This window comes from Schistocerca serialis, chromosome 5 (assembly GCF_023864345.2).
Source record: "Schistocerca serialis cubense isolate TAMUIC-IGC-003099 chromosome 5, iqSchSeri2.2, whole genome shotgun sequence".
NCBI lineage: Eukaryota > Metazoa > Arthropoda > Insecta > Orthoptera > Acrididae > Schistocerca > Schistocerca serialis.
The window spans coordinates 722,622,860-722,911,217 of NC_064642.1; the positions used below are offsets into that span (position 1 = coordinate 722,622,860).

The 288,358-nt window shown below is 45.3% G+C and overlaps 1 protein-coding gene, 1 long non-coding RNA gene and 1 other non-coding gene across 3 annotated transcripts in view; 2 read left to right on the top strand and 1 right to left on the bottom strand.

Moving 5' to 3' along the window:
• The first annotated feature begins 50,867 nt into the window (after positions 1-50,867).
• On the top strand, positions 50,868-222,636 carry LOC126482355 (uncharacterized). The gene is made up of 3 exons (XR_007587635.1): positions 50,868-51,276; positions 130,295-130,369; positions 222,570-222,636. It is a non-coding gene; the product is annotated as an uncharacterized LOC126482355 (long non-coding RNA).
• Trnat-ugu (transfer RNA threonine (anticodon UGU)) lies at positions 213,659-213,733 on the bottom strand. Its single transcript has one exon. It is a non-coding gene; the product is annotated as a tRNA-Thr (tRNA).
• A 65,494-nt stretch (positions 222,637-288,130) lies between the features above and the next one.
• Positions 288,131-288,358, top strand: part of LOC126482356 (epidermal growth factor receptor) — a 23,125-nt gene continuing 22,897 nt past the window's right edge. Inside the window, exon 1 of the mRNA XM_050106437.1 lies at positions 288,131-288,358. This exon is cut by the window's right edge and continues 104 nt beyond it. Coding sequence (XP_049962394.1) covers positions 288,261-288,358 — 98 coding nt within the window. The 5' untranslated portion in view covers positions 288,131-288,260.

Sequence of the window (288,358 nt, forward strand, 5' to 3'; positions counted from 1 at the left end):
TTGATAATTAAACCACGATTCATTGTATCGGGCCATAGTTGCCTAACGTGTTGATGGTGCCACTGGTGTAGCGATTATAACGTATTCTAAAGTACCTCCTTGTCATGCACAAACTACGAAACTATTAAATTCTTCATTTGTGTCGCCGTAATGTCCGTAGTTGCTTTCACTTATTGAAATCACTTAAAATCCATCTTTGGAACTACTAGAAAAATTCGTGTTTATTTTAGCGTACTCGTTTCGTTTTATTGATTAAAATATCGTCAGTGGTAGCATTTTTGTCTGATTTTCGCTTACATCAGTACGTGCGGCCTGCTTACAGGTTTTCTAGGTAACTCCGTATTTGGCGCTGATGTTTATGGCGCAATTTCACGTTGTTTTGTAGCAGCACACACTTCTTGACGTGAAATACAACAAAATATAGCTTCAGTCCGGAACCGCGCTGCTGCTACGTTCGCAGGTTCGAATCCTGCCTCGTGCATGGATGTGTATGATGTCGTTAGGTTATTTAGGTTTAACTAGTTCTAAGTCTAGGGGACTGATGACCTCAGATGTTAAACCTTATAGTGCTCATTTTGAAAATATAGCGCCACTAGTCTTCGTTTAGCCAAGAGAACATAAACAACATGCTACCGCATGTTGTATTATAACGAAATACGAATGTTGTAATAAATTCGCAATTTTTAATAGTTCAAAGACGTAATTTAAATAACTTTAATAGCAGAAACTATTATACAGCACACTCGCATTGTAATAGCTTGCAGTAGAGGCTTTGGATTTTTATCTGCTTCAGTTTCGTGTCTCTGTTCAATGAGTAAAAAGCGTCTTGATGCGCCTTTGGTACTCTTCTATACATTTGAACCTATATATGACACTATTATTACTTACAATCCTTCCAAATTCTGACGAAGCGACAGAGCGACGAGGTGTACTTTCTAAAGCTCTGCACTGTTTTTCGTTAAGACGAAGACTCTTATTCCCCTGTCAGCTGTATGATTTCGTTTTCCGATTCTTTCCCCTATTAGCTGGAGGCGATGCCAGAATGTTTTCTTCGGTAAATTCACGACCAATTTTCTATGCGTCGTACAACGATACAGTTTTGCAGGTACATTGAGCTGTATCCTTGGATACTGTCTGCAAAATGTATTGTAAATAGATTTTGAAGTAAAGAAGTGACGAATTAAAACGTCATGCCTAATGCATGCTGCAGTTTCACTGCATTAACAACGAATATGTATTAAGTGATAAACTTTTTTTCTTCTCGACATTTTGTGGGGAGGGGAATGGGGTATCAAGGAGAAGATATTTTGTGAAAGTTTGAAATAATGTGTAAAGTTTGTTGGAAGCCGCTAAGTGCTCTCATTCCCAAATATTGGATGAATGTAGTCTGGATAATTTTCGCGCCCTGAGTCATGCTGTCACAAGGCACACACTTAGTTTCTAACTGTAGTACTTTTGTCAAACATTTAACATAATATTATAACTGTAAATGAGTAGATTATGACAGAATTTTAAATTTTTAATTATGGTCAATAACCGTATGAAATTAAAAAAAATTCAATTTTTTATGCCCCTGGAACATTTTAGCCAACCCGTGCCGCGGGTTATCCATTGTGTAATATAGACGTCTAATCGCTTCTTGTCGATTGCGCATTAACCTGTTTCTTCCTGCATGACGATGCGGCAAATTATTTGTGCATAGCAATGTTTCTAAAAATAGCTGCTATGAAAATCTGGCGATGAGTGTAAAGACACCTATGTTATGAGGTTACCTTTCCCCATATCACTTGCGTCATTGTTTGCAAACTTCGATAGAAATTTTTTATGCAGTCCTTATTCGCCAACTCTTGAGTTATATTGTTTCAGACCAGGTAAAAAAAATAGCGTTTCGTGAGTACTGCGTTTCCTCAATTTGGGTGCTGATGATACATTTTTGATCTTTTACCAAATCTTCGTAAGGTTTTGTTTTAAACGGTGGCGTGTTTTAAGATCCAATTTTCTCTCTGCGAATGAATACCCCATATTGAGAGTGTGTGTGTGGTTGCGCAAGCTTTGATCTGTTCTTCCGAAATCGTTTAACTGGTCGTTTTATGTTGTCAGAATATCATCAGTTCCTTCTGAGTACAAGTCAGTAACATGTACACCAAATAACGTCATAGACACCTGGTTCTAAAAGTATATCATCTTTGCAGTGAATTTCACGTAGTATTTTTCTGTAACTTTTGTGTTTGAAATAATCTATTATCATAATGGTCATGCTGTTGAGGCGTTAATCAGATATTTCTACCGAGAAAAAGCAATTATCACTAATTTCAGTGTGACAGCACCTTCGAAATCCTAGCGGTTAGAGTGTAAGGAACTCAGATTATAGGTGAAAAATACGTCGTTTGCTGGGGGAAGTAGATATAAAGGCACTGCAAATTAGGTACTGCAATGCATCGTCAACCTACAGTAATCTTTAGCAAGCATATTTCTGGCATTTAGTCTTTTAAAAAAATGGTTCAAATGGCTCTGAGCACTATGGGACTTAACTTGTGAGGTCATCAGTCTCCTAGACCTAGCCACTCCGGCCGGCTAGTCTTTTAAGCTCGGTTTCATCACTCGCGACAAATAAACTTTTAACTTTCTTTCCAAGGTAGTGTAGACGCCGGGATACATTCCACATCGGTCTGCGACCACGATCAAGACTTCATGATAACATTCGATTTCGTATTTATTTTCGTTAGCCTCTCCAACTCTCAACGAAACTCCAACGTAGAACTCGAGATACGCCACAAATTAGTCTATCCCACAAGGAAGATTTCATATTTCAACACATAATAATCAATAACTGCTTCCGGACAACAAGTGCAAAAAATATTATACGTGTATCGCGAAGGAAACGTCAATTTAAGGCTAATGTAGAACTATTTTCCGTCATGTGAACGTCATCAGGTTAAAAGACCGTCGCTGGCTAACCCGTACTGTCTTCGCACTGCTTGTCTCCGATATGACATGGTGACGCATTACCACCATCTGAGCTATGCCGTGCTCTATCACATGCACCTACGGTCTTTGGTAAGCTACAATTACTTGCTTACGCCACACGCTGTCACCCGCAGCAGAGTACTCCGGTTCGGCAGACGGTGCAGAGTTTTCTTTCAGCTCGTCAGAAAGTCCTGGCGTAAGTGCGTCGTTTTTAAACGCAGATAACTGCGTATGCAACAGGACCAGTAGCAAGCTAGCGTATGGCTGAGCTCGTCTTACCGACGCCGCAAGACGTACAACACAAATATAACGCAGTCGTTTTAATTTTCGTAGAGCACATGCCACATTTATAACGCCAAGTCTATATCAGGTGACAAAATTGTAAAACATTTAGATTGTGTCACTGTGCATAGCGTCTTTGGAGCAGGAATAGCGAAGTATAATATCACATAACAAGACAAATTGCCGACGTTGTTCTTCAATAGAAAAGGCCGCAAAGTCGCATCTGACGGAAGAAGGCTGTTCTCAAATACATGTTACCGCAAGCTGCCTTTCAGATGTTGTAAAACCATTATTATTAATTATCAATGTATTTTTTAATTTATTGAACGCAAAGTACTACAAAGTGTCACTTGACATTTATTTTCATTCTTTGTATTTTATAACTACTCAGCTGGGCGGGATGTTGAAGAAAAAAACTTTGCTCTTTTGAGCCAAATGTCCCAATAGGCTGGCGGTGAGGCAAAGGGATCCGCAGTTGGGATTATTTGGGAAGGGAATTCTACTTTTGGCATTCCCCCGAAAACCTCAGTCGAAACCGTGCTATTGGAGCTACTTCAGTTAATTGAAAGACTTGCACTGTCAAATTTGACGTAATGTGAGTTGGAACTGTTGTCGAATGTTGCCTTTCGTCAAACTTATTTGATCAGATCTACCGCATCGCCTCAGATCTGATCAAAGAAAGCGACCGTCTTCTGTTTACTGCAAGTGGCTACGTGTATAAACACTCAGTGAAACCATTGTGCGTTATGTATATGCAATGGAGAAGCTCATTCAAAACGCGAACCAGATCGTATTTCGGAACCTAATGTGGCGTTGTAATAAGACGTTTTATAGCCTGGTATGAAATAAAATGTTTTACCTTTTTAGGCAGGGAGACGGAAAATCACTCTTTTTCTTCAAAGAAAATTATAATTCTCTGCACTGACAGATTTGTATTAGAAGTCAAAACCCGGAAAGTTGTAAGGCAAGTTCACTGTCACCACTTAGGTACGTCTGTTCGTTGAAGATGGAATTTAAGGAACGCTATTGTTATTCAAAAACAGAAAAATAGCACAATGCGATACACTAATGATGCAGAAGTGGTAGCTAAAAGAGAATAGGAATTGAGTTTTGTGCTAAACGTAATGGAACATGTAATAGCTATTCGTTAAAATACGCACATGAAGGAGTAGGTCGGGAAAGAGAAACGTGATAAATAACTGAAGAGCATAGAAGCAAGACAAGGCCAATAGGTCTTTTATAAGAATAAATAGCAGCTAATGTCCAAGAATGCAAAAATTGTGCCTAGTTTTGAACGTATGAAAATGAGTGTGAACTCTTTAAGCCTATAACGCTAAAGGGGGGAAAATGTTACTAGCAACCAAATCATAGTAAATCGTACTACCCCAGACTTGTTCAAAGTAAATCATAATTTATAGGTGATACATTAATTGATTACAATTATTAGATCCGCAGTGGTATGTTACATACAAAATCAAGTACAAAATGTTCTGTTTTATATCCTACTGCAGTCGTAAATTTTGCTTCGGTTCAATAATCTATAAAGAAATTCGCGAATCGAACTGCAATCGACGGAATACATGAGAAAGTACTTGGCAAGCACGCGGATATACTCACAATCAGGTCCTTTTGAACCAAAACCCACAAAAAAAGGTTCAGATGGCTCTAAGCACTAGGGGACTTAATATATGAGGTCATCAGTCTCCTAGTCTTAGAACTACTTAAACCTAACCAACCTAAGGACATCACACGCAGCCATGCCCGGGGAAGGGTTCGAACTTGCGACCGTAGCAGCAGCGCGGTTCCGGACTGAAGCGCCTAGAACCGCTCGGCCACCGCGGCCGGCAACCTTTTGACAAACAGGCGAATATTCATCTTTTTTTCCCCTCCGATAGGATCATTTTTCCGCTGCTCACATGAAAAGAATTTTATGTGTTAGTAAAATTGTGAGAGTTTACTTTCGTGAAACTGAAATAACCTAAAACTTATTTCACACCTCAGGCAAGACTATACATGAAAAAAAATGCGTATGCTTCAGTACTATAACGTGAGGTTCGTGAGGTTTCCAGATGCTAAAGGAGACACTTTACACATATTTCTCCGAGCTACATCACTTTATAAACCACCTTTTCCCCTCACACCAGATACTACGTCCGTCTTTTACCTGTACAAGTAGGAAAGTAGGGTAACTTTGAACCTCTGTACCTCGGAAACGGATAAAGATATTGAGAAAATTTTTTACGTTGTTCGAAATCGGGATGCTGTGCAAAACCATTTGCGTAAGCTGGAGGAAGTGCGTAATATTCAAACTCTGACAGTGTGCTGCTGGATAGTTACAGTAAGACAAGCCTTCTGTTAGATATACAAATGGTCGATAGCCCAGGGGCGAGCCTAGGAAAAATCCCACTTTTAACCGCAGCGTTTTGTAGCGACGTAGCAACTTCTCGTTTGATATCGCGAGGTTGAGTAGACTCTACTCCACAACTACCTACCCCAGAAACATCACGAATTGAACCCGCCGATGCTAATAGTTTACTAAGTAGGCGCCATGATAAAGGTACAGCACGGAATTTTTAACATGGTGTAGAAAGTGGATGTACACGTTTTTCTCAAACTGTCCATTTTGTTCGGAAACCACAGATGTATCAGATACCGTGGACATGATGCAATCGCACTATTCTGAGGGGGTCGGGTTTCATCATCATGCTTTAGGTCTCCCTTCTTTCAAAGTGCTCCTTCAATTCTAGAAACCTTGTTCAGTCCGAGGTCATACACTACTGGCCATTAAAATTGGTACACCAAGAAGAAATGCAGATGATAAAAGGGTCTTCATTGGAAAAATATATTGTACTAGAACTGAAATGTGAGTACATTTTCACGCAATTTGGGTGCATACATCCTGAGAAATCAGTACCCAGAACAACCACCTCTGGCCGTAATAACGGCCTTGAGACGCCTGGGCATTGAGTCAAACAGAGCTTGGATGGCTTGTGCAGGTACAGCTGTCCATGCAGCTTCAACACGATACCACAGTTCATCAAGAGTAGTGACTGGCTTATTGTGACGAGCCAGTCGCTCGGCCACCTGGACCAGACGTTTTCAATTGATGAGAGATCTGGAGAATGTGCTGGCCAGGGCTGCAGTAGGACATTTTCTGTATCCAGAAATGCCCGTAGAGGACCTGCAACATGCGGTCGTGCATTATCCTGCTGAAATGTAGGGTTTCGCAGGGATCGAATGAAGGGTAGAGCCACGGGTCGTAACACGTATGAAATGTAACGTCCACTGTTCAAAGCGCCGTCAATGCGAACAAGAGGTGACCGGGACGTGTAACCAATGGCACCCTATACCATCACGCGCGATGATGAATACACGCTTCCAATGTGCCTTCACGCGATGTCGCCAAACACGGATGTGACCTTCATGATGCTGTAAACAGAACCAGGATTCATCCGAAAAAACGACGTATTGCCATTCGTACAGCCAGGTTCGTCGTTGAGTACACCATCGCAGGCGCTCCTGTCTGTGATGCAGCGTCAAGGGTAACCGCAGCCATGGTCTCCGAGCTGATAGTCCATGCTGCTGCAAACGTCGTCGAACTGTTCGTGCAGATGGTTGTTGTCCTGCATACGTCCCCATCTGTTGACTCAGGGATCGAGACGTGGCTGCACGATCCGTTACAGCCACTGCTAGTGATACGAGGCCATTGGGATACAGCACGGCGTTCCGTATTACCCTCCTGAACCCACCGATTCCATATTCTGCTAACAGTCATTGGATCTCGACCAACGCGAGCAGCAATGTCGCGATACGATAAACCGCAATCGCGATAGACTAAAATCCGACCTTTATCAAAGTCGGAAACGTGATGGTACGCATTTCTCCTGCTTACACGAGGCATCACAATAACGTTTCACCAGGCAACGCCGGTCAACTGCTGCTTGTGTATGAGAAATCGGTTGGAAACTTTCCTCATGTCAGCACGTTGTAGGTGTCGCCACCGGCGCCAACCATGTGTGAATGCTCTGAAAAGCTAATCATTTGCATATCACAGCATCTTCTTTCCGTCGGTTAAATTTCGAGCCTGTAGCACGTCATCTTCGTGGTGTAGCAATTTTAATGGCCAGTAGTGTATCACGTTTCTACTGACCTCCTCGTCGACGGAAGCGCCAACAACCTTCTCCCCCATCTCCCCCCTCTTCCCCACACACCCCCACTCTCACTCTCTCAATTCCTGAGTCTACCACTCCATTCGGTGCGGGCGCTGTCTCAGGGAGAGGCACACTTTGGCTGGCTGCTCAGCCCTCATCGCTCCACCGCCGAACGGTCGCTCACCGCGTGACGTCAGGTGCAGCGCGGCCCCACGCGACGCCACAGCCGGCCCACGCTATTGTCTCGTTCGTGAATGTAGCGCGCGCTAAGCTGATCACACTTGTTGTGTCTGCACGACGAATGCTCCATTGTGTTTAACTGCTGAACTGCATCTACATATGAACCGCGAAAGCCGTTGTACAGTGCGTGGCTGACGGCGTTTCGCGCCATTGCAGTTGCGCCTTTTCTGTTTCAACAGTAGGCAAAGGTTTCTACCTTCGTAGCTCATTACACTTCGCCACACCTTCTGTTCTCCTGGCCCTCGTGTGCAGTATGTAGTGCAGACAGTACAAATGGTAAACTTTATCCGAAATGCTCATTCTTTAAACTTACCGATCGCCAGCACCTACCCAAATGCTTTGGTTAAATCCCAAACCGCTCCGTTCTGGGTGATGGATTGCGCTTGAAGAAGAAAAAATAGCTGAACGTCGCGTAAAATAAACTATTACCCTGTCAGTCCAAAAAGTTCCGACTCTGGATTAATAAAAAATACAGAAAACTTAAAGTTACTGTTTTAATGCCTTAGATATTTTATATAGCTCCCACCACACACACGAGCACAACGCACAACCGTTAAAACATTGGGATGTTGTTCAATTTTCGCGTCATATGGGTTACATGTCGCTCAAATTTTCAAAACGGTGGCCCTTCATGTGAATTTCTGCGCCGGCAGGGCGGCCGAGCGGTTCTAGGCGCTACAGTCTGGAACCGCGCGACCCCTGCGGTCGCAGGTTCGAATCCTGCCTCGGGCACGGAGTGCGTGATGTCCTTAGGTTAGTTAGGTTTAAGTAATTATAAGTGACTGATGACCTCAGAAGTTAAGTCCCATAGTGCTCAGAGCCATTAGAATCATTTTCTGAATTTCTGCATTTTGTTGTTTTATGGTAGGTTCTTACTGATAACACAACCTCGTCACCAGTGTTGGTTTTTTTTCGGGTAGGAATAATTTTCCGCGTTTCGCATTTTATCATTTCGCGGCAGACGATCACGCATCGTTGTTTTTATTCGAGAGTCAGTGTGCGGAGCGAACTTTGCATACACTTTTCTTTCCTTCAAAACATTCTGGAGAGTGTCTCGAACACTTAGTTTAGAGATATTGTTCCAATGCGATTTGTGACGCAACGACGTTGGAAAACTGCACCCGCACCTCCACTGCGTAACGCTCCCTGCTCTCAACTGACTTACCGAATGCACGTCGTTGTTCACAGTCCTTAGTTCAAAATGTTACTGCAGTGACGTCACTTCTACGTCAGAATAAATCCAGTCTCAGAACTACTTGGACGGATTGTGTACTTCTGAGAGTTTCCGTTTGGAAGGCGGAACCAAAACGACGATTTTAGTGCTGTATAAAATATTTTTCAGCTCGATTGCGAATGCTGTTGTACACATTCTACGTCTCCCAGTGCATCATAACCGCACAGACGTTTGAACATTCGGTCGTTTCCCTTGAGGTACCTATCTACCAACAGTTTCTGTGAACATTTATCCGACGACTCCCATGCCTGTAGTTGGAAAACGGCATACCGTTTCACATCATGAGGTGTGCGGAGGGACTTCCCGAGGTAATATCCTTCTGCTTCTGCTGTTTCTCCGATTTTGCTGGGGGTGAACAAAAAGGGATGGAGTGACCAGTTATGAGATGGGTTTGAAAATTAAGCACCGTCTATTTACGTTTAAATATTGATAGCTCAAACAATGTTGAACAAATGGAGTGTTTACAAAAATACACAAATCGTAGTTTTGTTCAGTAGTCGTTTGGCTGTGGGTGAAAACAGAAAATAGTAGCTGCGAAAATCGTTGGCCCACCTAATGCGAAGGGCTTTCTGACTGCAAAATAATCTACGACTGTTTAGATGTATCAGAATTTGTGCCTAGTTTAAGGAACTGTGGTAACGAGTGTAGGAAAGGTCCAGCAGGTCCAGCATTCAGACCTATGAAATCGGGCAGAAAGTGGTCTAAAAACTGCGATCTGAAATTACATTGATCTGTTTGCCGAATTTCCCCATTTACGCGACTGTCGCAGAAAATCTCGGATATTACCGATCGTGTACAAGGTGTGCATCGAAGAAACCTAGTTGAACTTTTATACAAATGGATTGAAGAATCTACTGGAACGTTATGATAATTGCTAAGAGCTGAACGAAGATTACGTGAAAAGTGGCTTTTTAGGGAACTAAAGCTACCAACGAAAGCTTTTCGTAACGACTGTATTTTTTACATGACCGAAAGGTCATTGTTGGGAATTGTGGGAGATACGAGGCATATTCTAAATGTATATAAAAAAGTGTTCGTTAGAAAAAGCTATTATTTGTATCCTAAATTTCTCGAAATAAGTTCCAATGTTTCGAGGAATTTAGAGGGACAAATCCGTCACTTGCTGTACAGCCAGAGGAAACCTCTTAAAACTTGGCCGCAACTGTATACGGCGTGAATCGTGGGCTCCGAGTGTAATTTCTTTCGGGCTGTGTCGATTCGCTTTGGCGAGTGTCGCTTAGCAGTTGTGTTATCCTTCTAGTGTCCTCTCCTGCCCCCTCCCCACCAACACACACGTACCCATCTAGAAATGTACTTATGCGTCCAGCGAATGTGTTCATACGACCACACGAGTGTGAGGAGGTTTATATATTGCGTATGACTCTCACGGATGTGTGCGCAGCGTGAGTTTCGCTGTTAGGCTAAGAAAAAAAAAAAAAAAAAAGACGCAGACACAACACCTCATGACGGCAGTGCGAGAACCACGGGATGCCACGTGCTCTTTTAGGAAGATAGACGGTGTAAGGCAAGCTGTCGTCCTGGCGCGACAAATTTGCGGAGCATCAAGATCTATTTACTTGACACATATTCAAGATACACCGAAAAGGTGTATTTGAAACGTATATGCAGATATTTCGTTTGGTACGGACGAGCTTAACAAGGAAAGACTTTTACGAATTCTTTCGAAGTAGTACTTGAGACTCGCTTGCTCTTGGGTTAGCAGCCGGCCGGTGTGACCGAGCGGTTCTAGGCACTACAGTCTGGATCCGCGCGACCGCTACGGTCGCAAGTTCGAATCCTGCCTCGGGCATGGATGTGTGTGATGTCCTTAGGTTAGTTAGGTTTAAGTAGTTCTAAGTTGTAGGGGAATGATGACCTCAGATGTTAAGTCCCATAGTGCTCAGAGCCAGTTAATTGGATTAGCAGCTTCGCCGTAATCCTATTCAGCGCCGGAGAGATTGTGTACTAAGAACTATGAAGTATCGTCAGCGAAAACTCCGTGAGCTTTGAGCGGGTAACAACGGGGCTATTGCCTGTAAGTTCCTCTAACATATGGCCCACTATTTAGACTGGATGAGAGGTTTCAATAAGAGTGTTACTGAGCGCTTTGGACGTGGAACGTGGAGGAGGCTTAGAAGGGGAAAAGTTACGTCGCACGGTGAAGAAACGTCCTAGAGCAGGTGGCGCGTCGCGCTAGCTGCGACCTGTCGCACGCGTTACGGGAAAGGCGTGCGGCTGGCGACCGTGCAATAGCTCCTGCTCACGGTAGAGGACGGCCTGCGACGCCCCGTGCGCCATGTTGGGGCAGCGCGGGGATTCAATGCTAATACCGCCCCGAGGCCCAGGCGGCGGAGCACATCGCGTGGCTGTCTGGGGCAGGCAGGTAGGGCCGCCGAGGCGACGCGCACTCGGCGCTGGTCCCGGCGCGCGTTTGCCGTTCGTATCAGCGCAGAACACTTGGATGATGTCATCCAGGATACCGAGCAGCATACATAGCACACGCCCGGTGGGCGTTTTGATCACAATAGCCGTACATCAACACGATATCGACCTTTTCCGCAATTGGCAAACGGTCCATTTTAACACGGATAATGTATCACGAAGATAATACCGTCCGCACTGGCGGAATGTTGCGTGATACCACGTACTTATACGTTTGCGACCTTTATCAAAGTCGGAAACGTGATGGTACGCATTTCTCCTCCTTACACGAGGCATCACAACAACGTTTCACCATGGCAACGCCTGTCAAGATCGCTGGTTGTGTACGAGAAATCGGTTGGAAACTTTCCTCATGTCAGCGCGTTTTAGGTGTCGCCACTGGCGCCAACCTTGTGTGAATGCACTGAAAAGCTAATCATTTGCATATCACAGCATCTTCTTCCTGTCGGTTAAATTTAGCCTCTGTAGCACGTCACCTTCGTGGTGTAGCAATTTTAATGGCCAGTAGTGTAACAAAATAACATCAGAACGACGGCTGCAGGCGTTTGATTTTATTACCTGAGTCATGGATAAAAGTGAAATAATAAATTCGAGAGAAGCGGCTACGTTGGTGCAGGCATGCCATGCGCTCTGAGCCTGCCGAAACGTCGAGAAACTGGAGTGGACACAAAAGAACCGAAAAGAGGCCGCGGACGCCCGTCAGATTCGTGGTCTTCGACCTGGAAACGATGGCTCTTTACCCTCCAATGACGTTCAGAATGGTGTAACAAGACTTGGGAGTGCCACCGTGTGAGACATGCAAAATAAAGCACGGAAGAAGATGAAGATCGTTCCGCAGTCTGAGCTTGTGCTCCGCCTCTGATGACATCGACGTAAAAGGGGCGTTAAACCCTAGTCTGGAGAATGTGACAACTCAGGCTCACTCGCAAGTTCATGATGAAAGCCGGCCGGTGTGGCCGTGCGGTTCTAGGCGCTTCAGTCTGGAACCGCGTGACCGCTCCGGTCGCAGGTTCGAATCCTGCCTCGGGCATGGATGTGTGTGTTGTCCTTAGGTTAGTTAGGTTTAAGTAGTTCTAAGTTCTAGGGGACTGATGACCACAGATGTTAAGTCCCATAGTGCTCAAAGCCATTTGAACCATTTTTTTTTTTTTTCATGATGAAACAATGTTTATCTTATGCGTAGAGGTATTCCAAATTTGTACCGCCCTGTTTGTAATGGAACTTTTATAAGCCTGTGTCCTTATTGATTGGACATGATACTTTCCTTTTCGAGGACGACGGAGGAAATGTGCGTTTTAATAGAGCTAACGTGGGAATTTTACACGCGCCCTTTGAATAAACAGTGTGATTTACGAGCTAGAAACATCCCTCAACTGCCGCTGGAGTGCGTTGCGATCGCGTATACCACGTTGGGCCCCACGTACCGTATGCACAAGTCGCATCGTTCCTGAGCGTTTAGCAGCACGTTGAACTTGGCAACCTCAACGTTAACGTTCGACAGCACGGGCCGTGTGCTGACGGCTTTAGTATAGTCCTGATTATGCATGGTGATTCAGTTACCCCTGTTGCTGGGTTTTATGCAGCCCGCAACGTCTTCAAATACCACGCACAACATTCTCTCGCTAGCTACCTGCCAACTATTAGTCCTACAGAAAAACATGAACAGGACCTTTTTGTAGGAAATTTAATGTAGTAAATTTTTTTTTTTTTTTACTGAGATATGTTTTCGCTGTAGGTCACGGTATTTGAGTTATTAAAGAAAAATGCGTTTGGACGTCACGCCTGGATTTTTTCTCGAATAATTCGGAAACTACGGCCTCCAGCAGTGCAGTGCGCCGATGGCCGCGGCGTGGCGCGGCAGCCCAGTGAGAACGGGACGGTGACGCTGCGGAGCGGGGCAGTAATTGCTGCCTTATGCGGCAGGGGGTGGGGGTGGGGGTGGGGGCGGCATTTGCATCGGAGGCGCAGGCGGCCCGCGGCTGGTCAGTGTCCGGCTCGGCTGCTCCTTTGTAGCCGCGCGACGTGAGCGGGCCTAATGGGCCTCGAACGAGGGACCGCCGGCAGCGCGGGGACACGCGCACTTTGTACCAATATTCCCCTTAAACGGAGCTCGGAAATGAGTGCGTGTTGCGGCCGCCGATTGTCCGTCGCGAGTCGCCGCCGACGGGCTGTCCTTGGATCCGCAGCGGCAGCCCGCAGCTCTGACGTAAATCAGCGATGCGCCGGCGAAGCGCTGCGCCCGAGCGCACGAGCGACGAGACCTGGCCGGCCCGAGCTGAGGGTAATCTGATTTGTGGCGGCGCTCGCCAACAGCCGCTCCACTCTTTCTTCTTCTTGTTCGGCGAACCGCCAGCCACCGCTCACGCTAGTAAATAAAGCTGGCTCTCACCGCACTCCCCACAATACTGGGTTACCCTGTGCCTTGTGGTAGCTCAGTGCTAAACTGTCGGACTGCAAGTCAACAGATGACCAGTTTATATCTGCCACGTATCGCTTCTTTCAACTCTGACAATGTTTCTTCACGTGAAGGATTCTACATCTACATCTACATCTACATTTATACTCCGCAAGCCACCCAACGGTGTGTGGCGGAGGGCACTTTACGTGCCACTGTCATTACCTCCCTTTCCTGTTCCAGTCGCGTATGGTTCGCGGGAAGAACGACTGCCGGAAAGCCTCCGTGCGCGCTCGAATCTCTCTAATTTTAAATTCGTGATCTCCTCGGGAGGCATAAGTAGGGGGAAGCAATATATTCGATACCTCATCCAGAAACGCACCCTCTCGAAACCTGGACAGCAAGCTACACCGCGATGCAGAGCGCCTCTCTTGCAGAGTCTGCCACTTGAGTTGGCTAAACATCTCCGTAACGCTATCACGCTTACCAAGTAACCCTGTGGCGAAACGCGCCGCTCTTCTTTGGATCTTCTCTATCTCCTCTGTCAACCCGACCTGGTACGGACGGATCCCACATTGATGAGCAATACTCAAGTATAGGTCGAACGAGTGTTTTGTAAGCCACCTCCTTTGTTGATGGACTACGTTTTCTAAGGACTCTCCCAATGAATCTCAACCTGGCACCCGCCTTACCAACAATTAATTTTATATGATCATTCCACTTCAAATCGTTCCGCACGCATACTCCCAGATATTTTACAGAAGTAACTGCTACCAGTGTTTGTTCCGCTATCATATAATCATACAATAAATGATCCTTCTTTCTATGTATTCGCAATACATTACATTTGTCTATGTTAAGGGTCAGTTGCCACTCCCTACACCAAGTGCCTATCCGCTGCAGATCTTCCTGCATTTCGCTGCAATTTTCTAATGCTGCAACTTCTCTGTATACTACAGCATCATCCGCGAAAAGCCGCATGGAACTTGCGACACTATCTACTGCGCCATTTATATATATTGTGAAAAGCAATGGACCCATAATACTCCCCTGTGGCAGGCCAGAGGTTACTTTAACGTCTGTAGACGTCTCTCCATTGATAACAACAAGCTGTGTTCTGTTTGCTAAAAACACACAGCTGGTCTGATATTCCGTAGGCTCTTACTTTGTTTATCAGGCGACAGTCCGGAACTGTATCAAATGCCTTCCAGAAGTCAAGGAAAATGGCGTCTACCTGGGAGCCTGTATCTAATATTTTCTGGGTCTCATGAACAAATAAAGCGAGTTGGGTCTCATACGATCGCTGTTTCCGGAATTCATGTTGATTCCGACTTTCTTTGTGATTTGGAGTTCACATTAACTGTAGGTCATCCTATAACTATAAAGCCGGCCAGTGTGGCCGAGCGGTTCTAGGCGCTTCAGTCTGGAACCGCTCGACCGCTACGGTCGCAGGTTCGATTCCTGCCTCGGGCATGGATGTATGTGGTGTCCTTAGGTTAGTTAGGTTTAAGTAGTTATAAGTTCTAGGGGGCTGATGACCTCAGATGTTAAGTCCCATAGCGCTCAGAGCCATTTTTTATAACTATAAAGGCAAAGTGAGTCATTTCAAACTAATCTGCATGAGTACCGATTTCAGTTCAGAAAAAAAACCTGCGAGCGCTACCCACTCACTAGTCCAATAAACAGCCTTGCAGGTTATGCAACATTCCATTAGTAATATGGCCACTGTGCTCAACGGTAACACCATTACACTCAAACAACTGCTTAGTACAGTCCGGATTATGCATGGTGATTCAGTGCGAAATTCTGTGAAGTGTGGCTCATAAATGGGAATCTATATTACAATATCAAACGTTTATTCAAATTCATCTTTAAAAACAGAAAGAAAACTATGTGATTTTGATTCATGTCGTTAGTAAGACGAGAAGAAGAAAAATCAGAGTTCCTCATCTGCGCAACTCGTGTTTTCACATAAACAATAATGAACTCCGAATCCAAGATAACTGCGAGCTGTTCAGATTACGGACTCTGAAATATGAAACTAACACCTCATGCTATTAGCAAAAAGCGACACTGGCATCTTCAAAAAGCACAATCAACACCGGAGGACAGCCAGGAAGCGAATGATAGTGGACAAAGGACGACTCGCAGGAAACGATTTATAAGAACGGCAAGTAGACCGGCGTTGCCTGGTGAAACGTTGTTGTGATGCCTCGTGTAAGGAGGAGAAATGCGTACCATCACGTTTCCGACTTTGATAAACGGCAAGTTCCACGCTTGGGTGGGGATGGCAGCAAGCCTGTAGTAAATGTCACGGATGTAAATGTGCCGAGAAGCGTGAAAATAGAGAGGAACACTGCAAACGTTCCCCTACTATGGTGTACAAATACGCATAGACAATTTTTAGTTCAAATATTTTTCTATTGGTTGACATAGCATACGTAGTGTCTAGAAGGTGAGACAGTACACAATATTGGCCGAACAGAAAATGCTGTTGAGAAGATGCTAAATTTCTAGTGTTTTATGGGAAAGGAATGGCAGGATACTTGCCGTCTCCATCTCGAACAGATAATTGCTACATCTCGATTGGGTACTTGGGGTCTGTGGCAGCACTGCGGCTGCAAGTCTTCGATGAACAAGCCCTGGAAACATCCCACAATTGCCACGCAACTTCAGAAGAACCTTCACGCTCCGACGCTTTAATTTAAGAAACGAATTAATTGATCTGCTACAGATTAGTGAATCGATATGAACTAGTTATGTTACACAGTTTAGTTGTCGTAGCAAGTCAACGTCTTATCTCCTCCAATAGGACCGTGCCTAGTAAAGCACTGTGGGATTCAAACCAACCTTCGGCTTGGAGAGAGCTGTAGTACCGTTTCTGTTGGAGTGCGACTACGATCATTGAGAAAGAGACGACTTATTACTCGGATACGGTAACCAGCTACTTTCAGCTTTCAACAATCTTCAGATTGCGTAATTCGCTTTAAAAAAAGGAGGGGGGGGGGGGGAATTCAGCAGAAGTGATGTACATGTAAAAACAAATGATTGGAATATCAGAAAAATTAGAAAATTAGGATGATTTATTCATGAGACAGAGCTTCACGAATTGGACAAGTCAATGACTCTTTGTTCCGCCTCTGCCGCTGACCTGCCGGCCGGTGTGGCCGAGCGGTTCTAGGCGCTTAAGTCTGGAACCGCGCGACCGCTACGGTCGCAGGCTCGAATCCTGCCTCGGGCATGGATGTGTGTGCTGTCCTTAGGTTAGTTAGGTTTAAGTAGTTCTAAGTTCTAGGGGACTGATGACCTCAGAAGTTAAGTCCCATAGTGCTCAGAGCCATTTGAACCAGTTGAGCTACCCAAGCACTACTCACGACCCATCCTCACAGCTTTACTTCTGCCGTACTGGGTAGCTCAGTTGGTAGAGCACTTACCCGCCAAATGCAAAGGTCCCGAGCTCGAGTCTCGGTCCGGCACAAAGTTTTAATCTGCCAGGAAGTTTCATGTCACACTCTGCTACAGAATGAAAATCTCATTCTGGGAACCAGCGAAGATGTCCCGGACAGCGGTGGGACCCTCGTCCGCCTTACTGCCCGACAAGAATCACTCATCCGCAATACTCACCGATGTAAACACGAAAGTGCCTGAGCAGAATTACACACCCGCGACAAGGAACGCGCTTCTGATTCCCTCTGTCTTGCGCAGTGCACTAATTAACTCGTTCGATCAAGGGGAATCAGCTACGTCCGATTTCAGAAACACACAACGTGTGCCTGCGGAGCTCACGTCTTCTACTCCTCACGAAGGCTGCCGACCGGCTCTCTCATCTGCTCCACGAAATTACTTAACCTACAGGGCTTCCAGCCAATCACAATGAGGAGCAGAACAGCCATTCTCGCAGATCATTTCATGCTGCTGCCTACGTCGCTTGCGTAAGGCGCTCCCTTCTCGCAGAACTCTTTCTGAAACGGATGCTGGGAACACCGACCTTCACGGCGAAATTATCCTACCCGTAAGCTAATCGTAAAGGCTCCGAACGCAACCCATTTAGGAGGATTAGGGGAAGACTGGCGCATCAGTTCCCGGCTGAAGAACACCTTATTTTACCAGGTACTAGCACAGGTGGACACAATGCCCACCTGAAGAGCACACATTAGTGCCCAGGAAAAGATTATGTATATATATCGGATTTACAGACCTGTACCTGAAAAGTGACCTCGGGAAAGATCAGTTTGGATTCCGTAGAAATGTTGGAACACGTGAGGCAATACTGACCCTACGATTTATCTCAGAAGAAAAATTAAGGAAAGGCAAACCTACGTTTCTAGCATTTGTAGACTTAGAGAAAGCTTTTGACAATGTTGACTGGAATACTCCCTTTCAAATCCTAAAGGTGGCAGGGGTAAAATACAGGGAGCGAAAGGCTATTTACAATTTGTACAGAAACCAGATGGCAGTTACAAGAGTCGAGGGGCATGAAAGGGAAGCAGTGATTGGGAAGGGAGTGAGACAGGATTTTAGCCTCACCCCGATGTTATTCCATCTGTATATTCAGCAAGCAATAAAGGAAACAAAAGATAAAATTCAGAATAGGTATTAAAATCCATGGAGAAGAAATAAAAACTTTGATGTTCGCCGATGACATTGTAATTCTGTCAAAGACAGCAAAGGACTTGGAAGAGGAGTTGAACGGAACGGACAGTGTCTTGAAAGGAGGATATATGATGAACATGAACAAAAGCAAAACGGGGATAATGGAATGTAGTCGAATTAAATCGGGTGATGCTGAGGGAATCAGATTAGGAAGTGAGACACTTAAAGTATTAAATGAGTTTTGCTATTTGGGGAGCAAAATAACTGATGATGGTCGAAGTAGAGAGGATATAAAATGTAGACTGGCAATGGCAAGGAAAGCGTTTCTGAAGAAGAGAAATTTGTTAATATCGGGTATGGATTTAAGTGTCAGGAAGTCGTTTCTGAAAGTATTTGTATGGAGTGTAGCCACGTATGGAAGTGAAAGATGGATGATAAATAATTTGGCAAGAAGAGAATAGAAGCTTTCGAAATGTGGTGCTACAGAAGAATGCTGAAGATTAGATAGGTAGATCACATAACTAATGAGGAGGTATTGAATAGAATTGGGGAGAAGAGGAGTTCGTGGCACAACTTGACAAGAAGAAGGGACCGGTTGGTAGGACATGTTCTGAGGCATCAAGGGATCACAAATTTAGCTCCGGAGGGCAGCGAGGAGGGTAAAAATCGTAGAGGGAGACCAAGAGATGAATACACTAAGCAGATTCAGAAGGATGTAGGTTGCGGTAAGTACTGGGAGATGAAGAAGCTTGCACAGGATAGAGTAGCATGGAGAGCTGCATCAAACCAGTCTCAGGATTGAAGACCACAGCAACAACAACCTGAAAACAAACAAAAACTTAATTACGTAACTATTTTTCGACGTGATAATTACAACTTTGACAGTCCATCGTTGATGGCATATACGAATCAGTTGATCTGTTTCGATTAGAAGCTGATAGTGCGTGGCTTTATACCTGTACGTACCTCGTAAGTAGAAATACCGACGGAATGCATAGCGGAGCGGGCAGTTGTGTGAGCTTGTAAGGACGTGATGAAGGCGAGTAGGGCAGCGGAGCGCCAGGGCTCGCCGTCGGCGGCCGAGGGCGGACAAAAAGTATGGGAGCCGGAGCTGGGCCGCGCGGCGCCGTATCGGAACAGCCGGCGGGCTCGCAGCTGACCATTAATCCTGCGCTGAGCGCGGCAAGGTGGGGGTGTGGGAGCGGCCGCGGCCGCGCTCTGCCGGCCCGCAGCCTGCAGCCTCGTCAGTGCTGCGGACAGGTGCCCTGGGGCGACCGCCCCGCCGCCGCCGCCGCCGCCGTCTCCGGCACGGTACGTACAAGCCTCGCGATCTGTCTCCCATCCTGCTCACAGGCTGCGCTCCTTGTGAAGAAGCTGCCCAGGGGACTGAAAAGCGGGAATCGTAGGGCACGTGTACATACATCTGTTCCCCGCAAGCCGCCACGCGGTGTTTGCCGGACGGTGCGAGGGAAGAAGTGTGACGTAGTTTTATTTCTTGGCCGAGCACTTGCGCTAGCGCTTTTCGCCGTTTTAGTCGTGTCGGCCAGGTCCCGGCAACAGGGTGAACAGGGTTTTTGTGCGGCGTGAAAATGATGGGCAAGCCTTTCACAAATCTTTCTGGTCGGAGCGGACTGGGCTCTTTCCAAAGGCGAGAGATTTCCACAGGACGGGCGGTGCTTCGTAAAATCCTATCGGAAATGAACTTGCGAGTAACTGGCTGGTAGCACACCTGTACTGGGTTCTATTGGGCGGAAATGGAAATAGCCAATGAATATGCTCGAATTTGTTTCCTGACAGTCATTGGCCGAAATTCCTAAATCATAAATACACTACTGGCCATTAAAATTTATACACCACGAAGATGACGTGCTACAGACGCCAAACTTAACCGACAGGAAGAAGATGCTGAGATATGCAAATGATTAGCTTTTCAGAGCATTTACACAAGGTTGGCGCCGGTGACGACACCTACAACATGTGGACATGAGGAAAGTTTCCAACCGATTTATCATACACAAACAGCAGTTGACCGGCGTTGCCTGGTGAAACGTTGTTGTGATGCCTCGTGTAAGGAGGAGAAATGCGTACCATCACGTTTCCGACTTTGATAAACGTCGGATTGTAGCTTAACGCGATTGCGGTTTATCGTATCGCGACATTGCTGCTCGCGTTGATCGAGATCCAATGACTGTTATCAGAATACGGAATCGGTGGGTTCAGCAGGGTGATACGGAACGCCGTGCTGGATCCCAACGATCTCGTATCACTAGCAGTCGAGATGACAGGCATCTTATCCGCATAGCTGTAACGGATCGAGCAGCCACGTCTCGATCCCTGAGTTAACAGACGGGGACGTTTGCAAGACAACAACCATCTGTACGAACAGTTCGACGACGTTTGCAGCAGCACGGACTATCAGCTCGGAGACCATGGCTCCGGTTACCCTTGACGCTGCATCACAGACAGGAGCGCCTGCGATGGTGTACTCGACGACGAACCTGGATGCACGAATGGCAAAACGTCATTTTTTCGGATGAATCCAGGTTCTGTTTAGCCGGCCGGTGTGGCCTAGCGGTTCTAGGCGCTTCAGTCTGGAACCGCGCGACCGCTACGGTCGCAGGTTCGAATCCTGCCTCGGGCATGGATGTGTGTGATGTCCTTAGGTTAGTTAGGTCTAAGTAGTTCTAAGTTCTACGGTACTGATGACCTCACATGTTAAGTCCCATAGTGCTCAGAGCCATTTGAACCATTTTGAACCAGGTTCTGTTTACAGCATCATGGTGGTCGCATCCCTGTTTGGCGACATCGCGGTGAACGCACATTGGAAGCGTGTATTCGTCTTCGCCTTACTAGCGTATCACGCGGCATGATGGAATGGGGTGCAATTGGTTACACGTCTCGATCACCTCTTGTTCGCATTGACGGCACTTTGAACAGTGGACATTACATTTCAGATGTGCTACGACCCGTGGCTATACCCTTCATTAGATCCCTGCGAAACCCTACACTTCAGCAGGATAATGCACGACCGCATGTTGCAGGTCATGTACGGGCCTTTCTGGATACAGAAAATGTTCGACTGCTGCCCTGGCCACCACATTCTGCAGATCTCTCACCAATTGAAAACGTCTGGTCAATGGTGGCCGAGCAACTGTCTCGTCACAATACGCCAGTCACTACTCTTGATGAACTGTGGTATCGTGTTGAAGCTGCATGGGTATCTGTACCTGTACACACCATCCAAACTCTATTTCTGTACCTGTACACACCATCCAAACTCTATTTGACTCAGTCACCAGGCGTATGAAAGCCGTTATTACGGCGAGAGGTGGTGGTTCTGGATACCGATTTCTCAGGATCTATGCACCCAAATTGCGTGAAAATGTAATCACGTGTCAGTTCTAGTATAATATATTTGTCCAATGAATACCCGTTTATCATATGCATTTCTTCTTGGTGTAGCAATTTTAATGGCCAGTAGTGTAATTTCAGGGATCGATCTAGAGCCAGCGAAGTCGAGGAGGCGGCCGGTAGTCTTAGTGGGGTAGAAGTGTCAAGCCGTGGCTCTGGGACGGAGTTTGTGTCGTACAGCGGTTTATCATTTTAAAAGTGTGGCCTGTATGCCCTCATCGTCCGCAGAGCCAACGTCTTGCTGGATCAATAGCCTCCCCATCATTCACGTAGTGCTTTCCACAGAGTGCATACTTCATTGGGTCAAATACGAGGATGAGTCACATGAAAACCTTAAATATTTTTTAAAAATATTATTTATTGTGCAGAAGTGGTACAAAGCTGTATCAATTTTCAACATAATCTTCCCCGCGCTCAATGCAAGTCCTCCAACGCTTGCAAAGTGCATAAAATCCTTTAGAGAAAAATTCTTTTGGTAGTCCGCGCAACCACTCATGCACCAAGTGGTGTACATCTTCATCAGAACGGAACTTCATTCCTCCCATTGCGTCTTTGAATGGTCCAAACATATGGAAATCACTTGGGGCAAGGTCTGGTGAGTATGGTGGATGAGGAAGACACTCAAAATGCACGTCTGTGATTGTTGAAACTGTTGTACGGGCAGTGTGGGGCCTTGCATTGTCATGTTGGAAAAGGACACCTGCTGACAGCAATCGACGTCGTTTTGATTTGATTGCAGGCCGCAGATGATTTTTTAGGAGATCTGTGTATGATGCACCGGCGACAGTCGTCCCTCTAGACATGTAATGCTCCAACATGACGCCTTTTTCGTCCCAAAAGAGAGTCAGCATAACCTTCCCTGTTGATGGTTGTGTTCGAAACTTCTTTGGTTTTGGTGATGAGGAATGGCGCCATTCCTTGCTCTCTCTCTTCGTTTCCGCTTGGTAGAAGTGATCATAGGTTTCGTCCTCAGTAACGATTCTTGCACGGAAGCCATCACTTTCTCGTTCAAAGCGCCGAAGAAGTTCTTCACAAGCATCAACACGTCGTTCTCTCATTTCAGGAGTCAGCTGCCGTGGCATCCATCGTGCAGACACTTTGTGAAACTGGAGCACATCATGCACAATGTGGTGTGCTCACGCATGACTAATCTGTAATCATCCTACAATGTCATTCAGTGTCAGTCGGCGGTTTTCCTTCTGTATGGCTTCAACAGCTGCAATGTTCTGTGGAGTCACAACTCGTTGCGCCTGAGCTGGACGAGGAGCATCTTCCACTAAAGTCACACCATTTGCGAACTTCCTACTCCATTCGTAGACTTGCTCCTGTGACAGACATGCATCATCGTACTGAACCTTCATTCGTCGATGAATTTCAATAGGTTTCACACCTTCACTACGCAAAAACCGAAAAACAGAGCGCTGTTCTTCCCTGGTGCAAGTCGCAAGTGGGGCGGCCATCTTTATACTGGTACTGCGGCTGTATGTGTGCGTCTGCACTATGCTGCCACCTACAGGCCATTCTGCACGCTGTTTGTAGCACGCTTACCATCTTACAGGATCACGGCGCGAAATTTAGATTTCTTATTACAAATTTAAGGTTTTCATTTGACTCACCCTCGTAAATGGAAGCCGCGAGGTGCGAGATCTGGGCTGTAGTGTGGTTGAGGAAGAACAGCGTAATGAAGTTTTGTTGAGTACCTCTCTGGTGCGCAAGCTTGCGTGACGCCTTACTTTGTCACGGAGAAGGAGAAGTTTGTTGTTGCATTTTTGTGGCGACGAACACGCTGAAGTCGTTTCTTCAATTTCTTCAGGGTAGCACATTACATTACAGAGTTGATCGTTACTCCATGACGGAGGGCATCAAACAAAATTCGCCTTGATTTTACTGGCTGAGCGAGAGGTGGTGGGACGCCACTCCATGGATTGCTGTATTGTTTCCTGTTAGAAGTGATGAATCCATGTTCCATCGTCTCTGACAAAAGAGTTGTCGCAATCAGCCCCGTAACGTGCAAGTAATTCCGAACAGATTATCCATCGTTCCTCTTTATGGCGAGTGTAAGGTGTCTCATACGCGAGGAAGACATTTTTACCAGTTTTAATAAATTATTGTCTCTTATTGATGTATTCATAATAGTTAGGAAGTGCTGTAGTCCGTAGTCGGCCATGAGTCGGAGAGCATTCCCCACGCTGGCTGGCTGGTGACGAAGCGACCGTATGTCCCGCATAGTGGGGTGGGGCTCGGCGCTGGACCGTAGCAACATGCGTCAGCCTGGGAAATATACATGACGGAAGTACCGCCATCTTGGCGCCAAAGACACCGATTTTTTATTTATATTTAATAATTAAAGTCATTTATGATAACATGAATACTAGGAGGAGCCTCTGGATGTTTAAAACTATTTATCATAATTTTTCCTCGTTAAAATTCACGCCCGTTCATTAACAAATGCATGTCTTAGTAAGTACGAAGTTGATCGGAAATCCACGAACTGTGACGATACGAACTGCGCGCCAAAGTAGGCAGTCGGCGTTAAGAGCTCTTCCTGTCTTGTTCAATGGTAGCCATGCTCTCGGTTACGAGTAGCGTGTGACATGAGTGTTTCGTTATTGATCTAATAGGAATAAAAGTGGTATTACGGCATTCTGAATGTTAATTTCGAGTAAATAGATACCCCAAAGTTGACCGACAGCAATTTCAGATAATTAGCTTCCACCGATAGAGACAGCCAATGCGCCAATGAAGAATCTGCACGGGACGACATTTACGAGAGCTGCACCGCGCACAGGTAGGAGGAAAACCGACGACATGACCCACCAATGCGGATCAAGGAACGACTTGCACTCGCAAATTCCGGATGGAAATGCTGACCAGTTATACTGTACGTCACATATACCACCCTCTACGGACTGGCGGCTAAGCTGAGTAATAACAGTACCAGTTTAGAAGCGAGGGGATCTTGCACGAGAAACACAGCGGGCGCACTAACTGGTGGAAGAGTGTGTCAGCATTCCCGACAGAGACGTTCAGTTGAGTAGCAAAGTGTTTGATCGTGAGGCGTCGACCATCTCGAGTAAGAGTGTGCACTCGTTCCAACATTGCAGGAGTCACGGCTGGGTGCTGCCGGTTGTCACGCCGAAGATCGGACAGGTTTTTGCGACTTGTTGCGATGATGCCTCGTCAAACGATTCGCCGTGCGTTTGTTCAGTGCCAGATCTCCGTAAAAATTCTGAAAGCGCCTACGTATATCTGCTATGCTCTGATATCCGCCAAAAGAAACTCCATGACAGCTCTTTGCTTGGAACGCAACTCCGTTACAGACGCCATTCTGAATGCTCCGTGTAGCACCACCACATATCGGAATTTCACGGAACGATAAGGGCTGAATTGGGAATCTGGGAATATTCTGAGAAGTAAAGCTGTGAGGACCGGGCGTGAGTCGTGCTTCGGTAGCTCAGATGGTAGAGCACTTGCCCGCGAAAGGCAAAGGTCCCGAGTTCGAGTCTCGGTAGGGCGCACAGTTTTAATCTGCCAGGAAGTTTCATATCAGCGCACACTCCGCTGCAGAGTGAAAATCTCATTCTGGAAACTTCGTACATTGTTACTTCCTCACAACCTCATCGCCGGCCGGTGTGGCCGAGCGGTTCTAGGTGCTTCAGTCTGGAACCGCGCTACTGCTGCGGTCGCAGGTTCGAATCCTGCCTTGGGCACGGATGTGTGTGATGTCCTTAGGTTAGTTAGGTTTAAGTAGTTCTAAGTTCTAGGCGACTGATGACCTCAGATGTTAAGCCCCATAGTGCTCAGAGCCTTACCACCTTATCGTGTGTGACGGGCTACTTCAGGGATCGCTACCACGTACCACCTTCCCTGTTCCATTCGGCAGTGTTGCGGTTGTCAATAAGTGTTCGTATCAGCTCTAATTTCTCGTCGCGACCTTTTCGCGAGATTTATGTCGGAGGCAGTATTACGTTTCCCGACTCTTCCTGCAATGTAAGCGCTCGGAATTTCAAAAGTTAACCTCTCCGTGATTCACAACGCCTGCTCTCGTAGTTCGTTCAGCGTCTCCGAGACCTGTTGAACCTACTGAACGATCCCATGTTGAGGCCTGACGCTCTTCGTGGATTCTTTCCTTTTCTTCCATTAATGCATCCAGGTCAGAGTTCCAGACAGAGGAGCAGTGCTCAAGAACGAGTGTTTTGCAAAGCATTTCTCTCGTTGATAAATTACACATTTCAATGAATCTCAGCCTGGCATCTCTTTTTACTACAAGTAATTTTACATAATAACACTGTTGTAGATCGTTCCCAACAGTTAGTCGCGGTTTTTTTTACAAATTTTACTGTTTCAGTCATTTATCGCCTCTAGTGCTGTAGAACGCTAATGGGTCTCTTCACCTATTTGTGCACAAAGTGGATAATTTGCTTTATGTTCAGGCTCATCCATGCGAGTGAAGTAGAGATAACAAAGATGCAATGTTACAGGCGTAATGGTGGTGATAAGTGGGAAACGCTTTCGCTACAGGAACGCACAAAAGGAACCATTACAGCTGGGGAACATAACTAGTCGCAGGTAAGGGATTCACAGTGCCTGCCGCGGTGGTCGAACGGTTCTAGGCGCTTCAGTGCAGAACCGCGCGGTTGCTTCGGTCGCAGGCTCGAATCCTGCCTCGGGCATGGATGTGTTTGATGTCCTTAGTTAAGTTTAAGTAGTTCTAAGTCTAGGGGACTGATGACCTCAGCTGTTAAGTCTCATAGTGCTTAGAGCAATTTGCAGGATTCACAGTATTCGTCTCTCCCAGCGTGGAAAGTGCACTGTTTGCCGTTCCTTACCGCTGCCTTCTCACTCTCTACTAACTGCATCCACTCGTGACGCACGTAAACGGAGCGACACAGTGCAGCACGGTTGAACCCGGAGGTCATTTCGCTCAACGAAGCGTCACCGCCCGCATCTCGTGGTCGTGCGGTAGCGTTCTCGCTTCCCACGCTTCGATTCCCGGCGGGGTCAGGGATTTTCTCGGCCTCGTGATGGCTGGGTGTTGTGTGCTGTCCTTAGGTTAGTTAGGTTTAAGTAGTTCTAAGTCCTAGGGGACTTATGACCACAGCAGTTGAGTCCCATAGTGCTCAGAGCCATTTGAACCAATTTTGAAGCGTCACCACAAGGTAATTCTACTCCGCAGTCTCTCCGTACTAATTCACTACAGCCAAAACCTGACGTTATTTTCGTCAACGCAAGGTGGACAATAAGGAATGGGTCACGGACCGGCTACAGAAAATCGCCTGGCAAAACTAGCGGCATGAGCTTTTAAGCACCACAGGTTGCGATCTTTTTTTGCCGCTTCCTGTAGCTTCAACTGGGTCTCGTAAACTGACAAACGGCCGGGAGAGCAGTGTGCTGACCACATGCCCCTCCATATCCGCACCCAGTGATGCCTGTGGTCTGAGGGTGACACGGCGGCCGGTCGGTGCCGTTCGGCATTCATGGCCTGTTCGGGCGGAGTTGTAGTATAACTTCAACAGGGAAGTGATACAGTTCTTCACTCGGGAGGAGCGATCGTTCTGCTTTGTAGAGCACTCCTTGCTGCTGCGCAACTACATAAAAATTGCTGCAGGCATTGCAGACAAGGCTTAGTCGCAACGCGCTGCGAGCAATAATATTCTCGAGCAGGACTGAGAATGGGCCGAGGGAGGGCGGGGAAGGGGGGAGAGAGAGAGGAGAACAGGCAGGGAGTCGTGTAACCGTGTAACAAGAGTAAAACATGTCCAGTCATCGGAAAACTTGATGGAGAGCCGCTTTCAACGGTCATTAAAGTTTGCACAGTCGACGGGTATGCAAGTCGAGAGGGCACTTGAGGTAGTTGTTGAATAGTTTCGACGGCGGAGCAGCTGCATCCGTCTCGTCGACCTGGATGACCTTCTGCCAGAGGAGGGAGCGCAGACGTCGCGTTCTGTTCTCTCTTAACCGCTGTGTGTACGCTGTTCACAGAACAAAGCTGATTTGTGTCGCGACGCAAAACCCGTGAGAAACAATGCGCGCGGCTTACAGCAATATGAAAGCCGCCTCGCAACACAGATGACAGCGGGAGCTTAAAGCTTAGGTCTCGTCACACACAGAATCCTTCACAGTCGGGAGCACTATAAGGAAATGCGTGTGCTGTAATAACAACATTATGGATTTCACCATCTCCAATTAAAGATCCAGGCTGTCCTAATCTTATCCGTACCAGCAAAACTATAATAATAAACGCTCAGCAATAGCTCCACAGTTATATTTACGAATACGGTGGTCGTGGCACGATTACGACCATCAGCGCCTTACTGGAGTATTTTGCGACGAATATGATGAAAATATTCAAAACTATACAAAGAGGTAAAATACTAAATTGCGATCGGATCTGTTTTGTCCCTACTCTCACTCACACATACATTTACATAAAAGCGCACTATACATTAAAATTACTCTATTGTTAATGTATTGCCGGCCGGAGTGGCCGAGCGGTTCTAGGCGCTACAGTTTGGAACCGCGCGACCGCTACGGTTGCAGGTTCGAATCCTGCCTCGGGTATGGATGTGTATGATGTCCTTAGTTTCTAGGGGACTGATGACCACAGAAGTTAAGTCCCATAGTCCTCAGAGCCATTTGAACCATTTTGTTAATGTATTTTAATGTATAAAATCCGTTGTTAAAATACTAGTAAAATAAAAACAACATTCGCTACGATACTCTACCAGTTACAAAACAGGAAATTAAGAGCTTCAGATTGTTTATCCATGAACATTCGGCTTTTATAGTCGCAAGAGGTGAGTCACAGCGCTTGAACTGCACCCAGCAGCAAAAATGTGCAACGCTGCATGTAATTTTCTCACTGCCGGAATAGCTTTTGTTAGGTGGATATAGGTATGCTTAATTATACCTCAAACTTCCATTAATAACAAATTGAAACAACTTCACGATATTCTAGTGTGGAATGGTATTTTTTTTAGTAATTAACTGCGAGTTCCCACGAGAAGCACATTCGATGCTCTGTGCTGCATGTACATATATTTGGCCACTCCATATTCGTATTCATTTCCTCTTCTTTTCTAAATCTCTTTCTCCGGATCATCCCGGAGTAACTTTTCTACAAGATGTTGTCCAGGGACAACTGCGTCTCTGGTCCATTCTTTTGCAGCACATTTACAGTCATCGCTGATGTCTACCTGGACTGTTACACGAGTTTTCAGTGCCAGAACTGGAGAACCTCCCAGCTGACCTCGCTGGATGGAACACAACGTCACTGGTCTCAAGATCTCCAATTTATGTTTGAAAAGTTTCTGGACACATGGACGGGAAGAGGTGGCTCGTTTCGGTGGTCCCCATGCACGCTTGACCTCACAGCACTAGTTCTCTTCCTATGAGTCTTTGCAAAGGAAGTTAAACACTCAAGTACTGACAGAAATAAACCAGCAGTATAAATTCATTTGGCCCCGCTGCTTGCACACGTTTTGTACGATGGGACAGTAGTTGCTACTCAGCCAATACTTTCCACGCTGTTCTCTTCATTGTCTACATTTCACGGGCAAGTTGACGGGAGCTTATCGATCAGTTTTCTCCCTCAAGATCCCCACACTGGGGAAAGAAATCGTCATTGTTACTTAAAAAGATACAATTTGCCTTAAGCGATTTACGGAAACCGAGGAAAATCTAAATCGGGATTGCAGAACTAGGATTAGAAGCTCCGTTTCCCAAATGCGAAGCCAGTGTCTTACCACTAAGACAGCTCGCGCGAGAACGTAATGCATTTCTATAAAACAACTTGCAGGTATAATACTAAGATCGTTGTCAAAAACCAGTATTTTCAGACAGTTAACAATAACCTTTTGAAAGTGAAAAAGAAAGTGCTTTGCCATGATTGATGAAGTGAAATGAAACTGTGTTTTATTTTATCCTTTCTCTAGCATTGGGACGAATGTGTTCCATGATAGGTCATCAAAGATCCAGCTGGCATTTGCTGCATGTTATTGCTACGTAAATGGAGAAACCGAACCCTGCTGATACTTGCAGCATTCTTGTAATTACAGGTTACACCTGCAGAGTGTGCTGTCTATTAAGTTTCATTATTAATCCTCCGCTCCAAATCGCTTGCTACTACCACATCGAATAAGTTCGCGCCTGCATAAAGGCAACCAAATGAATATATTTGGAAAGCAGGACTGTTGCGTCTTCCCAGACAATTTGCGTCACTGAACTACACGCACGTACTGACGTATGTGCATCACATGCGTTCCTGTATTGTTTAGAACTGTCTACTGATGTATGTCTCGTTTCTGTATGCTTTGTGCTTTCTGTACAGTGGTGTTCTGAAAGCATGCACGTACTGTATGTCCCAAACCGCGTTGGAAAGGGCGGGAAATATACTTTTCATGTAGTTGCTTATGACTATGACATTAATAATTAAAATAAATGATGTGTTTCTGTCTTTCACTCCGAAAACAAGTTGGCAGAGGAAACGTTAACGTGGAATATACATACCACTTAAAAAAAAAAAAAACGAACCACATAAAGAACAAAAAAGACCAACAAAACCAGAAGATATCGTAACGCTAATTCATTAGAGCTAAATATGGAAAACTGCAAATTACAGTTGGGTACTTAAATTTCTTTTAATGTTAGTATAAGCAGACGCTTAAGGAACTTTTGAGTTATTTACTTCCCCTGCACAACTGGAAAAGTCATTTTCCTGAGGTCTTCCGTGGTTGCTCGGCATCAGTGGAAGAGTACGCTGAGATTTTTCGCCAATTAAGCCCACAGTAGAGTTCATTCTCCTCCCTTTTTTCCATTCTACATGTTGTTCCGTCTTTGATGGTTACTACGTCGACGACGTCTTAATGTCCTGCTATCTGTACTGTATGGTTTTAAACAGGTAAATGTAGCCCCGGGCTTTTACTCAAGGGAAGTGAAGGCTCAAATCCCTTCAAATGGCTCTGAGCACTATGGGACTTAACATCTGAGTTCATCAGTCCCCTAGAACTTAGAACTACTTAAACCTAACTAACCTAACGACATCACACACATCCATGCTCGAGGCAAGATTCGAACCTGCGACCATAGCAGTCCCGCGGTTCCGGACTGCAGCGCCTAGAACCGCACGGCCATCGCGGCCGGCGCTCAAATCCCTTCCCACGCATACAATTTGAGGTGTTTCGTGGTTTCCCGAGATCAGTTCCTACGAAATCCGGAATAGTTCTTCCCTACCACATCCTCGTCCAATTCAGACCTGTTCCGTCTCAGACGATTTCAGTGTGAACGGAATATGGATAGTAACCTCGTATCCTTTCTCTTTCTTTATTCGCACTTCGCAGATGAGAAATTCGTTAACGTAACCCACTGCGCATAAATTGTCGGAAAGGCCCGTTGGTGAACAACCACGTAAATAATCTCATCCATTAAATATTCGTGGATATGCGTGTGGAGCAACTGAAAGTGGAAGGGTCGGATAAAACTAGCAGTCGGACGGGCAGGTACCGAAGTGAGATTTAGTGGAAGAGTCTTTAGGAAATTTAGTTCACCCAGGCAGCTTACAAAGCTCTCTGTGCACCGATACTTGAGAAATGCTTCTCAGTCTAGACTACCAGGTAGCATAAATAGAGCAAAGAAAAGAATGTCCAAGGAAGAACATCGCGTTTCGTGACGGTTTCGTTTAGCAAACATTAAAGCGTCGGCGATGCTAATCGAACTCCAATGGCAGACCCACACAAGAGGGGCATTGTTCATAATGGAGAGATTTTCCGTTAAGATTTCGAAAGTGTACTTTTCTGCAAGAGTCAATCGACGAATTACTTCGTCCTGCACGCATGTGGTGAAAAGCCGGAGAATTTATAAGGAATGATCAAAAAGTTTCCGTTCTATGATCGTACTGACCCCTCGTGTACATGTCAGCTCTTACACACTCGCTTCGCACTCGCGCGTGGTTGCATATATGCTGCAGCAACGTCCTCGCCCCTTATAAAATTAGAGAGTATTGAACTCAAGCCTGCCGGTGTGGCCGAGCGGTTCAAGGCGCTTCAGTCTGAAACCGCGCGACCGCTACGGTCGCAGGTTCGAATCCTGCCTCGGGTATGGATGTGTGTGATGTCCTTAGGTTAGTTAGGTTTAAGTAGTTCTAAGTTCTAGGGGACTGATGAACTCAGATGTTAAGCCCCACAGTGCTCAGAGCCATTTGAACCATATTGAACTCAGACGGAGGCTTACCAAGCATACATGTGCAGTTGCAGATTTTTTTTCCCAGTTATTTTAGCCCAAGGACTGGTTTGAACATCACAGAGGATGTATGTTCTTACCTTCCTCACATCTCTGAGAAGGCTTCCCCAGCCGACAGTTCAGCCAGGGGTCCGAACAACGGTTATTTATTTTCAAAAACTGAAATAATGTATCATGACGGGCTGCACGTCTAACGCCGGAGGTCTGAGTGGATGATAGAATGGTGAAGACAATAGGCGGGGGGGGGGGGGAGGTAAAGTTTCCCTCCGTGAGGATCGAGTTACTTCAGCGTCCCGCCCTTGCGATCAGTGTCTGAGCAGCTCACTCTGGACGGAACGCTAATCGCAAAGTAACGGCTGATAGAAGAGAGTCTCTGGGACTCCCTCGGTGTACGAGTGTGGCTCGCGGCCGGGCAGCAACAGGTGGAGGGACGGACAGGTACCGACGGCGGCGCGCCTGTCCAGTGAAGTCACGCAGCCGTCGAGTTGACACAGACCGAGCGGTAATGGACGTCCCGACGCAAATATTTGGCCAGCTCTGAGCAGGTGACGTCCCAGGCAGACCGCGCGACGCGGTGCCACGCGGCCACAGCTGCTGGCCAATCCTGTTGCAGGACGCTAGCAAGTGCGCATTAAAAAAAAAAAAAAAAAAATCTGTATCCGGGAGCTGATGACGCTGCTGTCGTCAGTGAATGCGGAGAAGGATTACAGGACCTGTTTATTGAACGCATAAATTACAGTGAGAGTAAACCAAAGGAGAGACGAAGGCAATGAGGGGTAGGAGACTTGAGACTAGTGTTTTTATTTTAACAATGAACAGCCTCAGTTGCACCGTTTACCTAGAAATTTACCTAGGTGTTGTGTACATAGTTCCGCGTAGTCAGCGCGTACACAACTTTCCCACTAGAGCGCGCCCCGCTAAGCACAACAGCGCATTCGCAGCGCTCGTCCGTCTCCGCTCTACGAGATGGTGCTTCCATAAAGACGGACCAAATTCTGCTTCCGCCGATCCGCGTATTAATATGTAACGCAGCCAATGAGATTGCTGCTAACGTAGAACCTTTTCTCCTCGCGGATCACACTCGCGCAGTGATACCTAAACGCGCGAGGTATTATAACGAGTGTACAGACCTCCGATTACTCAGTCTGCATTAGTCTATAGTCAAGTTTCAGTCTGCGCCTAATGAGATTATCATATTCCTGTACATAGCCATGAAGATAAATGAATAGACACTTTGTCAAGTATCAGAGATATGTGAGAATAAGATTAACGTACCAAGACCAAAGGAACTTCAGATTGTCAATTGTAAACAGCATCCAGAATCAAGTTAAGTAATTTCTATGCTTTTTATTATTTTAATAAATGTGTGTGAAAATTAATCAAGTTCTGTTTAAATTTGGTCACCGTCAATCTGCTACTCTAAGCGTGCAAGTGGCATTTCTATCGTCTGACCTAACGGCAGAAGATAAACACGCCACGATAAGACCACGAGACATATTGCTGACACTCGCCTACTTCGCTAGAGCGACAAGTCAAAGAATCTGATGGTGTGTGTACCGAAGGTCTTACAGTACGCACACCACACTAGGTTTCAGTCCGGATAACCCAACCTTCTTCAGAATAACAGCATCTATCGTTTGTCCATAGTAGACATCGTCAAGCTAAAACTACAAATCCATAAATTATCGTCAGAATGTAAAATTTATCTGGCATTGCCTCGACCCCACTTCGCGAGCGCGGTGCGACAGCTACGAGTGCTGTACTGGAACTGACCGTAGTGTCATGAGACCCGCTTGGGCAGACACAATAAACGCGAATATTTGACTTCTAATAGCGGTAAATAGAGGATATAAAATGTAGAATGGCAATGGCAAGGATAGCGTTTCTGAAGAAGAAAAAATTGTTATCATCGAGTATAGATTTAAATGTCAGGAAGTCGTTTCTGAAAGTATTTGTATGGAAGTGAAAAGTGGACGACGATAAATAGTTTAGACAAGAAGAGAACAGACGCTTTCAAAATGTGGTGTTACAGAAGAATGCTGAAGTTTAGATGGGTAAATCGCATAACTAATGGGGAGGTATTGAATAGAATTGGGGAGAAGAGGAGCTTGTGGCATAATTTGACTAGAAGAAGGGATCGGTTGGTAGGACATGTTCTGAGACATTCAGGGATCACCAATTTAGTATTGGATGGCAGCGTGGAGGGTAAAAATCATAGAGGGAGACCAAGCGATGAATGAATACACTAAGCAGATTCAGATGGATGTAGGTTGCAGTAGGTACTGGGAGATGAAGAAGCTTGCACAGTATAGAGTAGCATGGAGAGCTGCATCAAACCAGTCTCTGGACTGAAGACAACAACAACAACAACAACAGCGGTAAAATACAAAGTTACTTTATTTACATGCGGTGTAATGTAAGGTAATAAAGAGAGACTGAAGTAGTAAATCATGGAATAAAAACTTGAGTAGATAACGGATGACAAAAAATAGGCAGCAGCGCAGCAACGGCGTATTCAGGCCACAGGCAACTTTCACTCCGCGGGTGGCAGGGCGGGGGTGGGGTCAGCCTCCCACCGCCACGCACCGCCTGCGGCAGCCTCTGTGAGGTGCTCGCCGTCTGGACCGCCGCTGCACTGCCTCCCACCGTCTACTCTACAATTGCCAGCACAGAGCTGATAGTTCACGCCAAAGATCCTCCATGTGCGGTAAATTATGTCACCTACATGTTGAAAATGTTAAAGATTGACGTCTTGGCAAACAGAACACAGCATCAGAAAGAATCTTTCATTCTGCGCCGAACTTTGCGCTCTTTTGAAACTTGAGGGCAGTTTATAACTGTGAGCCGGGCTGAGACTCGAATTCTAAAACTTGCAGGTCCGTACACATAAACGCTGCTTATTGCGCATATACCGGTTGGAAACAATCCCGTAGACTGTAGCTAAGCCATTACTCCGCAATGTCCTTTCTTTTAGGAGTGAAGGTCACAGAAGAAATGCAGGAAAACTTCAGTGAAGTTTGGAAAGAGGGGAGAGGTACTACTACAAAAAAAAATGAAACTATGACGGCAGGTTGTGTGACACGCCTCGTACCTCAGTAATTAGGAACATTTTACGTGAAAGGCAAGGTTCCGGATCCGAAAGCTGGTGCGGCACACCGTTTTAATCTGCCAGCTAGTTTCAAAACACCGCACAATCTATTGTAGGATGAAAGATTCATTCTGAATGTTATTTTCTAGTTGCGAGGGTCTCAGCCTTCAATATTGTCAACACTGAGGTAAATTTATTTATATAAAATGACGAAGCTCTCGAATAAGCTTAAATTGGAATACGAACTTTTTCTCAACTTGACGTCTTCATACATGCGAAGTCTGAAAGTTGTATAAACTGCCAGAAAAATGATTCTATCGGCTATTTTGTATCTTCTGGCGTTAGAATAACTTCCGTTGTAGACCAATGGAGTCCTGTAGGTCTATTACTGTTCACAACACGTAGGAATGGTATATTGCCTAATGTAGGAAGCCCATGAGGATGTTCGCGGATGATGTAGTTGTACGTAGAAAAGTCGTTACTTTAGAAAACTGCAGAGGAATGCATTAACACTGTAGGGGACGGATGTTTGCCACAAGGACTGGCATCTGATCCTCCATATTAACAAATGTATCGTGTTACGCATAAGTAAACAGGAAGACCCGTTACTGTTTCATTGCCGGCTGGGGAGGCCGAGCGGTTCTAGGCGCTACAGTCTGGAACCGCGCGACCGCTACGGTCGCAGATTCGAATCGTACCTCGGGCATAGATGTGTGTGATGTCCTTAGGTTAGTTAGGTTTAAGTAGTTCTAAGTTCTAGGGGACTGATGATCTCAGAAGTTAAGTCTCATAGTGCTCAGAGCCATTTTTTTACTGTTTGGTTACACGACTGTCCATATACGTAAGTGGTGAAATCGAGTGGAAACGTATAAGAGAAATCAAACATTAAAGAGTTTTTGTTTCGAAGGAGCCAGCTGATAGAAATATCCCGAACGCCTATTGTAGAAGGTCAGCCTCGCGTTAGAACGGTATATAAGCAAAAGATTCTGAGAGAGGAGCCACTGTGTAGCTACGGCAGACAGCAGCAGCCGAAGTGTGCAGAAGTAATATTCTCAGCGAGAAGTCGGTGATCAGATCTGGTGACACGCACATCAAATGGTTCAAATGGCTCTGAGCACTATGGGACTCAACTGCTGAGGTCATTAGTCCCCTAGAACTTAGAACTAGTTAAACCTAACTAATCTAAGGACATCACAAACATCCATGCCCGAGGCAGGATTCGAACCTGCGACCGTAGCGGTCCTGCGGTTCCAGACTGCAGCGCCTTTAACCGCACGGCCACTTCGGCCGGCACACGCACATCAGCTGCAAGATAACTAATCATTATCTATTCTGGGGAATAGCTTTGAACATAGACGATTTGTCTTTGTCTCAAGGAATAGATATCATTTGCAGTTTCGTAATTACCAAGAACAATTTACGGAATAAAATTGTCTCTTGTAAGCTTAGGCGAGTGGCCTGTTGATAAGAATAAATCGAGTCTGACATGTATTAAAGAAGGGGTTAGAAAGTGGCACCTCTTTTGTAAGTTATCAAAAAGATAATAAATGAAGTACTTAAATAAATACTGAACTCTTCAGCATACCCTTCCTGCCATCAATCCTAAAAGGTTACCACTGCAACCAATAACCATCCAGTTCTACCTCGGAGAGCTTTCTCCCTCTCAACTCCGACAACAAAGGTTGACACCCCAACAATCCTCAGATTGTCGTCAACGTTCCTGTTGCACTACAGAACGGTGCTGGGACGCGACAAAACAGTCACATCGATTATATTTCTGAGAGTGATTTAAAGTGGAACGGATGCATAAAACTTGCCGTAGCGAAGGCAGATGCCAGGCTGACATTCGTTGGAAGAATCTTAAGGAAGCTTTGTCCAACCACGAAGGAGGTAGCGTACAAAATCCTTGCTAGACCGATACGTGAGTATTGCTCCTCAATGTGGGACCCTTACAAGGGATTATCGATAGAATAAATATTGAAGATCCAAAGAAGAGTTTCGTCATTGATTCGTTTTAAAGTAAGCACAACTCCAGTGGCAGATGTTATGAGGTAGGGGCCATACGGTACGGTGTGCTTAATTGTACATTCCTTTCTCATACATAATCGCGGTAGCAGTAAGACTGCAATGGGAATTCCTCTGTTAGGCGGATAGAGCAGATAGGTGGAATGAATACATTCAAAGCCTCTGTGAGGGAGAGGGGGGGGGAGGGAGGAGGACTTGCCCGATGATATCCTAGAAGAACATACAGGTGACGATAGGGAAGAGGGGAACCAGTATTACAATTGGCAACAAATCGACTATTCATGTTGGCTTGTAGAATGTATGAGACTGGAGATATACCATGTGACTTTCGGAAAAATATCATCCACACAATCCCGCAAACAGCAAGAATCGAGAATTATCGCACGATCAGCTTCATAGCCCATGCGTCCAAGTTGCTGACAAAAATAATATACAGAAAAATGGAAAAGAAAATTGAGGTTCTGTTGGATGAGAATCAGTGAGGAAGGGTAAAAGGCATCAGACAGGCAGTTCTGACGTAGCGGTTGATGATGGAAACAAGACCGAAGAAAAATCAAGGCAATTTCATAGGATTTATCGACCTGAAGATAAGCGCTCGACAGTGTCAAATGGTACAAGATTGTAGAAATTCTGGGAAAAGTAGAGAGGTAAGCTACAGGGAAAGACGAGTAATATGCAATATGTTGAAAGTGCCTAATCAGTTTTTGTTACATGGTAATGTATAGTTATATTAACAGGTACTTTGTCTGTGTGGTAATGTGAAGTTGAACTCGTGATTAGAGAAACAGGTATGATCATCAATGCATAAGTTATTCATAAATGCAACATTAAACTGTATACTGCAACGCTCGTGACAAGAGTACAGTCTGTTTTGTTAAATGTAAGAAAACTTTACTGTTAGTTATAATCACCACGTTTTTGGAATCAAAAATTTGTACAGTTTCTGACAATGTATGGCTTTGTGCAACTGAATTCAGACAAATGTGTTTCCCATGTTTTAACAGATGACGCCGATGTGGGAGATCGGCAGTGGTTGGGGGTCGCTCATAGTGCTGTAGGGGAAACGCCGAGTGCTGGAGGGAAAGTGCCACTCTAAACTGAAGCCTACACCCACTTTTTTTTTGGTAAATATTAAGTGGGGTCCCTCCACGCCCACACTTGCATGATTACAGTTCAAAAATATCTACTGTCACCTCTGCTTTCGTTAGTTTCTAAAGCAATTCTGCCGAAAATGCAGCGATATATTTTCGCCTGGCTTGTTAAACCATTTGAAACTTTCAGAGAAGTGTCAAGAGTAGCGAATTTTGAGTAAAACCTGCACATTTCTCTGGTTGTCGTGTCAAGATTTGCTTCTTTTGCCAAAACACTGCAGAGTTCACACTGTGTCACCTCGCCAAAACGTTATGCAGGCACGACTGCGAGAGAATTATGAAACAGTGGTTTATTAAATTTGTTAAGTGCCGAACTGAGGAAAAGTAAAGTCAGTATATAAAAAAGCACACCCTCGGTACAGAAAAAAGTGTAATGTCTTCACACTTGTTGTTCCAAACCCATAGCATTTCTCATTACATCAGTAATCGATGACCCTTAAAAATTAATTCTTTCACCGAAAAACTCTGTAGTTATTGAAATAGCACGTTAGATAATGAAGTTTTACGTAATAACGCTATGGTAGAATACTCTCCTCTTTGCGTGCTATCGTTTGCCAAAATTTCATTTCAATATCTGAAACCAATTATAAAATATGAGAAATGTTGATATTTCACTCTGGCTTCATAGCTGGCGCGACATGATCGTAAATGAGTGTGCTACATCAGATCTTTTTTCTAGAGATTGGTGACAGTGGATACCTTTAGCGAAGACTAAAAAAAAATTAGCTAAATTTCATACGCAACAACATATTATGTAATATGCACCAAACGCAAAATCGTAGCTACGTCAATTTTTCATTGCACACAATTCCGAATTTCGCGAAGTGTCTGAATTTCACGTACATATCACAATAACTATGACCATCAACGAAATGATGGGCACATCATCATGGACCTGACATATGGAGCTATAAGTGTAGCAAAACTGAAATTCTTTTACCGATTAGTTTCTGTGAAATCGTCTGAGAAAGACTGTAGAGTGCGCTTCTCGCTTCTAACAATGTTGACCGGCCGAAAAATGAAAAGCAACTATCGGGCTGCCCTTCTGAACACACGAATGAACACGCCCAGCGCTTTGGACGAAAACTGATCATTGTGCATCGACCACCGTATCTTGCGCGAGCTATAGTGACAGGATGGTCTGTCAAGACATCAGGGAATGACTTCCACGCTACTAGAGGGAGTTGCAGAAGGTAAAAAGTGTAGAAAAAGAGAGACATTTGAATTCATTTAGCAAATAATTGAAGACGTATAACTGTAGACGTAATTGAAGAAGTTTTTTACTAGCTGCAAACGTTACTCTGAGATGAAAAGGTTGGCACAGGAAAGAATTTGTGGCGGGCCATATCAAATCAGTCAAAGACTGATGGCACAAAAAAACCCTCACGAAAAGTCCATGAAGTTAAAATTTAGAGAGATTCTAGGACATAGAAGGTTACCAGCAGTAGTTCTTTTCGCACACCACGCGGTCCTGTAACCGGAAAGGGGGGGGGGGGGAAGGAGGGGCAATGACAATGGCGCAGGAAGTGCCCTCCGTCACACACCGTAAGGTGGCGATTGAAGTATAGATGTAGATTAAGCAACGTCGCTAGCAACTCCATCTGAGGGGAACTTTTTCTCTCGCTAATGACTCCTGTGTTGTCAGAACATTACGCATGAATAAGAAGAGGGAATTATCTTCCGTGGCGAGAAGTATGTTTTCTCGTAACGTTTCACTAACATCGTTCCCACATAGTTATAGGCCCCACGGCAGTTTTCAGTTCAACAGTTCATTTACAGCACCAGTGGCTTAATACTAATACCTCTATTATGTTACTTTCTTAACTATATTCTCCTTCTTTCTCTTCCAGACAATATGGGGAAAGCCTCATGCAGTGACGTTAAATTGACAAGCTTGTAAGATTTTCGCAACTCTCGTATTGTTCCATTGCGAACAGAGATCTTCCTTTTCTTCTAGGGCGCATTCGAAAGACATAAATCAAATTGTAAGTGCGACGTGCAAGACGCCATGGGAGTGACGCAAGTTGAATAGGAGTTTTCACCATTCAGATATTTGGGAAACGACCAACGTTCGAAATTGACAGATGAGTCCATCTGAAAGAGGCGCGATTATAGGCGCTCACAGACTCTGTACGTCCTTCTGTTAGATTTAGAACGAGTATCTGACATATGTCAAACAGTGGATGAGCTACAAATTCGCTTCTTAGCCCTTGGAGGACAGAAATACAGGGTGGGAAAAACGAAACTGGACAGGAATTTTTTTGTGTCATCCTTCTGCGACTGGTTTGACGCGGCGCGTCACGAATTCCTCTCCTATGCCAACCTTTTCATCCCGCAGTAGAGCTTGCAAGCTACGTCCTCAATTATTTGCAGATGTATTCCAATCTCTGTCCTCATCTACAGCTCACATAAAACCTAGGCCAAAAGATCGACAAAAAATCGCCGTTATGCTTTTGGAGACACAGAATAGCTTTATGCGTTGGACGCTTGTCATGGTGAAGATTGTGTGTCTGAATTCAATCTTTTCCTCTCTGCGATCCATTTTTAAAAATTTGTCTTTCTGATGCTCATCTGCCCTTCATATGTACTTTCTCTTAAAAGTACTTGCCTTTGTTATGGTCAGATAAATTCTTGAACGTCATCCCATTCATATGTTCTATGGGAATAAAATAAATGGAGATACAATAATGTGAAATAATACATGTGGAAACCGTTCACATTCGCTGAACTTTCAATGCAATGCCTGTGTAGTGGCAAGTTAAAATTTGTGCCCTATAATTTTGAGTTGTCACTGTATACTCCTAAGTATTTTATCTTCTAATTTTAAAATTTTTTCTTTAATTGGATAACAGTGTGCCAATTTTCAAAGACGCTTTTAAAATGTAATGGTAATGCTCTGAAATCAGTATGAAAATAAATAATATTTGGTAGCTGCGTAACGATTTTTTCCCCTTATACAATCTATGTCTGTTGGGACAAAAATCAGCTAGGAAGGGACGCATCTGGTCGTATTTTGACATGGAACGACAAGCGACGTGATGTAACAGGAAACGTGATATAGCTGACCAAACTACAGGTTTCCATTGTTTCATGGTCCAATCACGATGTTCCCAGGCGCACTACAATCGTACCTGGCGGTGTCGTTGGGTCAGCCGGGTCGCACACAAGGCACACTTTCGGTAGAGCCCCAGGTGCAAACGCTTTTGCTTTCCACAGCACGTTTCCACGCTCCATGTGCCACAGACTGCTATTTATTGTGCTTTACGTTGTTAACACAACTATAGAATTCGTATTCTGCAAACGTTGCATATACCTTACGTTTGTTGCATATTTCAATCTGGCTCTGTAGCTTACTGGGTGAGTTGCAGACAACAGTGACACCGTTCGACATTAGATCAGTGCTTGGCATTACTACTACAATTACTTTTTATTAAATCAGGATCGCTCATTTTCATAAAATGTTGACGTAATTGGTTTCGGCGTGCCATTACCATCCACAGGCGTTGGCGCGAGTATACACAAGAAGTTTCTCAAGAACTGAGGAAAGTATATGTGTGTACCTGATCGTAGACTGTGATGAATAAGATTTTACGGAAATACGTGTACATTTTACCAGCTATTCTGGCGGTCGGTCAGAACATCTCAAAGAATGTGGAAGAACTAGCTGGAGCGTCATATTGCATTAACTGGAGAATTCTTGTTGTCAGAGGAATTCTCGTTCTCACGGCAGCTTGTGAAACTGCTAGTCCCTATTTGGAGTTCTTCGAAACGACGCCAATGTCCAGGACTTGATAGTGCTTTTGCGTCCATAGAAATAGATCATTTAGAACATTGTGAAACAAATTTAATTTTTAACCAGTAACCACCTGCAAATTTGTGTTATAGATTTCTTCAAACATACATGGTAACGGTTTCGATCTCACAAAAAAGTCCCCATAGATTTTTACAAGCCTGTCTGATGAAGTCAGCAACTGTACGGCAGATACATTGTAGAGCTACTGAGACTTAAAGGAATTAGCCATTGTAGAGCTATTAAAACTTAAAGTAATTAGCCACTTTAGATGTGTCGTTTATGTATCAGTAACGTGTAGCACGCTCCTGAATGAAGAAATCGTTGTATGTGAACATCATAGAGTTGTATAACTAATCCCTCCATGTGTACTGGTATCACTTTTGTAGAGGAGTGCACTTAAAAAAAAGTAGCAAACACACATTATATAGTACAAACGAGCGATTTTCACCCATGACAATTTCGTCATCCAGGAACACATTCTACGTAGATGTTACGTCAACATCTCATAAGAAGCGTAAAACTAACTAAGGTTGTATCAGACAAGTGCATAATTAAACATCTGTAAAAGAATTTTCCAAATTCGAAGCCAGTCAAGCTGCCCTTTTAACTAAAGATTTCAAACGTTTCTAGATTGTTCTTTTTATAGTAAAATTTACTTTACATATCCATACAACCGAATTTCTCTACAGGTTGCGTTGTGATAAATTAACATTTCCGATGGGTCCGTGTCAGACCAGAAGCCAGAGATCGAAGTTTCAATCCGCGCTCGATCTCAATGATTATCCTGTTATTGTCTTTCACTTCTGGGGATGATTTGTGTATGTCAACGATGAGATGCACCATTGTTAGAGCCCAGGTTAAATTTTGCATGTGAAGAACCATCCTAGAAAGTTTATCATCATTTTGGTAAATCTTGTGTAGTAATAGATACGAATCAGACTCGTAGCAGTGATGCCGTTCTAATACCTTATTGGCCGCAATTTGGACGCGTTTGCATCATGATCTTATTGACACTTTGGATCTTATGAACAATGTTTAAATTCTGTATATTGAATTGTGTTGTCTAGTTTGTGTTTTGACTTAATGGCGTGCGGGATGAAACGCAAATGTGTATCCACACATATATAGCGACTGAAAAACTTTTCGTGTCTGATGACGATAAGTAACACTGTAATTGATAGCAATAATAAGTTTTCATATGCGGATTCAATGGATCAGATAGCCAACTAAGCACGTTTGAGATTCTCTACAGAAAAACGAAATTTATAGCTAACATAAAAAATGCACCAAACTTTTTCCGTGTAGCCATTGCTCAAACAGAGTCACAAAGGTGAAGCATGTAGAAGAGTTAATAGAAGAAAATGGCTTCACATAAATGAAAGGATACACAAAACAGAAAGAAAATACTGAATAACACAAATATTTACAATGAGAAATACATATCAAGTAGTTCGAAAATAAATACAAATGCGGTAGTGAGAGCAGAATACCACTACGCTAGTGCCCAGTGCCCAGCATTAAATTATACATTACACATATCACAAATATTGCAGAGAAAAAGCGTGAGGTAAATTTTAGATCCATTAGGAAGCAGAGAAGCCTGGATATTAAGAAAGAACGATGAAATATATCAAAATATAGAAAAAAGTGACAAACAGTAACAAGTAATCATATGTTCCTGGACATTTATACAGGATAATGACAATGGACTGACGAGCCAAATCTTCAAGTATATCTAGGAAAAAGAAATTAAGAGCAAATTGATCCGAGAAGCTAAATAAAATTTATCTAAAGAACGGCACCATGGAACCACCAAAAGCTGGTGTAACATATAATATTTTCAATAAAAATTTTCTGTGTTTGTGACCGCATTGTCAATATACCGGGTGATCAAAAAGTCAGTATAAATTTGAAAACTGAATAAATCACGGAATAATGTAGATAGAGAGGTACAAATTGACACACATGCTTGGAATGACATGGAGTTTTATTAGAACCGAAAAAATATAAAAGTTCAAAAAATGTCCGACAGATGGCGCTTCATCTGATTAGAATAGCAATAATTAGCATAACAAAGTAAGACAAAGTAAAGATGATGTTCTTTACAGGAAATGCTCAATATGTCCACCATCATTCCTCAACAATAGCTGTAGTCGAGGGATATTGTTGTGAACAGCACTGTAAAGCATGTCCTGAGTTATGGTGAGGCATTCACGTCGAATCTTGTCTTTCAGCATCCCTAGAGATGTCGGTCGATCACGATACACTTGAGACTTCAGGTAACCCCAAAGCCAATAGTAACACGGACTGAGGTCTGGGGACCTGGGAGGCCAAGCATGACGAAAGTGGCGGCTGAGCACACGATCATCACCAAACGACGCGCGCGAGATATCTTTCACGCGTCTAGCAATATGGGGTGGAGCGCCATCCTGCATAAACATCGTACGTTCCAGCAGGTGTTTGTCAGCCGGGCTGGGGATGATGCGATTCTGTAACGTATCGGCGTACCCCTCACCCGTCACTGTAGCATTTACAAAACCAGAATCACGCAGTTCCTCGAAGAAAAATGGCCCGATAACGGTAGATGTGGTAAATCCAACCCATACCGTGACTTTCTCGTCGTGCAATGGAGTTTCCACGACAGTTCTAGGATTTTCGGTAGCCCAAATTCTGTAGGCGTGGGCGTTGACAGACCCTCGGAGCGCGAAATGAGCTTCGTCGGTCCACAACACGTTACTCAACCAGTCGTGATCTTCCGCCTTCTTTTGAAACGCCAACACCGCAAATGCCCTCCGCTTCACTAAATCACCAGGTAACAGTTCATGATGCCGACGGATTTTGTACGGGTAGCATCGGAGGGTACGCCTAAGTGCCAACCAGACAGTAGTGTATGGAATGCCGGTGCGACGTGCGACTGCACGAGCGCTGACTTTCCCGTGCATAGACGAACCCACTACATTCTCCATTTCTTCCTGAACTGCCTCAGCAGCATTACGCCTTGTGCTCGGTCGGCCACTACGGGGTCTATCGTCTAAACAACCCGTGGTTTGGAACTTCGGAATCATTCTCGCCATAGCTGCATTTGTCAACGGACCTTTACCCGTTCGAATCCCCTTCCTATGGTGATAGGTTCGTAACGCTGAACTAGCAGATTCCCCATTCTGATAATACAGCTTCACTAAAAGCGCCTTTTCAGGTAACGTCAACATGCTGCGACTGCTGGCGCATCTGATTCTCTCTCTCATTACAGCTCCTTTTATACACGATTGTCACGCTCAGTCACTGACATTTTGCTGTCCAGCGCCATCTGTCGGACATATTGTGAAGTTTTTTTCTGTTCTAATAAAACCCCATGTCACTCCAAGCATGTGTGTCAATTTTTACCTCTCTATCTACATTATTCCGTGGTTTATTAAGTTTTCAAATTTATCCTGACTTTTTGATCACTCGGTATATCAAACTACCGACGTTTCGGTCTCTGCTGCAAGGTACCTTCTTCAATCTGCTTTGGTTTATTGTCAAATGGTCATCTTCAACTCACGCAATAATATTATGTCACATAGGAGAAACGTAGATTGGCGTCAATGTGTTATTGTTTTCAGTTACAGGATACGTTTGGAAAATGTATAAAATAATATATGCATATAAATATGAGAAAATATATGAAGCAATATATATATATATATATATATATATATATATATATATATATATATATATAGGCTTGTATATGTGACATGCTGCAACTGAAAACCGTTATTTATCTGACGGCAAAGAAGCTTCCTTTAATTTAATGTAATGTTACGCTGCTTTGGCTGAAGAGGGTCCCTTGACTGAAACACGTTGTCGGTTTGTCTGCGAAGGAACACACTTTACAGCAGCTTTTGGTGGTACCGCGACATCATTCTTTAAATATATTGATGCTGTGCAGCATCACTTAGAGGAAATATATTTTTTAAAAAAAGTTTATGAATACGCAACATAAAAGCCGAAGAAGCAGCAACAAATTTAAAATAATTCCAAGGTAGGCGGAGTAAGAGAGCAAGTTTGAATATTGTCCGAAGAAAGGAAATAAAAAGACACGGAGAGAGGAGGAACAAATATTGCAGGAAAAGAAAAGAACGAAAGAGTTGTTGTTGTTGTGGTCTTCAGTCCTGAGACTGATGCAGCTCTCCATGCTACCCTATCCTGTGCAAGATTCTTCATCTCCCAGTACTTACTACAACCTACATCCTTCTGAATCAGTGTATTCATCTCTTGGTCTCCCTCTACGATTTTTGCCCTCCACGCTGCCCTCCAATGCTAAATTTGTGATCTCTTGATGCCTCAGAACATGTCCTACTAACCAGTCCCTTCTTTTTGTCAAGTTGTGCCACAAACTCCTCTTCTCCCCAATTCTATTCAATACTTCATCATTAGTTATGTTATCTACCCATCTAAACTTCAGCATTCTTCTGTAGCACCACATTTCGAAAGCTTCTATTCTCTTCTTGTCTAAACTATTTATAGTGCATGTTCCACTGCCACACATGGCTACACTCCAACAAATACTTTCAGAAACGACTTCCTGACACTTAAATCCATAGTCGATGTTAACAAATTTCTCTTCTTCAGAAACGCTTTCCTTGCCATTGCCAGTCTAGATTTTATATCTTCTCCGATCATCATCAGTTATGTTGCTCCCCAAATAGCAAAACTCCTTTACTACTTTAAGTGTCTCATTTCCTAATCTAATTCGGTCAGCATCACCCGACTTAATTCGACCACATTCCATTATCCTCGTTTTGCTTTTGTTGATGTTCATCTTATGTCCTCCTTTCAAGACACTGTCCATTCCGTTCAACTGCCCTTCCAAGTCCTTTGCAGTCTCTGACAGAATTACAATGTCATCGGCGAACATCAAAGTTTTTATTTCGTCTCCATGGATTTTAATACCTACTCCGAATTTTTCTTTTGTTTCCTTTACTGCTTGCTCAATATACAGATTGAATAACATCGGGGATAGGCTACACCTCTGTCTCACTCCCTTTCCAACCACTGCTTCCCTTTCATGCCCCTCGACTCTTAGAACTGCCATCTGGTTTCTGTACAAATCGTAAATAGCCTTTCGCTCCCTGTATTTTACCCCTGCCACCTTTAGAAATTGAAAGATAGTATTCCAGTCAACATTGTCAAAAGCTTTCTCGAAGTCTACAAATGCTAGAAACGTAGGTTTGCCTTTTCTTAATCTTCCTTCTAAGATAAGTCGTAAGGTCAGTATTGCCTCACGTGTTCCCATATTTCTACGGAATCCAAACTGATCCTCCCCGAGGTCAGCTTCTACCAGTTTTTCCATTCGTATGTAAAGAATTCGTGTTGGTATTTTGCAGCTGTCACTTATTAAACTGATAGTTCGGTAATGTTCACAGTTGCTTTCTTTGGGGTTGGAATTATTATATTCTTCTTGAAGTCTGAGGGTATTTCACCTGTCTCATACATCTTGCTCACTAGATGGTAGAGTTTTGTCAGGACTGGCTCTCCCAAGGCAGTCAGTAGTTCTAATGGAGTGGAGAGAGAATCGAAATTGTCGCGTGGCGCCTAGTTGTCCGAGACGGGAGTCATAAAAAAGTAGTGATTGGTGGCGGTACCATGTGATGTTAGTAAGGAGCGTGAGCTGGCGCTGCTGCTGTTACTCCCCTAGGCCTGGCCACGCGACATCCTGACGGAGCGGCCCCTGCCTGTCCTGCTACCGGCTGCCGGCTGCCGGCTGCGTGCCTCAGCGGGCTGCAAGCGGCACTTCCGGCAATTAGGGGCCGCCTTCCGGCGCTGCACACCTCTGCACCCCTCCCAGTTACCGCTGGCCCACTTACGGCCGCGCCGCACTCCGCTTACCGCGTTTTTATTTCCAACCGTCTCAGTGTCATCACTCCTTCGGTAGGAATGTTTCTACTACAAAGTACGGCGTCATGAGGGATGAATATAAATAAAACAGTTATTGAGTCAGTAATTCTGTTTTCCTTATGTATCTTTACCTTTGTCATCTTACGCCATATTTCTTTCCGTGCTCAGTCCCCCCACCATAGTGCTATTCTGTTGAAAGCCCTCAGAGCTAAGGCTGCATCGTATCGTAGACAACATTCTTCTCGTCATTTATCATCATCATCAACAGCAGCATCTTCTTCTTGTTCTTCAGTCGCTTGTCTCTTGGGTCCGGCTCTTCTAGTCCTGTTAGGCCGTATCTGCGTCGCTTCAGGATGCAGTCAAACCGTTCTTCAGGATCCTAGTCAATGTAAGCAGTGGCCGTCTTACGGCCTCTTTTATGTCTAGCACTGTTCTGGTTATACGGCTGCACTCACAGCGCACGATACACCCATAACACCGTAGGCTTTCAGCTACCTCACACGTGACTGGGAAGTGGTCTTTCTTATCCTGTCTTTATTTACGTATTTATTTAATAGTTGCTGCTTCTACATATGGCCGGCCGCGGTGGTCTCGCGGTTCTAGGCGCTCAGTCTGGAGCCGTGTGACTGCTACGGTCGCAGGTTCGAATCCTGCCTCGGGCATGGATCTGTGTGATGTCCTTAGGTTAGCTAGGTTTAAGTAGTTCTAAGTTCTAGGGGACTGACGACCTCAGATATTAAGTCCCATAGTGCTCAGAACCATTTTTCTACATATGACCTGCACCCTGGAAAGAGCAACGGGCCGTGTTTGCAGTTATATTATTGTTGTTACCGTGGTACATTAATAAAATTGTTTCCTTCTTTTAGAATAGATAACTGTACAGTCCCGAGACCCATTACTAGTTAACTACTTAAAAAGAATAAAACAATGGAAAATCCAGAACGGAATAATGACAATATTATGACAAGAATTGATTGCTACTCACCAAGGAGAGATGTTGAGTCGCTCACAGGCGCGACAAAAAGGCTGATAAACGCATAAGCTCGTTCCAAAATAGACAACATACACAAGCAAACACGGCCGTGTACACCTCTGCACCCCTCGTAAGCAATGCGTTCCTTCATCAATTAGAACTTAATTGCCAGCCGAAGTGGCCGTGCGGTTAAGGGCGCTGCAGTCTGGAACCGCAAGACCGCTACGGTCGCAGGTTCGAATCCTGCCTTGGGCATGGATGTTTGTGATGTCCTTAGGTTAGTTAGGTTTAACTAGTTCTAAGTTCTAGGGGACTAATGACCTCAGCAGTTGAGTCCCATAGTGCTCAGAGCCATTTCACCCAGCCATTTTAGAACTTAATTAGTACTTTCGTTCGAGACATTCTATCACTACATGTTCAAGTGTTGTTATTTCTCCACAAGCGCATCTGTCTTTGCTTCTTGTATTGAATCTATGGAGATAATTTAGACAAGATCCGTGTCCCATCAGCATGTGGATCAACCCCCCTCAAAGGAATTAGGGCACTCAAATTCGCATGCTCCCTGAGGTTCAAATGGTTCAAATGGCTCTGAGCACTACGGGACTTAACATCTGAAGTCATCAGGCTCCTAGAACTTAGAACTACTTAAACCTACCTAACCTAATGACATCACACACATCCATGCCCGATGCAGGATTCGAACCTGCGACCGTAGAGGTCGCCCGGATCCAGACTGAAGCGCCTAGAACCACTCGGCCACACCGGCCCGCATCCTCCCTGAGGTCTGACGGAATATCATCGATTGTTCTTCCTGATTGGTGACATTATCCATCGCCTCACATTCTCATCTGATGACTTAGTACAGGCATGGGCTATTGTAAGACCAATTACTTAGATCAGTTAGTTAGAAATGAGCGTTACATGAGGGTCGTTCTGTGGTTGTACGACAGTCTGCGGATCAGCATTATGATTGCATAATATTATGGGATTTGCTTTTTGACTCTCCACATTCCTTGCAATTCGTTATAAGTCAATAAAGTTCGTTTAAGACGTAAATATCTTGTATTTGCACTAGTCTGCGAGCCATCGTTAGCGTTATTCTCTATTTTTATTAGCGCTGCATTTCAGTGTAATGGTGCTCATAACCGTAGGTTGCATACACTGTAGTTCCAAGAACAGTATTACCTCACACCAGTGAACCCTTAGAGTTTCTCTGCTGATGGTCCGTCATTCGCAGAATCCTTGAAATTTGTTCTGTTCGTTATTTGTTTAGCTTACAATTAATATTTTGGAAAGTGCGCCCTTAGTTTGATTTTCACTGTCTACAAGCGAAGGCCGTCATTCGGGCTAAGTGAAATGACGCTACGTTGCATCTAATGTGAACACACCTGCAGTGGACTGTGACATTGCCTTCTGTCTATTGTGAATATTCTTTAAAACAAATGCCGGCCGGTGTGACCGAGCGGTTCTAGGCGCTTCAGTCTGGAACCGGGCGACCGCTACGGCCGCAGGTTCGAATTCTGCCTCGTGCATGGATGTGAGTGATGTCCTTAGGTTAGTTAGGTTTAAGTAGTTCTAAGTTCTAGGTGGCTGGATGACCTCAGATGTTGTCCCATAGTGCTCAGAGCCATTTGATTTTAAGACAAATGCCGGACGGTACCGGTGAAAGGGCGCGGGCGATTTCCTCGCATATTCTTTCCCAATCCCAGCTCGTGGTCCCTCACTGACACCCCGTCGTCGACGTGCCGCAAATCGCCGAGCTTCCTTCCTCGCCCGCCGACTGTCCGGTTCGCTCGGCGTGCGCAGTTGGGCGGTCAGATGTAAACAAACGGGGCGTTCAGCGGCGCAGGGGCGGGAGCGAGCGGCACTGGCCGGCGCGGCGCGCGCTGCCTCCAGTTCCCCCCCTGCTCCGGCGTATTTACCTGAGCCGCCCGAGGCGCTGGCGCACCTTGAGTGGCCCGCCCGGTGTCCGGTCTTACCTGCACCGGCAGTCTGCGCCGAGCTCACGGCCGGGGCATGCGAGCGGCGGCTGTGTGCGTGCGGGCGGTGCGTGCTGCGTTTGCGTCTGCGTCAGGACACGCGCCACGTGCGACAAAGGAACTGCACACCGTCCGGTACTAGCCACTCCGTGCTGCCATCTGACATTAAACATACCGTAACACTCGTGTTTGTGTGAGAGGTTTGCCTCAAACGTCTCGTGTGAAAGTGACTTGACTGTGGCGGTGGAGAACTTTCGTCGAAGCGAGCCAGCTGTTTACCGCTTTTATCAGTCCCAGACGGTTCGCTCGCTTCAGAAATACACATTACTGCCCCCTACACCTTTCAGGACGAGCTCCCCAACCTCTCGGTGAAGCTGTACTGAACTTCAAACGTGGCCAATGTTGCTGGCGTCGCACTAGCCGCGCCGGCGCTCAGGTAAGCAAACAGCAGGCGGCATTCCGATACTGCTGCTCGCCAGCCGACGGCCGGGAACAACGCTTTCGCTGATCCCCACCACCTTTTCTGTCGCTCTGTTTTGTTGTTCTGATTGCGTCACGTAGACAAGAGCAGCTCCTATACACTTTCGGTATTCTTGTTCATATTGCAGTTCAAGATATTTCTCTCGCACCCGACTGGATCGGACTATCTTGATTCACACAGTGCACACCAGCGTGTTGCGTATTATTGCGATCGTATAATAAAAAAGATGTATTAATGCCGTTAATTGTTCGTCAGACAAATGAAGGTGCAAGAGTTGTAAGGATAATTGGAAGTACTGGGCTGAGGAGGCAGAAAACTGCTCACCTCTTAAACGAAGGTGCAGGTTGCCTGATCGGAAGAGAACTGCCGCACCGAACTTTGCTTAGACTTCGAATTTTGAACTCTTCTTAAGAGCAGAGAATTTAAACCCACAGAGACACACGCCCGGTGCTATAACGTGACTCATCATGCGTAATTTCTGTACAAAATCACAACAGCACTAGTCTAATAGCTGTTCAGCTTCCAGTCAGAAAATAATTTAAACAGAAGTTGCATCTGTAGTTATTAATTTAGTACGATCAGACGAAATAAGATACGAGGGTCTTCTGGTTTCATTAAGAAAATCTGCAAGAATTGTTGTAGCTTATCGTGCATTCTTTCCATTAAATGTACACTCGATACTGCTCATTTCTCTACAGTTCGCCACGAAGTATACGTATGGTGATTGCCCGTCAAACACTCGGTATAAACATTTCTCTTATCTGGCACACACAAATGCTTGTCACTGTCCTGCTTCTCAGAAAATACCCCTGAAATAATGTTCTCAAGAACTTTCCTTTGAGCAAAATACAATACCTGTACCGTATCTGCCCATTTTTTCCCCTCTTCTTTCGTGACTCGGTGATGTTACGTCTTCATCAGTGGATTTCCTTTTATTGTCCAGTCAGGCAATAAGTATATATTAGTTGAGAACACAGTTAAGTTGGAACTGTCATGGCCGGCCGGTGTGGCCGAGCGGTTCTAGGCGCTTCAGTCTGGAACCACGCGACCGCCACGTCGCAGGTTCGAATCCTGCCTTGGGCATGGGTGTGTGTGATGTCGTTAGGTTAGTTAGGTTTAATTAGTTCTAAGTTCTAAGGGACTGATGACCTCAGATGTTAAGTCACATATTGCTCAGAGCCATTTGAACCATTTTGGAACTGTCATGATATTAAAAAAAGCGTTTATCAAAAATACTTATCTTAACAGTACATGACGTCGTCGATGTGGACGTCAGTTTCCGTCATTACCGCTGTATTGAAATATCATATGTACGACAACAGACGGCGACACAGAAAAAAAAAGATAAAGTTGTTTTGCTCAAGGTAGAATCTTTAAAAAATGTACCTCTCGCTAAAACAAATGCGGACAGAAATTGTGAGGTTTCATAAAGAAAACATCAGCTCCAGATGAATACTCACACAAACACAGCGAAGTCTCGGCCTGGAGGCAGTGTAACAATATTGTTTTATAATACGACAGAAGGAACAAGTACATGTGGTTTCCACATACTAGGACCAGCTGGAACTGCAAGAAGTGAAGGCAGTGTTGGTGTTGCCTGTGCCTGGCACGGTTCCCGCCGCGCCGCGCCACACTGCCAGCCTGCACTGCACTACACTACACGTCAGCTCTTCCCCCGCGGAAGCCGCTACACACCGCCTCCTCTGCCCTCCCACTCTGTCATACCCACTTCGGCGTTGGCACGTGCCGCATAAACATGTTTATCGCTGCAACTACGGTGAACAAATATGACCCGTCAGTCAAAAATATTTTCTTTCTTTAAACAGAACACGTTTCGCCGTCTTCGCTTCAACTTCAGGACACACAATCAGGTGCAACCCTACCTTCTCTCGAGTCTGCCAACTAAAATGAATTTTGCACCTTCATATACACTCCGCAATCCAGTGTACAGTGCATATTAGAGGCTAGTAAGTAAAATTATTACCCACCGCCTGTCCTATCCCATTCCTGTATGGAGTGAAAGGAAAAATTACGAGATGTACGTCTCCGTGCGCATGATAGAACCTTATCCGGACAGAGCCACGTTTATGGGAACTGTAGATGTAGTAAAGGCCTTTGGTAATGTTGACTGAATACATTCGTTTGTAATCGGTGACAAATAAAGGGGGCAGAAGCTTATCAACAACTTGTACAGGAACTGGTCTGCTATTATGAGAGCTGAAGAAGATGGAATAGGAGAAGTAGTTGGGAGACGAGTCCCGACTATCTATGTCGTGTGCTCAGTACATTTTATATCGAATCGCTGTATTAGCTTAAGACATCTGAACTCTGCATCGGGTTCCATGAATTTAACACTTATTGTAATCGAATACCATACACTCCTTTTTGTTGTGAGCATTGGTTTTCCTATTTATCTTCAGTGCAAAGCAGCCATAGGCACCCAACAGTACTGCAGTGCTGCTTGTTACTAACTGAAAAATAGTTGATATATACTGAGAATATCAGCGATTAAGTCGAGCTGTCTTCGAGGGCTTACGGTGAGACTACTTTCGATTCTGTTGCATATACACGGCTGCGTACTGTGTAGTCCCGGCTTTTCTGAGTGTTAATCCTTAACCCTAGATTACCAAACCCTCGTAAAATTTACGGTTGCAGTTCGTACTGATTTGCGGTACCCGCCAATCTGGTATTGTCAATACAGGGTGTAAAATAGGACATTTTGTACGTGATGTTACAGTGCAGCCCTTAGAACTGTAATTAACCAGTGCATAAACTACAAATTATAACATCCTTTGAATAAAATATGTGGTGAAATTTAAGATGGTTTAGTAACAATGTAAAATTTTCCTGCCTTTAGTGTTCTAGGGGTAATAAGGGCCAGAATGTACAGTTATCTTGTGTCTAACAGGCAAAACTTATTTAGGCCAATTAAACGTGTTAGAAGGTGCCCGTATAACCGTATTTTGGTTATCAGTTAACGATATAGTGTATTAAACAACTTTCAGAAATATTACACTGAATCTGCATGTTTAGCTGCATCTACGATACATAAGATATCATGCTGCAAGGGAGTCGTGTTTTCTATGAACGTTTCTTGAAACCACGCTGGTTCGTTCAATAGCTTCTTCTCCAGGAATGTCATACTGTTTGAGATAACAGTACAGCCAACAACCCACATTGTAGCTAGGAATGGCACTGTGAATTCATCAGTTACTTCAATAAATACTGGCGCAGATCGATGGTATGGCCACAAGAATACAATTTCCGAGTAGCCAACATAACTATGTTATCATGGGAACCACGTAAAAATTTATATCAGTGTGAGAGTATGGGAAATAGGACCCAAACACCACTAAAATGTTTGTTTTTATTTACTTCCTTAATCATTGTAAACTTTAAGGGTACGGTGGGTACAGAATGTTTTAAGAAAATGTCGTGCGGTAATGTGTACAGCGTGTACACTATCTCACCACATAAAAATTATTCTCAACATAATTAAGTTTGACTATAGACTGCTCACAACGTGTAGTTTTCCGCTAAGAAGGTTGTTGCGATCCAACTAAATGGAAAAAAAAAATCAAAATTGTCAAAGGATGTTAATAATGAAAACTTCCGTAATGCCAAAGACATTAACTACTAAGTTTATTGCCAAAATATGTCCCTGCAGCGAAGAAAAAAGATTCTCAGCGAACAAGAATACTAAATTATTATTATTTATGTGATGTCACAAATCATAATTTAGCTGAGAGGCAGTTAAGAATTTCAGTCATTATTCGAGTATGTGTAATGCCGGCTGCTTTCAGCAAAGGCCCCGTCGTCAGTGCTTGTTTTAATGTCGGAGGTCGGACCTGCGGCGGAATGCAGTTGGGTACAAGGCTGCGCTAACGGCACCATGTTCTTGATGGTAGAAAATGCTTCTAGCCAACATAAATACCCGGCTAGCTGGTGCACTTACGGCTTTGCTCTGTGTAGTCCAGGGTATTAAGAGATCAGAAGAAGAGAGAGAGTATACAGTTTGCTTGCGTCGTGCGACACACAATAAAAGGAGAGCGTATAATCTGACGAGGCAGCAGCATTGTATATTTTTACTTAGATATTCGTGTTGACTGCATTGTTATGTAGGTACAGAAATGTTTCTCAAGTAAATAAAACGGCAGATAGAAAGAGCTGATACTGAGTATACCAGAAACGGCGATTTAATTTATACATACTTCTTTTTGCAGGATACTATAGTTAACTTATATAAAAACACAGCTCTCAATTATTCGTAGAATCGCCGAACAAATCACCGTAAGGCTACCACTGTTTCACCTATATAGTTACTCTTTACCCCGTATTCATTCTGCATAGAATTTCACACTTAAGATTGTTGAACGTTGTGACGCACTGGTCACTTAAAAAGAAAAAAAAAATTAAACGCTCTAAACGATGATACCGCTGATCGCACTAAACCCTCGCTATGCCCTAACGCTATTCTGATCGTAACTGCTGAAGTTTTTAGGAAATTAAGATCATCTGACTAAGGCTTCAAGTGCTACATCACACTATTGCCATTAATGATAACTGCTCATCAGTGCCCATTATTAACCGGCTTAAGAATACCGTAGCGACGAAATAGGTGTCGAATCATGTGCGGAACAATTAAGATAAACGATAGTGAACCAAGAAGCAAGCTTTTTATCTGATTGTTTCTTCGGGTCCATGTTGTAACTGTGGTCAGCAACGATTACCTTCATCGATCAGTGCTATGTTTTGGATCACAGCATTCTGGTTGCATCAATATGCAGCATATTCGTGTACAAAGACGTACAGATTCCCAGACCCTTCAGATTTATTTTCTCCTCTTCTCCGTCCACAATAGCCGTGTGTTTCTGCGCTGGCAGGTTTGGTCTGAACTACACTTCTGTTACAAAGTGCACCCTTGAAGTTCTTCCTCCTGTTGGCCTACACATGAGGCATTCTGCCGTGTTATAAAGGTCTTCCGATAAAAAAAAAAGAAGAGGTATGACAGACTGCTCCTTTCTTTAAATAAGATACATAATTTTGGCAGTATTGTTCAGATAAATATATGTGGTGAGAGAAAATTATTTTCTTAGTTTTCCCAGCTGCCGTTCTGTGTGAAATTTGGAAGCATGTACGAAAGTTAACTGTCTCTAAACAATAATAGGGTTTGATATTTAAGTAGTGTGGACAAGATGCTATGTGGCAGCAGTTAACTATCACTTTTTCCGTGTTTTTATGTCCTGGACCCCCTCCCCTTACAGAGGAAACTTAATTCTAAATGGTAAGAGGGACAAATCAGTGCAACATTGTATTGAAATAGGATAAAACAGTTTCATAGCTGATTTAGAACTGTTGTTTAAAATTTAAATCTGTTCAGTGTAAAATGATCAGTGGAATACGTAATTTTCCAGTGAAACGGGTGAAAAAAGTGTCATTAAACTAACGGCTACTCTGGTCGGTGTTCCGTCACGTTATTGAGTATGCAGCATCCAAAACAACTGACAGCACATTTAAGACTAAGTATACGTATAAAAGGAAAGTAGTGTAACGGAAAATTGGAAGCTGTTAGCCGTTTACTGTTGCAGATTTAGGGAAGGACTTAATGGCTCCCAATACCCATCCAAAGAAGACGTGCAGATCCACAGGATGAAAAACAGAAGTCAGTTAGACACTTTTTCTTTTAATTTGACTTTCTTTATTTCTACAAAATTTCCTTCTACAGCGATTAAATTTCCTGAGCGAATATATTTCTCTGGAAACACGCACAATGGCGACAGGAATCAGGGTAGTTAAAGTGGATGAATTAACTGAGCCTTTTCTTCTCTTTCCCCTCGACTCACTTGCATTTTGAGGCTGCCAGAGGGCTCAGGTGTACCGCCACAGGTTGGGTCGGTAGAGAGCGCGGGGGCTGCGCCAGGTTGTTTTCGCTACCTGCGAGGGCCCGGGCGCTGTCCCAACCGCGCATTGAAGTCTCCGGCGCGCACGCGCCGCTTCGTTCGGTTCTTTGTCCGGCGCTCAGCTGGTGGCTCGTGGTTGGTCGCTTGTGCGACCCACGCGCAGCGCCGCTCGGTCGACAAACACAGCCGCCTGCCTGCGCGCCACTCTACATGCTTTCGACATCACTCGCTACAAGACCCGAACAGCAGTTTCTTCTCGTCACGCGAGATTATATTACGGCAGATAACTCAGGGAGCTTGCCTTGTGAAGCATTACATGTATATGCGCGACTTGAAGCACTGTTTATCCTAGACTTCGCAGCAAAAGTCATGCAGTACTTTACTCTGCACCAGCTGTTTTGAGTTAGGAAATTTACAGAAACTACAAGCTTTTTAACGAATTCATTTACTCCAAAAGGCGAAGTAGCGCCAAAATTGTGTCCGATATGCTCATTGCGAAATTCTACACGAAACGGCAATAATTTTCCCACTAAAACTTTCCACCATCGGTAATCTAATCTCATTTTGTTTTTCGTTTTGCTCTGAGTACTAATATGCAGAACTGTGACAAGCTTGCGCATTTGAAAGTAAAGCACTTCGTGCTTTTGTTATTGTGTACAAGAACAACATAATTAGCGGGAGTTGTCTATAAAACATTCATGGTTATTTTAAAATTGGGTGGCACCCGAGTAAAATATTGGCACATATTGGTCTTTCTCCAGCTAGAAACGATGCAAGAAATCGCTTTTTTGCTATGATTTCCATTGTATAAGGGCAACAGAATCGCCAAAGGTGTTCCCTGGGTCGATTCGTTTGTTAACCAACAGCGTCAATGAAAATCTCGGACGAGAATCAACGGTTGAGTTTGCCTTTAAACATTAATAGGCTACACGTTGAACTTAAAGGACATCGACTATTCAAGACACTAAATAAATTTTCCACGATTTAATGCTCGAACATATTGGGAAGTCATGCAGTGTGGATTTTAACAGCTGTTTCCGCCGAATTTCCACGGTGGAAATTTTCAGAGGGTTGTAGCGTTGCCGGAAGGGCATCGAAAATGTGACTTCAAAAACCTGGCAGTCTTCGTACGACTTAATCATTTTATCGCGACTCTTATCCATAATGCTACTAGTTACTCAGATTATTTGTGTGAATAAGAAGCTGATGCATGTGTCTGTTCAAACTTTTCTTCTACTAATTTCTTGCTTCAACAGACACGAACCACAAGGAATAGTTTTCCCGACATAGTACAGCAACTCAAGAGAAACTAGAAAATGCGCTTTATTTTCTTTCTGCCCTCGCTGTTTTATTATCTCAAAACGACCGGTTTCGGGCGATGACAGACATATTCAGAAGTGTGAAAAGAAGTATAATACTATCCTTACAGTATTAAAGAACTACATTTTTCTGTATATGGTACAAACGATGTTCTCAATATTTCTTTTAGTTTCGGAGTTACCAGCCTTAACGGGAACACTATCAATTTTTCTGTCATATAATAAAGGCAAGCTCATATACTGTCGATTTGTACTAAAATTTAAAAGAAATTTGATGAGCACGTTCTAACGGATTTAGAAATACTATATAATTAAACAAAAAACATGACACACGATTTATGGGACTGACAACAAATTTTATTATATGGAAATGGTTAAAAGCTGTTTTAATATGAGCCACTAAGAGCAAAGTGGTGTAACTTAACTTTTCCCACTTCCGAGAAATGAAAGGTTTCGCTGAATGTAAATTCCAGCTTTACAATAATTCGTGCTTCATTTGATGAAATGTAAAATGAAATATTATAATTACGTTTACTACAGGCAGTTTAGTTATTTGTACCTTAAATTCCTTTTCTATAGGCCTTAAAAGTGGGAGTACCACCTTTCCTCTCAGACACTCTCATTTTCCGGTCATTTTAGATAATAATAGAACGATATACTGACGGAAAGTAAGTGTTATTTTGTAGACCACTTTTGATATATAACGGGAACTATCCGAGGACGACTTCGAAATACTTCCGATGTGGTTTCGTCACTCCATATGCGGAAGACATAGGCCCGATCTACTTGTAGCGCGCTTATGAGGGAAGTCGTCTCTTATGTCACGTAATTACGCGACACTGGCGTATAATTTGAGTGATGAGTTGTAGGCGCCCACATAAGAGAGAAGTGGCCCTTCTTCCCACCCACCGTCGCCGCCCGGCGTACCCAAGCGTTCCCCGCGGCCAGCCGGCTGCCAAATTACCGATGTTCCGCGGCCGGCGGCCGACGAATCGCGCGCAGCCTTCACGGTCCGGCTCCGATGAGCGCGCTGTCGGCGGGACCTCAAACCGTGCAGAGGCGGACAAAAAAAGAGGAAATATTCGCGCTAAGAAAAGCCGCCCGCTGACAGGTGCGCTGCTGCTGCTGCTGCTGCCTTTCTCTCGCCCCACGTAAAAATGTTTCCTTGTCTGCCCCCCCTCCAGACGACACAAATCACGGACACATCGACGCAAGGGATGGTGATGTCAGGAGACCATTATAGACGCGTACTTTAGCAGTGCTCAAAGCCGCTCTGACGACGCAGTGGCATTTGTGCAAGTAACATACAAAGTAATCAAATTAAGTCGTGTTTGGGTACGGGCAATTGGTGTCGGCAGCATTTCATTACTCAGCTTGCCTGCCAAGCTAACCGCTGTTTTCTTCTTCGTCAGTAAGCGTCACAGGTTTGACTAAATGCCGCACGAGGTGAATATTTCGAAAAAGAAAGGAGACAGCGAAATAATTAGAGAAGAGGTAGAAGTCAGCCGTCGGCTATTGCCTGAATGGGTACAGTAATGTACCAAGGGAACATGTCTAAAAGGTCAGTGACAAGAGTTGGTCATATGACGGAGCCCATCTGTCGTTTTATTCCTGTTTGGCTGCATAACGTCTACAAATGTATCATAATCTCTGTAGTGCTAGAGAACATCCTGTACATTCATTACAGAGTGTTGTTTGCTTCGCATCATTTTTCGAATTTTTTCGATCCTACACTCGAGTAGTGTGTTCAGTATTGGTAAAGTACGTACTAGACGTAAAGAGTATATTATGATACTTATTTAAACAGTTAGAAATGAGGGAGTGTCTTGCCGCATTATGGGCTTCTGTTTTTCCACGCAGTTTATCCACGACTTCCCAGACCATCTTTGTCGGTGCTGTATGCGACGACCAAAGTCGTCGGTTCGCCGTCACGTGTGCAGCCACTTTATGAGGCGGTGATGGAAAAAAAGTAATTACTGAAACTGATGTCGAAATGGCGTTTCGTCATCAAAAACTGTCAACTGTTGCACAATAGGACACCGAGCAAGATAAATTTAAAGTGGGATAGAACTGCTGTAGGCAGGGACAATATCCAGGGAAGTTCGCGAACTTCAGGAGAAGCATCGCAATCTAACGTCCATCACTATTGTAAAAGGTTCTTTCTAACATTACAGACGATCACAGAGAGAAGCAGGAGGTTAGAATTTAATGTCCCGTCGTTATATATGGAACACTAGCTCATTTGTAAGCGGGTTGAGAATGAAGCAGCATTGATAATTTTAACGAAATAACCAAACTTCAACCGAGGTAATTTAAAGAAACGACGGAAATCAGGATGAGGGGAGAGAAAATTGATGCCTTCCCCTCCCCCAACCTGCTTCGTCAGAACGCCAGTTTATTGTTTTAACCACTACTTCACTTTTAGCTACTTTGCCGGAAAAGAAACAACGTCCTAATACGTTGCAATGGTGTAGGACAAATAATCTTCAAATGGGGATGCTGTGCACGGCGTAATCACGCAGTATTGCCACACCTACCTGACACGCATTGCTGGGTCCCCGAAGTCTGAAGAGCAACCTATCTTCAAGGCAGACATCAAGGTATTGAATCCCAACCGCAAACAGATTTGGAAACGGATTTTATTTTGAGCAAACAATTTTCTACCATTTCCACCCATACATGTTCCAGTAATGATTGACCATCATTAGCATATTTCCTTTATTTTTTCTTAAAATTACTTACCGTTGTTCGTGTGCTTCTCTGTCGTCTGCAGTACAGCTTACATTTAGGATAGTTTGTCATATACAGTTTTGTGGTTTCCACGTTGTGAGGACGCCAAGATATTGTACTCGCAAACACACAGTGTATCACTATTTACGAGACACTGATGGCGGAAAAGATACAGCTTGTCAAGGCGAGTACAGTTTCACGGAGCCTCGACAATGTGGAAACGACAAAAAATCAGCTGCAATGCAGAATACGAACAGCTACGTGAACAACAGTAGGTCCTATTAAGAAAAAATAGAGGGTACATACCGTTGTTGTGGTCTCCATGCTACCCTATCCTGTGCAAGCTGCTTCATCTCCCAGTACGTACTGCAGCCTACATCCTTCTGAATCTGCTTAGTGTATTCATCTCTTGGTCTCCCTCTACGATTTTTACCCTCCACGCTGCCCTCCAATACTAAATTGGTGATCCCTTGATGCCTCAGAACATGTCCTACTAACCAGCCCCTTCTTTTTGTCAAGTTGTGCCACAAACTCCTCTTCTCCCCAATTCTATACAATACTTCATCATTAGTTATGTGATCTACCCATCTAAACTTCAGCATTCTTCTGTAGCACCAGATTTCGAAAGCTTTTATTCTCTTGTCCAAACTATTTATTGTCCATGTTTCACTTCCACACATGGCTACACTCCATACAAATACTTTCAGAAACGACTTCCTGACACTTAAATCTCCTCTCTACTTAGACCATCATCAGTTATTTTGCTCCCCAAATAGCAAAACTGCTTTACTACTTTAAGTTTCTCATTTCCTAATCTAATTCCATCAGCACCATCCGCGTTAACTCGACTACATTCCATTATTATTGCTTTGCTTTTGTTGATGTTCATCTTATATCCTCGTTTCAAGACACTGCCCCTTCCGTTCAACTGCTCTTCCAAGTCCTTTGCTGTCTCTGACAGAATTACAATGTCATCGGCGAACCTTAAAGTTTTTATTTCTTCTCCATGGATTTTAATACCTACTCTGAATTTTATCTTTTGTTTCCTTTATTGCTTGCTCAATATGCAGATTGAATAACATCGGGGAGAGGCTACAACCCTGTCTCACTCCCTTCCCAACCACTGCTTCCCTTTCATGCCCCTCGACTCTTATAACTGCCATCTGGTTTCTGTACAAAATGTAAATATCCTTTCGGTTGCTGTGTTTAACCCCTGCCGCCTTCAGAATTTGAAAGAGAGTATTCCAGTCACCATTTTCAAAATCTTTCTCTAAGTCTACAAATGCTAGAAACGTAGGTTTGCCTTTTCTTAAGCTAACTTCTAAGATAAGTTGTAGGGACAGTATTGCCTGATGACAGTGAAACATCACATCGAAAACAATACCGGGAATTAGGATTGGTAGCTCGATCTGGCAATCGGCTGTAGCACGTCCACTAACTACCACCGTCAATGTCACGTACCCTCATTTTCTGAGCCGCTGCAAAGAATGAAACAAAACTGACTTCTACGTGACTCAAACGTTCATTCGTTGCACGAGAAAGTCAAGTCTAGGGACAAATCCGGTGCTTTTCGAGGAGAACGGACCACTTGTTGACAATACATTTCACTCTCACCGTCCCACGAGCCTCCCATTAAAAAAAGAAAAAAAATCGCTCGATGCGCACAGTGGACAGGAAAATACGTGACGCCCTTTGTGGAGCTGGGCGAGGTTTTCCAAGTGTTGCTACTAGGACGACTACGTTTAGGAATTTTGGCGACTCTAGCGAGGCGGGGATATGCAGGAAGGAGCTGGCGCGCAGGCGCAGGTGCCTCGTCCAACGGCGAATCCACTCTACTCGTGTACCGTAACCTCGTTTCCCGCCGCAGCGCGCCGCGCGCGCCCTGGCAGTGACGTCACACGCCTTTCCTTTCTTCGCCCACGGAGCAGCAGCGGCAGCGGCAGCAGCAGCAGCGGCGAACGGGCGCTTCGCCTCTACAGCTGCTCCTCTGCTGCCAGATGCCTGCAGCTCGCGATAAGCCACACTGGCCTCTGTGCTCTGTTATCTCTGTCGCACACTATCTCCGCTGTGCATGTCAGTATTTGGAAAGTCCAATTTTGTAGCAAGTTATGGATAGGTAAAACTGCGCGCCTGTTTCTGCGATACGTGTGCACCAATGACAGCAAGTTGTTGTTGTTGTTGTTGTGGTCTTCAGTCCTGAGACTGGTTTGATGCAGCTCTCCATGCTACTCTATCCTGTGCAAGCTTCTTCATCTCCCAGTACCTACTGCAGCCTACATCCTTCTGAATCTGCTTAGTGTACACATATCTTGGTCTCCCTCTACGATTTTTACCCTCCACGCTGCCCTCCAGTACTACATTGGTGATCCCTTGATGCCTCAGGACATGTCCTACCAACCGATCCCTTCTTCTAGTCAAGTTGTGCCACAAACTCCTCTTCTCCCCAATTCTATTCAATACCTTGTCATTAGTTATGTCTTCTAATCTTCAACATTCTTCTGTAGCACCACATTTCGAAAGCATCTGTTCTCTTCTTGTAATTATTCTTGATTTTATTCTGACACACTCACCGATGTCTCGACTTGACTGTGTCTTTCAGTTCTGTGTAAATTATAAACGAGCGTTAACAGTGCAGGTCAATTCTGAAATTAGATTATGTGATACTGAAGTTACAGCCATCCAACTAAGAGCTGCGATGTATCAGGTACATTTTATCTATCTGGGCAAGTATGTTGCTTAGTTTCATGACTACGATGTTTTCATGCATACTCGTTTCGAACGTACACACACACACACACACACACACACACACCAAATTGGCGGAAGATAGCTGGGAAAGACGGGTATTGCTTCACAGGTAGCAGCTACTTGACGAAAACTGCCAGCAAATACATTATTTTAAAAATGCTATTTTGTCTAAAACTGACATGGTGAGACCGTGACTGTGTGCAATTAATGTAGGTTAATTCTAACAAAGAAGAAAACAGCAACCAGCCACTATTAATACTGCTATTTATTTGGGTAAATAGCGCCGTTACCGGTTTCGAACTGGCAAGTTCATCATAAGACGGCTGTTCACATGATTTTCAAGATACACTTTACATTATCGTCCGTTTTCGATTTTTATTAGTCCATTGTGGCGAAGTATTTTTGGTGGGTTGTTGCCCTACGGTAGAAAACAGTGTTAGAAGCGCCCTATGTGAAAATAACTAACCTCCAAACGATGAAATACAGCGTAAATAAATATGTGAGGTTAAATGGTTATGGTTATAGTTTACGCTGTATTTCATCGTTTGGAGGTTAGTTATTTTCACATAGGGCACTTCTAACTTTAATTTCTACCGTAGGGCAACAACACACCAAAAATACTTCGCCACAGTGGAATAATAAAAATCGAAAACGGACGATAATGTAAAGTGTATATTGAAAATCATGTGAACAGCCATCTAATGATGAACTTGCCAGTTCGAAACCGGTAACGGCGCTATTTACCTAAATAAACAGCAGTATTAATAGTGGTTGGTTGCTGTTTTCTTCTTTGTAAGAATTAACCTACATTAATTTTAAAAATCCTTCACAGTTAATGGTGCGAAAAGAAATGGTTTCCTACAGGAGACTATCGACACCTCTTGTGAATTTGTTTGTAGTACATGCAGTCAGTACTGCTGCACCTGTTCAAAGTTTCTCACTGTATTATGATTACCGCCATATCTGTTGTAAGATTGTGTTATGTTAATACGTCGGTGAGATTTTTCTTCGATAAGCACTCCACAGCAGGTTTGATATAAAAATGAATGGCAACGTTCGAAACTAGTCACCATTATAAAATACACACAACTGTGACACAAGTTTTGAACAAGTAATTATAAAATCTTAAGTTGCTGGTCCTTTACCAACAAAATGTTGGAACTGCGTACAGGTTGAAAGTCTTATTTTAACCAAATTTTACACGATTTGTCAGTGTTACTGATATCAGAGACGAAGCAGAAGCCTCGAACGTTTCCAGTCATTCGTAGAAAAAACCTTTCGTTCATTCCCTGCGTGTAATTCATAATTGTTTTATTCCAAGATGATTTTTAAGATTAGCCGTATCTGTCAAAAGAACGAAATAATTTGAGTGTAAATATCTCTGTGAAACATTTTGTAATCATTGCATGACAGCAATGTGACATGGAAAAAATGATGTGTGAATTAATTTCCTTATGTCTTAGTGAATACGTCGAAGGAATGTACCAATAAAGGAAGAAAATACTTGGAACAACTCACTGTCATGTAGTCTTTGCGGACAATATCCAGACTATAGCAATATTTTTCAGTATACGTTTATTTACTTATTTATTGTCAGGGCTGTCATAATGTGCGCAGACATTATTTGCGGTGGAGGACGCTGCCCTGATTTTAATCAGAACTCAGCATAGATTTGGTCGTGGCTTGAACAAGTTTGAAAGCTGGTGCAAAGTCTGTCAGGATGAAGCCAGCGTTTATCATGGTGCCACAGCAGTCTTACAGGATGATCGGCAGAGGTTTAGCGGGCTCGACATGCTTTGACAGGTGTTACGTTGCGTTCAAGTAGGTTTTAAATGTTTACTGTCTTCACACCTACATTCTTTTACACCAGTTTGTACGTCAGGCAAAGCAGGCGGTAAATAGGTCCAATCGAATGTTTACTCGATCCAGCGACATGTAAAACGAGCTATGAGGTGTCGCGTAATTACTATCTGTAGTTGGAGATTCTGCCGACGAGAGTTGCCGGCGAACAGTTGGAACGCATGCGCGCCGTGATAGGCCAGCCTCGTGCGTTCCGCAAACATCCAACGGCCGCGATAAGTTTGAACCGGGAGCTGGCGCAGTCGAGGAGGCTGCGTTGCGGTAGTTGCAGCCGCAGACCATCACGGCTCTCAAACTGTTAGCTTCGTTGGACAGTACACGCCGGCGATAGCTTCAGCTGCTTGATTTGGAGAGGTTGTTCCTTTTTCCACAACCGGAGTTATTCCTCATTAAGTCTCTCTACAGTGGATTTTTATTGTTTATTTATTTATTTATTTATTTATTTATTAGTTGCAGTTTTTACATGACCTGCGCTCTAGGTGCTACTGCAGGCTTTGGTTCACATTACTATTATTAAGATAAGTAGTTTATTAATTACTTGTTTCTATCCTTAGCTGAGAAACTCGCCGGCCGAAGTGGCCGTGCGGTTAAAGGCGCTGCAGTCTGGAACCGCAAGACCGCTACGGTCGCAGGTTCGAATCCTGCCTCGGGCATGGATGTTTGTGTTGTCCTTAGGTTAGTTAGGTTTAACTAGTTCTAAGTTCTAGGGGACTAATGACCTCAGAAGTTGAGTCCCATAGTGCTCAGAGCCATTTGAGAAACTCGACGTTGCTCGGACATTTATTTATTCCAATCATTTACTAGTTCATCCCTCCCTCTATCTGTCTATGATCCTGTTATCACCCCCACCCCGATGGGACGTTGATAGTTTTTACCTACACAGTATTTCTTTGCAGATAGTAAGTAAAGCGTGTAGCAAGTTCGGTTGAAATCGATCGGGTGCTTAACAGGAGATGTTGAACATATCCGTATGTGACATACTCATATACTTAGCGCACATACATATATCTGGCACTGATGTTTTACGCCATATAACTTAAGAGAAGATGTTAATGTGATGTTCATCCGTGTGGCTTGATCTTAGGCCACGAAACACGTTGCCAAATTTACTGGCTCGCTGCAACGTATCATTTTCGCAATCTGCTTGACACACTGAACATAAGAAATGGGAGAAAAATTGCACACCATTCTTTTAAAAGTATTCAAAGTTAACTAAATACCAACCGTCGATACCGAACATTTTTACTCCACCACTTCTCATCTACCCCCCTTATCCCTAGTGGTAGTGCGATACGCATATAATAATTCACGTACCTAACAAATGTGGCTAAAATTGCTCGAGGTGCTTCTGAGTTGCTTCAATACCACCGCTCCCTTTTCATTTCTACCCATGTGACATGTAGGTGGTTCCTAATCCCACAGTGCTACTTTCCAGATACTAAATAGCGAATAAACCACCTTCATACTCGAACTCCTCTGTATAAAACAACTTAAAACTTCTTACTGCTTTACATATGAGTTAATGTCTTAAACATTTGACGTTAAGCATGTAAGTGAGAAAAAGTTTACGGAACGTTTGGAATTATGTTTAAAGTTCGTTGAAGCGGCTAAGTGTCGAGCGCTGGGTGACTACAGTCTGGTATTTCGCACTACGTTTTCAGAAAATGTAGTTTTTCACGCATCTCTGTGTTCGTGACCTCGTATCTCATACAGTGATATAATTTTGTAGGCACATTGTGTGGTATATGTGTATACTATCTGCGAAATCTGCTGTGAATAGAATTTGTGGTAAGAAGTAATAGATCAAAGCGTCATCCGTGATGCGTTTTACTGTATGAACATCGAAAAAACGTCGAAAACGTAGTAAGCGGTAAATGTTTTTCCTTTCATCATTTTGTGGAGCCTGTAGCGAGGAAAAGCTTAATAAAGGTTTGAAATTGTGTATAAAGTCCGTAGCATGTCGCTAAGTGCTTTCATTCTGAAACACTGGATGAACCAGAGTAGTCTGGATATTTGCACGCTGTGCGTTGCGCTTTTCTTCCTGTCCATTTCAGAGGTAGGCGGTCCTTATGCGCACAGTGCTACCTTCCAGATAGCAAGTGATATATCGAATAATTTAGGAGGAAATGTTGAACATACATACATACATACATACATAAATACATACCTATAGGGCGTGAACAAAAATAATGGAAACACCAAAAACACTACGCACTACCGTGCCTCATAGGGTGTCAAAAATCCGTTGGTATTCAAAACACCTTCTAAATACAGCTCTTATATTTCCAGAATGAGAATTTCACTCTACAGCGGAAGGTAGGAGACGAGGTACTGGCGGATGTAAAGCTGTGAGTTAATTTTACGTCTGAAGTTTTATCTCCGTTAAGAATGGTATGCTCTGCTTTGTTCGCTAGGAGCTCTTCAAGCTAATTACAAAGCCGGTCTGATATTCCGTTCACTCGTACTTTGTTCATTAGCTGACTATGCGACTGCACCTAACGCCTTTCGAAAGTAACGGAACACGCCGTCAATATGGGCGCAAGTGTCCACGTCAACAAACAGAGCGAGCTAGAGTTCATACAATCTTCGCGGGGTGCATGTTGATTCCTACAGAGGAGATATCTCCGTATGTACAAACTATTTTATGACCGGGGCCATGCTGTTGTTTCTGTTTCATTTGATAGACACCACGCCAGAGAACGACGCTGCTGAGTGATCAAAGCTGTGCGAAACGCTGCAGCTTGCTATGCCACGTTACGGCGGCGCCCTCGGCTGCATTCGCCCCTTTTAGTTACAGCAAAAGCCGCACACCTTGAGCCGCGCTGTTGCTGTAATGACAGATATGCGTGTCTGCGCTTTCCTGCCTATTATTCGCTTCAATGTCGTTTCGAAGCAGCGCATAGGGCGCCTATTTCCTCGCGCGACTTAATCAATCGCCACTGCGTAACATCGCATTTCACGGGACTCTGCGCAATTTCCGCAGTGCACAACCAGCCGAATCATCTGCAATGGTGAGGTAGTCACGCGTGTCCGAATGTTGGTTGCAGCTGTGAAGGAATGCTCGGAAAAGCTTAGCGGGTAACTGTAAAGTGAATCTTTCGTGTCTGCTTTTCTGTGTGTGCTGCGATTGTGAGGAATTACCTGGATTCGCTAGTCACTGAAACGATGTGTTTGAACACAAGACTCACGTTATACAGCCGGTGTTGACGGTTTAGTACCAACACATTGGCTGCTTTTGTTTTGTGCTCACCGAGCCGGCGATTTTCACCGTTAAAAACTTTGTTTAAGACATTCTTGACTTGCCTCGTCAAGTCTGGATAAAACTTCAATTAGCATCTCCTTTATCTTCTTAGATTTTCGGAACAGGGGTCTTGTCCTGCGTCCTGTTAAGGACAGTCTCCGTCTGCGTCCTTAGAATTCAAAAGATTTCTTGTCAGTGCGGAAGCAACTACATGGGCCAGTCTATCCGTTCCCTTATCGACTGAACATTAAATATCGTGAACTTGAGAAATCAGCAGCCGGCCGCGGTGGGCGAGCGGTTCTAGGCGCTACAGTCTGGAACCGCGCAACCGCTACGGTCGCAGGTTCGAATCCTGCCTCGGGCATGGATGTGTGTGATGTCCTTGGTTAGGTTTAAGTAGTTCTAAGTTCTAGGGGACCGATGACGTTAGAAGTTAAGTCCCACAGTGCTCAGAGCCATTTTTTGCGAAATCAGCAGTTGTTGAGCACAGTCCGTAAAAAACAGAATTATGTTTGATGAAACTAAAATCTTGTCCCACGCTTCTGCGTACTGGGTTTCTGTTAATAAATAAGCGGGAAAAATTAGAATATTACGAGACTGGTTTTAACCGGCACAGCGGCTATAGTCGTAGAGGTGCGTTGAAACAAACTCTCCACGCGCAGAACTGTTTACGATCCTACGAGAGCAGCGGCGCATGACGTAATGATGACGTGCGCCGTCTATGGCCTATAAATGGACACAGTACCAGCAGCCGCGTCTTCCTGACGAAGACGATGGAGGATTTCATCTGAAGCTCGAGATTTTACACATATTTCACGCGGCAAGTAAACGAGAATGTTTTACTGAAGGACGTCGTCGCGAGAAACTTCGATCTCCTAGAAACAGTTGTTGGAAAGCAGTGAAAGTTTCAGAACGCACGATTGCAGTTTCTCAAGCATTTCTACAAATGTCGAAATATAGCCCTTAATGTTTCTTTTTGTACAGGTTTTTCTTAACTTAATAAACTCTATGTGAGCGTGTTTACTAAGTTCGGTCGAAAACTGAAATGTATTTTCAAGAGCTAAGCTAGGAACTACGAACATGATGCGGATAAACGGAATTAGAAGTTAAGAAATAGTAAGAAATTACGTATCTGCAAATTCTGAGACGGTACTTTACAGCTCATCATAAATTTTCATAAAATTAATAAATTGCTTGCGATACGTATAGAACAAGAAATAATTTCATGTTTGATTCGATGTTCGATACCAGATCCTTGCAGTATTCTTGTGGTGTCACCGCCAGACACCACACTTGCTAGGTGGTAGCCTTTAAATCGGCCGCGGTCTGGTAGTATACGTCGGACCCGCGTGTCGCCACTGTCAGTGATTGCAGACCGAGCGCCGCCACACGGCAGGTCTAGAGAGACTTCCTAGCACTCGCCCCAGTTGTACAGCCGACTTTGCTAGCGATGGTTCACTGACAAATTACGCTCTCCTTTGCCGAGACGATTGTTAGCATAGCCTTCAGCTACGTCATTTGCTACAACTAGCAAGGCGCCATTATCAATAGCTATTTATCTTGTGATGCATGTACCGTCAGACCGATGTTCACCAATTATGGATTAAAGTTAAGTATTCCAACAGCTACGTACTTTATTTACTAGATTCAAATCCTTTAATTGTTCCAGACCTCACGCCAGCCTGCGTGAGCTTAAACGCGTGCCTTTCGGCTTCACCTCCTAGTGGCTTGGTTGTCTTGCCAAGTCACAACAATTCTTATTGTAGCATAAGAAATAGTTTCATATTTGGGTCGATATTTGTAGTACGTTCTCGCAATACATCTACATCTATACAGATACTTCGCAAGCCACTGCACGGCGCATGGCAGAGGTACCCTGTACCACTACTAGTCAATTCCTCTCCTGTTGCACTCGCAAACAGAGAGAGAGAAAAATATGATGGCGGTGGAGGTGGTTAGTGTTTAACGTCCCGTCGACAAAGAGGTCATTAGAGACGGAGCGCAAGCTCGGGTTAGGGAACGATTGGGAAGGAAATCGGCCGTGCCCTTTCAAAGGAACCATCTCGGCATTCGCCTGAAACGATTTAGGGAAATCACGGAAAACCTAAATCAGGATGGCCGGAGACGGGATTGAACCGTCGTCCTCCCGAATGCGAGTCCAGTGTGCTAACCACTGCGCCACCTCGCTCGGTGAAAAATATGACTGTATGCCTTCGTATGAAACCTAATTTCTGGTATGTTAACTTCATGGTCCTTACGCGAAAGTTTTGTTTGATGTCGGCAGTAGAATCACTCGGCTATCAGCTTCAAATGTCGGTTCTCTAAATTCTCTCAGTAGTGTTCCTTAAAAAGAATGTCGCCTTCTCTCCAGGGATTCCTATTTGAGTTCCGTGACTCGTTCGTGTTGTTTGAATCTACCGCTAACATATCTAGCAGCCCGCCTCGGAATTGTTTCGATGCCCTCTTTTAATCCGTCCTAGTACGGATCCCAAACACTTCAGCAGTACTCAAGAATAGGTCGTACGAGCGCCCTATATGCGGTGTTCTTTACAGATGAACTGCTCTTTCTAAAATTCTCCCAATAAACCGAAGTCGACCATTCGCCTTCGCTGTCAGAATCCTTACACGCTCGTTCCATTTCATATCGCTTTACAACGCTACACCCAGATATTTAAATGACTTGACTGTGTCAAGCAGGACACCAGTAATGCTGTATCCGAACATTACGAGAGTCTTTCTCCTAGTCATCCGCATTAAAACATTTTATCTACATTTAGATCTAGCTACCATTCACCACACCAACTAGAAATTTTGTCTGTCGTATTGTATCTTCCTACAGTCACTCAACTTGCACACCTTACCGTACACCACAGTGTCATCAACAAACAACGGCGGGCCGGCCGCGGTGGTCTAGCGGTTCTAGGCGCGCAGTCCGGAACCGCGCGACTGCTACGGTTGCAGGTTCGAACCCTGCCTCGGGCATGGATGTGTGTGATGTCCTTAGGTTAGTTAGGTTTAAGTAGTTCTAAGTTCTAGGGGACTAATGACCACAGTAGTTAAGTCCCGTAGTGCTCAGAGCCATTTTGAACCAAACAACGGCACATTGCTGCCCACCTTGTCGGCCAAATCATTTATGTACAACAGTGGCCCTGGGGCACTCCTGACGTTACCCTTCCCTCTGATGGACACTCGCCGTCGAGGACAACTTACTAAGTTGTATAACTTAAGAAGTATTCGAGCCACTCACATACCTGTGGACGTATTCCATATGCTCGCAACTTCGTTAACAGCCTGCAGTGGAGCACCCTGTCAAACGCTTCCCGGAAATACAGAAATTCTTAAATTACACGAATTTTAACACACGATTTTAGGTATTTTAACATATATACTGAACTAATGTTGCGTAAATGTTCTGTTACGTAATAACTTAAGTACAGGGCTATTACAAATGATTGAAGCGATTTCATAAATTCACTGTAGCTCCATTCATTGACATACCGGTCACGACACACTACAGATATGTAGAAAAACTCACAAACTTTTGTTCGGCTGAAGCCGCACGTCAGGTTTCTGCCGTCAGAGCGCTCGAGAGCGCAGTGAGACAAAATGGCGACAGGAGCCGAGAAAGCGTATGTCGTGCTTGAAATGCACTCACATCAGTCAGTCATAACAGTGCAACGACACTTCAGGACGAAGTTCAACAAAGATCCACCAACTGCTAACTCCATTCGGCAATGGTATGCGCAGTTTAAAGCTTCCACAGCCGACGGTTTGGAAAATCTTACGGAAAAGGCTAAAGCAGAAGCCTTACCGTTTACAATTGCTACAAGCCCTGACACCCGATGATAAAGTCAAACGCTTTGAATTTTCGGCGCGGTTGCAACAGCTCATGGAAGAGGATGCGTTCAGTGCGAAACTTGTTTTCAGTGATGAAGCAACATTTTTCTTAATGGTGAAGTGAACAGACACAATGTGCGAATCTGGGCGGTAGAGAATCCTCACGCATTCGTGCAGCAAGTTCGCAATTCACCAAAAGTTAACGTGTTTTGTGCAGTCTCACGGTTTAAAGTTTACGGCCCCTTTATCTTCTGCGAAAAAAACGTTACAGGACACGTGTATCTGGACATGCTGGAAAATTGGCTCATGCCACAACTGGAGACCGACAGCGCCGACTTCATCACCGCACTTCCATCATGATGTTCGGCATTTCTTAAACAGGAGATTGGAAAACCGATGGATCGGTCGTGGTGGAGATCATGATCAGCAATTCATGTCATGGCCTCCACGCTCTCCCGACTTAACCCCATGCGATTTCTTTCTGTGGCGTTATATGAAAGATTCAGTGTTTAAACCTCCTCTACCAAGAAACGTGCCAGAACTGCGAGCTCGCATCAAAGATGCTTTCGAACTCATTGATTGGGACATGCTGCGCCGAGTGTGGGAGGAACTTGATTATCGGCTTGATGTCTGCCGAATGACTAAAGGGGCACATATCGAACATTTGTGAATGCCTAAAAAAACTTTTTGAGTTTTTGTATGTGTGTGCAAAGCATTGTGAAAATATCAGAATAATAAAGTTATTGTAGAGCTGTGAAATCGCTTCAATCATTTGTAATAACCCTGTACTATTTTTTTTTTTTCGAAAACTGATCGTTACGAAGTTCCAAACGAATTTCGTTGTTATTTATGGTTTCGTATAAACAGACCAGTCATAATTTTTATCGATGGAAAAACGTGTCAGAATAACCGACAAACATTTCCGTAGCAAAAGTTACTAAAAAAATGTTCAAATGTGTGTGAAATCGTATGGGACTTAACTGCTAAGGTTATCAGTCCCTAAGCTTACACACTACTTAACGTAAATTATCCTAAGGACAAACACACACACCCATGCCCGAGGGAGTACTCGAACCTCCGCCGGGACCAGCCGCACAGTCCATGACTGCAGCGCCTCTGACCGCTCGGCTAATCCCGCGCGGCGCAAAAGTTACTGAGGTGAGTCTTATGCCTGTACTGCAGCAGTCCCCACTGCTATGAACTGGCGTTGTTCGCACTTCTATGCAGTCAGAGGCATGTATGAAAGAAGTTCCTTAACACACAAAGGAAATGCGTAACACACACCAGCCGCAACTGTATCCAGTATGAAGATAGTGACTAATAGTTCGTGAAGTTACCTGTACAGTCTCGCCTACTCTCCACGACCGCCCAGTTCAGACATGTTCACCGCCACTGGAATGGAATGACAGAGGCTAGAGCAAATACTGTAATTTAATAACAGCTGTGGGCAAATAATCAGTGCTCGCCTTGAAAGACAAAATTCCTAAATTCGGTAGCTAACAGGTAACGTTATCACCTTAGCGGATCAAATATAGTACGACAGCGTCCCTTCCAACTGTAAGCGCTACAAGAGAGGAGTTGTGTACCTCAGAGAGGTTCACTGCTAAAATTCCGTGTACGTACGTTCCAAGAGGAGTCGGGCAACATGTTGCTTCCTCCTACAGACAACTTGGGAAATGACCGCGAACAAAAAATCGGACCAATTCGGGCTTGGACGGAGGCTTACTCACTGCAGTTTTTTCCGCGTATTAGGCACGATTGGAACAAGAGAGGGGGGAATGATAGTGACAGCACAAGTACCCTCCGTCACTCTCCGTAAGGTCGCTTGTGGAGAACAGATGTAGATAGTGAAACCTAGGTCCACTGACACAACACATTTAACATACGCCTAAATGCAGTTGATGATACCATCAGGCGCTACATCATAAGTGACGACATGCTGCTCTGAAAGGAGAATAAACAAGGTGCTAATGGTTTTTAAACGCTGTTAAATGGACGGGTTTACGAGAGATTTCATCACTGGCGTTGAAGTGGCCTTTATGTTCTCGCGCCATATTGCTGCACAATCGCTACACGATGCCGCACACGGTAATTTCGTTTCGTGACAATATTCCCAGAAACGATATCTACACCGTCGTACGAAAATTAGAACTACAAGGCGAACGGCAGAAGCCATAAGGTAATGCCATTAGATACCAGGCAGTCGTTATTTCCAGAGCATATGTGGAATTTCAGATATCACCACGGACTCATCACCATCTGTGAAGCCTTCGTTGTCGTCGTTTGGGATCTGTGGCGTCATTGAGGTGTTCAACGGTGTCAGACTGTAGCGCCTAAAACAGCTCGGCCGCCTCGGCCGGACAGATTTCATTGCGACTGCCACTGAAGATTGTTTTACGAGGGGCTTTCAGTAAGTAATGCAACACATTATTTTCTGAGAGCAGGTTGGTTTCATTCATAATTCCAATTCACCATATCATTCGCCACTCTTTTAGCTACAAAATTCTATTTTTCAACATAATCTTCCTAGAAGGGCCTTTATGCTCGCATGTTATCACTCTACTGGTCAACGTCGGAGAGAACGTTTTGCTGCATCAATAACCACCTCACCAACTACATACTGCTTCCCGCAGAGTTCATCATTCACTGGGCCAAACAGGTGGCAGTCGGAAGGTGCGAGATCCGGGCTGTAGGGTGGATGAGGAAGAACAGTCCAATAAAGTTCTATGAGCTGCTCTCGAGTACGCAGGATTGTGTGAGGCCAGTTGCGCAGCGAAATCTTTGATTACAATCCGTTGATCACCTCGAATGAGTGTCCGCACGTTTCAAAGTTGCAGGAGGCGTATTGTATGCTGTCGACCGGGACGCGGGAGATCGGAGAGATTTGTGCGACCTTGTTGCGTTGATGACACACCAGCGCCAAACGACTCACCACGTTTTTGTTCAGTCAGGTCTCCGCAGATATTTTGCAAGCGCGTGCGAATATCTGCGACGCTCTGGTTTTCCGCCAAAGAAATTCAGTGACAGGTATCTCCTTGGGACTCTCCTACGTCACAGACACCATTTTGATGGTTACATATAGCGCCACAACGTATCGGAACTTCCCGAAACTATAGGGACTGAGGCGGGAATATTTCACGATATCCGACGGCGAATTCAACGTGTTTTCAACCGAAACTGGCAGGCGAAAGCATGTACTGCATTACGTATTGAACTATCCTCGTATTATGCTGCAGGCCCTACGGAACATAAAATTTTTTTTCGTATTGTCAGTGAGACTCGGGTACTGAATCGTTGTGAGAAGAGATGGTCACTATTTAAATTTATAGTAACTGGAGATGGGCGCTAGCGTTTGGGCACGGGTTTTATTGCAAGTGCCACTGAACATTGGGTTACATGCTCCAAGGTTCGATCTGATTTTGGCACTAACCGAAACTGCGGTATAAGCGAACTAGACGGCTTTATCCACCTACATCCGCCACGATGGTAAACTCGGTTTATTTCCTTTATTAATATACCTGTTGAGCATGACCGTACGAGTCGAGCTGAGCGCCCCAGTCCAGACTGTGGCAGGACGCAGACGGGACGTCTAAGGCGAGGGCGGCAGACAATGGGAGGCTGTGGCGGGCGGCTAACAATGGGCCGCTATCAGGCCAGGCCGGGCCGGGCCGGGCCGGGCGTGTGGCCCTGATAGCCGAACAGAGGAGCGCCTTGTGGCCACCTGGCCCCTCCCCTGCGCGCCCCAATGCAGCAAGTGGCTGTCGCTGCCGGAGCGTCCGTCTCACTACAAGCAAACCTACATAGTTACCAGCCAATCACAAACTAACACCGTCTTCAACCACAAGTGTTCTTTCATTAAAGTGTGGCACATTTCTGACCCTCTACATCCGCCGTCAGATTCTTGTTCGCTTACACTCAACAAAAACGTGCCATTGATTACTTGGCGGTAATGCCTCTGGAGTAACAAGTGCGTCGTAGTAGATGGTTGGAAGGGTGGGAAGGGGAGAGGGTTTGTTAGGAGGGGGGGGGGGGGGGCGGGCAGGGAGGTGGAGGCCTCGCATCTTCTGGAGGGCGGAGAAGGCGCCAGCAGTGTCCTACTACGGCTGCGTATGGCGTACGGCGACAGAGGCGTGCTTACGCAAGTGTTCACCAGCGCCCGCGGGTACTCTTGGCACAACCTCCGCGTTTCCCGCGTTCGCCAACGGCTGGATACTTAGCTACATTCCCACACGTAATTTCTTGCCACATACTGTCGCAATGTCACCTACTCGCAGTTGTACCGATGACCATCGCAGTGTTACAATTTAACGACACCACTGTCACTTGTGTTTGAACCTCTCGTTCTTCGGGAGCCGTGTCCTGTTTCTCTTAAAGTTACTTGCGGATATCAATTGAACTCTTCATCATAGTTCCGTCTTTTAGAACAAACTGTTGTAGAACGCTGTTGATTTTATACAGTCCCATCAATATAAGACTCGAACTAGAACAACACAGACTGATAATGTTAGAACGAGTACTCGACTGCTAAATCTTTCATCTTACAACCGGGGTACATCTCTCGAAAAACGAAGTATATATATGTATATATATATATATATATATATATATATATATATATATATATATATATACACACAGAGTGAGTCAGCTGACGATACCTATGGCTTATATGTAACCTACAACGTCTTCAAAACGACGTGCAAGATTTTCATATTTTCTTGCTCGCTACATACAAACTGTTAGTGCCACAGAAAAAAATGAACAGGACCTTTTTGTAGGAAATTTAATTAAGCTAAATTAGTTACTGGGTTATGTCTTTGATAGAGGTTGTAGTTCTCTAATTATTCGGGAGAAACCTACAAAATTTACCTTTAGATGTATTTTTATTGAATAACTCGAAAAACCGCAGCCTCCAGCGAAAACATATTCCAGTGAAAAAATTAACTACTTTAAATCTCCTACAAAGGTTTCTGTTCATATTTTTATGTAGGGCTAACAATTTTTGCGTGTAATGCGAAAGAATACGAAAATCTAGATGTTAGTTTTCTAAAGCGTTGCAGGTTGCATAAAACCAATAGGTAGGGGCAGCTGAATCACCTCCTAGACACCAAGTGATTTCCCTAAATCGTATCAGGCAAATGCCGGGATGGTTCCTTTGAAAGGGCACGGCCGATTTCCTTCCCAATCCTTCCCTAACCCGAGCTTGCGCTCCGTCTCTAATGACCTCGTTGTCGACGGGACGTTAAACACTAACCACCACCCCCACCCACCCCCACCCACCTCCTAGACACTCGTACGTACAGTACGGCCTCTGATCCGCAGGCGGTCTCGTGAGAGCAAGTGGAAAACGTCTGTCAGTACATAGCGATAAGTCGTACAGTGGCGGCACACACAAAGGCCGCCAGCCGCTCGGACTTTCTGGCCTTAGCATTATTACCATTAAAACGTGTAACTATGATTCTTTTAAAATCCCCATATCTCAGTAGTCCTACTGTATACGTAAGAGATACAGAAGAACCAGTTCTAAACAGTTTATGAGTCGAGATATAAGACGAAAGTTCAAGCATTACATTGTATTTCATTTTCTCTCCGATTTTCCTCTAAACGGAGAGTCGTCGCACGACTCTGGTAATTGCACACTCTGCTTTGACTTGTGCAACGCCGGCAGGACTCTTTCAAACGCGCTTCCCCTGCGTAATCCAAGTGAAAGTTTCGTTTTTGTGGATACGCTGTACCGTGAAAGAAGTCTTTCGCCTCTGTTTAAACCCGTATTATCCTCCTCAAGCAATCTTTTTACCGTCACAGGTACTACAGTCTTGCAGAGTCTTCTACAGCGGCACCCACTGGAACGCACTGTGGTTTATCACTTAATAACTTTCCTCTCTCTTCTGCTGAATACTCTACTGAAAATACCAGCAGGAAGTTTAAGCTAGTGGGCAACGTCATGCTTATTACTGTGATAGAACGTCGCTGGTATGTATGCATGCTTCTACATACGTTGTCGCGCTTCGTCGAAATTGAATTCCCCTCGTAAGATGTTCTGCGAAGCCTCATACACTCGTTCTAGTACTCTGCGACAGTCACATTATGCAAGCCGAAGAGAACGTTAAGCAAAAAGGTGCTCTCTTCGTACGAAGGTCTCCGAAATGTCAGCCTTATTACGGTCCGTCATTGCCTGTAAAGGGCCTCGTCATACCGGACAATCAGCCACTTTGCAGTCGGCCCCTCGCGGGTGTTGATGAGAGCGAGTTGTGCGTCAGTGTTGCGTAATTTTTTCAAAAAGCCGTGACTAATAGATAATGCCACTAAATCGGAAAATTATGTGGAGGTCTCACTGTCACTGTACTGAAATGCAAGTAATTCTAAGAAGCTTCAAAGCTGTAATAATTATCTATTTTCAGCCGATTCCTTTATTTTGAGAACGATTTGTCGTCTCTTAATTACGTCTTATAAAATGAAATACAAAAGGCATATTGAGTCAAAAAGAGGCTATTTGTTTGTAACAGAAACTGAACATGTCTTTTTCTCAGCTCATTGGCAGGTGAACTTGTGCTTAGCAACACTATGGAAAAGTCAGTTCCGTTCTTAAGTGCAACTGCTTCCGTTCTTGCTAATTGATCCCTGCACTTGCCTGGTAAGAACTGAAAGACAGGACACTAAGGCAGTCGTGATACTACGTGACTATTTTCCCCGTGCTCCTAAGGCAGAAAAGCGGAACAGTTTCGCCACCTCACCTGCACCCGCCTCCGCATTCAAGCCTAGTAACGCATATTAGTATCGTGGCTGTCAGTTCAGTGATAGCAGGCACGAATCCCGTTGCTGAACGATTTTCCTTTACCTCAACAGTGTGGATCGATGTTGCGAAGCACTTCTCCGGAGGTTTTTCGTTAAGGGAAGATCTCTGACAACCTTGGTGGTGGTTCGTCTCTGGTGTCAGTTTAGCGTTTTTGATCCCCATGGTCCTATGCGACAGTACTCCTCTATGGATCTGGACCAAATTAAACGATTTTCTTCCGTCATAGACATTAGAAAACGGTAAAAAGTACAGTTTGTAGGCATAGGAGGTTCAACAGTTTTATTACTATTCTTTTTCTTTTATTTTTTTAAAGTGTATTTCCCAAATGCTGTAGTAATCAAGATGTAGGTTTAGTGTAGTTGGCTACATAGCTTTCCGCGAGTGATAGGGTGATTTGTTGAAAGATCACAAAGACACAATAGTCTACTCACTTGCACTCGAACTCAACCATGCCGGCGTCAGAGAGAAGTCAAATAAACAGTCCTTACTTTTAGTGGGCAACGCTCTAAGCAGTGTCGTGACCGTACTGGAAACTTCAATTTCCTGGTGCAACTATTTTAATTTTCCAAATCTTACACATGCTATCCTAAATCTTATAGGGTAAGTAATGTGCTGTCCTGTCTTCTAGGGGTATTAGACAGACGAGCTTTCCATAAAGGATGTGAAGAACTATGAACAGTGTGGGATATCTGCTGGCTGGTTGCAGATTTCAGTAAAAAGAAGTTGGTAGGACACTGTCGGCAGAAAGGAAAGGCCTAGAGACGAATCCCCATGCAGTTTTGCCTGGTATATCAGAATGTTTCGTAACATATTATAGTTCACTGCATAGTGAAATTCTGTGTCTGAGTGTGTACTACACTGAAAAAGTCTGATCAACCGATACTCAGAATGAGATTTTCACTCTGCAGTGGAGTGTGTGCTGATATGTAACTTCCTGGCAGATTAAAACTGTGTGTAGCCGGCCGGGGTGGCAGAGCGCTTCTAGGCGCTACAGTCTGGAACCGCGCGACCGCTACGGTCGCAGGTTCGAATCCTGCCTCGGGCTTGGGTGTGTGTGATGTCCTTAGGTTAGTTAGGTTTAAGTAGTTCTAAGTTCTAGGGGATTGATGACCTCAGAAGTTAAGTCCCATAGTGCTCAGAGTCATTTGAACCATTAAAGCTGTGTGCCGGACCGAGACTCGAACTCGGGACCTTTGCCCTTCGCGACCAAGTGTTCTACCACCTGAGCTACCCAAGCACGACTCACGCCCCGACCTCAGAGCTTTACTTCTGCCAGTACGTCGTCTCCTACCTTTCAAAATTAACAGAAGCTCTTCTGCAAACCTCGCAGAACAGTTCTCATTCTGGAAACATGCCCTAGGCTGTGACTAAGTCATGTCTCTACAATAACCTTTCTTTCAGGAGTGCAGTTCTGCAAGGTTTGCAGGAGAGCTTCTGTTAAGTTTGGAAGGTAGGAGACGAGCTACTGGCAGAAGTAAAGCTGTGAGGACAGGGCGTGAATCATGCTTGGATAGCTCAGATTGTTGAGCACTTGCCCGCGAAAGGCAAAGGTCCCGAGTTCGAGTCTCGGTCCGGCACACAGTTTTAATCTGCCAGGAAGTTTCAACCGATACTCAAGTTTGAAAGACGTTTCTAAATATGTGAGCACATTGTCGGCAAACGGTATCTAAATAATTTTGCTGCGAAATGCGACGATTACGATTTCTGTATTCTGCCCTTGACCAAAACGGATAACTTTCGAATACTGCAAAACGTGGTGTGTCCTTGCAGCTCGTGTACAGTTACGTTCTCGCTGTATAAAAACCGTTGAATTACGCTTAGTGCTCATTCCCCGTGTGTGGCTGGCCCGAGGTGAACACAGGGCGTTCAGGCTCATGGCCAGAAACGATCAGCGCCCCCATAAAAATTGATTGTAATCGATAATTGAATTTTTAAATTAGATTTTTTAAACACAAAATCTTATTGTTATTGTAGCGCCATAAAAGTGATCCCATCAGGGCATTGCTGCTGTTTTTATGGATAATCTGGTACAGTCGCGTCAAAAGCATCTGCGCATCGTCGTTACGTTGGCGCTGGCTGCTAAAAGATTTCTTCCGTAAACCAATTGTGCTCTGTTCTCAGTTCACTCAGCCACTCAGTTGGCGCCTTGTTTTACTTTTTATTCCTCCCTCGCCTCTTTCTTCTCTTATTTTGTTTTTGAAGACCATTCCTTATCCTTGCGACCATTCTTTTACGAGTATATTTTGCTCGCTGTCTGTACTTGCTGTGAATTTTTGCACTTCGCTGCTTCTAGGAATGTTCCACTATTTTATTTCGCCTCCTTTACGGCGCTCATTCTTACTAAGTGAAGTGTGTTTTTAAAAATCCCGCCTCAAACGCGCATGGCACTGTCCGTTCGGTTTCATAAGCTGTTGTTGAGTACATTCCTCGTCTTGCAAAACGATTATTTGAAAGTTTTAATGAATAACGTGACGTAAGTATTTCTTCTGAAAATGTTCTTAAGATGTGGTCTACCAGCACGTGCTACGAACTTACCTGATTTGTGCTTCTGTACTTTCAGTGAAAGATGAGGCAGAAAACGAATTTCTGAGTTGCTCGTGTTACAATAGCGTAGTTGGTGTATTCGGTGTGCAACTGGCGATCATGTTCCGTGCCTTACCTGTGTACACCGTTGTATGGTGTCACATAGTCCAGTAGTAACTCTGATGTCTGCACATAAAACGATCGTGTACGACATTGCCTTGAGCGTACCAGTAACGGTTCGACAGAGGAAGTGCGCTGCTAAAAAGTAACGATCGAGTCCTGTTAAATCAAACTTCCGCTCATGCGAAGTTAGTAAAGTATGTGGACTGCGCTTGGGAACCAGCCCGGTACTAGCTAATGAGACTGCCTCCTAGGCGCTCTCGCCAAAGTCTGTCGTGTCACATTCTGTGCGTGAGTCTTCGTGCGACGACAATACTGGGCAGGCACGCCGTAGCTCCCTGTTATCTTTCTCGTTAATGTTGACTCTGCAAACGGAGCCAGCTCCTCAGCTATCCTCGCAAGGACGAATGTAACCCATTCTTGTATTAGAACGCAGGTAACACCGTTAGCGGCGCTGAGCCCCGATTCCGGTGCCTTCGTAACACGGTCAGGCGCTCTGACTCTTCACCCAACGAGGATAAGAAACAGATCGAGAGAAATCCCACACGCGTTGATTCCGCCCAAGACGATGCAACTAATGACGTCTTACTCAAGGTAGGTTAGAGGTGCCGCGGAGATAATCAGGAGCTAAGAAGTATGGAAAACGGAAAGGCGGTACCCTGTTTAATGATCCACCTTCCTTTCACCTCACGTGATTTAGGAACAGAGAAAAAAGGAAGTATCTAATTTTGGATGGTCCGCTTGGGATCTGAATCACATACATCCCGAACACGAGCGTCGAACGCTTCAGAAATGCAATAAAATTTATGGTGAAATGGTATAAGTGATGATATTTGCTGATAACATTGCTATCCTCAGTGAAAGTAAGGTAGAAGTACTGGACTTGTTGAACGGTATAAACAGTCTAATGAGCCCAGAATATGAATTGAGAATAAACTAAAAAAAAAAATGGTTAAAGTAATAAAGTAGCAGAAATGAAGTTAGAAATAAAAAACTTCAAAGCAAGATACCACGAACTAGATGGAGAGTAGGAATACTGCTATCTTGGAAGCAAAATAACACGGACGAAGCGTAGAGGATACAAGAGGATTATTACAGGCAAAGAGTGCATTCCTCGTCACAGGAACACTATTAGTATCAAACATGGCACTTAATTTCAGGTAGAAATGCTGGGAATGTACGTTTGGAGGATAGTATTGTATGATAGTAAATCATGGACTGCGAGAAAGCCGGAAAAGAAGAGAAACGAAGCGTCTGAGATGTGGTGCTGTAGAAGATTGTTGAAAATTTGGTGAAATGATGAGAACTGAAAAGATTCTATGTAGAACTTGCGAGACAAGCACTACGTAAAAAACGTTGGCTAGATGAAGCGACTTTGTTAAGAGACCGAGGAATAATTTCCGTGCTTTTAGAGGAAGCTGTGGAGGGTAAAAATTGTAGGGGAAGGCAGACTGGAATATACCTAAAAAATTGCAGAAGACGTTGTGTGTAATTGCTGTCTGACAAGGAAACGTATTTTAAAAAGCAAAATATCACCCCCAGCACGAAAATTAAGGCCGTAATCGTCTTTAAAACGCAGTTATAACCCTCTGGAAGTACAGCTTGTAAATTTTTTCGCGCTCCGGTTGTTTGTCAGTCACTCCGCCAGTGCTGTCTCCTAATGGTCGAGCTAGAAGTACTTTGCTGGAGTGAGTAAGAGGTTTATGAATTACTGTTTTGACATTCTGTCATAGAGCGCGGTTTCTAACCTGTAACTCGTCTCAGACATTTTTATGTTGCGATTCACAAACGCAATGCTAATGACTGAAACGATTTAATGTGTCAGCAGTGCAGCCCTATTTAATAGTCAACCTTGCAGTTGAATGTTATTTTCTTAGAATTTTAAAGCTGTTACAGTTAAAGTGAAGCACATGTGCAGCAGGAGATGGGCTATTCTTCAACGCGATTGGGATGATTAAGTTGTAAATAAAAAATCATTACCTTGATTTCGTAATAATTCTTCGGTTGCTTAGGTTTATTCATTTTGATTTTAAGGCACATATATACCTGGAGAATATTAACATAAGAAAATTGTTAAAATAATATTAAACGTAGTATATGTGCGCGGGGTTGACACAATATGTTCTCATATTACTATTTCTAGGGTAGAATAGCATGTGTTCTCGAATCAAATTTCAAAACACGTTGGGCACATGTGTCCGCTTTCGGCCTCATCTTCCCTCGTTTTCAACAATCGCGAATAAGAGGGCTTTGGTTGGCACTTTCCTCTAAAGGTGGTCAGCAACTGGAAGCAGGTAATTTGATAAAATATTTGGGATTAGTCATTAGGAGTGATTTAAAAAGGAATGACTATATAAAATTAATCGTCGGTAAAGCAGATGCCAGACTGAGATTCATTGGAAGAATCCTAAGGAAATCCAGTCCGAAAACAAAGTAAATAGGTTACAGTACACTTGTTCGCCCACTGCTTTGAATACTGCTCACCGGTGTGGGATCCGTACCAAATAGGGTTGATAGAAGAGATAGAGAAGATCCAACGGAGAGCAGAGCACTTCGTTACAGGATAATTTAGTAATCGCGAAAGCGTTACGGAGATGATACATAAACTCCAGTGGAAGACTTTGCAAGAGAGACGCTCGGGTGCTCGGTACGGGCTTTTGTTGGAGTTTCGAGAACATACCTTCACCGAGCAGTCAAGCAGTATATTGCTTCCTCCTACGTATGTCTCGCGAAGAGACCATGAACAATACGAGACTGGAATAGAAGAGAGAACCGATAGAGGTACTCAAGGTACCCTTGCGGAGTATGGATGTAGATGTAAAGCACTTCGTGCTCGGGCGTTAGGCGGCTACAGAGGGGAGGAGCAATGACAAATAATACGATGCGCCAAAAAGTTTAAAAGCTGTACTTTCAGAAGGCCGTAACTGCGTACTATCAGCATTGTGTCCCAGTCGCGCGGGTTCGATTGCTGGGGCTGATATCTTACAACTTTACTTTTTTCTGTTTAAAATATGAAGTCAAGTTGCTGATGTTTCCTTGTGAGATGAAGAAGTTGGCACGGGAGAGGGCCGTGTGGCGATGAGTATCAAACCTGATGACTCATTAAAATGTCGGTGCCGCGGTTGCCTCTTCTACATCTACATCTACATTTATACTCCGCAAGCCACCCAACGGTGTGTGGCGGAGGGCACTTTAGGTGCCACTGCCATTACCTCCCTTTCCTGTTCCAGTCGCGTATGGTTCGCGGGAAGAACGACTGCCGGAAAGCCTCCGTGCGCGCTCGAATATCATTTTACATTCGCGATCTCCTCGGGAGGTATAAATAGGGGGAAGCAATATATTCGATACCTCATCCATAAACGCACCCTCTCCAAACCTGGACAGCAAGCTACACCGCGATGCAGAGCGCCTTTCTTGCAGAGTCTGCCACTTGAGTTTGCTAAACATCTCCGTAACGCTATCACGGTTACCAAATAACCCTGTAACGAAACGCGCCGCTGTTCTTTAGATATTCTCTTATCTCCTCCGTCGACCCGACCTGGTACGGATCCCACACTGATGAGCAATACTCAAGTATAGGTCGAACGAGTGTTTTGTAAGCCACCTCCTTTGTTGATGGACTACATTTTCTAAGGACTCTCCCAGTGAATCTCAACCTGGCACCCGCCTTACCAACAATTACTTTTATATGATCATTCTACTTCAAATCGTTCCGCACGCATACTCCCAGATATTTTACAGAAGTAACTGCTACCAGTGTTTGTTCGGCTATCAAATAATCATACAATACAGGATCCTTCTTTCTATGTATTCGCAATACATTACATATGTCTATGTTAAGGGTCAGTTGCCACTTCCTCTGCACCAAGTGCTTATCCGCTGCAGATCTTCCTGCATTTCGCTGCAATTTTCTAATACTGCACCTTCTCTGTATACTACAGCATGATCCGCGATAAGCCGCATGGAACTTCCGACACTATCTACAAAGTCATTTACATATATTGTGAAAAGCAATGGTCCCATAACACTCCCCTGTGGCACGCCAGAGGTTACTTTAACGTCTGTAGACGTCTCTCCATTGAGAACAACATGCTGTGTTCTGTTTGCTAAAAACTCTTCAATCGAGCTGATCTGATATTCCGTAGGCTCTTACTTTATCAGGCGACAGTGCGGAACGGTATCGAACGCCTTCCGGAAGTCAAAGAAAATGGCATCTTCATGGGAGCCTGTATCCTTTATTTTCTGGGTCTCATGAACAAATAAAGCGGGTTGGGTCTCACACGATCGCTGTTTCCGGAATCCACGTTGGTTCCTACAGAGTAGATTCTGGGTTTCCTGAAATGACATGATATGCGAGCAAAAAACATGTTCTAAAAATCTACAACAGATCGATGTCAGAGATATAGGCCTATAGTTTTGCGCATCTGCTCGACGACCCTTCTTGAAAACTGGAACTACCTGTGCTCTTTTCCAATTATTTGGAACCTTCCGTTCCTCTAGAGACTTGCGGTACACGGCTGTTAGAAGGGGGGCAATTTCTTTCTCTCCCGTCAGTTCCAGTGGACTTTCCTCTGTTGAGTGATTTCAGTTGCTTTTCTATTCCTTGGACACTTATTTCGATGTCAGCCATTGTTTCGTTCGTGCGAGGATTTAGAGAAGGAACTGCAGTGCGGTCTTCCTCTGTGAAACAGCTTTGGAAAAAGGTGTTTAGTATTAGGTTTACGCGTGTCATCCTCTGTTTCAGTGGCATTACCATCCCAGAGTGTCTGGATATGCCTCTTCATTTCGTGCTACAGAACGAAGCAAACTCCCACACCTTGCAAAAATCGACCGCTTAAAGGTCTGCATCGAAACAACCCAGGCACGTAAAGTTCAAGGTTAAGCGGACGTCACTGATACAATAAAGAACTGGCACAAAGACTAGAGACCTGACTGTGTGTGTGTGTGTGTGTGTGTGTGTGTGAGAGAGAGAGAGAGAGAGAGAGAGAGAGAGAGAGAGAGAGAGAGAACGGGGGGGGGGGGGGGGCGGGGGAAGAGGAAGAGGGAGAAAATGCTTAAGTGTATACGTAGTACCTCGCAGAGCTTCCACAAGTTGGAATGGATAACCCCTTATAGGAACGCGGACCCACACACTCCCTGCTAGGTCGGACACGAGGTGAGGCCCAGAGGGTGGAAAAGCCCAGCATGATGGCGCAAGAATGCGTCCCGGAATTTCTCATTAAACTCCGAAACGGGTCGAGGACTGTCTGCCTGGTCGTTTTCTCGGCGCACAGCGGGAGTCGCTGCCCGCCGTGTCACGTCAGAGTGTAGCCCACTTCGCTTCCCTTCCCTTCCATTTTGTCACACATACGGGAAGTGGACGCTGGAGAGCAGGTTATCACCGGCGTCGCGGCTCGGCACCCCGGCGGCTTTGTCTGTTGAAGTACGCCGCCGCTTATCTGTCGGACAGCCGTTTGCGGTGGAAGTGCGCCGTAAAGTTTTCTGATGCAGCCGCTCGATAAGAGGCTCAAGCCGCGGACGGTTGTGTTTTTCATACGGCTGGGCACATTTAAATAGTAAGCTCTACCGCGGCGCGGTCTCCTCAACTTGTTTGTTTCCCATGGCCTTTCCGTGCTATTGCGGGCGAAACACGAGCAACTGCGAGACCAGTACGTCCGATCTGAGGCTAGATAAGTCACTAAAGTAGTTTCCTCCGCGTCTCTTCGAAATAGTTCATGTATGTCTTATCTGTTTAGGGATTGTCCAGTATAATTATCCGGGCTGCTATGCCGTGGTCGGTTGATGAATTCTGTGTCAATTCCCAACGTATCGTCCCCGTCTGCGGAGGACATCTTCAAGGGGGTCTGTAGCTCGATGGAAGGTCCAACACACCCACTGGCTCAGTAGCGAGCCAGTGAGTGTGTTGGACCTTCCATCGAGCTACAGACCCCCTTGAAGACGCCCTCCGCAGACACAGAATTCATCAACCGACCACGGCGTAACAGCCTGTTAATTATAATGGACATGACATTTCGGGCCGTGAAAGTGTACATTTTAGTATTTGTAGGGTTTACTGTACTCTTTGCCACGCCGATCGGAGTTATGACACTCTGCAGATCAACAATATCCTTTAGTTACTTCCTAAAGGGAAACTCGACAAAGTGTACTATCGTCGTATTTCATTTACCATTTGTCAGCGACCGGGAGGGACTGTTCCCGACAGCAAAACTCCAATGGGTGTTGTTCCGGCGTTGTCGACTGTGACAGTTCCCAAGCGCCAAACTGTTCCGGACGTAAAGTTTTTGCCAATTTCTAAAAGCCGTAATTACGTTTCCAATTATGATTACGAACAGATATTCGACGTGCTTCGACATCTTATAATTTTCAGTAACGAACATGAATTACATAACATTATCTTTTGGTGGGAGATAGACTTTGTTGCGAGTTTGTTAAAAAAAGGAATGCAACACCGCTTTCCGAAGCTTATACATACTGAACGCAATGCCATGCTAACCTATGGAAAATTTCGTTGCCACGTGAAGTATTTTGCTAATCAAAGAAAACGAAAGTATTTCATTGACGTTTACGTGATAAGCTTGAAATCGTCTTAAGGATGGGAAATTGTTAGCACCTTAAAAATAATTAACGAACTACAGTTCTAATTGAAACTAAGAACAGTTTGACTTGCTTACAGGCTCCGCTGATGTCCATACCGCATATGAGTTTCATTTCTTTTATTTTTTATTGTTTTTAAGATGATTTTCTAAAGTCACAGACAGCGAAACGCTCCACGGTAGCTGCCTGCAGAAAGAACTTACCGTGACATCGTCGCAACTTTGGACCGCAAACGTCATATATGAACGTACTTAAAGTAGACTACGCACACTATCCTCGTAGTCTTCTGTCTCTCCTTCGAGGACGAAGCCTCCACTTAGCGCTCTAACTAGATTAAACGATGGCGTAAGAACTGATTGGCCTTGGACGTTCGAGAGAAAATATTCGAGGCTTCGCTCGAAATTATTAAGGAAAATAATAGAAAACCTAAATCTGCTTGCTCCGTTGCGTATTGTTGCGTATGATACTTCTTTACCACACTCTCATCTTCAGTGTTCACGTGAAGCAGTACATCGACGGCCCATCAGCTGCTATCTTCGTTAATTGTAAAACTTCCATTCTTTGGTGGATGTGGACCTTTGTTTTTACACTCTTGCCCTGGACATTACGTGATATATGGCTTCACTCTGTCATCCAGAACTTCTCATTGAATGATGAGTACCATCTCTCTTTACAGGGGCCGTCTAATACCGTCGATCTCGTTAGATAAAAAAGAAAAAGATGAGAGCATAAATGGTACACAAAAATAGCCGCCCCTTTGCATGCTGCCGCTTTGGCAAATGTTAAAAAAATATAAAATAAAAAAATAAAATCAGAAAACATAAGTGGTCAGTCGTAACATGGAGAAGCCAGATATTTATTTGCCTAAGATATCTGTACTTTTTTTAACTACGTTCCGGAGTTCTCGAAGCAAATTCTGGTATTATTTTTAGCGTTCCTTTTCGCAACAGTAAGTGGATAGATCATATGATCACAGCGGTTTGTACATCATGGCTTCAATTCTATAATCAAGTTATAATTGGAAAACAGGGCCTTAGGGCTCGTGTTTAAGAAGCTTCCGGTAGTGGGACAGAAACATCGAGCAGCGAAGAACTTTGAAGTGGAATGTGAGGCGACTTAACGACTCATGAGATTTTACCGTCAACGGCAACAGCCACGGAAACCTGCAGACTTACACTGAGGTGACAAAAGTCATGGGATGCCTCCTAATATCGCATCGAACCGCCTTTTTCCCGGCTTGGTACAGTAGCTCGACGTGGCATGGACTCAACAAGTCGTTGGAAATACTGAGCCGTCCACAATAGCAAAAGTGTTGCCGGTGCAGGGCTTTTTGCAGGAACTGATCTCTCGATTATCTCCCGTAAGTAAAACTTTGAACACAGCTGCTGAGGTTCAGTGACCGTGTCAGAATTATATTAGAACAAATAAGCCCTCGGTCACAAATATTAAGTAAAATTGACGCTACTATGAGCGTTGTCTTCAGAATTAAACTAACTACTCTAAAACATAATAGGTATATAAGACACTAATAAACTAAAGTGTGTACTGACTGGGAAGAGATGCAGTACTTACAAGGCACATTCTAAAAAAATCTAAGCTCATAGTAGCGTCGAAACTTGGTCAATTTTGACTTAAGATTTGTGACCGAGGACTTATTTGTTCTAGTATAATGTCCCGTAAGTGTTCCATGGCTGGCCAAATCATCCTCTCGAACTGTCCAGAATGTTCTTCAAACCAGTCGCAAACAGTGGCTCGCTGACATGCCGTATTGTCATCCGTCAAAATTCTATGGTCGTTTGGGAATATGAAGTCTGTGAATGCCTGCAAATGGTCTCCAAGTAACAATCATTTACAGTCAACGATCGGTTCCACACCATTACGGCGCTACCAGCATCTAGAACTCGTAAGGTCTGCCTTACACTCGAACCCTACAGTCAGCTCTTAGCATCTGGAATCGGGATTCGTCTGACCAGGCCACGGTTTTCCAGTCGTCTAGGGTCCAACCGATATGGTCACGAGCCCAGGAGAAGCGCTGCAGGAGATGTCGTGCTGTCAGCAAAGGCACTAGCGTCGGTCGGCTGCTGCCGTAGCCCATTAACGCCACATTTCGCCACACTATCTTAACGGATACATTCGTCGTACGCCCCACATTGATTTCTGCGGGCATTTCACACTGTGTTGCTTGTGTGTTGGCATTGATTACTCTATACAAAAGCACCTGGTTTCGTTCGTTAACTGAACGTCATCGGTCACTAGGCTCTTGACACTGTGTATCTCGGAACTCTGAATTCCGCAAATATTTCTGAAATGGAATGCCCCATGCGTCTAGTTCCAACTACCATTCCGCGTTTAAGGTTTGTTACTCCCTGTCGTGCAGCCATAATCACGTCGAAGATGTTTTCACATGATTCGTCTGAGTTCAAATGACAGCCGGCCGAAGTGGCCGTGCGGTTCTAGGCGCTGTAGTCTGGAACCGCGAGACCGCTACGGTCGCAGGTTCGAATCCTGCCTCGGGCATGGATGTGTGTGATGTCCTTAGGTTAGTTAGGTTTAACTAGTTCTAAATTCTAGGGGACTGATGACCTCAGAAGTTGAGTCCCATAGTGCTCAGAGCCATTTGAACCATTTTTCAAATGACAGCTCCGCCAAAGCACTGTTGTTTTATAGCTAGTATACTCGATACTAGCGCCATCTGTATGTGTGCATGTCGCTATCTCATGACTGTTGTCACCTCATTGTACCGGGTGATCAAAAAGTCAGTATAAATTTGAAAACTTAATAAACCACGGAATAATGTAGATAGAAAGGTAAAAATTGACACACATGCTTGGAATGACATGGGGTTTTATTAGAATAAGAAAAAAGTATTGCTACAAGCGTGAAAGATCTCTTGCGCGCGTCGTTTGGTGATGATCGTGTGCTCAGCCGCCACTTTCGTCATGCTTGGCCTCCCAGGTCCCCATTCCTCAGTCCGTGCGATTATTGGCTTTGGGGTTATCTGAAGTCGCAAGTGTATGGTGATCGCCCGACATCTGTAGGGATCCTGAAACACAACATCCCACGCCAATGCCTCACCATGACTCCGGAGGTGCTTGACAGTGCTGTTCACAACATTATTCCTCGACTACAGCTATTGTTGAGGAATGATGGTGGACATATTTAGCATTTCCTTTGCTTTGTCTTACTTTGTTATGCTAATTACTGCTATTCTGATCAGATGAAGCGCCATCTGTCGGACATTTTTTGAACTTTTGTATTTTTTGGTTCTAATAAAACCCCATGTCATTCCAAGCATGTGTGTCAACTTGTACCTCTCTATCTACATTGTTCCGTGATTTATTCAGTTTTCAAATTTATACTGACTTTTTGATCACCCAGTATATTACCATGGGAACCACGTAAAAATTTATATCAGTATGAGCGTACGGAGAATCGGACCCAAACACCACTACAATGTCTGTTTTTATTTATTTCCTTAATAATTATAAACTTTTGGTGTACGGTGGGTACATAATGTTTTAAGAAAATGTCGTGCGGTAATGGCTTCAAATGGCTCTGAGCACTATGGGACTTAACTTCTGAGGTCATCAGTCCCCTAGAACTTAGAACTACTTAAACCTAACTAACCTAAGGACATCACACACGTCCATGCCCGAGACAGGATTCGAACCTGCGACGTACCGGTCGCGCGGTTCCAGACTGTAGCGCCTAGAACCGCTCGGCACCCCGGCCGGCGAAATGGAATGCCCCATGCTTGTAGTTCCAACTACCATTCCACGTTTAAGGTTTGTTGCTTCCCGTCGTGCAGCCGTAATCACGTCGAAGATGTTTTCACATGAATCGTCTCAGTTCAAATGACAGCTCCGCGAAAACACTGTTCTTTTATAGCTAGTATACTCGATACTAGCGCCATCTGTGTGTGTGCATGTCGCTATCTCATGATTGTTGTCTCCTCATTGTACATAACTAATAGATTTCTTCTCTTCTCTATGCCGGTCCCTCCACCGATCATCGAATCTCTCATGTCTTCCTGCTATTCGCTATCTTGTACTACTTTATTTAGAGGAAAGACGTGGCGGCTCTGATGCAGCCTAGGTGCTTCGTGTGGAGGAGAGGAGAGGAGGCGGGACAAAGTAGGTGCACCTAGACCTATCGTGCCGGCACGTAGGCGGAGGCAGGCAGCAGCTAGCCCGCGGCGGGAGCCCCGGCCGTGAGTCAGCCGCAGCAGCAGCCCCAGCAGCTCCGGCCGCGGCCGCAGCGCCCCGAGACTCCCACGGCCGGCCGCGCCAAGGCCGGCTGGCCACGCCGCCGCCGCGCCGCGCCTGCCGCCATATCGGGCCGCCGAGCAGCGCAGCGCCGTGTTTCTCGCTTGCCCGCGCGTCCAAGTCTCCGCGCTTGCACAATGCCGATTTGCTTTCTGATCGTCAGTGGGTGCAGGCCATTTGGAAAAATACGCCTTACCATACTAGTTGCGTAACGCAAAATGTCTACCCATTAAAATGCGCTCCCTGTATGTATTTCTGAGGCTCTCGTCTATAGCGACAGTAATGGGGCGAAGGTCCGAAATCGTGCTCGACGTAATCACGGTACCAATCTTAAGAAGCCAGTCTGCTGTAGATTTGACGTATTGATGTATGTCAGCAATGTTATCTCTTACCTCCACTTTAAAACCCAACAGATAAAAAACTGGAAACAACTGGATGCGCAGAATAAAACCGGCCCGTGAAATATCTACAGTAAGACTCGAGTAATGTTTCCTACTGTTCGAAATCTTTCCGAACGATCACTGTTTTTATTCTCTACCCAACCCGGTTTGCACCATTTTTTCCTTTAATTTTTGCACTGCAGACTTTGTTGCAGGTTTTGCCAAAGAAAAAAACCTTCCAGTGTCAAGCTTTTGCGCAAATAGGTCTGCACATGTTTTTCACGAGTTGTACTTCGCTTAACACTTGACTATGAAAACGCGCTTTTTCATCGTTAGCACCATTTTGGTTTGCACTCAACTGTTCACTAAACATGTCTTCTCTTGTCACTCACTCAAATGTAGTAACACGGCAAAGTACACGAGGCAGACCATGCGACTGACTGGTGCATCGGAATCACGGTTCCTACCATTATCCACTATGAGCAGTTCTACTGATTAACAAGCGTCAGTTTCCCTTGTCTTATAAATATTTTCCTGGCCACTTTCATTTTGCCTGTTTTCTATATAAGGTAGCTGCATGTTTATGGAAATGTATTTTCTTGTTGTTATGTCGCTCGTATTTGTTGCCATTCCTCCTCGGTTGCTATCTCAGTGCCGTTGCAAATAGAAGAAACTAAATTCCGAAATCAGGATATACTGACCCAGCGACGCCGCCATGCCACAGTGTCATCCTCTGACTGTGGCCACACTGGACGCGGTGTGGAGGGCATGCTGTATTTCGGGTCTTCGTTTCCATTGCCACGGGCTAATAGCTTTCAAAGTGTACAGATAAACCGCCATGCGTCGGATATTACTTTATCTGTTTGACTACTTCCGTTAATCTGATGCGAACATCCTCAGATATTTATCGCCAGCGCTGGTACCAAGTGGTGGTTTAAACCTTACAGGATCCACCCCTCTTAGCATGGAATTTTTCATCCGTGCACTCTAGAAAAGGCAATTAAATGTCGGAAAGATACTGTAAAACCAATGTGGATCATCGAGTGGAGGCCTAATCTGTAAACACAAATTTAAATGGCACTAGTATTATCTGTAAAATAATAATAGCGATATTTTACAACCTCTATACCTTTTCTCCAAGAACAGCACAACGTTTCAGTATGCTCCATCTTATTAAATATCTTTAATCTTTCACAATTTCAGATCTATTCATAATTAACTTAATCAGTGTTAATGAGTTTCAAATAAATCAGCTTCATTGTGCAGTTCGATACTGTGGCGAGTGTAGACCAACTACTTCTGCTTATCTGTCATTGTAGAACCCAACTATTTCAAAATGGAAACCCACTATCTTCCTCTACAGAAAGGAAAACGTAAGACGGTATCCATAGATGTACATGTACATTTGATGATGATCTGTGAATTTACTTAATCTCACATCAAGTTTACCCACTGAATTACCGCTTAGCGTTTTATTAACTTCCCACCATGCAAGGCGGAAAATACGTGTGATGTTATCACTTCTGATGAGTCATCACTCATCCGAGTAGCGTATATGTGAGGATGCCAGCGTCTGATCAGCTACATCTAGCCGCAAAACTGATGTAATAGCTGAATAATGACCTTAAAATGGTGGGTCTACACATTAACCACATTTGAAGCCATATCCCTTGCGGGTTTGTTAACAACTTTGTGTTGGCATCGAAGTAAGGCACAAAAAACTGTCTTGTGCCAACTTCATCATGTCAGAGAGGCAGTTGCTTCCTACGTCTTCAACCACCGTACTCGAATGTCTGTGTCTTTCCCCCTGTATAGTTCCGTTTAATGCCATGGAAGGGATTCCCTGATGCCTTAACAGATGTCATCGTGCTCCTTCTTCTCAGTTCTTTCCACACGTTTCTTTCCTCGCCGATTCTGCGGAAAACCACTTCATTCCGTATCTTATCAGTCCACCTAATTTTCAAAATGCTTCTATAGCACCGAATCTCAAATTCTCCGGTTCTCTACGTTTCTGGTTTTCCCACCGTCCATGATTCAGAACGATATAATGCTGTGCTCCAAACGTACATTCTCAGATACTTCTTCCTCAATTTAAGGCCAAAGTTTGGTATTAGGTGCCTTCTTTCCCTTTATGTCGTCCTCGCTTCGTCCACCATGTGTTATTTTGCTTCCAAGGTAGCAGAATTCTTTAACTCAGCCTACTTCGTGCTCATCAGTTTAGATATTAAGTTTATCGCTAATCTCAGTTCACATAATTCTCATTTCTTTCATCTTTCTGCAGTTTACTCTGTCAGTGTTCTGTACTCATTACTGTTCATCCCATGCAACAGGTCCTGTAATTCATCTCCACCATCACTGAGAATAGCAGTGTCGTCAACTAATCTTCTTACCTATATTCTTTCATCCTGAATTTTATCCTGTTCACGAATTGTTCTGTTGAAAAATGGTTCAAATGGCTCTGAGCACTATGGGACTTAACATCTATGGTCATCAGCCCCCTAGAACTTAGAACTACTTAAATCTAACTAGCCTAAGGACATCACACAACACCCAGTCATCACGAGGCAGAGAAAATCCCTGACCCCGCCGGGAATCGAACCCGGGAACCCGGGTGTGGGAAGCGAGAACGCTACCGCACGACCACGAGCTGCGGACAATTGTTCTGTTATTCCCGTCATTTTTTCCTTAATATACATATACTGAACAATAGATGCGAAAGACTGCGTCCCTATCTTTGATCCGAGTGCTTCGTTCTTCGTTTTTCATTTTCATTGTTTGCTCTTGATTCTTGTAAAAATTGTATGTTACCCATCTTTCCGTATAGCTTACTCCTATAGTTCTCAGAATTTTGAACTTGTAGCACCGTTTTACATTGTCTGACGCTTTCTCCGGGTCAACAAATCCCTATGAAGTATTTTTCTTAAGTCTTTGCAAACACAGACATAATGTCTGATGGGATAGCCACAGTCAGTGGCTTTACAATGTCACTTATAATCCATCTTGATTGTAAAATGTTTATTCATATGACACGCAGCAACCTTCACATGCTGCGTCACATGCATTGATGTAACGCAGCATGTGAATGTTGGTGCGTGTGGACGGGTTACTCCTGTAACCGAAATATCAGATCTGAAGATGGTTCTAGAGGAACCGAAACCAGTCATATGAATAAACATTTTGCAATCAAGGCAGATTATAAGTAACATTTCTTAAGTAAAATTTTGTACATGGCTGCACGTTGAGAGACCGTGAATAGTTACAATTGAAAGAAAAACAGCCCTCGGTCACTACTTTTAACGAATTAAAACCGGGTTTCAACACTGCTAGGAGTGTCTTCCTCAGAATTTAAATCAAAGAATTGTCTGTATTCTATAACATTCTGTTCTGTGACCATCCGCGGTGGTCGTGCGGTTCTAGGCGCTCCAGTCCGGAGCCGCGCTGCTGCTACGGTCGCAGGTTCGAATCCTGCCTCGGGCATGGATATGTGTGATGTCCTTAGGTTAGTTAGGTTTAATTAGTTCTAAGTTCTAGGGGACTGATGACCACAGCAGTTGAGTCCCATAGTGCTCAGAGCCATTTGAACCATTTTTTGTTCTGTGATCATGTAGTAAAATATAGACCATTGTTTGATTTAAATTCTGAGGAAGACACTCCTAGCAGTGTTGAAACCCGGTGAAACGTCCCCTTTGAACAATTATACATGACTGTGTTTAAACTGACACACAATATTTTTAGCGCAACTCAATCTGACTTTCAATAATCCCTACAAAAGAATGGCCCTGACTAACATTAACCTATACCTTTCACAAATCACTTACCTCACAAAAATCTTCGTTACTCGAACTACTGCAATACAGCGAGCGCCACTACTGCCAGCTAAATAAAAGATTCAAACTACGGAAGCCATTAACTACTGATAGGCATAGTTAGCAAATGAAAGATTTTAATAGAGAACAAACGATGTATTTACCTTAATACTCATAATATATATAGCATTTCATGACATCCAGTCTTACAAATTTCAAAACTCCGCCATCTCTCTCCCCACATCCACCACTGCTGGCGGCTCACCTCCAACTGAACAACGCTACGCGCTGTTCACATACAGCTGCCCAACACTACAATGGCAGACAACAGTGCAAACTAGCCACAGACTGCACACAGCACAGCCAGTGATTTTCATACAGAGCTCTACGTGGCGTTACCAATAAGAAAACCTAAACAGCCTACTTACACCGGTTTTAATGGTCTATATTCTATACCATTCTATTCTGTGACCATGTTGTAGAATATAGGCCATTTTTTGATTTAAATTCTGAGGAAGACACTTCTAGCAGTGTTGAAACCCGGTTTTAATTCGTAAAAAAATAGTGACCGAGGGCTGTTTTTCTTTCAATTGTGGCATTTCTTAAGTCTTGCGTCCATTATCAAGCGCAACGCCAGAACTGCCTCTTTGGTGCTTTAAAGGTTCCGAAAGAGAAACTGATCGTCGTCTAACAGATAGTCATTTTTCTTTTTCATAGGAATAGGACTAAAGCATCTTAATCACTGCTCACTTTATTGGGTCTGACGATGTGGAAAGTTTCTCTAAAGTAGAACTCTCCACGAATAGAAATGTAAATATCGCCGGTACATTAGACATAAATCGCGGAAGAAGTTGCGGCACCGGAGCTGGAGCCGCGAGGGCAGCTGAGAAGGAGGAGCAGCAGCACCGTGCAGAGGCAGAGTGCGGGCGGCACGTTGCACAAGGCGCCGCGGCTGGTGCGTGGGCGGACGGGATGGGCCTCCGCGGACAGCTTCCGGCAACGGCGAGGGCACAGGTGTCGCGCGGGGCCAACCGTCGTCCCGAGCCGAGCGCTGCTTACCGTTACAAGGGGTGGGCGTCCGGAAATACACCAATACCCAAATTTCGTTGCGTGGCCTATATCTGTGTCCTCCAACTTCCGAAAAATTTAGGATTTCAGTTGTTGTCAAGTCTTCGTAATACACACTCCACAAAAAATCCACGGAATCCAGAAATTGATGGCTCGCGTTATTCATGCATGGTATTAAAAAACTAGAAGCCCGCCTCGATTGCGAAAAAAGCACCTGGTGTTAACCTAGGTTTCTGCGTAGATAACTACACCTTCTTCAGAACAATAAAACCCACAAGTGCCTAAGAAGAGCTTTGTCAAAGATTAAAAGAACACCATAGCTATACATTTATAAACGAAAAAAAGGAAAACACAAACAGTACATATGTACAAGGTCAAAACCACTACTTAACTTAATGGTGTACGCTCTTGTGGGTTTTATTGTTCTGAAGAAGGTGTAGTTATCTACGCCGAAACTTAGGTTAACACTGGGTGCTTTTTTCGCAATCGAGGCGGGTTTCTAGTTGTTTTATATATTAACCAACGATTACTGACGCGCTGCGATGTTGCAGGTTCTTAAGTTCATGCATCGATTTATTAATTCTCTCTCCCGTGGAATGCATGGAGGCCTGAATATCTCATTCATGAGATGCCGAAACAGGCAGTATGAATAAAATAACTTCTGAAAATATACAGCTGTTTAGTCAAGTTTCTTCCGTATATTGGTTAAAAACAGTCTTGGTTGCAATTTTGGTTTATTTTTTATTTTTCAAAGACGCGTTTCGCCTTATTTAGGCATCTTCAGGTTATCTTTCCTAGATGGACGCGAGAGACACCAAGATCTGCATAACGCGTTCCCGTTCACAGGAGCGAGTAACAGTAAGATGGGGGCTCAGGTATATAAACGAAAATTTGCTACCGTGTTTCACACACCTGAAAGATGATGTCTATTCAGATTTCGCGCCATTCGCGTAAGAATTGCGCTAATAGCGCCACTGTAAGGATGCAAATCAGGTTTGCCCTAGGTACACGCTGTAAAGGTCGTGAGCGTTAGTTCCTTATGAGATTGGACGTGGAGAGTTGGTGCTGGTCAAGAACTACTTTAATGCGACAAAGACGCCATTGTCAACACCTAACTCAGTTTGATAGGGCCACGAGAAGCAGAATGTTCCTTCTGCAATATTGCAGAAATACTTGGCAGAAACGTAGCCTCTGTATATGATTGATGGCGGCAGTGGTCATGACCTGGCTCCGGACGGCCAGGTGGCAGTGCCGAGGGGGAAGACCGTCGAGTTAGGCTTACGGCTTTGGCGCGTCGTACTGCCTCTGCAGCAGCACTTCGAGCTCCGCAGTAACACAACGAAGTGTTACACATCGGTTACTTCAAAGAAAGATGCGAGCCAGACGCTTTGTAGCTCCACTGAACCCAAACAACCGCCATTTGCGACTTCAGTGGTGTCAAGCGAGAACTCACTGGAGGGCAGGGCGGAGGTCTGTTGTGTCTTCTGGTGAAAGCCATTTCTGCCTCGGTGCCAGTGATGGCCGTGTGTTCGTCATGAGGCAGACAGCTGGGGGTTTGCAACCTACCTGTCTGCATGCTAGAACCTTTAATTGTTTTTTTTTTTGGTCATCAGTCTACTGACTGGTTTGATGCCGCCCGCCACGAATTCCTTTGCTGTGCTAACCTCTTCAACCTCTTCATCTCAGAGTAGCACTTGCAACCTACGTCCTCAATTATTTGCTTGACGTATTCCAATCTCTGTCTTCCTCTACAGTTTTTGCCCTCTACAGCTCCCTCTGGTACCATGGAAGTCATTCCCTCATGTCTTAGCAGATGTCCTATCATCCTGTCCCTTCTCCTTATCAGTGTTTTCCACGTATTCCTTTCCTCTCCGATTCTGCGTAGAACCTCCTCATTCCTTACCTTATCAGTCCACCTAATTTTCAACATTCGTCTATACCACCACATCTCAAATGCTTCGATTCTCTTCTGTTCCGGTTTTCCCACAGTCCATGTTTCTCTACCATACAATGCTGTACTCCAGACGTACATCCTCGGAAATTTCTTCCTCAAATTAAGGCCGGTATTTGATATTAGTAGTCTTCCCTTGGCCAGAAATGCCTTTTTTTCCATAGCGAGTCTGCTTTTGATGTCCTCCTTGCTCCGTCCGTCATTGGTTAATTTACTGCCTAGGTAGCAGAATTCCTTAACTTCATTGACTTCGTGACCATCAATCCTGATGTTAAGTTTCTCGGTGTTCTCATTTCTACTACTTCTCATTACCTTCGTCTTTCTCCGATTTACTGTCAAACCATACTGAGTACTCATTAGACTGTTAATTCCGTTCAGCAGATCATTTAATTCTTCTTCTCTTTCACTCAGGATAGCAATGTCATCAGCGAATCGTTATCATTGATATCCTTTCACCTTGTATTTTAATTCCACTCCTGAACCTTTCTTTTATTTCCATCATTGCTTCCTCGATGTACAGATTGAAGAGTAGGGGCGAAAGGCTACAGCCTTGTCTTACACCCTTCTTAATACTAGCACTTCGTTCTTGATCGTCCACTCTTATTATTCTCTGTTGGTTGTTGTACATATTGTATATGACCCGTCTCTCCCTATAGCTTACCCCTACTTTTTTCAGAATCTCGAACAGCTTGCACCATTTTATATTGTCGAACGCTTTTTCCAGGTCGACAAATCCTATGAAATTGTCTTGATTTTTCTTTAGCCTTGCTTCCATTATTAGCCGTAACGTCAGAATTGCCTCTCTCGTCCCTTTACTCTTCCTAAAGCCAAACTGATCGTCACCTAGCGCATTCTCAATTTTCTTTTCCATTCTTCTGTATATTATTCTTGTAAGCAGCTTCGATGCATGAGCTGTTAAGCTGATTGTGCGATAATTCTCGCACTTGTCAGCTCTTGCCGTCTTCGGAATTGTGTGGATGATGCTTTTCCGAAAGTCAGATGGTATATCGCCAGACTCATATATTCTACACACCAACGTGAATAGTCGTTTTGTTGCCACTTCCCCCAATGATTTTAGAAATTCTGATGGAATGTTATCCATCCCTTCTGCCTTATTTGACCGTAAGTCCTCCAAAGTTCTTTTAAATTCCGATTCTAATACTGGATCCCCTATCTCTTCTAAATCGACTCCTGTTTCTTCTTCTATCACATCAGACAAATCTTCACCCTCATAGAGGCTTTCAATGTATTCTTTCCACCTAGCTTCTCTCTCCTCTGCATTTAACAGTGGAATTCCCGTTGCACTCTTAATGTTACCACTGTTGCTTTCAATGTCACCAAAGGTTGTTTTGACTTTCCTGTATGCTGAGTCTGTCCTTCTGACAATCATATCTTTTTCGATGTCTTCGCATTTTTCCTGCAGCCATTTTGTCTTAGCTTCCCTGCACTTCCTATTTATTTCATTCCTCAGCGACTTGTATTTCTGTATTCCTGATTTTCCCGGAACATGTTTGTACTTCCTCCTTTCATCAATCAACTGAAGTATTTCTTCTGTTACCCATAGTTTCTTCGCAGCTACCTTCTTTGTACCTATGTTTTCCTTCCCAACTTCTGTGATGGCCCTTTTTAGAGATGTCCATTCCTCTTCAACTGTACTGCCTACTGCGCTATTCCTTTTTGCTGTATCTATAGCGTTAGAAACTTCAAACGTATCTCGTCATTCCTTAGTACTTCCGTATCCCACTTCTTTGCGTATTGATTCTTCCTGACTAATGTCTTGAACTTCAGCCTACTCTTCATCACTACTATAATGTGATCTGAGTCTATATCTGCTCCTGGGTACGCCTTACAATCCAGTATCTGATTTCGGAATCTCTGACCATGATGTAATCTAATTGAAATCTTCCCGTATCTCCCGGCCTTTTCCAAGTATACCTCCTCCTCTTGTGATTCTTGAACAGGGTATTCGCTATTACTAGCTGAAACTTGTTACAGAACTCAATTAGTCTTTCTCCTCTTTCATTCCTTGTCCCAAGCCCATATTCTCCTGTAACTTTTTCTTCTACTCCTTCCCCTACTACTGCATTCCAGTCGCCCATGACTATTAGATTTTCGTCCCCCTTTACATACTGCATTACCCTTTCAATATCCTCATACACTTTCTCTATCTGTTCATCTTCAGCTTGCGACGTCGGCATGTATACCTGATCTATCGTTGTCGGTGTTGGTCTGCTGTCGAGTCTAATTAGAACAACCCAGTAACTGAACTGTTCACAGTAACACACCCTCTGCCCTACCTTCCTATTCATAACGAATCGTACACCTGTTATACCATTTTCTGCTGCTGTTGATATCACCCGATACTCATCTGACCAGAAATCCTTGTCTTCCTTCCACTTCACTTCACTGACCCCTACTATATCTAGATTGAGCCTTTGCATTTCCCTTTTCAGATTTTCTAGTTTCCCTACCACGTTCAAGCTTCTGACATTCCACGCCCCGACTCGTAGAACTTTATCCTTTCGTTGATTATTCAATCTTTTCTCATGGTAACCTCCCCCTTGGCAGTCCCCTCCCGGAGATCCGAATGGGGGACTATTCCGGAATCTTTTGGCAATGGAGAGATCATCATGACACTTCTTCAATTACAGGCCACATGTCCTGTGGATACACGTTACGTGTCTTTAATTCAGTGGTTTCCATTGCCTTCTGCATCCTCATGTCGTTGATCATTGCTGATTCTTCCGCCTTTAGGGGCAATTTCCCACCCCTAGGACAAGAGAGTGCCTTGAATCTCTATCCGCTCCTCCGCCCTCTTTGACAAGGCCGTTGGCAGAATGAGGCTGACTTCTTATGCCGGAAGTCTTCGGCCGCCAATGCTGATTAATTATCAAAATTTAGGCAGTGGTGGGGATCGAACCCGGGACCGAAGAGTTATGATTATGAATCAAAGACGCTACCCCTAGGACCTTAATACACAGCACATAAGAAGATTCGCATTATTTGTCTATGACGTATTATGGCGTGGCATTAATTTTTAAGGAATAGCATGATTATCCATCGCATGGCGGAACTCTCGTATACTTTCTGTATTTCCACTGAAATCACCCTTGTTTCTTGTCCATAAAATCGTCAGTGTTGGTAATGCACCCATCTGGTGCAACATCATACAGGATGGCGCACGAAATGTGTTACCATTTTTTTTTAATATAAACTTTATTCTCAATACAATCTGAAAGGAACATATACTACAATGAAGAGCCGTCCATGGAGATTTGTTCTAACTCAGCACGTGCTCAATATGTCCACCATTTCGTTTCCTAACTTCCTTCAAATGAACACTGAAGTTAGTGATTACACTACGGCACATGTCTTCTGTTGTGACTTGGCAAGACAGCCAAGCCACTAGGAGGAAGCCAAAAGGCACGCGTTTAAGCTCACGCAGGCTGGCGTGAGGTCTGGAACAGGTGAAGTAATTATACTAGCGAAAAAGGTACGTAGCTTCTGGAATACGTAACTTTAGTCCATGATTGGTGAACATCGGTCTGACGGTACAAGCATCACAAGATAAATAGCAAATGATAATGGCGCCTTGCTAGGTCGTAGCAAATGACGTAGCTGAAGGCTATGCTAACTATCGTCTTGGCAAATGAGAGCGTAATTTGTCAGTGAACCATCGCTAGCAAAGTCGGCTGTACAACTGGGGCGAGTGCTAGGAAGTCTCTCTAGACCTGCCGTGTGGCGGCGCTCGGTCTGCAATCACTGATAGTAGCGACACGCGGGTCCGACGTATACTAACGGACCGCGGCCGGTTTAAAGGCTACCACCTAGCAAGTGTGGTGTCTGGCGGTGACACCACATCTTCCGTAATTTCACTGCAAGCTTCAAGAATAAGTCTTCTGAGCTCCATTAAATCTCGTGGACCTTTCGAGAAAATTTTTTACCTTTAGGTATCCCCAAAGAAAAAAGTCACATGGATTGAGGTCTGAACTATTGGGGGGTCAATTTTGTCCGTCACTGGAGCGACCTGGAAACCTGAATGAAATGATCCGCATGTTGAAATGTTCGTGTAAAATCTCCAACACAGTGATTGCAGTATGTGGCCTTGCCCCATCTTGCATGAACCACTGCGTGTTGAAGGGCAAAGCAGTAGCAAGAAACTGTGGAATGAAGACATTGCGAAGCATGCTCAAATAACGCTCGCTGTTCACAGTTTCTTCAAAGAAAAAGGGTCCAATAAGTCCCTGACAAGAAATTGCTGCCCACGCTGTAATCCTCTGAGCATAATGTTGTCGTTCATGAAGTACTTGTGGGTTTTCAGTGACCCAAAAGCGTACATTTTGTTTGTTAACCACACCGTCTAAGTGAAAATGTCTCATCTGAAAACCAAACGTTGTTGAGAGTTTCTTCCCTATCCTCCGCCCACTGAGCAAACAGTAGTCTCTGCTGCTTGTGTTCTTCAGTGAGCTTCTGTGCACAGGTAATCTTGTATGGGTACATATGGAGGTCACTATTAAGAATGCGGTGAACGGAGCGTCTGGATATTCCCAGTTGCACTGCTGCCTTTCTACACGATTTCCAGGGACTTCTCTGTACAGCAACTCGTACCGCTTCAATATTCTCCGGCGAACAAACAGGCTTAGGCCGAAGTCGCTTCGCTTCCAATACTGTTCCTTCCTGTACAAATTTATCGTACAACCTGTGGATGGTCTTCTAGCAAGGGACCCATCGTGTGTTAAACTGTTGTCGAAAACGCCTCTGAGTCACAACAAGGCTTTTCGTTTCATGAAAAAGTAACACAATTGCCGATCGTTGCTGTGTCGTTAGTCTTCCATTGTCTTCCATTGTCAGCCATTGCTGCTCACTAGTCTCCTAGCGGCAGTATCGTGAATTACACGTCATTTCGTAACTCATTTGTTTTTCCAAGCTCTGCTGGTACTGCTGTAGAGATCCCAACGGGATATCTAATGTGCGTCGTAAATTGTGAAAGAAACAATTGGTAACACGTTTCGTGCGCCACCCTGTAGCTGCAGCTGTCCAGATGGCACATGCTCATATTCTTAACAGCTCCTTTCAGTGAAAAGGCATTGGACTGTGAAGAACAAACAGCTCAGTATGCGGATAACAAGTATCGCACACGCAGCATATAAGCTTCTATGAAGCAGAAAGAAATACATGCCTCCCAATGGAAGTGTATTTAGAAGCTGGTTGCACGTGTTTGTCATACGATTGTCAACTAGATAATATTGTGTTGTGTGCTCGAGAGCAAAAGCCGGCGGGCCATTGTTACCTGTTGAGGTATTTTTTGCGCCCTGTTTGTGGAGGGTGAGGGGTGCGGACGGCCAAGGTCACACTCGCCTTGCATAGCTGCGCCGGCGGACTCCATATACGGGAGCTGGAGGCGTCGCTTCGGGCTGCGATCCAACCGCTTCCAGGAAGTTATCTGACGCCATAAAATATGCCACTACGCACAAAGATAGAGATTGCTATTCTCACCACATTTATTTTTGTAATAATAAAGCACATTGCCAATAGATTTTTTCCCCTCTGTGCCGCAGGAAATAAGACTTTCACGAGTGCCCTTAGCGATGTTGAGCAATAAATGATAATAGCCGGCAGTATTATCGCATCAACATCAGTGTAGTGGAAAATCACATTATGTGAGCGCGGATAAATCATACATGGATATGCGGTGTGAATATAGAGTGCGTCGAGTGTTCAGAAATCGCGTAACGCATTCGATATTTCTCCACAGTAACTAGAGAAAAAAATTGCCGCAGCTATTACAATCATCTATCTAGAAAGGAAGACGGAGTAATAAAGAAAAACATATATGGTATGTGCTTCAACACGTTTTAAATGGTTCAAATGGCTCAGAGCACTATGGAACTTAACATCTGAGGTCATCAGTCCCCTATAACTTAGAGCTAGTTAAACCTAACTAACCTAAGGGCATCACACACATCCATGCCCGAGGCAGGGTTCGAACCTGCGACCGTAGCAGTCTCGCGGTTCCGGACTGAAGCGCGCAGAACCGCACGGCCACCGCGGCCGGCTTTCAACACGTTTAACACCCACGTCTAGAATCAATTCCATCATATGCACACTACAGCAGAGTCGCCTTTTGAGTAACAAGTGGGCCAGTGGTACAACCTCTCATTATTTCTTCTTTAGTTAGCACGTCCCGATTTTTTTTTTTTTTTTTTTTTTTTTTTTTTACTTTCCCAGTATAGTTTTATTGGGGAAAACTGAATTAAAGCAATGTAGACAGTTGTTAAGTATAAGATAACTGTTCCTACTTGAATACTCAGTGTAGGATACGCAAAATTAATATCATTTCGCATAATGGAACGATAGAGTGGTGAAACAGAACCCTGTCTGAAAATGATTGCAGTTTTACGCTGACTTAACAAAAAGAAAATGCTGAATCGTGGGCAAACTGGGTAGCAGTTGCATGATGTATGAGTAATAAAAATAGAAATCACTTCGTGACAAAGTGGTGAACAGTCTGTGTGGACTACCACCTGTAATTCGCAAGCAACTGTACAGTGTATTGTGTAGCAATATTAGCGATTTTCTGCCCTGTTCTATCCGCGTATGGAGTGATGGTAGACTGCCTGTACGATTCGTGACCCGCACAGCTCTCTCTTATCTTATTTTCTCCATCCCTACGCGAAACGCAGGGGAATTGTCGCACTGTTCCTCGAATACCGGCTTACCCAACAGGTTTTCGCGGGAAGAAAATTATCTTTCTTCCAAAACCTGCCATATAAATTCTGTGAGCACTTGCGCGTTGTATCGACTTGTTACACTCCTGGCAGCGCACCAGTATTATCATTCGAAGAATGAGTATTCGAGAAGAACTGTAACAGACTCTGGAGTTTGCTCGCACTAGCATCTTCTCTGATGTATCATTTACATTTAAACTGCACTGCTACAGAATCCTCGAACAAATTTTGCTCTCAACTGAAACTCTAAGTTGCTATAAGCAACCACATTTATCATTATTTTTAACTGATCATTTCAGAAGTTTATACCTACACCATCAGTCTGCATTATGTCAGCAAATACACTGATCAAAAACACTGGACGTGTAGTAGAAGGCGTTAATAGAGGTGGTGTCCACCATTCACCTTTATACCGGCTTCAGCTCTGCTGGGAACACATTCAGTGAAGTGTCTGAATGTTTGTGAAGCAACGGCAGTGCACTCTTCCTCGAGAACCGAAACCGGATGAGGTGGTGGTTTCGGAGGCTAGTGTCTGAAGCGAAACCGACATTCTGACTCACCCCAAATGTGCTCCATTTGGTTAATTCGGGGCTCTGGGGAAGTCAGTCTGTTTCAGGGCTGTTATTGTCCACAAACCATTGCCTCACACAGTGTGCTTTATGATAGGTTGCATTCTGATGCTGATACAGTATTCCTTTCCGAACTGTTCCTGCCGGCCGGGATGGCCGAGCGGTTCTAGGCGCTACAGTCTGGAATCGCGCAACCGCTACGGTCGCAGGTTCGAATCCTGCCTCGGGCATGGATATGTGTGATGTCCTTAGGTTAGTTAAGTAGTTCTAAGTTCTAGGGGAATGATGACCTCAGATGTTAAGTCCCATAGAGCTCAGAGTCATTTGAGACATTCGAACTGTTCTTCTTCTACACGCAGTACATAATGTTGAAAATGTATTCTTATCTAACTACGTAAAACACCCCCATAGCGCAACAAGACTTACTCCATACTTCACAGGTGCCGCCATACGTTCTTCAGGCATCCGCCAAAGTGAAACGCCACCATCGTACTGCTCCAAGTCAGTCGTTTCTAGTCATCCACCGTCCAGTGGCGCTCGATTTTTGCACTACTTCGTGTTACTTAGAGATGTCCAATACTTAATGGTCAATTCCACATTACATAGAGATGTCCGATACCTAGTGGACTATTCCACGTGACTTAGAGATGTGTGGATACTTCTCATCAGACACTGTATTGGCTATCAATACATGTTCTGTTATTTCTGTGTATGGTACGTCGCGTAAATAAAACTTTTATCGGTTATGGATGTGGAACTCTGCGACTTTATAATTAAGATTCTCAGAAATAATTGCAACCAGACGCCTTTTTTGATCGTAGAGCACTTATTTTACCATATGGAAAATAAAAAGTCTACAATCAGAAAGGTGACTGGTTGTAGCTATTTCTGAAAACGTGAAGTAAATAAGGCAGGAAATGGAACCTGTGGCTACCGTAAGACAGTACCATAGGTTACCCAAAAGTCATGCGTACAATACACGTATGCTTTATTACGTGACGCAGACCCAACTGATTCATATAAATCGTTGGAAACGCGTAGTGGATAGTATGATAAATATGACTACAGAACTTTTTGCTTAAACTGACATTCATAACCGTCATCTGAAATGTCAGCATTTAAATTTTAGGTCTTTGTTCGCCTTCCCTACCTCTGAGTTTATGTTTTTGTTCCAGTTCGTGGTTTTTCTTAGTTAGGAATCTGAGAGCTGCTACAGGAAAAAGTATGCATTTTATTTTTTCCCTGTTATTATATACCGGTAGCTTTCAGTGGACATAACTAATTATATCTGAGGGGTTTATTTCGTGTATTTTCAGTTGCCTTATCTCCTTTCATGTGTTCCTGTTCATATTTAAGATCGTGTTTAGGAGACAATGAGCTATATATTATAAGAACTACCCACTCCTCGAGACACAGGATATCCATTCGTAGGACGCATGTAGCATCAGAGGTGCGGCAACGAAAACAGCGACTCGCGCGGAGGTGACGGCAGGAAGATGGGATGTTGCAAGGCGGCGGCGGCGGCGGCGGCGGCGGCGGCGGCGGCGGCGGCCCCTGCTAGAGGAGCTGGCCTGGCGCCGCATAAGGCGCGTCCGTCGCGCCACGTCGGCGGCGGCGGCGGCGGCGAGCCTTCGGCTTGGTTAGCATCGCTCCCTGTATCGCATTTGCGTCTACAGTGAGGAGTGCGTTGCCCTCCACACGCCTGCCTCTCACCTCCACCCAGCGGCGTGTGCTGTCCTCGGCAGAGGGCACATTAAAGTGCCTGCTGAGCTGGTCACCTGCGCAAGGTTTCGCCGGCAGCTTCCGGAATGGTCGTACCTGATGGGGTTGTTGTTGTTGTTGTTGTTGTTGTTGTGGTCTTCAGTCCTGAGAATGGTTTGATGCAGCTCTCCATGCTACTCTATCCTGTGCAAGCTTCTTCATTTCCAAGTACTTACTGCAACCTACATCCTTCTGAATCTGCTTAGTGTATTCATCTCTTGGTCTCCCTCTACGATTTTTACCCTCTACGCTGCCCTCCAATGCTCCCTTGATGCCTCAGAACATGTCCTACCAACCGTTCCCGTCTTCTTGTCAATTTGTGCCCCAAGCTCCTCTTCTCTCCAATTCTGTTCAGTACCTCCTCATTAGTTATGTGATCTACCCATCTAATCTTCAGCATTCTTCTGTAGCACCACATTTCGAAAGCTTCTATTCTCTTCTTGTCCAAACTATTTATCGTCCATGTTTCACTTCCATACATGGCTACACTCCATACAAATACTTTCAGAAACGACTTCCTGACACTTAAATGATGGGGTAAACAACAGAAATTTTGTATCGAAAAATCAATGTGACAAATAGCTTCGTCAATAAGGACGTCAAACGAATGACATCGGCCGGAAATACTTTTCCTTCTCTTGTTACACTTCGGAAAGTGAAGCGTTGCTTTGGATAACAATGTGGCCTCCCTACAGTGTCCGCACGACAGACATTGTGGACTTGTAAACGTGACATTATGTACCCGTCATTTTGTGTCTCATGACTTATGAACTATTCAGATACCTAATGAAGAAACGGAAGTGACAAATTTTACTGTTTGTCACCAGTCTGGCGCTGATCAGTCGAGTCAGGATTCGTGGATGTATAGTAACCTGCACGCGGTGTTACAGGGAAACTGGTGAAATACACGCGGAAACATGATTGCATATATTTTTAGATAACATAGTTGTGTGGAGATAACCGCAATTAATTTACTTATAATCACTTATTCAAAATGGCAGTCACAATCCCATTCTTTATTTTGGCGTCAACCGGTTTCAACCCGCGATGGGGCCATCTTCAAGGTATTTTACACCATCTGCTCGCTCGCTGGAGTCGTCACCCTGCCTGTGCACGGTTGGTAGTTACCAAGAATAAGCTGCCGCCGGACAATCTTGTGAAGGAATAGCTAGTCCCAGGAAACGAACTGCCCTACCCTCTTTGGAGACCACTCAACTCTCATAGGCTGTGCGTCTACCTCCTCCAAGGCCAACATGCGCCCTGATGTAGACGTGTCCTGGCACTGTGGAACAACACAATATAAGGGCCACCTCCCCTGATATGCTCTCTACTGGAAAGATGTTGCACAAAACAGGTCTCGATCGAAGCAAATAACACGGCCATCGAAATTGCTGCGGTTTAGAAATGCTGACTGGACACGGAAATGAAATGAATGAATTAATAAATCGCTTGGAAGAAAATCGTTAAATTTAAATGCAATTAGACAAATTCAAATTAATGGATTAAGGACGTAAACTTGAAACGCCCCCTTAGAAAAATTATGAATTACTGTGCTGGTAAACTACGTTATTTGATACAAAGACAGCTGATTAAAACTGAACGTACTCAGACAGTTCTCTCTTTACTTATTCTGATCATCACTAAACTGACACAGAATATGTTTTAGCGCAACGCAATCTGACTTTCAAAAATCCCTACAAAAGAATGGCCCTGACTAACAATAACCTATACCTTTCATGAATCACTTACCTCACAAAAGTCTTCGTTACTCGAACTACTGCAATACAGCGTGCACCAATACTGCCAGCTAAATAAAAGATTCTAACTACTGAAGCCACTAACTACTGATAGGCATAGTTAGCAAATGGAAGATTTTGATGGAGAACAAACAGTTTTTACCTTAATAGCGTTCAAAAGTCATTGTATAATTTTGTGACATGCAATTAAACAAATTTTCTTTTTCTGACAGACACACGTCCAGATCGTCCGCTCAAAACTCTGGCGTGTCTCTGTCTCCACGTCCACCTCTGCTGGCGGTTCACCTCCAACTGCAAAACGCTACGCGCTGTTCACATCCAACTCCTCAAAACTACAATAGCGAATATTCCAACAATGCCAACCACCCACAGACTGCACACAGCACAGTCAGTGATTTTCATACAGAGCGCTATGTGGCGTTACCAACATAAAAACCTAAACAGCCTACTTACAAACTACACAGAAGCAGAAAGGCAGTTGTCTGTGTAGATCCGCAAGAGGGACTGCCGGATTTCAGCCACTGCACTTGCTTGTTCGGGAAACGCGCCGAAGCTACCGGCGAGAGCCTGAAACAGGTGTATGTTTTTATGGAGCAGTGATTGTTGTAGCCGCCGTCAGAGAGAGACGAACGCCGCTGCCGCTGCCGGTGCCACGCCGCCACGTGGGAAGCACGGCCCCAAATCGAGTGTCTCGCGACAAATCTCGGCGTGAGAACTGCGCGCCGCGGCGCTCACCGTGACGTCGTAAAGTTTTATGCGCGGGGGCAGAACTTGCCAGCGTCATCCGCGTCCGGCATATCTGAGGCGAGGTGACCCTGCGCCCCGCACGGCCGTCTCTCGTACGTTCTTTCTTCCCGACATCAGAGTTCGCAATTTCCCTGGTCGTGCAGCTTAACACGGCGTCATAACGGATTAAGGAGCTTGTGCGTGCTGCAAGCTGCTCTCTTTATCAAGCCTGGCAGTCTTAAGTCATATGTCAGGCTACATCGGAAATTCCGTAGTTCAGATGACAAAACCGAAGTTTTCCTTGTCTTAGCTGGAGTAACATATGCAAGATGTCGGGTGTAACTGGGCTGTGACACTCTCTCCCATGTTTTGCGCTAGTACAAAACACACTGCCTTTCATTGATCTTTTTCGATGTACTCCGTCAGTCCTATGTGGTAAGGATCCCACACCGCGCAGCAGTATTCTAAAAGAGGACGGACAAGCGTAGTGTAGGCGGTCTCCTTAGTAGGTCTGTTAAATTTTCTAAGTGTCCTGCTAATAAAACGCAGCCTTTAGTTAGCCTTCCCCACCACATTTTCTATGTGTTCTTTCCAATGTACGTTGTTTGTAATTGTAATACCTAGGTATTTAGTTGAATTTACAGCTTTTAGATTAGACTGATTTATCGTGTAGTCGAAGTTTAGCGAGTTCCTTTTAGCACTCATGTGGATGACCTCACACTTTTCGTCATTTAGGGTCAATTGCCACTTTTCGCACCATTCAGATATTTTTTCTAAATTGTTTTGCAGTTTGTTTTGATCTTCTGGCGACTTTATTAGTCGATAAACGACAGCGTCATCTGCAAACAACCGGAGACGGCTGCTCATATTGTCTCCCAAATCGTTTATATAGATAAGGAACAGCAAAGGGCCTATAACACTACATTGGGGAACGCCTGAAATCACTTCTGTTTTCACTTCTGTTTGTGTGATTGTAGGCCTAGATTTTCATTACATAGAAAGTAAAATAAAGAAATGCCTATTAGTTGTAGAAGGCTGACAATGGCTCAAAATGTGTGTTAAAAAACATGTTCCTGTTAAAAACTTTCTGTGAACAGGACGACAATAATTCAAACTTGTATGTATTGTCATCCAAAAATTTAATTATTATTTCTCGAAAATAATGAAACGTACTGATGATGGTGTAGCATCATGAAGACATGTGTTGGTTCAGAAAGGAAAAATAGAAGTTAGTATCTTTTCCCCAAGGCGCGATGTCCAGAACATAGTTCACTGAAGACTAGTGGTGTACAAGAACTGGCCCTTTTGGAGACCCTCCGCAGTGACAGCACAAGCAGCGTACGTGCGGCTGAAGCCGTCGTACACACCGGCCATTTTCCACATACTTCTTGATGCAATAATTTACCAAGAGCCGTATGTACTGTAGAAATGTATTTTATTTTATGAACTTCAATGTGCTATCAGTTTCGGCATTACATTGATGTCATCTTCAGGCCCCACTCGTCATAGTCGTAAAATCGCTATACACGGAAGGAGCCATATAACTGGATCCGCGAATCAAATCGTCCTGCAACAGCTCTTGGTGGCCAGGCGACACAGACTGAGGCGGTTTGCATTGTGCCTCCTTCCGTGTATAGCGATTTTACGACTATGACGAGTGGGGCCTGAAGATGGTATCGATGTAATGCCGAAACTGGTAGCACGTTTCTACAATACATACGGGTGTTGGTAAATTATTGCATCAAGAAGTTCATGCCAGCCGTCGTGCCACGATCCATAATGGATCAACGAAGATTTTCCACAGTCCGAGCATACCGTAGCTAAGACGCTGCGAGGCGCAGCTCAGGTTTCCCCGCGAGAGCGGCCGGCGCCGCGACGCCGGCTCGGTATGCGGGCGGATGCCGCCGCCGTTCCGTCCGGGGCCATCACGAGCTCCGTGCAGATCGTATCGGGCGCGCCGATTGTTCCCGCAGTAATAGAAACGCAGCCAGACGAACGCCGCTCCAGGATCTCGCCTGCATTCCAGGCAACCGCCGCTCTCCGCATCCGTCGTGAGCCACCACTAACAATCTTATCCGCAGCGGTCGCACGACCATCCATTATTCTTACATCGAACGGGACATCTCGGAATCGTACAACTCAACTTTCGCTGTTGCATACTGATGCTTGAAGTATTTCGTCGTTTTCTTCACCGAAAACCCACCACACAATTTACGTGGGAAATAGCGATCGTGTTGCAACATAGCAACAGAAGATATCGCATGCATGCGTACAAAGAATGTTGGACCAAGTATTGAACCTCCAGAGAGCCGATAAAGCGTAGATGGAAGACGTGTTGAAAAAGTTCCTACAACCTACTTATCCGTAAAAGTATGCGTGGCTAAACTCGAGGTGAATGAGCAAATAAACTTTTTTGTGAGGGGTAGGGGTCGGGTGTAGAACCATCACCCAGAAGACTGATTCGATGCTGCTCTCCATGATTTTTCTCCAGTGCCAACGTCTCAGAGTAGCATTCACACCTAAAATCCTCAATTATTGCCGGCCGAGATGGCCGAGTGGTTCTAGGCCCTACAGTCTGGAACCACGAGACCGCTACGGTCGCAGGTTCGAATCTTGCCTCGGCCATGCATGTGTGTGATGTCCTTAGGTTAGTTACGTTTAAGTAGTTCTACGTGTCTGATGACCTCAGAAGTTAAGTCCCATAGTGCTCAGAGCCATTTGAGCCATCCTCAATTATTTGTTCTTTCGGTTTTCTTCTGTAGTTCTAAACCCTCTACTGTTTCCTTTACTAACATGCAAGTTATGCCCTGGTGTCGTAAACACGTGTACTATCGTCCTGTCACTTCTTCTTGTCACTATTTTGCATGTGCTCTTCTCCTCACGTATTCTGCTGAGAGCCGCCCCATTTGTTACCATGTCACGCCTCTTAATTTTCATCATTCTTCGATACCAGCACATCTTAAATGCTTCGTTCCTTTTATGTTTCTTCACAATCCATGATTCACTCTGATACAATGGTGTATTACTAAAAGTACCTTCTCAGAAACTTTTCCTGCAATTAACGCCTATAGTTGACAATGCTAAAACAGTATCTACAATAAATGACAGTTCAGCACGAAAATTAGTCTGCTTTGCTTGTTTTCAGTCGCTTGTGACATACAGCACTATATTCTGGGATAGCTTTTGCCATTCACGAAGGGTATTTTTGGCTCATAAATGAGCATTTCGAGCAATACGAGGTGTGAGTTCACAAACCTCATATCGACCAGAGTTATAGATTATTGGGATTCTAACAGTGACTGCTCAACATGTACTTTTTTCGTGTTTGTTGTTAACAATATGGGTTTATTCCCAAGAATTAGCAGCTTTCACTCAGCTGATACTAGGCGGAAATCCAGTACATATTTGGATCGCACCTCCTCGACTCTGGTGCATCCATTTTGAGCAAGCTGCCACAAGAATTAAAAAAATCTTAGAAGTAATCCTCGTACTTTCAAGTCTAAATTGAAGAATTTCGTCATTGCTCACTCCTTCTGTTCTGCGGGCAGATCCTGGAAAAAGTTTGGTGCAAATTTTATTTTATTTATTAATTTTTTTGGTTTAATTAGATGTACTGACTCATTCCTCATACTGGCTCAACAGTTTGCTTTTACGGAACTAGACGTGTATAGAAATAAACACTAGATTTCTTTTAGCAAGGAATGCTCTCTTTCGGTCTGCTAGTCTCCTTGCCGGCCAATGTGGCCGTGCGGTTCTAGGCGCTTCAGTTTGGAACCGCGTGACCGCTACGGTCGCAGGTTCGAATCCTGCCTCGGGCATGGACGTGTGTGATGTCCTTAGGTTAGTTAGGTTTAATTTGTTCTAGGCGACTGATGACCTCAGCAGTTAAGTCGCATAGTGCTCAGAGCCATTTTGCTAGTCTCCTTGTTATAACTTCCTTGCTTCGTCTGTCAGGTGCTATCATGAGACTATAAAAATAATTTTACTATGAAATAAGAATAACACAATAACAAAAAAGACTGTTCTAAAGTATCTAGGAGTGTGCAAACGGAGCGATTTGAAGTGGAACAAGCACATAAAAATAAACGCGGGTGAGGCAGTGCTAGGCTGAGATTCACTGGAAGATTTCTAGGAAATGCAGTTTTATCAACAAAGGAAGTAGCTTTGTCCGGGACCCTCGCCAGACAGGTTTAATAGAATGAGATTTTCACTCTGCAGCAGAGTGTGCGCTGATATGAAACTTCCTGGCAGATTAAAACTGTGTGCCCGACCGAGACTCGAACTCGGGACCTTTGCCTTTAGCGGGCAAGTGCTCTACCATCTGAGCTACCGAAGTACGACTCACGCCCGGCACTCACAGCTTTACTTCTGCCAGTATCTCGTCTCCTACCTTCCAAACTTTACAGAAGCTCTCCTGCGAACCTTGCAGAACTAGCACTCCTGAAAGAAAGGATATAGCGGAGACATGGCTTAGCCACAGCCTGGGGGATGTTTCCAGAATGAGATTTTCACTCTGCAGCGGAGTGTGCGCTGATATGAAACTTCCTGGAAGATTAAAATTGTGTGCCCGACCGAGACTCGAACTCGGGACCTTCGCAGGAGAGCTTCTGTAAAGTTTGGAAGGTAGGAGACGAGATACTGGCAGAAGTAAAGCTGTGAGTACCGGGCGTGAGTCGTGCTTCGGTAGTTCAGATGGTAGAGCACTTGCCCGCGAAAGGCAAAGGTTCCGAGTTCGAGTCTCGGTCGGGCACACAGTTTTAATCTGCGAGGAAGTTTCAGGTTTAATAGAGGAAACAGGGAAGATATAAAGACGAACAGCAAATTTCGTTACAGGGTTATTTAGTAAGCTAAGCGCGAAGGCGTCACGGTGATGCTCGGTCAGCTCCAGTGGCATACTCTACAAGGGAGACGTTCTGCATCACAATGTGATGTACTATTGAAATGAGAGCGAGCGATAAGCGACTGGAACAGGAAAAGGGCGAGAGGGAGGGGGACTGGCAGTGGTACACAACGTGAGGTAGCTTGCGGAGGACTAACGCAGATACAGATGTTAAGAGCACGTTTCACGTTTCTGTATACACGTGAAGTCAAAACCAGCATGTTGGTAACACGCGGCAGTTTGCAGCTGCGTTCCGTGCCGTGCACGGACGCTCCTGGTCGGGACGTCGCTGCTCACAACGGGACGCCACGACGTGTGGAACGCGGATTTACTGTAAACTTCGTACACTCGTAGTACTCCATGAGGCCAACAAAGTGTGTAAGCAGTAGCGCGTACTTCTCAAGCGTTTCTGAGAAAATCGCAAGATAATTTCGGTCGTCAAATACGTATCTGTGCGTGGCCATTTTTACCATGAGGCGGCTGCAGCCGAGTGGCGCCGGCACGGTAGCTCAGCGAACGGATCAACGAACAAACTGAACGGGTGTCATCGGACGTCCGCCGTCAATAAATTCAACGAATAATATAGAGCAAAGTGATTTTTTTTTTTAAATTGGTTGGCGTTCAAATCGCTGGATCGAGTTCCGTTCGTCAGTTTTTTTTTATTTTCAGCACAGTCATTTTCTTTGCTATTTATATTACAATTGATATAATGGGACAAATACGTGTAATCAGATGAACTTTTATTAAAATTACAATGTTATTTGGCAGTCTACTAATTTTTATTATCACAAATAATATAATATTCATAACTATCGACTAGTAAACGACAAAATGCATAAACTGAGACTGAAAATGTATGCTTGTCCGTGTCTTCAAAACTGTTCGTATTTAATCGAAAGAGAACGAGAAATTGCATCTCGGAAGACGCTATTAAAATACACTCGATACTGCGTAACCAATTATCAGCGCCGATTCATAAGGAAATACTACGTTATGCATGGTTTGCTTCCATATTCTGAAAGAGAGGTTTTTGAAAATGTTAACGAGGTTTGTTTTTCCACGGAAAACGTCAAAAGATCTTGCGTATGCGGAAACGTAGCATTTAATTCAACGCAGCTGGTGCCGCTTAACTTTGTTTTCCATGTTCTTGCGAAACATACCATCCTGCAACTTGTACTCGTAATGTCGAAAGCTACGATTAATTGTACATCTTTCGAAAGCCGTCTGTGCCGGTCAAAACTTGGAGGTAACAAGTCGTTTCGGGCTCCTTCCAGGTATAAGGGATTTATCAAATCACGGACAAGCATAGATTTTCAGTATCACTTTATGCCTTTGGTCGTTTACTAGTCGATAGTTACGAATATTACATTATTTGTGATAATAAAGCCGTCCATTGTGGCCGAGCGGTTCTAGGCGCTTCAGTCCGGAACCGCGAGACTGCTACCGTCGCAGGTTCGAATCCTGCCTCGGGTATGGATGTGTGTGATGTCCTTAGGTTGGTTAGGTTTAAGTACTTCGAAATTCTAGGGGACTGATGACCTCAGATGTTAGGTCCCATAGTGCTCAGAGCCATTTTTTTGTGATAATAAAAATTAGTAGACTGCCAAATAACATTGTAAATTTAATAAAAGTTCATCCGATTACACGTATTTTCCCCATTATATCAATTGTAATATAAATAATAATAATCATCATCATCATCATTTAAGACTGATTATGCCTTTCAGCGTTCAGTCTGGAGCATAGCCCCCCTTATACAGTTCCTCCATGATCCCCTATTCAGTGCTAACATTGGTGCCTCTTCTGATGTTAAACCTATTACTTCAAAATCATTCTTAACCGAATCCAGGTACCTTCTCCTCGGTCTGCCCCGACTCCTCTTACCCTCTACTGCTGAATCCATGAGTCTCTTGGGTAACCTTGCTTCTCCCATGCGTGTAACATGACCCCACCATATAAATAGGAAAGAAAATGACTGTGTTGAAAATGAAAGAAAAAAAAACACAGACGAACGGGACTCGATCCAGTAACTACGGGGCTTAAACGCTAACCACTCGGCTGCCGCCGCTTGATGGTAAAAATGGCCACGCACAGGTATATATTTGACGACCGAAATTATCTTGCTATTTTCTCAGTAACGCTCGAGAAGTACGCGCTACTGGTTACACACTTTGTTGTCCTCATGGAGTACTACGAGTGTACGAAGTTTGCAGTAAATCCGCGTTCCAAACGTCGTGGCGTCCCCTTGTCAGTTGTGTCCCACCCTTCGACAACGGCCCTCCCCATGTCACCCAGATTCCTTAGCTGAGTGGCTGTGAAGGGGTTTCGTGGCCTGACGTAAGACTGGCGGACGCAGTCGGCGCCACGGTTGAGGAGAAGAAGCATGCGCCTGTGTCGAGACGAGGCGACTGTCGCACGTGTGTCGCGCTCCTCCCTGCGAGAGCCGAGTGCGGCGAGGCGGCGGAGTCCGCGCGTGGTTCGGTTTCCCCGGCGTGCCGCCGCGTTGCGGGGTAACCCGAGCCCGGCTGTCTGGCGGCGTTTTCTGGCCGGCTGCGGCCGCGCCGTGGCTACAGTTACCTCGGCACGGCCTCGCTGCTCTGCTCTGCCGTGCTGGGCTCCAGCCGCTCTACACCCGTCGCCTGGCAGCACAGCCTGGACCACTGCCCGCCGGCAATAACTCGTGCGACGTCTGTACGTGGCACACTTTGAATATTTTCAGACGGTAACAGACTTCGTGGCTATTATTGTGACGCAGTTTGGGACCGCCAAGCGAATTTTTTATTGCGTAAGATACACAGGCGACTGGGAACCGACGAGAAGATTCTGCTACCAAAGTAAGGTAAAAAAGTTTACTACCTGCAGGCCCAGCGCTGCCAACGCTGCATCTCTGACGTTTTCGAGCAGACGCGATCCGGAAACAGGCAGCAGCGTGGCTGTTTTGCGAGAGTTGCTTACTCAGTTCGGCGAACACTACAGGAGAAGTAATGGCTCAAATGGCTCTGAGCACTATGGGACTTAACTACTGTGGTCATCAGTCCCCTAGAACTTAGAACTACTTAAACCTAACTAACCTAAGGACATCACACACATCCATGCTTGCGGCAGGATTCGAACCTGCGACCGTAGCAGTCGCGCGGTTCCGGACTGGGCGCCTGGAACCGCTCGGCCATCTCGGCCGGCACAGGAGAAGTAAAAAGCGATTAGTATCCCGTGTAGCAGCGAGCGCAAACACTGTCTACAACTACAAATACAAGGTGACCCCGAGCTTCACCCACGAAATTTCGAAAATTGCGCGCAAGTATTTTGGAATAAGGTTCAAATGGCTTCTAAGGTCATCACTCCCCTAGAACTTAGAACTAATTAAAGCTAACTAACCTAAGGACATCACACGCATCCATGCCCGAGGCAGGATTCGAACCTGCGACCGTAGCAGTCGCGCGGTTCCAGACTGTAGCGCCTAGAACCACTCGGCCATCTCGGCCGGCTTGGAATAAGGGACCAGCTGTCTGCGGTAATCGGTAATGCCGATTTAATTCATCCTTTGTAGTCAAACTTGCATTCAGTACTGCACCAGCCACTCTTCCCTTTTGCGACTGGAATAGGCAAGGTGGAAACGAAGGCGGTACAAAAAGTACCCTTCGCGACACGCTGTAACGTGGCTCGTGCAGTCATTCTCTGAGAAGGGTACCAGATTGGTGCACAAGAGTCATGGATTCCTGCTAATACCGTGTAGAACCTACTTTTGTCCAGCGTAGTGCAGCAATCGGAGTGGCATGGACTCAAGTCGTTGGGAGTCCCCTGCAGAAAATATAGAGCACGTTGCCACTAGAGCCGTAGTTGCGAAAGTGTTGCCGGTGCACGATTTTTGTGCACGAACTGGCCTCTCGATTATATCCCATAAATATTAGATGAGATTCAATTCAGGCGACCGCGGTAGCCAAATCATTCACTCGAATTTGCCAAATCATTCGGTCGAATTGTACAGAATTTTATTCAAACTAATCGCGAACATTTTTGGCCCAGTGACACGGCCCATCATCATCCATAAAATTTCCATTGTTGTTTGGAAACATGAAGTCCATGAAAGGCTGCAAATGGTCTGCAAGTAGCAGAACACAACCAATTTCAGGCAACGATCGGTTCAGTTGGACCAGAGAACCAAACCATTCAATCCAAACGGACCCCACACCATTGTTGAGCCACTGCCAGCTCGCGCAGTGCCTGATTGACAACCTGCTTCGCCGCGCGAGATTAGCCGAGGGGTCCAAGGCGCTGTAGTCATGGACTGTGCGGCTGGTCCCAGCGGAGGTTCGAGTCCGACCTCGGGCATGGGTGTGTCTGTTTGTCCTTAGGATAATTTAGGTTAAGTAGTGTGTAAGCTTAGGGTCTGATGACCTTGTCCGCAGCTCGTGGTCGTGCGGTAGCGTTCTCGCTTCCCGCGCCCGGGTTCCCGGGTCCGATTCCCGGCGGGGTCAGGGATTTTCTCTGCCTCGTGAAGACTGGGTGTTGTGTGATGTCCTTAGGTTAGTTAGGTTTAAGTAGTTCTAAGTTCTAGGGGACTGATGACCATAGATGTTAAGTGCCATAGTGCTCAGAGCCATTTGAACCATTTTTTGAACCCCATAAGATTTCACACACATTTGGATATTTTTGGACATCCTGGTTCCATGGCTTCGTGGTACCTGTGCCACAATGAAATCCTACCATCAGCTTGTACCAAATGAAACCTTGACTCATCTGACCAGGCACGGTTTTCCAGTCGTCTGGGATTCAACCGATATTGTCGACGAGCTCAGGAAAGGCACTGCGGGCGATGTCGTACTGTCAAAAAGTCTAGTGCCTCCGCCCAAGAACGCCAAACTTCACCGCACTGCCCCAACGGATATGTTCATCGTACGTCTCACATCGCTTTGTGCGATAATTACACGTAGTGTTGGTTTGTTGGCAGCAGTGACACCTCTACACAAACGCCGCTGCTCACTGTCGTTAAGGGAAGGCCGTCGGTCGCAGCGTTGTCGTAATGAGAGGTAATGTCTGAAATTTGGTATTCTCGGCACATTCTTGACACTGTGGATCCTGGAATAGTGAAATCTTTGACAATTTTCTAAATGGAATGTCCCATGCGTCTTGCTCCACCTGCCATTTCGCATTCAAAGCCTGTGCGGCTGTAATTACGTCGGAAACCTTTCCACACGAGTCACCTGAGTACGAATGACACCTCCGCCAATGCACTGCTCCTTTACACCTCGTGTACGCCATACTACCAGCATCTGTATACGTCCATATTACTATCTCACGGCTTGTCAGCTCAGTGTACGCTTTACGTAAGCAGCGAATAGAGAGCGGCGACTGGTCAGCCAGAGACGGCGCGTTGATGGGGAGTGACGGAGCGTCGCAGCGCGCCGCGTTGCCCGGTAACCGGAGACAACAGGAGCGGCCAGGCCAGACGAGAGCAGCGTGGCTGGCCGGCCGGCCGCAGCACGCGCCCACGGCGAGCCGCTCGCCTTACAGCCGCCTTTGTCCGCCACGGCCACCACCCGTGTTTGTTTGCATTACGTCCGCCTGAATCGAACCTCGGGCCAGCTAGCAGCAGTTTACTCTCTGCCAGCCGACCTATCTGTTTAGCTGCACTTCTGGGGCCGAGGTGAACGGTTCTCTGCGTGGCACAAAGCTGGCTCTAATATCGACGAAAATTTGTTTGCATGCGTCTGCCCGTCTAGCAGAATAGATAGTGTCAAATGACAGCTCGATCTGCAAGAGACACTGCCGAAAAAAATTAGAACACCTAGAAAGACGATGTCGATTTTGATACTATGACCGTATACGCCACCTGAAAGATAGTAGATACACAGATAATGGTTTCAGCATCAATGATAATTAATTGAAAGCCTCAGCTGCCGACAAGTATTGTTGATAGACCTGGATGGGGACAGCTGAAAATGTGTATCCCGACCGGGAAGCGCGCCTGGTTGGCCGTGCGGTCTAACGCACGGCTTTCCGGCCGGGAAGGAGCGCCTGGTCCCCGGTACGAATCCGCCCGGCGGATTTGTGTCGAGGTCCGGTGAACCGGCCAGTCTGTGGATGGTTTTTAGGCGGTTTCAGATCTGCCTTGGCGAATGCGGGCTGGTTCACCTTATTCCGCCTCAATTACACTACGTCGGCGATTGCTGCGCAAACAAGTTCTCCACGTACGCGTACACCACCATTACTCTACCACGCAAACATAGGGGTTACACTCGTCTGGTGTGAGACCTTCCCTGGGGAGTCCACCGGGGGCCGAACCGCACAATAACCCTGGGTTCGGTGTGGGCCGGCGGAGGGGTGAAGTGGACTGCGGTACTCGTCTTGGGATTGTGGACCACTGCGGCGGGGACGGTGCCTCTCCGTCGTTTCTAGATCCTCGGTTCACATACAATACAATACCTCGACCGGGACCCGAACCCGGAATCTCCTGCTTACATGGCAGACGCTCTTTCCATCTGAGCCACCGAGGACACAGATGAATAGCGCGACTGCACGGACTTATCGCTTGCACCCTTCCCGTGAGACCCACATTCCCAACTGTAATGTACCTAATAGATATTTGTCCAGACACTCATTACTCGCCCACACTAAGGTGACGACTCCCGTAAGAGTTCGGGCAAACTGTGCGGATTCGCACAGACGAAGGTCAATGGCTGGGTAGCCTTTAACTATATATATGAAGACAGTAACTCAAATGTTTTTTATTCCAGTCTTTGATCACAATATCAGTTCTTTATACGATGACCGCTTTCAGTCCGTAATGACCATCCTCAGATCTTTTTTACGATTAAACAAATAAAAACTGGCGAGATGTTGCTTTCAGAGAAGTGCTACACAAGTTGGCGGTGCTGCGTGAGTTCTGCAAGAATGCTGGTGTCAGTGTTCGCGTGAACATTCTCACATGCGTAGACGACCTTCTGGGCGTCCACACAGCTTATACGCTTTCCAGGATCGTCGTACGGTAAGGACAGCTGTGACAGACCGTACAGCCATCACAGAACGGACAAGAGGGTTCGAGAACCCAGACAGGCCAACACGGAACTGTTGCGAACCGGTTGTTAGCAGCCCATCTTCCACTCGTGCCACAGCACCGACGTGCAAAGCCCGACCGGAGCCGTCAGAGAATCACTTGGAAGATGAAATCGCGCGCCGTGGTCTTCGGCGATGAAAGCAGATTCTGCTTGCACGCAAGTGGCAGTCGCCTGCGCGTACGACGTAGAGGTGGCGAGCGCCGTCGTGTTGAGTGCATTCCTGCAACACACACACCTTATGGTCTTGGGTGTGATAAGCTGCGACGCTCGTTTTCCTTCGGTGTTTCTGGACGTGGCTGGAATGACAAGTGACTCGTGCGACTCGCCAGCCAACAACTTTTACGAAACTATGTGAACACGTCGAACAGGCATGGCACGACATACCCAGGAAGGCTCCCGCCATCTGTACGGTCGACTGGATGACAGAATCAGAGCCTGCATTGCGGCATGTGGACGCTACACTACGTACTAATGTGGATGTTTCAGCGTGGGTCGATCGCTTGTCCTATTGACGTGTGAATATAATCTTTCCTTGTACTCCATATGTACTGTTGCAGCCATAAATCTGGAGTGAATTGGAATCCTCTAAAAAGTATACTATTTTTTTCCGACGGTGTACTTCTGTTTTCTAACGCTGTGGAAAGGAGTAGTGTCAGTACTGTCTCGTTCAAATGCAGAAACTAGACCCTCCCGCCGGAGGTTCGAGTCCTCCCTCGGGCATGGGTGTGTGTGTGTGTTGGTCTTGGCATAGGTTAGTTTAAGTAGTGTGTAAGTCTAGAGACCGATGACCTAAGCAGTTTGGTCCTTTAGGAATTCACACACACACACACACACACACACACACACACACACAGAGAGAGAGAGAGAGAGAGAGAGAGAGAGAGAGGGGGGGGGGGGAGCAATATAATGTTGACTGGTCAAAGATTAAATAAGCTCAGCAGTGCGTATGGATCCTCCGGAGTCACCATCCTGCTGTTTTTGGAATGTTGCTAGCATTCATGTGAACCTCCACGACTGACGTGAGCATGGCAGTGCGGATCTGTATTACTGCCAGTCGATTGTATGGAACCGACGCGAAGACATAACAGAACGGCAGGAAGGAGCTATCGTGCTTGAATATGCCCATGGTCACACAGTCAGTGAAGTTGACCAATTTGTTAGTGTTTCAATGCGCACTGTACATCATGTTTACAAGCAGTGATACACCACTTGCAACCATGTAACACGGTTTAAGAACAGTGGGCGTGAAAACATCATAACCGAGGGAGGCAGGAAAAGAACGCCACGCCCCGTCAGTGACTATCGGTTTCAGACACAGCAGGAGTTTCCGCTGCTTGTGAATTCAGGTTCATCTCAACCAGTTTCACAGCGAGTATTGAGAAGGGAATATTTGTGTCATGTCTTTGTATTCTTGGTAATTCAATATTACTTAATGTTAAGTATTCAGATATCCGAAACCCAAAGATTGCGAGTGCGGTTTACTTATGTAATAAAATGAAGGTATAATGCACTGGCTTGACAAAGCTTTTGACAATGTTGACTGGAGTACTCTCCATGAACTCCTGGAGGTATCAGGGGTAAAATACAGGAATCGAAAGGATATTTATAATTTGCACAGAAACCATATAACAGTTATTAGCGTCGATGGACATGAAAGGGAAACAGTGGTTGAGAAGCAACTGAGACAGGGTTGTAGCCTATCTTCGATGTTATTCAAGCTGTAAACTGAGCAGGCAGTAAAGGAAACAAAAGAAAAATTTGGAGTAGGAATAGAAATTCAAGTAGAACTTCGTTCGTGACAAGGACTTGGAAGAGCAATTTAATGGAGTAGACACTGTATTCAAAGAAGGGTATAAGATGAACATCAGTAAAAGCAAAACGAATATACTGGAATGTAACGCAATTAAATCTGCTGACGCCGCAGTAATTAGATAAGGAAACGAGACACTTAAAGTTGTAGATGAGTTTTGTTATTTGGGCGCTGATGACCTCGATGTTGAGCGCCCATAAACCCCAACACACACACACACTTTTGTTATTTGGGCAACAAAGTAACTCATGATGACCGAAGTAGAGAGGAGATAAAGTGGTGAGAAAAGCGTTTCTGAAGAATAGAAGTTTGTTAATATCGAATATGGATTTAAAATGTTAGGAAGTTTTCTCTGAACATATTTTTATGGAGTGTAGTCATGTATGGAAGTGAAAACAGGACGATAAACAGTTCAGTTTGGACAAGAAGAGAACAGAAGCTTTTGAAATGTGGTTCTACTGAAGAACACTGAAGATTAGATGGGTAGACTGCGTAACTAATGGAGAGGTACTGAATAAAAACTGGGGAAAAAGGAAATTTGTAGCGCAACCTGACTATAAGACGGAATTGGCTGGTAGGACACATTCTGATATATCAAGGTATCACAGTTGTAGTACTGGAGGAAGGCGTGGGCGTGGGGGCAGGCGAGGGGAGGTAAAAATCTTAGATGGAGACGATGTGATGAATACAGTAAACAGACTCAGAAGGATGTAGGTTGCGTTAGTTACACTGAGATGAAGAAGATTGCACAACATAGAATAGCCTGGAAGGTTGCATCAAACCAGTCTTCGAGCTGAAGACCACAACACAAAAATAACCGCAGTTAAAGTCTTACTGTCATTTTGAAGCAATATGGGCAGAAGCATGTATGGAAAGAATAATCTACTTTAATAGCACCGGCCTCAGCATTACAAAAGTTCCTATTAGTGGTAAATCAAATACGGAATTCCTAAACGATTATTTGACAGCAGATAGAGGCAAATAATAAGTAAACGTTTATTTACGAAATACCGACGGGGGCTTAGAGGTAGGAGCAAACAGTTTGAAAGTTAGTCACGCACAATGAAACGTATTCTCCATGAGAAACAAGTCCTTTGTCGATCGCTTGCCAGGTAAGGAGTGGAACGTCAGTTTATCCCGTCTGCTGCTGTAGCGTCCCCAGCCCGGCCCATTCATGCGTGCGCCACGACGTGTTTCGTCAACTGTAATGAGAGTGTCGACACAGCCGTAAGATATCGACACGGACGCACAGGTCGATCGTTCGCTGCGAGCATTCCGTGATGCCCGACCTTCTCGGGCCGCGCCATGAATAATGCATCGGCCGGCCGCGAGAGGCGCCACCGCCGACGCTGCTGCTAATGGCCGGCCGAGCCGCCATGTCCGCCACCCGCGCACACAAAAAATGGAAACCGCCGCCGGCTTTCAGCCTAAAAGATAGGCTGTAAAATATCGACCACTAGCTGCCTTTTTTTTTTTTTCGCCGACGCGCAGGGTTTTAATGCAGGGTTGTCGGGGCTCGGTGGGTGCAGTCCCTCCGCTGTAATTCTTGGTCCAGGTAACAGAAATAATAAAGTGTGTAGTTCGGCCTTTGCCACGTGTTAAACCACTGTTTATACGACTCCAAATTAGCTGTTGCCGACTTCGGCGGCGGGCCGAACGTGTGAAGCTGCTTGCGGCGCTGTTAAGACACCTGGGAGCGCAGCGTAGCTCACCTACTGGGAGACCACTGTGGCAAACCAAACTGGTTTGCTATGGGGCTGGACGATAACTAGAATTGTTTTAGGCTGTTTGGTTCTTCAACGGTTAGTGATCATACTGTGGCAGCCCGTGATTTCATAGCGAAATTTCCTACTGTCATCACAAAATTAAGCTCAACGATGCGAACATAATTCAGATGAATTGAAACTTCAGTTTACTGCAACCAGTCACAGTTTATTTTTATTTACACTTCGCATTTCTGAGGCTAATCTCATATATACCTTGTGGATAACATCGGAAGTTGATTGGGGCTTTTTGCGGATGATATTGTAGTATATCAGAGCAATGAAAAATTGTACTGAAATGCAGGAGGATCTGCAACGAATTGACGCATGGTGCAGAGAATGGTAATTGAATCACAATGCAGACAAGTGTAATGTGATGCGAATACATAGAAAGAAAGATCCTTTATCATTTAGCTACAATATAGCAGTTCAGCAACTGGAAGCAGTTAATTCCAAAAATTATCTGGGAGTAGGCATTAGGAGTGATTTAAAATGGAATGATCATATAAAGTTGATAGTCGGTAAAGCAGATGCCAGACTGAGATTCATTGGAAGAATTCTAAGGAAATGCTAACCGAAAACAAAGGAAGTAGGTTACGGTACACTTGTTCGCCCACTGCTTGAATATTGCTCACCAGTGTGGGATCCGTACCAAATAGGGTTGATAGAAGAGATAGAGAAGATCCAACGGAGAGCAGCGCGCTTCGTTACAGGATCATTTAGTAATCGCGAAAGCGTTGGGGAGATGACAGATAAATTCCAGTGAAAGACTCTGCAGGAGAGACGCTCAGTAGCTCGGTACTGGCTTTTGTTGAAGTTTCGAGAACATACCTTCACCGAGGAGTCAAGCAGTACATTGCTCCCTCCTAGTATATCTCGCGAAGAGGCCATGAGGATAAAGTCAGAGAGATTAGAGCCCACACAGAGGCATACCGACTATCTTTCTTTGCGCGAACAATACGAGACTGAAATAGAATGGGGAACCGATAGAGGTAGTCAAAGTACCCTCCGCCACACACCGTCAGGTGGCTTGCGGAGTGTGGATGTAGATGTTGGTTGGTTGATTTGGGGGCTGAAAGGGACCAGACTGCTACGGTCATCGGTCCCTGGATGTAGATGTAGACATCAAGTGATGCTAATTATTTAGGCGCTTATGCGTTGTATGTTCGATTTTTGGGAAACATGCCGCACCGTCTTGTAAACACTGTTTAGTAAAAGCCCCAAAGATATGTGATTTGATTGCATAGGCGAACAGTAACATAAATGTGATCACAAGTGCTAGTAGCTGCGACTGATGTTTAATGACGGCCGCAACAACGTCTAACATAAAATGTTCACATTTAACATTGTTGAGATATTTGCTTCTCCGGAATGCTGTGACATCTTTGGTGAGTTAATAATGTTTACTTGCACAGAAGAACATTGTGTGAGAAACGCGCGTCTGGAGATTTAAATGTTATGATGTTATACACTGTTACTGTGCCGCAACGGATGGCATACTATATGGAGAGAGGCGGCGAAGTAGTTAGACACTGGACTCGCATTCGCGAGGATGATGGTTCAAACCCGCGCCAGGTCATCCTGATTTAGGTTTTCCGCGATTTCCCTAAATCGCTTCTGGCAAATGCCGGGATGGTCCCTTTGAAAGGACAGGGCCGTCTTCCTTCCCCGCCCTTCCACCATCCGAAGGGACCGATGACCTCGCTGTTTGGTCCTCTCCCCCAAATTAATCAAAAAAATCAAATGACTCTGAGCACTATGGTATTAGACTTAGAACTACTTAAACCTAACCTAAGGACATCACACACATCCATGCCCGAAGCAGGATTCGAACCTGCGACCGTAGCAGCAGTGCGGTTCCGGACTGAAGCGCCTAGAACCACTCGGCCACAACTGCCGGCCGGCCGGCAGTTTAATAGGGAGTACTTCATTACCCATATTTTCGTGCGACCGTTAACTGCAGTTAACCCAGCAGCAAAGTGAAGTGTAGCGAGCAGCAGTCAAGCTTATATCAAGTGAATTAACTAATTACGGAGCACAGTTAACTGAAAACTTGTGCTCAGGCAGTGTTTACGTAATAGCTTAAGGGCACACCAAAAAAATTGAAAACATAAAAACCATTTATGATGCGTAACACGACAATAAGTGAAAAATGTTTGGTCGAAAACAATAATGAACAATCTTGGTAAAAGAGGGAGTTTATTTACTCTAACCTACGCCATGAACATAACTGATGTGGCAACTGAGTAAGAATGAAAACAAATATTAACTGTATAACATTCGCTATAATCGTAAAGTAATTTGCTATTCTATTTCTCCTCGGAGTTTTTCTAGACTTTGGTTTCATTCACGGCTTGATACCTGTACAGAGAAATAGTCATGGGAATATGGTATTGATGGAACTAATAACTCAGTTACAAAACACACACACACACACACACACACACACACACACAGAGAGAGAGAGCTGGCCGGAGTGGCCGAGCGGTTCTAGGCGCTTCAGTCCGGAACCGCGCTGCTGCTACGGTCGCAGGTTCGAATCCTGCCTCGGGCATGGATGTGTGTGATGTTCTTAGGTTAGTTAGGTTTAAGTAGTTGTAAGTTCTAGGGGACTGATGACCTCAGAAGTTAAGTCCCATAGTGCTCAGAGCCATTTGAACTATTTTTGAACACACACACACACACACACACCGGAGAACAAGCCAAGGTTGCTTTCTTAGAGTGTCTGAACTTTGATACGCCAGGAATGTAGCTGGTGTGTGATGAAGACGCGTGTTTCCGTTCCAGAGGCCGTCCAGCGCAGCAGGCGTGTTGCAGCGAGGCGAGGTCAGCCGCTCCAGCCGCCGTCGCCGCTACTTGTCGGTGAGTACCAGAGATATCCCTAATGTGGCCCAGATTTTCCGTTTCCTCTCGTCGAGTGAGCGTTCGCAACCAGGCCGTTAGCTAGTGCGCCCGGTCACGGGGCGGTAGCGAGCAAGTATCTGCGGCCGCTTTTGTTGAACGTGGGAAGACGCTGCGTGGGTCGCGTACTGCCCTCCGCGTACTAACTGAGTACGGCTTCACGTGATTTACTTTGCCGGTCGAGGTAACCGTGGTGTCACGCCTATTGCGTAGCTTCCGTGGAGTATTCCCGCGGAGACTGAAAGCTTTCTCCGTGATCTGCTGCAATCCATTTTCATATTACATACGGTGATTCAGCCGCGCCTACCGATAGATTTTATGCAACCCGCAAGCCTAGAAAAGCCACACATGAGCTTTTCCTGTTCTGTCGCTCGCTACGTGCTAGTAAGAAATTTAAGGAAGTTAAATTTTGTAATAAGATACGTTTTCGTTGGAGGCAGCAGTTGTCGAGTTACTCAAGAAAAACTACTTCGAAGGCCAATTTTATATTTTTTTTCTTGAATAATTCGAAAACTATGGGCTCTAGTGCAAATATATCTCCGTACACAATTTAACTACATTAAATTTCCTACAAAAAGATCCTGTGCATTTTTTCTGGAGGACTGATAGTCTGCACGTAATGAGGGAGAGAAAATGAAAATATTGCGCGCAGTATTTGAAGGCGTCGTGGGTTGCATAAATCTATGGGGAGAGCAGGTGATTCACCTTGTATAATGCCATGTAAGATGGACATCAAACAGGCACCTTATCATTACATGTGAATATAAATTTATCTAAATCGTAGCGTAGTGTGGAGATGAAACGTTAATGTTAAACAGTTTAGACAACAAGAGAATGTTTTTTATGAACATTTGTATCATTATAAATCACTGTTATAATCATTTTAACCGTGAATCATCTCATCCTTTTGAAAGTTAGTGCTACAGAAGAATGCAGAAGACTGCATGGGTACATCGAATATATGATAACGAGGAATGAATCGAACTGTGGGAAAAGCTCGACTAAAAGAAGGGTTCAGTTGATTTGTAGAATATGACCAGGGCTTGAATACAGTAAACAGGCTCAGCTCGATGTTGGTTGCACAGAATAAACTTGCGTGGAGAGCTGCATCAAACAAGTCTTTGGAGTGAAGACGACAATAACCTACAACAACAGCATGCCTAGTTGTGGCCCTTGGACAGCTCTTATCCTTTTCTCCATTACATACAACTCTGTGTGTAAATAGGCAAGAGAAGAAAGCCTGTAACTTCAGATTAAATATGGAAGTCAAATGAAAGTATATACAATATAAATGTGTACGCGTTGTGATTGTTCTGATAATAAGGACGTTGTTGAAATTGCTAGGTGGTACATTACGAGTTTTCATGTTTGCCGGATGAGTTTGTTTCTCTGCACGATATTTTAACAGCCTCATTTAGCTGTCCTCCTCAAGCGCTCGCTGATTGGACACCGACCAAACTGTTAACAAGACACGTTAACGTCTGTTTCGTTATTTGACGGCGCTGCGAAACAGCCTCACATAAATTTAAGACGAACCAAAAGGCCATGCCATCCTGTAAAGATGCACTGTGAGTAAGCTAAGGATAATATCGTAAGACAACATCCTTCACCAGAAAGGCTTCTTATAATAGGCACTTATCTGAGTGTGGAGTGTGGACATTGGCATGTTTCCCGGCATGATCTGAACAAGTGTCGGATGCCCACGTTTTTCTCGAACTAATACTTTTATTCTGTACTACGCTGTCGCAGAAGTTCGTTTCCCTGCATCACGAATCTGGTGTATTAGCATTTATTTCCCTCTCACAGATTAGGAACTGTTCGGTGACAGCCAACTAAATCAGCTATCGGCTAACAATGGCTCACCTGTGTGAGTGAAATGAAATACGATAAGGTACAGTCGTTGCTACAAAATGCAAGTATCTGAAACTTTACACCGGGACATGTAAAGAGCCATATTTTCCAAGCACTTTTTTATTTATTTATTTTTAATTTCAGTTTATTGTCTTTCGGATCGTGTTCATTCAGCCATCTCAGTAATGGAAAGACGATACTACAGCGCACTGAAGACTATTTTCTGGCCAGTTATGACGATACGAACGTAAGGACAACACCAGTCCCCGAGCGGAGGAAATCTCCGACCCAGTCGAGAACCGAAACCAGGCCACTTCGGTTAGTTGTCTGCCGCGCTGACCGCGCAAATCATAACCGAAGCGAACAGTTTCCCAGGACGACGATCCTTTTGCCACAGAACGCTTTGTGAACGTTCTCCGTATTTTTTCCGTAGCTGGGACCGAGGCTGTCAGCTAGCCACAAAGCGCGCACCGCAGTGACGTGGTGGGGTGTTAGGGCTCGGGGGTTGGCGGAGTGTGTTTGTGCCGGACAGGAGCCCCGGTGGAGTGGGCGCTGCGCTCCAGATTCCGCGCCACGGCGGCGCCGGCGCCCCTCTGCTAACGGCTCCCAGGCGCCAGTCTGCACTCCCCAGCCCCCTGCCAACTGCAACTAGACTAGCGCAACGCTCTGAAAGCGGCGAGCCGCGCCACTGGGATTTAGCCTCCCGTGTTTGGCCTGAAGTTTTGCATCTACACATCTGTCGCCTACAAACTTCAGCACGACACTATCATTTTTGTGGTTTATTATTAGCTCAAGTAGCGGCCTACGTATACATAAATAATAATGTCGTGTGACTAGGGCCTCCCGTCGGGTAGACCGTTCGCCGGGTGCAAGTCTTTCGATTTGACGATGAAATGATGGTGATTAGGACACTTTTTTTTCACTGGCTGCTTATTTTTTGTGACCCACCGTCTAATTTCTTATGGTGGGTCGTATGTTGCCACTTAGCCGCTGTGACTGGGTCCGGGGTCCGGAGTGACTGAAAGTAGCACCACTCCGGCTCCCGTCCCCACTCACACCGTTGTCCGTGTCCCGCCACGTGGAGGCGGGCTCTATTTGTTTACATCCATTTGATTTTTTTTGTGCAGCATTAGAAAAACTTATAACTAATACAAAATCAAGTGAGATATTAATAAATAAAACATAATTAAATATTTAGAAAGAAGGAAGGAAGAGAATTGAATAGAGAAGAGATAGGAATAATATTGCCCTTCACTTGGTTGTGGGCGGCGGCCCGGGTCTTGGAATGACCCTCAAGACGCTGGCCATCGCTCACCATGCCTTTAACATCTACCATCCTAAAAACTAACTTAACTAGAGGAGATTAGGGTACGTTAAAGCTAGAAACTAAGACTATGACCTCCATGTCCAGCGTGCTAAACTATTTACGATATATAATAGAGAGGTAACTGATTTTGTGCGTGGCTCAAGGTTGCTAATGAAAGGGTTCTTGTGGTAATAGTAGGACAACACAACACCCAGTCCCCGAGCGGAGAAAAACTCCGACCCAGCCGGGAATCGAACCCGAGCCCTTAGGATTGACAGTCTGTCGCGCTGACCACTCAGCTACCGGGGGCGGACTACGTATGCATAAGAGGTATGTTATACGTTCTAAGACAGAAAAAAAACGACGCACCACGAAGGAATTATCTGAATAGGATGGGAATCGGTAGATGCACATGTACACAGAAACAAATAAGTACAATGTCAAGCAATTGGGTGATTTATTCAAGTGAAAAAGAGACACAAATTGAGTAAGTCATTAACGCGTTGGTCCATATGTGGCCCTAACACAAACAGTAACTTCGCTTGCCATTGATTGACAGGGTCATTGGATGTCCTCCTGAGGAACATCGTGCTGAATTCTGTCTACATCTACATCTACATTTATACTCCGCAAGCCACCCAACGATGTGTGGCGGAGGGCACTTTACGTCCCACTTCATTACCTCCCTTTCCTGTTCCAGTCGCGTATGATTCGCGGGAAGAACGACTGCCGGAAAGCCTCCGTGCGCGCTCGAATCTCTCTAATTTTACATTCGTGATCTCCTTGGGAGGTATAAGTAGGGGGAAGCAATATATTCGATACCTCATCCAGAAACGCACCCTCTCGAAACCTGAACAGCAAGCTACACCCCGATGCAGAGCGCCTCTCTTGCAGAGTCTGCCACTTGAGTTTGCTAAACATCTCCGTAAAGCTATCACGATTACCAAATAACCGAGAGACGAAACGCGCCGTTCTTCTTTGGATCTTTTCTATCTCCTCCGTCAACCCGACCTGGTACGGATCCCACACTGATGAGCAGTACTCAAGTATAGGTCGAACGAGTGTTTTGTAAGCCACCTCCTTTGTTGATGGACTACATTTTCTAAGGACTCTCCCAATGAATCTCAACCTGGCACCCGCCTTACCAACAATTAATTTTATATGATCATTCCACTTCAAATCGTTCCGTACGCATACTCCCAGATATTTTACAGAAGTAACTGCTACCAGTGTTTGTTCTGCTATCATATAGTCATACAATAAAGGATCCTTCTTTCTATGTATTCGCAATACATTACATTTGTCTATGTTAAGGGTCAGTTGCCACTCCCTGCACCAAGTGCCTATCCGCTGTATATCTTCCTGCATTTCGCTGCAATTTTCTAATGCTGCAACTTCTCTGTATACTACAGCATCATCCGCGAAAAGGCGCATGGAACTTCCGACACTATCTAGTAGGTCATTTATATATAATGTCCCCACATAAATCTCGCGTACGATCATGTCAATAAATTCCAAGGACTGGGAACCATTTCGACGTACCTCTTCCGTCGTAGCACCGACGAGTTGTCAAGAATGTGGGAAAATTATGCTCGAGCACTACGTTTCCTCCGCTGCGAAGCGTAGGGACTTGTACAAATGTAACCACAAAGCGAACACCTGCGCCGAAGGTGGTGGCACAGCGTTAGTGAGACGGAAGAAGGAAGAGGAGCACGCGGGCCAGAGCTGGCTGCTGGCTGGCTCTTCTGTGGGCGTCGCGTCCTTGGCGGCGCGGGTCGCTGATCGCTGTTCGCTTTTCTTCTCTTCCCTTCTCTTCCCTTCTGTCCTGTAGTGTCCGGACGGTGACCGCCGCAGCTGCACGGGGGGATCGGCCACAGCTCTGATCGCGGACCACCGTCGTCTACGTGTCTGTCGGCTCGTCCAACGCACGACAGTAGAAATTAGCCGGATAACTTGAGTACTATAGTTAGTTAAAGATTACATTAGGACTGACTGTTTGAAAACAGTGGAAGATGAAAAATGTGTCTGATGGGGATTCGAACCTGGAAGCTCTGCCGTTCGCTCAGTCGTCTAGCAAATGCCCGCGAAAGGTCAAGGTTGTTGGTTCGAGTACCATTTCGTCACACAGTTCTCATCAACAGTGAACTTTCAGATCATTCCACATTCTGCTGGAGAAACAAAATTCATTCTGGATACACTGTTCCTTCGTATATTGCTCCATAATTATTATCTCTCCCTCTCCTTCTCCGCCTCACTTTCTGCCTGCCTGAGCACGTAGATATGGATCGCTCTACTCCAGAGTATCAGTAGGCAAAATAAATCGGATGTCAACCTTCCTGTTTAGACTTGTGTGTGGCTGGGTAAGGAGTACAAAGACCCTACAGCAGACGATATTGTGACGTCAGCTCCGTTACTGCCCGCGGCAAGCGAGACAGGGCAGGCCTTCGTGGAAGGTGGTGACAGCCAGGCGGCTTCCAGGGAACTGGCCTCGGATGGCGCAGGGAGTTCCTGCGAAGACGCGCCGCATCCCAGACGCACCTGGCGACGCACGGGTCGGCTATGCGCAGCATATCGAGGGCCATCAAGCTTCGTATAGAAAAACTAGTCCCTACTAATGTGGAACATGTTGCTTTGTGGTAAAAAGAAACTTGTAAATTCTTTGAAGGTCTTGTAAGAATGGAGTCTTTTTGTTTCTTTCTACCCTACTAAGTTTCTCCACAGTCGCGGTATCGTCATGGTTGGTTGGTTGGTTTGGGGAAGGAGACCAGACAGCGTGGTCATCGGTCTCATCGGATTAGGGAAGGATTGGGAAGGAAGTCGGCCGTGCCCTTTCAGAGGAACCATCCCGGCATTTGCCTGGAGTGATTTAGGGAAATCACGGAAAACCTAAATCAGGATGGCCGGACGCGGGATTGAACCGTCGTCCTCCCGAATGCGAGTCCAGTGTCTAACCACTGCGCCACCCCGCTCGGTGGTATCGTCATGATTTGCCACCAGAGCTAGGACGACACTTAGCTGTATGAAGTAACTATGGTATTCGGGATTACCTTTCACGCGAGGGTATCAGAAAACGATGACAGAGCTTTTGATTCTTGACATCATAGTTATTTATTTATTCAAAAAAATATGATTTTCGTACAAAACACGTTAGTCGGATCGATGGAGATGATTGCTGTCGCTCCATTGTTGCACCCATAATGACGTTTTAAACAACGCCTTCCAGCAACACGTTGTTACATTTAGGCGTCGCTCCATTTAAAAGTCGTTACTGGCCCTACGACTTATCTTAGAAGCTAGATTAAGGAAAGGCAAACCTACATTTCTATCATTTGTAGACTTAGCGAAAGCTTTTGACAATGTTGACTTCAGTCCTTTCAAATTCTGAAGGTGGCAGGGGTAAAATACAGCGAGCGAAAGGCTATTTACAATTTGTACAAGAACTAGATGGCAATTATAAGAGTCGAGGGGCACGAAAGGGAAGCAGTGGTTGGGATGGGAGTGAGACAAGGTTCTAGCCTCTCCCTGATGTTATTCGATCTGTATACTGAGCAAGCAGTAAAGGAAACAAAAGACAAATTCGGAGCAGGAATTAAAATCCATGGAGAAGAAATAAAAACTTTGAGGTTCACCGATGACGTTGTAATTCTGTCAGAGACAGCAGAGGACCTGGAAGAGCAGTTGAACGGAATGGATAGTGTCTTGAAAGGAGGATATAAGATGAACATCAACAAAAGCAAAACGAGGATAATGGAATGTAGTCGAATTAAATCGGGTGATCCTGAGGGCATTAGATTAGGAAATGAGACGCTTAAAGTAGTAAAGGAGTTTTACTATTTTGGGAGCAAAATAACTGATGATGGTCGAAGTAGAGAGGATATATAATGTAGACTGGGCAATGGCAAGGAAAGTGTTTCTGAAGAAGAGAAATTTGTTAACACCGAGTATAGATTTAAGTGTCAGGAAGTCGTTTCTGGAAGTATTTGTATAGAGTGTAGCCATGTATGGAAGTGAAACGCGGACGATACCTAGTTTAGACAAGAAGAGAACAGAAGCTTTCGAAATGTGGTGCTACAGAATAATGCTGAAGATTAGATGGGTAGATCACATAACTAGTGATGAAGTATTGAATAGAATTGGGGAAAAGAGGAGTTTGTGGCACAGCTTGACTAGAAGAATGGTTGGTTCAAATGGCTCTGAGCACTATGCGACTTAGTTTCTGAGATCATCAGTCGCCAAGAACTTAGAACTAATTAAACCTAACTAACCTAAGGACATCACACACATCCATGCCCGAGACAGGATTGGAACCTGCGACCGTAGCGGTCGCTCGGCTCCAGACTGTAACGCCTAGAACCGCACGGCCACTCCGGCCGGCGACTAGAAGAAGGGATCGGTTGGTAGGACATGTTCTGAGGCATCAAGGGATCACCAATTTAGCATTGGGGGTGCAGCGTGGAGGGTAAAAATCGTAGAGGGAGACCAAGGGATGAATACACCAAGCAGATTCAGAAAGATGTAAGTTGCAGTAGGTTCTGGGAGATGAAGAAGCTTGCAAAGGATAGAGTAGCATGGAGAGCTGCATCAAACCAGTCTCTGGACTGAAGACCATAACAACAAGAACGTTTTCCATCCTTAAATAACGAATAGATAGGAGAAGAAATACCACGCGTCAGAAGAAATCGGTGAGTGGCGTATGAAAACAACTGGCAGCCACATTGGAAAATAACTAGTTACATGGTACACCCGATGCTGCACTTCTTCACCGGCTCAGAGGAAGATAGAGGCGGGGAGGCTCCGATTTACAGGAAACTGCTAGATAAGGAAATCTCTGTCGTCGTGATTTTTGTCGTGATAGTGGTCGGACACCCTCACACAATCTGAAAGAAAGGTTGTGCTGTCTGTTAGTGTGTAAGGACACGACCGTATACGCACACTTTTATTTTCGCGTCTCTGACCCCTACGCTGCCACGACTGAAGCTGCCCTACTACGCCGTTGCCCGGAACCTTCTCCGTTTTGTGAGCCCTGCGAGAATTGCTCTTTCGGCTCCGGTGGTTGCCGTAATTCCGTGGCAATCCTTTTGGGGCGAAGGTCGTAAATTCTTGGGCCAAAAATAGCACCAGAGGCGCAGTAAAGCGGCCCCACTCATGGACACGGTGACGAGTGTGGCAAAAGGAACATAGCAGACGGCAGATTAGGTAATACTCGCCTCACTAAATACAATAGTAAAGTCTCGTCGAATCTGAGGCAGGACATAAATCGCAAACATGTTTCCTCAGTTTAATAACTGAGAGGCAGCGAAACTGGGAATGTCTGCTTCATGTAAGTGCTTGTGGTTGTTTATCGCAGTTGTGAAACCGATTTCTGAGATGAAGAAAAGGGGGGGGGGGGGGGGGGGTTGAACGTGAAAATCTCATTCCTATATGTGGCTTCTTTGTCACTGAATTTGTCGAGGTGTACCACGCTGGATGGTAGAAACCGCACATAGATTATCGTTTGTCTGTTGCACCTGATGTTTCTCGTAAATTCGACAAACAGTGATTGGAATGTTGGAATATGCGATATTGACGTTCTTCCGTAATACTGAATTATACAATCGATACCCATTTGATGGACGCGTTTAGAGAAGAAAAGATACTCATTAACATGCCGTTGACTTCGAGGCAATTAGAGACAAAGTTCTACCACATTAGAGGAGGACTCAATACGTAGTCGTCCTTGTCCTTCTTGTGGTAACCAATCCGTCATTTGAGTGGCTGATCTAGGGGAACCTCGTAGACCTAAATGAGGATTGCTGGACTGGCTTTTTAAACCCGCTGGCAAATTATTTCGCGTCCAATGCTTTTATCTCTACAAGACATGGCTCGTAAGCGCTATTATTGCGAATGTTGTGATACGCACATGTCATTCAAAACAAGTAATTTGTACATGGTATTGCCGGCCCGTGTGGCCGAGCGCTTCTAGGCGCTTCAGTCTGGAATCGCACGACCTCTACGGTCGCAGGTTCGAATCCTGCCTCGGGCATGGATGTGTGTGATGTCCTTAGGTTAGTTAGGTTTAAGTAGTTCTAAGTTATAGGGGACTGATGACCTCAGATGTTAAGTCCCATAGTGCTCAGAGTCATCTTTTTGTACATGGTATTGAGACATGTAACTGTTTACAGTCGTAGATTTTACTTCCTTCTCTTTCCAACAAAGTGTTTCGTCGTATCTACATAAGGCACTGTTAATTTTCTTTTCTGAACGCACGTATTACGAAATCAGCCGCCTGTAGAAACTGTCTATTAACTGCTTCAGTGTTGTTACAGGTCTAGGGGTAGATCCCTTTTGATGCAACATAGAAGCCTTTAAGTGCATTTTCACTGACTAGCTGACAAATCCCGATTTGCCCGGATATTCATCTCGCCAATTTTCTATTACAAACTAAATCAAAAAATGAATTGTGTTTGTAGTGTAATATCGAAAAGTGTCATTAACATGTACTCATGAAATCACCTTTGCAATTATGAAACAGCCGTACAAAGAAATATGCATAATACACAAATGTATAAGTATAGTATTCAAATTAAGAAACAGATTCTGTACGCTGGGAGCATCTGCTTCGCGTGCCTTCAACAGGATTTTGTAAACTTCTTCGTGCCAACGCCTCTTCGTAGTTTTATAGACGGCTAATGTTTTTGCTTACAGTCGTTTGCGCTTCGGAGTTCAAAGCAGTGAAAAACGCTGCCAGGTTTCAAGGATTTCCTTAAGCTGACTCGACTGTAGGAGAGTCTTGGTAATAAAAAAATAAACGTATTAAAACTTCGTGCACGATGCGGCATTTTTTCACGAAGCCCCTTGTTTATGACGTCATAGTTCTTGAACTATGTGTCGTACAGTGATATATATGTATAGGTACATTCAGCGGCACATGTGAATAATGTCCGCGGTATATGTTGTGAACAGAATTAGTAGCACAGAAGTAATTTTATATATATGGTGGCATGAATCTGGTTGGTGTGAGTATTCGGTGGCTGGTAGCGCATGACATGACGTGTCGGCTGGTAGCGGTGTCCAGGTTGGGACCGGTTTGCCGGGCCGGCGTTCTACATAGCGGCCACCGCGCTGCCGCCGGCTCTCTACGCAGGAAATATAGAGCCACGGAGCTGCGCAAAGTGGGCCGCCACGTCCCTCTAGGCCAAAACGCACCAGCCGGGGAATGTGGGCGAAAATAGCTGGAGAGCTGCCACTCCAGTCGTTACAGACCGGAACATACGCTACGTCTCTGCGGGCAATTTTGTAGTATATCGTTACACATGCTCGCAAGCAGCTATTATACTGTAATTTTTTTAAGGAGTATTTGGAAATGACTCTGTGGCGATCAGTGCTAGGAAATGCTGATACTGTCATGAGAACGATGGTGTTCTTGAAATACTTGTTGGCCCCGTATCTGTCGTAAAAGTCTCAGGAAACTCCTCAAAAGATAGCGATACAGAAGGTCGCACACTAACATTTTGCAGAAGTTGTTGTGTTGGCACGAGCAAACACAACTAGAATGCATCGACCATTAAAATTAACTCTATAAACTTCAGTCGTAATCATTACGATGTATCTAAAGTAAGAAGAATGTGAGAGTTCCATCGACGACTTAAATAAAAATGAAATGTTTTTCCTGCAAATAATTAGCTGTTTAATTTAGGTTTCCGTCATCATAGCAGATTTTGATCTAGGCAGTTCAAGCACTACCTTATTTATTACATCACTACACGTTCCAGTATTTAAGAACTACGTTTTTACATTCTTGATGTTAGTACTAAATGTGTAACTACGTAATTTTTCACCTGAAGATAATGGTGCGAACCAACCAAACATCTAGTAGTATAAATAAGTGAGTGACGTAGCTAACCGCCGGCCGGTGTGGCCTTGCGGTTCTAGCGCTTCAGTTTGGAATCGCGTGACCGCTACGGTCGCAGGTTCGAATCCTGCCTCGGGCATGGATGTGTGTGATGTCCTTAGGTTAGTTAGGTTTAATTAGTTCTAAGTTCTAGGCGACTGATGACCTCAGTAGTTAAGTCGCATAGTGCTCAGAGCCATTTGAACCATTTTTTTAACGTAGCTAACTGTTTTGTTTGTTTATAATTATTATCAGTCGCAGTCTTCATGAGATGCCTTCCTTTGAAGGCGAAATAATTATAGAATTTTTAGCCGAAACTTAACGGAACGACGGACATGTTGGGAGTCAAATACTACTGAAATGAGAATTTGTGGCCACGCTCCAAATTTTCGTAGTAAGTGAAATTTCCAAATTTCTGTGCTAGCTGAATAAAGACAATAGCATCTCCAGGAATTAACTCTTCTCAGATTAGTGCAGAAAAGTTAAACTGTAACGAGAGAATTTTAGGTGCCGCAATTGTATTCGGGCGAAGTGGTTACAGCCTCAAAAATATTATGGCCAATCAGTTGCAGCAAATTATAAAAAAGGATAGGCAATAAAGTCGTTTAGATGAATGGCTAGAGGGAGACAGTTATTAGCTAAAATACTTCATCTATGATGTATGTAGCACAAGCGAAAGTGCTGTAACTTCAGGTTGCAAACGTGTAATCTTTCTAATCCGTTCTTCTTGCAATTACTATCACGTAATAAACGCAAATCGGCTGGAATACCCTGCAATTCGCGCTCTCGCCTGTAAATGCAATTATAGTCGTATTTGTGATGTATAAAACAGTGGTGACGTTGCCACAGGTAGGTTGTTCCGTGATATTTGCAGTACAATCTTTCATTCGTCATTTGTTGCTCAGTCGCTCGCGCTTCAGCTGCCGGGTGGTTATAATTACAGTGCAGCCAATCACAGAGGTCCTGCGTGATCTGTAATCATCGTATGGCAGCGAAACTTGGTAGATATCCAAATGCGTTAACGTGGATATAATCTGAAAAAAAAAATAGTTCCAGTTTTGGCCACCAGGTGCAAATCTGGTGCTGTGAACGCAAGAAAGACGTGTAGAAATGTTTCTGTATGTATTGATTAGGAGGGGGATATGGACAGAAAAGGTTAAACAAGTGAGAAAGGCATAATGTTGATTTTATTATTAACCGCCGCTTACACAATTTGTTTAGTATGATCACTGAAGTTTTCAACTAGATGATTTACAGCGCGAGATTTGCGTCTGCTGGCCAAAATTACAACTTTTTTTTGTCAATGTAAATCGGTTCCGCGTTAAAGCGTTAGCATACCCCACTACGTTTCGCTGCCATACGATAATTACATCCCACACAGGACCTCTGTGAGTACCTGCACCGACACACTCTCCTCTCTTCTCGCTCGGGTTGTGGAGGTAAAGATTTAAAAACATCGTATACTGTTATATTGTTTTGCCCATTCCGGGGTGACGAAGAGGACAGGGGATGAATCGCTACAGACTGTCACTTCTCGTTTTGTGCCACTGGATGCTCCCATTGTCCCAGTTCCTTTGTCTGCGGGCCGGTATTCGGCTAGAAATTTGGGTCCAGGCGTTCCAGAGGCTCTCTGAGTGCAGTTTCGTGTAAAGCTTCTAATGGGTCGAGCTTCCCAAACCAGTCGAGACAGAGTATCCTAGCTCTCAGGAAGCTGTTACTCGTATACTTCAAGCTGAGAATCTGACGTAAGCTGTAGAAATAATAGTGGAAGTGCGAAAAAACTACACAGGTGATAGCTATTTCAAACACTAATTTTCACGTAAGCGGCTCTGCCTCATGAAGATAGTCGGTTACTCATGCTCTTTGAGTCTCTCAACGAGACGAAAACGAAAGAATGGCACCGAATTGTTTATGGCCTCCGAAAGGTAATAGCTGGATAATTATTATTAGTTCTAGAAAATGGATGCAACAGTCTCTTAGTGTGGATCTTATCTCGCTTTCTTAAGCACCACCAGCCTTCCTTTTTCATTTCCTTCTTGTCTTCCTCCTCTTTCAATTGCTTCTTTCCACTTTTCAGTCCAATCTTCTGTTCGCGACAAGAATTTGTGATTTGAAAGTGTGACTGGTGTCTAATCATTTACGGAACTGCTGTAGGAACCATGGAGCCATGGAAAGCTTGACTTCCTGACTCTCGTTGAAACATTGATAAAGCGTGGCCAGAAATAGTCCGAGAAGGTTGTAAGGGTGTGGCAGGGTAGGTTGTGCTGAGAAATAAATTTTAAGCAAAAAAAAAATCGATTCATTGCTGAGTAGCACTGAAGTTAGCTAATCAGGCCGTAGCACGCGCAAAATAAAGCGGGCAGCCAGAGACGAAGACGCCAAACGTGTTCTTCGTTTGGTTTCCTAAAACCGAACAGTAGAGCAGTACAAAAATTGGGCATGGGACGGGGTAGTAAGACTGGAATCCAAGGCAAAGGCTGAGAAAAACTGAAACCGAATCTGACAGGCCACTTGAATTTGCGGGCGCACGGCCTGATTGGTTAACTTCAGTGCTAATTAACTGGGAAATGGCGCAAGAATCGAATTTTTTTCTTAAGTTGTTTCTCAGCGCATCCTATCCTGCAACACACTTACAAGCTTTTCAATGGGTATACGTGCAAATGTTTTTATGTGTGGTACCTTAATATCTACGTAAATCAATGTGTTGGTTATTCTCAGTGTCGAACGGTCTTCCCGCAAACACGTCACATAATTTGTTAAGTGATGTTTTCCACGCGGTCAGTATAGATTAAGCGTTTTACGCCCATGCGTCATTCTTCGACACCTGACGTGCTGCCCTGGGGATAATGAGCATTAAAGGCTTTCTATAGCCACATGTACTCCGAGGTACTAACCAAACTGAAAACATACTACTCCAAATAGCTATAATTATTAGTCTGCAAACGAAGTAAATACTGATGTGACGTTGTCCAGTACGCTGTGCTCAAATAGAAATATCTGCAGTTATACCCATGTGATCCCATAAGTTGATGGTAACACTTACTTATTACATCCTTAATTGCCACTGTCATGCTACTTCAGCGGTTTCGACTGAGAAATCTGCGAGAAGGTAAAGCTCGATAAAATGCAATAAAACAATAAAATGTAGCTAAAGTTAGCTGCAACGAGTCTCATTTCTAGGCTCATCATTAGACGAGGTATGCTGGGGCGAGGCATGCAGAAGTTGCCCACTCGAAAAGGCTTAAAGACTAGTTCATGAGAACAGAGAAACATTTCGTAAGGGACTGGTCGCTGCTATCTTTAATTAGACTTCTTTCCACGTACAGCCATGGGGTTATACTGTAAGTGAGACAGTAAAAGAGATAAAACGGTATATTATGATTACAAACATAAAATCGGCGAAAGGTATTTTGGATTTTGGTTTGCCCATGGAATTCACCTACTTGTAAGAGAAGATAAAATCACGTGCCATGCTCTGCAATGGCTGACTGGCCGTATGAAAACTTTCTTCATTGTACCGAAAGTTGCTTGATCTAATATGGAAAGGGATAGCAGATCGCACGTTTTAGGCAGAAGCAGTAGTTTAGTGATGACTGTGAAAAGCAACGTGGGAAGAGTTTCGTGTACCCGTGATCAGGTTTTATCAACCGTAAATCTTTCCTAGCAGATAGCTGCAGAAGATATACGAAAATGTGGCTGTTTTCGAAGAGGAGGGCAGAAACTTGATCGATTGCCCAACCGCTGTTGTGAGGCTGAAGGCCGGCGTGCCTCAGCGCTTTCGCAAGCCGTCCACCGCCGTCAGCAAGTACTGAAAATTCTGCCGTGTTAGATCGGCTCGGTATTTTGCTGCCTCTGTCGTTTCAAGTAGTACCTCTGCATGGTAGCAATCACCGGAGCGCCAGCAGCCTAGAACAGCATGTTGAAGTCTTAGTAAGGCATTATAGATATCCTGCCTACATAACAAGTCCTACAGGATGTTCAGACGTAGCCTTGTCTGGCAGGTCAATCTGTCGCTGGCTAAACCCGTCAGGAGTCTGCCCATTCCATCTGGAGTCTTCCATTGCGTTACTCATACAACAAAAAAGTTCGAGGGATGCTATAAAATGACTGATTAACTTCTCACGGTTGGGGTTCACAGCCTTGAACAACTTTTTTAACTCCGCAGAGTCGCCATTGACAGTAGAAATTATTTATTTGTGCTATTTCAGTTTCGGCCTTGACATCATTATCAACTCGTTTGCTGCCCCAGTTGACATGTTAACAGTGTACAAGAACAGTGGACTTGTGTTGACGATAACGTTGTTACAAGGCTTACGTACGACGATGAGACCTGTGCATTCGGTAGGAGTTTTGAAGTTTGACATGTGCAGAAGCACAGATTTCTACAGTATACTACTCGACAATTGCAATAGCGAAAATAAATAATTTGTGGCGAATATGATGTTTTTCAGGAAGTATGAAATTGTGGTGTCACCGCCAGACACCACACTTGCTAGGTGGTAACCTTTAAATCGGCCGCGGTCCGTTAGTATACGTCGGACCCGCGTGTCGCCACTGTCAGTGATTGCAGACCGAGCGCCGCCACACGGCAGGTCTAGAGAGACTTCCTAGCACTCGCCCAGTTGTACAGCCGACTTTGCTAGCGATGGTTCACTGACAAATTACGCTCTCATTTGCCGAGACGATAGTTAGCATAGCCTTCAGCTACGTCATTTGCTACGACCTGCAAGGCGTCATTATCAGTTACTATTGATATTGTAAATAATGTACAGACAAGAGCTACGTTCACCGTTTATGGATTAAAGTTAAGTATTCCACAGCTACGTCCTTTTTTTGGTAGTCTCATTTCCTTGACCTGTTCCAGATCTCACGCCAGCCTGCGTGAGCTAAAAGGCGTGCCTTTCGGCTTCCTCTCATAGTGGGTTGACTGTCTTGCCAATCCACAACAGAAATTATTGTTCACGTTTTGCAATCATTATCGTCATTAGTTCTCTTTGAGCTTAGTATCGCTGTGCATATTTGTACTAAGTGCTGACATAAATTCATCTACGATACATTTCTTGTCTATACACGTGAGTTTATCTTTGACTGCGACCTTGCTGTGTCAGCTATGTCGTCTGGAACGCAAGAGCCTTGAATTTAATAGCATATTGTTGAATCACATGTTACGGTTATGCCTGAAAAACTGATGGAACGCGATACTATGACTATTAATTTTATACTTTAAGAAATCTTTATTTCTGATATGTGTATGACCTCCAAGAGGATCAATAATAAATGTGGTTACTATGACAACAGATCGACAAAGTTGTGGCTGAATCCGACATCAACGTTCAACCCATTTTCTACGGCAAGAATTATGCCATGTGTGTGTCAGCTACCAGCGGATCTAGATAGATATTATTCAGCTTCTACACAGTGCTCTTGATGTTACTTCCATTATTAATATCATTGGAAGATTTCACTCGCCCATTGATTCTCGCTTAGCCCTTGTGGCATGAAGGTCAGTCTAAATACAATGGTTCTGGTCCACCTTATTTTAACGCCGTGTGTTTTCTATGCTGATAGTAGGGAAGCCTTTGGTCTACCGAGGGATTTACCGTCAATTTTAGGCGCTGACGAGACGATAGCAAGAAAATTGTTAACATGTTGCGTGGCGTCAGGCATCGTGCCCAGTTTAATTGGACGAAGCTTTTAACGTCGTTCTGGGTGACTGGCTCATGCTGCTAGTTCCGCGATCGACAACTGGTTTGTTAATACCATTAAAGTGTAACAACAAATGGGTCAAATGGCTCTGAGCACTATGGGACTTAACTGCTGAGGTCATCAGTCCCCCTAGAACGTAGAACTACTTAAACCTAACTAACCTAAGGACATCACACACATCCATGGCCGATGCAGGATTCGAACCTGCGACCGTGGCGGTCTCGCGGTTCCAGACTGAAGCGCCTAGACCCGCACGGCCACACTGGCCGGCCGTTGTATAACAATTATGATCCTAAGTACCTGTAATCACAACCAAAGACCCTATTTCTACATCATAAAAGTGTCTCCTGAGCATTGCAGAATTTCCTCCGATGTTACGCTACTTCTTGCTTGCTTAATTCCCAGTTGGATTCATGAGGTTTAAGATCAACACGGCTCTGGCTGTATATTAGACAGAAAGATGACTCATGTTACCAGATAACATGTTCTCTACAGACCACTGTTCTGTCACTGCCGGCCGGTGTGGCCTAGCGGTTCTAGGCGCTTCAGTCTGGAACCGCGTGACCGCTACGGTCGCAGGTTCGAATCCTGCCTCGGGCATGGATGTATGTGATGTCCTTAGGCTAGTTAGGTTTAAGTAGTTCTACGTTCTAGGAGACTGATGACCTCAGATGTTAAGTCCCATAGTGCTCAGAGCCATTTGAACCTTTTTTTTTTTTCTGTCACTAGCTGCGGCCAGAAGTGAGGTACTATGCATGGGCAGCATTCGATTCATTCAGAAAGAAGTAAGGTATAATGATCACACTCCCACCGTGTTCTGACTCACGGTAGACTGACGTCAAGGCACGAGCTGGGTTTCCAGTCCGCCGTGGTCGTCCTTCGGCCGCTATTCTGGTGTAAATTCACTGTGAAAAGAGGCGCCTGCCACTGCTCGTACGCCTATAGAAGAGAGCGAGGTGATAAGATTGTGAAATCCGTACGTGTTCGTGACAGTCTTTTGCTAAGCTCGAAGTCAGCCACCCCGTCTCACACTTGATGTCGACGGTGTGGCCCAAGTTAACAGTGACGAGCAGGCCAGCGCCCTGCTGTAAGATCTCGAAGGGAGCTCTGAATTTCGACGTACACTACCCTCCAGTCAGTTTTCACCAGTTTAATATACTCCAGAAAGGCGCCCGAACACACTATTACCTCCGACATTACAGATAACTAATTTTGTCGCAGTAAATGTAGCTTAAACTACACTCAGTGCACATCTACGTCCTTCGGAACGAGCCAGGAAACATCGTTTTCAAGTCTTTGACAGGTGAACGACATTCATCGTCCCACGCCTTAGACACTCGTGGACGGCATCGCACCGCTTCGACTCCGGACAGCCAAAATGAGGCCGACTCCAGCGGCCGCGACAGCTCCAGCGGCGACCGCAGTGCGGCGAATCGTAAATCTGTGCGCCGAGTTGTCCGTGAATTATGGTAATGGCGGCGCCGCTATCCACCCGTGCATCTCCAATTATGCTAATGGCGCGGTAATGCGCTGGGCGGCGCGGCCTCCACGTCACAGGCCGGGCTTCGCTGCCGGCCTGGCGGCAGCACCCCAGACCCCGGACACTTCGGTCCTAGCTTGTCAGGGGTGCATCTCGCGTCTCCTGCAGCAGAAAGCTCTCGGGGACTCCTGAATGGAATTAAAGTTCTGTTTATTCTGTAGCTGTCTCATAGGCTGCCCATAACACCTTCTTTTGACATTCGTAAATTTAATACAACTTTCATAGACAATTTCAGAAAAAAAAGCAATAGCAAAGTTACAATTCCACAAAAATTTCCTTCTACGTTTTATCATCTCCCCCACCGAAACACACACACACACACACACACACACACACACAAGTACGCATGAAACTTCCTGGCAGATTAAAACTGTGTGCATGGCCGAGACTCGAATTAGGGACCTTTGCCTTTCGTGGGCAAGTGCTCTACCAACTGAGCTACCCAAGCACGACTCAAATCAGCGCACACTTCGCTGCAGACTGAAAATCTCATTCTGGAAAGATCCCCAAGGCTGTGGCTAAGCCACAGGAGTGTTAGTTCTGCATGGTTCGCAGGAGAGCTTCTATGAAGTTTGGAAGGTAGGAGGCGAGATACTGGCAGAAGTAAGGCTGTGAGGACGGGGCGTGAGTCGTGCTTGGGTAGCTCAGTTGGTAGAGCACTTGCCTGCGAAAGGCAAAAGTCCCGACTTCGAGTCTCAGTCCGGCAACAGTTGTAATCTGCCAGGAAGTTTCATATCAGCGCACACTCCGCTGCAGAGTGAAAATTACATTCTGTCAACCGCCCCAAGGCTGTGGCTAAGCCATGTCTCCGCAATATTGTTTCTTTCAAAATGGTTCAAATGGCTCTGAGCACTATGGGACTTAACTTCTGAGGTCATCAGTCCTCTAGAACTTAGAACTACTTAAACGTAACCAACCTAAGGACATCACACACATCCATGCCCGAGGCAGGATTCGAACCTGCGACTGTAACGGTCGCGCGGTTCCAGACTGAAGCGCCTAGATACGCTCGGCCACTTCGACCGGCTATCCTCTTTTTTCAGGAGTGCTAGTTCTGCAAGGTTCGCAGGAGAGCTTCTGTAAAGTTTGGAAGGCAGGAGACGAGGTACTGGCAGAAGTAAAGCTGTGAGGACGGGGTGTGAGTCGTGCTTGGGTAGCTCAGTTGGTAGAGCACTTGGCCGCTGAAGGCAAAGGTCCCGAGTTTGAGTCTCGGTCTGGCACACAGTTTTAATCTGCCAGGAAGTTTCATATCAGCGCACACTCCGCTGCAGAGTGAAAATCTCATTCTGGAGAAAAGTACGCATGCTAAAACCTCATTTCATTCACCAAGCGAATGCTCACTTTATAAATCAGCACGAGTGAATTTCCTCCAGCAGTAATTTCGAGGTCTGTTGTTGTGGTCTTCAGTCCGGAGAGTGGTTTGATGCAGCTCTCCATGCTATTCCATCCTGTGCAAGCTTCTTCATCTCCCAGTACCTACTGCAACCTACATCCTTCTGAATGTGTTTAATGTATTCATCTCTTGGTCTCCTTCTACGATTTTTACCCTCCAAGCTGCCCTCCAATACTAAATTGGTGCTCCCTTGATGCCTCAGAACATGTCCTACCAACCGATCCCTTCTTTTAGTCAAGTTGTGCCACAAATTTCTCTTCTCCCCAATTCTACTCAGTAATTTGAGGAAGAAATTTCTGAGGATGTACGTCTGGAGTACTGCATTGTATGGTAGTGAAACATGGACTGTGGGAAAACCGGAACAGAAGAGAATCGAAGCATTTGAGATGTGGTGCTATAGACGAATGTTGAAAATTAGGTGGACTGATAAGGTAAGGAATGATGACGTTCTACGCAGAATCGGAGAGGAAAGGAATATGTGGAAAACACTGATAAGGAGAAGGGATAGGATGATAGGACATCTGCTAAGACATGAGGGAATGACTTCCATGGTACTAGAGGGAGCTGTAGAGGGCAAAAACTGTAGAGGAAGACAGAGATTGGAATACGTCAAGCAAATAATTGAGGACGTAGGTTGCAAGTGCTACTCTGAGATGAAGAGGTTAGCACAGGAAAGGAATTCGTGGCGGGCCGCATCATACCAGTCAGTAGACTGATGACCAAAAAAAAAAAAAAAAAATCCTCATTAGTTATGTGATCTACCCATCTAATCTTCACATTCTCCTGTAGCACCACATTTCGAAAGCTCCTATTCTCTTCTTGTCCAGGCCGAGCGATTCTAGGCGCTACATTCTGCAACCGCGCGACAGCTACGGTCGCAAGTTCGAATCGTGCCTCGGGCATGGATGTGTGTGATGTCCTTAGGTTGGTTATGTTTAAGTAGTTCTAAGTTCTAGGGGACTGATGACCTCAGATGTTAAGTTCCATAGTGCTCAGAGCCATTTGAACCATTTTTGAACCATGTCTTCCCAATCATCTGTACAGCGTATAGATGGTGGTTATCGCGGAAACAACCGGTTTTCGGTTATACCGGTTTTTTCCCCAACAGGTTTAACGTGACAGTTATACCGCTCAAAGTAATCGGTTTCTGAAGTAAACGATTTTTATTCCTATTACTTCCTGCAATAAACTTATAAATCGAACAAAGATTGAAAAATTTCGACCATCTCAGTTTCAAAATACAGAGAAACAAAATAATAAATCCAATAGGTAAATATAAATAAATTCCCCGTTATCTGTACCAGTGATAAATGGTTGAATAATGCATAAAATCACCAGTATTCTCCTTTTGATTCTAATCTATTAAAACCTGCTTAAAAATCATTTTGTGATCGGGGATCATACCATAATGTGGCCATTACAAATAGTTAGCAGTAAAGGATGAAAACTAAGGTTGAAGAACTGTGTTAATTTGTCCGTTTTCGAGGGCTACAAGCAGACAAAGGCATATTATGTTGGGACAGGCAGCAGATCAGGGACTTTCTATATTTGCTGTATATTACGAATTAATTGGAGTTAAATTTTCAATTTATTACTGTTAATTTTCTTCCTCTTTTAATACATCATAGAAATGGCAAACAAATATTTAATCTTTCAAAACAAATGAAGTATTGTATTTCATTGGTACGGCAGTGCGTAAAAATATTTCCAGTGTCTTGTTAGTGCCAGTCTGCAGTATACCGGATGCCCTGCGAAGACAGCGAAAAACTACAGTACAGACCGAGCGAGGGCAAATCCTGCACACTGCTCGTACACGCGTACCTTAAGCCACGGCGCTCGGCAACGAGGACATTATTGTCTCAGCAATGCTCGACCAATTGTTATGCCATGTGTTTGTTGCTAGTTTTTGTTGGCATTGTTGTTATCACAGCACTGATCACTTTTCGCAGTGTCCATAATAAGGTGATATTTCAAAATAATGTCCGCAGCTCGTGGTCTTGCGGTAGCGTTCTCGCTTGCCGCGCACGGGGTCCCGGGTTAGATTCCCGGCGGGGTCTGTCTCGTTCAAATGGTTCTGAGCACTATGGGACTTAACATCCATGGTCATCAGTCCCCTGGAACTTAGAACTACTTAAACCTAACTAACCTAAGGACAGCACACAACACCCAATCATCACGAGGCAGAGAAAATCCCTGACCCCGCCGGGAATCGAACCCGGGAACCCGGGCGTGGGAAGCAAGAACGCTACCGCACGACCACGAGCTGCGGACAGGTCTGTCTCGTGATGATTGGGTGTTGTGTGTCTTTCATCATCATTGACTCGCAAGTCCCCGAAGTGGCGTCAACTAAAAAGGACTTGCAATACGGCGGCCGAACTTCCCCGCATGGGGCCTCCCGGCCAACAATGCCACACGATCATTTCATTTCTTTTTTTCTTTTTCTTTTTTTTTTCAAAATAATGCAAATTTTACGAATGAATCTTACTCCTCTTTATTTTTTAAAAGGTTTATTTTAAAACGAAAACTTTCAGCAGTACTGCTATAGCTAACTGAAATTTCGGTTTTTTAACTCGGTTATTAGTAAAAAATAAAAAAAAATTCTGCTATCACCGAGACCAAACAAATACCCAAAATGACAGGTCATTCAGAACTGAAATACCGGTATCGGTTTTAACTGGTCAGTTTTCGCATCCCTAGTACAGCGTCCGTTTTTGTTGTTTGTGACCATGGCAACGCTCCCGAGCCGCAACCCTTAGTGCTGGAACACGCTTTACTGTGATGAGCTGGTACAACGACGAAAAGGTGGCAGCCAAATTGCATCACGGTTCGGACCCCAAGTAGCACGGCAGGTCCACCTACGCCTGGCTCGATAAGGACGGACCAAAGCGAGGGTGCAGAGACCGCGTCCAGTGAAGCACTCCAGCGGTCCGGCCACTTTGGCGCTGCTGAGCGGTCTTCCAGCAGCGGCCGCGGTCGCCTACCTGGGGCAGACGCGGGCCGTGTCGAGGTCGGCGCGATACCTGCGCTGATAAGCCGGCGTGTTTACCGGGGATTCCAGGGGCTCGTCCCATCTGGGGCTGGCATCTCAGGCTCAGGGAAGCAAAGTGAAATAAAAGCCCGCTCCAGCGCTACCTGCCGGCCCCAGATAAGCAGCCACGACGACGCGCTACACGCCTGCTGACAACAGGCGCCACCCACGGCTCTCCCCCAGCTATTCTCTCCCACTAGTCTTCTGCTACATTCCGGTCTTTACAGACGAATGGAAAAACTGATACAAGCCAACCTCGGGGAAGATCAATTTGGATTCCGTAGAAATGTTGGAACACGTGAGGGAATACTGACCTTACGACTTATCTTAGAAGAAAGATTAAGGAAAGGCAAACCTACGTTTCTAGCATTTGTAGACTCAGAGAAAGCTTTTGCCAACGTTAATTGGAATACTCTCTTTCAAATTCTGAAGGTGGCAGGGGTAAAATATAGGGAGCGAAAGGCTATTTACAATTTGTACAGAAACCAGATAGCAGTTATAAGAGTCGAGGGACATGAAAGGGAAGCAGTGGTTGGGAAGGGAGTGAGACAGGGTTGTAGTCTCTCCCCGATGTTATTCAATCTGTATATTGAGCAAGAAGTAAAAGGAAACAAAAGAAAAATTCGGAGTAGGAATTAAAATCCATGGGGAAGAAGTAAAAACTTTGAGGTTCACCGATGACATTGTAATTCTGTCAGAGACAGCAAAGGACTTGGATGAGCAGTTGAAAGGAATGGACAGTGTCTTGAAAGGAGGGGAGCAAAATAACTGATGATGGTCGAAGTAGAGAGGATATAAAATGTAGACTGGCAATGGCAAGGAAATCGTTTCTGAAGAAGAGAAATTTGTTAACATCGAGTATAGATTTAAATGTCAGGAAGTCATTTTTGAAAGTATTTGTATGGAGTGTAGCCATGTATGGAAGTGAAACGTGGACGATAAATAGTTTAGACAAGAAGAGAATAGAAGCTTTCGAAATGTGCTGCTACAGAAGAATGCTGAAGATTAGATGGGTAGATCACATAACTAATGAGGAGGTATTGAATAGAATTGGGGAGAAGAGGAGCTTGTGGCACAACTTGACTAGAAGAAGGGATCGGTTGGTAGGACATGTTCTGAGACATCGAGGGATCACCAATTTAGTACTGGAGGGCAGCGTGGAGGGTAAAAATCGTAGAGGGAGACCAAGAGATGAATACACTAAGCAGATTCAGAAGGATGTAGGCTGCAGTAGGTACTGGGACATGAAGAAGCTTGCACAGGATAGAGTAGCATGGAGAGCTGCATCAAACCAGTCTCAGGACTGAAGATCACAACAACAACATCAAAATGGTTCAAATGGCTCTGAGCACTATGGGACTCGCTGAGGTCATTAGTCCCATAGAACTTAGAACTAGTTAAACCTAACTAACCTAAGGACATCACAAACATCCATGCCCGAGGCAGGATTCGAACCTGCGACCGTAGCGGTCTTGCGGTTCCAGACTGCAGCGTCTTTAACCACACGGCCACTTCGGCCGGCAGCAACAACAAAGCTGCTTCAAGAGCTAAGCACATTTCCAACTGTTCGAAAATTTGCCTGGGCGGTTAAGACTACACTACGATTTTGGCGAACTTCTGCAGCGTTTGGCGGTGGAGGTAAGGGAGATCTGGGTAAGACTTCCGACAGTGTTGCACTACTCGGGTGTCGAATATTCTCGCTACTTCTCAGCTTGAGAAGAGGAAAGGAATGAAGACAACTGCTGTTGTATTTGGAACGGTGTGGTTCTACTAGTATTGACAGTGCTACCAGAGTGCTGAAGTATATTACACGGAGAACCTTTCGCAAAAACAGGCGTTTTAGGGCTAATATTCGCCCGACGACGATGTGATTAGACACAGCGCTCGAACTCGGATTAGAGGGAAGATGGGAAAGCAAATCTGTCGTGCCCTGAAGTGTTGGCAGAAGAGCCAACACCGTGTTGCTGGAGGAGGCCGAAATGCACGCTTTTAAGCTCACGCAGACTGGCGTGAGGTCTGGAACAGTTAAGGGAAGTAATAGTAGCAAATAAAGTACGAATATCTTGGGATACTTAACTTTAATCCATAATTGGAGAATATCGCTCTTGACGGCACATGTTTTATAATTTAAATATCTATTGATAATGGCGCTTTGCTAAGTCGCAGCAAATGACGTAGCTGAAGGCTATGCTAACTATCGTCTCGGCAAATGAGAGCGTAATAGTTAGTGTAGCATCGCTAGCAAAGTCGGCTGTACAACTGGTGCGAGTGCTAGGACGTCTCTCTAGACCTGCCGTGTGGCGGCGCTCGGTCTGCAATCACTGACAGTGGCGACACGCGGGTCCGACGTATATTAACGGACCGCGGCCGATTTAAAGGCTACCACCTAGCAAGTGTGGTGTCTGGCGGTGACACCACATGCCCTTCTAAAGGAACCATCTTGGTATTCGTCGTAAGTGATTTAGGGGAAAATGTAGAGGGCCATCCAGCTCAATGCGAGACCAATATTCGAACACTAAGCGACCTCTAACAGAAAATTTTTCGCAGGGATTAGTGAAAGGAAAATACGAGCAAACAGGCATTCGTCGCGGATTTTGCTCATCAAATATTTTGTAAGCCGAGCTGCAGTGACGTCTTCAAACAACTTTTAAAATGTGTGTGAAATCTTATTGGACTTAACTGCGAAGGTCATCAGTCCCTAAGCTTACACACTACTGAATCTAAATTATCCTAAGGACTAACACACACACCTGTGCCCGAGGGAGGACTCGAACCTCCGCCGGGATCAGCCGCACAGTCCACGACTGCAGCGCCAAAGACCGCTCGGCTAATCCGGCGGGGCTTTCAAACAACTGTCAGACAGGTTTTCTCCTTACCATCGTCAGCCGAAGTGCCAAGTTCCTCGCTGTCGTTCGACCAATTCTTGATTATTATTTGTCCGTCAGCAGGGACTCGTACCACGATGGTTGAACTGAAGAAATTCCAGACTGGCCGCGTGGTTAGAGGCGCCATGTCACGAATCGGACGGCCCGTCCCGCCGGAGATGAGTCCTCCGTCGGCCATGGGTGTGTGTGTCGTCCTTAGCGTAAGGTAGCTTAAGTAGTGCGTAAGTCTGTGGACCGATGACCTCAACAATTTGGTCCCATAGGAATTGACACACACCTTTTGACTGTGTAGGCCCAGCAGAGAGAAATGACAAAAGTATCTTCAGTCAGCGTGAGAGCGTTAGAGAAATGTTCAAGGAACTCCTATGGTACACGTGCCAATGAAAGAGTTTCGCTCGGGGAGAGCCTCATTTCCGAACTACCGCGCCTGTCAAGTTACGCCTTTGCTCCAGAAATTGCCACTTGGCGTAATGGTGACGACACCGAAATGAGAGACTATAGCTGTGTTGTGGGTGAAGCTGTTTCCAGATATATTAATGTGAAATATATTCTGCCTTGAAGAAACAAAGTTTGCCGGCCGAAGTGGCCGTGCGGTTAAAGGCGCTGCAGTCTGGAACCGCAAGACCGCTATGGTCGCAGGTTCGAATCCTGCCTCGGGCATGGATGTTTGTGTTGTCCTTAGGTTAGTTAGGTTTAACTAGTTCTAAGTTCTAGGGGACTAATGACCTCAGCAGTTGAGTCCCATAGTGCTCAGAGCCAAACAAAGTTTCCTTCTTTAGCACCCATACAAGCTACGGTGAAGTTTCGCCATCGCGAGTGAGTTCATTTTATTTTCTTAGTATTAAACACTGATATTGGTGCAGGTGTCCGTCATTTGCAATACAGCTGATGTTTTGCTGCAGTTTGTTGGGTCTGCTTTTGGACGTCGCGAACCGGCACAGCTCTGAATTTTGGATCAACATTCCGCTGGAGACCATCTTCGCGTTGTTTGCTTTCGTTGTTGGTGTAGATGACAAACTGTAGCAAAATAAGTAACATTTTAGGGACCAGCCCAGTGTCAGGGGCATGCCTACGGGGGTTAGCTCGGTGGGCACCGCCATAAAAGAGGGTCTATACTTGTGTTGGCACACCTGTAACGCTGCAGTAGTGTAATGTTGTTGTCGGTGGAGCAAATAACGTGGTAAGCTTGCCTGTTAGAATTAATGAAACACTACTGCATGTGACTTTGTAGCAAATTGTAGGACTCACCAATTAGTTAGGTGGTGGGTTATTGATGCATGATGAACATTATTATGAATGAAAATAAAAAAAAAACTGTAGCAAAATATCAGTCGTTCTGCAGACGTCAGACAGATAGTATACAATATCAAGAAAATAAAACGAACCTACTAACGACGGTAAAACTTCTCAGAAACGTGTATTGGAAGTAAAGAAGAAAATTGTTTACTAAAAGCTGAAAACTGTTTCCACAGTTTCAGATAAAAAAAATTATAGAGAGAAAAGAGAGGAGTACAGACCATACAGGGTGATTTTTTGCTGTTATTTTCAGAAAGCAGAGACAATTCGCTCATAGTTTTTTTGTCAGTTGATGCCGGCCGGGGTGGCCGAGCGGTTCTAGGCGCTACAGTCTGGAACCGCGCGACCGCTACAGTCGCAGGTTCGAATCCTGCCTCGGGCATGGATGTATGTGACGTCCTTAGGTTAGTTAGGTTTAAGTAGTTCTAAGTTCTAGGGGACTGATGACCTCAGCAGTTAATTCCCATAGTGCTGAGAGCCATTTGAACCATTTTTTGCCAATTGATTAGTGTATAGCTATCGTCAGAGCATTGAAGCATTTTCTTTGTATGAAAAATCTTCGATAACGTACTACGAGGTCCAGGTGAACGCTTAAGTCGGAATAAGCGGCCTCGTGACGGACATCCCGGGTCCTGTCTACAACACGCAAAGTATACGAACAAGGAAAAGTATGATACATTCGCTCCAACGCACTCCTGAAATTGCTTTACCAGGCAAGACCGGAGCAAATATGGTGTTCCCGAAGTTTACTACTGAAACCTTTCGTGCATTTGCAATGTGCATTCTTGGTTTTAAGGTATAAAAAATGATAATTTTTTCATTCGTCATGGCATTATCTGCAAGTCTTTTGAATCATCTATGCAACGTTTTAAAAGTCACTCTGAATTTCTTCCCGTCTACCAACCACACGGTGGCTTGTGGAATTCAGATCCATAAATGACTGTTGGGATGATTACTTCAGCCACGCAACTCACGTTTACCTGCCACGTATGACTATCTAACCTTGTAATCGCTCTCTAGTGAGGCGACCTCGGTGATGGGACATTTGTCCGCTCTCAGAACGAAGGGCAGCAAACGCAGTAGAGGTTCGAAATGACACCGTGAGCATCGCAGTTGCCGGTCAGCCTGTCGCAGAAGAAGCAGTTTATTGCCGGCGGTAACGGCACGGCGGCCAGCGTTCGGCGTGTGTATAACAAACCGTAGGCGGGAGCGAGGCGTGGGTTCGCGAGTACGCAGGCGCGGGAAGCTGGTCCGCGCATGCGCGCCGGCGGCTAGCGGTCCCCTCTCCCTGCGCGGACCACTTAGCGCGCCGCCCACGACGGCGCCGAACCGGTCCCGCGGACGCAAATAGAAACGGGACGGAGACGAGAAGCGACGCGGAAACGGCCCCGGCCGCGGCCGCTCCACCTGACACTGCAAGTGTCTCGCGCTCTGCCCGGCGAGCTGGCGCAGCAGCTGACACGCGCCGCTCAGATACCCAACTGGCTTCTCAACAAATCTGGCATCGACACCTGGGTAGTTCCTTCAGAAAGGCCACGGCAGATTCCCACAACGTTCTAGTTTTCTCGTACGAGTTGTAATCCAGGTTAAATTACCTCTGCGACGGCGGGAGCCCTCCGTCCTTCCCTTCTGATCCAGGATGGTCCATTGATAGTGACCGGGCCAAATATCTCACGAAATAAGCATCAAACGAAAAAACTACAAAGAACGAAACTCGTCTAGCTTGAAGGGGGAAACCAGATGGCGCTATGGTTGGCCCACTAGATGGCGCTGCCATAGGTCAAACGGATATCAACTGCGTTTTTTAAAATAGGAACCCCCATTTTTATTACATATTCGTGTAGTACATAATACGTAATAGCCATAATACGCGACCCGGAAAGGTGGACTGAACTCAACAAACCAACGGACGAAATCTCGAAGATCCAACAAATAGAATACTTGCGCAACAGACCCTACCGAAGGCAAGTCGGTCCAAACAGACGTCACGATGCCCAGGGGGACACAGATATGATGAGCACCACGGGTGATGAAGAAGAAACAGACACAGACCAGGGCACCAACACAGATATTGAAGCGTCCAGCGTGGATGATCCATAGTGTCAACCAAGTCAAATTCAAAGAACAGAGTGGAACAACCGACAAGAGGTGCACTAGTCACACACAATCCTGAAAACAGATTGCACCTTATATGTAAATAGTTAACAGCATCTCCATGTCTAATAAGAGCTTAAAGCTGGGTACCTCTTCAAGGGACCTACGCCTTCCGTTAAGAGGCAGCGCACAGTCCGGATGGAAGGATCTTAATTGTGGTCCCTCTCTTCTGAGCCCAACCCGACGGATACTTATGGTAGATCGGGCAAAACCACCGTTCAGTTCGTGTTGTCGGCGGGGCCGGGAGGTGCTTGCGCCTGATGTACTATACTAGGAACCTTGTAGGCTCAACACAAACCGTTAGCGTCATTACCTTATTACTTTTACCACAAGTACCCTTTCATTAGCAACTTTGAGCCAAGCACAAAATCAGTTACCTCTCTATTGTATATCGTAAATAGTTTAGCAGGCTGTACATGGAGGTCTTAGTCTTAGTTCCTAGCTTTAACGTACCCTAATCTCTTCTAGTTAAGTTAGTTTTTAGGATGGTAGATGTTGAAGGCATGGTGAGCGACGGCCAGCGTCTTGAGGGTCATTCCAAGACCCTGGCCGCCGCCCACAACCAGGTGACGGGCAATATTATACCTTTCCCTTCTCTTTTCAGTTCTCTCCCTTCCTTCTTTCTAAATATTTAATTTCGTTTTGTTTATTAATATCTTACTTGATTTTGTATTAGTTATAAGTTTTTCTAATGCTGCACAAAAAAAAGATATCAAATGGATGTAAACAAATAGAGCCCGCCTCCACGTGGCGGGACACGGGCAACGGTGTGAGTGGGGACGGGAGCCGGGGTGGTGTTACTTTGTCACTCCGGACCCCGGACCCAGTCACAGCGGCTAAGTGGCAACATACGACCCACCATAAGAAATTAGACGGTGGGTCATAAAATATAAGCAGCTAGTGAAAAAAAGTACATAAAGAAATATGAGTGTTTTAGTTGGACTTATGGCAGCGCCATCTAACGTGCCAACCATAGCGCCATTTGGTTTCCCCCTTCAAGCTAGACGAGTTTAGTTCTTTGCAGTTTTTTCGTTTGGCTCTTATTTCTGAGATATTTGGCCCGGTCACTATCAATGGACAACCCCGTATACTAACCAACGTGATTCTATTCCTATAAAGCGAGCTATCAGACAACTGAATCTTAATCATCTAAAGTTCTGCACCTCTTGATACGGACAAGCCAGGCTCTTCGCTTGAAATTCAGGCAATGTGATTGCAGCTCATCGAACCACGAGTACAGGATGGTATAACATATAAATTTATGAGAGAGAAATAATGATGTAATTTTTGTCTCGTGCATCCGCGAGCACTGGCACTTACTAAGGACACCAAAGGTTCCTTGTGTTGCACAATGGAAAACGATCTGTTCTTATTTTTTCATACAGGGTATTCACGAAGTCCCGTTACGAACCTCTAGGAAATTGAGTACATAATATTTTGAGTATGAACTTATGTCCAGAAACATACCGTTTCTGTTCTACGGCGGTTCCAGTTGACTTCTGCTCGAGGAATTAAATAAGACGTGATGCAGTACAATTATTAAGTAACAATTCGAAATATAACAAAACATCTATCACTGCAGCATATTTGTTTGTACTAATATTTAATCATTACGTGTTTGCATCATTCCCCCCCCCCTTCCCCCCCCCCAAAAAAAACAAACAAACAAACAAACTACTGTTTGTACAGAACAGCACTGATGCATTACAACATCAGGTGACCGTCTGACTTACTACAGGCCCTGTCCACCCTACTGCTTTCCAAGACAAGCAAAACTGAAACTTTTGTCTTTCCCTCGGCCTACGTGGACGCGTTACACATCTTAACTGAAATTGTCACAGAACGGAAATGGACAAGGGTTACTTTTCAAAATATTATGTTCACTCCCCTCCACAAGTCCTAGAAGTTCGTAACGGGAATTTCCCCGAACACCCTATATACATCTTCGGAAAAAAAGTGTAAGAAGCTCGCGAACTGTGTGGCCGAGCGGTTCTAGGCGCTTCAATCTGGAGCAATAACTTACAGCCTGTGTTCCACTCTTACGTGACTGGTGCGAAATTTGACATCATCTTCCAGATTCAGAAACACGCCTACCAACCTTCGTTTACGTCGCACAGCTCGTTCCCAGTGTTGCAATTTTTTTTTTCGTCAGCGTACATAAAAAAAGCAGTGCTCAAGAGCCGAACTCGCAAAGTACGCTAAGTTGTCTTCCATTTGAGATACACTGGACTGCCCAACTTCCTCTTAAGCCGGCCAGAGTGGCCGAGCGGTTCTAAGCGCTACAGTCTGGAACCGCGCGAGCGCTACGGTGGCAGGTTCAAATCCTGCCTCGGGCACGGATGTGTGTGATGTCTTTAGGTTAGTTAGGTTTAAGTAGTTGTAAGTTCTAGAGGACTGATGACCTCAGCACTTAAGTCCCTTAGTGCTCAGAGCCATTTGAACCAACTTCCTCCAACAAAGTCGAGTGTGCGTGTCGTACGCCTCAGAACTCTTGTCTGACCAGCCCGCGCTGCATTTTTCGCATCACGGGTGGAAGAAGAATCCCCGTGCAAGTCGCAGAAACACGTGTTGTATTTATGGAAACAGTTGTCTGGCTGAACAGAAGAGCCGAGGACGCGGCAACCGCGTCTGGCCTTGACACCTGCGGCAATAACTCCCGGCAGGCAATTATTTGGCGTTGCGGGCGGCAGTTACTCTGCAACGCGGCGGCGGCAGAGGCAGAGGCAGTGGCGGGCAGCTGTGAGCGCGGCGCGGCGCGACCAGTCCCGCGTCATTAATCACGCCGCCGCGCACAGCCAGCAGGTGCCCGCCACAGCTACCTGAGCAGCCGCCGGCCGATGCTGGCTGGCTCTGTCCTTCTCACGTCGGACTGATCGGCTGCGCGGCCTCGGTAACGACCGAGAAGTAATTTAATTCAGATAATACCTTCTCACAAGGGAACCTCCCCATCTCACCCCCCTCAGATTTAGTTATAAGTTGGCACAGTGGATAGGCCTTGATAAACTGAACACAGATCGATTGAGAAAACAGGAAGAAGTTGTATGGAACTGTGAAAAAATAAACAAAATATACAAACTGAGTAGTTCATGGGAAGATAGGCAACATCAAGGACACTGGGAACGCAGGAGCGCTGTGGTCTCGTGGTAACGTGAGCAGCTGCGGAAGGAAAGGTTCTTGGTTCAAATGCTCCATCGAGTGAGAAGTTTAACTTTTTATTTTCAGTTTATGTGACAAACTCTTACGTTTTCATCACTTTTTTGGGAATGATTATCACATCCACAAGAAAACCTAAATCGGGCAAGGTAGAAGAATCTTTTTACCCATTAGCCAAGTATACAAGTTTGGTGGGTCGACAACATATTCCTGTCATATGACGCACATGCCATCACCAGTGTCGTATAGAATATATCAGATGTTTTTTACTGTGGAGGAATCGGTTGACCTATGACCTTGCGATCAAATGTTTTCGGTTCCCATTGGAGAGGCACGTCCTTTCGTCTACTAATCGCACGGTTTTGCGATGCGGTCGCAAAACACAGAAACTAGACTTATTACAGTGAACAGAGACGTCAATGAACGAACGGACAGATAATAACCATTCAGGGACCTCTCGTTCTGGAGCTGCTCACGCTACCACCGGACCACGGCGCTCCTGAGCTCACATTCTCCATGATATTGCTTATGTGGCCCATGGACTACTCAGTTTGTATGTTTTGCTTATTTTTTCACAGTTCCACACAACTTCTTCCTGTTTTCTCAATTGATCTGTGTTCAGTTTATCAAGGCCTATCCACTGTGCCAACTTATAACTAAATCTGAGGGGGGTGCGATGGGGAGGTTCCCTTGTCAGTGATAAACTCGTTCGCCAACACAGCAATACCTAGAGTCTGGGATTGTCCTGTTGTAAAATTGAATTTTCGCTGTATATACACCGAAGAGCCTAAAAGCTGGTACACCTGCCTAATGTCGTGTACGGTCCACACAGCACGCAGAAGTGCCCGAACACGACGTCGCATGGACTCGACTAATGTCTGAAGTAGTACTGAAGGGAACTGACACCGTGAATCCCGCAGGACAAAGGGAACTGACACCGCAGTACTGTCCATAAATCCGTAAGAGTACGAGGGGGCGGAGATCTCTTCTGAACAGCACGTTGCAAGGCGTCCCAGATACGCTCAATAATGTTCATGTCTGGGGAGTTTGGTGGCCACCGGAAGATTTTAAATCAGAACTTGGAGCCAATCTGTAGCAATTCTGGACGTGTGTGGTGCACACTGTCTTGCTGGAATTGCCCAGGTCTGTCGGAATGCACAATGGACATCAATGGATGCAGATGAACAGAAAGGATGCTTACTTCCGTGTCACTTGTCCTAATCGTATCTAGGGGTATCAGGGGTCCCATATCACTCCAACTGCACACACCCCACACCATAACAGAGCCTCCACCTGCTTGAACAGTCCCCTGCTCACATGCGCCGGACAGCGTGGCCGAGCAGTTCTAGGCGCTACAGTCTGGAACCGCGCGACCGCTACGGTCGCAGGTTTGAATCCTGCCTCGGGCATGGATGTGTGTGATGTCCTTGGGTTAGTTAGGTTTAAGTAGTTCTAAGTTCTAGGGGACTGCTGACCTCAGAAGTTAAGTCTCATAGGGCTCAGAGCCATTTGAACCATTTTTGCTGACATGCAGGGTCTACAGATTGATGAGGTTGTCTCCATACACCGCACTCATCCATCAGCACGATACAATTTGACACGAGACTTGTCCGACCAGGCAACATGTTTCCTGTCATCAGCAGCCCAATGTCGGTGTTGACGGGCCCAGGCGAGGCGTAAAGCTTTCGGTCGTGCAGTCATCAAGGGTACACGATTCAGCCTTCGGCTCCGAAAGCCCATATCGATGATGATTCGTTGAATGGTTCGGACGCTGATACTTATTGACGGTCGAACATTCAGATCTGCAGCTATGTGCGAAATTAACCGTTCTAACAAAGGCACCAGACCATTGTTGCCTTATATAGACGCTGGCGACCTCAGCGCCGTATTCGCCTGTTTGCATATCTCTGTTTTTGCATACGCATGCCTTACGAGGTGTCGCTAGAAAGAAACCGGACTAGTACTGGTGAAACAATAAAACGAATGCAATAAGGCTGAAAGTCGCGTGGCCTGTCACGTGACTCTCGCTCCGCCTAATGCTCGAGTTTCATCTGCCTCCTGCACTCAGTCTGCCCGTGGCGTCTGTTTTAAGTAGTTGACGTTTTGTCTGTGCGTCGGAAAATGTTGAGTGTACAGAAAGAACACCGTGTTAACATCAAATTTTGTTTCAAACTAGGAAAATCTGCAAGTGAAACGTTTGTAATGTTACAACAAGTGTACGGCGATGATTGTTTATCGCGAACACAAGTGTTTGAGTGGTTTAAACGATTTAAAGATGGCCGCGAAGACACCAGTGATGACACTCGCACTGGCAGACCATTGTCAGCAAAAACTGATGCAAACATTGAAAAAATCGGTAAACTTGTTCGACAAGATCGCCGTTTAACAATCAGAGCAGTGTCTGAGTTAACAGGAGTTGACAAGGAAAGTGTTAGGCAGATTCTTCATGAAAGTTTCAACATGGACAAAGTGTGTTCAAAAGTGGTTCCAAAGTGTCTCACAATTGAACAGAAGGAACGCCGAAGAATGATTTGTTCTGACATCCTGGAAAACATTGAAAGTGATCCCACCTTCTTACAAAATGTTATTACTTGCGATGAATCGTGGTTTTTTACTTATGATCCCGAAACTAAACGCCAATCGATGCATTGGAAAACTCCTGGTTCTCCACGACAAAAAAAAGCACGAATGTCAAAATTGAAATTCAAGGCAATGATGATTGTTTTTTTTGACATCAAAGGGATTGTGCACATTGATTGGGTACCAGAGGGACAAACAGTGAATCAGCATTACTACATTAGCGTCCTTGCTACCCTACGTGAGCGAGTACGGAGAAAACGGAACGATTTATGGAGAAAAAAGTCATGGATCCTTCACCAAGACAATGCCCCAGCTCACAGTGCGTTGTCAGTGAAGACGTTTTTGGCAAAACACAACATTCCCATCTTAGATCATCCACCCTACTCACCTGATTTGGCCCCCTGTGACTTTCTTCTTTTCCCTAAAGTCAAGTCAGCTTTGAAAGGAACTAGATTTGAGACTGTTGAAGCAGTAAAAGAAAAAGCGACGGAAGTAATGTATGGACTTACCGAAAATGATCTGCAGCATTGCTATGAACAGTGGAAAATTCGTATGGAGTGGTGTAGAGACCGAGGAGGAGAGTACATTGAAGGAGATAACATGAAATTGTAAATAATTGTAAATAAATGTTTTTTTCCAGCATCAGTCCGGTTTTTTTCTAGCCGCACCTCGTATACCAGTTGCTTTGGCGCTTCAGTATATATTGTGGACTGGGAGCGTCCACTTCAGTGAAAATCTCGCTGCCGCTGGAAAGTACTAATAAAGGTGTGCTATTAGGAGGACGGATGCGCTGGGTTCTGGTACAGCACACGTACAATGAAAGTTACACGCGATAGTCAATAGTCAAATGTATTACTGAAGTTTGGTAACGCTGATTACCGCAACTACGAGGTGCATTCAAGTTCTAAGGCCTCCGATTTTTTTTTCTAATTAACTACTCACCCGAAATCGATGAAACTGGCGTTACTTCTCGACGTAATCGCCCTGCAGACGTACACATTTTTCACAACGCTGACGCCATGATTCCATGGCAGCGGCGAAGGCTTCTTTAGGAGTCTGTTTTGACCACTGGAAAATCGCTGAGGCAATAGCAGCACGGCTGGTGAATGTGCGGCCACGGAGAGTGTCTTTCATTGTTGGAAAAAGCCAAAAGTCACTAGGAGCCAGGTCAGGTGAGTAGGGAGCATGAGGAATCACTTCAGTTATCACGAAGAAACTGTTGCATAACGTTAGCTCGATGTGCGGGTGCGTTGTCTTGGTGAAACAGCACGCGCGCAGCCCTTCCCAGACGTTTTTGTTGCAGTGCAGGAAGGAATTTGTTCTTCAAAACATTTTCGTAGGATGCACCTGTTACCGTAGTGCCCTTTGGAACGCAATGGGTAAGGATTACGCCCTCGTTGTCCCTGAACATTTTTTCAGCACTGGCGGTTACCTGAAATTTTTTTGGTGGCGGTGACTCTGTGTGCTTCCATTGAGCTGACTGGCGCTTTGTTTCTGGATTGAAAAATGGCATCCACGTCTCATCCATTGTCACAACCGACGAAAAGAAAGTCCCATTCATGCTGTCGTTGCGCGTCAACATTGCTTGGCAACATGCCACACGGGCAGCCATGTGGTCGTCCGTCAGCATTCGTGGCACCCACCTGGATGACACTTTTCGCATTTTCAGGTCGTCATGCAGGATTGTGTGCACAGAACCCACAGAAATGCCAGCTCTGGAGGCGATCTGTTCAACAGTCATTGGGCGATCCCCCAAAACAATTGTCTCCACTTTCTCGATCATGTCGTCAGACCGGCTTGTGCGAGCCCGAGGTTGTCTCGGTTTGTTGTCACACGATGTTCTGCCTTCATTAAACTGTCGCACCCACGAACACACTTTCGACACATCCATAACTCCATCACCACATGTCTCCTTCAACTGTCGATGAATTTCAATTGGTTTCACACCACGGAAATTCAGAAAACGAATGATTGCACGCTGATCAAGTAAGGAAAACGTCGCCATTTTAAGTATTTAAAACAGTTCTCATTCTCGCCGCTGGCGGTAAAATTCCATCTGCCGTACGGTGCTGCCATCTCTGGGACGTATTGACAATGACCGCGGCCTCATTTTAAAACAATGCGCATGTTTCTATCTCTTTCCAGTCTGGAGAAAAAAAAAAATCGGAGGCCTTAGAACTTGAATGCACCTCGTATATAATGCTCTCCTCTGTTGACTACAGTTACACGAACACAAACTAAATAATGTTCTCTGAACTAAAGTCTGAAGAAGATTAATCTTCTGTCTTGATGTTCTATTGGAGGAACAGTTCCAGACTAACAGTGCTCAGTTAAATCACCAGGCAGGCGGGCTCTGTCCATACACAATTCTATTCACTGTTCTGTTTCTACTGGATTAACCAGTCTCTATCGGCCATTCTATCTCACTCGATGACTTGAAGATGCCACGGACGTCCTGCGAGAACTCCCTTGTAACACCCGGACTGGCTCACAACTTGCAACTCACAACTTCTGCTCTTGCACGGTCAGCAGCGCTACCGCTCCAGGCGCCACGATTCTCGCGGGCAGCGTTACTGGTTTGCGCATTGCGATGTTCCTGCTGCGGGCGGACGTCCACAGCTTGTGTGGTATCCCAGTACACCACAATATTCATGTCATTCCTCTTCTTATTTCCGAAAAAAGTCATCCATAGCCTGAAACTACATTATCATTGCAAATAGCTTTCTTTACTGTTACTCAGTGGTTTACATCTACATCATACTCCGCAGGCACCTAATAGTGTGTGGCGCAGGGTACTTTTTTGTACCACTAACTGAACCCTCCAACCCTGTTCCACTGGCAAATAGCGCGTGGGAAGATCGATTGTCGGTAAGCCTCTGCATTGGCTCTAATTTCTCGAATTTCCCCTCGTGATCATTACACGAGACGTATATAGGGGGAGGTAATATGATGTCCGACTATTCCCGGAAAGTGGTCTCTCGAAATTTCAGTAGTAAATCACTTTGTGATACACAACGCCTCTCTTGTAACGTCTGCCAGTGGAGTTTGTTGAGCATCTCCGTGACGCTATCGCCCCGGCTACACGATCCCGTGACGAAACGTGCCGCTCTTCTTTGGATCTTCCCTGTCTCTCCTATCAGTCCTATCTGGTAGGGATCCCCGATAGATGAACAGTACTCAAGAATCGGGCGAACAAGCGCCTTATAAGCCACTTCTTTCGTGGATGAGTTACATTTCCTTAAGATTCTTCCTATGAACCTTGAGTCTGGCATCTGCTTTTCCCACTATTTGTTCTGTATGGTCATTCCACTTAAGGCCGGTCCGGAAAGTTACTCCTAGATATTTTCCGGCAGACACTGTTTCCAGCAGTTTGTCATCAATACTGTAGGTATACAATAGTGGATTTCTTTTCCTATCTATGCTCAATATGTTACATTTATTTACGTTCAGTGGCAACTGCCAGAACCTGCACCATTCATCAATGCTCTGGAGGCCGTTCTGCAAATCATTACTATCTTCTGGCGTTGCTGCTTTCTTGTAGACAACAGCATCATCTGCGAACAGCCTTAGAGAGCATGCGTAATATAATTTAAGAAAGCTACAGGAATTAAGTAGTGCTGTTGTTAGCATTAACCTAGGTATACATATCCACACTGATGTACGGCTACTGTACCTGAATACTTTGTATAAGTTTCGATGAAAGTACGCACGAGTTCAATAAGATCAAAAGGCAGACAGTTAATGCACTAATACAAATGAAACATATATTTTCCACTGTGTTTGTTTTCCAAAAATCTGAGTAGCGACATGTCACGCCTCTGAGAATGCTTTTGGAGATAAACATACATCACAAACTTCAGTTCGAAATCCAGCATAGCAGACGCCCACAAAATTATTAAATGTACAGCTATGACAAACGAAAGGAAAAGAAAATGAGTGTTTATTTTTCCTGGTATTGTTTAGTGCAACTTCTTTCTCTGACTACTGAGAAGTCTTTGGTGCAATCACTTCTTTATTTTTTTTTTATTGGTCACTTCCATCTCGGTGCGTACCGTCCTTACTCATTACTTCGATCGAAGGTTCTAGAAGCTCGAAGCACCAATACGACACAGCCAGTATAGTGACATCGTTATTGTCAGGAAGATATCACTTCTTACTATACAGGGTGAGGCAGCGAAGCTCTAAATGTGTCCATTATGAATAGATATAACCAGATAAGGTGTTCGCAGACGTATAGCGGATGATATGGCTAATTTCCTGGCGTTCGCAAATAATTTTTATTACAACAACTACTTTGTTTTTTATCTGATGCAACTATATATTTTTTCTGTGACCTTTGAAAGAACAACAACATAACATGTATGCGACCTGATCAAATAATATCAAACCACCGTCCCACCGTCAGGAGAAAAGGTTCCGCAAACTTTTGTCCTATTGTACTAAATGTAAGCAAACACGCAACTTAGGCGCGGCTCGTTTCGTTATTGTCACGGCCGTCATACCAAGTGTTCGAAATGTTCAGCTGTAAAGTGATTCGGGAGAAACAATATTGCACGTTGAATTTCATCTTTGGTTAACAGTAGCACAGGCTCATGTGCATTTGATGCCTTCGGGGTTCGTTGGTGTTTCCTAATAGACCACACGTAAAAGTATAGAAGTTTAGTGAGTGTGCGTTTCTTGGACCACCTTTGCAATGCTCTCCAAATGTTCTCTTAAATGAGTCTGCCATTAAGTGTGCGGCGTTAGAGGGACATTCCTCCAGGTTGGTCTCACAGTGATTGCACCATGTCCAGTGAGATGTCCTCCAATAGCTGCGGTAGCAGCATGTCTTAAGAACTGCAGATCCCTGAGTGTATTCAGACTCTCATTAGCAAAATTTTCCATAGATATGCCGCATCACTTTGCAGTTTTCCTCGGTAACATTGGGAGAACTGTAACCAACTTTGGAACTCATTGCCATGAAGCTGTAGATGCAGCGAAATGTGAAAGAATGCAAGTGCTCGCAGAACACGCATTTAGTAGACCCCTCTCCCACTTCCGAGGTGTCTCTTAGTGTACGTTACCGCTGTTAAAATGCTAGTTTCATTTCTTTCATCAGTGGCCCCTCTTTTTCCTTGCCGTATCATACTCTCCATTCCTTCTGCTTCTACAAAATTTTTATAACGTTCGCAAAGACAGATCGTGAGTGCTTGGCACGATCTGGAAACTCTTTCAGCACACAACCGCTCTTCAGCATACAACCACACCGTTGCTCTAATAGTTTCGCGACATTCGCCGTAAACGATATTAACTTTTTCGACTGCCATATAGTGAATGTCTCAGCAGCTTTACGAGCAAGTTATCTGATTGCGACAGCATCAAAACACAGACTGATGGTCTTCAAGCTCGCAGGTAAACACAAAAACAGTACTTGAGTTACGTGCTTGGTTTCTATCATTGACGTTGGTGGAACCTTTTCTCCTGACAGCGGGACAGCAGTTTCCGGCGCTGCTATCTTGATTCAGTGCCGTACATGTTATGCTGTTTAAGTTCGTTTAGAAACTTCTTTCAAATGCCACACAAACTATATAGTTTCATTAGCAAAAAAACAAAGCCGGTTGTTGTAATTCGGTGAGCGTCACAAAATTCGCCATATTGTCCGTTATAACTGGGTGTAAACTGCACCTCGATACATTTATTAATTCTGGATATATTTGGACCGGCCTGTCGTAACTGCCTCACTCTGTATGATGTAAACACCGACGACTGGTTTCGACAATACGAAAGTATAGCTTCCCCCTTCTCTGTACACGAGATCGCTAGCACAGGAGTGCTGAATCCCTATTCAGTTCAGAAATACGTTTTATCGCCGTTGATAGTGAAAGGGATGTGACTCACCAGACTGCGTCTTAAGTCAAATGCCGAACTTCTCTGCAGTCTTTAACGGAGATCAGTCTGTCTATGTTTGGCAGTCTTATTGAGACTAATTCGCGACGAGCACAGTTTCAGCAACAGTCGTATTTTCATTTGCACAATAACAGTAATTCCTCATCTCCCCCCCCCCCCCCCCCCCCCCACGCACACACACACTATCGAATGCGAAGATAACATTCCAATTGAATTTCTTCTGGGTCCACATTCGCTATTGATCGGTTGCCAGGGGGATAATAATACCAGTTATTGGCTAGCTTTTGGGATAATCGACTTTCCTCCTTTTTTTTTTAAATGTAATATGTGGTAATGTAAAAAGGACTAATTCGAAAAGCTGAAAGGTACGTGTGACTGGAAGTTGATAGATTGACTCACATTTAGTTTGGAATCGCCTGGAAATAATGGTTGTGTGTTGCCTTTTGTGTGGTGGAGGTGATTACAAGCCGCGGGCCACTTCCAGAGAGGAATGCAGGCAGAGAGCCACTCTGTCCCTGAGCTGAGAGGGTCGCCTCGCCTCCATTAGCCGACCCAGCGCCCTCTCCTGCCCCGCTGCGGTTCCTCCCACCGCCGCGGCGCGCGCTGCTGTCGCGGGAGATTGGTCTCGGCGCGTCACGCCTGGGACAAAAGGCGCCGCCTAAGTGAGTGCTTTGTGGCGCTCAGCTCCGGGCTCCTCACCGGAGGCCTATTACCGCCGTGAGGCGGCGGCGTGGACGCTTCAGAGGCGCCCGACAAATGTGAGAGAGGCTCGAACGTGTGAAGAGAAGAGCAACGAGAACGGCCCATGTCACGAGAGCTGGCACAGCCAGAGAAACAGGCATTTGATGCTCCGTGGTACAGCAGTACCAACTACTAAACAGTGCTGAGATTTATTGTAAATCTGACAAGGAAATCGATCTGATTTTTCTAATCTTTTTTTATATTTATGGTACTTGTCGGAATGCACAATGGACATCAATGGATGCAGATGAACAGAAAGGATGCTTACTTCCGTGTCACTTGTCCTAATCGTATCTAGGGGTATCAGGGGTCCCATATCACTCCAACTGCACACACCCCACACCATAACAGAGCCTCCACCTGCTTGAACAGTCCCCTGCTCACATGCGCCGGACAGCGTGGCCGATCAGTTCTAGGCGCTACAGTCTGGAACCGCGCGACCGCTACGGTCGCAGGTTTGAATCCTGCCTCGGGCATGGATGTGTGTGATGTCCTTGGGTTAGTTAGGTTTAAGTAGTTCTAAGATCTAGGGGACTGATGACCTCAGAAGTTAAGTCCCATAGTGCTCAGAGGCATTTGAACGGTCGGAGGAAGGCACTGGCAAACCACCCCAACTAGGACCGTGCCTAGTACGGCGGCGCGTGTTTCCCGCGCCGTACCCCTACGCTCTGTAACGGAGTATAGGACTTCATCATCATCGTGGTATTTGAAATTCAGAAAGCAAATACCAGGCAGAGCTGATAGACTCAATTCCTGAAAATACGCGAGAAAATCGTCTTTGAATTTTTCCGAGTGTCTTTAATTCTCTAATTTAAGGTCAATCTCACGTAGGGCCTGTTGCTCGCTCTGTAGTAGAATGCTCACCTGTCCCATTGGTGGCCCAGGCTCGATTACCGGCAGAGGCACAATTTTGAACAAAGATAAGAGTCAAGCGTAAACTAAATATCGATGGAAAAAGTACCGGTAGCGCTCGAGATAGGTAGTCACCGGTTCGAATTTCTTTTCGGTAATTTTTTCATCTCTATTCCCGTTCAGTTCATATATCTACGTCACTTATATGTAAAATTCATCAAATATATGTTAACTATCGCACATGTAACTGTAATTTTTATTAAGTATGCACAACCTGTTCTTCTTCCTCTTCTTATTCTCAAACGTTTGTCCTGCCTGGTGGCTGGGTCCGCTGACTGGTTTCGCTGCTGTCTCCACGTCCCGACCAACATTTACAGCCTTCAGGTCGCTGTGCAGAGTGTCGGCCCATCGCTGCCTTGGTTGACCCTTGGGAGTACACCTTGATGGCCCACGACATTATGACCAATTAAATGGCTCAAATGGCTCTCAGCACTATGAGACTTAACTTCTGAGGTTATCATTTCCCTAGAACTTAGAACTACTTAAACCTAACTAACCTCAGGATATCACACACATCCATGCCCAAGGCAGGATTCGAAACTGCGACCGCAGCGGTCGCGCGGTTCCAGACTGAAGGGCCTAGAACCGCTCGGCCACAACGGCCGGTTTTATGACCATCTACGTTAGAGAGTATTGCTCCAGCTTTGGAAAGCAATACAGGAAAGATTCTGCGCGGCATGGATTCGAAAAGTTCTTCGTATCTTTGCAGAGGTATGTGGCACCAGTCGCGAAAATACGGTAGGTTACGGGCCGGTCGTTTGTGGTTGCTAAGTTGGTGCCCGATAGCATTCCAGATGTGTTCCACATCGGTTTCAGATCAGCCGAATTTCGTGGACAAGACTCAGCGTTAAGTTCACTATCACGCCCTCACACCACTACAGAACTGAAATGTTGCATTTTTGAATAATTAATAGAATATCCCCGAATCGTTTAATTAAGGCGAAAATACATTAACAAATAATTCTCTGCCGGCCAGGGTGGCCGAGCGGTTCTAGGCGGTTCAGTCTGGAACCGCGCGACCGCTACAGTCGCAGTCCTGCCAGGGGCATGGACGTGTATGTCCTTAGGTTAGTTAGGTTTAAGTAGTTCTAAGTTCTATGGCACTGATGACCTGAGATGTTAAGTCCCATAGTGCTCAGAACCATTTGAAACATTTGAACCAGTAGTTTTAGCATAGCGAACGAGAGAAAATGCGGTTTTTGAAGGTGTTGCGGGTTGCATAATCTCAAAGGCGTCACGTGCCCTCGACGCGAACGGAAGGCATTCAAACTCGCGGTGGGCAGTGGTAACAATGCTTTGGCTCATCTCTGTACATGGAGTTTACAATAACTATGACACACTGTCATACAATGAAGGCTTTCACGACCGGATGGTACTGTTGTTGATAATTCTTCCAGGTTATATGGCCATGGTCCATGGAATTCTTCTATTCCTAACGTTTCGTCCAATACTACGTTGGACATCCTCAGAGGTATGGCTGGTCCTGCTGAGTCCTGCCAACGTAGTATTGGACGAAACGTTAGGAATAGAAGAATTCCATGGACCACGCCATATAACCCGAAAGAATTATCAACAATATGACACAGTGTACTACGAAGGTCCGTATTATGCGATAGATTTCCGAGACAGCGACGTTGCCGGCCGTCCGACACATCCCCGAGCCGATGTGAGAGGCTTTCGTCTGGATTATAGAGAGCTGTTGGCGAGGCGCTTCGAGCCGTGATGGGCAGGTAAGAGAGGCCGGAGAAGCGGCCGCACCGTGTTGTGGTGCGCCGGGACTGTACAGTAATGCGGCCCGGGCGCTGGGCACGGGCAGGTGCCCGCAGCCAGCACGACTCGGCCGCTGCGTGACCGCCGGCCGCCCAGGAATGCAGCCCCGCGCTGCACGCCGCCTGCAGCTCCATCTCCCCCCCCCCCCCCTCCCGCCCTATCACCGTTCGTAATAAACTCCACAGCCGATAAGGCGCCACCGCTCATCGGGCGCGTCATGTCTGGGAACGGGGCTATAAACTGGCCTCATTCCTTCTACCCGTTCACCTTCTACTCTAGGACTGGTCTCGGCACAGAAGCAAAGTGTTCGTAGTACATTCGCTTCTTTCTGACGTAGCTCAACATTTAGCCCAGCTTCACCCACAGTTTTCCATCACAGAAATGCGAGTCCATGTGAAACAATGTTCGACCGTAACATTTACCTCTACATTTACCCCATTGCCCTTCATTCCACAGTTCAGTATTTGCCAGAGGGAGTACAGAAACATTTTCCAGCTATGAGACAGGCGAAATTCCCTCAGACTTCAAGTAATTCCAATCCCAAATAAAGCAGGTGTTGACAGATGTGAAAATTACGGAACTATCAGTTTAATAAGTCACAGCTGCAAAATACTAATGCGAATTCTTTACACACGAATGGAAAAACTGGTAGAAGACGACCTCGTGGAAGATCAGTTTGGATTCCGTAGAAATGTTGGAACACGTAAGGCAATACTGACCCTACGACTTATCTTAGAAGAAAGATTAAGGAAAGGCAAACCTACGTTTCTAGCATTTGTAGACTTAGAGAAAGCTTTTGACAATGTTGACTGGAATACTCTCTTTCAAATTCTGAAGGCGGCAGGGGTAAAATACAGGGAGCGAAAGGCTATTTAAAATTTGTACAGAAACCAGATGGCAGTTATAAGAGTCGAGGGGCATGAAAGGGAAGAAGTGGCTGGGAAGGGAGTGAGACAGGGTTGTAGCCTCTCCCCGATGTTATTGAACCTGTATATTGAGCAAGCAGTAAAGGAAACAAAAGACAAATTCGGAGTAGGTATTAAAATCCATGGAGAAGAAATAAAAACTGTGAGGTTCGCCGATGTCAGAGACAGCAAAGGACTTAGAAGAGCAGTTGAACGGAATGGACAGTGTCTTGAAAGGAGGATATAAGATGAACATCAACAAAGCAAAACGAGGAGAATGGAATGTAGTCGAATTAAGTCGGGTGATGCTGAGGGAATTAGATTAGGAAATGAGGCACTTAAAGTAGTAAAGAAGTTTTGCTGTTTGGGGAGCAAAATAACTAGTGATCGTCGAAGTAGAGAGGATATAAAATGCATACTGGCAATGGCAAGGAACGCGTTTCTGAAGAAGCTAGTGTCAGGAAGTCGTTTCTGAAAGTATTTGTATGGAGTGTAGCCATGTATGGAAGTGAAACATGGACGATATCTAGTTTGGACAAGAAGAGAATAGAAGCTTTCGAAATGTGGTGCTACAGAAGAATACTGAAGATTAGATGGGTAGGTCACATAACTGATGATGAGGTATTGAATAGAAAGAGAAATTTGTGGCACAACTTGACTAGAAGAAGGGACCGGTTGGTAGGGCATATTCTGAGGCATCAAGGGATCACCAATTTAGTATTAAAGGGCAGCGTGGGGGTAAAAATCGTAGAGGGAGACAAAGAGATGAATACACTAAACAGATTCAGAAGGATGTAGGCTGCAGTAGGTACTGGGAGATGAAGAAGCTTGCACAGGATAGAGTAGCATGGAGAGCTGCATCAAACCAGTCTGAGGACTGAAGACCACAACAACAACAACATGACATCGTAAACTTTCCCGGCGGAATAAGCCTTGAAAGTCTCTTCGGGTTTGCTTCCGCATCCTAAAATCAACTCGATTCGATATTTCGGCGATCCAACTTTTCGCCATCTTCAGGAGAATGCTGCTTCTGCTGATGAGTCCCGCTGGTATAGCCATGCGTATTCAAATACAGACACATGTAAACAGGGAGAATACGGCGCAGCGGTCAGCAACGCCTATATAAGGCAGCAAGTATCTGGCGCAGTTTTTTGATCGGTTACTGCTGCTACTATGGCCCCGATAACTGAGTGGTCAGCCTGACGGATTGCCGTCCTACGGGCCCGGGTTTGATTCCCGGCTGGGTCGGGGATTTTCTCCGTTCAGGGACTGGGTGTTGCGCTGTCTTCATCATCATCATTTCATCCCCATCCGGCGTGTAGGTCGCCCATTGTGGCGTCGAATGCAATAAGACCTGTACCATGGCGGCCGGACCTGCCCCACAAGGGGCCTCCCGACCAATGACGCCAACCGCTCTTTTCCATTTCCATGGCACGTTATCTTATAAAGATTTAAGTGAGTTTCACGTGGTGTTGGCACAGCAGCGCTGGGACACAGCATCTTCGAGGTAGCCATGAGGTGGGGATTTTCTCCTACTATGTAAATCAGGAACCCGGTAAAACATAATGTCGCCGACATCGTTGCAGCCGGAAGAAGATCCTGCAAGAACGGGACCAAAGACGACTGAAGAGATTGCGGCGGATTTCAATGCTGGGCCGTCTGTGAGTGTCAGTGCGCGAACCATTTAACGAAACATCATCGATATCGGAGCCGAAGGTCCACTCGTGTACCCTTGATGACTGCACGACACTATTCTTTACGCCTAGCCTGGGCTTGTCAACTCAGACATTGGATTGTTGATGACTGGAAACATGTTGCCTGGTCGGACGAGTCTTGGTTCAAATTATATCGAGCGGATGGACATGAAGGGGTATGGAGACAACCTTATGAATCCATGTACCCTGCATGTCAGCAGGGGACTGTTCCATCTGCTGGAGGTTCTGTAATGGTGTGGCACGTGTGCAGTTGGAGTGATATGGGGGCCCCTGGTACGTCTAGATACGACTCTGGCAGTTGACACGTACGTAAATATAGCGTCTGATTACCTATATCCGTTGATGTCCACTGTGCATTCCGATATATTTGGGCAATTGCAGCAGGACAGTGCGACACCCCACACGTCGAGAATTGCTACGGAGTGGCTCCAGGAACATTCTTGTGAGATTAAACACTTCCGCTGACCATCAAACTCTCCAGATATGAACATCTCCATCCCTTCGTACTATTACGGATTTTTGGACAGCCCTGCAGGATTCATGGTTTCAGTTCCCTCCAGCACTACTTCGGACATTAGTCGAGTCCAAGCCACGTCGTGATGCGGCACTTCTGCCTGCTGCCGTGGGCCCTACACGTGTCACCTTGTCACGTGTCAGAGTCGTATATAGACGTACACGGCGTGTACCAGTTTCTTTGGCTGTTCAGTGTACCTACTAGTCTCAAAATCACTCTTCTGGTGTTATGTACAAAATTTTCTCGGGGTTAACGCTGCGTCATACGTGGGTCAAAACTGGAAGCAGACAGACGGGCACTAACGAGAAAAAGTATATATCACTTCACACATTTCATAGTGACTGGCCATCACAATGGAAGCATACAGATGGACACTAACGGAAAAAAGCTGCCCATACTGTGCAGTAAGTAAAACACTAATTACATCCATATCGACAGATAAACAATAATTATGGCGATATATTAAAGTGTGTTCCATCTTCTTGTCACAGAGATAGCACCCAGCTTATGCTAGAAATAACGTTGTAACCTCCAGAAATCATCTGAAAATGAATCTGAAAAGGTTCGAAAACCTGTTCATGGAATAAAACATAATTATTAAAAAAAGTGACTGGTTGCAGTTTCATGTAACTTGGTCACTATGAAAAAATATATTTTACTCAATGCGGATTCGGTCCCAAAAACACTTCCTAGTTTTGTCTTTGTCGATGTTCATCTTGTAACTTCGTTTCAAGATGCTGTCCATTGTATTCAATAGGTCTTCCAAGTCCTTTATGGTCTTTGAAGGAATTACAATGTCATCAGCAATCGCCGGCCGGAGTGGCCGAGCGGTTCTAGGCGCTACAGTCTGGAACCTCGCGACCGCTGCAGTCGCAGGCTCGAATCCTGCCTCGGGCATGGATGTGTGCGATGTCCTTAGTTTAGTTAGGTTTAAGTAGTTCTAGGTTCTAGGGGACTGATGACCTCAGAAGTTAAGTACCATAGTACTCAGAGCCATTTGAACCATTGCATCAGCAAATATCCGTAATTCCGTTTTCTTTATATAGTACTGTTCTTGATGGATTGACGTCACCTGGCCCGTAATCTGCAAGCGTTCCCATGACCTCCACACCCAGGCCAGAATAAGGGGTGGAAGGAGAGAGGAAAGTGCGTAGAGCAGCATCTCTTTCCCTAGAAGACTTCTTTTTTAATGATCAACCTCTCTGATTTCTAGGGACTGTCCCCAGTCTTCAGGCAGCTGTCTGTACTAAATTCACTAGTAGACATCCAAATTTCCAAGACTTCTTATATTTGTGTGCCCCAGTAAGCGAAGCTTGAGACATGAGTACCGTACTCGTACCTTCAAAGGGTATTTCGTAAGTTCATAGTGTGCCTACTTTCCTCTACTCTACCTTTATACAGCGTTTACGTTCAGTACAGGCCTCTGACAGCGCGCAGGTTATCTTCCTTACGTCATTTTAGCCACGTTCACATGGCGTGCGGAGCGCCTTCAGGAAAACCGTGGAAAATTCCGCAGGACTGCAAGGCAAGGTACGCCAATTCCGCCAGAGCGTCCAGATGTGCCGCGGTGGCAATTGCGCGCGTATTGCGGGTGGCCTGATGGGAAGGGGCCGGCCCGGGCTCGCTATTGGCGGGAGGCGTCGCGTCGCGCCGACCAATGAGAGCGGCGCAAGGCGGCGCCGACGCCGACGCCGCGGCCTGGAGGGGCGTCGGCGCCGCGCACAATGGTGGACGCCTGCGTTCTTGCCAGTTCTGTATGCGGCGAGAATAAAGCACAGCCTCTAGTCTCTCAAAACCGACGATTTGCGGGTACGGTACCATGTCGGCAAGACTGTAAAGGCCAATGGCGTACGAGCATCCCTAAATCGTTTGATTGCTACCGAGGCTTTTCTAACATTTCAAGTTACCTAAACGATTACTTTCGCCAAAACAGTCCATTTGCGAATGAATGTCGAATAAAATCCACTAGAAGAGTACTACATATTCCGACAATCATCGGGCAGAAGAAACTGCACGCCACTGAACTATTTCGGGATAGCATATGATTTTCTCTGTTTAAAAAACGGTCTTTGCCGCTATTTTTTGGCTAACTTTCTCTCTCCTGCTGTGGAAGATATCGTAAGTGAATGCCAGAGAAATCAAAACAAAACTTCATAGCATTCAGTTATGCAACATTACGAAACACATCGTGCAAAATATTATGGTTAAGGCCCTGCCCAAATTCCGAAAAAGGTTCATCACCTAGGAAATTAAGACCGTCCATAAACTATATGATCATACAGGGTGATTCAAAAAGAATACCACAACTTTAGGAATTTAAAACTCTGCAACGACAAAAGGCAGAGCTAAGCACTATCTGTCGGCGAATTAAGGGAGCTATAAAGTTTCATTTAGTTGTACATTTGTTCGATTGAGGCGCTGTTGACTAGGCGTCAGCGTCAGTTGATGCTAAGATGGCGACCGCTCAACAGAAAGCTTTTTGTGTTATTGAGTACGGCAGAAGTGAATCGACGACAGTTGTTCAGCGTGCATTTCGAACGAAGTATGGTGTTAAACCTCCTGATAGGTGGTGTATTAAACGTTGGTATAAACAGTTTACAGAGAATGGGTGTTTGTGCAAAGGGAAAAGTTCTGGACGGCCGAGAACGAGTGATGAAAATGTAGCACGCATCCAGCAAGCATTTGTTCGCAGCCCAGGAAAATCGACTCGCAGAGCTAGCAGAGAGCTGCAAATTCCACAATCAACTGTATGGAGAGTCCTACGAAAAAGGTTAGTTATGAAACCTTATAGTCTGAAATTGGTTCAAGCACTGTCTGCAGCTGATAAGATTAAAAGAATCGATTTCTGTGATTTTATCCTTGCTCAAATGGAAACAGATGAATCTTTCGTTTCAAAGATTGTGTTTAGTGATGAAGCAACTTTCCACACTAACGGGTAAGTCAACCGTCACAATGTCTGTATATGGGACACTGAGAATCCGCGGGAAACAACTCAGTATGAACGTGACTCGCCTAAGGTGAACGTTTTCTGTGCCATTTCAGCCAATAAAGTTTTTGGTCCCTTTTTCTTCGAAGGTGCTACTGTAACTGGACTACAGTATCTGGAGATGTTAGAGAATTGGCTGTTCCCTCAGCTCGAACAAGAAGCACAACAATTCATATTTCAGCAGGATGGAGCGCCACCACATTGGCACTTATCTGTCCGTAACTACCTGAACGTCAACTACCCGAGGCGATGGATCGGCCGCCAGGCAGCCCGTGACAGAGCACTTCATCACTCGCCTCCAAGAAGCCCTGATCTTACCCCCTGCGATTTTTTCTTATGGGGGTATGTTAAGGATATGGTGTTTCGGCCACCTCTCCCAGCCACCATTGATGATTTGAAACGAGAAATAACGGCAGCTATCCAAACTGTTACGCCTGATATGCTACAGAGAGTGTGGAACGAGTTGGAGTATCGGGTTGATATTGCTCGAGTGTCTGGAGGGGGCCATATTGAACATCTCTGAACTTGTTTTTGAGTGAAAAAAACCTTTTTAAATACTCTTTGTAATGATGTATAACAGAAGGTTATATTATGTTTCTTTCATTAAATACACATTTTTAAAGTTGTGGTATTCTTTTTGAATCACCCTGTATTATTAATTTCAAGAAACAGAAAGGAGTTCTAAAATATATCGGTCGAAGGTGCTGTCGATACCTCGCACCTCAGCTGGCAGTGTAAACCAAACCTAAACATAAGAAATGCTACGAACGCGCGCTGTCTTGTCAGTACCGTCTCAGTATTCGCAATTTTGCTTACGGAGATAATTGCTAGAATCTTGACGGTGGTGTTTCTACTGGAGTCAGGGAAACACTAGCCAGTCTGAATAACTCAAAGCGAGATTACAGTGTAACTCTACTTGCATATTAGTATAGTTAGAGTACTCACTTTGATTATAAAGGAATTTCATGAAGATGGAGACCGTATCTCATTTCACTATTATTTCGACATTAGCTGGAAAAAACTAAATCAGCATAGCTGTCCCGGGATTTTAACCCATATTTTCTCTAATGCGACTACTTTATTAACCACCTTGTCTCCTCACTGATCGTGAGAACGAGAAAAATAATTTTGTCGATAATAGTTGACCCTTTTGTTTTTGATTAGTTACATCATCTCTGGAAAGACTTTGTTAATGTGAGAAATGCAAACTTCCGACGTGGCTTGGAGTCAGCGTTAAAGCATTGGCCGCCCGCTATCTGGCTGAGTAAGTCGGTTCAAACATCTGAGGAAGGCAACGGCGTACCACCTCTAATACAGTGCGATCCATTTAAACCTGAAGTTGAATTATTCATAACTTTTGAACCAATTTGGGAGATGATAAGACACAGTTTCGAGATTACATACATACATACAAACACACACATAAAAAGTCCTCACAGCAAATGTTAGAAGTGGGCCGGCTGCTATGGTCGAGTGGTTCTAGGCGCTTTAGTCCGGAACCACGCTGCTGCTACGGTCGCAGGTTCGAATCCTGCCTCGGGCATGGATGTATGTGATGTCCTTAGGTTAGTTAGGTTGAAGTAGTTCTAAGTCTAGGGGACTGATGACGTCAGATGTTAAGTCCCATAGTGCTTAGAGCCATTTGAACCATTTTTTGTTAGAAGTGTCCTGCACCAGCATCGATGCATAGCTGAACGCGTTTCACCGTATTCCGCGGCGTTCTGAGAAATGTATCCTCGCCAATGTTGCTTACGGCGTGTGTAATGGCCTGAAGTAGTTCTGCAGAGGTCATTCTTGTACACTCTGCTTTTAAAATACCACCATAAGTAATCCTGGGACGGGGGTGGTTAGATCAGGTGACAGGGGGACCACAACTTGTTTTAGATTATCCGATCACCATAGAAACTGGTTACAAGTTACACGGAACCGTTAACTGTGTGACCCCTCGCTGCTTCTTGCTGGATTACCTGTAAGTTCGATGTCATCCAGATGTTCCACAAATGTTTTGAAGCTGCACGTATAAGCTGTCGGCCATAGTATCCACGGTCGTATCGAAGAAAATGGGGCAAACAATCCTGGAAGCTGATACCGCATACCACACTTCAACTTTTCCATCATGCTGTGGTGTTCGTGGATGTCATGGTGGGTTCACACTAACCCAGTATCTACTGTTTTGTTTGTTGATGTAACCTGACAGATGGAACCATGCCTCGTCTGTAAACCAAGTTACGGAATGTCTGGACGCTGATTAACAAACCTCTGAAACCATCGATAGTAAAGCATTTATTTCACATGATTGGTATCCTGCAGTGCTGTACGGTACATCTGATTCTCCCAGAGCTACTGAGACTATCAAAACAATTTTCCCATTTCTAAGAGCTTTCGGAAGGCAATTATGACTCATGTAGACCCATGCCTAAGTAATTCACTGAGTTACCCAAACCAGCCGTCGGCGTGAAAAGAGCTCTACTTAAATTCATTATCCATGTCGCTTGTGGACCTTTAATTGACAACTACCCAGAAGCCCTGGTGGAGGTGACCAGCCAGTGTCGGCGGTGTTGCGAGGTGAGTGGGGCCGGCCACTTAACGCTCTCGTCCGGACCCGCTGCGTCTATCGAGGCATACTCTGGGGGCTTAAGAGCCCGCGTCGTTTCGGCCGCTGGACCCATCCGTCGTCATTAGCGTCTCGCGTAATCCTAACGTATGGCGACTGCTCGTGTATTCGACTCCCCACTGTTGCTGCCTCCTCTTTCCACGCTTCTCGCTAGCCCAGAAAGCGTCTCTTCTTCTACCACCCGCACGATTTCAGTATATTTCTCTAAGTCGCACTGTGGAACTGACAGGCACTTCAATTTCGCGCATTAGCAAATAAAACAGTGCCTGCCAGTGGTGTTTAATTTTACATCTGCAGAATACACAGGTCCTACTCCATAAGCCACTGTACAGTGCCTGACCAGGGGGTTTCGTAACAATATTTTCGATTTACTTTCCTATTCCACTCATGTACCGAACGATAGAAAAGTGACCGTCTATGTAACACTGCACGCCCCTAATCTTTCTTATGTTACTCCCATATTCTGTTCGCGAGATGTAGGACAGTGTCAGCAGTATCATCGCATTGCCTTCCGCGAACAGTTTTTCTCTAAATTTTCGAGAGAACTACATCTTGTTTCTTCCAGGCCTTCCCATTAAAGTTTTCCAAGCATTTCAGCTACATTTTGATCTGGGATTGTATGATCATAGCACTCCCTCTCTGAATTCGATGTCATTCATACTTTATAAGAACTGGAAACGCTAGAACAGTACTTTAGGTTTGCTTTAGTATGCTATTTTCTTTACAGACTGCGTTTTCCGAGACCCTTCTAACAAATGCAAGTACACTGCTGGCCACCGTAAATGCAACACCAAGAAAGACAAGAGATAGCACAACAAGATTTATTTTGTAGATAACATGTTGACCAAGTATCAAATGATTACGTTTACAGACGTCTGTGACATGTGGTTCCTGCCAGAATCAGTAGCCAGAGTAGCCGCCATTGTTGGAGATCACCGCTGCCACACGTCTCGGCATTGAGCCAAAGAGACGTTGGATGTGTTCATGGGGTCCAGCAGCCCAAGCAGCTTCCACACGTTGCCAAAGATCATCTGGTGTGGCAGCTGGGGATGTAATCTGGGTCACTCGTTGAGCAACCATGGACCACATGTTTTCTATCGGCGAAAGATCCGGAGAGCGAGCCGGCCAGGGAAGCAATTCAATCTGGTTATTGACGAAGAACCTTTGGACAATGGCATTATCGCGTTGAAATATGGCTGTGGCCGAGCCCTGAAGGTAAGGAAGGGCAACTGGCTCCAGCACCTCGGATATGTAGCGCCGGCTATTTAAAGTACCGGCATTGCGTACTAGAGGCGTGCGAGAGTAATATCCAATACCGCCCCATACCATAATACCCGGTGCAAGACCAGTGTGGCGGTGCATAATGCAGCTGTCCAGCATCCTCTCTCCACGGTGTCTCCACACTCGAATCCGACCATCGTGGTGCTGCAGACAGAAGCGTGCCTCGTCAGTAAAGACAACGTCATTCCATTCTGCCGTCCATATCCGTCTGTCATCACACCATTGGCGCGGTTCGAGTCCTCCCTCAGGCATGGATGTGTGTGTGTGTTCTCCTTAGCGTAATTTAGTTTAAATTAGGTTAAGTAGTGTCTAGGCTTAGGGACCAATGACCTCAGCAGTTTGGTCCCTTAAGAATACACACACATTTTTTGAGCTCAGGAGAGGCGCTGCGGGCGATGTCGTGGTGCTGTGAGGAAAGACAGTCGCGTCGGTCGTCTGTGACCATAGCAACTACCGCCAAATTTAGCCGCACTTTCCCAACGGATACGTACGTCGTACGAAAAATGGCTCTGAGCACTATGGGACTTAACATTTGAGGTCATAAGTCCCCTAGAACTTAGAACTACTTAAACCTAACTAACCTAACGACATCACACACATTCATGCCCGAGGCAGGATTCGAACCTGCGAGCGTAGCAGTCGCGCGGTTCCAGACTGTAGCGCCTAGAACCGCTCGGACACTCCGGCCGACCTTTCGTCGTACGTCCCACTTTGATTTCTGCGGTTATTTCACGTAGTGTTGCTTGTCTGTTAGCACTGACAACTCTGCTACTCTCGCTCGTTAAGTGAAGGCCGTCGGCCACTGTGTGAAATTTGGTAATTTCGGTACACATCTTGACACTGTAGATCTCGGAATACTAAATTCCGTAACGGTATGCGAAATGGAAAGTCCCACGTGTCTAGCTCCAGCTACCGTTCCGCGTTCGAATTCCCGTCGTTCGGTCATAATAACGTCGGAAATTTTATCACCTGAGTGCAGTCCGCCCCCTGTAGCTGAGTGGTCAGCGTGGCAGAGTGTCAACCCTAAGGGCCCCGGTTCAATTCCCGGCTGGGTCGGACATTTTCTCCGCTCAAGGACTGGGTGTTGTGTTGACCTAATCATCATCATTTCATCCCCATCGACGCGCAAGTCGCCGAAGTGGCGTCAGATCCAAAGACTTGCACACGACGAACGGTCTACCCGACGGGACGCCCTTGTCACACGACGTTTACATTTACCTGAGTACAAATGACAGCATCTTGTGATGCACTGCCCTTTTGTACGTGGTGTACGCGATACGAACGCCATCTGTATGTGTATATCGCTTTTCCGTCATTTTAGTATATGTTAGTTTGTTGAGGAAAAAGTCAGGAATTTTTAGAGGAGGATGTGAGCGGCCGTGCTGCTGAGATGCTTTTAGGCAGAAGGCCGCGGTAATGGTTCGGGCCGCATGACTGGCAACATAGCTGGGATAATGGCGCGGCGCAGCGCAGTGCTGGGTGCCCTCGGCGGCCACCGGTGGGGCAGAACCGGCCGATAGCATCGTCGGGCCCGGGCTGGGAACGAACGCGGGCCGCACCGCGGTATTACCCGCGCCCTAATCTCGCCGTGAATCGTAACGCGCAGGGCCACCAAATAAAAGAGCCAGCAGGCGCTGAGGTGCGTGGCGCGGCAAGGCCGCCGATGGCCGGCGATACCCGCGCCGCAGATAGCATCGCGCCGCGCCCGGCCTGTGTTTCGGCCGTAATAGTACCCGCCGTCTTAATGGCCCACGTGTCACTGAGGAGCCGCGGCTTAATGCATCTCTGCCTCTTGTCACAAGCCGCCAGGCGTCGGGGCGGTTGTCCGCCAGTGTCCGTCTGCCTCTCTCCCCACTGTCTGACAGTCACACAGCTTACAGGGTGAGCATACATCCTACTGTCACCGATATTGCTCATCTTTCGCACGATTGTACACTACTGGCCATTACAATTGCTACACGAAGGAGAAATGCAGATGATAAACGGGTATTCATTGGACAAATATATTATAGAACTGACATGTGATTACATTTTCACGCGATTTGGGTGCATAGATCCTGAGAAATCAGTGCCCAGAACAACCACCTCTGGCCGTAATAACGGCCTTGATACGCCTGGGCATTGGGTCAAACAGAACTTGGATGGCGTGTACAGGTACAGCTGCCCATGCAGCTTCAACACGATACCACAGTTCATCAAGAGTAGTGACTGGCGTATTGTGCGGAGCCAGTTGCTCGGCCACCATTGACCAGACGTTTTCAATTGGTGAGAGATCTGGAGAATGTGCTGACCAGGGCAGCAGTCGAACATTTTCTGTATCCAGAAAGGCCGGTACAGGACCTGGAACATGCGGTCGTGCATTATACTGCTGAAATGTAGGGTTTCGCAGGGATCGAATGTAGGATAAAGCCACGGGTCGTAACACATCTGAAATGTAACTTCCACTGTTCAAAGTGCCGTCAGTGCGAACAAGAGGTGACCGAGACGTGTAACCAATGGCACCCCATACCATCACGCCGGGTGATACGCCAATATGGCGATGACGAACACACTCCTCCAATGTGCGTTCACCGCGATGTCGCCAAACACGGATGCGACCATCATGATGCTGTAAACAGAACCTGGATTCATCCGAAAAATGACGTTTTGCCATTCGTGCACCCAGGTTAATTGTTGAATACACCATCACAGGCGCTCCTGTCTGTGATGCAGCGTCAGGGGTAACCGCTGCCGTGGTCTCCGAGCTGATTGTCGACGCTGCTCCAAACGTCGTCGAACTGTTCGTGCAGATGGTTGTTGTCTTGCAAACGTCCGCATCTGTTGACTCAGGTGTCGAGACGTGGCTCCACGATCCGTTACAGCCGTGCAGATAAGATGCCTGTCATCTCGACTGCTAGTGATACGAGGCCGTTGGGATCCAACAGGGCGTTCCGTATTACCTTTCTGAAACCACCGATTCCATATTCTGCTAACAGTCATTGGATCTCGACCAACGCGAGCAGGAATGTCGCGGTACGATAAACCGCAATCGCGATAGGCTACAATCCGACCTTTATCAAAGTGTATGAGAAATCAGTTGGAAACTTTCCTCAAGTCAAGCATGTTGTAGGTGTCGCCGCCGGCGCCAACCTTGTGTGAATGCTCTGGAAAGGTAATCATTTGCATATCAGAGCATCTTCTTCCTGTCGGTTAAATTTCGCGTCTCTAGCAGGTCATCTTCGTGGTGTAGCAATTTTAATGGCCAGTAGTGTAGTAATACTGTTTCTGGGTGAGGGTCTTAATCCCAATGACCCTTGCTTCTGGACCGGCAGTAGCTTCCAGGTTTTATGTATGGTGGCTGAGACATGGTAGGTAGAGCGAACTACTTGCGGCTGTCGCCTCCCCCAGGCAACGAACACAGAGCTGCGAGTTGGAGGTGTCTGGCCGTGTGAGCAGAGCTGGCCGGCGCAGCGCCACCTGTTGCGAGATTGCTGCATTCCGCGGATTTTCGCTCGGTTGCCAGCTGCCGCCAGTAAGAACAAAATGCGCGGCGCCTGGGCAGGCAGGCAGGGCGGTCGTTTTTGCCTTGTTGGGCTGTGTGTGGAGCCGCGCGCCCCAGGCTACGGAGTCTGGAAATATCAGCTCGCGGCGCTGGGAAAGGAGGAATGCCGCGGGCCCCAAGGCCGCGGAGATTAATACCGCGGGCCGAGCGCGGGGCTTGATTAATTCCCCAGAAAGCCCGGCCACTCTCCAGATGGCGAGATACGCCGCCTCTGACGGCTAGCCGTGCTGCGTCCCCACCACAAGTAATGGAGCGAAAACATTTCACTTCTCAAGCGTCCAGCAAAAAAAGAGAGAGAGGCAGCAAGATGCACGTCCCCGGGACAAAATATCCTACATTGTTTAACTGCGCCGTCGGCGGTAGGGCATTAGAGTCGGACGCGGCTATCAAATATTTGGAGATTACCATCCGCAGTGACTTAAGGTGGAACGACCAAATAAATCAACTTGTCGGGGCTGCATATCCCGGGCTGAAATACACTGGAGGACATCTTTACAAATTGTAAAGCGTATGCAAAGGAAGATGTCGACAAAACTCTCGACCGCTGTCTTCTAGAGCACCATTTCTTTACAAGAACTGTGCTCTTTACTAGGAGTTTATTTAGCCACCTAGAGATAGTTATCATTCCGTCCGTGTTCTATCGTAGCTTATCGATATTGCCGAAGCCGGTTCCTCGGAGATTGCAGCGGGTGTCGCTTTGAACATCGCTACCAATCAACCATCTCCACCCGCCTACCAACGGACACCGATGTTATAAGCAGCGGCCACCTGGCTGGTGCCCAACTTTACACCGAATTGTTGGTAGTTGGCTCTACCAGCAAATATTCAGTGTACTTAAGATACTCGTCCGTGTTGGCCTGCCGGCCGGGGTGGCCGAGCGCTTCTAGGCGCTACAGTCTGGAACCGCACGACCGCTACGGTCGCAGGTTCGAATCCTGCCTCGGGCATGGTTGTGTGTGATGTCCTTAGGTTAGTTAGGTTTAAGTAGTTCTAAGTTCTAGGGGACTGATGACATCAGATGTTAAGTCCCATAGTGCTCAGAGCCATTTCAACCATTTGAACGTGTTGGCCAGTGCTTCCATCCAGCCGCGTCTGTCACAAGTTGTCAACAGTATAGCAGCTCTTTGGCACAAGTTGAGTAAATTATATTTAATTAACGTACACTTGTGTCAACTAATCCTTTACGTGCTTGACAGATTCTTGTCAGATTTCTATGACGACAGATCCATTTGGGCACCTTGCACCCATTCTTCATTGGCAGCTAGGGCGTAACATTTGATTCCTCAGAACTTAACGGTTACCGACTCGGATCATAACAGTCCAACCTGCCAGGTTTACCTTTTCCACGATTTCCCTAAATTGCTTGAGGGATTGTCCCTCTGAAAAGGATGCTACTGATTTGTTTCTTCATACCGTGCTCGTGTGTAGTTTCTAACGTCTTCGTCGTCGACGGTACGTTAACACCCTCCCCCCGCCCCCCCCTCTCACTCTCTCTCTCTCTCTCTCTCTCTCTCTCTCTGCTTTTTGCATTAACGATCGTCGATGACGACGACGTGATTAGACAGCACAAGCTCGGATTGGGGACGGAAATAGACTGCGCACTTTCAGAGACACAGTCCCGGCATTCGCCTTAAGCTATTTAGGGAAATGAGGGAGAAGGTAATTCTGAAAGGTCGAATTGGGAGTTGAATCGCCGCGCTCCGGAATACAAGTCCAGAGTAAGAAAGAGACAGACAGAGAGAGAGAGAGAGAAAGGATGGAAGGAAAGAGAGGAATCGGTTTGGGGAAGGGGTGGCAAAGGTACACTAAAAAAAAAAAAAAAAAAAAAAAATTAAAAAGACTCTGAAAGCTATACATTTTGCACAATGAAAATGATAGTTCGTTAAATTTGGAGAACTGCCCTCAGAGGGGCATCTAGTTACATTTCGCATGAAATGCATGTCATGAAGACCACGAACTGAAAGGTTCATTGTTGTATGGACACTTGCAGATAATCGCTCTCTTGAACACTCATTACACATTTTTAGACTGGGGTGCAGGATATAAATATGACTGAGGCTTACGCCGTCAGACAGGGAGCAGACAATGGTGTTGAAAACAGTAAACCGTTTGTCATGTTTTCCATGCCTTTTTCGCAATACACGTAAGCAGATACACTATGGAACCGGAAACATTGGTCCTAATGTAATATTTATAAGGTATTTGACTGGTCGGGATGATGTCGGGTGGGCGTGAGGGTCTTAGGGCGAGCCGGTGATCAGCATTTGAACACGGTCGAATAATTTACTTTAACTGCTATTAAAAACTCGTTACATACATACTCAGAATCGGTCAGTGTCCTCGCAGCCTACCGATCCGAACGCGACGCGGAAGCCCTGTGTCTGACGACGCAGCAGGGTGTCTGACGACAACAGCCGCCCGCCCGACAGAAAGACCCGCTTTTATTCTGCGTTGCCAGCTGACTCGCGCGGGCAGCGACCCGGCAGTGCGGAATCAGCGGTGACGGAAATGTGTGTACCGCGCTGGAGGGTGACCGATCGCTTGCCTGTTTCACCCGTTCCCTTACATATTGTCCCCGTACAGGTGAAATCCCCTTTTTCTCATGAAAAGCAGCTCGTCCAATGAGTAACGTCTGGAAAGAAGGTGGGGGAACTACCTATTTCTTTACTCTACATAATGACTTACGCGCCGGCCGCGGTGGTCTAGCGGTTCTAGGCGCTCAGTCCGGAGCCGCGCGACCGCTGCGGTCGCAGGTTCGAATCCTGCCTCGGGCATGGATGTGTGTGATGTCCTTAGGTTAGTTAGGTTTAAGTAGTTCTAAGTTCTAGGGGACTTATGACCACCGCTGTTAAGTCCCATAGTGCTCAGAGCCATTTTTTTTAATGACTTACGCAATATGCTATGATAGGGCACAGTTTCTATCTAAAACTCTAATTTTAGACAGTTGGAGTAAATTAATGACGACTGTACTCTTAAAAATGTAGCAAAAAATATCATCACTATCACTACATGTCTAACACCATGTCTACTACTATTATGACACATGAACACAGAAGATTGTCTACCCGTTTAACAGCTTTGCGGGGGAGCTTTCTCACAGGCACAGAGCGGCACCCCACGTCATTAGCTCATTGCCGGCTCTTTGATCGTCGCAAATAACGTTTTGAAGGAATCTTAAATCATTGTCCATTTGAGTTCAGTACTCACATTTCTCCGAATACGAATCGAGGACTTGGCGCTTTTTTCCCACACACGCAAACTAACGCCTAATGTAGCATCCACATGAATTCCCATAACTGTTTTTTCGCATTAAGACGCGTGAGGTTCAGAATAAAGACTGATCAGTGGTAGAATGCGCCGGTCTGGGGATTGAAATCTGACGTTAACGGCCGGGAGAGCGATACGCTAGATACGCCCCTAAAACACTGGCTTCCAATAAAGCGTTAGACAAAGGATCAAGCAGCAGCCGTCTAGCATGTACAGCGGCACCAACGAGATAGTAGATTTACGTTAGCCACTAAAGATAGATGGAACTGTTTGTACGAAACCATTAGGTTTTACGTGCCGGTTTATCTTTAGTGCTTCCACATGACCCTTACGTGAGAACGTAATATCTGCGCAAAGCAGATATTATTCCACGCCTGTCATACTAACGCTCTTTTCTCTGTGACTGCCTTCAAAGATGAAAAGTGCGGCGTACTTGCCATTAGGAGTGAAGTCGTTCCAACGTTACCATGGTCTCGCCGCTCGCAGCTGGGCGCACGGACTTCTCGCGCTGCACTCGGTACGCCGGCCTTGAACTGCGCGTGCTACTGATTGCAAATAAACGAGGAACTGCGAGCGAGGAGCGCGGGATTCCTGCTGGATGAAGCAGCAAGGAGAGCGCCGCGCTCCAAGGACACCTCGCCTCACCTCGCAACGACCTGCTGCGCCAGACGCCGGCCGCCGGCTGCTCGCTGCTACCATTGCGTCGCGTCGCCTGCGGACACTGCACCACAAAGCAGAAGAATCCGGAGGATCGTCTGCCGCTGGTGTATCAGTGGTCCCCAGTTTTCTAACTAGGGCCGACGGAAGTCGAGGCAGTACTTAAAAAACTCAGTTCTAAAAAATACTTTGAAAGAATAGTTAATTTTGACTAAAGCCCAAAGAAAGCAGGTGTTGACAGATGTGAAAATTACCGGACTATCAGTTTAATAAGTCACAGCTGCAAAATACTAACGAGAATTCCTTACAGACGAATGGAAAAACTGACAGAAGCCGACCTCGGGGAAGATCAGTTTGGATTCCGTAGAAATATTGGAACACGTGAGGCAATACTGACCTTACGACTTATCTTAGAAGAAAGATTAAGAAAAGGCAAACCTACGTTTCTCTTGTATTTGTAGACTTAGAGAAAGCTTTTGACAATGTTGACTGGAATACTCTCTGTCAAATTCTAAAGGTGGCAGGGGTAAAATACAGGGAGCGAAAGGCTATTTACAATTTGTACAGAAGCAGATGGCAGGTATAAGAGTCGAGGGGCATGAAAGAGAAGCAGTGGTTGGGAAGGGAATGAGACAGGGTTGTAGCCTCTCCCTGATGTTATTGAATCTGTATATTCAGCAAGAAGTAAAAGGAAACAACAGAAAAATTCAAGTAGGTATTAAAATCCATGTAAAAGAAATAAAAACTTTGAGGTTCGCCGATGACATTGTAATTCTGTCAGAGGCAGCAAAGGACTTCGAAGAGCAGTTGAACGGAATGGGCAGTGTCTTGAAAGGAGGATATAAGATGAACATCAACAAAAGCAAAACGAGGATAATGGAATGTAGTCGAATTAAGTCGGGTGATGCTGAGGGAATTAGGAAATGAGACACTTAAAGTAGTAAAGAAGTTTTGCTGTTTGGGGAGCAAAATAACTAGTGATCGTCTAAGTAGAGAGGATATAAAATGCATATTGGCAATGGCAAGGAAAGCGTTTCTGAAGAAGAGAAATTTGTTAACATCGAGTATAGATTTAAGTGTCAGGAAGTCGTTTCCGAAAGTATTTGTATGGAGTGTAGCCATGTATGGAAGTGAAACATGGACGATAAATAGTTTCGACAAGAAGAAAATAGAAGCTTTCGAAGAGTGGTGCTACAGAAGAATGCTGAAGATTAGATGGGTAGATCACATAACTAATGAGGAAGTATTGAATAGAATTGGGGAGAAGAGGAGTTTGTGGCACAAGTTGACTAGAAGAAGGGATCGGATGGTAGGACATGTTCTGAGACATCAAGGGATCATCAATTTAGTATTGGAGGGCAGTGTGGAGGGTAAAAATCGTAGAGGGAGACCAAGAGATGAATACACCAGATTCAGAAGGACGTAGGTTGCTGTAGGTACTGGGAGATGGATAATCTTGCACAGGATAGAGTAGTATGGTGAGCTGCATCAAACCAGTCTCAGGACTGAAGACCACAACAACAACAACAACAACAACAAAGAAATGAAAAGTGTGGAAATGAAACACTGGTATGATGGCACACGAATGTCTCTGCGTTAACCTGCCACCCTCCTCCTATTTCCTTGCTCGCCTTTTCCTAGGGACAATAATTGCATTCTGCGGACAGTGTATGATGTTTTTCAGAAGGGAGGAAAGAAGTTATATTACAGGTTGCCGTCGATTGTATGGTGGTTAAAGACGGACTACTGGCTGTTGTGGACAGGGATGAAACAGTAACCATTCCGACAACCGCACGTAGTGCCACGCATCGCAGTTTGCTTACTTAACCCACTGTTTGTGTTTATGATGCCGCTGTTCTCTTTAACTGAACCGTGACACGAATGACGACGAGCTGCAGTTGAATCCTTAAGAAATGTTTTCCCCGGCGTTTTCCGGTCCAAGTAGCCCGGAATACTAATATTCCGTGAGCGCAGCGTTTGGCCGCCTTCTGTTTGGCGTTCCCCTTATGAACGGGATGCAGAAGGTCCGCCGCCGAGGCACGCTCGGCAAACACGGCTGTGGCCGCGCTAGGCCGTGTCTCGCAGCTCGGGTGGCCCATGGCTTTGAAGCGCGCCGCCTGCTCAAACACAGGCCCCATGTGCACCGTCGCTAACTAGCTTCACCTCTCCCAAATGCCAGGTTGCACTACCATCGTAGCGATGTCTGCTACCACTGAAACACACTCAGGTGACAAAAGTCGTGGGACACGTCCTAATATCGTGTCGGACTTCCTTTCGCACGGTTCAGTGCAGAAGCTCGACGTGGCATGGACTCAACAAGTCGTTGCAACTCCCCGACAGAAAATGTTGGGACACGCTGCCTCCTTAGCTGTTCAAAATGGCTCTGAGCACTATGGGACTTAACTTCTGAGGCCATTAGTCCCCTAGACTTAGAACTACTTGTGGTGTCACCGCCAGACACCACACTTGCTAGGTGGTAACTTAAATCGGCCGCGGTCCATTTAGTACATGTCGGACCCGCGTGTCGCCACTGTGTGATCGCAGACCGAGCGCCACCACAAGGCAGGTCTCGAGATACGGACGAGCACTCGTCCCAGTTGTACGGACGACATTGCTAGCGACAATACGGACGAAGCCTTCCTCTCATTTGCCGAGAGACAGTTAGAATAGCCTTCTGCTAAGTCCATGGCTACGACCTAGCAAGGCGCCAATTGTAACAGTGCATGTATCTTACGAGTCTCATTTGTATAGTCAAGAGAGATGTATCACAAGGAGTGATTAAAAGTTAAGTATATTCCAAAGCTACGTATTTTCTTTATAGCAGTCATAACGTATCCTGTTCCAGACTTGACGCCAGTCGGCGTGTGTGTACGCGTGCCTTTCGGCTCCCTTGGCGTAACTAGCTTGTTACGCCACAACACTACTTACACCTAACTAACCTAAGGACATCACACACAGCCATGCCCGAGGCAGGATTCGAACCTGCGATCGTAGCAGCAGCGCAGTTCCGGACTGAAGCGCCTAGCTTAGGTGCTCCTCAGGTGTCCATAATTACGAAAAAGTTGCCGGAGCTGGATTTTGTACACGATCTGACCTCTCAATTATGTACCATAAATGTTCGACGGGATTCATATAGGGTGACCTGGGTGGCCAGATATGTCGCTTAAATCGTCCAGAATGTTCGTTCGTCAAACTACGAGGGTCACTCCAAAAGAAATGACCACTATTTTTTTTTAAATTCCAGATGCAATTCCGGGACGACACATAAGTAAGAAGTAAAAAGATAAAGTAAGGTGAATGAAACAGCAATTTAACTCTACGAAACTTGCGCCCCAAAAAGTTGTTTCTTACCTCACAGTAAGAGAATAAAGCAAAAGCCGTAATATAGTAATACATCTTGAAAGTTATTTACTATATATGAAAAACAAAAACAAAGAATTATTACAGCCCACTGAGGATACTTCGCTAGTAAAAATAATCGAAAAACGTATGGCGTAAAAGCAAATATCATTTTATTTAGTTTCACAGACACAGCACAACTCAAAGAAGACTGCCGCTTTTCATGAGGAGACTTCAGCAATATGGTCGAAACGCCGGATCCAAGATTCTGGAAAGAATTGCGCTGTACCAATCCCCAATAACTTTTAACGTCAACAGCACTCGCGAAATAATGTGAAATAAAGTGTTGTGAATCGTTCCAGTCTTTTGATGATGAAATCTTTTGCACACTTCACGCAACAGGCATCCTTAGGTCTGCAATGCGTGAAGTGGCACTCTTTAAATGTCTTTGGTGGAGTAAAGATGTAACTATCATATTGTTTTGTTTTAGATAAACAGACGAAATGAAACAGAAATTAGACGTGTGCGTTATGTTGAAGTTTTTTACCGATGCAGAAGATGAATATTTTGAGGCCACGTGAATGTAATCACTAATAACACTTGCTTCGTCCGATAACCTCGTCCGAGTGGTTTTCTTTGATAAAATTCATTCACTGTTGGATAATAAACTAAAACGCGTTGTAGTTAAATGGGGATATAAGACCTTGTGACTGAAGAAGTACTGACAAAACCATTTCTACGCCAGAAGCTACAATCGTAGACAGCCCTACACGAATTGTGTTAATAACGTAAGTACGCAAGTAATATAAATACGAAAATCAATCACAACTGCCTTTACTGTGTGCCTCTCACATATACATGTCACTTTCGTTATAAAATAGCACCCGCACAGAAAATGGTGAGACAGTATAGAAATAATATTAGGTTTTAAGAAACTTTACAACAGGTCGGACTAGCATTTTTCGTTTTGAAATATATTTTACTTCTCCGCAGTTTCTGTGAAGTGGAAAGCAGAGACATCTAACACTGCTATCAACTTCGGAATGGCTTTTCTACGTGACACAGGTGTACTGAAGGGTGCACTGATATTATTATATATCTTAAAAGTCATTTTAACGATCAGATATACAGCATATGTTTTATATTTATATCTGCAACTGAACAAACTTCAGTTCCCTTGCCTCCTCTCAAGCACCTAGTATCATGCTGCTGGTATCTCAGAACATACTGTTATGCTGTCGATCTCTTGTTCACGTGTTTGTTGTTAAAACTGCGTTTCAACATTCGCCAAGCGACACTGCTGCGAAGCTTTCTTCTTGGTGATCCTAGATGTAGCGTGGGAAGAAAAACTTTTTTGCGTCTTATAACTAATCTAATGCTATTTTCACGACATCTGCGATAGCACTTTGTAGTCCTACGGTTGCAAGCTGTTTCCACGGGTTTTTAGCGCTTTGCGAGAAGCTTTTAACAAAGAAGAGCAAGATTTAAGCTTAACCTCCCGTCCACAGCGATGGGCTACAAGCTCAACCCGAGTAAGATAAGATTTCACACAATTGCTCCCGGCCCTACGTGGTGGGACTTCTCCGGTCTAGCCAGCGCCGTCACTGGACGCCTGCCTTAGTTAAGTAGTGGTGCAGGCCATGCCCTCGACCGCCGCACTCCATCAATCACCAGTAGCATCAGCCGGCTCTCTTTATTAACATTCCTCCCGGTGACTTTTTTTTTTTTTTGCGACTAATGAGGTTTGGCGCAGACCGCGCGGTTCCGGCCAGTAGGCGATTATCGTCCCAGTGTTGAATTACCGCTCATTGCCGAACTCAGTGTGACGTAGTTACTTGTGTGACATGTCCGTAACGCGCTGACTGGATTTATGAGCACGAGTAGTTTCCACCGCAGGTAATTTTATTAGCAGTTGCGCCACACTAGACAATGCAAGACGGCCCAGATTGCACTCGCTGACTTGTGGCACATTCTGAGCATCGGCAGATCCGTATCTAAAGACTGCAGAGTTGCACAAGGCACACCCGTACACGACAAAGGCAACAGGAGTGATCAGCTGAATTACATATCCATATTGCTAACGCAGATTTGCAGTAGGATTTCGGAACATATACTGTGTTCGAACATTGAGCCACTTCGAAGAAAACGGTTTACTGACAGACAGCCAGCACGGATTCAGAAAATATCTTTCTTGTGAAACACAACTAGCTCCTGATTCTCGCAAAGTGTTGAGTGCTGTCGACAGGGGATGTTAATTTGATTCCAAATTTTTAGATTTCCAAAAGGTTTTTCACACCTATTCTCACAAGAGACTTTAATCAAATTGCGTGCTTATCCGTCTCAGTTATGGGACTGGATTCGTGATCCCCTGCCACGAAGATTATAGTTCGTAGTAACTGACGGAAAGTCATCCAGTACAGCAGAAGTAGTATCTGACATTTCCCAAGGGAGTGTTATAGGCCCCTCTGCTGTTGCTGATCTACATTAACCACACAGGAGATCATCAGATGACCAAAACGAATTGCAAAATGATTTAGACAACATATCTGCATGGTGCGAAAGTGGAAATTAAATACTAAAAGTGAAAAGTCATCCACATGACTACAAAAAGGAATACGTTAAATTTCAGTTACAAGATTAAACACAAAATTTGAAGGCTGTAAATTCAACTAAATATTTAGGAATTATAGTTGCGAATAACTTAAATTGATACAGTCACACAGATAAAGCTGTTAGGAAAGGAAACCAAACATTGGGATTTATTGGCAGAACACTTAGAAAATGCAACAGCCCTACTGAAGAGACTGCTTAAACTTCGTGCTTACACTTCGTTTGTCCTCCCTCTTCCGGAGTACAGGTATACGGTGTGAAATCCACAGCAGACAGGTTTGACGGAGGACATCGAAAAAGTCAAAGAAGGGCAGCTCGTTGTCTTACCGCGAAATAGGGTAGAGAGTACCAAGGATTATGATACGCGAATTGGGGTGGCAATCATTAAAACAAAGGCGTTGTTCATTGGGGCAGGGTCTTCTCATGAAATTTCAGTCACCAGCTTTGTCCTCAGAGTGTGGAAATATTTTGTCGGCGCCCACCTGCATAGAGAGGAATGATCATCATAATAAACTAAGACAAATCAGATCTCGTACGGAAAGAGTTAAGTGTTCGTTTATCCCGCGAGCTGTTCGAGTGGACTGGTAGAGAAAGAGCTTGAAGGCGGCGCTTTGATGAACCCTCTGCCAGCTACTTAGTTGTCAACTGCAGAGTAATCATGTAGATGTAGATGTTTAACAATAACACCGATGCAATGTAGAAATGTGTGGGACTGATGCATTATTTCTTTCTCACGCATTTTTTCCATCTACTATTGACTGTGAGTACTTGTATATCTAAAATTAGTATTAAGTTCTTTCCCACTAGTTGTTTAGAGCGATGTGAATAGTGACACATTGCCCAAACACAGTTTGGTCTTTGGGGAAGACAGGCGCTTAATGATTCAGATCATTTCGTTTCTGAACATTCTTGTGTCAATGTGAAGTCATTTATCCTGTTTAATTTCTAATAGCATTGAAGTGTTGATGACCCTGTTATGATGTACTGTTTTACGCCACTGATTGTCGCGTCTTGTCAAAAAGAGTCGGTTTCAAACCAGACTGGAACTGATCCGCAAGTGAATGCTGGTCCATCTCAACCAGTTTCAAAATGGCTCTGAGCACTATGGAACTTAACTTCTGAGGTCATCAGTTCCCTAGAACTTAGAACTACTTTAACCTAACTAACCTAAGGACATCACACACATCCATACCCGGGGCAGGATTCGAACCTGCGACCGCAGCGGTCGCGCGGTTCCGGACTGTAGCACCTAGAACCGCTTGGCCACTCCGGCCGGCTCAACCAGTTTCCGAGAGCGAGTAACCGAAGGGAACGGTGGACAATAGGCACCTGCAGACGTCTAGCGTGGTCGGACGAGTTGTGATTTTGTCTTTAGGTGCACTGATGGGCCGATGAGGTTGTTAATCCGCAGTGAGTGGAAGGTCTAATAAAGGCCGGAGATAATACTGTAATGTTCTGGGATTGCGTTTCGATCCGTGCCTTGTGCGCACTCATTTAGTTTGTTGTGAACATGAAACAGGATGTTCATTTCATCATTATCGGCAGTCGTGTGTTGCCCTTTCTCTTAAATCTTCACGGTGACACTTCTTTGTTCCAATATGGCAACAACTGCGTTCACATGAAATCGTCGTCCCCCACATCCTCCTCCAATACACCATCTGACAGCACGTGCGAAGGGGTGCGCTGCGATAAAGAGTTCAAAGGACGCGCGATGTAGCGAAGACGTTTTTGCACGGATATTACTTGAGGGTGACGGCAGAGAATGCTTCGAAGTGAGAACGCTTTCGAAGTATCCGTAGTGCTGGCTGCCTTAAATGTGCCGCTTAAATCAAGATAGTTGCTATTGGCAGCCTTTCATATCCTCCCCCACAACACCGATAACTTCTGTTGTGGTTCGCCAGCCTCACAATAGAAAGTTCACTCCGTGAGACAAGGGGAATTATCAGAAACGGAAATCATTGGCCCATCTGACGGTCGCGAAAACCCAGCGGCCGTTCATAAGGACCGCCGAACCGTAGTGAAACCAGTTCAGAGATACAGACACTACATATAAGGACAATATAGCATGACACAAACATTCAGAAGGATGTAGGTTGCTGTTGGTTCTGGGAGATGAAGAAGCTTGCACAGGATAGAGTAGCATGGAGAGATGTATCAAACCAGTATCTGGACTGAAGAGCACAACAACAACAACAACAGGATTCAAAGAGTGAGTGGGTGTGGCATACTTGAGGAAACTTGTGAATCGTCTTCCTCGCTGAATAGAGGGCATTATCAAGCCGAGAAGCGGCGCTACGTGGCAACAACGTGATGTATCCTGAGGGCGAAGAATTTCTTATTTCGTATTCCATTTAGCACCGTACCTGTCGCGGCATTTATGCGTAGTGTTCTCTTCGCGTGGTTCCGCGTCGATCAGCTCTGTTGATCTACATCTACATCTATACTCCGGAAGCCACCTGACGGTGTGTGGCGGAGGGTACCTTGAGTACCTCCATCGGTTCTCCCTTCTTGTCCAGTCTCGTATTGTTCGTGGAAAGAAGGATTGTCGGTATGCCTCTGTGTGGACTCTAATCTCTCTCTGATTTTATCCCCACGGTCTCTTCGCGAGATATACGTAGGAAGGAGCAATATGCCGCTTGACTCCTCGATGAAGGTATGTTCTCGAAACTTCAACAAAAGCCCGTACCGAGCTACTGAGCGTCTCTCCTGCAGAGTCTTCCACTGGAGTTTACCTATCACCTCCCTAACGCTTTCGCGATTACTAAATGATCCTGTTACGTCAGGGAGCCGTGCCTCTTCTATCCCCGGCGAGTAGTGCAGGGGTGGGGCGTCAGTGGGTGGTGTTCCCTCCCTCCCTCCCGCCAGCGCCGGCGGTGCGAGAGAGCACAGAGCATCGCGGGGCGGCGATCTTTCCGCGCGGGCGGCGCCGGCGCCGGCGCGGCTGCGCGGTGGGCGTGGTCGGGCGCCCGAGCCCGGCCGGCGGCGCTCACGCACTGCCAGATTACAGGAGAGCCGCCGCAGCGTGACCGGCCTGGGAAAGCGCCTCCCCCCGTTATCTCACCACCTGCGCCAATATTCACGACAGTATTCCTACCTTAAATAAGACGATTTTTAAAATACACTTTTTTTTTTTTTTGGTCATCAGTCTACTGACTGGTTTGATGCGGCCCGCCACGAATTCCTTTCCTGTGCTAACCTCTTCATCTCAGAGTAGCACTTGCAACCTACGTCCTCAATTATTTGCTTGACGTATTCCAATCTCTGTCTTCCTCTGCAGTTTTTGCCCTCTACAGCTTCCTCTAGTACTATGGAAGTCATTCCCTCATGTCTTAGCAAATGTCCTATCATCCTGTCCCTTCTCCTTATCAGTCTTTTCCACATATTCCTTTCCTCTCCGATTCTGCGTAGAACCTCCTCATTCCTTACCTTATCAGTCCACCTAATTTTCAACATTCGTCTATAGCACCACATCTCAAATGCTTCGACTCTCTTCTGTTCCGGTTTTCCCACAGTCCATGTTTCACTACCATACAATGCTGTACTCCAGACGTACATCCTCAGAAATTTCTTCCTCAAATTAAGGCCGGTATCTGATATTAGTAGACTTCTCTTGGCCAGAAATGCCTTTTTTGCCATACCGAATCTGCTTTTGATGTCCTCCTTGCTCCGTCCGTCATTGGTTATTTTACTGCCTAGGTAGCAGAATTCTTTAACTTCATTGACTTCGTGACCATCAATCCTGATGTTAAGTTTCTCGCTGTTCTCATTTCTACTACTTCTCATTACCTTCGTCTTTCTCCGATTTACTCTCAAACCATACTGAGTACTCATTAGACTGTTCATTCCGTTCAGCAGATCATGTAATTCTTCTTCACTTTCACTCAGAATAGCAATGTCATCAGTGAATCGTATCATTGATATCCTTTCACCTTGTATTTTAATTCCACTCCTGAACCTTTCTTTTATTTCCATCATTGCTTCCTCGATGTACAGATTGAAGAGTAGGGCCGAAAGGCTACAGCCTTGTCTTACACCCTTCTTAATACGAGCACTTCGTTCTTGATCGTCCACTCTTATTATTTCCTCTTGGTTGTTGTACGTATTGTATATGACCCGTCTCTCCCTATAGCTTACCCCTACTTTTTTCAGAATCTCGAACAGCTTGCACCATTTTATATTGTCGAACGCTTTTTCCAGGTCGACAAATCCTATGAAAGTGTCTTGATTTTTCACTACACTACTGGGCATTAAAATTGCTACACCAAGAAGAAATGCAGATGATAAACGGGTACTCATTGGACAAACATATTATACTAGAGCTGACATGTGATTACTTTTTCACGCAATTCGGCCGCATAGATCCTGAGAAATCAGTACCTTCATACGCCTGGGCATTGAGTGAAACAGAGCTTGGATGGCGTGTACAGGCACAGCTGCTCATGCAGCTTCAACACGATACCATAGTTCATCAAGAGTAGTGACTGACGTATTGTGACGAGCCAGTTGCTCGGCCACCATTGACCAGACGTTTTCAATTGGTGAGCGATTTGGAGAATGTGCTGGCCAGGGCAGCAGTCGAACATCCGGAAAGGCCCGTACAGGACCTGCAACATCCAGTCGTGCATTATTTTGCTCAAATGTAGGGTTTCGCAGGGATCGAGTGAAGGGTAGAGTCAGGGGTCGTAACACATCTGAAATGTAACGTCCACTGTTCAAAGTGCCGTCAGTGCGAACAAGAGGTGACCGAGACGTGTAACCAATGGCACTCCGTACCATCACCCCGGGTCACACGCCAGTATGGCGATGAGTAATACACGCTTCCAATGTGCGTTAACCGCGATGTCGCCAAACACGGATGCGACCATCATAATGCTGTAAAGAGAACGTGGATTCATCAGAAAAAATGACTTTTTGCCATTCGTGCACCCAGGTTCGTCGTCGAGTACACCATCGCAGGCGCCTCTGTCTATGATGCAGGGTCAAGGGTAACCGCAGCCACGGCCTCCAAGCTGATAGTCCGTGCTGCTGCAAATGTCGTCGAACTGATCGTGCAGATGGTTGTTGTCTTGCAAACGTCCCCATGTGTTGACTCAGGGATCGAGACGTGGCTGCACGATCCGTTACAGCCATGAGGATAAGATGCCTGTCATCTTGACTGCTAGTGATACGAGACCGTTGGGATCCAGCATGGCGTTCCGTATTACCGTCCTGAACCCACCGATTCCATATTCTGCTAACAGTCATTGGATCTCGCCCAACGCGAGCAGCAATGTCCCGATACGATAAATACGCAATCGCGATAGGCTACAATCCGACAGTTATCAGAGTCGGAAACGTGATGGTACGCATTTCTCGTCCTTACACGAGGCAACACAACAACGTTTCACCAGGCAACACCGGTCAACTGCTGTTTGTGTATGAGAAATCGGTTGGAAATTTTCCTCATATTAGCACCTAGTGTGAATGCTCTGAAAAGCTAATCATTTGCATATCACAACATCTTCTTCCTGTCGGTTAAATTTCGCGTCTTTAGCACGTCATCTTCGTGGTGTAGCAATTTTAACGGCCAGTAGTGTATTTACACACACGGAAAAGCGTCTTTAGTGCAAGTTTAAAATCTACACTGTCTGATCGAAACCGTATCGACGCAGCTATGTAATGCGCAATGGACCACTAGATGTCACCAGAGCAGAATTGGTTTCTCGGAAGAGCTCCGTGTCTTCTAACTTTGATTATTCATTGGATGTCACCTGAGTAACCGATTCATTAGGGACACTTAAACCCTTGTACAGCTGCCTAAGACAATTACTGGTGTCGTGATTCAGAAGTGGAAACGCGAAGATACAACCGGAGCTAAACCGTAACCAGTCAGACATCATCTACTGACGGACAGGAAACGTCGAACGTTTCCGAAGGTGAGTGTAAAGAATCGCGTAAAATCAGCGGAAGCGCTACCAAAAGACCAACTAGCACGGAGACTGCGCCGAGGAAGTGAAAAAAAAGGGACAGTGGATGAGCACCTTAAAAGTCAAATATGCTAAGCGGCACGTGATGTGGTGTAAAGAGATATGTCTCTGGAAAGCAGATGACTGGAAAGCAGTGCTTTGGTGTGATGAATCGTGCTATACTCTGTGCCAGTCACATAGAACTAAATGACGAAAGTTCTGGTCCAGACTGTATACCAATTAGGTTGCTTTCGAAGTATGCTGATGCATTAGCTCCATACTTAACAATCATATACAACCATTCGCTCGACGAAAGATCCTTGCCGAAACACTGGGAAGTTGCGCAGGTCATACCACTATTCAAGGAAGGTAGTAGGAGTAATCCACTAAATTACAGGCCCATATCGTTAACGTCGATATGCAGCAGGATTTTGGAACACATATTGTATTCGAACTTTATGAACTATCTCGAAGAAAACGGTCTATTGACACACAGTCAACATGGGTTTAGAAAGCATCGTTCCTGTGAAACACAACTAGCTGTTTATTCACATGTTGGGTGCTATTAACAAGGGATTTCAGATCGATTCCGTATTTCTGGATTTCCGGAGGGCTTTTCACACGGTACCGCACAAGAGGCTCGTAGTGAAATTGGGTGCTTACGGAATATCGTCTCAGTTATGTGACTGGATTTGTGATTTCCTGTCAGGGAGGTTACAGTTCGTAGTAACTGACGGAAAGTCATCGAGAAAAACAGAAGTGATTTCAGGCGTCCCCCAAGGTAGTGTTATGGGCCCTTTGCTATTCCTTATCTATATAAACGATTTGGGAGACAATCTGAGCAGGTGTGTTCGGTTGTTTGCATATGACGCTTTCGTTTATCGACTAATAAAGTCATCAGAAGATCAAAAGAAACTGCAAAACGATTTAGAAAAAAATATCAGAATGGTGCTAAAAGTGGCAGTTGACCGTAAATAACTAAAAGTGTGAGATCATACACATGAGTGCTAAAAGGAACTCGTTAAACGTCGGTTACCGATAAATCAGTCTAATGCAGGTACACGATAAATCAGTCTAATGTAAAAGCCGTAAATTGAACTAAATACCTATATATTACAATTACGAACAACTTAAACATAGAAAATGTTGTGGGGAGGGCTAACCAAAGACTGCGTTTTATTAGCAGAACACTTGCAAAATGTAACAGACTTACTAAGGAGACTGCCTACACTACACTTGTCCGTCCTCTTTTCAGAATACTGCTGCTCGGTGTGGGATCCATACCAGATAGGACTGACGGAGTACACCGAAAAAGTTCAAAGAAAGGCAGCACGTTGTGTATTATCGCGAAATATGGGAGAGAGTGTCACAGAAATGATGCAGGATTTGGGCTGGAAATCATTAAAAGGAAGGCGTTTTTCGTTGCGACGGAATCTTCCCACGAAATTCCAATCACCAACTTTCTCCTCCGAATGCGAAAATATTTTGTTGACACCGACCTACATAGGGAGTAATGATCACCACGATAAAATAAGGGAAATCAGAGCTCGTACCGAAAGATATAGGTGTTCATTCTTTCGCCGCGCTATACGAGATTGCCGCGCTGGATTAGCCGAGCGGTCTAAGACGCTGCAGTCACGGACTGTGCGGCTGGTACCGGCGGAGGTTCGAGTCCTCTCTCGGGCATGGGTGTGTGTGTGTGTGTGTGTGTGTGTGTGTGTGTGTGTGTGTGTGTGTGTGTGTGTGTTTGTTTGTCCTTAGGATAATTTAGATTAAGTAGTGAGTAAGCTTAGGGACTGATGACCTTAGCAGTTAAGTCCCATAAGATTTCACGCACATTTGTGCTATACGAGATTGGAATAATAGAGAATTGTGAAGGTGGTTCGATGAACCCTCTGCCAGGCACTTGAGTGTGATTTGCAGAGTATCGATGTAGAACATCTTTTGGGTATATAGAAAAAAGAATACACTGTGTTTTGCAGAAATCCGAGTTTAAAACCCCAAATGTAACTAGTAAACAGAGAATAAAAGTCATAGGAGCATCCAAACCCAGCGGACGCCTTGCTGCTATGTGCAGAACGGACGAGGAGAAAGGGACTGGAATTTGGGGAAAAATACTAGAGTTTACAGGCAATGAATCACATCTAAGTAAATTTAGAATGCAAAAATATAAGCCAAAAGAAGTAATCTCTAACATGTGAATTGTGCTACAGAATTGTACTGCTGATGATGACGGTGAAATGACGGCTAAGCTGTCGGTGACCTTCTTTCCTATCAGACTGCTCTGTCATTCACTGCCATCCGCGAGCAAGCGGCCTCGGTCTGGAATACCGGTTAGGCGGCGTGCGAGTCTCCTGGTGCGCTCATTTCGCGGTATTAAGAGAGCTTTTAGTCGTCCATTTGTGGCCCGGCGCTCAAGAGCGGCCGGCTTATTACGGCGAGTGAGTAGCGCCCAGAGCTGCAGCCGGCCGGGCTCGTGTTGTGTGGAGGAGCGTCCAGTCCGTAGCTCTGGCAGGCGACTCGTCCGTAATCGCGCTGTCACGAGTTCTGCGGCAGCAGCTTCAGGTTCTGCACGGTAACCGACCGACTCTTCAGCCGTATTCACACGAAACGTGGCGTTCAGCGAGCAAGCAACGCGGTCTCTCCAACATGCTGCTGACGAATGCCGAGAAAACCTACCGGTTTGTTCACACGGCTACCGTCCCGGGACGAGATCACGTGCGATCCCAGCATACTCCAGAGGCAGTTAGAGAGCATGTTTCCAGAATATCTTTCTTCCAAGAAGTGAACATTTTCAGAGAACACAAATTTAAAAAATCTTCGAATGTTCTGTCTTGAGGCTAATTTTTTGCCCATGGCTCCTCTTTTATGTACTAAATACGGATATAATGGAAAAAAAAAATCCTGATCAGACTATGGGTTTTGGAATTAAATCTCTTTGCAGTAAAAACTCTGAATTTTTCTGTGTATTATTACTAAAAATAACTATAATTTTTATCTTCTTCATTTGTCTGTTCATATAATCGGTAGTTGATTTACAATTGCTGAGGGTATTTTCGTCCTTGTAGTTGCAAATACCCTCAGGAATAATTTTTATATGTTGAACGTAAGAGTCAAATACCATTCACAACTTCTGGAGCACTATGTAAACAGCAGATTTAGGGAAAACATATTAGGCTTAAAATATCGAAGAGAAGTGTCTAACTTCGTACAGGAGTTAATAAATCATTATATATGTGGTGACAAATAAACCAACTTGACATGTCAAAACTGAAAAGAAAGTACATTGTTATAAAATGGCTTAGGATTACGTCCAATATTTGTTTGAAAGCTGGTTCACATCATTAAACCTTTCGTGCTTCAGACTTCTGCAGAGTAGCTCCACATTAGCTGCAAGAGATGACAAGTTTTTGCCTCGTTTGCCGCGCGGGATTAGCCGAGCGGTCTCAGGCGCTGCAGTCATGGAGTGTGCGGCTGGTTCCGGCGGAGGTTCGAGTCCTCCCTCGGGCATGGGTGTGTGTGTGTTTGTCCTTAGGATAATTTAGGTTAAGTAGTGTGTAAGCTTAGGGAGTGATGACCTTAGCAGTTAAGTCCCATAAGATTTCACACAGATTTATTTATTTAAAAATTGTTCAAATGGCTCTGAGCACTATGGGACTTAACATCTATGGTCATCAGTCCCCTAGAACTTAGAACTACTTAAACCTAACTAACCTAAGGACAGCATACAACACCCAGCCATCACGAGGCAGAGAAAATCCCTGACCCCGCCGGGAATCGAACCCGGGAACCCGGGCGTGGGAAGCGAGAATGCGGGCTTATTTATTTATTTATTTTGCCTCATTTTAAACTTTTGGACTTACGTATTTCAAGCTAACCAGAATAACGTTCTTTGTAAGAGACCGCCTTCGAGTTCACCCGCATCATTTTCAAGTGGTTCTACTGGCTGCGCCGAAGGAAGACAGCTTCGAAATAAACACAGAAAGGAGACCTGTCACTCTGGAAACAACACTGATTTTCCGATACCGTTTTCAGCAGTGTAAACGCCACACCGAAAAGAAGAAAAAGAAGTAGCGTGATGGAAAAGGAGGTAGACAATGTTTTGGAACTACAAACTGAATGTTGTGCTGAGATGGAGATAAGTCAGTTTGAAAAGAAGCTTATCGAATGGCCGCTACTGGTAACTTGCGTAAACTACATCTTCACTCCGCTAAAGAACCGGGTAGACACTCCGAGCGCAGTGTTTATTACGGTAGTTTGTGCTTTCGTTGTCGTACGGGTATTGTTTCTCTATAAATGTATCTATGATGACACACAAATCTTCCAGTATCTAGCGATCATGATGCTCTCTTCGTATTGAAACGAGAAGTGACTTGCATGGCGTTATTCCATTTCATTGGTCTGCGTTCAGAATATCTAACACAGTTGATATTGCCCGGCATGTTCGGAAAGACTCCACCACTTGCGTTTTCCACGCCATGCGTCAGTAACTCCTCACGTCAAACTATGACTTTTCACGACGTTAGATCTAGCAATACTGGTAGGACATTTTGTGGATTCGCTAAACAGACAGGCCGTGACGAGAAATTGATGTTTAAACCTGCGGCGGCAGATAGTTTTCTCTCACTGAATCCTATATATATTTCCTGGAGCACGTAGTGAAGTCGATAGCCACTACATAGAACGCGCCGCTCCGCATGTTCCGTACTCTTAAAGATATCAAAGTAACGTCGATTAGGCGCTGAATTCGCTGATCCGAAACATTGCCGTAGTTAAGGTTGAATTACTTATTACGGGGATGGGTCAGCCTGTTTTCTAGCGTGGAGAATCGAAATGGTTCAAATGGTTCTGAGCACTATGGGAATTAACAGCTGAGGTCATCAGTCCCCTAGAACTTAGAACTACTTAAACCTAACTAACCTAAGGACATCACACACATCCATGCCCGAGGCAGGATTCGAACCTGCGACCGTAGCAGTCGCGCGGTTCCGGACTGCGCGCCTAGAACCGCGAGACCACCGCGTTCGGCGTGGAGAATCGTCGACAGGCGTTGAAATAGGTTCCAGTCGGGAAGTATGATGGGACCTTTTGTCTTTCATGTTCTATATGAATGGTGGGGCAGACGATATTAAATGTAACTTCCGATTTTTTTGCAGACGATACTGTTAATGTACAGTGAATTCGCTATGTGGGGAAACCTGCGCTAACATTCAGTGATATCTAGATAGGATCTAAAATGGTGCAAAGATTGGCAACTTGCTTTCAGTGTTCGTAAGTTTAAAACAGCCACATTGATAACACCTCATTATTGAAAATTGACGATCTCATTTAGAGAGGAGCGATAGTTGCAAAGACATTGGACTAACATTCGAGAAGAGCCTTATTAAAAACCCAGCACAGCCAACATAATCTTCTATTTCCCACATTGTTATAAAGTAGAAAGCTGTAAACATTCATCCTTTCGCACTCTTAATACAGTACTTACGAAAATCGAGTAGATTCTGATATTTGCTACAGTAGTTATCTAGTCTTACTTCAGTAGACATGTTTCAACATAGGCAGTTTCCTAGCTTAAAATGTATATTGCCATACGGTAGCCTCAGACATTAACTTCTTCTTTCTAAGCGATTAAAATTACTCCCAAGTTGTGGAAACAGTCTTACGCATAATTTTTCGGACATATCACAGACTGCTGTATCTCTACAAGTAACGGGCAATAAAGCGCTAAGAAGTGGATGTTTCACAGAAGGTGATGAAACGTACACGAGAAAAGTAAAAGGGATAACACAGAATTTCTATACCAACATTTCTCTCTAAGAACGGAATCCCAAAATACGAGTATTTTAGAGATCTAAAAGGCATAGATGGCGGAGCTGAAGTAAATGCCATGTTTCCTGTTACAGTACCCTATCAGAGTATCTACGATTCACACCGCTACTGCTGCCCTTTGACGTGTATGTGCTGTTGAAGTTAATGGTACAGTGCAGCGGTTTCCTAAACGTGCATCCGAGGCACAGTGGCTATTTCTGTTTGCCAATCCAACACAGAAAAATACTGAGCGAATGTCTAGACCAATATGGCAAGCGATGTAAACCAAAAATGTCATGCGTGGTCTGCGGTAAACTTTAGTGTTTTTGTAAACCGCAAAACGGAACCTAATAGCTTTAGTTTTGTGCTGAGCCTTAGGCGTAGCCTCCACCAGACAAGCAAAATGATTTTCTTCTGTTTACTTGTATCCCTAATCTTGCAGCATTTGCACTGCATCTCATGAACGTGAAATAAACTTTGCAAATATGGCTGTACACGAGAACGATGTCTCCTTAACGATATGCTGTATACTGATCCACTTTATACTGAATTATCACTGGAGAATGACATTCATGCCGAAATCGTGATTATGAAATAAATAGAGTAACAGTGCAGGGGAAACATGTCGTTTCTGAAACAAGGCAAATCATTAGAGAAGCACAGGCTGTAATCAGTATTCGTGTCAACAGAGGGCCTCGCAGTCGCGATTCTTCAGTTAGCCTCACCCGGCCTCAGCGACGTTAAAACTGCACGAGCGGAGAACACTGGAATTAGCCTGCCATCAATACGTACCTCAGGCGCACGGTGTTAATGCGCACTAATGTGTCGCCGTAAAGAAACGGTGGAACAAATGCTGTTATTTAGCGCCTTTCGCCGAAGCTATTAAGTCATTAAAACGATGTACGTGATGGAAAACAGAGGAAACAAAAGAGATTCTTTACTTGTGCAGTAATCACAGTGTGGAGGCTTCGACAACGACCTCCCACCGTAATTCTTCTCTCGAGCAAGGACCATTAATCCTTCCTGAGACGGAATAAAGAACGGTGCTGCATTCCGGAAAATATACGACATCCTTCGAAAGGCGCTAATATGTTCAAATGTGTGTGAATTCCTAAGGGGCCAAACTGCCGTGGCCATCGGCCCCTATACTTGCACACTGCTTAAACTAACTTATGCTAGGAACAACACACACACTCATGCCCGAGGGAGGACTCGAATCTCCAGCGGGAGGGGCCGTGCAATCCGTGCCATGGCGCCTCTGACTGCGCGGCCACTGCGGGCGGCGAGCGCTAACGTGTTTCTAGCTCTTTGTCTCGTCGAAATATGGAAGAAAATGTATGAAGATCGCTGCTACAACGCAGTCATTAGATGGCGTTCGGGTAAGAACAGAGGGATAAACGGATATGAGATGTTCAGGGATCATTTTCTTAGAGTGAAATATTAGAATGGAAGCTCTGTGTTATTCTTCTTACTTTTCTCGTGTACATTTCATCACCTTCTGTGAAACATCCACTTCTTAGCGCTTTATTGCCCGTTACTTGTAGAGATACAGCAGTCTGTGATATGTCCGAAAAATTATGCGTAAGACTGTTTCCACAACTTGGGAGTAATTTTAATCGCTTAGAAAGAAGAAGTTAATGTCTGAGGCTACCGTATGGCAATATACATGTTAAGCTAGGAAACTGCCTATGTTGAAACATGTTTACTCAAGTAAGACTAGAGAACTACTGTAGCAAATATCAGAATCTACTCGATTTTCGTAAGTACTGTATTAAGAGTGCGAAAGTATGGATATTTACAGCTTTCTACTTTATAACAGTAGAAACGTTCTTTCATAGTACTAGTTTTAAAGCGCTAAAGTATGATGCTTTAGTGTAGCGGCACACCGTGTGATGTGTGTTAGGCTGAGCCGACCGGAGCGGCCGTGCGGTTCTAGGCGCTACAGTCTGGAACCGAACGACCGCTACGGTCGCAGGTTCGAATCCTGCCTCGGGCACGGATGTGTGCGATGTCCTTAGGTTAGTTAGGATTAATTAGTTCTAAGTTCTAGGCGACTGATGACCTCAGAAGTTAAGTCGCATAGTGCTCAGAGCCATTTGAGCCATTTTTTTGGGCTGAGAACAGGGCGGGCCACGAGTATGTAGCGCCTACTCCCTGGGAAACTTCCACACGCGGAGAGCACAGAGGTGGTACATGCGCGCCGCATACCACGCCGTCATCACCCCCTATTTCCACGACCGGGCGAGATATAGAGTGCTCTGGGTAAGATAATGGAATCGTACCCTGGAGGATCGGTTGAATCAACCTGTAATAAGACAACTGTCTTTTAGCGCCTGATGTACTGTATTTGCATAGGTAGATCTGTACCACAGAATGAAGTCTGCCCCGATATTTATCAATCCTATCAACTCTTTCTTTCCACCTGTCCTACTCCGCTTCTCTATCCATCTTTCCTCATCTCAACCGCGCCGCACGAATGGCCGAGCGGTTCTAGGCGCTACAGTCTGGAACCGCGCGACCGCTACGGTCGCAGGTTCGAATCCTGGCTCGGGCATGGATGTGTATGTCATGTCCTTAGGTTTAAGTAGTTGGGTTGGGTTGTTTGAGGAAGGAGACCAGACAGCGAGGTCATCGGTCTCATCGGATTAGGGAAGAATGTCGGCCGTGCCCTTTCATGCCATCCCGGCGTTTGCCTGGAGCGATTTAGGGAAATCACGAAAAACCTAGATCAGAATGGCCGGACGCGGGATTGATCCGTCGTCCTCCCGAATGCGAGTCCAGTGTGTTAAGTAGTTCTAAGTTCTAGGTGACTGATGATCTCAGAAGTTAAGCCCCATAGTGCTCAGAGCCATTTTTTTTCATCTCATCCGCTCTTGGTGCTACTACCACGTCCACACACCAAACTGACACCTGCCTTCATCTCTATATAGGTACCACCCAACGGACCCCAATCTTTATATCCACACCCTAACGTTTGCCCTCCCTAAAACAGCTTTTTCCCAGTTCAGGGCCATCATCTTTTTAGTGAAAGTGCAGTGTTCCTGAAACATGTTTTAGATAAATATTTTTGTTTTTATCTTCACATTTTACTCTTCTGATTTTAACTTAAAACAAAAAAATCAACAGTTTTATGTAAATGCAATTAAAATTGCAAAGTTTATATACTTTTAACAGAGTTGCAAAACTTTTTACCTATTAAAATTTTTGTTTCGTCCTTATTTATTGAAGCTTGTGCCGCCGGCAAATCAGCCTCCGCCGATATGGGCGATTAGTAATAAAGGGAGAGAAAAATACATGTAGTCACTCTGAGGGAGGCAGCCAGTATGATGCGGCCGTACACCCAAAAGAATGTTATGGAAATGAGCATCCGTAATTCACGAAATCAAATGCGTAACACCAGATGTATGCACAGAATAATCCTGCGCATTAGAGTGTCCAAATGCTAATGATAATAATGCTGGAAAAGTTGCGTCTACCACCAATATGGTGATGAAATGTGTGGCCGTTGATTTTCGTGAAACTGGCACCAGGAGCACCTAGAGACGAAGGGCACGGCCGCGCCGGCGCCTCCATTGTGCGAGCAGAGTAAGAGAACGGCGGCTGCGGCTGCGTTTTGCGCCGAGCGCGGCGGGAATGCCGCAGGAATGCCGTCGCAGTCATAACGCCAGCTGCCGGCCGTGGCGGGTGGCGGCGGCAGCTCGCCCGTTTCCACACGGCGTCGCGCCTGCTCGTTTGTCGTGCGCAGAATGCTCATATCCTAAGACAACACTTTATTTTCGCGAGGACAAAAGCATCTTTCTTCACCAACATCTTCTGTGAATGACAATTCCGATTATGTAGCAAGTAGTAAACACTTCAGAGGCGGTTGGCTCATTTTCCTAATAGCACTTACAGCCAAGCCTTCCACTCCGATTCTTTAAATGAAATGATAATTAAATGGACACCCTAGCTGCAAGCAGGCGTTGATTCACTTCATTGGGGACATGCTGAAAATGTGTGCCCCGACCGGGACTCGAACCCGGGATCTCCTGCTTACATGGCAGACGCTCTATCCATCTGAGCCACCGCGGGCACAGAGGATAGTGCGTCTGCAGGGACTTATCCCTTGCACGCTCCCCGTGACATCCACATTCCCAACATGTCCACAACACTACATTCGTAGTGCGCCTAATAGATGTTTGCCCATCATACTCATTACTCGTGGCAGATTAATCTACCAAGTCCCGTACGAGTTCGGGCATAGCGTGTGCGTTCGCACAAGAAGGTCAAAGGCCGGGAACCCAAGAAGGTCAAAGGCCGGGAACCCATATTTTTAACTATATATGACGGTAGTATCCGTTCCTGAAAGAACAGTTACCGTGGATGACCATGCAGCTTTGCTAGAAATGCAATGATAATTAAATGGACACCCTAGCTGCAAGCAGGCGTTGATTCACTTCATTGGGGAGTCCCGGTCGGGGCACACATTTTCAGCATGTCCCCAATGAAGTGAATCAACGCCTGCTTGCAGCTAGGGTGCCCATTTAATTATCATTTCATTTCTAGCAAAGCTGCATGGTCATCCACGGTAACTGTTCTTTCAGGAACAGATACTACCGTCATATATAGTTGATTCTTTAAATAATCGAACACCCATGTTGACGACGTCATATCTCCCTACATACGTATGAATGACACAATTGTACAGCTAAATTCACTGATATACACTGAAGTGCCAAAGAAACTGTTACACCTTCCTAATACCGTGTAGGGCCCGCGCATCACGCAGAAGTGCCGCAACACGACATGGGGCCAGGCGGGATAGCCGTGCGGTCTGGGGCGCCTTGTCCCGGTTCGCGCGGTCGGAGGCGCCTTGTCACGGTTCGTGCAGCTGCTCCCGTCAGAGTTTAGAGTCCTCCCTCGGGCATGAGTATGTGTGTTGTCTTCAGTATAAGTATTAAGTTAGATTAAGTAGTGTCTATGCTTAGGGACCGATGACCTCCGCAGTTTGGTCCCATAGGGCTTACCATAAATTTCCACGACGTGGAATCCACTCGACTAATGTCTCAAGTACTACTGGATGGAACTGAGACCATGAATCCCGCAGGGCTGACCATAAATGGGTAAGAGTACGAGGGATTCGAGATCTCTTCTGAACAGCACGTTGCAAGGCATCCCAGATATGCTCAATAATGTTCATGTCTGGGGAGTTTGGTGGACAGCGGAAGTGTTTAAACTCAGAAGAGTGTTCCTGGAACCACACTCTAGCAATTCTGGACGTGAGGGGTGTCGGACTGTCTGCCGGAATTTGTCAAGTCCGTCGGAATGCACAATGGACATGAATGGATGCAGGTGATCAGACAGGATTCTTATGTACGTGACACCTGTCAGATTCGTATCTAGACGTATCATACGTTTCGTATCATTCCAACTGTTCACGCCACACACCATTGCAGAGTCTCCACAAGCTTGAACAGTCCCCTGCTGGCATGCAGGATCCATGGATTCATTAGGTTGTCTCCATACCCCTTCACATCCATCCGCTCGATATAATTTGAAGCGACACTCATCCGACCAGGCAAAGTGTTACCGGTCATCAACAGTCCAATGTCGGTGTTGACGGGCCCAGTCGAGGCGTTAAGCTTTGTGTCGTGCAGTCATCAAGGATACACGTTTCATGTTTCGTTGAATGGTTCGCACGCTGACACTTGTTGATGGCCCAGCATCTAAATCTCCAGCAGTTTGGGGAAGGGTTGCTCTTTTGTCACGCCGAACGATTCGCTTCAGTCGTCGCTCGTCCCGCTTTTGCAGGATCTTTTTCCAGAAGCAGCAATGTTGGAGATATGTTTACAGTACACTCGTCAAATGGTCGTACGGGAAAATCCCCACTTCATAGCTACCTCGGAGATGGTGTGACCCATCACTCGTGCGTCGACTATAACACCACATTCAAACTCATTTAAATCTTGATAACCTGCCGTTGTAGCAGCGATAGCCGACTTAACAAGACTGACACTTGTTGTCTAGGCGTTGTCGACCGCAGTGCCGTATTCTGCCTGTTTACATGTGTCTGTATTTCAATACGGATGCCTATACCAGTTTTTTTTTTTTTTTTTTTTTTTTTTTTTTGGCGCTTCAATGTATGTGGATACTGTCTGCACAACGTATTGCAAGTGCAAACTTATAATAATTAGTCACCCCAAGCCTTCACAGATGGCGCAGCGATCGAGTAACGAGCTCAGACGCGTGTGCACTGCCTCTATCTGAGCATAAGGCAGTAACAGCCGGCCAGAGTGGCCGAGCGCTTCTAGGCGCTTCAGTCTGGAACCGAGCGACCGCAACGTCGCAGGTTCGAATCCTGCCTCGGGAATGGCTGTGTATGATGTCCTTAGGTTAGTTAGGTTTAAGTGGTTCCAAGTTATAGGGGACTGATGACCTCAGATGTTAAGTCCTATAGTGCTCAGAGCCATTTGAACCAAGGCAGTAGCGATCAGTGACACATTTACGTTTTCAGCGGACGTTCTACGTAACATGGGTAGGTGCAACGACGTGACACATTGGCAAAAAGGAGGAATCCTGAATGAGATTTTCATTCTGCAGCAGAGTGTGCGCTGATATGAAACATCGTGCCAGATTAAAACTGTGTGCCGGAACGAGACTCGAACTCGGGACCTTTGCCTTTCGCGGGCAAGTGCTCTACCATCTGAGCTACACCACCACGACTCACGCCTCTCCTCACAGCTTTACTTCTGCCAGTATCTCGTCTCCTAGCTGCCAACAAAGTACAGCTTTTATCGCCGGGTCCTCGTCTCTGGGGAAAAAAAAGTTAAAGTCCACAAGAAAATAAACGAAATAGAAAGAACAGACACTTAAAAATCCAGACGTTCAGCTGTACCACAGGATGAGATCAGTGACACTTCATACTAACGTGGGCAAGTTCATCGTGTTCTGCGCGACATAGCCCGAAGTAGCATAGAGGGAATCTTTATGAGTCTACCTGTGATTGGGCACAGCTGGCACGGTCCCATGGCAGTACAACAGAGCCAGGCGACGAATTCGGCAGTCCAACGGTGTGGTGTAAAGTCATTCTCAGAGACAATCGGCAGTGGCGGTGGCGGCGTAGCGTAGCTGGTGGTGATCTGCTTGAAGAGAACTAACTTTCATCTGTTCTGCGGCTGATTATGTTATCGTTTTTGTAGTTCCCCAGCCAGCCGACTTATCTTGCCGGCGATTACGTGGCATAGTTACCGCCTCTAAATCTACGAGGACCACGGTTTGTACCTTCGATGCGTTTCGTGCCCCGATGGCAAAGATATAATACATTTATCGCAGTATATTACCTCAGAAATTTTTATAATGGTGCAAGGAGGTTGCATACAGTGTAAAATGAACTGTGCTGCATGGAAACACAACACAAATGGGAAAATCCTACTTTAGCGCGCAAAGTTCCAAGCAGGCAAAAGTAGGACCGTTCCTGTACCTGCAGGACGAGTAAAAACGGCTGTTCACAGATTTAGCCGTAAAAAACTTCTGCCCGACGAGCAGTACTTTTGTCCGCTTTTAAAATTTGTAAGTTTCCCGCGCTTCACTCGAGCGTGCGACGGCCATATTTCGTGAAGTTCCGGGAGGGATTTGGGTGTGGTCTCGATTAAATAGGCACGTCGACGGGCGGCGGAATGAATTAGGAAAATTGCAGGGTAAGTAAGAGGCCGCGAAACGAGGCTGAGAGCGCCCTTGAGTGAGGTGCATTCCGCGGCCGGTCGCGGCCGCCTCGAACCCGCGACCACCCGACCGGAACGCCGCACGACGCGCACCTGCGCGCCACAGCACAGCCGCCGCTACAGTTTCATCCTATCACTGGCCTTAAAGAAATGGCCAGGCCGGCTGAGCCTCTATCGCTGGACGATGCCGTGAGCCCACTTTTCGTATCAGTACCTCCAGACCAAACGATGGAAAATAAAACATATCAGTGTAATATTGACGATTTTGATATTTTATTTAAATGTATTCCCTATCGCAGCTGGGGCCTACTGGTCCACTCACTATCGAATGGTTCAAATGGCTCTAAGCACTATGGGACATCTGAGGTCATCAGTCCCCTAGAACGTAGAACTACTTAAACCCAACTAACCTAAGGACATGACACACATCCATGGCCGAGGCAGGGATCGAACCTGCGACCAAAGCAGCAGCGCGATTCCGGACTGAAGCGCCTAGAACCGTTCGGTCACAGAGGCCGGCTCCACTCACTATCGATCTGAAATAATATGTTGCAGTAGAGACAGACAGCAGTTTCCTTCATTACGCCCTGTTCATCTGGTAATGTTTAGCGACACCACTGCTTCAGCTAAATTCTCAGCTGTATAAACACACACACACACACACACACACACACACACACACACACACTAAATGATAACTCAGAAATGAGGCTATCTCCGTTTGAAGTACAGTTGTAATTTTTTTTTGTTTTTTTGTTTTTGTTTTTTTGTTTAGATCTTTTGATGAAACCACGGCTAATGATGACTTCCTCCTTCCTTTTGTACCTGAGGCTGACATAGTGGTCTGATTCAAGTGACCTCGCTGTTAACGAAGCGTTAAACTCTTAACCTTCTCTCCTTTACGAGAACTGTTTTATATATTACCCTTTTGACGAACATGTCACCGTGAGGTGGATTGCGAAGTGTAGATATATAAGCAGATGTCAGATGCGTGTCAATTTCCATCGACAACTTACTCGTTTTAAAGAAAGAGGTAGGTAGTCACCTTGTTTCCTTTTTCTCACTGCTTAAAGAAAGATCTACACACACACACACACACACACACACACACACACACACACACACACAAGCGCGCACGCGCGCGCGCACACACACACAGCGTACGCGTGTCTTAGCGTGACAGGTTAGACGTAATGGCAACAGGTGCGGCGCTGTGTTTTCCAGAAATTCACGCCACATCTCCTGCTCAAATGTCCGGGAAACTACTTGCGGCTAGAAGAATGCTGTCTTGACAGTCCTTGGAGAAACCGGTGTGATAACATCAGAAAGAAGCAGACATCCGAGGCTAATGGAAAGGGACTTCTGGTCGTCTACGGCAGTATTGTAAGTCACTGAGACAAGCTGTCTGGACACTGGATACATTCTACAATATGCAGCAGAGGTTGTGTAGCCTATAGCCAGAATTCTACCCAAAACTTAACTGACACGCTCTTCTCTGCTTCTGTAATTACTTGTTAGTGTCAGGAGACGGAGCGCCCTCTGCGCGTAACACCGAAACATTGATCCAACACTCATTTATTTGGTCCAGTTCTCATTCGTAACTGCCACTAGGAGCGTTAAGACGTGTCGTCGGCAGATTAAGGCGGGTGCCCGGAATAGTGGGAGAGGATCTACAAGTTATGTTTTCGTTATCATGGAGCATCTAAACATCTATCGTACCGCGTCATAATACAAAATAACTACGCTGGAAAAGCCAGCGTTTCGGCCACAGATTCTCCAGCACAGAGTTTTGTATTATAACGCGGTGCGATACTCATAAAACCCTTACGTCAACTGACACTGGCCTCGGAAGCCTAAGCAGCTGTATTGAAACATCTGTTTATGCTTTTACTTTAAAAACGCGTCTTTGTATTTGTTATACCGTGTGTGCAAAATCAAGCTGCACGAACATAAATAGCTGGCAGGCTGAGGCAGTTGACAAGCTGGAGAAACACAAGAGCAACCCTAGTTCCTGCACAGACGTGCTCAAATAACTGGCGGTATCAGCCATTGTTTCGCCATATATTTATTCCTTAACGAAATTAGTCGTAAATAATATATCACACTTTCAAGTGAACAGCCCTGTTCATGGAATCAATATTAGAATCAAGAAAATTCTACATTAGCATTTAAAATTACTTACTTGGTTTCAGAAGGATGTCCATTATAAAGTAACGCACAGTTTCAACAGCCATAAAAAGTTTAGGTATTAATAAAGTACGATGTACCGGCGACTAAAGGATTTATTGGCGGCCAATCCCACACCACTGATGAATTTCTTAGGACCAGAAAGCGACGTATTGATTATTAAAAATATAAAAATGACAAGAGCCTTACATAAAATCTGTCGTCTGCACGTATTTAGTGCAGTAATGGGATAAAATTAAATAAATGTATTCATCATTTTGATTTGCAGCTCTTTGTGTTGGCCATGTTTGCAGTTAAAATTGTTGGATGTGAGATCCGCCAGTTATGCAAAACATCGTTTTTTCCCAGTACCCATCCTCAGTGGGTTTCCGTTTTTATTTATTCTGTAATATGAACATTTTTGTTAAATTACTAGAAAATTATGTGTATCTTTAGTTCAAACAATAGATCGTTTCTTTTTGTAAATACCTTTACATTTGGTGCGCATAAATTTTCTCGATCACTTGTGTGTTGATTACTACAGGTAGCTTGTCATCTGCAACCAAACGATGTTGATGAGAAAGTTTTTTGCTGGGAGTTAACTTATCTTCTAGAATGTAATTTAGTTTGTCGCGATGTTTTCGCGTCTATATTCTTTTTTAAATTCTAGAAGATAGGTTAACTCCCAGCAAAAAACTTTCTCATCAACATCGTTCGGTTGCAGATGACAAGCTACCTGTAGTAATCAACACACAAGTGATCCAGAAAATTCACGCACACCAAATGTAAAGGTATTTACAAAAAGAAACGATCTATTGTTTGAACTAGAAATGCACATAATTTTATAATCATTTAACAAAAATGTTCACATTACAGAATAAATAAAAACGAAAACCCACTGATGATGCCGGCCGGAGTGGCCGAGCGGTTAAAGGCGCTACTGTCTGGAACCGCACGACCGCTACGGTCGCAGGTTCGAATCCTGCCTCGGGCATGGATGTGTGTGATGTCCTTAGGTTAGTTAGGTTTAAGTAGTTCTAAGTTCTAGGGGACTTATGACCACAGCAGTTGAGTTCCATAGTGCTCAGAGCCATTAAACCATTAACCCACTGATGATGGCACAGTGGTGCCGAAACATGTTTGGGTACTGAGAAAAAACGGTGGTTTGCATAACTGGCGGACCTCACATCCAACAATTATAAATAAATGTATTTTATACATTTACAGCTTTATGACAGTTTTGGTATAATGTCTTTCAGAGTTTTTGATTTATTCAATATGCGACGGGACCGATGTAATGTACATGTTCAAACAAATTACAGTTTAAGAAAAATTGGTTAATTTATTGAAGAGGAAGAGCCTCACAAACTGAGTAAGTCAGTAAGCCTTCGGTCCACGTCTAGCCCTTATTCGAGCAGTTATTTGGCTCGGCATTGATTGATACAGTTGCTGGATGACCCCTTGAGCCCGTGCCACACTCTGTCCAGTTGTGTGTTAGGTCGTCAAAAGGCAGCACTGGTTGGACGGTCCTGCCCATAGTGCTCTTGAAGTGGGGAGAGATCCGGAGACTTTGCTGGCCAAGGTGGCGTTTGAGAAGCACGAAGATAAGCAACTGAAACTCGCGCCGTGTGCGGGCGGGTGTTATCTTTATGAAATGTAAGCACAGGGTGGCTTGCCGTGAAGGCATGCAAAACGGGATGCAGAGATTTGTCGACGTGCCGCGGTCGTGCTATGAAAAGAAATGGCACCCCAGATCACCAGCCGGCCGAAGTGGCCGTGCGGTTAAAGGCGCTGCAGTCTGGAACCGCAAGACCGCTACGGTCGCAGGTTCGAATCCTGCCTCGGGCATGGATGTTTGTGATGTCCTTAGGTTAGTTAGGTTTAATTAGTTCTAAGTTCTAGGGGACTAATGACCTCAGCAGTTGAGTCCCATAGTGCTCAGAGCCATTTGAACCCAGATCACCAATTTTGATTGTCGGGTCGTGCGGCGGGCGACAGTCATGTTGGTATCCGGGGCATCTCCAGACACGGCCTCATTGGTCAATGGAACTGAATTCTAAGCGGGACTCATCATTGAAGACAATTCTACTCCTGTCAATGAGAGTCCAGGCCGCAGACGTGTGTGAAGACGCCTCGGAGAAATACCAACTTGACTATCGACGGTCATACGGTACAACTGCCAGTAGTGGCGGCCTGTGGTTGAAAAAAATGGTTCAAATGGCTCTGAGCACTATGGGACTTAACATCTGTGGTCATCAATCCCCTAGAACTTAGAACTATTTAAACCGAACTAACCTAAGGACACCACAACACATCCATGCCCGAGGCAGGATTCTAACCTGCGACCGTAGCGGTGACGTGGTTCCAGACTGAAGCGCCTAGAACCGCACGGCCACACCGGCCGGCCTGTGGTGCCTTTTCATTTCATAGCAGGATTCCTTTGGTTGCTAATCGCGGCACTGTTACAGCGACGACGATATTGTGTGCCCCGTTTTGTTGCCCTCATGACAACCCAACCGAGTGTTAAATTTCAGTATGATGATGCCAGCCCGCACACAAGGAGAGTTTCTACTGCTTATCTTTGTGATTGCCAAATCCTACCTCGACCAGGAAGGTCGCCGGGTCTCTCTCCTATTAAGAATTTTTGGGGTATTTCGGGCAGAGCCCTCCAACCAGCTCGAGATTTTCATGATCTATAGGCCAATAGGATAGAATTTGGCACAGTAGCCATCAAAAGGACATTCTAGAACTCTTATCAATCAATGCCAAGTAGAATAACTGCTTGCATAAGGACTTGAGGTAAACCGACACATTATTGAGTTGTTCAGTTTGTGAAGCTCTCTCTCTTACGTAAGTCATCCAATTTTTTCTGACATCGTAGTCATCTGTTATTCTGTAGATGTACATCCCACCTACCAGTTTCCGTCCCATTTGGACAGAAACTTGGTGGTGCGTCGTCTTTTTCTCTTAAGAGTGTACTGAGTAACACGTCTGTGCGAGTGTGGTGAAGTGTGTGTCGCTGACGGTGGTGTGGTGGCGCAGGTGGCGACCGCGGGCGCTGCGATGTGGGCGAGGTAGCGGCGGCGGCCGCGACGCGCCGACATGCGGGCCGCGCGCGCCCTCTGCCTGCTGGCGCTGGCCTGCGCCCTGCCGCTGCCGGTGCCGCTGCCGCTGCCGACCGGCGCACGCGCCGCCCACGCCTCGCACGGCTTCCGCAGCGGCAAGAGTGAGTATCGCCCCAGTTGCACTGCTGGGGGAACACTAGAAAAGTGTCTGCGAACGTCGTGGCCGTAAGATTCCAGGTGGACAAGCAACGAAAGAATACGCCTTGAAACTTCCTGGCAGATCAAAACTGTGTGCCGGACCGAGACTCGAACTCGGCGCCTTTACCTTTCGCGGGCAAGTGGTAGAGCACTTGCCCGCGAGTCTCGGCCCGGCACACAATCTGCCAGGAAGTTTCACATCAGCGCACACTCCGCTGCAGAGTGAAAATCTCATTGTGGATCCCTCTAACAGTAATTTCAAATTTAGACCATACGCGAATTTCACTTCAATGCACGTGGAACTGGCGTACGTCCGGCAGCGACATCATTTGACCACCTTTCCACTGCCGTGAGACAAACCGGCATTGAATATCTGCCTCGTAGTACTCGCTGACTGTTAACAATACGAGGTGATGACTGAGTATGGAGGCGTCCAGGGCATTGCCCGCCTCTGGCCACGAAATCCCGCGGGTTCAGCAACGAGGTCTATTAGTTACGTCTTACGTCGATATAACTTATGATGATGGACGCCTGTCATCGATGTCGAGGGTAATCTGACACCTGTGCAGTGTTTGGGCAGGATGTTATTGTGCATCTGTGCAATCAACATTTCGATGATGGGTTCGCTATCTTCCACGAGCACAGTGCGTCCACCTCGTGAACTCCTCCCTCCAGAAGACAGAAATCAATCAAATTGGGTGAATTTTTAGACAACATAGTTGTATGGAGATAAAAAGCGATTGATTTAGCTATAATCAATTATTCAAAATGACAGTCACAATCGCATTATTTATTTTGCCGCCAACTGGTTTCAACCCGCGATGGGGTCATCTTCAGGGCAATTTACACCATTTGGTCGCTCGCTGGAGACGTCACCCTGCGTGTGCACGGTTGGTAAGTTGATAGTTACCAAACGTGCACAGACAGGCAGGGTGACGTCTCCAGCGAGCGACCAAATGGTGTAAATTGCCCTGAAGATGATCCCATCGCGGGTTGAAACCGGTTGCCGGCAAAATAAATAATGCGATTGTGACTGTCATTTCAAATGGTGTGGCCTGCGGTATCTTCGCATGCTCTGGAACGGTTGGAACCCGCATTACGTCGTCGCTGGACCCCCCCCCCCCCCCCCTCCCTACACTTCACACAATGGGTGAACTCGAGAGGGCCATTGTTGACGAATGGGAGTGGTTTAAGCAGTAACACTTTGTGAACAGCACGGTAAAGGAGATGTATGTTACAATGCAACGCGGTAGTGAATATTACAGGGAAGCAATTTCTATTTCACATAAATAGTAGGCAGACAACATGACTTGGCTTTTTTCGGGGAATGAAGGAATCGGTGGACGTCGGAAGGCCCCGGACCAGTAAGGAATCTTTTCGGTCGTTACCAAACTTAGCTACTAAACAATGTGACGAGCCGTAAAACTGTCGTAGGCACTGCGAATGCAATCCTGGTCCCTATCTGCTTTCCGTCCTGCAAAAAAGAGGCGAAGCTTGTTTCTCCAACAACTCTGCTTCCCCACAGAAGCCCGTAAACTAAGCGGCGATCGCATGCTTAAGCTCCTAACATCCCCCGCATTTTTTGCGAGTTATGCTGTGGTTATAGTAAGAAGATGTGCGTTTTAAAATATTATTGTTTCGCTTTGTTTTTCTTTATTAATTTGACAAGACTTATTCTAGAATGAGATTTTCACTCTGCAGCGGAGTGTGCTCTGATATAAAAACTTTCCTGACAGATTAAAACTGTGTGCCGGACCGAGACTCGAACTCGGGACCATTGCCGTTCGCGGGGAAGTGCTCTACCATCTGAGCTACCCAAGCACGATTCACGCCCCGTCCTCACAGCTTTACTTCTGCCAGTACCTCGTCTCCTACCTTCCAAACTTTACAGAAGCTCTCCTGCGAACCTTGCAGAACTAGCACTCCTGAAAGAAAGGATATTGTGGAGACATGGCTTAGCCACAGTTGTGGGATGTTTCCAGAACGAAATGTTCACTCTACAGCGGAGTGTGCGCTGACATGAAACTTCCTGGCAGATTAAAACTGTGTGCCGGGCCGACAAATCGCGCTCTGTTTAACTGTACTGAGATCATACACTTTTCTCTTACCTCCATTGCGTAGGTGATTGTACGTAACGATTTTCTGGAGTGAAAAGGTAGTCAAGAATTAAATTTCTGATTTAGAGAGAAGCAAAATCTTGGCTCTTGGCTAGGGTGGTGCAGCAATGGCAGAGTTCCTGATGACTGGACTTCATGTCACTATATTGGGCTAAATACTCTGTACATGTTGACCTCTCCCTGTGACAGAGAGATATTCTGGTACTATTTGGTCACATTTGGATTCTTTGTTGGTTGCTGCACTCCAGTACTTATTAATAGCAGTTTCTGTCGGCTAAGGATAAATACCGGAAGGACTATGCTGAGTGAAAAGTTACAAAAAAATTCAAAGATTAATTTTCATTGTATGTATATTAGTGACAGTTTGCAGGAGCATTATTCCTTTTATTGCTCCGTCAGCAAGCAGCGGCGCAAGGCTTAATGTTGGACACAGTTTGTGAGTGTGTGCGTGTATGTGTGAGAGGCCGGTGCAGAGCTGTCGCGGCGCGGTCCTAGCCAGTATCCAGTAGCGTGCAGCCAGCGGCCACTAGCAATGCCACGCAGGTAGGTGCGCGCAGCCGGCATACAGCTGCTGCTCCTCGTCCGAACAGCCGCCTCGAGACGGATGGCTTCTGCCGTTATGCCTCGTTCGTCACGCCACCCGGCGGCAGGTGAGTTGTGTCCTAAACGCGCCATCCTCCATAAATCTGTTCACCTAAGCAGGTTTTCGTGTCGACCAAAATTTTTCATTCTGTAAGCTACGGCACGTGAATCCTGAATGTATTACATATCCAAAACACGCGGAAATGTCGCCCAGACCTCCAGTCAGTACAGTGTCTGGAGAAAACAGTGAGGGTCTCAGTCTAATCGTGGTGCATCCTGGGAGCTATCGTGACCAGGAAAGCCTGGAAAACTGCAGGGCACAACAAAAGTATACATGCTCTGCTATATTGTGCTTCAAAATTTCTTTTGGAGTGACCCTCGTATTTATTGCTTGACAGCCGAACTGTTGACATCGTAAACACCAACATTGATTTTATTGACACGTACCTAGGTAGAAATGATCATCATAGTTAAATAAGAGAAATCAGAGCTCGAATGAAAAGATTTAGGTGTTCCTTTTTCCCACGCGCCATTCGAGAGTGGAATGGTATAGAAGTAGTATGAAAATGATTCGATGAACCCTCTGCCAGGCACTGAAGTGTGAACTGCAGAGTAACCATGTAGATGTAGATTTCCACTCTCTTCCTCTTTGGTTGGTGCCACTGTTACGCTGTATTTATGGAATGACATTTTCACCAGTAGACTGTAGGAAGTATGATTATTTGTTACGCTGTAAATTTCGTCGTACAATCATGTTCAAGTGTTTTCGAAATGCATTAGCACATGTCGTTAACAATCGTCGCTGTATACAGGAATAGCAGGGTAGTGGAATTACCATTAAATACGAGGGTAAAAACCTTAAATTTGTAATAACAAATCGAAATTTGGCGCCGTTATACTGTAAGTTGGTAAGCGTGCTACACACAGCGTGCAGAATGGCCTGTAGGTGGCAGCATAGTGCAGATGCACACATACCGTCGCAGTATCGGTATAAAGATGGCCGCCCCACTTGCGACTTGAAGAACAGCGTTCTGTTATTCGGTTTTTGCGTAGTGAAGGTGTGAAACTTATTGAAATTCATCGACGAATGAAGGTTCAGTACAGTGATGCATGTTTGTCACAGCAGCAAGTCTACGAATGGAGTAGGAGTAGGCAGTTAGCAAATGGTGTGACTTCAGTGGAAGATGCTGCTTGTCCAGGTCAGGCACAACGAGTTGTGACTCCACAGAACATCGCAGCAGTTGAAGCCGTAGTGAAGAAACACCGCTGAGTAACACTGAATGACATTGTAGCATGTTTACAGATTAGTCATGGGTCAGCACACCACAGTGTGCATGATGTGCTCCAGTTTCACAAAGTATCTGCAAGATGTGTGCCGCGGCAGCTGACTCCTGAAATGAGAGAAAGACGTGTTGATGCTTGTGAAGAACTTCTTCGGCGCTTTGAACTCGAAGGTGATGGCTTCCTTGCAAGAATGGTTACTGGGGACGAAACCTGGGTTCACTTCCACCAACCGGCAACGAAGAGAGCGAGCAAGGAATGGCGCCATTCCTCATCACCAAAACCAAAGAAGTTTCGAACAGAACCATCAGCAGGGAAGGTTATGCTGACTCTCTTTTGGGACGAAAAAGGCGTCATTTTGGAGCATTACATGCCTAGAGGGACCACTGTCACCAGTGCATCACATAGAGATCTCCTACAAAAGCATCTGCGGCCTGCAATCAAATCAAAGCGACGTGGATTGCTATCAGCAGATGTCCTTTTGCAACATGGAAATGCAAGTCACCCACACTGCCCGTACAACAGTTGCAACATACCTGCATTTTGAGCCTCAGGCCGGCCGAAGTGGCCGTGCGGTTAAAGGCGCTGCAGTCTGGAACCGCAGGACCGCTACGGTCGCAGGTTCGAATCCTGCCTCGGGCATGGATGTTTGTGATGTCCTTAGGTTAGTTAGGTTTAACTAGTTCTAAGTTCTAGGGGACTAATGACCTCAGCAGTTGAGTCCCATAGTGCTCAGAGCCATTTGAACCATTTTTTTTTTTGAGCCTCTTCCTCATCCACCATACTCAACCAGACTTAGCCCCAAGTGATTTCCATTTGTCTGGACCGCTCAAAGACGCAATGGGAGGAAAGAAGTTCCGTTCTGATGAAGAGGTACGCCACGCGGTGCATGAGTGGTTGCGCGGACTACCAAAAGAATTTTTTTCTAAAGGAATTTACGCACTTTGCAAGCGCTGGAGGACTTGCATTGAGCGTGGGGGAGATTATGCCGAAAATTGATACAGCTTTGTACCACTTCTTCACAGTAAATAATATTTTAAAAAATATTTAAGGTTTTCATTTGACTCACCCTCGTAGTTACAGACGTACCACCACACGTAACATTGTGTACACTAGTGTCAATCCGTAGGCATCCTTAATTTATGTTGCGTATTCGATGTCGTGCACAACGGTACAATTTTCACCGTATATTACTGGCCAATCGGACAGATCTGTACGCGTCGAAAACATTCCCGACGATCGCGTTGCCCCACCTTTTTCGTGTCGGTTATACATCCTGTATGAGTCCATTAGCTTGCTGCCGAGTAGGTGGCTGCGAGTGATTTGCTCCCGGCTGGAGAACAGTTTAACGAGCGGACAGCAGCTCGCCGTGACGTTATGTTGTGAGGCGGCGCGCCGTTTGCGCAGTCGCGTCACGCTCGCGCACGCCAGGAGCAGCCGCTGGCGGACTCGCAAGTAGACGGGCAGGCCAGCCGCCCCCGCAGCCGTACACCATTATTTCCGTTTCAGCTCGATGGGGCGTCCTCGAGAGCCTAGCCGCTTTTCGCCTCGCTTCATCGACGATTCTGCAAGTACTGTGTGCTCTCTTCCTTCGTCAAATCCAGACGGCAGTAGTCGGCTGTGTCTAGCTTCACGTCGTAATACCTAACTTCCGGAAAGCCTTTGATGTACGATATTACCTGGCAACGCGAACTGAAGATCTGGTAAGGGTGGCAGTACCGGTGTGTTCACGTCCGAGACAAAATGGTTCAAATGGCTCTGAGCACTAACATCTGAGGTCATCAGTTCCCTAGAACTTAGAACTACTGAAACCTACCTAACCTAAGGACATCACACACATCCATGCTCGAGGCAGGATTCCAACCTGCGACAGTAGCAGTCGCGCGGTTCCGGACTGAAGCGCCTAGAACCGCTCGGCCTCCGCGGCCGGCTCGCCCGAGACAGTTGGAGGAGAGGTGGTAACAGCGTAGACTTCAAGTGACACCCACCCAAGACGGTTACATGTTAAAGATAAAGATCCTTTGTGTAAAATACTTTAATAGACCAGATTGCAATATTTTAACAATCATTGATTGCTACACTACTGACCAATAAAACTGCTACACCAAGAAGAAATGCAGATGATAAACGGGTATACATTGGACAAATATACTAGAACTGACATGTGATTACATTTTCACGCAATTTGGGTGCATAGATCCTGAGAAATCAGTACCCAGAACAACCACATCTGGCCCTACTAACGGCCTTGATACGCCTGGGCATTGAGTCAAACAGAGCTTGGATGACGTGTACAGGTACAGCTGCCCATGCAGCTTCAACACGATACCACAGTTCATCAAGAGTAGCGACTGGCGTATTGTGGCGAGCCATCATTGACCAGACGTTTTCAGTTGGTGAGAGATCTGGAGAATGTGCTGGCCAGGGCAGCAGTCGAACATTTTCTGTATCCAGAAAGGCCCGTACAGGACCTGCAACATGCGATGATCGAATGAAGAGTAGAGCCACGGGTCGTAAACACACCGGAAATCTTACGTCCACTGTTCAAAGTGCCGTCAGTGCGAACAAGAGGTGACCGAGACGTGTAACCAATGGCACTCCATACCATTACGCCGGGTGATACGGCAGTATGGCGACGACGAATACACGCTTCCAATGTGCGTTCACCGCGATGTCGCCAAACACGGATGCGACCATCATGATGCTGTAAACAGAACCTGGATTCATCCGAAAGAATGACGTTTTGGCATTCGTGCAGCCAGGTTCGTCGTTGAATACACCATCGCAGGCACTCCTGTCTGTGATGCAGCGTCAAGGGTAACAGCAGCCGTGGTCTCGGGAGCTGATAGTCTATGTTGCTGCAAACGTCGTCGAACTGTTCGTGCAGATGGTTGTTGTCTTGCAAACGTCCCCATCTGTTGACTCAGGAATCGAGACGTGGCTGCGCGATCCGTTACAGCAATGCAGATAAGATGCCTGATATCTCGACTGCTAGTGGTACGAGGCCGTTGGGATCAAGCACGGCGTTCCGTATTACCCTTCTGAACCCACCGATTCCACATTCTGCTAACAGTCATTGGATCTCGACCAAAGCGAGCAGCAATGGCGCGATACGATGAACCGCAATCGCGACCGACTACAATCCGACCTTTATCAAAGTCGGAAACGTGGTGGTAAGCATTCCTCCTCCTTACACAACAACGTTTCACCAGGCAACGCCGGTCAACTGCTGTTTGTGTATGAGAAATCGGTTGGAAACTTTCCTCATATTAGCACCTAGTGTGAATGCTCTGAAAAGCTAATCATTTGCACATCACAGTATCTTCTTCCTGTCGCTTAAATTTCGCATTTGTAGTATGTCATCTTCGTGGTGTAGCAATTTTAATGGCCAGTAGTGTAGTTTCGGCTGAACAGTCTGCCGATCTGGAATAGTAAAGTAAATTGCACTTAAAAGGGCTAATTGTGTAAAGCATACCGACAAATTTAACAATAATTAAATGAAGACAAACACATACCCGTCAATAAAATGAGTGCAGTGTCAAATCACAAGACTGAGGGTTCCGCACAAACACAGTTACGTTTATAGACAGTTCGTTACTCACGGAATCGAGAGTCTCTTGCCTGTTACCTACATTGATATTGGGACGATTTTCGAGAATGTTTCAATTTCAAGTTTGATGTCTGATAACAAAGGCAAAGAAATATATTTTTCGAGTGCTGTATACCGAGCGACGTGCCACAGTCGTCAACAAAAATGGTTCTGAGCACTATGGGACTTAACTTCTGAGGTCATCAGTCCCCTAGAACTTAGAACTACTTAAACCTAACTAACCTAATGACATAACACACATCCATGCCCAGGGCAGGATTCGAACCTGCGACCGTAGCGGTCGTGCGGTTCCAGACTGTAGCGCCTAGAACCGCTCGGCCACCCCGGCTGGCGCAGTCGTTAACAAGCCGGATCCGCATTCGGAAGGGCGACAACTCAAACCCGCATCCGGCCATCCAGACACAGGTGTTCCGTGGTTCTCCTAAAGCGCTCCAGGCAAATGCCGGGGGGGTTCCTTTCAAAGGGCACGGCCGACTTCCTTCCCTACCCTTCACACAATCCGAGCTTGTGGTCAGCTTCTAACGACGTCCATGTCCACGGGACGTTAGACACAACCTTCCTCGCTTCTTCCATTCGAGTTGTATGATTTTACATTTTCCGATTTTTTCCCTTTATTTGTACTCTGAAACCTTGCTTTTGCCAAATTTCATGATTCTACTTCATGGAAAGTGTGTTTCAATGATCGAGATTGTATCGAAACATGTGATACAAATTGCCATATCTTTTAATTGCATTGATCGAAGCTTAACTTTTTACACCACCAAAGGAATTTGGACCTCAGTACGTGACGTAAATTTCAACTTGACGCTTCTACCCGTTCCTGAGAAAAAGAGGGCTCCACAGACGTATCGACTTACCGACAAATAACAAATGACAAAAAAAAAACTCATGTGTTGTAATTACAGATTTACAATATTAGGTCATTTTTCCACGTGTATAGTGAAAACTTACTACTTGCCAAATTCTTTGATTCTAGACCAACTGGAGGCACGCTTATAGTTTGACGAGGGAGTTTTAGAGTATCAAAACATGTGACATAAATGGCCTTATCTTTTCTTTTACACCGCCAAAGCACCGTAGACCTTAATATGTGACATAAATTAAAATGTCTAACAGAGAGACAGACAGACGGACGGATAACAAAGTGATTATATAAGGATTGCGTTTGTACCTTTTAAGGCACGGAACTCTAATATTAACTGAATACAGTAGTAACAGATAAAACTGTGAAGCAGAAAACTTCTTAAATAAAACAGTGAACAAACGTAAGGGCAGTAGCACTCGTATTGTATGCAAACAAAATACCAGTACTTGCAACATAAGTATACTCGTAAATATTTGTGAGCCCAAATAAAATTTATGACAATATAATTATTTAAAGAAAATTTCTCGTTGAGCATCAACTATAAACAACAAAATGTACCCTCTATAACTAAAAATACAAAACGTAAAAAGTTGACTTAAACATATGAGTCATCCTAAGATCTGTGCTCTACGTTGTTTCGCCAAGGGAAAGGAACGAAGGCCACGGAAGATGTGTAAATATATCCATACTCGTAAAACAATTGCAATCATCTATACAGTAAATAATAATCAATCAATGGACAAATCGTATGGCAGAATCTAGGTCTTTCTTACATAGTGCATTCAGTACGTGATTTGTGGGTATACCGTACACAACAAGTACCCATGTACTTAACGTCATTGATTCAGTAGGGCATACAATATCAGTTAACATCTGAATAAGGTCGTTACATCCTTGTAACACTGAAAATCATCGAACGCTGGAGTACAAATCAGTATATCATCATCTTGGGACTGATACATATAAGAATATATTACACGCGTAGGGTAGCCATAAAATTGAGATTTATCGTGAGGTATTTAAGATAGTGCAGTGCACCCACGAAAAAGATTATGTACAACCAGTTTTTGAGTACGTGGGAATCTTTTGTGAGCATGACAGCGTCTCACAAATGTTCGAATTTGTCAAGTTGGAGATGGCTGGCTCTGATCACTAGGGGACTTAACATCTGAAGCCATAAGTCCCCTAGAACTTAGAACTATTTAAATCTAACTAACCTAAGGACATCACACATATCCATGCCCGAGACAGGATTCGAACCTGCGACGTAGCGGTCGCGAGGTTCCGAGTTGGAGATGCTACGCTGTTCGATAAAGCGAAGAGCATTTTTTCTAAAAATTCAGAGACCCCACGTTCTGTCACAATCCAGCAAAAAAACACCTGACGTAATCAATGCCACTGTGAAACAAAGAAATGGGGGCTGTCAGAGAAGGCTGCCTATAATCATCCTCCCAGTAAATCATCCGCGAATAGAATGAGATAACGAATATTTCGGCTAATATATATGTATTGCAACACCCCTATGCAACTACTGGTCCAAATCCGTAAGAAATAATGTTAGTATCAGATTTCACGTAAAAGTACTGATCCCTCAAAGCAACACGTGATTTTCCTTTTTTATGCCTTCGTGGCTGGGTGTTCCATTTGGATGTTAAAGGACTTCTTTACCACCAAAAATAATACCAGGGAACAACTGTCTATCAAAGCCAATTTATCGGTTGTTTTTTCTTTGATATCATTACTCAGTAAAGTATGCCTCACATCTTTTGTCATATTTGAGACGTAGGTGAGTCAGAGTACCACGAAATATTCTATGTAGATGATTCAGCAAGAATAACGTTTCTTCCTTCCTTCCTTTGAGACGTCACAATTTCGAGCTCTTCCAACAAAGTAACGGAGAGCTATATCAGCGTATCCGTGCCTGTAGGAAGTGTTACTGTCACAAGTTTCTGGGCAAACTTCCAAGCGATGATCATTACACAGCAGAATAAGTTACTATTCATATTAATGACTTTGACGGCGGAACTGTCCGGATATCAGCCGCTGCCTTCCCGCCAGTCGCCAGAGAGCGGTTAGCGGGACGCTGGGCCGGCGGATACGCCGCCATGTTGGCGCATGCGCAAGAGCTGCCGGTCCCGTTGGCGGCGAGCGCGCGCGCATTCCAGCGGCCAAGGTTGCCGCAAGGTCGGCGCTCCATCTCCAGCAGCTCTCTGGAGCTGGAGGAGTAGCACACGTGGCCGGACCGGCGCGCAGGTGCGCGGCCAGTGTCCATCACGCCCACAGTCTCTCGGGTGGTCCTCCGGCCGCCCTCCTGCCACGAGTCCAGAAAGAAGTCTCCAGGCATGACACGTAGCCTGTCAAATGTAGCTTCTCAGCTGAGCACGCCCTCTTCAGCGAGTCCCTAGAAAACAGATACAGGCAGTTTACTACTATCATACACTTTTTCCAAAGACGTATCCGCTGCTCATTAGTCTTCAAAACTATTTATTCATAAAACTGCTGAAAATTTCGGCATTGTGACCAATTTCAAGTGGACTACAGCAGAAGTTTATTGTCATGTTCTTGCGTTGCTAGGCCCTCTGAATACGTGTGGCTTTATGTGATGTTGTGAACAATGGGTTTTTCCAAGGTATCGAATGACAGTACACCCAGTTTCCTTCGCAAAGTTCCCTGGTTGGGACGAACCTGTATTCATATCGGGTTTGAAACAGATTGTCATCGACAAAGCGTGACATTCGTCTCCTGCCTCTGCGGGTGGGATCTTTTACGTGGTTTTTATTTTATTTTATACCACAGGGGCAATGTTCTCATCTTGACTGTTGTAAGTAGCTTTATGTGAGTATGTGGCATTGTGTTATGACTGTTTCATGAACAATTACACTATACAGTGTTGCACTGACAGTTTACTAGTAAACGCATCTCGTGTTCTCTCTGCTGTTATACAGCATACTCGAAAATGACTAGAAAACAGAAACCAGTAATAAACAAAGAATTATTTAATTATCAGCTCTTGGTGATTTTTAAATAAGTTCTGAAACTATTTTCCTATGGAAAAACATTATTGCAGCTGAATACATATGTTATTAGAATGGCAGATTGAACTGCATGAGAATTATTCGTGCAGCAAATTTGTTTGAAAAAGTAGATCTTTGCAAAGCTGTGACGTATCCTTCTCCACCCAGTTAAATGACATGAAATCCGCAACATGCGTCCAGATATGGACCTTCCTATGGTTACCTGAAGACAGAACACACCGTTGTGTATTGCACAAACATTGCTGTGCAATATATTGGAAGTATAGTCCTTGTGTTATTTTGGACAACGTGTAGTCCTTCCATTCCATTATTCATACATTCGGCACCTGGGCTTACGGGTCTAACTGTGAAGCGATGCAAACTGAAGGCCCTTGGCTGACACTGACATGGTTCCTATTCTTTCTTCGAATAAAAATTAAGAAGTTCTTTAGGAGCTTATACACTCAAGGAGTTTTTAAGGAGTCACTGCTTACATGTATATACAGTGTACAGAAAAACCTTAAACACGTAAAACTTCTGCAATTTCTTAAATAGTAGACCTCAACAACATATTTTTCTCATACAATTCGTAAACTTAAAAAATACAAGAATACCTTATCTCGCTTTTAACACACTTGTACAATGAATATGAAGTTTCTAGCATGAACACCATCTTGTGAAACGACATTTTTAGATGATAGTATGAAAAAATACCACTCAGTTTGGCCACAGATTATATTTAACAATTTACACAAATGTTGAGAAAAATATATGGAACTTTATATCACGTATTCATATAACACTTTATACTTGATTCACGGTGTGATTACGGTGACGCCCAAATGTGGTAGCTCTGCTCGTGTCTGTTCATCAACGCATTCCGTTCAGTGAACCTGCTTCTTCACAGCACTTCACTGCCATAGCTTACGACGTGTGTACTGTTTGAAGGGGTAACTAATATTCCGTCCGGTGAGCGGATATCATCATATAAGCACGCTAAGTATTTAATGGTGTAGGCATCTTTAGCAGACATGACATTAAACCACTGAAGACGCTCACAGGCTGGTGACATGATTTTGATATATGCAGAAGTTCCAGCTGATAGGGCCTCTCGGTCGAAACTGCAATTGCAGCTTTTATGAATAAACAATGAGTCCATCCCCGCTAAGTACACGAGAACGTTTGTCACTTGCTTGTGGGGACTGGTACGATGTGTAATTGCCTCACTTTAGCTTGACTCTTTCTCGTTATACTGAAGTGTCAGTAATTAGTAATGCATCAGGAGGGCTGGCATAAAACCACATTGTGCTTGAAACTGTTTTAATGTACACAGAAGCAAGGAGCTAGACACCTGTCACATTAGAATGTTGAATGAACGTAACCAGTTGTTGCCTAAGCAACGGCGCAAAAGGTATTTTACGTACACTTTTGTATCTTGTATTTTTTCCGTTAGATATTGGGCGTATCAGGGGGTTTTTCACTATACGAGATACCTCTTAAACCTATTTGTTGTGACTTGGCAAGACAGCCAAGCCACTAGGAGGTGAAGCCGAAAGGCAAGCGTTTAAGCTCACGCAGGATGGTGTGAGGTCTGGAACAGGTAAAGTAATTATACTAGCAAGAAAAGTACGTAGCTGCTGGAATACTTAACTTTAATCCATAATTGGTGAACATCGGTCTGACGGTACATGCATCACAAGATAAATAGCAATTGATAATGGCGCCTTCCTAGATCGTAGCAAATGACGTAGCTGAAGGCTATGCTAACTATCGTCTCGGCAAATGAGAGCGTAATTTGTCAGTGAACCATCGCTAGCAAAGTCTGCTGTACAACTGCGGCGAGTGCTAGGAAATCTCTCTAGACCTGCCGTGTGGCGGCGCTCGGTCTGCAATCACTGATAGTGGCGACACGCGGGTCCGACGTATACTAATGGACCGCGGCCGATGTAAAGGCTACCACCTAGCAAGTGTGGTGTCTGGCGGTGACACCACACTATTCCCCTCAACCCACGTTATGGTGCGTGCGACGGGCACGTCCTGTACTACTTTCATTCCCCCCTTTCCTGTTCCAGCCTCGAATGTTGCGCGGGGACAACGATCGTTGGTAAGCCTCCGTGCGTGCACAGGTCTCTTTAATCTTTCCCTCGTGGCCTTCTCGCGGAGGGAACAATATACTGTTCGCTCTTTTAGTTATGTACGCTTTCGAATTTTAAGAGTGAACCCCACCGTGAACTATTCTAGCGCGGCGCATGCCACTGGTGTTTGTTGAGGATATCCGTGACGCTGTCGGGCTGACTAAATGAACCTTTGCCGAAAACAGCAGCTACTCTTTGTACCTATTTGCGGTATGATTTCCTATTTGGTGGGATCCCAGACTGATGAGCAATATTTATGGACTGGTGGAACGGGGGTTTTGTAAGCTCCTTTGTGGATGGGCTGCACTTCTTGACGATTCTTCCAGTGAATCTTAATCTGATATCTGAGATTAGTTTCATTTGGCCGTTCCACTTTCAATCGCATACTTCGAGGCATTTAATGGAAATGGCTTATCGGTGATTTTTCGTCATTACGCAATAACGGTTCTTCCGATCTATATATGAACAGTATCCTGCAAGCCTCGATTTCGTCTGCATGTCTTCCACTGCAGCATTTTGTTACGATCTTTAAGCGCTGCAACCTCCCTAAATACAATATGGAGTCCAGATGATGTGTGTGAAATCTTATGGGACTTAACTGCTAAGGTCACCAGTCCCTAAGCTTACACACTACTTAACCTAAATTATTCTAAGGACAAACACACACATCCGTGCCCGACGGAGGACTCGAATCTCCGCCGGGACCTGTCGCACAATCCATGACTGCAGCGCCTCAGACCGCTCGGCTAATCCCGCGCGGCCATTATGGAGTACCTCGAAGAAAACGATTTATTGACATATAGTCAACACGAATGGAGAAAATATTGAAAGACAAATAGCTCTTTATACTCATGAAGTAATAAGTGCTATCGACAGGGGATGTCAAATTGATTCCATATTTTTAGATTTCCAGAAGGCTTTCGACACCGTCCCTCACAAGCGTCTTCTAATCAAACTGCGTGCCTGCGGAGTATGATCAAAACGACTTGCAAAATGATTTAGATAAGATATCTGTATGGTGCGAAAAGTGGCAATTGACCCTGAATAAAGAAAAGTGCGAAGTATTCACATGAGTACTAAAAGAAATCAGCTCAATTTCGATTGTGCGATAAGTCACACAAATCTGAGGGCTGTAAATTCAACTAAATACTTAAGGAAAAAATTACAGATAACCTAAATTGGAACGATCACATAGATAATATTGTGGGTAGAGCAAACCAAAGATTGCGATTCATTGGCAGAACACTTAGAAGGTGCAACAGGTCTACTAAAGAGACTGCTTACACTATGCTTGTCCGCCCTATTCTGGAGTACTGCTGTGCGGTGTGGGATCCGCATCAGGTGGGCTTGGCGGATGACATCGAAAAAGTACAGCTCGTTTTGTATTATTGCGAAATAGGGGAGATAGTGTCACAGACATGATACGTGAATTGGAGGGGCAATCATTAAAACAAAGGCGTTTTTCGTTGCGACGGGATCTTCTCATGAAATTTCAATCGCCAGTCTTCTCCTCCGATTGCGAAAACATTCTGTTGGCACCCACCTATATAGGGAGAAATGATCATCACGATAAAATAAGAGAAATCAGGGCTCGCACAGAAAAATGTAAGCGCTCGTTTTTCCCGCATGCCGTTCGAGAGTGGAACGGTAGAGAGACAGCATGAAGGTGGTTCACTGAAACCTCTGCCAGGCACTTTATTGTGAATAGCAGAGTAATCACGTAGATGTAGATGTAGACAACAGTGTCATCCACTACCAATCTCCCCGAGGAGTCTCCGACACTCTGAGTACTCTACGGCTTCCTATATGTAATCAAACGACATGAGGACTACTTCACTAATCGAATTGCGGATACACTGCCGTTAACAGTCGGCGGTTTTTAGGTGCCAGTCTTTCGACATCCGACAGCGGCAGACCGTGGAAGAATTACAGACCTCGCCGCCGGCAGTGTCGACATCGTCTGGGGCCCTCCAAAGTGCTTTTAGACACCTCTTCTCCTCTCCCCTCCTCATGCCGTTGCATGCAGCGCGAGCGAGGCGAAGAGAAGCAATCTCCAGCGTAATGCGGCGATGGCCGTTGCCGCCGCGGTATACTATACATTGTGCCCCCGCCTCTCAGATTATAATTGCTTTAATAATGCCGGATCACGATCTCCGGTGGTGAAGGCCGAAGCGGGCGAGGAGAGAGGCCTAAAAAAAGGACCTGCTAAAATGTTGTTCCGAGAAGAAAATAAACGACAACGGTTGAATCTCTCTCTCCCTCCCACCCCCCTCCCTCCCTCTCCCTTCCCCTTCCCCTCTCTCTCTCTCTCTCTCACACACACACACACACACACACACACACACAGAGAGAGATCGCACGTGCACAGAGTTATTACGGCCAGCGAGCGGGCCAGGGCAGCGGAAGGCACATTAACTAAAAGCTTTTCACGCCACACAAATAAACCTCTCCAGCGTGCAGGCATCCGCAGGTCCGCCAACATACCGGCGTCAACTCGAGTCTATGTAGTCATTCGTCGATCTTAACTGTAGCACCGCTTCCGCAGTGTTGTCGACAGGCGATTGTTTTCAAGGTTTGCTGCCATGTTCACTCAACTACATTCACCTATTCTGTTCAAAAATTGTTGGTCTACTTGGCTATAGTATAGATTGGCTTCACACAATGTCAGTGACATCTCTTAAATTCGATTTAAGTTCTTAATATAGTTCCATCGAAAGCAATGGTATTCGACTACCTTTTTTATATCGCGAACTGCTATATATATAGCAATTAAGATGTTGGAAAGAATAGGCACAGTGAAGAGTCGTTGACAGTCGAAGTATACTAAGCATGATGTTTGTACGGACACGTGTACAGCTTTTCAGCATTTTAACAAATAATAATACAATGATAAGGTCTTCACCAAAGTAGTCATTAAGTACCCACACCTCTGCGGCCAGCATTTATTTCAGGTTCGACAACGCTTTACTCGTTTTTAAATCATGAATTGTATCTCTGCTTTACCGAAGTGAGTATAGTTTTAATGAAGTTGCTTTAACACATTTGCAACACTGTTCTACGAACTGGCCTTCTTAAACGTAATGTGTGCTACGAGGTCTACAACTTTGCTTCCGCCGTTCTTTCTCGAAGTTCGAGGCTTTATTGTGAAAAACTTACAAAAAATTGACGATTCAAAGTATTGGCCATCGTTGGCCGCTGCTTTCTCCTAGCTTTATGCAGCATACGAATCCCGCAGTGTATAAACTGGGCATCTTTTGAGGGGAGCCATGAATCGATCAAATTTCGCACTTGTTCATATGACTGCAAGTGCTAGTCAGCTAGGTCGTGTGTCATAGATCGAGAAATGTGGCAGTCAGGGGGAGGAATATCTGGAGAATACAGTGAGTGTGGTAGAACTTCCCATTGCAACGCTACCAAGTCTTTTGACGGGATTTTCGACATGGGGTCGTGCTCTGTCATGCTGCATATCATTTTTTCATGTCTATCGCTGTATTGTGACCGTTTGCCTTTCAGTGCTCGGCTCAAATACTTGCTTTCGATAACGACCTCCTGTGATTGTTCCCGTCGGTTGCAGCAGCATCCAAAGCTTTCTCTCTTTCACAACCATGCCGGTCTTCAACGTCAAAATCATCATTATTGAAGCATGGAAACCATTTTCCGCGAAGCTCTAACAGGGGTCTTATCATAGGTCTTACCCAACTTTTTATGAGCCTCAGCCGCAGATTTCTTCATATGAAAGCAGAAAATTAAAACCTCCCGCAGATGACGAGAATTGGGCTCATAAGTTGACCTACTGAATCGAGAATAACTTAATGATGCAATCAAAAATCGACTGATATTTTGATGGTGTTATGTTCTCAAACGCCAGCCCTTACTGTGTGACACTTACGACGATCGACTTGCACCATTACCTTCCCCTACTACCGTCTTTTGGAAGACGACGGAAGCAAAGTTGTAGACCTAATATACGAAAACGAAAACACTTTATCCTCCTTTTGTCTTCGGCTTGTGCATGCAGCTCGAGATTTCTCTTACTATCATATTGCCAAAGTGTTTCACGTCGTTCTTATGGCGGGTTAATGGATAATCTCTTCTCACTGTTTCTTTCAGAATGCAACAATGCTTATGCCTACGTCCCATACCGAACCACGTGGGGCAGTGGTCACACACTGGGCTCGTAATCGTGAGGGTGGCGGTTCAGATTCGCGCTCCTTCATGTGGGTTTAGGTTTTCCTTGATGTAGCTACATCGTGTAAGACGAATGCCGGGAAGGTTCCTTTGAAAGCGTACTGCTGATTTTCTTCCTCTGTCCCACCTCTGCGTAGTTGACGGGTCGCCAAACCTCAGTCTTCATTTTACAAAAAAATGGCTCTGAGCACTATGGGACTTAACATCTTAGGTCATCAGTCCCCGAGAACTTAGAACTACTTAAACCTAACTAACCTAAGGACAGCACACAACACCCAGCCATCACGAGGCAGAGAAAATCCCTGACCCCGCCGGGAATCGAACCCGGGAACCCGGGCGTGGGAAGCGAGAACGCTACCGCACGACCACGAGATGCGGGCAGTCTTCATTTTACACACATCAGCCCGGTTCCCAGAACTCCTGAAGACAGACGTTGACTGTGGATATTCTATCACGGACGCAGTCCCTTCGACCAGAGATCTCACTAAACTCGCCCAAAAATGTAAACAACCATGCATGAACAGCGCCTATTAGGCTGAGGGTGTCCCACAGCCGATCAGTTCCAGTAATTCCACCAAGAAGGAAGTACACTGCTCGTGTTGTCTGTAGTTCAACCATGAGTACACGGTCACTACAGCGGTTCGATCGCGTCCGCGTTGTTACTTTGTGCCAGGAAGGGCTCTCAACAAGGGAAGGGTCCAGGCGTTTCGGAGTGAACCAAAGTGATGATGTTCGGACGTGGAGGAGATACAGAGAGAGAGGTACTGTCGATGACATGCCCTGCTCAAGCCGCCCATGTGGATGACTGCTACCTACGGATTATGGCTCGGAGGAACCCTGACAGCAACGCCACCATGTTGAATAATGCTTTTTGTGCTGACACAGGACGTCGTGTTACGACTCTAACTGTGCGCAATAGGCTGCATGATGCGCAACTTCACTCCCGACGTCCATGGCGAGGTCCATCTTTGCAACCACGACACCATGCGGCGCGGTACAGATGGGCCGTAAAAACATGCCAAATGGACCGCTCCGGATTGGCATCACGTTCTCTTCACCGATGAGTGTCGGATACGCCTTCAACCAGACAATTGACGGAGCCGTGTGTGAAAGCAAGCCGGTCAGACTGAACGCCTTAGACACACCGTCCAGCGAGTGCAGCAAGGTGGAGGTTCCCTGCTGTTTTGGGGTGGCATTATGTGGGACCGACGTACGCCGCTGGTGGTCATGGAAGGCGCTGTAACGGCTGTACGATACATGAATGCCATCCTCCGGCCTATAGTGCAACCATATCTGCAACATTCGTCTTCATGGACGACAATTCGCGCCCCCATCGTGCACATCTTGTGAATGACTTCCTTAATTTCATGTAGACTTGCACAATACCGGGATTTACAAAATGAATGTCGGACTTTTAATGCTTTGTACCATTTATTACATCCAACTTACAATTATAAATGAGTCATCAAATGAAAAAGCAGATCAAACAGTTTGTATTTCAAGTGTTTAATTAGAGCACCATTCATCACATGGTACACACTGAGTGGATAGGAGAGTTTTTCCCAATCGCTGATCAGTTTGTCTAGAATAATTCGTTGCAGCAATGCAGTTCCTAAGTTGGCTAGATCAGCTGGTAGCGGAGGTACATACACATGATCCTTTATGAGCCCCCAAAGGTAAAATTCGCATGGCGTCAGGTCGCGTGTGGAGACGATGCAAAACAAGCTGTCATTCGTCCCATTGTGGCCAATCCAGCGGCCTGGTACGACGTCACGTAACCAAACTCGTAACGAGTTATGCCAGTATTTAAGCGACGCACCATCTTGATGCCAAGTAAACTTTAGTTTCTTCCAGTTGAGGAAAGAGCCGTAATTCTAGCGCATGAGGATAAGAAACACCAGTCACAGTTACTTCACTGAAAAGAAAGGCCCATAAACTTTTCGCTGAGATAAAACACAGAAAAAAATTAATTTAGGGGAGTCTCGTTGTATCTGTACCATCTCGTGTGCATTTGATGACCCCCACTTGTGCACGTTGTGTGTGATCGCATTTACAATTAGGTGAAATGTCAATTCATTACTGAAGACGACACAGCCAAAAAATCTTCATGGTCATACAGCAAAATTTCGTTTGCAAATTTGGCGTGTAAAGCGTAATCTGAAAGCTTTAGAGCATGTAACACGTGCAAACCATGAGGACTTAATTGTAAGCTTCGCCTTAAAAGTCAACACACAGACGCCATTGGAGCTGATAATTCACGATTAGCCTTCCGAACCGATTTCTTGGGGCTACGCGTGAAAGAATCTCACTCTTTGAACCCGGCCGGCCGGGGTGGCTGAGCGATTCTAGGCGCTACAGTCTGGAAACGCGCGACCGCTACGGTCGCAGGTTCGAATCCTGCCTCGGGCATGGATGTGTGTGATGTCTTTAGGTGAGTTAGGTTTAAGTAGTTCTAAGTTCTAGGGGACTGATGACCTTGAAGTTAAGTCCCATAGTGCTCAGAGGCATTTGAACTTTCTATTTTCTATTTTTTTTTTTTTTTTTTTTGAACCCGCTCCTCAATTACTCTTGGTCGCTCCATACTCTTCCATTTGCGTGCAGATAGAAAAAAATATTATTACCTGTGTGAAATGAAACAGTGAGATGCATATATTCTATTCTTTTCCAGGGTCTACGTACTGATTATATATGAAGAGCCTCTTCACACATTGGCTTGGATTGTGCTCGGTAGCGCAGTTACAATATTAGCGCATAGCGAGAATCTAGGTGAAATTGTCTTAAAATTTTAATTCGTGCTGATGTGAATTGAAAAGTATTTATGAAATACTTCTCCGCTTCTCTATGGTATCAGTTAACGTGGTGACCTGCTGACCTTCGCTGAGAACAGGAGCCCTTTGTAAACTTTTTTGCTTTCTCACGTACAGCGCTTCGGACTATCTTGCTTTCTCACGTACCAGTCTCCGCATTATCTTATTTCAAGGTCGGAAAGGGGTCTGTCTGCTTACTGACATGACACACTCTCCCTTATCTCTACTTTTTTGGTGAAGGGAAGCCTTTGACTCTTTACAAGGACAGTATTAAAAGCAGATAAGAATCTGAGTGATAAATATTCCCGAATCCTCGGCGTACAACCATTGGTTCAAAGAGCGATGTGGTGATTTTCAAACGGATCGGTGCGCAAACTTCTCTAATATTAATGGCTATAGGTGGCAAGGAGATGTATCACGGTTCACCATTGAACCTTACTAATTTCGTTCGATAACAGCTCCTCAAGTGGGGATCAGGATACGTTAAAATACAGTAGTGCCTTAACACTAAGCTGCACTCCCTTGTCATATAATACATTTTGCTGTACTTTGGACCGAACGGATGAAACGAAATCCTAGATGTCTTATCTAATACTCACAAATGGGGAAGTTTCCTGCCACTACGAAGATCGACACCATTCTTTCGTGAAATGCTGACTATTGTTAATATGTGCACCGCACATCCCTGCGGTTACTTATGGAAGCATCACGCAATACCGTGTGGCAAAACTTACTCTTTTTCTTTTCCTTTCTTACGGACGAAAGGCAAAGAAATGGCGCATTGTTCCATTAATATTTGTTTATTACCAACCTATGAAACAGAAATGTGTTTCTAATAAACGAAATGTTAGTGAAACAAACCATTTTCTTTGCTTCTTCACTCCGAAATAAGAAACTGTTCAATCAAGATCTGTCGGAAAAATCCAGCACATAAATGACTTGTTCTTTAAATACCGTTAGTCCTTCTTATAATATTTTTGTGGCACTGTCTCGTTGTACAGTCTTAACTAAAACAGCGTTGAAATGAACGTGCACCCTTTAATGTGCGCAACGTTTATAACGTCCTTAAACAACTGAACACCGCTGCGACATTACGGTTTCGGCTTCAGAAGAACAGTGATTATTCCCGCCTGCAGGTTTGTGCAGCTGTGCCTGTTTCTGTTGTTGGCGTTCTGTGCTATGTACTAACTTCTTGGAGCTTGCAAAAGCAGATGCCGAGGTTCGCGGGTTTTATAATTGCTTCGTGACTCGCTAGAATTCTGTGCGCTGGCTGCCGCATTAGCCGCCGCTTCTTGGAAGACGGGTTCGCTTATTACAGGAACCCCGCTATGTCGCCGCCATCTTAGATTCTGCGTCATCTAGGTCACCTTCATCTAGCGCAGATTATTTTCCACGGTGTGTACCTCGATTCCTTCAGCAAGGCTTTCGCCTACAACGTAGTATTTGCCCTAGGCCTGTAAACGTTGATGACAATTTCCTCAACCGTCTCATAAGGTATGACTGTGAAAACTGGATACATTAGGCAAAATATTAATGGTAGGTTTCAGGATTTTCTATTCGCTGTATGTTAGGCTTATTCCGGTTAAAAAAAAAAAAAAAAAGATTCAACAATGTGCGTCAACCATTTGGAATAATATACAGGGTGATTCAAAAAGAATACCACAACTTTAGGAATTTAAAACTCTGCAACGACAAAAGGCAGATCTAAGCACTATCTGTCGGCGAATTAAGGGAGCTATAAAGTTTCATTTAGTTGTACATTTGTTCGCTTGAGGCGCTGTTGACTAGGCGTCAGCGTCAGTTGATGCTAAGATGGCGACCGCTCAACAGAAAGCTTTTTGTGTTATTGAGTACGGCAGAAGTGAATCGACGACAGTTGTTCAGCGTGCATTTCGAACGAAGTATGGTGTTAAACCTCCTGATAGGTGGTGTATTAAACGTTGGTATAAACAGTTTACAGAGAATGGGTGTTTGTGCAAAGGGAAAAGTTCTGGACGGCCGAGAACGAGTGATGAAAATGTAGCACGCATCCAGCAAGCATTTGTTTGCAGCCCAGGAAAATCGACTCGCAGAGCTAGCAGAGAGCTGCAAATTCCACAATCAATGGAGAGTCCTACGAAAAAGGTTAGTTATGAAACCTGAACGTCAACTACCCGAGGCGATGGATCGGCCGCCAGGCAGCCCGTGACAGACCACTTCATCACTGGCCTCCAAGAAGCCCTGATCTTACCCCCTGCGATTTTTTCTTATGGGGGTATGTTAAGGATATGGTGTTTCGGCCACCTCTCCCAGCCACCATTGATGATTTGAAACGAGAAATAACAGCAGCTATCCAAACTGTTACGCCTGATATGCTACAGAGAGTGTGGAACGAGTTGGAGTATCGGGTTGATATTGCTCGAGTGTCTGGAGGGGGCCATATTGAACATCTCTGAACTTGTTTTTGAGTGAAAAAAAACCTTTTTAAATACTCTTTGTAATGATGTATAACAGAAGGTTATATTATGTTTCTTTCATTAAATACACATTTTTAAAGTTGTGGTATTCTTTTTGAATCACCCTGTACTACGAGCAGGACTTTTCACGTAAAAAGACTTGGGAGAGAAACAAAACTCTCGGATGCAGCCTTGACATCAACACTACGCAAGTTGCTGCAGTTTGTGGGCAGATGATACTTTTTATTCTGGAGGTAGTGACCCGCCTCGGCTTCGCACGAATACCACAACTTGTTTGCGGCCGGACGACTTGTACGCCATACGTTGTGATATACATTAACCTTCCTCGAGAATCAGTCGCCTATTAGCAGAAACCGTGTTTAAATTCCTGATCACAAACGGACATGGAACTTGGTCGGGCACGCTAATTTATACCTACCTGGCACAGTCAGCAAAGTGACAGCGATCTCTAACTTGAAAGGTGTACATTTTATCAAAACCTTTATTTGGCCAAGATCGCAATGTACCGGTTGGTCATAATCACGCAGGTTCAGTGTGGACTGTTAACATCGTATGTCAGCGAAACTTGGTAGGTATGCTTATGCGTTAATGCGGAACCGATTTAGGCTGAATCTAGATCAAAAATCTAGATAAAAAAGGAAGACACTTAGACCTCCACCTGGATCTCGTAATATGTTGGACCGCCTTTTGCCCGGCGTAGTCTTGCAACTCGACGTGGCATGGACTTAACAAATCACTGGAAGTCCCCGCAGAAATAAAGAGCCACGCTGCCTCTGCTGCCGACCATAACTGCGAAAGTGTTGTCAGTCCAGCATTCTGCGCACGAACTGACTTCTCGATTAGCGATTTGTCCAGGATGTTCTTCGAACCAGTCCAAAACAATTGTGGTCCGCTGACATGATGCATTGTCATCCATAAAAATTCCATCGTTGTTTGGCTGCAAATGGTATTCACGTAGCCGAACATAACCATTTCCTGTCAGAAAGGTCACAGTTCGTAGTGATAGATGGTAAATCATCGAGTAGAACAGAAGTTCCGCAAAGTAGTGTCATAGGCCCTCTGCTGTTCCTGATTTATATAAATGATCTAGGTGATAATCTGAGCACCCCCTTAGATTGTTTGCAGATGACGCTGTAATTTACCATCTAGAAAAATCATCAGACGATCAATTCCCAATTACAAAATGATCTAGAGAGAATTTCTGTATTGTGCGAAAAGTGGCAATTAGCACTAAACAAAGAAAAGTGCGAGGTCATCCACATGGGCGCTAATAGGAATCCGATAAATTTTGGGTGTACGATAAATCACACAAATCTAATTCGACTAAATACCTAGGAATTACAGTTACGAGCAACCTAAATTGGAAAGACATCATAGATAATATTGTGGGGAAGGCGAAACAAATACTGCGCTTTGTTGGCAGAACACTTAGAAGATGCGACAAACCCACTAAAGAGACAACCTACATTACACTTGTCCGTCCTCTGCTGGGATATTGCTGCGCGGTATGAGATCCTTACCAGGTAGGAGTGACGGAGGACATCGAAAAAGTGCAAAGAAGGACAGCCCGTTTCGTGTTATCGCGCAAAAGTGGCGAGAGTGTCACTGATATGACACGCGAGTTGGCGTGGCAGTCACTGAAACAAAGGCGGGTTTCTTTGCGGCGAGATCTGTTTACGAAATTTCAATCACCAACTTTCTCTTCCGAATGCGTAAATATTTTGTTGACACCCGGGGAGAAATGATCATCGTCATAATAAAATAAGAGAAATCAGAGCTCGAACGGAAAGATTTAGGTGTTCCTTTTTCCCCACGCGCCATTCGAGAGTGGAACGGTAGAGAATGAAAATGGTTCGATGAACCCTCTGCCAGGTACTTGAGTGTGAATTGCAGAGTAACCATGTAGATTTAGATTTATATGTACATCAGCTCTCACCAGCTGAAATTGACTCACTTGACCAGGTCACGGTTTTCCAGTCGTGCAGGATCCAACCGAAATGGTCAGGAGCCCAGGAGAGGCGGCAGGCGATGCCATGCTCTTAGCAAAGGCACTCGCCTGTGTCGCCTGTTGCCCCAGCTCATTAACGTCAGATTTTGCCGCTCTGTCGTAACGAGTAAGCTCCTCGTACGTCGCACATTGGTTTCTGCGGTTATCTCACGCAGTGTTGCTTGTCTATTGGACTAGCAGCTCTACGCAAACGCCCTCGTTCTCCGTCTGTCGGCCCCTGCGTTCTCCATGGTGAGAGGTAAAGCCTGAAATTTGGCGTTCTCGCACAATCTTGACACTATGAATCTCGGAATATCGGGTTTCCTAACGATTTCCGAAATGGTATGTACGATGCGTCTCGCTCCAACTAACACTCGGTGTCGAATGTCTGGTAATTCTCGTCGTGCGGCCATAATCACGTCGGAAACCATTTCACATGAATGACTTAAATACAAACGACTGCTCCGCCAACGTACTCCTTGGTCCGAGCACGGGGCTCATACCCCGAACCACACGCCACTGTTAAGCACTAATGAAGGACTGTCCGCAGCTCGTGGTCGAGCGGTAGCGTTCTCGCTTCCCACGCCCGGGTTCCCGGGTTCGATTCCCGGCGGGGTCAGGGATTTTCTCTGCCTCGTGATGACCGGCTGTTGTGTGATGTCCTTAGGTTAGTTAGGTTTAAGTAGTTCTAAGTTCTAGGGGACTGATGACCTCAGAAGTTAAGTCCCATAGTGCTCAGAGCCATGTGAACCATTTTAATGAAGGACCGGGTCCCTTACTTCGATTGCACATAAGTCATTAAGGTCAGCCCAACACATTTATTTCAAATAACATAAATGAAGTTACACTTCAATCTGTCTGACATTAAACAGGAATTTAAAAAAAAAAAATCAATTTCAATATCAGCTGATTTAGTGCGTGAAGAGCGAGTTAAGCCAATAACCAGATAAACTAAACAATTCACCGTAATTCAAAAGGAAGAGAAAAACAAAATTGAATCAATACACCCCACTGACAAAATGGTTCAAATAGCTCTGAGCACTATGCGACTTAACTTCTGAGGTCATCAGTCGCCCAGAACCTAGAACTAATTAAAGCTAACTAACCTAAGGACAGCACACCAATCCATGCCCGAGGCAGGATTCGAACCTGCGACCGTAGCGGTCGCTCCGTTCCAGACTGTAGCGCCTAGAACCGCACGGCCACTCCGGCCGGCACACCCCACTGACAAATAACCAAAAAACCTTACAGTACTACTCAACAGAATACAATGAAGTGGGGAGCAGTCATTCACCCGACAGAACACTTCAAAATGAGTTCAATAATACAGCTGCGTGCCCCAGAAAACTGCAAGACCTTAAATACACTTCATGCGACGAATAACAAATACTCATTAACATTACGCCACTCCTGTTTGATCTGCAATGTCCCAAAGAAACAGGCACTTGTTCTGAAAGAACAATTTTTTTATATGTTTAAATTACACCTTTAAGGAATTCCAGGAGATGTCCAATCGAACCCCCCCCCCCCCCCCTCCCTTTTCAGTTGAGGCACAAATCTTTCTCCTTTCTAGGCGGAGGCTGAGCCATAAACACAGAATGCCACAAAAGCACAGTTTTGCTGTGAAATCTTATAGGACACCCGGAAGCAGTTACAGACAAGGGGTCGGGCACCCACAAATAACACAGGCTAAGAGCACATGCTACGAGAACTTGTTCACACTATGCTCACCACAAACTGTAGACATTGCGGCCAAACATCCGCTTGCGGAGGCTGCCAGAAGCACGAAGCAACCAACAGGCCCACGCCGTGCTTCTCACACAGGCACCTCAATTTGTACAAACATCTAGGCCAACACCAAGTCCGGACTCCCCTCTCACTGCAAGGCTTGGCACAGTTTATATGAAATGCCTTCCAGGCAACCAGTAACCGCCGCAGGAGTTTCACGATTAGCAAACAGCCCCAGCGTAACAGACATTACACATCTGCTTACGCCCTAGCCACAACTCCGCCAGTCTAACCGGCCGCCCCAAACCGACTGCCCCTCGCCGTCCCGTGCGCCCCAGCCGAAAACGCAAAGATGCTCATGCCCGGGGACGCGCCAAAGATAACAAGCCCATCGCTGATGATCGACCAGCGATCTGGCTCACTCCCCTTTTACACCATGTGCACGCAATAGTACCGCCATCTGTATATGAGCATATCAGTATCGCATGACTTTTGTCACTTCGGCATATTACGGTCACATCCTCAGCAGATACACTTAAGACATCTTTCTGACGCGTCAAGAAGGGAGGTTGTCTTCGTGAAGTAAGGAAGAACAGCCTTTCCTATCCCTCGGAGTCTCTGTCAGCCGTGCAGTACGATTTTACTTTGTACTTAGCTGGAAGTTCGACTTTACGAACAAAGAGAGGAATTAACAGCCATAGACAGTCACGAGGGAGGTGGTGCAAGACGGCGATCAGCAGGTACAGGCAGTCTCGTGTCTGTGACTGGAATAGGACGTAATACGGGAGACGGCAGCGCCGTGGAGCCTGTACAAATATAGAGTTGGTGAGTGAGAGAGTGAGGTAGACCTCCGTCGCGGCTGGCGGCAGTCGGCGCGTGCCACGGGCAGGCCGCGGCTTTTTGCAGGAGGTTCACTGAACCACGGCGGCGCCGGCGCCGGCTCGCGTCACGCGTCCCGCACTGCCGAGACCACTGCCTCGGCTGCTGCAGCCGCCTTCCACTGGATAGCGTGGCGTCACATTCAGTTTAGGACCCAAAAGCACGAAACTTCCCGGCAGATTAAAACTGTGTGCCAGACCGAGACTCGAACTCGGGACCTTTGCCTGGCGCACAGTTTTAATCTACCAGGAAGTTTCATATCAGCGCACACTCCGCTGCAGAGTGAAAATCTCATTCTGCAAACATCCCTCAGGCTGTGGCTAAGCCATGTCTCCGCAATATCCTTTCTTCCAGGTGTGCTAGTCCTGCAAGGTTCGCAGGAGAGCTTCTGTAAAGTTTGCAAGGTAGGAGACGAGGTACTGGCAGAAGTAAAGCTGTGAGGACGGGGCGTGAGTCGAGCTTGGGCAGCTCAGGTGGTAGAGCACTTGCCCGCGAAAGGCAAAGGTCCCGAGTTCGAGTCTCGGTCTGGCACACAGTTTTAATCTGCCAGGAAGCTTCATATCAGCGCACACTCCGCTGGAGAGTGACAATCTCATTCTGGACCTAAAAGCACGTTGGACTCATCTATGTTGCCCAGCCAAATAATGCCTGTTTATTTGCTGCCTGTCGACTCGGAGGTAGACGGTCCGAATCTTGCTGACGGAAGAAATTTGCATCGCTTGTGTGTTTCGGTAGTACCGAAAGACCTTGGCCAGCTAGGAGTTCGAGACAAGTGGATCGAAAGTGCACAACATCGCCGTCTATGGAGCAGCACTATGAGGTCGGCGCATGAACTACAGGGTCCTCGATCGCCGACTTGTTGATGATGATGACGTGTGGGTCGGTGGCTGAGTGGTAAAGGTCTGACTTGATGGTGGTGGGGATGACGTGTGGGTCGGTCGCTGAGTGGTAAAAGTCAGACTAGGTATCCAAAGGTCTATCACTTCTCACCTGTTTCACTCCTGGCAATGTGGAAAATGCCGAGCTGCACCGTGCTCGAGAACACACGTTAAATTGTAGGTAATTGAAAACGGAAACCTCGTGTGTACGTGTACCTCACCCCTCATGGTAATGTACATGTGCGTCAGTGAGAAAGACCAATAGAAAGGTGTTAGCATATGGACGTAATGTGCTGTTCCAGTCTCTTCTGTACCTAAGGTCCATCACCGTTCCCTTTGGATCCCTACGAAATTCGGTGCTCTCCGATACACACCATCGAACAGCGAAGGAGTGGTACTCAAGCGTCAACTTTAGGTTACAATATCTCCGGATGTAATTAACATTTTACAATGCAACAAACGGCACTGATTACGTATTTGTTTACATGTTCAGATGTGCTAACAAAACTAACGGGGTTCCATTTAAAAAAACGTAGGTTCGTGTTAAAAACCATACTTCCGTGCATTTTTTTATGGTTTGTATTAACCAATTACACTAGCCCCTCTCCTCACGTTCGGTCTGTGGAATCGATTCGTCAGTATTTGATGTGGTTTACGAAATATATCCAGCGGTAACGTTGGGTGACTCACCCTGTATAAGTCCGTGGGCTTTCGTCCGCTTCTGGTAAAATCTTATAAATCGTTAGGCTGCACCAAAATCCTTTGATCTACTCCAATGCTCGACGTTTCGAACACTGCGCTAGGATCATCTTCAGTATTCCACTGGTGTCTGTGGATTGCTGAACACTGTCGAAACCAAGTCTCGCGTTCGCATACGGAATGCTAGTCTGTATAGAGAGTGATTCGACCGCGCCCATCCTATGGGTTTTTATGCAACCCACAACACCGTCAAAAACCACGAGTGAGATTTTCATATTGTCTCGCTCGCTGCACGCAGTCTATTAGTCCTATACTAAAAATTAACAGGACCATTCTGAAGGAAGTTTAACGTAGTTAAATTTTGTACTGGTATACATTTTCGCTGGAGGCCACGGCTTTCGAGTTATTCAAGAAAGACGCGTTTCGCGGTGCCATTTTACGTTTTTCTTGAATAATTCGAAAACTAATGCCTCCAGCGAAAACGTATCCCAGTGCAAAAATTAACTAAATTCTATTTCCTACAAAAAAGTCTTGTTCATTTTTTTCTGTAGGAGTGATAGTTTGCGCGTAGCGAACAATATGAAAATCTCGCACACTGTTTTTTAAGGCGCTGTGGGTTACATAAAACCCATAGGTATGGGCAGTTGAATAACCTTGTATAATCAGACGTGCCTTAATGTGGTGAACTTAAATCTGCATCTACGGTTAGCGAAGAATGCGGTCCTATGCTGTGTACTAAAGAGAGGGAAACAGCAACACTAAGAAGTACGTAACGAAGTGATGGAATCTTCCAGCGCTCAGGGTAAGAATGCGTTATTGCACACGCACAAAGTTATTTTCATAAATTAGAGTTGTTACACTGCTGGCCATTAAAATTGCTACACCAAGATGAAATGCAGATAATAATCGGGTATTCATTGGACAAATAAATTATACTAGAACTGACATGTGATTACACTTTCACGCAATTTGGGTGCATAGATCCTGAGAAATCAGTACCCAGAACAACCACCTCTGGCCCTAATAACGGCCTTGATACGCCTGGACATTGAGTGAAACAGAGCTTGGATGGCGTGTACAGGTATAGCTGCCCATGCAGCTTCAACACGATACCACAGTTCATCAAGAGTAGTGACTGGCGTATTGTGACGAGGCAGTTGATCAGCCACTGTTGACCAGACGTTTTCAATTGGTGAGAGATCAGGAGAATGTGCTGGCCAGGGCAGCAGTCGAACAGTGTCTGTATCCAGAAAGGCCCGTACAGGACTTGCAACATATGGTCGTGCATTATCCTGCTGAAATGTAGGGTTTCACACGGATCGAATGAAGGGTAGAACCACGGGTCGTAACACATCTGAAATGTAACGTCCGCTGTTGAAAGTGCCATCAATGCGAACAAGAGGTGACTGAGACGTGTAACCAATGGCACCCCATACCATCACGCCGGGTGATACGCCAGTATGGCGATGACGAATACACGCTTCCAATGTGCGTTCACGCGATGTCGCCAAACACGGATGCGACCATCATGATGCTGTAAACAGAACCTGGATTCATCCGAAAAAATAACGTTTTGCCATTCCTGCACCCTTGCTCATCGTTGAGTACACCATTGCAGGCGCTCCTGTTTGTGATGCAGCGTCAAGGGTAACCGCAGCCACGGTCTCCGAGCTGATAGTCCATGCTGCTGCAAACGTAGTCGAACTGTTCGTGCAGATGGTTGTCGCCTTGCAAACGTCCCCATCTGTTCACTCAGGGACCGAAACGTGGCTGCACGATCCGTTACTGCCATGTGGAAAGGATGCCTGTCGTCTTGAGTGCTAATGATACGAGGCCGTTGGGATCCAGCAGGGCGTTCCGTATTACCTTCCTGAACCCACCGATTCCATATTTGATCTCGACCAACGCGAGCAGCAATGTCGCGATACGATAAACCGCAATCGCGATAGGCTACAATCCGACCTTTATCAAAGACGGAAATGTGATGGTACGCATTTCTCCTCCTTAGACGAGGCATCACAATAACATTTCACCAGGCAACGCCGGTCAACTGCTGTTTGTTTATGAGAAATCGGTTGGAAACTTTCCTCGTGTCAGCACGTTGTAGGTGTCGCCACCAGCGCCAACCTTGTGTGAATGGTCTGAAAAGCTAATCATTTGCATATGACAGCATCTTCTTCCTGTCGGTTAAATTTCGCGTCTGCAGCACGTCATCTTCGTGGTGCAGTAATTTTAATGGCCAGTAGTGTAATATGGTAACTTTGATTTATTCGTGTAAATTAATGCGTTTAAGACGTAAAAGATAAAAAAAATGGGTCAAATGGCTCTGAGCACTATGGGACTTAACATCTGAGGTCATCAGTCCCCTACAACTTAGAACTACTTAAACCTAACCAACCTAAGGACATCACACAAATGCGTGCCCAAGGCAGGATTCCAGACTGTAGCGCCTAGAACCGCTCGGCCACTCTGGTCGGCCGAAAATGATAAATAGGGTAATGTTGCAGATAATGTCTTTTATTAAATACTGCCATCTTATATCGGGACGGGAGACGTCAGCGATTTTTCGAGGTTCTGTCGAGATGAGGCGAACGCGATTTTGAGCGGCCGCAGAGTGGGGCGGTTTGCGGCAGGCGCTAATTAATTGCCGCTCGGCGTCAGACGAGGCTCCGGCTCCGGACCGCTCATTCCGGCCGCAGCGTAATTTACGAGCCGGCGGGCCGAGATTTTACGTTCCGAAAGCCATTACGCTGGCGGAGTCTCTCCGGCTTCCTTTTTGTGGCGCGGCAGCTGCGCAGACGGCGCCAGCAGGTAACGCCGCGCGGAAAACCGCGGGGCGTGCGGGCGGCGCGTCCCGAGGCTGCAAACACCCTAACGGGCGCCCGATCCCCCCACCTCTGCAGCGCTCGCCTCACAAGACTCGAGTCCTCTGCACAAGTCGACGACAGGCTCCAACGTCCGAAGGCTATGCCGGCGAGAGCCCAACTGTCTATATCTCGATCAAAACAACAGGCCGACACTTGAAAATGAGAGGGGGCACTTTTGTCTTTTCTTGCGGGTTACACGCTGGCCGTTAACGTGCAGTATTGGATTTGCTTAGCAGAGTGATTCTAGTCGTCACTTTTCTTCAGACTTCCGCGACTAGTTTATGACACGCTGTTACTCGAAGTGAAGATGTCGCACAGAAGAACAATGTAAACTACGGTACCTACCGTAGCTGTTACGTTACCGACCGTAAGTACCGTGTGCAGCTGACTGTGGCAACTGAAACATGATGTATGACAGCGAAAAGAATAGAAGGCATCGCCGAGCTTATTCGTTGTTGCTGTGGAAGCTGTTCTGTAAACAACTACCTGTTATTTTGCTACTCTGATCCGCGTTACTGCAATCTTCGCATGGAGTTGCCAATCTTCTAGAAAAGTGGTTCCCAGCCATTCTGATACCATTACCCCTACATGTAATCAGATGTTAGTTAGTACCCCAAGCGTACAACCACCCCATGCCCCCATCATCGACATTAGCGCCTAACTAAACTGCAGAATGAAAAAGACCTTTCTTTGAACATTTTTAACGACAAAAGATAAATGATATTTAATTGTTGTAGGTTGGTTGGGTTGGGTTGTTTGGGGGAAGAGACCAAACACCGAGGTCATCGGTCTCATGGGATTAGGGAAGGACGGGGAAAGAAGTCGGCCGTGCCCTTTCGAAAGAACCATCCCGGTATTTGCCTCGAGCTATTTAGGGACATCTCGGAAAACCTAAATCAGGATGGCCGAACGCGGGATTGAACCGTCGTCCTCCCGAATGCGAGGCCAGTGTTGTTGTAGGTGTTAAACAACGAACTAATGAGTCAGTGTGACAATAGGTATCGCTTATTTCTAACAACCTTTCTTTTGCACAGAATGGTGCAGTTTTCAGCGGATCATGAGAACTGCCTGCAACTCCTTCTGAGAGAAGAAGGCTAATTATCTTCATTGAGGGTAGGCAACTGTTACTAAACGTGCTTGCTCTGGAGCACTTCTGCCCCTAATGACACTCTTTCATCTCGACCCTGCACTCTCATTGAAAATTAAACAAGTTAAAATGCGGACTCTACGCTTATTGTTGGTAAATCACTTCACTGCTGGCGGAAACTGGAAGACAACAGACTGGCAATCCTTTTGTGTGCAGCAATTGCCACCAATAATAATAATAGTAGTAAAAATAATGATAATACTGTGTAGGCCCCCAGAGCAATGTAGCAGCTATTACATACTTACTGTTTTGTCGCGCTACCAATTACTTATCTGATGTGTTGCTTGAGGCTTTTGTTGTATATATGGTTCTCGGGCGAGACATCGGATGTCATAGAGAAAACTCCACAATATTTCATCAGTGCAACTGGCCGACATCTTCAGGTGCGACAAACACCTGTCGGCCAGTTGCGCTGATGAAATATTGTGGAGTTTTCACTACGACATCCGACGTCTCGCCCGAGAACGATATATACAATTACTTATCTATTTCGAAGTAAATAATGAAACAACTTCTTAATGGCTCTGAGCACTATGGGACTCAACTGCTGAGGTCATTAGTCCCCTAGAACTTAGAACTAGTTAAACCTAACTAACCTAAGGACATCACAAACATCCATGCCCGAGGCAGGATTCGAACCTGCGACCGTAGCGGTCTTGCGGTTCCAGACTGCAGCGCCTTTAACCGCACGGCCACTTCGGCCGGCGAAACAACTTCTGATCCATTGCGGGAACTACCTATATCTCGGAGAAACCATTTTAACCTGATATTTAAACATACACGATGCGTTTGTCTCAATTTTACTGTCATAGAATGACGATACAATGTACTGAGTATGTGTGTAGTGGGTGGACTATGTGAAGTTCATACATTCGTTTCCGAAGCTCTAACGTCCACCACATTGTGTCACATATTAATGCTAGTATTTGAAAAACAAATTTAGTTATACGGAATTTATGTATCTAATCATTATTACAGTCTTACCAAAAGTGATTATTACTATTATCTTTTAAAAACAATTTAGTTTCGTGACTGAAACACAACTGAACCCTTTTGTTTTTACTCCTCGGAAAACTTCATTTTACCTCTCAGGGGTAGAACATCTTACATAGTCTGCAATACCACATAACTGAACAGTTACGGGAGGATTCGTCAGTTAAATCACTGAGACGAACGCAAGTTTTCTTGGTTAAAACAACTCTTTATAGCGCACTCTAAATCCGTTCCAAACCTTTGACAGTTAGTATAATTGCCAAAATGAACTATGGTGTGCAACCATTTTACTGTGACAGTCAAAATCCGAGTACAAGAGTTTGAGCAACGCGAGCTGTCGCTGAACTACTTGAAACTAGCCGAGTCAGTGCCCAACCAGGCGCCGCCCCCCCAGGACAGGCACCTCCCTCTGCGACTCGCCCTCACCTCCACCCTCAGATGGACCACCTGTTCCATCTGCCAACTGCAAGGCGCAGGTAGCAAAAATCCTTAATTTTGCCAGCCAAGTAGTTCGTAGTTGCTGCATAAATGACTTACTGTCTGAGCAACTACCCAAACGAGTTTCTTAGTCGCCGGCCGTGGTGGCCAAGCGGTTAAAGGCGCTACAGTCTGGAACCGCGCGGCCGCTACGGTCGCAGGTTCGAATCCTGCTTCGGGCATGGATGTGTGTGATGTCCTTAGGTTAGTTAAGTTTAATTAGTTCTAAGTTCTAGGCGACTCATAACCGCAGAAGTTAAGTCACATAGTGCTCAGAGCCATTTTTGAGTTTCTTAGTCACCACTGGTGTTTTTATCTTCAGTGGTGGGAAAACAACACTTCACTCTTCAACGTCTAAACATTGTTTGCTTATTAAAGCATAAGTGTCATAAATTTTATTTAACTATTGCGTTTCTTTTGTTTATTTCATAAGCCAACGCTGGGTTGATGCGTTCAATCCAGCTCGGCCGGTAGCAGAGGCGATGGGTGAGTTACAGTATGAAAGACCAGTTGAGGACCAAAAGTAAACGGCTACAGCGACGAAAAGCCAAGCAATACACAACAACGAGTCTTCATTGTAAAAGCTGCATTTGAAATTCGCCGTAACGGGCGACTGCGATGAAATGTGCTTTATAATTCCTTGCTGTCCGTTTCCTCTCAAGCAATCCTTTGGATTGCGGATAAGATATCAATCGTGAAACGTGCTTATCGATGCTCGATGTAAGTCTGCTGTTATAGCCAAAACGGAGATAACGTGCGACCGTAATATACCAATCCAACGACATTCCTCGAAGGGAGGTGGCACAATTTACTACACACTTGAGTTTCAAACCATGGCTGCCTGCACTGATTGGTTTGCATCGCGCGGTAGCACCTGTCGGCTGGTAATTAAAGTGCCTTTGTCTGCTTTGCAGGCTGTGGCATCGATTCCCACCAGCCGCAGTTTAATTAAGTTCCTTCACGCCCCTGCTTATATCATGTACGGAACGAATTTACTAAGTGCGGAATACCTCCACCATACACTGCACAAAGTTCAAAGGTGTAACAAAGTAAAAAAAAAAAAGGGTAAGTCATACTGTAATACGTGACCTAAAAATAACGCGTAACTGATGAAATACCTAAAGAAAGACAAGAAACACAGGAACCCTGTGGTTTATTGGATCATTTTAGGCTGTGTGGAAAATCCGACATCCACTAAAGGCAGGGAATAAAACGTATAAGAATATATCCTCAGCTCCCAGACATAATGTAATTTTACACTACTGGCCATTAAAATTGCTACTCCAAGAAGAAATGCAGATGATAAACGAGTATTCATTGGACAAATATATTATACTACAACTGACATGTGTGCCGGCCGCGGTGGTCTCGCGGTTCTAGGCGCGCAGTCCGGAACCGCGCGACTGCTACGGTCGCAGGTTCGAATCCTGCCTCGGGCATGGATGTGTGTGATGTCCTTAGGTTAGTTAGGTTTAAGTAGTTCTAAGTTCTAGGGGACTGATGACCACAGCTGTTAAGTCCCATAGTGCTCAGAGCCATTTGAACCATTTGAACTGACATGTGATTACATTTTCACTCAATTTGGGTGCGTAGATCCTGAGAAATCAGTACCCAGAACAACCACCCCTGGCCGTAATAACGGCCTTGATACGCCTGGGCATTGAGTCAAACAGAGCTTGGAGGGGGTGTACAGATACAGCTACCCATGCAGCTTCAACACGGTACCACAGTTCATCAAGAGTAGTGACTGGCTTATTGTGACGAGCCAGTTGTTCGGCCACCATTGACCAGACGTTTTCAGTTGTTGAGTATGTGCTGGCCAGGGCAGCAGTCGAACATTTTCAATATCCAGAAAGGCCCGTACAGGACCTACAACATGCGGTCGTGCATCATCCTGCTGAAAAGTAGGGTTTCGCAGGGATCGAATGAAGGGTAGAGCCACGGGCCGTAACACATCTGAAATGTAACGTCCACTTTTCAAAGTGCCATCAATGCGAACAAGAGGTGACCGAGACGTGTAACCAATGGCACCCCATACCATCACGCCGGGTGATAACGCCAGTATGTCGATGACGAATACACGCTTCCAATGTGCGTTCACCGCGATGTCGCCAAACACGGATGCGACCATCATGATGCTGTAAACAGCACCTGGATTCATCCGAGAAAATGACGTTTTGCCATTCGTGCACCCAGGTTCGTAGTTGAGTACACCATCGCAGGCGCTCCCGTCTGTGATGCAGCGTCAAGGGTAACCGCAGCCATGGTCTCCGAGCTGATAGTCCACGCTGCTGGAAACATCGTCGAACTGTTCGTGCGGATGGTTGTAATCTTGCAAACGTCCCCATCTGTTGACTCAGGGATTGAAACGTGGCTGCGCGATCCGTTACAGCCATGCAGATAAGATGCCTGTCATCTCGACTGCTAGTGATACGAGGCCGTTGGGATCCAGCAGGGCGTTCCGTATTACCGTCCTGAACCCACCGATTCCATATGCTGCTAACAGTCATTGGATCTCGACCAACGCGAGCAACAATGTCGCGATACGATAATCCGCCATCGCGATACGCTACAATCCGACCTTTATCAAAATCGGAAACGTGATGGTACACATTCCTCCTCCTTACACAACAACGTTTCACCAGGCAACGCCGGTCAACTGCTGTTTGTGTATGAGAAATGGGTTGGAAACTTTCCTCATGTCAGCACGTTGTAGGTGTCGCCACCGGCGCCAGCCTTGTGTGAATGGTCTGAAAAGCTAATCATTTGCATATCACAGCATCTTCTTCCTGTCGGTTAAATTTCGCGTCTGTAGCACGTCATCTTCATGGTGTAGCAATTTTAATGGCCAGTAGTGTATTTGGAATAACAGTATTTCAGAGTCTTCGGTACTTACATAGGAAGGTAACTACGTTTTCAGATGGCTAGAATCATCACGTTGCATAGGTGTGGCTGGTCACAGTTCGTCATTTCAGTGCAGGCTCTGGTGTTAACTGCAACTTGTACTCGTGGCTGTAAAGCGGCTTTTACCAAAGAGAGTGTCATCTGGGCTTCAGTTCAGTATTGATATCCCTAAACACTTGTTAGTAATCCTAACTTCCGAGAGCGTACCTTCCAAGAGCAGTTGGGAAAAATATTGCTTCCTCCCGCCTAAGACCACTACGCGAAAATCAGAGAAATCAGAGGTTATACGGAGGCTTACCGGCAGTCGCTCTTCCCGCGCACCATTCGCGAATGGAACAAGAAACGGGGAGATTATAGAGGGAGCAGAAGTATCCCCCCCCCCCCCCCCCCCACCTGCCGAAGGGTGACTTGTGGAGTAAAGATTTGGAGGCAGGCAAACCAACTGCCTCACTGTAGGAGGAGCAGAATGACGAGGAGACTTGAAAAAGAAACATAGTATCTGACGATGAGGCAGTAAACACTGAAATGTAGTGTATAAAGATCAGTCTGTAAGTGAATGTATGCAGCTTAGCAGACCGTCGTCCACAGCCAGTTCTTCACCACTGTAACACTTCCCCTCGTACCAACGTCTTTCCTCTTTCTCCCAAATTCTTCTGGTGGACTCCACATTTCCTGTTATTTCGTCCATCATCAAGCATATCATGGTGAACCTACATTTTTAATGCCTGCTCTCAAGGACGATATGACGAGAATAATAGCTTCACCCCCTTTCTCAACCATACGTTTTGGTATCGTTATCCATCAAGCCGCCTGTGACAACTGGTGACAAGATGAACGACGTCCCTCCAATCAGTCCACGGTGTAGGTTTCGTCCTCACGTCTTCCAGGATTATTCCGTTTCTTTCTTTGGTGCACCCAATTGACCTGGTTGTCGGTTTTTCTCAACGTCTTTGACATTCTATTCTTCGAGCATTAGAGCTTCTTCTACTGACTTTTATACTGTATATCCAAAGATATTTTTGGCTTTATTTTTACTATTAACAGTCCATAAAACACTCACGATCCATCTCCAAACCCACATTTCAAAAGAATTGATTTTCTCGCGATCATTGCCCACAACTCTCGTCTGTGCAACGGAGTGCGAAAGATCAAAGTTTCAGCCATTTTTATTTTGGTCGATAGTGACAGTTTGCTTTCTTTTAGCAACTTGTTAAATTTGATTGAAGCGGCTTTTCCAATTCGTAACCTTCTCGTTTTCTCAGTGTAGGATCGCTTTTTGCTAGCGTAGGTTCTAAAAATAGATATTCGTCGACTTTCTACATCTACATCCATACTCAGCAAGCCACCTGACGGTGTGTGGCGGAGCGTACCTTGAGTACCTCTATCGGTTCTCCCTTCTGTTCCAGTCTCGTATTATTCGTGGAAAGAAAGATTGTCCGTATGCCTCTGTATGGGCTCTAAACTCTCTGATTTTATCCTCCTGCCTTTTCGCGAGATATACGTAGGAGGGAGAATATACTGCTTGACTCCTTGGTGAAGGTATGTTTTCGAAACTTCAGCAAAAGCCCATACCGAACTACTGGGCGTCTCTCCTGCAGAGTCTTGCACTGAAGTTTACCTATCATATCCGTAACGCTTTCGCGATTACTAAATGATTCTGTAACGAAGCGCGCTGCTCTCCGTTGGATCTTCTCTATCTCTTCTATCAACCCTATCTGTTACGGATCCCACACCGGTTAGGAGTATTCAAACAGTGGGCGAACAGGTGTACTGTAACCTACTCCCTTTGTTTTCGGATTCCATTTCTTAAGGATTGTTCCAATGAATCTCAGTCTGGCATCTGCTTTACCGACGATCAGTTTTATATAGTCATTCCATTTTAAATCACTCCCAATGCCTACTCCCAGATAATTTATGGAATTAACTGCTTTCAGTTGCCGATCTGCTATATTGTAGCTAAATGATAAAGGGCCTTTCTTTCTATGTATTAGCAGCACATTACACTTGTCTACATTGGGATTCAATTGCCATTCCCTGAACCATGCGACAATTCGTTGCAGATCCTCCTGCATTTCCGTACAATTTTCCATTGTTTCAACCTATCGATGTAATACAGCATCATCCGAAAATGCCTCAGTGAACTTGCAATGTTATCCACATGGTCATTTAAATATATTGTGAATAGCAACGGTCCTACGACACTCCCCTGCGGCACACCTGAAATCACTCTTACTTCGGAAGACTTCTCTCCATTGAGAATGACATGCTGCGTTCTGTTATCTAGGAACTCTTCAATCCAATCACACAATTGGTCTGATAGTCCATAAGCTCCTACTTTGTTCATTAAACGACTATGGGGAACTGTATCAAACGCCTTGCGGAAATCAAGAAACACGGCATCTACCTGCGAACCCGTAGATTTCTAGTCTCCACAAAAGTCGTTATACTCGAACATAATACGTGATCCAAAATTCTACTACTGATCGACGTTAGAGATATAGGTCTATAGCTCTGCAAATCTGTTCGACGTCCCTTCTTGAAAACGGGGATAATAATATAATGGCGTGTGACGAGGGTCTTCCGTCGGGTAAACCGTTCGCCTGGTGCAAGTCTTTCGATTTGACGCCACTTCGGCGACTTGCGCGTCGATGGGGATGAAATGATGATGATTAGGACAACACAACACCCAGTTCCTGAGCGGAGAAAATCTCCTACCCAGCCGGGAATGGAACCCGGGCCCTTAGGATTGACAGTCTGTCGCGCTGACCACTCAGCTCTCGAGGGCGAACAAGACGGGTATGACTTGTGCCCTTTTCGATTCTTTCGGAACGCTCTTCTAGAGACCTACGGTACATCGCTGCAAAAAAAGAGGGCAAGTTCCTTCGCGTACTCTGAGTAAAATCGAACTGGTATCCCATCAGGTCCAGCGGCCTTTCCTCTTTTGAGCGATTTTAGTTGTTTTTTCTATCCCTCTGTCATCTATTTCGATACCTATCATTTTGTCATATGTGCAACAATCTAGAGAAGGAACTACAGTGCATTCTTCCTCTGTGAAACAACTTTGGAAAAAGACATTTAGTATTTCGGCCTTTAGTCTGTCATCCTCTGTTTCAGTACCATTTTGGTCACAGTGTGTCTGGACATTTTGTTTTGATCCACCTACCGTTTTGACATAAGATCAGAACTGATAAGGATTTACTGCCAAGTCAGTACATACAACTTTACTTTCGAATTCGTTGAACGCCTCTCGCATAGCCCTCCTCACACTACATTTCACTTCGTGTAATTGTTGTTTGTCTGCAAGGCTTTGGCTATGTTTCACAATGATCACCACTGACATGGGATATTCGTACCTAAATGGTGGAAATAGAGGCGAGCTGGCGGCCGGCGTTTTTGTCGCAGCGGGCTTTTTGCAGCGCCGCCTCATTACTGTCCGTATAGCTGCAGGCGGTGCCACGGCACGGACGTGCGCCGGGTCAGAGCGCGGCCGGCGCCTCGCCTTCCTTATACAGGGAGAGCCCACACAAAAGGCGAGGCGCACGCTGCCGTCCGCTGGTCGCCGACCCCCCGCGTCTGCAAGTGTACCGCCACAAAGTGTCTCGTCGGGATGAGAGACAGAGCACAAGCTCGGCCCGAGAATGATGGCGAAAGGTTGGGGACAAAGCTTTGGGGGAGCCATCCCGGTGTTGGGATGGACATAGTGATCCCTGGGGTTGTGAAGCACCTGAATAGGTTGAAAATAAATAAATCGCCAGGTCCTGATGGGATTCCAATTCGGTTTTACAGAGAGGGTACTCTACTGCATTGGCTCCTTTCTTAGCTTGCGTTTATCGCGAATCTCTTGCCCAACGTAAAGTCCCGGGCGACTGGAAAAAAGCGCAGGTGACGCCTGTATATAAGAAGGGTAGAAGGACGGATCCTCAGAATTACACACCAATATCCTTAACATCGGTTTGTTGCAGGATTCTCGAACATATTCTCAGTTCGAATATAATTAATTTCCTTGAGACAGACAAGTTGCTGTCCATGCCTCAGCACAGCTTTAGAAAACATCGCTCCTGCGAAACGCAACTCGCCCTTTTTTCACATGATATCTTGCTAACCATGGATGAAGGGTATCAGACGGATGGCATATTCTTTGACTTACGGAAAGCGTTTGACTCGGTGCCCCACTGCAGACTGCTAACTAAGGTACGAGCATATGGGATTGGTTCTCAAGTATGTGCGTGGCTCGAAGACTTCTTAAGTAATAGAACCCAGTACGTTGTCCTCGACGGTGAATGTTCATCGGAGGTGAGAGTATCATATGGAGTGCCCCAGGGAAGTGTGGTAGGTCCGCTGTTGTTTTCTATCTACATAAACGATCTTTACGATAGGGTGGATAGCAATGTGCGGCTGTTTGCTGATGATGATGCTGTGGTGTACGGGAAGGTGTCGTCGTTGAGTGACTGTAGGAGGATACAATATGACTTGGACAGGATTTGTGATTGATGTAAAGATTGGCAGCTAACTCTAAATATAGATAAATGTAAATTAATGCAGATGAATAGGAAAAAGAATCCTATAATGTTTGAATACTCCACTAGTAGTGTAGCGCTTGACACAGTCACGTTGATTAAATATTTGGGCGTAACATTGCAGAGCGATATGAAGTGGGACAAGCATGTAATGGCAGTTGTGGGGAAGATGGATTGTCGTCTTCGGTTCATTGGTAGAATTTTGGGAAGATGTGGTTCATCGGTAAAGGAGACCGCTTATAAAACACTAATACGACCTATTCTTGAGTACTGCTCGAGCGCTTGGGATCCGTATCAGGTCGGATTGAAGGAGGACATAGAAGCAATTCAGAGGGGGGCTGCTAGATTTGTTACTGGTAGGTTTGATCATCACGCGAGTGTTACGGAAATGCTTCAGGAACTCGGGTGGGAGTCTCTAGAGGAAAGGAGGCGTTCTTTTCGTGAATCGCTACTGATGAAATTTAGAGAACCAGCATTTGAGGCTGACTGCAGTACAATTTTACTGCCGCCAACTTACATTTCGCGGAAAGACTACAAAGATAAGATAAGATAAGAGAGATTAGGGCTCGTACAGAGGCATATAGGCAGTCATTTTTCCCTCGTTGTACTTGGGAGTGGAACAGGGAGAGAAGATGCTAGTTGTGGTACGGGGTACCTCCGCCACGCACCGTATGGTGGATTGCGGAGTATGTATGTCGGTGTAGATGTTGGGTTGCAACGATTTTGGGTATCCGCAGAATCCTAAATAAGGAAAGTCGGACGGCAATCTGAGCCTTGTCGTCTCAGCCGATACGAGACAGAAAAAAACTAACAATCAGCCTTAATAATCATAGGTCACATTTCGAAAAATCACCGTTGCTGTCTTGCGCAAGGTTAGTGAAAATGTTGTGCTGTTGCCTCACTCCATTTTGTAGATCTCAGCGAGCGCTTACACACACTCGTTCCTTGTTGTTGATGACCAGAGTCCAGCGACAATGCAGTGGGCGAAATCCGGTGCTGGACTCCAAATTAGTCTTCTTGGGAGGGGTTGGGGGACGGTGTGCGAGGTGGCGCAGTTGTCGGGAGCAGCAGCGTTCATACCCCGTCGCACGTTCGTCGTTTAATAGATCGGTACTTTCGATAATCACTTCTGGTTAGCGCCGGAATGAATCCTTTCCCAAGACCACAGCCAATTTCACCTACAAGCATAATCTAACCTATACTGTAATTCTGTGGCTTACGGGGGACTGATGACCACAGATGTTAAGTCCCACAGTGCTCAGAGCCATTTGAACCATTTGTCGCTTACGATTACGTCGGCGATACGGTGAACTATGGACTTTAAAACGTAACAGCTCATTCATTTTTTCATAAACTAAATAGCTTCTAGAGTTTCAGACACCTGTATGTATGGTTTGTATGCTGTGAAAAATTCATCGAACAGTCTCTCTCTTACTTATGAAGGAAAGTGCACCTATAGCAACAAATGCAGCCAATAGTAAGTGAAAAAATGATAAAATTTCACATGTAAAAAAATTATTTTGTTATGTTTTTGAGCTTTCGCTGCTACGAGTGTGAATCCTGAATCCTTCCTGGTCATGCTGACAAAGTTTTATGAATTTACTTGTAAAAGTATAGATAGTGGAAATTAAAATGTCCTGTGGTGCCTCTTCTGCTCCAAGTCGGCCCCTTTGACGTCCTACCCCCCTTAATGATGTCCATGCCAAATCCTGTATCATCGTTGTGACACTGTCTCCCATATTTCGCTATAATATAAAACGTGCTGCCTTTCTTTGAATTTTTTCGAGGTACTCCGTCAGTCCTATCTGGTAAGGATCCCACACCGCGCAGCAGTATTCTAAAAGAGGACGGACAAGCGTAGTGTAGGCAGTCTCCTTAGTAGGTCTGTTACATTTTCTAAGTGTCCTGCCAATAAAACGCAGTCTTTGGTTAGCCTTCTCCACAATATTTTCTGTGTGCTGCTTCCAATTGAAGTTGTTCGTAATTGTAATACCTAGGTATTTAGTTGAATTTACGGCTTTTAGATTTGACTGATTTATCATGTAACCGAAGTTTGAGTTCCTTTTAGCACTCACGTGGATAACCTCACACTTTTCGTTGTTTAAGGTCAACTGCCAATTTTCGCACTCTGAGATGAAGAGGCTGGCTGGCACAGGAGAGGAATTCGTGGCCGGCCGCATCAAACTAGTCAGAAGACTGATGACGTACCGAGCGAGGTGGACGACGGTTCAGTCCCGCGTCCGGCCATCCTGATTTAGGTTTTCCGTGATTTCCCTAAATCGCTCCAGGCAACTGCCGGGATGGTTCCTTTGAAAGGGCACGGCCGACTTCCTTCCCCGTGCTTCCCTAATCCGGTGAGACCGATGACCTCGCTGTCTGGTCTCCTCCTCCACTACAACCCAACCCAACTGATGACGAAAAAAAAAAAAAAAATGAAAGACTTCAGTTTTGCGGACGCTGCCTGAATACTGCTGAATATTGATAGCTTGGCCAGACGTGGGAAGTACATACATAAAACAGGATTAAAAACAATAGAAAGAAAATTCTTTGGTACAAATAATAGTAGTAATCATTCTTGACGGTATAAATGTTTGGCGTTGGTTCAGAAACTGTAGTGGAAGAGTGCAGACGAGCAGGCAGCTGCAAGCTGCACCGCCTAATGCACGCTGGGAGTGACAAAGCTGCAGGCCCGGTCGGCAGGTGGTGCTCGGGGCACGCGCCGCTGCTTCTCGGGATTCCGCGCGTGCGCCGTCGCGTCCGAAGCAGTCACAGTCCGAGCCGCGCCGGGTTCTTCGCGTGCCCGCTGTCCAGTCTGCTGCGCGGCTCGCGATTCGCTCCGCTGCAAGCGACCAGAGGTCGATTCAGAAGCCGCTATCAGTGCATCTGGATGTCTGAGGCGGCTGCCGGTGCTCTAAATCTCGGCGTGCGCACCTGCCCGTCGACGTCCACTGTTTTATGCTCTGCCAACAGCTTGGCGACGTTCACGGACTCCTGTATAACGTTTCCATAATTTTTAGCCCGCTACACCTACACTTGGTCGTAGAAAGGCAGTCGTTCACGATGATCAGCTATTTATTTTTACAGGCTTCCAGACCAGCAGCCAGTGCGTACGCAAGTCGTTCACATAAATTCATTTTCAAGTCGAATGGTTAGAATGTTACATAACACCAAACTAAATGAAAAAAATGCATGTCATCGTATTTGAACTAATTCCAGGAATAAGGTGACTTAATCAAATGTAACTCTTCTCTTCTTCGCATATACAGTGCGCCTTGTGAATATTGGTCTTTACGATGTCAACAGTTCGGCTGTCAAGCAATAAATACGAGGTTCACTCCAAAAGAAATGCACACAGTTTCTTTTTTTCAAAAAAATGTGCAAATGTGTGTCAAATCTTATGGGACTTGCTAAGGTCATCAGTCCCTAAGCTTACACACTACTTAACCTAAATTATCCTAAGGACAAACACATACACCCATGCCCGAGGGAGGACTCGAACCTCCGCCGGGACCAGCCGCACAGTCCATGACTGCAGCGCCTTAGACCGCTCGGCTCACTTTTTTTTAATCCATCTTTTATTCTACATGTTTGAAAGTTTTACAGTGTGCAGATACATCCTTTAGGAATAATATTTTCGCCGGCCTAAGTGGCCGAGCGGTTCTAGGCGCTTCAGTCTGGAACCGCGCGACCGCGACGGTCGCAGGTTCTAATCCTGCCTCGGGCATGGACGTGAGTGATGTCCTTAGTTAGTTAGGTTTAAGTAGTTCTACATTCTCGGGCACTGATGACCTCAGATGTTAAGTTCCATAGTGCTCAGAGCAATTTGAACCATTTTGAAAAATATTTTCATTTCTCCACATAATTTCCATCCCTCTCAACTGCCTTACGCCATCTTGGAACCGGCGCCTGTATACCCGCACGGTAAAATTCTGGACCAACCTGTTGGAGCCACTGTTTGGCAGCGTGCACAAGGGAGTCATTTTCAAACCACGAACAGATGATAGTCACATGGAGCCAGGTCAGGACTGTAAGAAGGGAGTTTCAGTGTTGTCCATCCGCGTTTTGTGATCGCTTCCATGGTTTTTTGACTGACATGTGGCCGCGCATTGTCGTACAACAGCCAAACATCCTGCTTTTGCTGATGTGGTCGAACACGACTCAGTAGAGCTTGAAGTTTCTTCAGTGTCGTTACATATGCATCAGAATTTGAGGTGGTTCCATTTGGCACGATGTCCACAAGCAAGAGTCCTTCGGAATCGAAAAACGCCGTAGCTATAACTTTTCCAGCAGAAGGTGTGGTTAAGAATTTTTTTTCTTGGTTGAATTTGCATGATGCCATTCCATTGATTGCCTGTTCTTCTCTGGTGAAAAATGATGAAGCCATGTCCCACACCCGGGTTCCCGAGTTTTATTCCCGGCGGGGTCAGGGATTTTCTCTGCCTCGTGATGACTGGGTGTTGTGTGCTGTCCTTAGGTTAGTTAGGTTTAAGTAGTTCTAAGTTCTAGGGGACTGATGACCATGGATGTTAAGTCCCATAGTGCTCAGAGCCATGTGAAGCCATGTTTCATCACCTGTCACAATTCTTCCAAGAAATTAAAAAAAAAATGGCTCTGAGCACTATGGGACTTAACTGCTGAGGTCATCAGTCCCCTAGAACTTAGAACTATTTAAACCTAAATAACCTAAGGACATCACACACATCCATGCCCGAGGCAGGATTCGAACCTGCGACCGTAGCGGTCGCGCAGTTCCAGACTGTAGCACTTAGACCCGCTCGGCCACCCCGGCCGGCTCAGGCAAAAGGAAACAGTAGAAAAATCCTGTTGTAATACAAAAGATAGAAAGTTCACTGTCGATTAAAACTGTATACCGGAACAACTCTCGTATCCCGTCCCTGGCCTTTCTCGAGCTGTGATCTTACGTACTAAGCTATCTGGTCATGACTCACGGCGCCAGCCTTCGCAGCTTAAGTTCTGGCATTACCTCTCCCTACTTTCCAAACTCAACAGAAGCCCTCCTTCGTATCTTGTTGGTGTGGCGCTCCGGGGAGAAAGGATACTTTCAGGATTGATGTTGTCAGCGTGGATCGTAGTCGTGTCTGAACAGCTAAGCCGGTAAAAGCACTGCCAGCGAAAGGCAAGGATATTTTAGTATGTCAATAAGTTTCGTAACAGCAGAGAATCCCAAGCAGACGGAAAGATTCATTACCTACATCAAGGCTGCATGTTGAAAACCTTTTCTCCTTTCATCCTGGCGAATGAAATGTGCTCTGTCGCCATATCTTCTGTCTCGCATGCTCGTTATCCACGAGGTTCTGACTCTCCTTACAGGTTTCCAGATATTCTGCCTCAACTTTATTTCGTAGCTGGGTTGTTATTTTGCTGAGTGGGGAAGGTGAAATAACACCACACTCGTAAAACTCCGAAAGGAGTCTTTTATAATTCCTATGCAAGAGGAAGCTATATTTCTTCCTGATGCCGAGTGGCAAATGTTTCTGGCTTTCTGTAGCTTATCAGCAAGGAAGGAACGTCGGTCTGCAGCAGTGACCTAAAGTGCTGCAGAAAATCGCCTCTGTCCTCAGTTATTCGCTGCGCAGCCGTGTAAGGCGTTAACATCTGCCGGTACGAGGTTTGTGCGCTCACCGTGCCACTCTGGTTATCTTAGCGGCGCAGCTGTGGAGATACAGCCGCTGCTCGTACGTGCCGGGACTAGAAACGAGCGGCGCGTGGTGGAAACGCGTGCCACCACAAACGCCAGGACCTCTTTTCTCTCCGATTTTTATGAGTTACGGGTCCCCATCGCAATTAAATTCTATTTACTTTTCTCTAATAATAAATATAAGCCAGTTTATACAACGCAAGTGAAGTAATTCTGGTATTTGGCCAGCATTAAGTACTCTGATAGAAGATACAAGCGATAGATAACGTCAATAATTGCTTGGGAAAAGAACACTTAACAAATAGATAACCTAATTAACATGTGCAGAAATAAAGAAATAGTTTATTAAAGCTTTTGTGTGGAGTGTTGCAAGCTACGTCTCAGACACACAGAACATGATTGGGTAAAATAAACATATAAACTGGAAAGTGTTGGAATGCTGCGACGAGTGGTACGAATACTGTGGCTCGACAGTGCGGCAAATGAAGAGGTTTTGGAATAAAGGAGCTTTGCGACAATGATGAAGAAAACGAAACACGACTTCAATGGCCATCTTCTACGCAACAGCTCCTCCGAACCGATACTATTACTGCCAAAGTTGAAAGGAATAGCTCAGGAGGAAAACAAGTGTATCAGTCTCATAAGGAATGTGACGACCTTACCAGCAAATTAAGATGATGACTTTCCGGAGGAAGCGTTTGAGAGGATATGTTGCTGCGCATAAATCATAAGGTTGAGAAGAAATAGGTGACATTAGTTCAGTCCGATCCTTACCTGTTTTGGGTAACATCTTTCGCATTTCGTCCAAGATGACAACACAGATTTCTTTCGATACATAATTTTTGTTGTGCCCACCCTCCTTCTCTTTCATTGATAATGCTTACTTCACGCCGCCTCCATTCTCTCCACGCCCCCAATCTATACGTATATCTTCGTTATAGAGAAAGATATTACGGTACACGCACTTAAAATTGTAGTTGGGTTGGGTTGTTGCGGATTAGGAGGCCAGACAGCGAGGTTATCGGCCTCGTCGGATTAGGGAAGGACGGGGAAGGCAGTCGGACGCGCGCTTTCAAAGGAACCATCCCGGCATTTGCCTGGAGCGATTTAGGGAAAACACGGAAAATCTAAATTAGGATGGCCGGACGCGGGATTGAACCGTCGTCCTTCCGAATGCGAGTCCAGTGTGCTAACCACTGAGCCACCTCGCTTTAAAATTGTAATCAAAGTTTGCTTAAGAGTGCCTCGATGAATGTGCGGTTGAGAAGTTTAAAGATTTTAGGATAATTCCTCTGTCACTTTTCTTTATGCCAGTGCTTTGTTTGCGCAGAAAAGCCAAGATGCACCGTCGTTCTAATTTTAAAAAGAAGGCATGGTGAGGTAGGCGTGGCGGCAGAAGATCCGTCTATAATGGTCTACATATACTGGTTTACACTTTGGGGAGGGACAGTGGTATAGAATCGTCGTTATTGTAACATACTGATATTCTGCTAAAGCTGTATGTACTTGGCATCTTTTCACGTTACATAAAATACAGCGGCGTCTACTAGGAGTTTGGCTCAACTTTCATGTTACCGCAGTATTTACTGGGTGGCGCACGAAATGTGTTATCTTTTTTTAAAAAAAAATTTATTGTCAATACAATCTGAAAGGAACATATATTACAGTGAAGAGCCGTCCATGGAGATTTGTTCTAACTCAGCACATGCTCAATATGTCCACCATTTCGTTTCCTAACTCCCTTCAAACGAACACTGAAGTTAGTGGTTACCCTACGGCACATGTCTTCCGTAATTTCACTGCAAGCTTGAAGAATAAGTCTTCTGAGCTCCATTAAATCACGTGGACGTTTCGGGAAAATTTTTTCCTTTAGGTACCCCTAAAGAAAAAAGTCACATGGATTGAGGTCTGGACTATTGGGGGGGCCAATTTTGTCCCTCATTGAAGAAAACCTGGAAACCTGAGTGAAATGATCCGCAGGTCGAAATGCTCGTGTAAAACCTCCAACACAGTGTTTGCAGTATGTAGCCTTGCCCCATCTTGCATGAACCACTGCGTGTTGTAGGGCAAGGCAGTAGCAAGAAGCTGTGGAATGAAGATATTGCGAAGCATGTTCAAATAACGCTCGCTATTCACAGTTTCTTCAAAGAAAAAGGGTCCAATAAGTCCCTGACAAGAAATTGCTGCCCACGCTGTAATCCTCTGAGCATAATGTTGTCGTTCATGAAGAACTTGTGGGTTTTCAGTTGCCCAAAAGCGTATATTTTGTTTGTTAACCTCACCGTCTAAGTGAAAATGCCTCATCTGAAAACCAAACGTTGATGAGAGTTTCTTCTCTATCCTCCGCCCACTGAGCAAACAGTAGTCTCTGCTGCTTGTGTTCTTCAGAGAGCTTCTGTGCACAGGTCATCTTGTATGGGTACATATGGAGGTCACTTTTAAGAATTCGTTGAACGGAGCGTCTGGACATTCCCAGTCGCACTGCTGCCTTTCTACATGGTTTCCCGGGACTTCTCTGTACAGCAACTCGTACCGCTTCAATATTCTCCTGCGAACAAACAGGCCTAGGCCGAGGTCGCTTCGCTTCCAATACTGTTCCTTCCTGTACCAATTTATCGTACAACCTGTGGATGGTCTTCTTGCAAGGGACCAATCGTGTGTTAAACTGTTGTCGAAAACGCCTCTGAGTCACAACAAGGCTTTTCGTTTCATGAAAAAGTAACACAATTGTCGATCGTTGCTGTGTCGTCAGTCTTCCATTGTCAGCCATTGCTGCTTACTAGTCTCCTAGTGGCAGCATCGTGAATTACGCGTCATTCCGTAACTCATTTGTTTTTCCAAGCTCTGCTGGTACTGCTGTAGAGATCCCAGCGGGATATCTAATGTGCGTCGTAAATTGTGAATGAAACAATCGGTAACACATTTCGTGCGCCACCCTGTACTTTCGCCGGCATACCAGCAATTATTCACGTAACAGAAGTTGTATTTGCAGTTCGCAATGAGAACAGGTACGTGACGCAGGGGACCCCATTAGTTACAAAGTTTTTTTCTAGCATATTTTTTTTTACATACCTGACTCAGTTTTTGTCACTCGGTTTTTGTCATTGATATAGGACATCCTATTTTTTTTATTATTATCCAAGAAGCTGCAGAGTGGAATAGCTCTTAAAAGGTCGGAAGAACTCTGGCCAAAAGAGTGTGGCTTTTACAAACACAGTCGGTACTAGCGAGCTTTCCGTGAAGCGGAGAGCACTGGCGGCGTGTGACGGATGAGGAGCAGTGGGTACACAGCGGAGCCTTGTAAGGTCCAGCAGGCGGGGCGTGCCGCGTGCAGCAGCCGCTGCTCAGCCCAGCCGAGAGTAGCTTTCTCTCGGTGACGTCACGCCGCGTAGGCGGCCCAGCGCTACCAACAGTGGAAAAACAACGGCCATCTCTCCCGACCAGTCGGCGTTGCACCTCTCCCTCCGAAGCTTAGTGCCGATGGCAGATTGCAGGACTTGGTCTGCAGATGCCTGATCGCTCTGGAGAGAAGATTATTATCAAACACAGTTTCAGCACCAACTTTCTCAACGTGTTCAACAGGCAGTGGTCATTGTAACTCGCCTATAACAGCTCTGAATTGTGGGCATAAGGGTTTATTTCAGTATCTCATACGGAATAGTATTACATGATGGATATGTAAAGGGGTAAGCGGGAGGAAGCTAGTTTGAGCTTTCGTACGACGGTTGCTGACGAACAAAAACAGCAATGGAGATAAATACAATCGGCAGAAATCTATTTTTATAAATTGAAAAATGGTTCAAATGGCTCTGAGCACTATGGGACTTAACATCTGAGGTCATCTGTCCCCTAACTAATCTAAGGACATCACACACATCCGTGCCCGAGGAAGGATTCGAACCTGCGACCGTAGCTGTCGCGCGGTTCCAGACTGAAGCACCTAAAAACGCTCGGCCACACCGGCCGGCTATTTTTATAAATGATTTTCGAAATGAGAGTAAGTTTGTTTCCTACTAATCGAACCATCAATTGAGACGTAGTCATTTTCTTAACATTCATCATTTCCTATGCCGAAGATTTCCGTGGTTCACCTAATGCAAGGACACTTCCTTACGATCGTTCTCCAACAAATAACCTAGTGTTCCGTTTGCAACACAACTGATTTCCATGAGACTTTAATCGTCTTTCCTTCATTCGAACACTAAGAAGCTGACACTGCCCTCGTATTCGGGAGAACGGCGGTTCAACCCGGTTCGTTCATTGAAATTTAGGTTTTCCTTGATTTTCCTGTATCATTTAAAACGAAAGCTAAGGTACTCTTGAAACGGCACTGCCAATTTCCTTTCCAAATTCACGATTCGCTCCGTTTCTATGACCTCTTAAGTTCTAATTCCCTTCCTCCGCTGAAGAAACTGCAGCCGCCCCCCTCACACACACACACACACACACACACACACACACACACACAGAGAGAGAGACACACACACGCTTACGCGCGTGCGTACAAGTGAGCGAAAAATCAATCTACAACAAAGCAGAGTACATAATCTAGTGGTAATAAATGCAAAAGGCAAGGAATAGCGATTATCGTCCGTGATATGTAGCTTGCAGGGCGAAGAAACAGAGTAGAAAATGAAAGAAAATGCCATAATCCAGATTACAAATTCAAATGGAAGAAATACCCACGCAAAAATTGACAAATGACATAGCTCTTCCGATCAAGGGAAGATTTAGAGCGCATGCTGAAAAGAATGGGAAGGTTACTTGGCACAGATACTGAGTTACAGATACACATGACATATAAACAGTTAATGAAGTTTAGGAAAAAGTCTAACGGGGTCCAACATCATAACACGCTATAGATTGCACTACTGACGAAGTAACATAATAACAATGTACTGGAAGAATCGTAGCCCAAGACGTCTTAAATATGTAGGTGAAGCCGAATAAAGTTTTGTTCGACAAAAAGGGTTTTTCCAGTTTCAGAAAACATAAGGAATTGACAAATACGCTTCTGACGTAGTTGTCTGGACTAACGTCCAAGCAGACCACGGAAATAATTCGTTGGAGCTGATATACTGCTGCCTTTCTCCGAACTTTGAAATACTCACTCAGTGAGTTATAGGAGGACGTACAAACCAACACGGATTCCGAACCACAATGCAACTCCGAATTTTTCAGTTTAACTGACGTTGTCAGACGTGAAAGAGGTGATAAATGAGAGATGAAGATATTAACACTGTCCGGAGATCGAACCTGGGACCTTTGGATCGGTATTCTGGAGTTTAATCACCAAATTACATTCTTTTCCTTTGATAAAATTTAACTTTCTCTTCATATCGACGAACATACGATTTACCTTTTGTCTTCACGCAATCAATTCTGAAGGCGTTTCGAAAGATTTGTGTCCTTGATCGAGTCACTCAGTTATTCCGATCAAAACGCGCGCTACCTGGAAACCAGTCGCTGCTTCCGCAGTGTTCACCTTGTTCGGGCTGACACACATACACGTCTCGACGTCTCATTGTCAGAGCAGCGCCAGTTAACTGAAACGATGCGCGAGTACAGCGTCCGTATGTTGAGAAATATCCTAGGACTGACTAGGTACGTAACTTCAGACATTTGGTTTCGGAGCCTGGCAGCTGACCACTGAGCCGCCGCGCCATAGACGTTAAAAATAAAGACGGTAAATAACAGACGAACAACATACGATACAGAAGGTTACGTGCTTGGACATCAGAACTAATTACTTTAATAAATTACTTTTAAATACATTATGGGAGTGACAGTGATCAATGAGTTACAAATATTTACTATTAAAAACAGTCTTGATCACGATTTATTTATTAAGGTGACCGGTTTCGACCACTACTGTGGTCATCTTCAGACCATTGAGTAGGAACCTCTTTCTGCTGGAGAATCACTACTAAAATGGTCTTAAGATGACCACAGTAGTGGTCGAAACCGGTCACCTTAATAAATAAATCGTGATCAAGACTGTTTTTAATAGTAAATTAATTTAATGATGGAAGGAGCAACATGCAGGAGAAACTGTAGATCACGGCAAATATTAGTGTTTGTATGCCTCTGTTCGAGTTGCTTATTTGTTTAATTTTATCTGCACGAGCTCTGAAAGATGAGTACTTAACGAATTGGAGAATATTCTTAGTTTCTGCCCTGAAAGATGCTCCTTGAAATTCCCCAAGCAGATTATTGACGAGATATGCTGCATCTTTCTACGAGTGTCTCCCAGTTACACACATTTGTTATACATTCTCACGAAGTAAATAAACCTATGGCGATTCGCACCTTCCTTGTATACGCTCGATACCCAACCTGATAAACCTCCTCTCCCACACACTTAAGCAGTGTCCATTATGGGCAGTACTGGAATTTTGAACGCAATTTCTTTTGCAGACAAACTGCGCTTTTCCCGGTATCTTACCGATTGGCCCTGAGATTATTTTGCTTCATATTTTCACACGTCACTACATCACAAACTATACTTGTGATTTATTAATGCTGTTTTGAAAGGGCATCACACTTCTACGTTCCGTGAGTACAAAGCTTTGCATTTATTTACGTTTAGAGCTAGATGCCAGTCTTTGCACCAGGATGATATTTTATCGAGATCTGTTACCAGGCAGCAGCTCCTTATAGATAATTGCATTATCGGCGACAAGTCCGAGGTTGTAACTAAAATTACCCGCGAAGTCTTTAATGCAAGACATGAACAGCGATGGTCCTCCTACATTGCCATGTGACACACCAGATATTATCACAACGTTTGTAGATGGCTTTCTCTCGATCAAGAGAGGTAGCGCTGTGGTTAGCATACTGAACACGCATTCAGGAGGACACGGTTCAACTTTCATGTCCGGCCATCCTGATTTACGTTTTCCCTGATTTCCCTAAATTGATTAAGGCAAATGTCAGGAGGGCTTCTTTTAAAAAAGACACTACAGATTTCCTGCGCGAGTGCGTCTCTAATGACCTCGTCATCGACGGGACGTTAAGCGTTAACCATTTTCGGTCCTGTTTTGTTTCTATCGAGCATACCGTCAATCGATCAATCGCAAATCTGACTACTGTAGATAGCCAATAGGGACGCACTTTCTTTAGATGCCGATATGGTATTGAATCAAAGTTGAGCGAAAGTGTGGACACACCGCATCAACACTGCTTTCTCTGCTTATGGCTCTGACGATATATCGTGTGAACAGCGCCAGCCGACTTTCATTTGCTTGATGTTTCTGGAACCATGCTGGTTTCCAGGCAGCTCGTACTGCTGTTGGTAATCTAAACAAAATAGCTTACAATGTATCATAACGTAATCCCAACGATGTAGTGATGCCATCTTGGTACAGGATTATTATATCATTCTTATTTAATGCTTATTTAGTCTGACAGATTAGGGCCTTAAGGTTCAAATGGCTCTGAGCACTATGGGACTTAACATCTGAGATCATCAGTCCCCTAGAACTTAGAACTACTTAAACCTAAGTAAACTAAGGACATCACACACATCCATGCCCGAGGCAGGATTCGAACCTGCGACCGTAGCGGTCGTGCGGTTCGAGACTGAAGCGTCTAGAACCGCTCGACCACAACGGCCGGCGTGCCTTAAGGCCGTCACTGACATCTGACCAGTAACAACACATAAAAAATATATTACATAAGAACCACGATAATAATAAACTGCGTTATTAATAAAATAATAGTCAATAATAATAATAATTTGCATTGTTAACAAAAGTAATAATTTGTAATAATTATTAGAACAGCACTATTAGTAATAAGAAGGTAATGGAGGCATTAAGAACGCTATTGATTAATTAAGCATTTTTGAAGTCTTATTTGATATTAGAAGAAGTAGAAGAGATAATGAAAGATGTGAGGACTGAAATGAAAGCGACAATGGCTGCTAGCAAAGAAGAGAATATCAAAAGAGAACTCGGTAGGAGGGGGAGGTTGGGGGGGGGGGGGGGAGTGGGGTATACGAGAGTGAACTGCAAGAAGACACAGCTACTGTGACAGAAGATAGGCCATTAGTTATCCTTTGAACTTTGAAAGGGTTTTAATTTCCCTAATATTTTGAGAAAGATCGCTTCAGAGCCGGCTTCCTGATACATTTGTAGAGACTGCTAATAACCTGGTTGCGAAATGCAATGTGTAGCTTCTAACAACCCTACCACAACAAAGGTCAAAAATTAATTATGATTGTAGTGTTGCTCACGCTTCTAAATATTGCATTTTCGGGCAACAACAACGTTATAGTATATGGCAGTTGTCATTAGAGCACAGTTAATAAAGTCATTTCATGAAATAATGGATAAACTAGGCACTCATCGTTTCGTGTTTCCCACGCTGGTCTCGTTGTGAACTCATGGCTCAATCGTCGAAAATCTAGGTGGTGGTGATTCCAAGCTCGGATGCAAAGAGGTCTAGGTGTTATTTAGCGATATTCAAAAGTTTTATGGATGTGTTTCATAAACCATTCTTGAAGATTAAACTTTTACAATTTAGCACAACGGTGATGTAAAAAAGTAATCAGCACTCCGAATTTAAGTTACAGTTCTTGTTTATTACTTTTGTTGCAATATCACGTAACTCACAGAACATCACTTGACAATATGAAACGTACTTGAAAATATCTTCCTCACTGTTAAAGTTCACATTTTATAAACTCACTACAATTTGCGACTTTTCAACATGACGACCAAGACTTGACTCTCTAATAACCTCTTACGCGCGCAGAAATCAGAGTTACAAGTACGTCGAAGATCATAGTGACAAAAGAAAGAATACACATAAGAATAATATCATTGCAATATAAACATATCAATGTATCAAAGTACCTCTACATTAATGAAATCAAATCTGAATGTTGTCACAGAAATATGTTAACTATTCTACAGAAACACAGTAGAATATTGCTGGTATCGAAAGGTTGAGATGAGGTGCCGCAATGGTTACGTAATTCAGGTACCATTACGAGCTTAACCCCTAAGCACCCACTACGTTTGCCAGATAAAAGCTATGTCGTATTTCAGGGATCTTAGCGTGTGTTACGAGATGTAATGACGAGTTTGCTAGACTGCAAGTTGCTACTACAGCCGGCGTGTGAATCGCCGAGTAGACACGATGATCATAATGCAATGTTTATATGGCAACATTGTATTACTTGAGATGTAGTTGACTATTCACTCGTTGGTGCGTCGTATAACAGGAGCCGTAGTGAACAAGCGAAAGCACTCTGCAATTCGACGACAGGTTCGTAAAGTACAGGACTGTGGTTCCGAGCAAATCCAGCGATCTTGCTTCAGGAAGCCCGGCTGCCGGCAGACGTTGGCGCAACGTGTTGCGAGAAGCCGAAATTAGCGGGCATCCGGCAAGTGGCTGCCGGCCATCTGTATGTAACGTTGTTCCCAGGCCGCGCTCCGGCCGCGTCGGAGCAGCCAGCCCCTGCCAATTCACACCTGTGGCGCCACCGTGCAGGCTTTCAGCCGTACGTTGTACAATAAACGAAATAACTGCCGACCACAGAGGACATTCGCACAGTTTGAGGACTCAACTGAAAATATTCAAAATCTTTTTGTGTCTGTGCTCGTTTGCGGCTTTGAAATTTGGTCGTTAGTGGCCAGTATCAATTTCGAGAGCATCCCGGTTAAACAAAATAAATTTCTACGGGTAGCAATGATGCACCCTGTTGCGTACTGTAGCAGCCCTTTTTCTGTTTTCGGTTTTTCGTCTAATAGGTGAAAGTTTGATTTTATTTTTTACACATTGACTGTCATTGAAGGGTTTTACTTTTATTTAATATTGTCCCGGCTAAGTATCAGTTTGATTACTTTTAAAACCCAATGTTAAACGTGGGTCACTACACGTATAGTCTTCCCAACTCTGAGAGAAAAATTTTTAGTAGCTTTACTACCAATGTTTATAGACGACGATACTTTAACATTTCGTTCAATTGTTTTAGTTACGAATCGCTAGTTTGTTCTTGGCATAGATCACGTAACCTTAACGTTTATTAATCCAAGTTAAATTAATGTTCAAGATGTGTATTATGTTTCAAATTAACGACATCAGTTTATTGACAAGAATTATTAATAAATAGGTTCACTCATACGATCTCATTCAAGGAAGTTCTTTAATTAGACGTCTAAGTAGGATTCCCGCTAGCGTCAGAGGTGTTAGATAATATCCTGTCAGTTTCGGTAAATAAGTTTTTTCTAATATCCGCACCTTGTCATTATCTATGATCACTAGTCGCGTGAAGTTAAAGTTTCCCACTATCACAATTCAAAGTCCGAATCCGGTTAAAATTCTCAATTCAGTAAAGCGTTTAAATATTCACACGAATTGACATTAAAGCCAAAGAGATTACTGTTCACCTTCCCGTTTATCTAATCTGATAAATGTCCAAATTAAAGTCTTGAATTGGCAATCCTCAAAAACAATCTCGTCACGATCTATTCTTGATCCCTGTTTAATAAAGTCCCAATTGTTGTTCTCTAAAGTTGTATGTCCTAAATAACTTCAGAACTAGAACAGACTAGAGACTGGAGTATCGTAATTACAACGTATGGCTATTTATACTTTAATAAACACTATCTTTGGTGACCCAGACCTACGTTCTATGACTATGATATTGATTTTCTTACGTATTGGAATAATTAATATTTTCTACTGCTTTTCCCCCTTCCCATGTTTCTAAAATTTATAATTAAATTTTTCTTTTCTTTTCTTTTGCTTTCTATACTAGATATTTCCCTCTATTTGTTTTTTATTTATTTTTCGTAATTAGTACTTGTGGAGGGACTTGGGTCATTTTGTGAATTGATATTTTAAGGACATGGGAGCTATTTTTGCTTTTTTCAACACCGAGAGGCGCTGTAGGTGTTACAGTACCCAATAGAATCGTTCTCGCAGACCTCTGAATGCCACAAGTTCACGTAACAAAATGGCAAAAAGCGCAATTTCTCTGCAAAAGTAGCATCTTCGCTCCATCAAATTGTTCTAGAGAGCTTCTGGACAGCAGCGAAATATGTAGAGCTAGCCCAGTCTGTAAGCATACTACTTGCTTTAGAGTACAATTATTTGTTGCGTCCTTCGACTGAAGATTCAAAAAAACTATCCCGCTAGTAACGCCTGTCACAAATTTAAATAATTTTCTCAATCATATTGTGTTATTCAATCATTATAGTACACCACATTCGGCAACACGATAACGATCGTACAGCGTTTGATTTTGAGAACAGTATCAAAGAATTCATAGTGCGAGTTGATGTAATCCCTTGTCACCAGTCACTACAAGATGTAGGACCGACAATTCACCGATTTTTTAAAAAAATAAAAGCTCTTGTACAACGTGTGTATACCGCATGGTACGAATCGGTGGAGGGTTCGTCGAGCAATCATGGTCATCCTGAACCTTGTTCTTCTTTAGCTCGCAAGACTATCGCGTTCTGCAAAATATTGCTGTTGTTTACATTCTCTAACATGTAATTTTGGCATGTCAGCTGTGGGCGCTGTATTGTTAAGCTTACTATTAATTATTGTAAAAACGCACGCGAAAAGAAAATACATCTTTCGTTATGAGAATGAGATTTTCACTCTGCAGTGGAGTGTGCGCTGATATGAAACTTCCTGGCAGATTAAAACTGTGTACCGGACCGGACCGAGTTTGGAAGGTAGGAGACGAGGTGCTGGCAGAAGTAAAGGTGTGAAGACGGGGCGTGAGTCGTGCTTGGGTAGCTCAGTTGGTAGAGCACTTGTCCGCGAAAGGCAAAGGTCCCGAGTTCGAGTCTCGGTCCGGCACACAGTTTTAATCTGCCAGAATGTTTCACGTCTTTCGTTGATGGAAAATCCGTTTTACGAGTACGTTAATCAGAATAAAGTAAAGCCGATCTTCAGGTCGATACATATCTTGAAACAGTAAGTTAAAGAAATTACCACAGTGACTGATGTAGAGAAATATATATTTCTCTAGATTAACAGTTACAGGATTGCTGATCTCCTATCTCGTGAAGCACATACGGCAATGGCGATCAACCTAGACGTGGCCAGTTTTCATTCTGATTATGAAAAAGAATTATTACTAGAGTTTTGCATACAAGAAGAAGGAAGTCCCTGATCGTTGTATTCTGCACCAAAGTCCTGCTTTAATTCCGAACGTCTCTGCAGTGTCGCAGAGAGAGAACAGATATGACACTAACGACGATCAGTTGGAAGGTAAAGTTCAGCCCGGTGGCCACTGTTCGAAAGACGTAGATTATTTACGGACACTGGGTTTCATTTTCTTATCATTTCTCACTTCGAAGTCACTGGTAACAATACTGCATTACACTAGATAAGAACTCACCGTGTTCATCCACACAACCGATCAGAAGAAGGCACATGTAAACGCGGTCAGCGATTTATTGCAAGATTTTCGCCATAGATGTGAAGCTCAGCACTGAAAACAAGCTTAAAGTTGAAAATCGTGGCAAAATAGAACACCATAGCAATTGCGTGGATTGCTGTTTCTTGGCGAAATAGTCACTACGTTCCATAAACAACATAAAAAAATGTATAAGAAGCACACTCTGCAGTGAAGCTCTTTGTTTTTTGCTTTTAGTTCACACAGGTGTAAGTGGACGTGTCACAGCGTCAACAAAATTTTATCCTTTTAAGTGTGAAACAATAATAAAGAACTGTGCGTAATAACAGGTTGTTGTTCTTCGCAACGTGACTGACAGGGAGGGGATGATACAAAGTAACAATGGTTCTGTATCACGACATCTGTCAGTGTCTGCATTTCCAAAGTGGTACTGTGCAGAGAAAACTTTCCACAGCAGCAGTGCCAAGCACTGTAACTCGCGCATACAGAGGTTGCTCGAAACGCTCGCTGTGATAATGAAGCAAAACTGTCGGCACCTGCAGTATTCGCAGGCCACTGTGAACAATTAGCGGGGTTCGGACGCAGTGTTGGAGTTTGCACGGAAGTGGAGGATTTCTCGTTAGAAACGGCAGCCTTGACCCACGGCCTGATTCACGGGGCGCCCACGTCGCGGAACGCCAGCCAACTGCACTTGCGTTGGCGTCACCTCCTGCGTCACCGCTTATACACTACAGGGACGCGCTCATGGGGAGGGAGGCTGCGCTAAAGACCAGCTATTGTGTGTGCCGCCGGCCGCACGTCACGAGATAACACGCTGCTTCACAAAGTGTACCCTTGTTTTCTATCCGTAACTGGAACACACAGGCGGTAGGAGGATTAGGGTTTAGCGTATAATCGATGATCGACGAGGTCATTACAGACGAGGCACAGGGTCTGATATGGGAACTAAACTGTCCGTACCTTTTCAAAGGAATCATCCCGACATTCCCACTAAATGGCTTAGGGAAACCACGCGAAACCTAAATCTGGACACCGGGAAGGGGTTTAAATCGCCGTCCTCGAGATAAAATGCGTAGAAAAATCTGCAACAGCCTCGTACACTTTATACTTGAATTACGAGGGCTATCCAGAAAGTAACAGATGTTTTGGTCTATCGCGGCGGTGGGTGAGGCAGCAGCCGCCATCTTGGTGCCATAAATTTCTACACTCAGTACCCATCCAGCGGTGGTAGTGTGCGACCTGTGTCTCTGCTACTTTGCTGTCTGTGACGTGTTAAAATGTGCACTGCTGTAGAAAATCCCGCAACTTCTGAGGTGCGTACTGTGTTTAGGTTTTTGTTGGCAAAAAGCTGAAAACCAATTGAAATTGACCGCGCGTCCTTTGTGACGTTACGAAAAGGGAACAATGGGTGAAAGGCGAGTGAGGCAATGGTGCACTGATTTTAAAAATGGTTGTACCAATGCTCACGATGAGGACCGCAGGGGTAGGCTAGGCACAGCATTCTGGCTGACAAACTGATGATCGCTACGGTCGCAGGTTCGAATCCTGCCTCTGGCATGGATGTGTGTGATGTCCTTAGGTTAGTTAGGTTTAAGTAGTTCTAAGTTCTAGGGGACTGATAACCTCAGAAGTTAAGTCCCATAGTGCTCAGAGCCATTTGAACCAAACTGGTGAAGAAAATCGTCGTTTCAGGATTACGGAACTTTCGCAACATTTACCTCAAATTTCACGAAGTTTGGAGCATGAAATTGTGCTGGAGGAGCTTGGTTCCCACAATTATTTGTGCCAGGTGGGTTCTTAAAATCCTAACGGAAAGCCACAAAAAACAGAGACTGGCTGCAGCACTGACATTCCTTGAAGGTTACGAGAAAAATGGTAACAAAGCTATCGATCGTATCATAACTGGGGACGAGCCTTGAGTGAAGAATGTCAGCTATGAAACAAAAAGGCCGTCGACGGAGTGGACACACACACACACACATTGTCCCACGAAACCGATGAAGTGTTTACAAACGCTGTCGGCAAGAAAGATCATGGCTGTTTTGCGACTGTAAGGCAGTGATTGTCGTTGATTTACTTGAATGTGGCACAACAGGTAACTCAGAAAGAACCGCTCGGCTACAGCGGCCGGCAAATAATTACAGATGAAGGAAGATTATAATTCAGTTCTGACGAACGCCTTAAGGAAGAATGGCGAAAAAGTAGGAAAGTAGTTGTAACCTTTCTCTAACGTGTAAGAACCTCACTGCTAAGTTGCACAGTTCCTCGTATTCCTTAGGCGCTCCATGTCATTCCAACGAGCTGTAGTTTAACGAGAAAGTGAAAATTTTGAAACATTCGAACCGAGTCTCAGTTAAAACTGAGATTTTTCAGACTTTACTGCATCTGGTTGACGCGGCACTCAAGTTCGATGTTACGATTAACCCAGACCTCAGCACAACAGAACGACCGAAATATCGTTAACTCTGTCGTTTTTATTCAAAAGTAAGTTTCGCATTTCGAACAGACTTGCTTCATTCTTTCCCTTATATTTCACAAGACTGAAGGTTTTGTTTTTTGTAAACGATATCAAACGCGGACAAATAAGCAGACTTTTTTGGTGTAAAGAAGAAGAAAAAGAAAGTAAGTATGGAGCACAAACACGACCTATATACGCCGGACCTTACACAGATGTAACAATGATATGGAAAAAAGTACTTGCGGTAGCGGTCGAATCCACAATTGTTTCTTTACCTGCTGCTTTTAATAAAACTGAAGTCACCAGGTGGACAATGGTAAGCGGAGAACTCCTTCTTAAGACTATATAAGAAACCGCCGTAAATTTGTCTTGCATTCTTGTTTCAACAAAGGTTTCGAAACTCAGTCTTTAGTTTAGAGAAACGATCACCGAGAACCGCTTGTGGCCGGAATAGACATCCGCAAGGCAGACATCGTGGTTCAGGTTGACAGCATAAGGCGAATACGTACGATGAAAAATATGCTCTATTCTCTCGACAACATAGGCCACGTACCTATGTCGACCAAGGTCACACGAAGGGCAGTGTTCCCGTTGTTATAACCCTCTTTTGTTGTTTCACCACTGAAACTCTTCCTGCATTCTGCGACCAACGCGCGTCGTTTAGACTACGCACCTCCATTAAATCTTTATGTGATCATTTTATTTATGAACTAGCGACTCATCCTGGCTCCGCACTGATAACATTAAGTATTTACTTGTTTGCAGTATGGAGTAATAAACACAAACCTTCCTTCTGAATCAGTCTATCAGCGAAAACCGTATCAAAACTACAGTAGTTCCTGAGATTAACTGGAACGTGTAGACGAATCCGCGACAGCGGACTTCAATTTATAATATGTATAAATGCATTTTACTGAGTTGTATGTTATTCCGACTTGTCGTATGTAAGCTACAGAAAACATGTCTGTAAATATTAACAAAAGTACGATTATTTGGGATAGCAAACAAAAATTGTGTATGAACTGAGGAATTCTTGCTAGGGAACACGCAGCGTATTGCCTTCGGTGTAAAATTATCGACTGAAGTAGAAGTAACGTCAGGTGTGCCTGAGGGAAGTGTGTTGGGGGCCTTGTTGTATATTATTGGCCTGACAGATAATGTTAATAGCAACCTCTGACTTTTCGTAGGTGATGCGGTTAGTTATATCGGAGTATTGTCTGGAAAAAAAAAGAACTGCTGAAATATTTCATCAGGTCGGGATAAGATTCCAGATATAAATATTCACAACTTTCTTAAAATTTTCATAGACGTAGAATTATGCAGTCCACAAAACGAAAAAACATAGTATCCTGTGACTATAGTATCAATGAGTCACAAACTAGAATCAGTCACACACACACCTGACGTAACAACTTGTAGCATATAACCACATAGGCTCGGTCGTAGGTAATGGCAAGTGGTAGACTTCTATTCACTGGCAGTATACTGGGAAAATGGAGTCAGTCTACAAAGGAAGCTGCTTACAAATCAGTTTTGCCTTCCATACAAGGAGGACTAACAAGGGATATTGAGCGTATCCGAAGAGGAGCGGCACGAATGGTTAGAAGTATGTTTGACTCACCGGAGGTCGTCGCGGTGCTGTCGAAAAACTTAAATTGCCAGACTCTTCAAGACAGAAAGTCTGCTTACAAAATTTCAAGGACCACTATTAAAGGAGGACTCTACCTTTAGTATAGATCCTGTAGTGGCTGTGATGGCACAGACTGATTACAGCACGCACTTACGCAGTTATCACTCCCGCGCTCCATATGCGACTGGAATATGTGGAAACATGCTAAGTACCCTCTGCCATAGCCCGCCCGGTTAGCCGAGCATTCTAACGCACGGCTTTCCGGAGTGGGAAGGAGCGCCTGGACCCGGCACGAATCCGCCCGACGGACTTGTGTCGAAGTCCGGTGAGCCGGCCAGTCTGTGGATGGTTTTTAGGCGGTTTTCCATCTGCCTTGGCGAATGAGGGCTGGTTCCCCTTACTCCGCCTCAGCTACAGTATGTCGGCGATTGCTGCGCAAACAAGTTCTCCACGTACGCGTACACCGTCATTAATCTACCACGCAAACATAAGGGTTACACTTGTCTGGTGTGAAACGTTCCCTTGGGCGAACCGCACAATAACCGTGGGTTCGGTATGGGGCGCGGCGGAGGGGTGAAGTGGACTGCAGTAGTCATCGTGGTGAAGTGGACCATTGTGGTTTCGGCGGGGACGGAGCGTCTCCGTCGTTTCTAGGTCCCCGGTTAACATACAATCCTCTGCCATGCATGCACAGTGGTTAGCAGAGCACGTATGTAGACGCAGATTGGTTTGCGTGAAAATCGGTACATATCTTTCACTGTTATCTGTACCTCGTTTGCTTTTCCGTAGACATCGAAATGTCACCCTGTGTAAGACAGCCAGATTCTTTGTTACCTTCGCGCAGATGGAATTTGATTCCTACGTATCTAGAAAGATGAACCTGCTGATACACTCCTATATGCGAGGATCTTCCATAAATGTTGCCGTTAATTAATGACGATGCATCCATTGTAATTTTACAGGCTCGAAAGAATGCTGCTCCCCCAAGCTACGGGGGCTATTGGCCGCTGTCTGCTTCGTCGCTGTCGTTCGCCGGAGAATAACACGGCGGTTTGTTTGTGTGTGCTCCGCAGTCTGCATCGGCACCAACGGGCGTCTGTCGGTGCCGTCGAACCGCGAGCACCACTACCGCAACCTGCGCGAGCGGTACACCAACTGCACGTACGTGGACGGCAACCTGGAGCTGACGTGGGTGCAGGACGAGGGCATGGACCTGAGCTTCCTCAGCAGCATCCGCGAGGTCACCGGCTACGTGCTCATCTCGCACGTCGACGTGCGCCGCATCGTCCTGCCCGAGCTGCAGAT